The 288,358-nt window shown below is 38.4% G+C and overlaps 4 protein-coding genes across 8 annotated transcripts; 1 reads left to right on the top strand and 3 right to left on the bottom strand.

Annotated features, from left to right (window-relative positions):
* The first annotated feature begins 18,585 nt into the window (after nucleotides 1-18,585).
* On the top strand, nucleotides 18,586-25,030 carry KCNV2 (potassium voltage-gated channel modifier subfamily V member 2). The gene is made up of 2 exons (XM_005241594.3): nucleotides 18,586-20,233; nucleotides 24,552-25,030. The coding sequence occupies exons 1-2, from the start codon at nucleotides 18,788-18,790 to the stop codon at nucleotides 24,825-24,827; spliced, it is 1,722 nt and encodes a 573-aa protein (XP_005241651.1). The 5' UTR covers nucleotides 18,586-18,787; the 3' UTR covers nucleotides 24,828-25,030.
* Nucleotides 25,031-36,587: 11,557 nt separating this feature from the next.
* Nucleotides 36,588-63,370, bottom strand: PUM3 (pumilio RNA binding family member 3). Of its 2 annotated transcripts, none has more exons than XM_055791087.1 (18): nucleotides 63,261-63,370; nucleotides 62,765-62,871; nucleotides 60,823-61,008; nucleotides 59,101-59,230; nucleotides 58,197-58,272; nucleotides 57,357-57,450; nucleotides 57,132-57,198; nucleotides 56,412-56,586; nucleotides 54,687-54,790; nucleotides 54,104-54,182; nucleotides 52,262-52,360; nucleotides 51,160-51,213; nucleotides 49,578-49,658; nucleotides 45,495-45,637; nucleotides 44,515-44,737; nucleotides 43,380-43,467; nucleotides 41,403-41,493; nucleotides 36,588-36,840 (listed from the first exon to the last, which is right to left on the bottom strand). In XM_055791087.1, exons 2-18 carry the CDS (start codon nucleotides 62,859-62,861, stop codon nucleotides 36,711-36,713), a joined length of 1,917 nt encoding a protein of 638 aa, XP_055647062.1. In that variant the 5' UTR covers nucleotides 62,862-62,871; nucleotides 63,261-63,370; the 3' UTR covers nucleotides 36,588-36,710. The 2 variants fall into 2 exon arrangements, with proteins under 2 accessions (XP_055647062.1, XP_055647063.1); XM_055791088.1 differs by having other exon boundaries at nucleotides 60,823-61,005.
* A 6,985-nt stretch (nucleotides 63,371-70,355) lies between these two features.
* LOC101920729 (histone-arginine methyltransferase CARM1-like) lies at nucleotides 70,356-152,156 on the bottom strand. The gene is made up of 13 exons (XM_055791329.1): nucleotides 151,403-152,156; nucleotides 122,824-122,949; nucleotides 107,796-107,902; nucleotides 107,488-107,592; nucleotides 98,161-98,271; nucleotides 88,556-88,733; nucleotides 86,119-86,209; nucleotides 81,943-82,024; nucleotides 80,127-80,212; nucleotides 78,666-78,755; nucleotides 77,026-77,163; nucleotides 75,112-75,201; nucleotides 70,356-72,744 (listed from the first exon to the last, which is right to left on the bottom strand). The coding sequence occupies exons 1-13, from the start codon at nucleotides 151,755-151,757 to the stop codon at nucleotides 72,735-72,737; spliced, it is 1,569 nt and encodes a 522-aa protein (XP_055647304.1). The 5' UTR covers nucleotides 151,758-152,156; the 3' UTR covers nucleotides 70,356-72,734.
* Nucleotides 152,157-158,089: 5,933 nt separating this feature from the next.
* Nucleotides 158,090-286,080, bottom strand: RFX3 (regulatory factor X3). 4 transcript variants are annotated; one of them, XM_005241596.4, is made up of 17 exons: nucleotides 285,757-286,080; nucleotides 224,218-224,342; nucleotides 216,826-216,923; nucleotides 206,394-206,652; nucleotides 194,889-194,963; nucleotides 189,920-190,101; nucleotides 189,253-189,372; nucleotides 179,511-179,632; nucleotides 178,170-178,282; nucleotides 177,264-177,379; nucleotides 176,599-176,753; nucleotides 171,548-171,645; nucleotides 171,089-171,238; nucleotides 169,401-169,609; nucleotides 168,261-168,414; nucleotides 165,965-166,007; nucleotides 158,090-165,000 (listed from the first exon to the last, which is right to left on the bottom strand). In XM_005241596.4, the coding sequence occupies exons 2-17, from the start codon at nucleotides 224,332-224,334 to the stop codon at nucleotides 164,765-164,767; spliced, it is 2,247 nt and encodes a 748-aa protein (XP_005241653.1). In that variant the 5' UTR covers nucleotides 224,335-224,342; nucleotides 285,757-286,080; the 3' UTR covers nucleotides 158,090-164,764. The 4 variants fall into 4 exon arrangements, with proteins under 4 accessions (XP_005241653.1, XP_055646438.1, XP_027648567.1 ...); XM_055790463.1 differs by lacking the exon at nucleotides 285,757-286,080 and adding an exon at nucleotides 285,335-285,500; XM_027792766.2 differs by lacking the exon at nucleotides 194,889-194,963.
* Between the last annotated feature and the right edge of the window lie 2,278 nt (nucleotides 286,081-288,358).

Genomic DNA, 288,358 nt, shown 5'->3' with positions numbered 1-288,358 from the left:
CAGAAGAATGCATGTGCTGCAACTCTCAGCTACTTATTGTTTCTCTGAACATTGTTATTTGTATTGTGTCACACCTAAGAACTCCAAACATTTACCCAAATCCCCTTGATTTTATCAATACAGAACAGCAAGACTGTTTCTGCCCTCACAACCACCTGTCTATGAGCAGATCACAAGCAACCTGTGTAGCAGACAGACAAGGTCTTCACACAACATTGGTTGTACCAGGGCACACCAGAGATCCACCCAACCCACTGTTTGGTCCCTGGCAGCAGCCATCAGTGGGTGTCTAGGGAGAATTTAAGGTCATCATGTAGCCATACTTTGCCAGAATACTCAACTAATCTTTACAGATTGATAGGTCAAGGACTTTCTCACTCAAATACAGTGTCTTCCTTTATAACATCTTTCATGTTTTATTCTAAGAATTCATCTAGTCCCATTTGTAAGCCATGAAAACTTTAGCATCCGCAGCATTTTTGGGGCTTCACAGCTGTGCTGCTTTTGGCTGGGGTAGAGTTGATTTTCTTCATAGTAGCTAGTACGGGGCTATGTTTCAGATTTGTACTGGAAAGAGTTGATAATACAGAGATGGTTCAGTTCATGCTGAGCAGGACTTATGCAGTGTCAAGGCCTTTTCTTCTTTTCACCCCACCCCACGAGCAACTGGGCTGGGGGTACACAAGAAGCTGGGATGGGGCACAGCCAGGACAGCTGTCCCCAACCGGCAAAAGGGATATGCTGTACCAGGTGACATCAGCATGCTCAGCAATAAAACTAGAGGGAAGGTTGGTCGGGGGCCTTGCTGCTTTGGAACTGGCTGGGCATTAGTCTGTTGGTGGTGAGCAATTGTTTTCATTTGCATCGCTTCTCTTTCTTGGGTTTAATTTCTCTCTCATTGTTATTCTCCTTTTCATATTTTTATTCTTGTTATAATTTTATTATTATTGTTATTACTATAGTTACCATAATTACTATTACTACCACTATTATTATTATTATTATTATTAATATTAATATTATTAATATTAAACAACTGTTCTTATCTCAACCCATGGCTTTTCTCACTTTTAACCTTCCGACCCTTCCAGTTCTCTTCCCCCCATCCTGCTCGGGGGATTAGTGAGCAAACAGCTGTGTGGTGCTTAGTTGCTGGCTGGGGTTAAACCACAACAAGCCTTACAAGCTGTTGTGCAAGGGGGAATTTCTGCAGTTTCATTTGCTGCCCATAACTCTGGAAAAATCTCTGAGCATCCCACACTTACTGTCACTGCACCACGCACAATCTTATCATCACCCCACCACCTCAGCCATCTCCTCCCTAGGCTGAAAGCCATCTCCTATTTAGCCACTCCTAAGGAACAAGAAATGCAGAATTCCTTCATGTGGACAATATGGTCTACATGAGAGCACATCAGCTGCCTCACCCCTAGCTTAGAGCGTCTGAGAAATGATAGGTTGATTTACTTCAGGCCTGCACAGACCAGCAGTCAGGGCATATGTGAGCCCTCAGCTCTGCCTGTCCCCATCCATTACACACCCAGATGTGTGCACTCGCATGCAGTTGCATGCACAGCAGGAAGCAGCTGCTCCACGAAGACAGCAGCAGGCTGCTGTTAGAGAAGTTTCTCCACTCTAGGTATCCCATAACACAGACTCAGGAGGAGTCTTAATTAATTTAGTAATTTGGTACAGCAGCAAGATGCAGCTTAAACTGGGTGCCTGCAGGTAGGGAACCCCAACAAAGACATCCCTGGGCAGTTATACCCTTAAATCTAAGTTTCCCCACCCCTCACGCAACAGTTTGGTCCAATAATAATATTAGGGTCTGGGGTCTCCTTGTTCTTCATTGGGTCTCATCATTGTCTCTAGGCAAGCCATTCCTTCTCTTATCACTAAGATTGCAGCTTCTGCTGACAGGGGTAGTGGCCTCCCTTGCTTGCTTATCTCCTAGCGTGAAACAGCTCTGGGGACTTCTTTTACTTAAGTAGGCAAAAGTTTCAGTTTATCTGGGTGAAAGTTCACACCTTGTGGCCTAAGGCTTCAGTAAATTTAGCTATTAATGCTGAGCAGTTAACTCCAGAGTTTCAGTCCAAGATTCCTTAAGTCTCCTCCCTGTTTTTATTAAGCTTCTCTGCTAATAATTCAAACACGGTATAATCTTTCTAATTTCAACATTAATTTGAGAAGCTTTACACAGAGTATAATCACTAAAATTAAGAGTAACAAGGTTAATCCTAACACTAACACTGTGGGATCTAACGTGATTACATATTCCAGTTGCTATGGGGAACCAACCAAAAAGGGCTTCCCACCAGTGATGCTCCCTTTCCTTTTATACCCTTTCTATTACATGGTGGATTACTTCGGTGTCATGGTGTAGTGTAACCAGTTTTCATTCCATTTTCTCAAACTTTTTCTAAAAATTTTTGTAATTTTTAATGTTGTAATAGTTTCTGTAGTATCATATGATTCATACCTATAGAAGTTGGTAGTAGATTCACAACATTTTGTATCTTCAGTGTTTGATGTAATGTTACATCAGAAATCTCAGTTGCTTTCTCATGGGTAGAGCTATTGATGATTTGACATCCTATTTTAGTCTCTTCTCATGCCGCTCCCCAAAGTCAGAGAACTTTATTAACATGTATAATTTCTAACCCAGCTCCATTCATTACCCAAGTATACTTTATTTCTGTGCATGACCATGGTGGAAAGATTCAAATTTCTTCTGTTAGAGTATGTTCCCACAATTCTAGTATACTTAACACAAGCTTGAGACAATGGCCACCGCATGTTTTTTTCAGTCAGAGTTCTTATACCCCTACCATTGTCTTTTAGCAGGAGTTTCAGTTACCTTGTGGCCAAGCATTCACTTGTAAAAGCAACCCTCAGAAACAACCATGTGGTACCCTTTATCTTCCTGCTGGAGTTCCATGTTCTGCCATGTTGTACTTCAATCTATTACATGCTTAACCTGGGGATGATGGATTCAGTTTTATTTACCTGCAAGTTTAACAGCAAAATAGCAACATAACAGTATAGTACGTGGGCCCTCTCATCTGGGTTCCGATTTGGTGTTGTGGCATATAATCTTTATTAATACACTGTCTCGTGGTTGTATATTATGTACCTGTATTTTGGGCAGGGTAGGCTGATACCATTGAGCTCTCTTTCTATGCTTCTCAAACGGCCTGCAATGTAGCACATAGAGTGTTACCTGTTCATCTCCATGCAACAGACTGGTCTTTGGAGGAACAGAAATTCCTAGTACAGCCAAAAGATTTCCAAAGAGAATTTCTGCAGGAGTTATCCCTAGGGGTTGTTGTGGAGCATTTCAGACATCCCATAGAGTAAGTTCAATGCTTCCAGCCATTTTAGACCAGTGTGTGTACAGATTTTTGCTATTTTTTTTTCCTTTAATGTTCTGTTCATCCTTTCTACTTGTCCTGATGACTGGGCATGGTATGAGGTACAGAGATTCCATGTTTTATACAGTTAGCCAATCAACCTAGAAGTAAAATGTGTCCCTCTCTCAATCTATTGCCTCGGGGGCTCCCTATCTGGGTACAATTTCTTTTAACAGTGTTTTGACTACTCCTCCAGTGTCAGCTTTCCTGGTTGGAAAGGTCTCCACCTAACCTGAGAGATGGTCTGCTATCATTAGCAGATGTTTGCATCTGTCGCTCAGTGCTGTAGCAGCATAATCTATCTGGAGTCCTTGAAATGGAAAATATCCCCACAGTCAACTTCCTAGCTCAGGATTAGATTCGTTATTAGCATATTTTTGACATGTTCTGCAGCTTGCATTCTTTTTCTGGCTGGATAAATCTCTGGTGCACCTTGAAATTTTTGCACCAGGTTTGCTACTGCTTCTGCTTCTCCATGATCTTTATCATGGAATCATCAAGCAACGTTATCAGATACCTTTTCGGGAAAAGTGGCTTACCTCCATGTCTCCATTTGCCATCATTATCCTGCTTTGCTCCCCATTTCTCCCATTGATCCCTCTCCTCAGCAGTACAATCTTGTTTGTACATTATAACTGGGTCATTCGTACTTGGCCAATCAACCTGTCTGACTGGAGAAGTTACCATTCCTTCAGTCCAATATTCCTTAAAATGGACCTTACACTCAGGGCAGATTTTCCTCCAGGGGATAATACACAAGGCAGGTGATGGCAGCTATGGGCAGGGGCAAGACCTTCCCAATCAAGCCCATTCATGGTGACTGGCAGCTCAACCCAGAGCTGCATCAACACTCAATGGACAACAGGGGTTTGGGGTCAGATGTGAGGAGGGCTTTTAGTCTGGCACTGAAGTGAATTTCTCTAGAGAAGCTGAGTGAAAAGGGTTAGCAAAAGGGCAATTTGAATTGCTCAGCTCAGTGTGCCAGGACACACTCAGCCTCACACCTGGGAACCTAACTAAGCCTTTGCTCAGCTACATCACCAAGACGCAGATCTGCCCCACAGCTCAGCCATGCCAAGTCATGTCCAAAGCTGGCTGTTCCCTACCTACCCACAGGTACACTCCTGTTTTCACATACCACTTGCAGCTGGGTAAACTGCAAGGTCATGTTTTTTAACCATTTTGCTGAATTCACTAAGGCAGGGAGCAAGGCTGTGTCTGGTCTCATCAACGTGCTAAATATTGCACTTACTGCACAGAGAGTAGCAATAACTCCAGGGTGATTAATTACCTAAGGTACTACAGCTCTCACAAACACAGTAAACGATTAATATGATTTAACTTTACAGCTAACACAACAAATTAAAATACAGAAACAAATCCATTTTTTTTCAGTTCATTAGACAAGACGTAAACTCTCCTGTGAACAGGCCTGATAGGTGGAATTTCCCTTTAGGATATTACTGATGCAAAATGACAGGTTTAATATTTCTATCTAGCACTTTGCTGAAATTCTGTCAGCAAATCCCCAAACCTGACAGTTCCAACCTACTCTGAGGGAGCTTTTCTCTTTCAAGGGTCTTACTGGGAGCTTCTTCCCTCATAAAATATATTGGGGTTCTGACATTATGGGGTTGTCCCTGGAAACATTCTAAAAACCACGAGGAATTGCTCCTCCTCAGGAGACCAAGTCTGGTTCATTAAAAATAAAGTGTTGATCTCATGGGTAGATAAATGTGTTATGCAAGCATTATGCTGAAGTGCAGAAAATTCTTCAGCTGAACTGACATTTTACACCATAAAGAGCCAATGTTTCTATCCATCTAAACTATCTGCCTATTTATACCTCCAATCGCCATGGCATCCAGTCACAACAAAAGGAAAAAACACCACCATAAAACCACCTCTTGGTTTGTCAGTCATTATCATCAGCATGTACGAGTCTTTGGATCCTGTTTGTATTGCTTATATGAGTAACCAGCTCCCAGACTGTCACATCTGCAACAAGAATGCATAGTATTCACTTCAAACTAGAGACAACATACAATGCTGAATCCCTAAATACTTCCTCCACTGGTTTTTTTTGTTATTGTTGGTTTTTAAGGTGGTACTCCACTAAGATCTTGCATAGGCAAAAGGCCAAAAAGGGGGTTGTTTGTCCGTGACCTATTAATATCTACTACTACATATCTTACACTGTCTGAGTATCAAGGCATCAGTTCATCTTGAATGAACTAAAAATCCATCATCCCAGATCCTCCATCAGTATAGCTTGTTAGAGCTGCAGCTAAAGCTGCATTCCTTTCTAGTATCACCATATGACATTATCTTACATTGGTTTATTTGGACAGAGCCTAAAGCTGCAGGAGACATGCTTCTGCTGCCACAGCTGGGGGTGAACAGCTTTAGCTTGCCTAAATCCAAGCAAGAATGGACTCTATGTGCTTAAAAGTCAGCTGAAGCTCAGGGAAGAGTCTAACCCACCTGCTTTCTGTTACTACCTAACACAGGCCCTAAATTAGTTAGCTTACTCCCCCCATGCTAATCTGGCTCATGCTGCTGGTCCTCCCCTTGCACCCTGAGCTAGTGACTGAGCCACCACTGCTCAGCATGAACAGTGCCTGGGGATACAGAGACAGCCACTCAAACCTGGCACCAGTCTCCCAGAGACAGAGTGTCAGTCAGGGCAAGGTACTGGCTGGAGCTGCAGTGGTGCTGCTGCCTGGGGAGCAGAAGGCTGCTGCTGGAGGGAGGTGGTGGTGGTGGTGGCCGTGGTGGTGGTGGTGGTGCAGCTGAGGAGGCAGGCCCCCCTCTGCTCACCCTACATGCCCTGGCACTCTGAACGCCCTCCCTAGTGCCTTGTAACTTTGGACACTTAATGTAAGTGGACTGATTTATGCTATCTGTTATTAAAAGTATTGTGTATGTTTCTTTAATTTATAAATTAGGCTGCAGGCAAGTAAATGACATTCCTTGTACGCTGCTTCACTTACCAAATTGGCTATAAAGGCTTTTCTGTGATCATTAGTTTAGTCCCTCTGGACTTATGCCAGCCTAGGATGGGTATTCAGCTGCTCATATCTGAGGAAAAAACAAGGCAGTGTGTGTGTGAGGGTGTATGAGTGTGTGTGGCAGAAAGTGCAAGGAATTTCTGTACTAAAGATGTATTGCTGGGTACATTTAAGGCCAAGATTTTGCTTAAAGCATAGTTCATAACAAAACAAACTGCCATTCATAACTCTGAGCACAAGTAAACCAGCAAGCCAGGATACTGTAATATATGCCCAGGTCCCCTCCTATTCTCCAGGGCAACCAAAGGGTAATGTATGTACCCCTAAAGGTTTGCAAGTCACTGTTTGTAGAGGCTGTGGCCGCCAGTGACAGACAAAAACAAGAAGACGGGTGTGTGGCAAAGTGCTGAACAGAACAAAGGCCCTGAACTGCCAGAGCCTCTACAAACAACGCCAAACAGTGATCTAAGAAAAGTACTCTACCTAAAGTCAAGCATGTTGCTCAAGTGCGTGTGCGGCCAGTTCAGAGCTGCCCTGTGATGCTTTATGACTACCATGCATCATCCTGCCTCCAGCAGATTCTGTGTGAATGCATCGGTTCATCTGAATGGGGAGATATGAAAGAAGAGCCAGGACAGAGAATAATAGCTCTAGAAGCCAACCCTGTGAAGGTTCAGGAAAAAAAAAAAAAAAGACTAGGTAAACAGTTCAGATAGTAACTTTCTCTTCAAACATCACCCATCTTTTTAAAATTAAGCTTTCTTCCCAAGGCCACCGCAGTTCCAGCGAACGTAACTGATGAGCTGTGGCTACTGTTTATCATATGGATCACAACCGTTTCACTCTCACTGTAAGCCTTCTCCCATGTGTGTATGACTTACTTCATCTCTTTATGTGAACTCCTAATTAATTTTGGATGAATCATGTTGGTTTTTTTATTTCCTGGGTTTCTGCAGTCAGGATGAGTTTGGTGCTTCTTCTGCATCTTCCCTGTTCTTCGGAGCGCACTCCATTAGCACCCCTTGGCTGCAAACTGTTATGCCTGTACTGCCCACTGCCTTCCACTGCTGTGCCTCTAGTGCACAGAGTCTGAGCAGCTTTTTGTCACCAGGCCCAGGCTTCTTTACCGGTTTCAACCAGAAAAGAAAACAATCCAAGCAGGTTTCTTCCCCGGTTCTATTCTCTACTTCAGATAATAAAGCTGCTGTTTGTGTTGATGTTTGTGTTGGTGCTGAAATGCTTGCTTACACTGTCCCCAGGAGTGGTTAAAATCCTGTTTGCAACTTGTCTTTACACCACAGAGTAGGAAAGAATCACAAAACCCAGATCATTTCTTCTTTCAGCAAACAAGGGAAAGTGTAAGGAAAAGAGCGCTCTGCTTAAACACCCTCTTTATTGCTCTCCTGAGTCTTAAAGCTATTTGGTATCATCTCCTGCTGTTGCCCTGCCTGCCTGTCTCCCCACTGAATGGTTAAAGACAAACACACCTGTGTAACAGCATGTGTTGGCTTACCTCCTGGCCCCTTCTTTCCCTGCTTTCTCTGGTCCTTCTGGTCTGCAGCCACTGCTCCTTACCATTTCTCCTTCACACTTAGCTGCCTCTACAATTACCTAAGGCTTGGCATTCCACACTTTTCATAGCTAAATTATGCCTGGCAGCTTACTCAACACCATTACCCCACAGTGCCAAGTTTTGCAGTGATGAGCCATACATGTACATAGGAGCTACACTGACAAGCCAGCGGAGAATGAAGCTGGTAACAAAGTAAAAAGGTTGGATGGAGAACAATTAATGAAGTAAGACATAACCTAATACAATTAGTGAAGCAGAATGGTGACAGAGAACTTTCCTTTGGCACCCACTTGTCCTAGCAGAGGATTTTAGCAACTTACTGAAGAGAGCAAGCTGTTTTGTACATATTATGGAAATCACTGGGCAACAGGATGTGCAAATGTCTATTGGGCGATGTGATCTCTAAGGCAGGAAAATATCACACACGTTCTTTAAAGTGCCTGACCCATCACAAATGAGTGAATAATCGTAAACCAAGTACTGTGCTGGCAGGGACCTCATGGCCATTAAATTCAGCCCCTTGGTTTTGTGAGCACCACCAAAACCCACGTCAAAAAATTTAACATGAAGCATAATCACTCTTTTTGTTTTCCAGCCCCTCAAGCAGATTTCAAACAGGGGTGCTGACAACTTAGGCAAATAACTGTTTGCTACACTGCCAAGATCCTATATTAGCTATTAGCTGTTAGTTATGTCTGGCTTGTTTCTCCCAAATCTCCTGCACTTGTGAATGAACTCTATACTTCCCCAGCTGCATTTCTCATTTTCTTTTTTGCTGCCTCAGGCCACCTCATGCTAGCTTGTTCTGAGAAGATTTTTCCTTCTGTCCTTCCTTCCTTTCCCTTCCTTCCTTCCTTCCTTCCTTCCTTCCTTCCTTCCTTCCTTCCTTCCTTCCTCCCTTCCTTCCTTCCTTCCTTCCTTCTCTCCTTCCTTCCTTCCTTCCTTTTCCTTCCTTCCTTCCTTTTCCTTCCTTCCTTCCTTTTCCTTCCTTCCTTCCTTCCTTCCCTCCTTCCTTTCCCTTCCTTCCTTCCTTCCTTTTCCTTCCTTCCTTCCTTTTCCTTCCTTCCTTCCTTCCTTCCTTTCCCTTCCTTCCTTCCTTTTCCTTCCTTCCTTCCTTTTCCTTCCTTCCTTTTCCTTCCTTCCTTCCTTCCTTCCTTTCCCTTCCTTCCTTTCTTCCTTCCTTTTCCTTCCTTCCCTCCCTCCTATCTTCATTCCCTCCCTCCGTCTCTCCCTTCATTCCTTTCATTCCCTCCCTCCCTTCATTCCCTCATTCCAACTTAGTGCCAAGCCATCCTCACACAGCTCTTCCATTTTGAACCCCAGCTTCAGCAACCCCAGTCTGAGCTGCAATGATGCACATCTAACCCAGGCAACCACATCTCACCATTTGTGCCACTCTCTTGCACTGGCCACAGGGAAAAGCTCACTTATGCATGACTTTTTCTGACTTCCTGGAGTCAGTCCTGATCATACGGGTGTTACAGTGAATCGCCTTTTACTATTTTTCACTTTTCTAAGGCTACTTACAGAGGTAAACTGCAAATCTTCTGATCACGCTTTTTAAGCTTTCTAGGTCCTTTATTTCTGCAATCCCGTCACAATGAAACAGTATTCATCAAGCTAATGTGGTAGCTCTGAAGAACTCTCATAGAACTCTCGTTTCACAGGTAGCAGCTGTATCTTTTAGATATTATGCCATCCTGATGTCAGTAGGGACTGATTTTCACAAAAGAGAAGCAAAGTCACAGGGAAGAATAAGAAGTCCTAAGGATCTCTTCTTTCTCCTCTGAATATTTTCCTGAACCTTGATGTTAACACCATGTTTGAGCTACTGCACTACCTTGTGGGAACAAGAAAGAGACTTCAGTGCTTTAAAAGCATTAGGCATGATTGTAGGCTGAAGTAAACTGCTGCAATGCCATTGCAGTACCAATATCTCACCTGACACGAAGAGTTCATAGGAGTATGTAGGAAACAAAACCTAGACAAGTAAGAGAGGAGCAGGCTAAGACACTGTCATTCAGCAGAAGTCAGTTTTAGTACACTGAAGCAGCACGTGGACTTCTGCATGTAGCTGTACAAGCAGTCCTTTGGGGATACTGCCCATGGAGGGTGTGGAGGGCAACCACTGCAGCACGGTTCTCATCAAGGTTTATCTCTAAACAGGTGCATAGAACAACAGAGACAAAAAACAGTCTTCAATGAAAAAAAGATGGAGGAACTCAAGTAGCTACACCAAATTTTGTTTTTGTCACCTATGGATTTAGTCATATAATCCATGTTTATCTGCAATAGCAATGACATCATGTTTCTGCAGAATATTTGCGAAGAACTGTCTTCCAAGCAAATCTGAAAATAATCATTGTGTATGTACAGAGGTCTTAGATCACACAGCAACTCCAGTTTGACATAAAGCATCATGCAATTAGCTTGTCATTACAGCAAAATTAGCATTCATAGTTGCTAAATACGGATTTGTGACCTGTTTAAAACAGCAGAGGACAGTGTATTTTCTAAAAGAGTCAATTTTCAGGATGATTTTCTAAACAATATTTGACAAAGGTAGTGATTAGGCTAAACAAGCATTTGGTATTCTGTCACATTCAAAACCCTTCCATGGTAACGCAGTTCCACCTGTTTATTTCTCTTGCCAGACTTTGCGGGTAGGGGAGCAGAAGGGAAGAACCTCTTTTTTGCCAGAAGTCAAAATCAAAGGAAGATTTTCAAAGGTATATTCATTATTTCTTCAGAGGAAGTAGCAGCAAAAGATCTTTTCTCTGACATGTTTACTCTCCAAACAATAACAATTTCTGAGAACACCAAACAGAAGAAAGTTTTGAGTTTTGAGTATTGCATTGCATCAAGAAGAGGAGTACAGAGTTGGAAACTGAATTCTTCTCTAGAGAAGTTTAGCCTGTAAATCAAGCCAGTACTGTGCAGTATGAGGTAAGAGTGGGAGAATAAAAGATAATCTGTTAAAACCACTCAAGTCTGACAAACTCACTGTATTAGTGATCTACAAATGGCACATGGTTGGGATAAGGATAGCAGCCTTGCTGACAGGTTTTCACACATATGCATAAATATGTGTCTGTGTACAAACACATACACACACACAGACACAATCTGGCTAAAAGCCAGGCTGCAAAGCTTTCTCTGCCCCTGATCTGATGTGTTCTTTGGCATGCAACTTTTTAGATAGAGAGCTTTATTATAAATATGCATTTGTGTTTGAAAAATATCTCCTGGAATTTAAAATCACAGTTAGGTCTGAACGAAGCATCTCGGTAAGGAGTGAAATCTTTTACTCCACTGCACAAAGTTATCTAATTTCCTCTGAAAAGTCCCAGACGTAGCTTGTTTATTCTTAACCAGTCTTTCTTGTGTGTAAGGAAACTAATAATTTTGCAGCTAAATATTGCAATTGGTATGCTAAAAGCAGAACACCATGCATGTCATGGGGACAGAGCATATTAAATTCTCATAATGAAACCAAGCGATGAGCCCTCCAGCATGCTGTGGATAAAAAAGTCTTCATGATGTATATATACAGTTGACTTAAAACAGAACAGTGCTGGTGTCACTGATTTTATAGAAAGCTGCTGCTGCTGTAGAGCCAGCAGACAGACAGGACCAAGGGAATACAATGCAGGTACAATGCAGGCAGGAAAGGAAGCAAGAACCAGCTCCAGAAATATGTGTCAGAGCAGCAGAGGCCATGCAGCTGCAGTCCCCAACTGAGGGAGAGGTGTGACATGCATATGCATGAAGCAAACAAGATTTCCCAACAGCACACAGATACACTACCGATTATGGGTTTAGAAGTATGGGGTCAGAAAATTCACTTCAAGGGGTGTGGCACCTCTTGTCTCCTGAAAGGTAATGCTTGGGCTCTCGTGTGAAGCTGGATACGCCTGTGAGTACACTGAGGTGGAGGAGGTGCATCTTCATATCCTACAGACCTAGCAGATCCCAGGTTGTTCTTTCAGATTCAGAATGTAGCATAGCATGAGGCCTGCACATGAGGGTAATTCAGCTGTGAAGCAGCAAGCAAAAGTTCAGAAGACAGGTGAGCTTTGCTAATTTACTATCACTTGGAGTTCTGGGATAGGAAAATCTCCAGAGGTGCAGTCACACCCAAGGAAAGAAGAAGGAACTACAGAAAAAAGTTACTACAATGGATTTGTTTGTTTGGAGAAGATTGTCAGTAGTCTTGAAAAATATTCCTGGATACATGCTTTGAATTAAGCACTTTCCAAGTGCCTGTGGTCCTATTGCATGCAATGTGCATGAATGAGTTGTCTTTTTTTCCTGTTTCTATCTGGTTTCAATAAAGTCTACGTAAAGAATCAGTAGTTCTCAGTACAGTGTGTAACAGAATGCATAAATCAGGAGGAATGTCTATCCAGAGGCCATGGTATATGCATCTATCAGATTGCCCTTAACTGAGTCTAACACAACTCACCATTATGCCACCAAAAGGAATCCAAGATTGAATGTAATTTTTTTTTTCTTGTTCTTTTTTTTATTTCTTTCTCCCCCATGTTTTTTCTTCAAGATCCTGACATACGGATTATCACAAACTCTGTCAGGATCATCATAAACTATGTCAGGTTGAGGTTTGTGGCCTGGGTGGCTGATTCTTGCGGGGGATGTGATGCAAATAGGGAAAAGGCAGGAAGTGTTGACTGGAACAGTACCAGGATGATACAGCTTACTGACTCAGGAGGCTCTGTGGTTCATGGGACAGGTGGGTGTCCAGCCACCTGCAGGATTCCAAGGTCTGAAAAGGGAATGCCTGCCATGCTGCTCAGCAGGCCATGAATGGCTGTGTGGACTAAAGGACTGCTTTTTCCCAGGACAGACATTCATCTATGGCTTCCACTTTGTGACTTTAACACTACTGAGGTTTAGATGGCTTTCACTAGGTATAGTGGCACTATTGTTCGTGCAGCATCGTTCCACGGTAAAAAAAAAAAAAAAAAAAAAGCAAAGCAGTTTGCTGCCAGTCAAAATTACCTTTCCCATACATAAGAAAACAGAAAAACAAGGGCAAAACCCACAAGAGTAAATTCCTGGGAGACAGACAAGTGCAAACACTTTGTATAAGCATGTCCACACTTTCTCCCTTTTGGCAGCACAAAACAAACTCTCAAATTAAAACTGGCAGCTGAACTCTGTCGGTGAGAAAAGGGCTTATCCCCATAAAGGTGTAATACCCAGAAAACAGGAAGCTTGTCAATTGCACAGGCCACCCCTCCCACACCCTTAGAGGTGTGTTACTGTCATGGTTTGGTCTCTGCTTCCAGCATATTTCCAGCTTCTCTACACACAGCTGATACTCATTCCAACTCATTAAATAAAATTTGTTCTTACTGCTGCTGTTCTGCGCTTTTCAATGTTTGCTGAGTTTGCTGCAGGACTGGGACCAGCTGCCTGTGTCTGAAGAGCTGCTAATGTTTATGAATGAGCCGCTGCATACAGTAAGCAAGGCCAGCTGGAAAGCCCAGCAATACAGAAAATACTGACTGATTCTTCTGTTGCTTGTTTCCAGGTTAAATCACTTTGTTCTTCAGCATCTCACCTGTAAAACAGGGTTATGAACTCAATTAAGCTAGAGGAATATGGCACTGTTCTGGCTTTTTGTATGTCTCTTTTTCATATGTTTGCTGCTGCGATGCATTGACTTACTGAAGCACGTGCTAGATATACGTATTTCCCCAGTTTTTCTGCTCACATAAGCCACCTGACACATAGCTATTTCTGGATGTGTAGCCTGCTGAGCACCACACGTATTACTGCTGAACGTCTTAAGACTCAGGCTCATGGGCAGATCCCCTGGGTTTAGCAAGTTATTCCATGTAAGCAGAGCTGTGGTCTCTTTGTCCATAAGTCATAGCACATAGCAAACAGGGCATTGAGTTTATATAAGCTTGCAATGCAAGAGGGCTAAGTGAAAGTTGCATTATTTTGCATTTGCTGTGGCTTCAGAGCTTGTGTACAGAAGCCTCCATGGCTTAGGTGGTGCCTATTGATGTCATACACCCTGTCAGCACCCTCAGGCTCACGTGCATTCAGATCACAAAAAGTACACCCAAGGCTATTTGGGAGGCCTCTCTGCAATATGCTTTCATCCTATCTAATGCTTATGCGACCCTGTTTTCCTTATTAGTTCTATCCTGCCACACTAGCTAGCTCTTGCATGTGTTGGGAGATACCTGGTACGCAGAGAGGCAATTGCTGTTTTCTTTTCCTAAGAGTAAGAGCGATTTCTGCGCATATGTCCTTTGATTAACTATGGTATGTCTCTCTTCATTGTGCTGGTGTCTATATATGTGTGTGAGGTGGCCCATTGCCCGCACAGATTACAAGTGCTGCTCTCTTACTGCTGTCCATGCCTATACAAAGGCTCCCTTGCCTCTTGCTGGGATCCCAGAGAAAGGCTAGCTTGCATGTGCAGGTCTTCTCCTGAAGACCCTTCTCTTTCCTTTTTTAGGTAGTGGTTGCTATATAGCAATTACCTGAAGCAGATCCCAATTAAGATGAAACAATTCAGGACCTTGGATCTTAGTCTTTCTTTACCTTTCAGGGACTTCATGGACTAAACTCCTTTGGATTGCATTCAGAGTCAAAACACAGGGAAAAGTGAGGCTTGCTTTCTCTGCTTGATCGCCTCCTATGCCTCACTTCATCTCTTGTTACAGCCTGGCTTCTTCGAAACAGTCAATCTGTATTTTCTGTGTTTTCCTCTCTGTTAATTGCAAGATCTTAGCCACACCATACCCCTCAAACAACACATAGTTGGGCTCAAGGTTTAATAAAGCAGACATCAATCCATTACAGTATCATTTGTTGTTGCTGCCCGGAGATTTGGGCTCTTCCTACCCCCTGCTGGTTATAATCCTTTCATATTTATCAAAAGAACTGTTTCATTCTGCTATTCTTTACCACCATCTGTATAACAATACTCCTTGTAGTCCTCTGATAATTTCAGATACGCAGTTTAGGGCAGAATTCAGAGTGTTTTCAGCTTTGTTGCCAGAAACATACACTGAATGTGCCTAGTGCCTGGTAAGAGCTGGTACATACACAGATGCCAATGCACCTCATGCTGCAGATTTAAGAGCTGGGGTAAGTTATTCTGGACTTTGGCTCACTACTTCCCACTGTGTCCATTGCAGGTAATTCTGCCTGAGTATGCTTTTAGGTGGCATCATGACAGGGATTACTTCCCTGCAAAAGCATCTTGTGGGTTTATATGTTTAAAAAGCTGCAGGTTACAAGAATCGGCAGACGTTCACTGGGAGAGTGAAGAGATAGAATGAAGTGGCAGAGATGGTAAGGAAGACCGACAAGGACACATGGATACACAGTCAGCAATGGTAGCTCATGTATCTTGTCTTAGGTCCCTGGGCTCAGGTACATTGCTGCAGCCATCAGGTACGCCCCTTGGACATACATCACTGCTGTTGCCCTGGTTGACACAACCCAACCATGCAGGTACCAAGCTGCCACCTTAACCCCAGCCGGGTTTTCCAGTCTCTCCCCGTGCCTGCTGCCTGCAGCTGGCTCTCTCTCTGCCTTCTCTTTCCTTGTAGATGCAGGCAACAGCGATGCATGGAGGCAGGGGATTGCACAGACACATGAGCTCCACTGTAACATGGGCAGGAAGAGACTGAGTGGTTGGGTCATTCTTCCTCCATCCTTCAGTGATCCTCTCTTCCCACTCAGTCTGCCCTTTCTAAGCACCCTCTGGGTGGCTGCAGCAGCAGGGCTGGCAAGTGGGAAAAAAACCCAGAAATAGAGAAAGCAACGAGAAAGGAAGCGTTTGTTCAGCAGCAGCATGGCAGTCTGAGGGCTGAAAAAGCCTGCCAGGGTGGTAGGGTGCAAAGATGCCTGAAAACACAGAGCAGGAATGAAAGGTAGAGTGAAGGTTACTTCAGCTCTGAACAGATCGGGTATTTTGACAAAGTTCTGGCTGGGGTGGGGTGGGGTGGGGGATTGGCAATCACTCTTTAAAAAGACTGGTGTGTGGAGAGGTAGACAGAACAGAATCCTAGTTCTCCCACTCCCTGAGTTGCCCATCACAGTTTTAAACAGACACTGCAGCCAGTCTACCTTCAGCCCTGTTATGTTCGTTGAGTAACCTAATATGATAAACAGGACATTAATATTTATTATGTTGTTAATAATCACCATTAGCAGTATTTTCCATATTATCAACATAGTTTGAGAGGTCACTGGAGGTTAATGAAAGAGCCTGCTTGGACCCTTTGAAACAAAGCCCCATGTAATTTTTCAGTGCAATTCCCTATGGATAGCTGAGCATGTTATTTCACGTCTCCAAGATGTTAGTTTGAGCCACTCCTTCTAGCACAATGGCAGAATTACTGAGTGAAGTTCTAGGGTCATTGTTCAAATAGATCAGAATAGATGATCTTACAGGCCTTTTCTGACTTTAAAAAACTACTAATCTGTGAACAGTTCCTCTAGTGAGGTAGGAACTACTCCACTGAGACCTTACAGAGCCATATAAATTCTTTAAGGTAATTTCAATTAAAAAGTTCTCACTTTTTTTAACCAAGATAAAGCAAGCATACATAACTCTGAAGCTGAAGCTGATTTGCTCAGTGAAAAAGCATTGCAGTTACACTATCCCCTACCCTGGGAAAAGTCAGCACTCCTTAAGAAGAAGATTTGCAAAGACTCATCTTCTCATGACCCTCTTCCATTTTAATTATAGTTTTCTCTTGTGAAAATACTTTTCTCAGGAATCCAGTACCCAGAGCACTGTCTGGCTGATTGAACAGCATTCTCCACTGTTACTGACTGCCAGGTTTTTGTGTTTCTTCTTCTACCCATACAATCATAGAATACCTTAAGTTGGAAGGGGCCCATAAGGATCATTAAGTCCAACTCCCTGCTCCTCACAGGACTACCTAAAGCTGAACCATATGACTAATAGCAATGTCCAGATGGTCCTTGAACTCTGACAGGTTTGGTGCCATGACTGCTTCCCTGGAGAGCCTGTTCCAGTCACCAACTACCCTCTCAGTGAAGAACCTTTTCCCAGTGTCCAATCTGAACTTCCCCTGATGCAGCTTCATTCCATTTCCTAATGTCCTATGGCTGTCCCCCAGAGAGAGGCCATCAGCACCTCCACCTCCTGCACACAGCAGTACATATAACCAGGATTGCCCCTTCCCCGGTGGAGAACTTGCACTTGCTCTTGTTAAATTTCGTATGGCTGGTGACTGCCTGGCTCTCTAGTTTATCCAGACCTCTCTATAAGACTTCTCTATCCTCAAGGAAGTCCACAGCTCCTCCTAGTTTAGTATCAACAGCAAACTTGCTTAATGTACATTTGATTCCTGCATCCAGGTCATATATCCATATGGATACCCAGATAAAAACATCAAAGAGCACTGGCCCTGAAATCAAGCCCCCAGGAATCCCACTGGACACTGGCTGACAGCCTGAAGTAAACCCATTTACTACAACTCTTTGAGCCCAACCTGTCAGCCAATTGCCCACCCAACATATTAAAAATTTGTCTAGCTGTGTGCTGGACATTTTGTCCAGCAGGATACTCTGAGAGACTGTATCAAAAGCTTTGCTAAAATCAAAAAACCCCACATCTACTGGCTTCCCTTGGTCAACTAGATGGTTGACTTCATCATAAAAGGAAACTGAGTTAATCAGGACTTTCCCCTTAGGAACCCGTGCTGGCTATGACCAATGACTGTGTTGTCTCAAGTGTTTTTCAGTAACTCCCAGAATAACTTTCTCCACAATTTTATCAACCAGTTCTGAGGATGAAACCTCCATCAAAACAAGAGAGAAAGCATCTCTCCTGTCCTGCTAGGTACCTAATGCAGTTTTATGCTCTTATATGTCTTGCAAGAGAAACAAAAGTGGCTTTATTCTGTTTCTCAGCAGCTCAGGAAGAGTTTGAAGTGAAGTAGCATGCTGGAAACCCCTTCACAGCTGTGCTTTTCATTTCCACTGTGTCCAGAGGGGCATGAGACCTGCAGCCCCAGAGCACAGCCAGAGCTTTAGGAACAGACTGCAACTTTCCTCAGCCCTTAACCAGATGAAGGTATTCCAACTGGGAATAAAAAGGGATGACTTTTATTTGCTCACCTTTGGAAAATGTTTTAAGAGCTACTGTAGTGAATTCCTACCCATTATCTGCATATCAATTATTCATAATTTTCATCAGGGAAAACCAAGACATGCTATACTCATGCAGATGAAAGAAATATGTAATGTTCTCTCTCCTCCCAGCCTCTCCTCCCTCTACACCTCATACATTTTCATTTTGAGATTTTTCTTGATCCATATATACCTGAATTTGGAAAATGTGTAGGGTTTATTAGTAATGAAACTACAGGGTTCCATCGTCCCATCCCGTCCCCCCGTCCCGTTCCCCCCCCCCCCCGATTTTTCATAGATTTATGGATCCATAATCATTCACGTCACGACTGAGGGAGATGAAGCTGGACACAGTAATAGCCCTTAAATCCCCTTCTCTAAGCACTCAGATCTTCGCTGTCAGCAAGATTAAAACGGTCAACAGCAGTCTTCATGTGTCTATATCCCACACGGAGCGCTCACAACAACTGGAGCTGTGGCTGGCAGGGAGAAAAATACAGAACTGCTGCTGTGCATGATAGTACTGAGATAAAGAGAGAAGAAAACAGGATTGTCAGCCTTTGTAGTGCTGACAAGGACTGGTGTTAATTCCTTGATCAGGTGAATGCACAGAAGGGAGAAGAGTAAGAAAAAATAGTATGTTGCAGTTTAACATGCGGAGACAATTTCCTTTCCTAAAGCATAAAGGCAGTGAAAGAGAAGCACCCAATGTCCTCCTGGAGCCCAACAAGGGGAAGAATGACGAAGGCATGCATGTAGATAAGAAGAGTGGCTTTTCTGCTACTGCTCCATTGAACTCCCAGCCCCTGCTGCTCCTGGGACCTGAGGGGAATTACAACTATTATGTGGATGATGAAGATGAGGAAGAGGAAGAGAAAGAACAAGAACAAGGAAAATGGCCAAGTGGAGACATATTTGATGGAGAAAAAAAGCCCTCATCATCCATTCCTTGCTCCCCTGTGCTTTCCTCTGGAGCCCTGGCTAAGGCTTCCACTTCACCCGTGCTGAACATCAATGTTGGTGGCCAAAGCTACCACCTCACCTACCAGGCAGTGGCCATCTACCCCAAGACGCGCCTGGGCCGCCTGGCTACCTCCACTGACCGTCGCTGCCAGCTTGGCCTGTGCGATGACTACGCTGCCCAGGTAGATGAGTATTTCTTTGACCGGGACCCGGCTGTCTTCCAGCTGGTGTACAACTTCTATGCCTCGGGGGTGCTGCATGTGCGGGATGAGCTGTGCCCCCGTAGCTTCCTGGAGGAACTAAGCTACTGGGGCGTACGGCTCAAATACACACCTCGTTGTTGCCGCATTTGCTTTGAGGAGCGCCGTGACGAGCTGAGCGAGCAGCTCAAGGTCCAGCGCGAGCTGCGCTCCCAGGCAGAGGCTCAGGAAAATGAACAGCTCTTCCACCACATGCGTTACTACGGTCCCCAGCGCTGGCGCCTCTGGAACCTTATGGAGAAGCCCTTCTCCTCTGTCACTGCTAAGGTGATGGCAGTGGCCTCCAGCTTCTTCGTGCTTATCTCCGTGGTGGCCCTGGCACTCAACACAGTGGAGGAGATGCAGCAAGTAGACCATAAAAGTGGGGACAGCCGGCCTGTCTTGGAGCACATTGAGACCCTGTGCATTGCATTCTTCACACTGGAGTACCTGCTGCGTTTGGTCTCTACCCCAGACCTACGCCGCTTTGCCAGCAGCGCCCTCAATGCAGTAGACCTTATTGCTATCCTGCCCCTCTACCTGCAGCTGCTGCTCGAATGCTTTGCTGATGATGACCAGCCCCGAGGTCGGGGCTCTCAGCATGAGCATGATATCGAGAAGGTGGGACGGGTGGGCAAGGTGGGACAAGTGCTTCGCATCATGCGCCTCATGCGCATCTTCCGCATCCTCAAGCTGGCCCGCCACTCCACAGGGCTTCGTGCCTTCGGCTTTACCTTGCGCCAGTGCTACCAGCAGGTGGGCTGCCTTTTGCTCTTCATTGCCATGGGCATCTTCGCCTTCTCTGCCATGGTCTACACAGTGGAGCACGATGTCTCCAGCACCAACTTCACCAGCATCCCTCATGCTTGGTGGTGGGCTGCCGTAAGTAAACGCATCTCACCTTGCTGGATAGCCAGTGACCCTTCCTCCCTTCCCATTTCCTTCCTTGCTAGTGTTGATGACAATCTTGCAAACAGCAGGCTCAGATCAGTGAACATCTGCTCTGAATTCTGAGCTTACAGGACATATGCACTCACTCACGCACACGCATGCACTCATTCACCTCTGCTGTAAGCTTAAATCAAGGCTTAATCAGGCAGACAGTGCTGAAATTTCTGTCCAACCAAATACAGACAGTACTTGCACTTTCAGAGAAGTGGGCAAAGACAGGAAAGAAAAGCATTTCTCCACTTAACCCCATTGTCAGTGTTGCCAAAAAAAAAAAAAAAAGTGGGGTGGGGGTGGGGGCAAGGACACACGACCCAAAAACTTTGCATCAGGCTAGCTGCTTGCAGGTGGACACAGGATTTTCTTTCTTGTTCTTTTTCTGCAGATCTACCGTGACCCATCATACAACTGTAAAATGATAAGACATAGTTTATTAACTATAGTCTGGTCACTCAAACTTGTAAAGCCAAAGCTGTCCTAGAACTCTGGCCATTAAATATGCATTAGTACCAACAGCTGTTTTACACAAGAGATTGTGTTCTGTTCCTTTAGGTGGCACGTCTAAGGCACATGTCTGCACCCACACAAAACACTGGAGGTTATTTATACCATGCTAGACTTGGAGAGGAATAAATACAAAAAGAAGCAGAATAGCTCAAGGGGTTGATAATGGGATAAACTGCTTTCTACATCTGGGTCACTGGTTTGAATTCCACATCAGTCAGTGCTGAGAGCTGGTTAATGTCACCTTGAATCTCTTTTTGCAACCTCTGCCAGAAAGAGTGTGATATTAGTCCCATCCCAGGCACTTGGAGTGAGGGTAACTGGCTGAGTTTCAGCTGACAAGCCTCGGAATTGAAGACAGAATGACCTTGTTTCTAGAGACTGCCAATGGGTTAGTGCTGTAAGGCATTTGGGCATATCTTGAGAGGTCTGAACTGTCACTGACCTGTACCATACTGTGTAGGTGGAGGAGTGTTTTCAAGGCAGCGTTTTTTGAGACATAAAGATTTAGCTGAAAATAGAGAGCTGTGAGAGTTTAAAGTCCTCCACCTTGTTTAAATGCTTCCTGACTCTGGCAATGTTCTGGCAGAACTGTTCCAGCACCCCAACATGGAATTTGCCTCTAAAGGGTCCAGGAAGCAGTTCAGCTCCAGATCTGGATTGCATTAACACCCATTCACTTGGAGAGGGCTAACCAATACTTCTTAAATATTGTGAGATCAAAATGATACTTATATTCTTCACGGTAAGCCGCAAAGACAAAACAAATACTTCTGGGTTTATCAAGACCAGCAGACAGTGGAGAGGGAGCTGCAGTAACTGAGTGCTTAACAGGTACCTTCAGGCACAAGTATGGCAGTTCCACAATTACCACGTTTACAGCAATGTTTTGGCAGGCAGGGGGGTGGTTTTATCAAGGGCACTGGTAAGAGGGAGAAGATGATCCCTGCCTGCACTGCTGCCTGCAGCATTTCAGAGCTGGAAAACCTACATGTGCATACCTACAGCAGCCTGGAACAAATCAGAGGGTAGCTAGATGCTGCAGGTGCTAAGAGAAGGCAAAGGGTCCATATCTTGGCTGTCGATAATTCTAAGGCTTGTTCTAATCTGTCATCATGTACATTTCATTTTGCAGCAGCTGATGCTGGCTCTCAAACCCATGTTTATAGCAGGTTCCCAGCAGTTTTTTTGACCCCTAGACCTGGCTATGGGTCTGGCTATGTCCAAGTCACTTCCCTGGGGAAGGAAGCCCATGCAAATGGACCAGAAAGCAATCAGGAGATCTTCCCATGCTGGTTGATCAGCATACACACTGGATACACTGAACTGCGTGTGGGGCCCGCAGGAGAGCAACCCCAGCCCATCCAAGGTCACTTCTCCTGGGCAGCCCGTGGCCTGCACCTCTGGTTCAGTGAGAGCTGATAAGATGTGGTGGTTTCAAATGTATGTTTGTTGTGATTCAGTGTGTGGCATTAAAACTGGTCCTACAGACAGAAGCAGACATTTATATATGTAATACATATGTACATGTGCTGAATATCCTTTAAGATGGGGCATGTGAAAGAAGGAAAAAACAGTGAATAAAGGGTTGGGTAATGTGACCTTCAGAGGCCAACTTTAAGCGCTATACACAGGATATGAAAAAATGTGTAGTTCATATATTACTACAGTAAGGATGCTAGCTTTATTTTTTCTTTTGTGAACATACAGGATATATGCAAAATCTTTAGGACTCATTTCTGCAAGCTGGTGACACCATAATCATTTAGATACTCCTAAGAAACCTGCGTGACTAAGTGAAAAAGGCTTATTCAGTTGAGCAAGTGTCTCCGGAAGAGATGCTCTAGCATGCACATTGCAATTCCAAGGCATAAAACTCTTTTTAAAGCCTATTCATTCTTTAAGAGTAAAAATTAAGATACCCCGATCACTCAAATTTCATTAAAATCCAGCAGTGTTCACAGTCTGACACACGCACAGAACAGAAGTATCTCTCTCAGACTGTCACAGGCGATGTAGAAGACTATGCCAGTGGAACAGAACCTTATCACAGGATAATGGTTTTGTCCTGGCTGGTAGAGATAAACATCTTGCCTTCATCTCGGTATTTATTTTTGGAGATATTTATCCTGTATTATCATGCAAATCCAGTGACTTAATTTCCATTAAACCAAGTGACTAATCCTTTTTATTCCACAGGAAGCACCAGGTGCATCCTACAAATGTGCTTAGCCAGTGCTGTCTCATGTACCCTAATGCTTTCTTCATTTGAAATAACATTTTATTTAGCATGTTAGAGGATGGCAGGCTGCACAACGTGACCTTCCAAAGACTTACATCAGTGCTAAAGCCACAAGGGCATTACAGTGAAAGTCCTACTGCCTGTGGTTTATTTCTGCCAAAATTTTATATTACTGTTTCACAGATACACACATTGTGCTAAGATACTGTGAAAAAAAAAATAAAATTAATTGGCTGAAAAATATCCCTTGCAAAGTCTAGGAAGTGTCAGATGGCAGAAGCCTGCAAGTTTTAATAAATATAACTTATTTTTCTCTGGCAGGTAAATGTAACAACTATAAACAATCAAGGTGTGTGCAGTAGAAGTATATAAATTAGGAGTTATTTTATGCTGGCTGTTTGGGACTACATCATTCATATGTAGCATCCCCATAAGCAAACATTTTTTAAACTAATTTTTACAAAAAAAGTATTGCAGTTCTTGGTATAATACTGGGTCCATATAAAAGACAGTTCCTTCATACATACATAGGCTAAAAAGAGAAAACCCTGATGGCTAAGAAAAAAGCCTGTGGAACTATGCAGAAAATGTGATGGCAGAATGTACAGATTCATATAAAGCAGATACACTAAATACCATCAGTCCCACAAGAAACACTTTAAACAAATCCCAAACCCTTCTTCAAAGGGGAATTGAGTAAAAACTTCTCACCTGTGTACCTGTCTGTCAGTTAAAACAAATGGGAATATTCCTTACTGAAGGCACACATACACCTTACTTCTGTAACCTCTGACACACAGCTGAACAGGGAGATCAAAAAATTTAGCACTTTAAATGTGTGTTGTGAGCATACGCTGCAAGCAAAAACTTTGAGACAATAGAGAAAGATCTTTGTTTTTTCCACTGTTCCTTGCAGGTATGTAACCTTTAAAGGGGATTTTATCCAGACTCTTCAAAGTCCTGGGTCACTTCTTCCTCTATTACAAACATTATATAAATATATTTCACAATTAGCTGAAGCTTTTCATGTGTAAAATATGTATGACAAACAATGGTAATACTCTAAATACAAACATCAGAATAAGTCCCAAAATACTGTGTTTTTACATACAATTTAGATACCGGGCATCTGTTCCAAGTGACACACTGACAGAGCAGAGCTGCAGTTATCACTGGATTTGTGCAGTCAGGGAGCCATCTCTATCTGCTCCCTGCAGCCAAGCTAATCCACCTGCTGGAGACGCTGGCGTGAAAACTGTTTGGAAATTCCCTCTGCAGGACAAAGCTTATAAAACTCCTCCTGAATAGTGTCAAACTGCACTGTTGTCTTTCTGCTGCATGAGAGGGACTTCTTTTAATTAGGGTTTTTTGCATAAAATGGATGGTACGGGAAAAAAGGCAGCAGAGAGTATTTCAGTGCAAGTGCAAAAACACTAACTTTAAAATTGTCCCGGATGCCTGAACATATCCATTTATATGCTAAGCTGAATGTTGGTTTGCCTGTAGGTCAGCATCTCTACAGTGGGATACGGAGACATGTGTCCAGAAACTCACCTTGGCCGGCTGTTTGCTTTCCTCTGCATTGCATTTGGAATAATCCTGAATGGCATGCCCATCTCCATTCTCTACAACAAATTCTCAGACTATTACAGCAAGCTGAAGGCCTACGAGTACACAGCTCTCAAGAAAGAAAGGGGGAAGGTGGACTTCACACGGAGAGCCATGAAGAAAATATCTGAATGCTGTGGAGAAGGTGCAGCCCAGCCTTTGTCACAGCACTGACACAGTTTGTGCTGTGGATATTGGGAAGCAACAAAGAAGCTGAAGGAGAAAGAACAATAGATCAGCCAAGCTAACTGGGGATAAACTGAAAAGCCAAAAGTAACAAAAGTAGATGATGAAATCTGTTTAGCAGGGGGTTGTTTTCAAAAGAAAAGAGGCTCAGACTAAGACAGAAGATTCGTGCCCCGCCTCACCCCCCCACCCCCACCCCCCCCCACCCCCCACCCCCCCCCGGCTTTTCCAAGCACATCAACTATCTGGAATGACATTCTCAGATTAACCACCCAGAAACTCTGAATGAAGATGTAACCCCCTGCTACTGATTAGACCCACAAAAAAGACCCACCATAATCAAACCAAAGGAAAACAAATTGCTGCCATTAAAGGCCAGCTGCCTCACTGCTGTCAAAGCAGTCTCAAAAATTAAACAAATAGAATACCTAATACACTGACTGCATTGCTGAAATTGGTTTTGCACCAGCCAGGAAAACAGCCCAGAGCATTTACCTGAATATTAGCAGCATCTATACTCTTTAAGCTTTCAGCTTGTTTCCACTGTCAGATACCTATGCTTCACTGTTCCAATCTTATTTTTCAAATGCAGCCCTGCAAATGATTCCCATTTTCATACCTAAGCAAGCAACACACTGCTTTTAGTATTTCCATCACCACCACCTCTATAATCATTTTCCATTATACCAAGAAATAGCGAAGAAGTCTGGAGTCTGAATTGATAAATGTCACTGATAAATTCTGAAAACATTTCCAAACCAAAGCCTTCTTTACGTATAGGATTAAGTGCTAAACTATATTTATTTTACAGTATTTAGTGTATATGCTTATTGAATTGTTAAGACTAGTAATAGGCCTGTCATGGGACATAAGTGTTAAAGCAGCATTTAAAAAAAATAATCAAATGAAACATGTAATAGATAATATCTCATGAAGAATTTTCATACAAAGGATCTTATCAGCAGTTATTTGTAACTAATTATAAATATAATTTAAAGTCAAGATATTTTGTCTGGTACATACAGCCATTAGGGACACAATTTGGACACCTTAGCTCACCCCCAGTAGTACTTTACCTCCTAAGATTACTGAGCCTTCTTGCACAGCTGGATGCAATTTCTCATGCATCAGAAACTCACCCCAAAACCTATGCAATGAATTAACAATTAAATTCAATCAGAATTTCATGTATTAGTACACAGCATCAGGAGTATTTTTATGTAAAAGTAGTCATACCAGTTTAAAAATAGTAACCTGAATAACAGATCTGAAAGAGTAGTTATTTTATTGATACTTGGATAAAAATAGTGAAAAAAAAAAAAAAAAAAGCAACAAAAAGAAGCAATGGTAACAGTCACTGACAGATATGACCCATGTCTGTTACCCTGCCAGCGCTCTTGCTACAAAACAGCCTGATAGCAGAGATGCATTTTTAAATTCTTGAACTTTCATGTTGTGTCTGTGCTACCCTGCTGAATGCAAATGGCTGCATTCAAATCTCAGAGCCACACTGGAGACAATGGTGTGAAGCTCAGTCCTGGAACATCTGAGGGTGAAAAAGTTCATTAATATTGCCACATCCATGCAAATAAGTGTCAAGCATAAGGATGTTTCTCCTTTGAATGGTGAGAAGGTAATTAGTAATCAAGTTGCTCTTCTCATTCTCTACCTCCAGACAAATGTATCATAAGGCCATCTGTCATTTTGTTCTTTAGGAATGACAGTCAGCACTTTGTGTGCTGATCAGCTCTGTTTAAAGCTAAACCATGTCTTTAAGGCAGAGCTGAGCTCTGGGAGTTGAATGGGATAGATGTTTGCTGTTCTGGACAATGCAGCAGGCACAATCCTTGCGCTCACTGAGAAGAATAGCGGCTTTACTTTGGCTCTAGGGATGCTATGAATTTGCACGGCCCTTCTGCACAGCAACAGTTCAAGCAGCTTCCTGAAACCACAGGAAGCCTCTCCCCTAGACCTCTGCTGCAGTTCAACAAAGTGGCAGGTTACAAGCATGCAAAAACGCAAGTGTGCTTTATTTCCAAAGTGCAGCTTGGGTTAGATCCATTAAAAGGACTTAAATGTTGGTGATTACTCCACTTGCCAAGATATGCGACACCCTAATTGATTCTCGTGTCTGAAGGAATCAGTACTTGCACACACCACGCAGATGGGAAGCAGATGCTCTGCCTCGCATGGCAGGCTCAGCACCTTCTTGCCACCTAGAGAAACCCAGAGCCTGAGCAGGGGCTGGACCTCCTCACCGCCTCAGACTTGACACAAATCACCACCCTTCTTTCCACCCCACCTGCCTCACCTGCAGGACCCATTCAAGTAGATGTTCTTCATGACACATAAGGGAATTGGCTTTCCACACAAAATATGAGTGGGAGAAAAGGGACTGTTCTCTCTTTTTATCAGGAGTCAGAATCAAACATCCTCAGCGAGTGCTTTCTTAACTGTCCAACAAGATTTTAATGCACAAGTCCTTACTGTTTTAATACAGCTGTTTCAAATGAACATTTCAAATGAAACAGTCAAATGGCACACATGACGACATCCAAAAATAATGCAGGAGAGCTGTGACATTGTTGACTTGAATGTCACAGGGCTTCAACAATCAAAAGATTTCAAAATAATCAGGTCAAGGGAAAATATGCTTAAACACAAGAAAGATGGGAAATACTATTAAAGCTGAAGTAGACAAGACTTTTTTGTATGAGATGTTAACCTGGCATAGCTAAGGTTTTGAGGAAACAGGGTGAAAGATTCTCAAACCACTGAGAAATGAGAAACCTCTCTGAATGTGGACGTGCTGAAGTCTTCCATTTTAACTAATTACAGATACTAATGAGCCCCAGAGGGAAAAGGAAAATATATTCTACCATTATGTACACATCTCTGGTAGACAAAGCAGCAGTCAGTTTATTTGGATGGCCCTGGCTTCACTTTAGGACAATTACATGCTGTTTCATCTACTCATTTTAGCCTGGGAATTATTGGGGAAAAAAAAAAGAAGAAAAAAAGACAAAAAAAAAAAAAATAGGGGTGATGGTGGTAGAAATCTAAAGAGTCTGTGCCTATATGAGACAGTGGAAAGAAATCCAATTAGAATATGCTTTTGCACAAATCCCTGTCTTAGAAGAACATCACTTTTTCAATGCAGTTCAGCAGCTGTTTGCTTTTCTTGTTCAGAAAGACAGCACTTACAGGAGTAGCTACAGTAAACCACAGATTAATAGGCATCTGGTGCTGTTCTCAGGCTTCTAAGGCGAATAGTAACATTCAGTCTTTAAATACGTATAACTTTAAAGATAATAAACTAGGTATACTTCCAAGTAAAATAATGACTACCAATAATCCTAGGAAGCAAACATTGTCACCTTGCTTAAAAAAATAGCTTCAACTGTTTAGAACATTGTATTTGTATGTTAGGTAAAAATATTTGATTCATGCTTATCTGCTATTTACAATACTTTTGTTAACTTCTTTATTCAGTAATAGATGAATAACATGCCAATTGACTGTAATCCAGCTCTTTATCTTGGATTGAAAAATGCAAAGGTCAGAAGTACTAGCTTTTTATGTACTTAGGTAATTTAATGGAAATATGCTGAGAAAAATTAAAACATTCTACAGGTAGTATCGAGGTAGATTATCAAGGTTTTTAAATAAAACTTGTCAAAGTGTAATTCTACTCTATAAAATGATTCTGTATTGTCATTCCAACTTCTGGAGCAGATTTGCTGCATTGATAAGTGAAAGTGTTTCGCCCCTATTAATAACCATATAAAACAAGTACCATACTTAAAATTGTCATTCTTTCACTATCACTAATACCTGTTCTTCAGGCCATCATGTACCGCTGCAACACTATTTCCTTCGCTGCTTCTGGCAGAGGAAACTGCCTGAAAAGCACTTCTGCTACCAGCTGGCAAAGAGCAGGCAGAACCTGCGCTGGCTGCAGAGCAAGCACAGCCAGCACTGCCGCCAAGCGCGTCGGTCTGCAGAGGAGCTTCTCAAATACCCCCACAAGAACAGGCTTGCTCAGTAGGACACTTTTTTTCTTACCAAAAACTACATGTGGAGGCGAAGGCATAGACTGCAAATGAATGCAACAGCCCACCCGTTACAAAGGCTGGGCTGCGAGGCGAGGTCTGTGATCAAACCCTGGTGAAGCCTGATCCATACGGATCAAAGGGACTCCATGCTCCTCGAATCTGTTCTGCCCAGTGCTTGAGGGTCAAGCTGGTCTGACTTCCAAATATCTTAACATTCACCTATTTCTTTTGGGTAAACAAACTGGGGGGTTGGGGGAGGAAAGTTCCAGAAATTCAGGAAAACCCAGGAAGTCACCCACAGGTTGTGAGCACACGTCCCGCTGTGATGGGGGCTGCGACGCCCTTTCAGGCAGGGCAAGGTAGCCGGGTCTCCCTGGGGAAAGGCACGGAAAGGCATGGAGAACTGCTTACTGCTGCTGCCCTGAGGATACGGGCTGCCACATCCCCTTGTCTTAAAAACACATAGTGCCTGCTGCTGCCTGCTGCGTCAACTCTGCTGCACCTTCTTCAGGCGCAGCGCACCGACAGCCTGCAGTCCTGTCAGCGGGAGTGTCTACAAGAACGTGAAACTGTAGTGTAGAATCTGTATCATAACAACTATGGAGTCTAATGCCGCATTTATTACACTGGAGATGAATTTCACTATTCCTTTTTGTTTCTAATAGGAGTACATCTGAATTTTTTTAACATCAGAAAATTAGTCAGGGAACATAGAAGTTCAAGGTAAAGTTACCTTACTTGTTGAGTAGATTGTTTTAGATCAATAGGGAGTATTATCCAGGCTTTTGTTGACAGGATTTAACATAAGCAATCAAAACACAGGTATCAACCAACTGTCATTCCACATTGAGGTATGGCAGGCATAAAACAATGCTGAGTTTCTGTGTGTATTTTTTCCATGCAGTACAATGCATATTCCTCTAAATCTTCATGCACCGAAGGGAAAATGGTGCCATTTTATACACAGATTTGAAATAAAAGTCTGGTCATGCAGCTCAGCTAACCTAAAAGTTCAATTTCACCCTTGCAAAGGCAAGGCCTGTTCCTGGCTGTCAGACTTCTCACTACTTAGCTCGCAGCTTACCATGCAACGCTGCTGTGCAGCTTGTGCTCTGGTGTTCAGGTGAGTTCACCTTTGTTTAGTGGATCTTATGAGCTCGCTAATAGAAATTAATTCAACACTACCACACAGAAATCTTAACTGGTTTGTGAACTGAATCAACTCAGTGAGTAGCTTGACAAATGCTAGAGCCCCTGTAAGGACAAGGATGCAGGAACATCTGTTCAAAGGCATAAGGAAAAACACTACTGACTCACGCTGCAGCAGGCAAGTTGCCGGATACATCGCACTTGTTAGATCAATGAGGGGCTGGAGGAAAAGAGAAAGACACAAGGTTTTAAGCACACTGCTCCTGCTTTACCTCTTTCCACTGGCCTCCACTACTCTACGCTGTGTTATACTTGCATCGTCCCACTGCAATTTGCTTTGACATTGCTTTTCAAAAGCATCTTTCCTTCAGCAACAATTTCTTTTCCCCCAGTCCCTTCACCTTCAGAAATCTGCAAATACCTGCTTGCCTTCTCCCTGTGTTTCTCTCTGCACTGTCACATCCTTTATTCAAATCCTACCACAAAATTCACCTTCCAAACAAGTCAGAGCCTCTGTCTGTGATAAAGCTCACAATTACCGATGCAGATTCACTAAGTTAGTGCCTTATCCTAACTCACTTTCCACACCTGCCTGAAAAGCAAATTTTCATGCATAAATATGGATTCTGTTCATGGTCTGTCACACAGAATCCCGAGTAGAACAGTCATCAGTCCAGTGCTAACACAACACTCTCCCTTTGCAAAGATGAAATGCTTTGGGCTTCATTCATGCCCTTTAGTGTCTATTATTACATTTATATTATTAATAATCTAAAGTAAGCTTGGTTTAATGAAACTATTACATTGCTTATTTCATTTTCACTAAAAAATTCCCACCTTTATACAGGAAACCAATTAAAAACAACAAAAAGCTTCCTAGGTATCATGACCTGGTGCAAGTTACTTGTTAGAAAGGCAGGGCCTACGCACTGCAGCAACTGTAACCTGAGCAGCACCACAGTGCCTGAGAGCAGACAATGCACACACAGATTTCCCACCTTAGTGCACCATACAAAATTAAAGGAAAGTATGACTAACAGCAGACATGCAAAGAGCACCCGAAGCAGAAGAAAACAGGGTATTTGAGATGTACCGTTATGGTGCTTATACCATTTGTTCTGTCAGTAACTACTAATCTCAAAGGCTGGTGCCAACATGCACTTCTTAATACCTGAGCAGCAAACTAAAGAGGGAAATGTTCAGACAGTGTGAAGCTGAATCATAGTCTGTGAAACCAAAAGGTCCTCCAGCTTGGGCATGACACTGCATAAAATGGGAAATGCAACATTATGTTTGGCATCTGTCATTGATAAGGACATTTTAAAGAGAAATCACTGGATCTGCATGGACACTGGCAAGCACTACCGATTCTGGCAGGCAGATCCCAGTAGCTCCCTCATTCCTGGGCCTTGGCTAATAAAATACCATGAAATTTGGACTTGAAATGGCCAATTGAACCATTTTTAATTCTTTTGAAGAGAAATCATTCAGACATTTCTCAAATATGTCTTTAAATTGGTACCTGCCTGTTCTTTTCACTGCCTACTGTAAAAAGACTTGGAATTTGAAACAGGCTTTAAGCATTTAAACTCTTCAGATAAAGAGAAAAACCAGAAAAAATGCTTAAGTGGAAAAACTGGTGGCACCAATTTTTAAAACAGCCTTTGAAAGCACTTCAACTGTAAGACTAATTTTGACTGCCATGAAAATTGGTGCTACCACCATGCTGTGAATATGACTTATTAGCAGGTGTGGTGGCACCCAATCTTCTTCATCTAACCACTCTCTGGGAGCAGAAACTTTAACCAATGCAACATACTGAACCAACTCCCATATTCCCTTATTACTTTTGTCCACAAAAAACCTTTTATCAGGAATGCTTATAAATTAATACATCTTTAAAATTAAAAGTCCTGGGTTGTTTGTTTGTGGGGCTTGTTTGTTTGTTTTCCCCCACAAGTATCTTGTTTGTATCTGTTTTACAAGGAAAAACTTTTTGATGACTTTTTACTTCAATGCTTCTAGCACCTGTTCATATATGCCTGTATACCCAGAGCTCCTGTCAGCTACCTCCTGTATGGTTTTTATGACTGTCCCACTATTCTAACAAAAGATGCAGCCCATGTAGACACATTCTAGTCAGCACAGATTGGTAAGCTACAGCAATGACAGAGAGAAGCAGTTGTGGGGAAGACAGGACAAATCAGAGAATCTTTAAGATTTTTGTATTTTGTAAAGCACTTTAAGACACATTATGACTGAAAGAGCATACAAATCCAACAATTAAAACCATTTTCCATGATAGCAGATGACAGATGACTAAATCCACTTCAACCAGTATGGCCCTTGACAAAACTTTAAATACACAACTATTGCAGGAGAAAAGTCACAGAGATATATACTGTTAAATTGGGCATACGTAAGGAATTACTACTGATAACTCAAGACTGAGTTTACCTGGCATATTTTGCATTTTTTTCAGCCATCAGTGGCTTTCCCTTCACTCAGTCCCTCCCCATAATGCAGCTTGCAAATGATACTCTACTTGCTACTTTGGATGCTACAGCAAAGTGGGTTACCGCTTTTGCATACCTCTAAAAATCACATCAAGGAAAGCTTGCACTGCTGAAATTTGCCGTTACAGGGATTGGAGAAAAGATGCAGAACACATACAACAGATTTAATTTCTCTTCAATAGATTCGTATCTCTTAAACAGCAATCCTTTCTAGTAATGCCTATTTCTCTTTATTAGACGGTTAGTCCAATGGTAACTACCATTAGCAGATCTTGGAAGACTTTACATTTCCTACGAGTCCAGGGTCTCAAAGAAAACAAAGGGCTTTAAAAAACAACAAATTGTTAACAGTTGAAAGAAAGTACCATTTACAGAATGGAGCACATAAGGAAGCAACTCAATACAACAGCTTTAAACCCCAAGCAGAAAACAGGAAAAGTGCTGGAAGAACAGTATGGTTAGAGCAAATGAACTATTGTGGTTTCACAGAGCAGCTGAAGAATGCTGTGCAAAATGGGTGGGTTTTGGCAATGATCTTGAATTTGATAATGCAAACTGTCTAATGAACACTAGAGATTTCTTCTCCCAAGAAGTCAGAAGGAAATGTGTCTTGGTTAATGCAATGAACACTTACATGGATCTTTTAAAGACGTAAGAAACAAACCCCCTACTTTCAGTATTTGATTAGTACCATTTTATAACTTTTTTTAGACATACCACAGGAACAGTGAAAACACTTATGTAGAAACCTTAAATACTAAGTGATGTGCATATGTGGATATGGCGTTGTGTCCATTCTGACAAGTGCACAATCTAACCAGACAAGAGATAGACAGGAGTAAAAAAGAAAGTCTCACAGCTTAGGGGTCACAGTCTGCCTGCAAGGTGAATATTGTTCTGAAAACGTTCCCCCTTTTTTTCCAGCTACTTCAGTCATTCTGCATTTTCTGCTGACCCCACTTTGTCCTCAGTTCTGCATTCAGAAAAAAACTCAAGAGGCACTGTACAGATTTTTTGCTTCTAAAGAAAAGATATGTTGGTGGAGCCCGCGGAAAAGGCAAACCACTGCTTGTTCTCCTGCCGTCAGCAGAAAGGGGAAAGCTGGTCCTCTTATACGTTACAGAGAGAGGCATTAAGTTGCAATTAAGTACCTATCTGTATACCCCTATTTCCAAGGCAATGGGAAATACACTATTACACACTAATATACACTATTATCAAGGTAATGGGACCTCTGTTTTCCAAGAACCAAAAATAAAATAAACATCACTGCCTTTTTTGTCCTTGACTGGTCTAGCATTCACAATGATTTAAAATTGGTGGTTCACTCTCCAACTTCTGCTACGTAAAGCGAGAGAGGTGTTGACTCTGGGTGGCCAATGGGATGGTCACTTCAGTTCTGGACAATGGCTTTAAAACAAGAATCCCATAACTCCTGAACAATCTCTTCTAAGCGAGTGGCGCAGACATGGACACTTACTTGCTGCACATGCACTTCCACTATCTTCTTGGCAATAAAAAAAAAAAAAAAGTACTACTAGCTATATTAACATGCTGGCAATAATTTGAGCAGTTCAGATAATCTAAGGTAGGCAGAAGCCCTTGCCAAGAACATTTCAAACGAGAAAAAGGACACACTGAAAAAAATACTCTTGCTTCAGTCTTTCAAACAGTTTCTCTCAGCACTCACACAGTCATTGAGACCCAGAGCAGACTGGCAGACACATGGCACTGCACCTAACCAGCTTCTTCAGTGGGAAAAATTACTCCACCCTGAAGTAACTTAAGCCACTGAAATAGTCTTTAGTATCTCTCATAACCTCCTTTTCTTCTCCTTCCATTAAGCTATTTCAGAACTTGGTTTCAACTGACGTTAAAGACATACCTTATCAGTAAAATCTCTTGTTTTATCCCCTATAGAAAAATTGTTGCATCTTTAGCATCACCTTAACTGATGCCTACTTAATCAAGACTGGCATTTCTCAAATTGTGGTAAGGAAGATTGGTTGTCAGTCATTCCAAATTACTACACAATTTAAAACCATACAGAGTCTCAAAAATGCAAATCAACTGCCTGGTAGACATTCAGTTAAAGCAAGCACAATTAAAACATCAAATGACATCCATGTAAGCAGACATTCTTACAGAGCTTTTTGCTATTCAGGTTACCAACATCTATCTTTAGCTATGACTTACTTTCACTGCCCGCTTTAATTCTCTTGATTGGAAATATGTCTGTGGCAGATTCTAAGCATTAGTTTATTCCCCTCAAAACCTGAAAATTGAGAATGGTTGTATCAGATCCCTGCCCCCTGCCCCTGCCCCCCCCCCCCCCCCCATCATTTTACTTTACTATTAATTATTCAGTCACCAATTTGTTGCATAATTGTTCAGGTTTCAGATTTTGACAATAACTGGGAGTTCTTTAGAGACAGTTCACTACAGTTTAAATTCATTATCTGTTGCTAATTAAAATGATCTGTTTTATTTGTGACAAAAGAAAATCCTGTTACAGAAACTAATGAGCTGCAACCTTCGGTAACTGAGAGGATGTGTTTACAAGCATGAACACTTAATGCCAATGCCAATCAGGTTTAATTGGGATTAACCTTTCAGTATTTACTACTGTTTATAGGCTTAGGTGGAATTAAAAGGGAAGCACAGTCAGCAAAGTATCAGTAAATCAACAAATGCAAACAGAAACAATGTTAGAAACACTTCTCCTAACTATAAACATTCACATACTGCTTAAATTAACCTAAGTAAAATAAATTACAATTCTAGTCATTATTTTTTTTTTTTTAAAAATTGCCTATTCAGGTACATTGTCTTTTTTTTTAAATAGTAAAAAATGTTCCCTGTAACAGGCCCAGGGAGAAGCAACAGGTTACTTATTAAGACGAAACAATGCATTTCATTGCTTTGGGTAAACACACATCTAGAAAATGACTTAAAAATACTAGCACCTGTGTACATAAAGGTGCTCCCTAGAAAACCAGAGTATTTTACCTCATGCTAAGCAGGCAACTCCGAGTCTCAAACCAAGTAATCTGATTTTTTTCACAGGCGCTAAGCTCTGCAGCTCCTGACGGACTGTAGCACTAGTTGTGGATCATCATAACCTCTGACAATAAACTCAGTAATTTCGGAGACTGCTTTGAAATACATAAAATACAGAAACTTAAGCCAGTTTATGTGACCACTGGTAACTTCCAATTCGTTGCATTGTACATTATGTTAAGGAATCTGTACCTTAGGAGAACAGCTATCTGCTCTTGAAAATGAGGCCATATCATATCAGGCTAAGCAACAGTAAATAGTGACTCATGCAGTTGAGTTTTAATTAATTTGGTCTCTATTGAATCAGTCTATCAACATGGCATTAAACACCACCAGGATGTTGTATGAATGCCTTACAAATAAAGTTTTGGGTTTGTTTTTTTTCTTTGCTTAAAATAACAAAGTAATATTAGCTTGATTCTTCTAGATGAAAATAGGGTACAGTACCAATCAATAGGATGGTTATTTGATATCATGCAGAAGTAAATTCAGCACTTCCCTATTACAGCGAGGACACTAAAAAAAAAAACCCCACATCCATGGTCCAGTAAAATGGTCAGCCTCTCATTCAGGACCTTATTTGAAAAAGTTCGATAATATTTTTATTCAATTTTTCTAAGTTATTGAAGGATGAGAGTCTCCATCACTCCTTCAACAAGGTAAGAATTGGACTCAAATTGTTTTTCTGCTTTGTTTTTTGAGGAAACCAGGAAGGAAGAGCATTAGGAACAAGTATATTTGCCAGCACACAGTATCTCCAGAACAGATGCCTCAGTTTCTACGGTAACTATGACAACATAAATGCAAATTTTAACAAGACTCAAAACATTTTTGATCAAGTTATCAGGAAAGATTTAACTTCTTGATTACATGTTCATAGGTTTCCACTACCTCTTAAATCTTCTTGAGATCTCAGTCTCTGAGAACAACCACTTACTGCACACAACAGAATACGTACAACAGACAAGTTGTTTTAGAAATTATTTAATTTACAAATGCATACACTGCTTCTTAAAACAACCATGGTGCAAAATCTTACCAACTCTCAGTTGGTTGCACTGATGTAAACTGTCTTTTTATCTTCATTTACACTAGGAAGTCAATTTCTCCAGTAATGCTTCTATTCCTTTTACATTTTTATTTAGCTTCAACTTCGGGACAAGTTTTTGCAGTCCTTTTTTGACTGTATTTGCCACTTTCTGATCACTGCTCCGGAGAAGGCTACAAGAAACAGGAAAAAACCCAAGGATGTCAAAAGGTTAGCATGTAAGTCATAGAAAAGAAGCTGTCCATGTAAAGAAACAGTAACTGTTTAGAAGAATATAGTTAGGGCAGATTCTGATACCTCCTATTAGAGAAAGTTGTAAACTTTCCAGAAAGCATGATACACCAAGTGAGAACACAACCAACACAAGATAAATCAGACTGGAAGAAACTGCAGATCCCTACTCAAAGCAGGCTCAAACACTGGGTTTGACCAGACTGCTCAGGGCAGTCCAGGCTTGAAACACCAGTGCCAGGTGCCTCTCACCCTTCAGCCACCTATGCACTGCTGTGAAGAGGTGAGCTCTCCTTCATCCCCTCCTGCTGGCACCAGGGGTGCTGTTCAGTGCCCAGCTCTCCTTCATCCCCTCCCATCAGTGCCAGGGATGCTGTTGAGTGCCTGCAAAGCCATGCCTTCGCCTAGCTGAACCAGCCCTGGTCCCATGGCCTGTCCTCCCAGGCCAAGGGATCCAGCCCACAACTAGGCTGGTCTCCCTTCAATTAAAGTCACTCCAGTTGTGGATACCTTTCTTTTAACAGGGGTCCTAAAACTGGATGCAGTGAAGTACATCTAATACACACCAAGTACTTTCACTATTGTACTTCCATGTTTTTAGTGCAGGACTAAAGAGCCTTACCAGTTTTGTTCTTTTTTAGACATTACTTTTGGAAAATGAACCAGCTTTCCCAGACAGCTTTTCTTCCTCAGAAACATGGAAATTCATTGTAAGCTGTAAAATACTATTAGAAAAGCAAAAGCATCTGCACTATACAGATCAACCTAGGCAGTGACTGCCCTTCTCCCCTTCCTTCAGGCAACAGTCATATGTTCTTGGGATTCTAATACAAAATCAGTAAAGATAATATCACAGCTAACTTGCTACTCTGAAATGATGAGTGCACCCCACCTAAAAAACTTACTAGTTTCTATAGCCAATTTGTACAATCCAGAACCAAACTATAAATTATACTGGTCTAGAAATATACTAAAATTGGAAACAAACTATAACATCCACATACTGGTACCAAGCTGGCTGCATGATACTGCAATTCTTTACAACCCCTGCAATTCTTCTGAATAGCTCCCACATTTGCAGTTACCTAAAAGCTTTTTTCTAGCCTACTTCTTAAAGGAATTAATGTAGCTTAAGGTGAGATTTAAATTTCGTCTCCTTAGGACTCCAAATCCCATGCAGGATGGCAAACGCTGTAGGCAGTAAAGCATGGGATACCCATATGACAACACCACTGTTTTCAGCTACTTTATTCCTCTATTTATTTGTGTCTAACATCTTCTAGCAGCAACTTCTGCTACACTTTCAGCTATGACAGTACTGTTTAATCAAGAGGCCTTCTTTAAAACTGAAATCAACACAGTGAGGGTGATCCTATTCAGCTTCTCTGTGAGTCAGGTACCCCTGAAAATGGCAAGAAGAGTACTGACAAAAGACAATGGTACTTAATACGGAGAGATTTCACATGGTTCACCACCAGGGACAAAAAGCATACAAAGTAACAAGCCACTCTGGGGACTGAGCTTCTGTATTTCTAAAAGTGAATTGAATCTGCCAACAGCTATACACGCAAAGCTGCTTTCAAACTCTTGACATCCACACGAGTTCTTTCAAGACATTGTGATCTTTCAAGACACAGTCTTTTTAACATAAGACACATGTATGTCTGATAATATAGTCAAAAGATCAACACACAGGGCTGGGGTTTTCTAAGATCTGGTAAGCAGGCACCTAGGTATTTTGGGGGTATAAAATATAAATTTTACAGGTTACACAAATATGGAAATCAGTAAGTCATTTGGTGAAGTATGTTTTTATCCATTTTCTACCCTGATGTAATACATCACTGACAAATTCAAAAATACTGAGAGGTAAATACAGAAATGTAAACAGACCAGCATCCATGACATTCAAGTACTTAAACACTTTAAACTAAGCTGATTGTAATGTCCTCAAAGAGCCTTCTCATTACCTTAGGACTCTTCACACTTGTATTATGTCAGAACCAGGCCCCATATTTTTTTAATAAAAATCAAATTAAAAGCAAGTAGGGAAATGAAAGGAAAGGGTCCAGAGGATACCAGATAACTAAGCCATCAAGCATACAGAATGAACTCCTTGTAACTGCTGAATAAGCTTAAATGACTAGAAAGCCAAAACTCTTCAAATTAAATGACTGGGTAATTCTGAGTTTCAGATCTGCACATAAGTCACAGATGGCTCCCAAAAGCCAACAACAAAACAAAAATCAATCACAGCTTCAGGGAGAACTGGCAGCATCTGAAAATTACCTCTGTCTGAGGAATATGAACTCCTTTATGACAAAGTTGTATCTGAGTATTTTTTTGAATAAGAAGATTCTTTAAAGCTCTGCACTTTATGTAAAAAAAAACAATAATGCTGTTGTTATCTATACCAGATTAAATTCATTAGTGCTGTATGATTTAGGTAACCTCTCAATTTCAATGTACACAGTTTAACAAAGATGAGATCAATTACCACGTTAGCGAGGTAAGCAGGTGTCACACGAAATGGAACAAAAGCAGCTGGTTATCGTTGTGTGTTCCCAGCTGCCTAAACAAAAGGGCATTATGCCTAAAGAGTCGTCAAGAGAAGTTCAAACTACAAATGATTCAGCTTTAATGAAAATTTAAAAAAAAAACCAAACCAGAAATATAAAAACAAAATTCCAGTAAACAAATAAACAATTCTCCCCCATACTTTTATCTCTCTTCCCTCTTATGTGAATTTCAGTATTGGTGAAAATTGTTCAACTGCCAATCTGGGAGATAAGCTCCTCTGCTTGGTAACAAAGCACACTTGCTTAAGTCCTACCCTGTAGTGCCACGAGTAATAGCAGAGAGAGGGAAAGACCGACATTCCTCACAGATTTTTCCATAAAATACAACACTCCCGTGCTGGTTTTTGCTAATACGCAATTACTAGTTTCCTGTTTTCTTCTGTAAGCCTTCAAAACCTATTAAGAGACTGTTGTCATGGTGACAGCCAAACAGTTAAGTGTTATACATGGAAAAAATTCCACTAATTTACTTTACAACCTTATTTGGACAATCAAAATCACTTAGTGCATAAACCAGCAACACCACATGTTACATGAATCTCAGCCTTGAGTTAGGGGGAAAAAAGTCCAACCATTAATACACTGTCAGTGAACAAGCCTTTGTAACAAATCTCTACTGCACATCTGTGCACAGGATCAGATAACTTAAAGGCATTAGATGCATTTATTGAATTCTAAAGGCCTGTTATGAGAGGCAAAGAAAAGTTTTATTATTTTAGTAGCTGAACAATCTTAACAGCCAGCTCCGTAAGGCTATTACGATGTTGTGTAAACTTGTTTTGTATCTGGATTTCAACTACCAATTCTTCTCGCTAGTGCCCTGAATGATAACGACTAAACAAAGCTAGAATTAAATTCAGATTAACTAACAGACATTCTATTAGTGAAAACAGCTTTTGATTCACCTTGCAAAACAGCATGAATATCAAAGTAGCCTCACTAAAGTCATAATGAGCACAGATGGAAAGTGAACAGCAAGGAGTTGAAAGTAACTTTAGGAGAGGGAGAAGGGGGGCAGAAAAAACGGGAAAAGAGGTTTTTGTTTTTCATAATCATGTTGTCTCTTTGAACTGTTTGTTGATTTTGGCTCAGTGTAAGCCTTTATGAGGAGCCAGCAGGGCAATGCTGACCCAATAGTTCCAGAACACACGCTCTGGGCTACAGACAAAACCTTGGGTTTCTATGACCTGACACTGAGAGGTAGTTACAAAGTGAAAACAGTGGTGATTAACAGCTGTTCTTATTTGATAAAACAAAATGTTAATGTTAGTCCAAATTCTATGAGGTCTTCTTGATCTCAATAGTTGAATGGTTCACTGCTTCAAAGTTAGCCAGTTGGCTCATCATAAATATCTGCAGTCTATTCTTTTGTACAGTTTATTCCAAATACTTTCTTACTTCAGTATGAGACATGCTTAGGCTCCATAATTAAGGAATCAACACAAAGCAGCAAGTTTCAAAAAACCCCACCAAAAATAGAAAACCAAAAAACAACCTAACAAAACAATAATCTGGATTCTTACATGTCTCCACCAGTCATCACAGATATTTTTCAGAGTTAATATTTTAATGTAGCTCTTTGTGGACTGCCCTTCAGAGAATTTTGTGCTTGTAAAACAAGACACAGTAGACAATTTTAAAAATAAGTTTGATTTTTAATCCTAAGATTTTCCAACATTAAATCCAACATTTCCAACTGCTTCCTAGTACCACAAAAGCTTGAGCTCAAGGAACAACACATACAAACCCTGGTTTGAGTTTTCCCAGTACCCTAATTCCATCACAGACTTACCAGTGGCATGAAAGACAGTACACATAGAGCAAAACATGGCACTTTGCTGGTAGAAATTTCAATGGATATTCTCTTAGCTCTTCAAGAAATTAACACTGGAACCTAATCAGAAATAGCCATGTGCCTTACATACCAACAAAGAATAATGGCACCTCGATTTACTCCTGCCCAGGTCTTCATATTCTCAATACCAACACGTTCCACCAACGTTCTTCCAAAGCAAACTGTAAAATGTGGGAAAGATAGTGGTAAGAAAAAAATTAGACAGTAACTTCATACAAAGAAGCCTGTTAAAAATTCTCTGCAGTTGTGATTGAATCAAAGCTTTTAGCCACCAAGTATTCACAAATTTTTGCTCTCAAAATAACTATTCAATGCAATGAATACCTTTATACACGTTTGACGACTTCCAACTATTGCTTGAATTTAGTTAGACAACAGCTGCACTGTGTGACAGTTCACTAGTATAAAGCAGTCAAACTTGCTGTATCTTTTTTAAAAGGGTGTCAGAGGCTATTCATGTCTTAAAGGCGGCAACCACTCCAAGGAATGAACTTGTTAAGAATGACAACATCACAAGAGGTAATTATATACAATATACTAATACATACACACACCTGCTGAAAAATGCTGGTTTTAAACATCTGACTCTACAACTGAAGAGTTGCACTTCAAGTTTGCACTTGAAGAAACAGAAGTTACGTCAAACTTCAGAGATAATCCTTTAGTGATGCATGAAAACCACTAGGAACCTTGTTTCTTTCAGCTGTTCTGATGCTACAGGGCTCTCTTTCCCCAGTAGCTTTGAAAGCCCAAGTTGGCTTGCAGATTCATTACACTAATGGCACTGGCAAAAGGAAGAACCTAGGCTGACCTCAAGTCCCCAGCTGAATTTGAACTTCAGGGAAATTGCTCTTACAGCTTGTATGCTGAGCAAACTTATCAGTAAGTAACTCCCAAAAAATCCACCCCACCTCCAAACAAACACTGAAGCTATTTTTCACTGTCACTATTCCATCTAAAGAACAGGTCAGTTTTTATTCAACTTGTTTCCTACACAATAACAATTTAGTTCTTTTTTAATTCCAATTCCATAATCTCAGAGCAATGATTCTGAACGATGCACTCTTTGGAGGAAAACAAAGAAACCAAAGAGAACAGCTTATATTTAAAACGGGAATTGCACAATGTTAGTAGAAATAAATCCAGACAGCTATCATCATCTCAATTAGGCTGGTCTCTGGAAGATACTCTTAAGCTTCCCCTTTGCACCCTTTTAATCACCCACTTCAGCAGCATAACAGCCTCCTTTCAGAAATGTTTAACAAAGCCCAACAAACTTATTTTTTAAAAGAAACTGTCGATACTTGAGTGTTTTAAGAAAAAATAATAAAAGTGTTTAACAAGGCCTGGTAATTTTACAATGAAAAAATCCCCCTACACACAGAGAAGTTCCCTCCAGATTATACTATGCCACCCCCACCTCCTTTCGTTTTTTTGAGGTTTTTGTACGAGAAAAAGTAATCTCTATTTAGGACAGGGTGACTCATGCAACAAGATTTTACAATTATGTAATAAAATACGTTTAAAAGCTAAATTAAGATGTGAACATCTGTGCCCAATCTCTGCCTGGTATATGAAATGGCAAAGTTGTCCTATTTTTGTACATGAATTATCGCAATAACAGTTATAAAGCATTAACCCAGCAGCACTAATGAACACAGTAAAGACTACAGTTTGGCTCACAAGCCCTAGTGAAACACATCTTCCTGTTAAGACTTCACTTTTTGTATTAGCCTTAAGATTGCTGTGTGACTTAGCAAAGCTATCAAGATATCCTAAGCAGAGAAATGAACTATGTCCCAAATACATGCTGAATCCCTGAGAAAAAAACCAAGCAAGTACTTTCATTGCAGAAAAAGCAAACGTATCTTTGGCATTCTGTTCTTGTAACAGCTCACAACAGCAAAAAGACAGAAGCACTAATCTTAAGAGGGTATGTTAAATTTTCCATATATTAGTATAAATGCAGCAATCTCATTTTAGGTCAGATAACCAATCACTCTGAGGTCATAAATTGATAAATAAATAAATAAATAGAGCTGCATACCTTCTTTTCCACACTCTCTCATTTTTTCATCTTGCTCTATTAACCATTTCAAAACTAGATGGCCTGCTGGATGCTCTGCAATGTGAAGCTTTAAGGAGAGAAAACAAATCAAACCAAAATGAAATTATTTAATGATGATGTTTCAAAATGCAGTTAGTTACATATCAGTCCATAAACATTCCTGTTTCTGCCCTTGGATATCACTTCATACGGATCCATTTAGTCATCACCTATGCAAATATCACCAAGTTTGATGCAAGTATCTGAATACTTAAACTGACCAGTTTATTTTTTACCACCTTCCCTGTAACAACTGACTTTCAGTAATATAAACCATATCAACCAATGTTTCATCCACTCCTCCAAGGGCTTCATGCTTCATTACTGAGCAGAATTCTCTTGTCTAGCTGTTTCTACAAGAACTTGCAGACCTTCCACATTTTCACAGCCTTGAAAATTCACTTCAGTATGGTTCACAGAAAAATCACAGAAAACGAGTAGTTCATGTAAAATTCTGTAAACTGTCTGTCTTAAAGAAGGGGAAAGACAGAGCAAATTTAGCACTACTACAAAAATCTGGAGTGCATCTATCTTAAATATAGTATACACACACAGCATCTTTTGTTTTCTAGTCGACAGACATATATCTGACTGAGCTTACCAAAATAGGGGAGGGGCACACTTTGAAGAGAAGGTCATACTGTAAAGATAAACAGCTACTATCTAAGATCTTTCCTGGCATGGAGATAAGCATACCTGAAAGCTAAGAGACCCAATCACTCTCAGTGTAAACAGCTAAATGAACTATAAAAAAATTTGTAACTGTTTGATTGCATTGTGGTAACATTAAAAGAGAGACTGTGTAACACGACTGTCAGCTACCTTCACACAAAGCGTTTAAAGCAGTTCCGAAGATTCAAAATCACGAGTATCTTGCTCTGCAATTCAAGATGCAACAATAATAAACCATGAAAGGAAAATGTCAGAAAACAGAGATCACATCTAATATATGAGCGCTCTCAGGGCAGTATGTTGATGTCTTACGTAAAGGAAAAAAGAAGCAGACTTCATTTTCGTAACATAAAATAAGCAAATGCTCTGCAAGGTCTCAGCACGTTGTCCTCTGTTACATTACCTGCCCATCACAGCCGCCTGGAACCAGCTCCTCTGCTGCTAAACTAGCAATTGCATCTAGTGCCGGCTGGATGTCACCAAGAGCTGTTCTTAAGATGTCAGCAACCAAGACAAAGGTAGCTTTGTCTGTCACTACTTCTTGGGTATGTTCTTGCAAATATTCTAGCAAAGGTGAGGAAATAGCTTCCAGAAGTTCACGGCGGCGGAGTTCAGTATTCTTCTTACTGATGAAAGAGACAGCACATTACTGTAGGAAGGCTTGCTCTGTATGCACATCAAGCAACAAGAAATTCAGAACATATACACTACTTGAGACAGCTATAAATTACTGGAAGATCAAAATAAAGCATTATTCTTCCCTCAGTTTCACACATAATTAAACACATGTTGCACACAGATTTTAAGAACACATGGAGTGCATGTATAGCGTGTAAAGCTGATTGCCAGTAAACCTCAGTTTTTTTAACAGTAATTTAACCTCTGTTTATTTTCTATTCATTCTGTTATCTCAACTACTGAGACGCATTTCTTAAACAGCTCACTAATAATTTATAATTGGTCCTCCTTGGAAAGATGATAAGCATAAATGTCAATACAATTTCACTGAATTCAAATTAATGACTTCCATGGTTATTGCTAGAATTTGAGATACACTATTATGCAACTCAAGACAGCAATATAGTATATTAAAAATCTTCTTTTTCGCCAAATTTGATACATGAGTTTAAACAAACACCACATCCAATTCTGGCCCTTTACAAAGTGGGTAAACTGCTGATCACCAGTATAGAAACTTTAAACCAAAAAAGCAAAAATACGGACTACAGATTAACACAGCTAATAATACTTATGTATTATTTAAATACATTTACATTACTTCAGTTTTAATTTCAGTTTTCATAATATATCTATCATGACAAGAAGTTGCATGAACTCTTCTAGACTCTAAGGAAAACAACTTAACCTTCATATGTGAGTTACCTATAGGCATTTCCATCTCCCTGCTGCAGAAGTGTGATGATTTCTGGAACAAAATGTGCAGGGTCTCTAGGACTTAACAAGTACAACAAGACCTTCTTCCCATATTTGTTGTTTATTATATTGGGCAAAGCAGCATTTATTTCCTGTAGAAGTAAACAAACAGCAACAAAACATTAATAGAGGAATAGTTTTGAGCCATCAATAACTACTGATCACCATTCAAATACAAATCTTAGGAAAGAAAAGCTACATACTATAAATATTCATACCTGCATGCAACATTAAATAAAAAATCTCTAATCAGAATGAAAATTTGGAGAAGCGAGAGAAACAAAAAAATATTTTCCTATTTTGTGGTGAACAAAAATGTGTTCACCACATGCATCAATGTCACTGATTAGAAAATACTATAAATACATCACCTAAGAGTAATTGTTGATACCATGCTGACTTTCAAGGGAGTGTACCTAAGTGCCTAGACAGCAATGACAATCCATGGGAAGGAAAAGTCCATCTTAAACTGATCACAGAATATTAACCAAGAAAAATTAAGTTTCAATAATAGAATAAAGCTGACTTCTGCTAGGAGTATTATTTGCAGTTAATTTGAGCATTAACAGAAAACACTGGGCACTCCCCAGAGGTTAGTCACTGGCTAGGAGTAACCACTTTGTAATCTACAGAGTGGGCACCTCATATACCTGTGCACTAATATGGCTGAAGAATAAATCCATTAATGTGCAGGGGAGTTTTCCTGCTTATAGAAGCATCCTGCTATATTCAGATGGAAACACCTGTATTATCCCATTTGCTTGTACTCAAATTTTTGTCCGCCTCCCAGCAAATGCCTTTTCATACAGCACCATGCATTTTATACAAGCTCCAGGTATCCCTGGAGAATCCTGAGTACCATTCAGATACTGTTGACCATTCTGATAATCCATTCCAGGCAACTTTTAATATACATATAAAATTTATGATTATCAAAGCAAAGGAGGGCCATAGAGAGCTCTAGGCAATTCCAGCACATTTTGCAGGCCACAGCCCTTAAAAACCCTTTTTTCCACCACAAAAGTCCCTCCACAAACAAGCAGAACAAGATAAATAGAACAATTTAAACCAATGTCACTCTTTATTAACGTGGCACCTGCCTGTCTGTCTTTGAGGGCAAGAGAAACAGAGAAAGGTGGTTGGAAGCTGGCAGGAAATGGTAAGACAACATTCTTATTTAAAAAAAGTTGCTTAAACCTAGGTGAAAATGAGTTTTGGTAAACCCAAGATGAACATCAGTTTCATGCAGCACTGTCACTATGAATATGAATAAAAATCTATTACTATAACCTTCACACTCCAGGCATGGAGGGGAAAAAAAACCCCAAAAAGTCTTCTTTGAAGAAAAAAAATCAAACCAAAACCACATTCTGCCTTCTCAGCATGTACATTCTGATTTAGGTGTGCAGTGTTCATTCATCAAATCTGTGACAAAGGTGCTAAAATATTTTAAAATTTAAAACAGGTAAAGAAAATATTTAGTTTAGTACAAAACCACAAAAATCCCTGCATTTCAAAATTAACCTGTAACACGGCCATTTTGTATAAAAGGTAATAGACACATTTTTCTTTAAATCTTCCAAAAGTGTATTTCCCCCACTGATTTCATGATTCTGATGAATTACAGAATTTAGTCACTTTCAGTGCCAGAACTGTGAGAAAGTCCCAGGAGAAACTCTCAACAGAACAGGTATGCTGTCTCTTGTGGTAACATCTCCGTAGCACTGCCTCCTTGCACTCCTCATTAAAGACAGGGAATTCCTGCTAAAAATCCGCCTGAATCCTGACACACACCAAGCTCACAACCTACAGTTCCAGTCACATATGAAGGTTTAAAGCACCATACATGTTCTTTGGTCCTGGATTAAGACTCCATGGAGCTGAGAGATGATGATAAGGAAAGAATTTCCTCGAAGGACTTAAAGAGCTTAAAACTCTCCCTTACCTACAAATTCCCTGCCATTCTGTCAATCCACATTAAGTGATCAGTTTTAGAATACTACCAAAAAAAAAATAATCCCAATTTACCAACCAAAAAACCCCCCAAAACTAGACTTGCCCAAACACTGCTTTTCCTCCCACTCCCAAATCTTTACTTCTCATACATTCCTTAAGCTAAATTTTAATATGGACAGAATAATTGGTATAAGGTGTTTTAGAAGTCTGCCTGCTCTTTAAGATAATTTTGAGGGTTGGATTCTTCTACAGTGTGCTTCAGTGCTTGACTTCTAGATGCTTCCACCTCATCCTCTGCTACAAGTTTCCATTCACCATCTGAAGAGTAGGTTTTAATCTTATCTTTTTTTTTTCCTTTCCCCTGACATCCTTTCCCCATTCCTGACCTCACAAAAACCCAGATGGGCAAATCTCTATGTGTGAAGGCCACTCCCCCTTATTCTCCTTTACTTTTCTGTACGGATTGATGTGGTAGAATGACGAAACAGTAAACACTCCATTATCTCTGATCTCAGATGGTGGAAAAATATAGATGATTCAAGAATTAAATGTCAGCTTGGAAGCTCTACTAAAGCCAAACACAGTATCTGAACTAATAAACTCTCCAGAAAGCACAGTGCTTTTAATACAGTACAGGAACGCCTCAGTGATCTTGCACCAAAACAGCTCTATCTGTCAGGGCTTATTTGCTTGGAACTTGCCTAGAAATTCTTACATTGCAGACTAGACTCTGGAAACAAAACCCAGCTGTGATTACAGCTAACATATCCAAGTAACAAACAAAAGCCGGACGGATGCTTTCATTTGTCCACATCCACCAGGAAGGCACAGACTTTGGGCCAGATCTCCACGCTAGGGTACAAAAACCCAATTCCCCACTACACAAAGTTGCTCAGTCGAAGAACTGCTCATATCTTTTAAAGCAAGCCTCATCATCACCTGCCTATTGCTGCATCTCAACCAGAGTCCTAAAAGCTATAGCGGGAGTACCACAAGCACATTACAACCTATCTATCCATGTTAATTATCCTGCTTGCACAAAGTCTCCTTTAGCAGTGTGAAAATATTAACTTTACAGTAATTTGCAGATTAAAACATCTTAGAAGTGATAAAATTTGCATGTAAAGAATGTTAAGTATAAACACTTTATGAAACCCCATTAAATAATTTTTGGAAGGAAGATAGGGAAACAAGGCGGTCCAAAAGTACGCAGATGCAGACTAGATCACACTGTCTTTACTGTTCATTCTGCAATTCCATGTAGGTGAAGCAAAACAGCTAAGAGTGCTGTCATGTTTCAGATGTCTATCTGTATCCATTAGAAATATTACATTGATTTTATCCAGAAAGTTAGTTGTCATTTCATTATCAACATATTAAGTAAAAATGTCAAGTTTTGAGAATTAATGTGAGTTAATGGTTTCAGCATCCAACCAAAAGTCTCCAAGTACTTTTTCTCATTTGTCACGGTATACTATATTCAGGCCTGTTGCCATATTCCTGAAAGTTTACTACAGTTTATCTTGAAGTATCCTTTTGCAAGATGCTACTTCTGCAAAAAAACCCCAAACAAACAAAAAACTAAAATGTGCTAAACAACCTTTTTTACAATAATAAGTCTGCACAATGAGGACGTTCTAGGCATGGATCTTCCTGATGTTGTAGGTTTGTCTGTAAAATGGAGAAGACTGTATCTTTGTTCTAAAGTTTTCTACTAATTTGATCTCTTGAAATACTAACAGACCTCAAACTACTACAACAAAGGCATTGACTTTAAAGAGATTCCAGTCACCCATTAGCCAGAATGAACACGTACAAAAAGGAGAATTTTCAGCAAGCACTGAATCTAACTCAAAAACTAATCAAAAAAACTTAAAGAGAACATATGAAAATGCTGAGGTCTTCTATGAAAAGAAAAAAATAACCATGATTCACAAAGATAATGACATAGAGAAGGTGAAAAGGAATTAAATAGTTTGAAAAAAGCAGATGGATACCTACTCTCACCCTCCTATACACTGACAAACACATTGACACTATTTAGTATGCTATTTTAGGAAAAAATTATTTACTTACTGATATAATTAACTGTTTCACAAGTTTAGTGTCATCGATGCAATCAAATGCTGCCAGCAATACCAGATGAGAAAATTCACCCTGAAAAGATGAGACATCAGAAACCACGTGTAGTCAAGTTCTATGAATATACTGACTTAGAATCAACATTTCTGAGAATTTGTCTCGAACATGACAGAACATGAACCACAAGCAAATTCTGTGTACTGTCACAGAATGAGACAAGCCCAATATTTAGGCTCTCCCTGAAAGCAAGGCTTGTTAAGAGAAGCATGTTGTTAAAACAAAGGTAGATTAAGTTGATCTGCCATTACAAATTAATATACTGCTTTATCACATCCAAGCTATTAACCTAACCTGATTGTGTAATCATCATTTGAAATCCTAAGATTTGCCTTACAGGAACACTACACAGAGACTTTACTACTATGGTGCATTTTCTTAAAATTGAGATAAATCACATCCCGTATTACTGGAGATCATATGTCTACAATGAGCCATACAGTCTCTACTGCATTGCTGGAGAGCAAGTCTCTAGCATACTCAAAGGGGCACAACCCAATTCACTTTCATGTCAGCGAGATCCTACGTCAAAGTGAAGCCAGACTTTCAGTGCTCCTGTGTTCTTTTAGCTATCATTTACACACCGTCTCATATTTCTATATAATATGTTTTTTATAAAATTAACAACTAATTTATTCTGGTACTAGAAAATGACGGAGAGAAACACTACTTAGACCAGTGGCCTCCAAAGTGGGATGCACAAGATAATCCACATATAAAAATAACTGGTTATTTTTAACTCCTCCTTTTACATTTCTATTTCTGTGTATGTTTTATAGAGTATATGAGTACAGAATTTATACATATACACACATATATTGAGGCTGCATGCTCAGGGTTGTGCGATCAAGTTTGGAGACCACATCAACTATTGGTAGACAGAATGATCCAGCAGCCAGGAAGGCAAGAAGTTCAAGGCGCTTTTCCTCACAGTTGCAGTTTTGCCTACCACTACGAAATCTGGTTGCAACTGTTAAACACTACTGATGCTGCAGTCTCCATACATGTTACTCAGAAAAAACTTAAATACAGACTTCTTCCATTGCATGTCACTTCAGCATTAGTTCATTTTGAAGCTTCCCAACTTAAAATTATTGAGCATCTTAAAAGAAATGCATATTCATGTATATTCCAATGACACTCCCAACACCTCAATTCTTAACCCTCTTCTGTATATATGTTGTTTTACTCCCAATCAAGGAGAATTAACCAAGCCATACGTAGATGCAATATAAAGTTGGACTCAAACAAAAAAACTGTGAAAAAAATATTTAAGACTTATAAATAACTCTGCTACTTTAAAGAATACTACATTTAGTGCCCACAATGAAGCTTCTCAGTATGCCTCTGAGTATTCTGTAAAATTCAACACACTTCATACCAATGTATCATCACTACTTTAAACCTAGTTGTATAAAGATCACACAGTTGTTTCCAGTACTGAAGCACATTCCAACTAGCCTCTACCAAATCACTTGTATTTCAGAGACTATGAAATAAATGGTTAATGAACACTCACCATTGCTATTTTTTCAATATATGTCTTCATAGTTTTCACAATGACTTTTCGGTCCTATCCAAAAGGAAACAAGAAACTTGAATGAGCCTACAATGCCAGTGACTCTAAGTAACTAAATGGATATTTACACCTGCAAAAAGATAACCTTTAATTTACTTAATAAGGCAAAGGCTTCTGACCGAAGTCTTGCATTTGTACTATTAGTCAACATCTAAAAAGTGTGATGAGTTAAACCTGAACTGTGAAAGACTTAACTCCCAAGGAGATTCTGTGATATATTTACAAGTCCAGTTCACCAATGGGAGATGCCAAAAAGGGCAACTTGAAAACAACAAAAAAAATGCACTTCAACCCTTCATTTGGAAAGAAACTTATTCAACAAGGCCTGAAACTTTAAAGTAGCAAGGACTTAACCTACTGCAGACCTCCTTTACTAGCAGGACTTTTTTAGCAGGAAGTTTCCTCAGTGCTTATACTTTGGGCCCTTGCAATCACTGCTGTCTTCTTTAGACCCATTATTACCCCTATATCCCAGTAATTTCTTTTTTTTTTCTGTACTCTTTAACCAGACTATTTTCATAAGTTGCCTTTTTTTTTTAATACAGAAGAAGACCAGAGCCACTGCAGTATTTACAAGAGATGACAGCATATTACACTTGAATAGGATACAGGACACTGTACCAGCAGAAGAAACTAGAACACAGTTTCTATTACAGTTTCTAAGTTTTGGCATTCTAAAGCTAAACTGTGTTCCACATTATGACTTCTTCATTGTTCCCTCCCTACTGCTGATTTCATTTGCATTAAGACATCTACAGGATGAATGAATGAAAACCAGAAAAGCTCTGTGTGTCATCTCCAAGAACTCTGCTAAAAATAAAAGGAATGCTTCCACTACAGAAGTTCTAATCAAAGCATGTGATTCACAAAAAACTACTGTTTCTATTTGCCAATAAGTGGGGCCACTTTTTAACTTTGCTCTCAAATACTTAACTGCATCAAAATGTGTACTGGTAGAAGAACCCATGTGGGCAATCATATTCAAGTGTCTCAGACCAGACTACTATTAAAGAGGACTGGGCAGACAAAAACCAAACAGTACCTTGGGAGTACCATGCCATAAGCAGTGCATTGCTACTCGGGCTCCATCATGAGTGTGTGCCAGGTAGATGACAGCTTCTCTGATAGCTTCTATCATTTCCTGGGGAAGAAAAGGTAGTAAAATAAAAAGGCAAAAGAGACCTGAGAAGTCTCGAGTTGGGTGGGTGAGGGCATGAAAGGATTTTTTGCCTGCTCACAACACTGTAAAGAGGATCAGTGTCTCTACAGAACCACTCTCACTGTCTTGACCTATGAAAAATGGTCTCAAAAGGAGTCCTAAAGACTGTAAATGACCTAAGTTGCCTCCCTTCCAAACTACACTGTTCATCATATTCATCCCTATGAAATCGGAAGCGTATTGAAGCTTATCAGTTGTCCTAGTACAGAAAATTCAAGGAAGGGTGCTTAGAACAGAGACAGAAATTAAAGGAGACAAAGATAACCATCCATTTAGGAAGAAAAACTATGCAATTTTTTTATACATTATGTGGTATTAGCCAGACAGCCGAAAGAAATAAAAGGTCATTTAAGCACCAGGTGATGTTATAAATCAGGTACGACAAGAATCAGCCAAAAATTAGTCTTCCTATCAAAGGCATGAGGTTCTGAAGCCACCTGACAAGTAACACCGTCAGCCAAAAAACCCCACACACACCCAAAAACCCAACCCCAAACTCAAAACCAAATTAAAAAACCTCCCAAGGTTACTACATACTACTCCAGTTACTATCTGATAGATTTCTTTAACATGAAGTTCCCACCTATCTCCCCCTCCATCACTAGGCTTCTTCTCACTCCTTAATCAAAGGTTCCAAGAATTTTACCATTTGTTTAGAAACTGCTCAGCCACAACATGAATGGCGTTGCTAGCTACATGCACAGGCAGGAAAAGATCTACAAAAGGAGTTTCCAAACCCCAAAGAAAATACCCACATGCTATCATGTCTACACAAAAAGCCAAGCAAGGAGGAAAATACGCCCTTACTCCCCTGATCCACACAAGACAGTGACTCCAGAAGCATTCTCTGACAAAGCATTACATGAAACCATGCACAGGAATGCTTAATTATATAATATCTGGACTCAGAATAGGCCACCTCACTACCATTAGCTTTGCGTTTGTTAACAGTAACAAAGAAGAGTTCAGGAGTCCAGTCCAGCAGAAGTAGGTAAGAGCCAGAAAGTCTAGAAGGCTCCATCTAGCCTGGACTAAGGTGGTGGTGAACTGCAGAACCAGCGTGAGGCTGATAGACAGAACCTGAAGACAAGTGAAGTCAAGTAGGACACTACTTTATACAACATCAAATCACACAGAAGGATTTAGGACTAGTTTTTGGAAGAATGGCTGGGATAAGCTTAGAACTGGAATTTAATACAGACATAAAAGATACAAGCTGTATGCCTGGTTCAGGAAGTGGCAGAAGACAAAGTTTTGGCTGCTGACAGAAGGGCGCAATCCGTTTGGTCAAGAGTTTTTTGGACAATGGCTAGAAGCAGTTAAGAATCTACACACTGGAAAGCTAAACTACTGAAAGCAACGTATCCGGCTTTGATTATTACCCAGCTACTAAGAAGGACCATTTTTAGCATGGAGACAGGAAACATCAAAGTAATTCCATTAGACTTTTTTTTTTTTAAATTCAAGTATCACGAACACTTTAGCTTTAGTGTGAAAGTTCACTGTGACTGTTAATCTCCCTACAATACTAATTCCCAGCATTTACCTGGAATTGCCAGATGTGTAAATGTCTATAAATGCATGATGTATATTTCTGTCCAGACAAGATTAAAAACATTTCACTGGAAGGCAAAAGACAACAAAACCAAAACAAAACATACTTACAGATATTTGTTTTGGAAGAGCATAAGTGAAAAAGTCCAAAAACACTTTATGCACCAGTGAGTGCTTTATCACAGCCTCTCTGTATTTGGGGGGAAGAAGAAAATAAGAAAAACATTCCCCACAAGTAATGGCTTTAACATCAGCAAGCAATACGTCATTTATATTTTAAAAAGTTAGGCCATGAGGTTTGCAGAAAACACACAGTCATTCTGGATTAGATGTTTAGCATTTACACTATGTGGAAGATTCTACCAAAACTTAAGACATTCTAAAACCTAGCAAAACATCTTCTCCTAAAGACCACTGGCGAAGCTTATCCAATAATGCATTATGGAAGCACCCCACACTGTTGGATTTCTACTGATTGCTTGACTGGAGTAGGGGACACTTTAGTTTATAGAAGTGGAGTTCAAAATTAAGGTAAGATATTCATTATGATAGTTCAGACAAAACCATACTTACTTACTTACTAGACAACACCGCAATGTTACAGCTTAGAAGTGTATCAATATCACTGTCTGCCAGTCACAAACAAAATACTTCATGATAGATGGTTACAGTTTAAATCAATTTTTGTCCTTACTTTTGTGCCATTGGGGTAAGAATCTGTTTCATTTCATCCAAGATGGCCTCTCTCTTTTCAGGGTGAGCGTCTACCACTTTATCCAGTGTTGGGATAACTGGTGTCTGAAATGAATGCACAATCAGAGGTTTAATTATTCACAGTAGGTATCAGTGTTCATAAAAAATTGTAATCTTTAGTCCATTTTCAATCAAAATTTGTGAACACCACCACAAACAAAATAATTTTCTGCAAAACTAGCAGTTTTTACAATTTTAAAAATAAAAAGCTTATCTACTTTAGCTGTATACTTGTTTCTACAAACAATATTCAGCAAATATTAGCAAACAAAAGCTGTTTCTGTGGTCTGAACTGTTTTTGCCCATTATGGTCAGTGGTTCATAACACTGTCAGATACAAGGTAAAACACAGAAAATGGGCATTGTGTTAAGGGAATCCTGAGCTAAGCAGAAATCCTGCAGGGCGGCATGCACGTGTCAAAGCAACACCGCAACAAGCAATGAACTGAGAAATTAACCAAGGCCAGGAAATCCCAGTTCAAGAAGAGTAGAGAGGAGGAATACAAACCATAGGCTTTAAATACAGAAGTTCTTCCTGATACCTCCACTAAACAGTTACACTAGCAACTCTTGTAAAAGAATCTGTTATTAGAAGAATAGTCTGACTAGATAGAAAATTAGAAGAAATGTATTTCTAACCATCCCTGCTGGAAGGGGGAGGGTGGACAGTTGGAGGCAGAAGCAAAAGCGACCTTTTTGAAACTTTAAGACACCGCAATGTAAGACTACTTGAAGCACTCATGCCAAGAACGCTAGAACAATGGAAGCCAACAATGTATTTTATTTCAGAAGCTATTTTACTCTGTGTAAAAATTACAGCCCACAAACACACCTTTCTATTAGTGTTGTAAAATGCTTTACTAAAACTTTTAATAACCTGTAGAGAAAAAACCAGCAATATAGTTCAAAAATAAGCTGTTATTTTCTTGCACAATTTTAACAGAAATCTTGCAAAAAAGCATGCCTCTTTGTACACCAAGGTGCAAAAGTTACTCTAGTATAATTAATAATTGCATAAAACAGATTTGTGCTTTGTAGTAAATAATTTTATTTGTGCCTGAAAAAGAAACCAAGTTTCCATGTCAGCAAGAAAGAAGGAAAACCAGTCAGTCAAAAGAAAGGAGGTTGTACTTTTTAAAAAGGTACCCACTGCCTGGTGAGCATCTACACCTAAATGGTTTCAAGAGAGTTTGAACTCAAGTCCTGTAGTCTCCATGAGAAAAGAAAACAAAGCAAAAATTAACAGGCACATTCTGCTCACAATCAGTTCTGATGAGACACAGGGCAGTTATGACATGAAAGCCATCTACAGTATTAACAAGGAATCAAGCCTAAATTTTATCCCAGCAAGAATGAATACTTCAAGGCTGGACACTATGATACTATAGTAACTGAATTATGTATTAGACTGTCATTGACGAGCACGGCAAGCTCATACATTAACATAATGTATTTTACACAGTTCAAACTGAAAAAACACAACAACTTAATCTAGAATACAAACATGCAAGTAGTCATAACGTTTAAGCGTGCAAAGCTAGACCACGTTTGGACAGCTGACAAAGAAATTTAATCAAAAGAAATAGTAGTTAACATAAGTAAGGTATTACTAACACAATACCTTAGATGCAAGAACACCTTAGACTAGAAAGTATTGAAACATCACCTTGTAAACCTGGAAAGTGTTACCATATAGTTCTTCTGTCAGCATGTGTCTCTGCTCCAGAATGGCTTTGTCATTATATGCATATTCCACTACAGCAGATGCTTCAGCATGACGGAGCATTTTTTTCACATGGCCTTTAAAACTTCTTATTATTTCTGCAACTTGTGGTTTTGTCCTGTTTCACAGGGAAAGATAGATAGCAAGAGTTAAAACTTCACGGATAAGCTGACCTATCAATAGTTTTAGTTTTGGAGGTACATTTAGGCAGTAAGTTTTAACTTAGAAATGAGGAAATATATGCATCTGGACGAGCCTTATGGCATTTATACAGCAATAAATCCAGGAATCTGGAGAAATCATAAGGCACTTTGAGGGAAAGAAACCAGTGGATAAATCCTAAAGAATAAAGGATGCCTTCCTGAAACACTAAGCAGAGAAAATTCTTAAAAGCCAGTTTTTTGTATAAGGCAAAGATAAACGTTGAGCATATATTTGAGCTTTTTTGGCATGTTTTCCTCGATATGTAGTTTTAGGTTTACTTTTTTGCAAAAGAAAAATGGCTGTTAGCAATGCCACACGCTCTCCTGTCTCATCACTATCATAAAGATGTTTTCCATCCACATTTTGTTATTCATGACCAATGTGCTATAGATAAAGAGCAGTATTCACACTGGAAATGGAACAATGCAACACAGCTAAACAAATTCACTTCATACTCACCCATACATAAGAAACTTCTTCACAATATTTCTGGAATATTTTGACTTGCTCAACTCTACTAGGCTATCTAGAAGGGAAAAAAATATTCAGCTGGTTTGATTTTTCATATATTAACTCTACAAAACAAGATGCCTTTATATTCAAGAGAAAATAATATGGCTTGTTTAAATGTGTCTAAGAACAAAACAGAAGCACATAGGTAAAACGTAAATGGGAAGAAAGTACCTTTCAGTTCTTCGAATGTCTCTTGCCTTTGCTTCTCATTACCATACTGAATAAAGCACTGGATCACTCGAGTTGAATCATGTGCAAATGCCAGCTACAGGACAGAGATATTTCATTATCCTAGGCTATTCAAATGGCATTATGTACCGAATTTATTTCGATGCACTTGCTCTCAGATACAGGTTTAAGGTTTTTTACTCCTTTAAGCACTCTATCAAACAAAATATAGACAATATTTGCAGTTGCTGACAATCAAGGATATACACCAAAGTTTTAATACTGAAAGAGAACGATGAAATGGTACTTCATTTTCTGTCACATTCTTTGTAATTTCAGAGTGAGGGTGACAATACAGTTCCACTTCAGCATGGAATACCAAGAACCACTTTAAAATCCAACCTGTATTTCTCTGCAAATTTATGTATTTCAAGAATTAACTATACTAAACAATCTCCTGATACTTAAATGGAAAGACTAAGTTCTCTGAAAGAAAGCTGCAAAGCAACAATTTTAATTAATCATAACTCCTGAATGGCTGGTTCTGCACTTCAGTTAACACAGAATTTCACTGACTGAAGCTGCTTTGCAAAACAGATGGCCTTATTATAGCCAGCTTGATAGACAAAGCACCCCAGGACTACTGTCCTGAAATCCAGATGCCAAATGCAGCCTTTCAACTCTGTTTCTGTTCTTTTTTCACTCAGTTAAAAAAAAATAAATAAATCCCTGTAGCTTTTGGAACAACAGGTTAGTACTGTATTATTAAAAGTTCATTTATATTTTGCTGTTCTTTAAAGAAGCTTTTGTGAATTTGTGCACTATGGCATTAGTTTTTCTTACACTTTTAATTTTTCCATGAAGAAGCGTCTGTAGCTCATTCATTAGCTTTCCTCGCTTCTCTTTATCACATTTCTTCCTACAAGCAAAAAAAACCACAATCTTATCTGAGGAAGCAGGGGTTTTGTAGTATGATTAACTTGTATATTTAAAGAAGCAAGACATTACAAAAAAAAATTGTTAGCTCCTGCTAACCGAAATTTACATTGTCATTCCTTAAACCTGTAGATAGATGTCAATAAGCAGTTCCAGTTTCTAGAAACCAAGCCAGATTTCCACACTTTAAAATTACTTTTCTAAGTAACAGGATTATTAAAAAGAACAAACTCAAATCTGCAACCAGAGTTACTTACAGATCCAAAGGTCTGTAAAAGTCTTAGAAATAAAACTGCAAAGCACAGACACTTGGAGCAAGTAAATGTGGCTTTAGGCAACCTGGTCTAGTGGAAGGCGTCCTTGCCTATGGCAGAGGGGTTGGAACTAGATGATCTTTAAAGGTCCCTTCCAACCCAAACTATTGTGTGATTCTGTGTGGGGCCTCAGTTCTGGAATTACACCTGCCCAGCGAGAGGATACAAACCTCCACAAAAAACGCATGTAGTGATTCTACTGCAAGATCAGGCTGAATCAGTACATACTCTGTGCTTCAGGATTTGATTCATTTTTTGAATCTTGAGGCATTTACTCAGAAATTTTAGCCTAAAATATAAGTAAGCTAAATCCAGACATTTATAGCACCATGGGTCACCACACTCTGCTTGAACCATCTGTTGCATGCCATGTTAACATTCACCCACGGAATTTCACTGTGGAAATATAGTTTCACATAATTACAAAAGGAGAAGAAGGGTCTTCTTGCAGCTTATGACTTAAAGCCAACTGAATGAAAGAAAAAAAAAATCATTACCTTCTCACGCTTTCCCATATTTGCTTTGATTTTACAATTATGTCATAATTGCTTTTATCATTAAGTTGTCTGGTTTGTTTTAACTCCTTCCTTTGCTTTTTGAAGTCATTCCATTTTGGCTTCTTAGAAACTGACCCAAAAGACAAAATAAATACATTTTCTACAGTGAATAAAAGAGCAGCAATGGAATCCTTTACCAGTATGAACTGTGGCAGCTCTGAACTGCTAACAATTCAGGAGCTTTGTCTGCAATGCAACTAGCAGCCTATGACTGCCCCAGGCAATCCTCGATTTTTACTTCATCCTATACTCATACATACCTTTTCCCTCTCTCAAAAGAAGAGCCCTAACTCAAAGATACTTATCTGAAATCTCAGAGAAAGGAAAAAAATTAGTCAAATTCCTTAAGTATGGGATTTTAGTATGCAACAGCAATACACTGCCACACAACAAACTCTGTTACAGTTAATTCTAATGACTTATGGAAAAACCTGAAGTATTTGATTTTAGTTTTATCCATACCTTGACAAAACCCATCATCTTCTATTACATAGTTTCACAGAAGTAAGTCACGCCAATTATTATTTTTACACAGGGCATTAAAGACCCAGCATTAAATTTCCACACCCTAAAGCACCACCTGTTTGTATTCAGCAGCATGCACTTCATGCTCTCTTTTTACAGAGTATACTGTTGACATTATCACTCTCCTCAAGTAACGCCAACAAGCAAAACCAGTATTACTTTGCTGCGAGAGCAATGCCACTGTGCAATACACAGCAGCTTTCAATTACTCTTATAACCAACATTTAAAGGTTTGTTTGTGGGTTTGTTTTTTTGAAAGCAGCTCAATATGAATATTCTATTTCTATTAGATTTCCAGACATGTAGTGCACATACCACGTAAAGTAATCCTGCAAACATGCAACAGCAGCAACAATAAAATACTCAACACCTTCTACTGTCCTTCAAACAACTAGCATTTTTCTGCAGAACTTCAAAATCCCTCACGTAAGATTCCACTTCTCATTTTACACCGTTTAATTGTAGAGCTTTGCTTCACAGCAGAGGAAGGAACAACATAAAGTTCCCATATACCAGAAACAAAGTTAAAAAAGAAATCTATTTAAATAGCCCTAAAAGCAGACAGTTATTTACCCTCTCAGTATAAACACAAAAATAAGCTGCAAAATGCAAAAAGCAGCAATAACACCAATCGTATCTTTTTAAAAGAAAAAAAAAGTGACTAGATAGTTTGGACCACAGGAAAAAATAATATAAAAGATCATCAACTTTGTTTCATGACTTCTTGTGTTCCAGATTTAATAGCTAGTACTTCTAGGACAGATGACTAGATTTCTAAAGCGGTCCATGAAAAACTGTATTTTTCAAATTTGGTGAAGACAGCCAGCTAGCCACTTAACACTGTCATTAAAATAATCACAGCTTTATGATGGCATATCAATTATTTAAATTTGCTACTGCATCTTTCCTTCTGACTTCCAAGAAAATTCATAGCTGCTGATCCTGAGAACTTTGGCCTCCAGCTTAAATCAGGTGAAGTAAATTTTTCCACAGCAAAGATTAAACATGAAGTAAACTTGGAGTAATTCAGCCAATTTGGAAAGATAATAACAAGGCAGAGGGAAAGAGGAAGACTTAGGTGAACGTGTTTCCCAAAACCTGGTTTCCACTGATCTCCAGGCTTTAAAATCTGCTCACCTCCCTCTTCACCATCCTGGAGCTTCCTCTTCTTTACAAGCTTTTCTGATAGCTGTTCATTCTTGAATTGTTTGACACCGGCTTTTCCAGGTCTTAACTGTCCTTTCACAAATTTTGTGGAAATGGATTTAGGCTTTCTCTCCTCATCTCCTTTGTTAAGGAATTTCTTTGGCAGACCTGAATCTATTAAATGACATAACAGAAATTAAAATGCTATCACAGAGATAATGTTGCCTCAAAGTAACAAATTACTACTGTAACAAGAATTAAACTACTTTGTAATCACAATTATACATTTAATAGTAATCCTTACAAGCTTCTCAAAGCTGGTGTTTTCATTGCAGTCCCTGGGTGTCCCAGTTTTCCCTACAGAAGTTTTGTCCAGGCATTATTTTCTGGGCAGCAGCATAACAGCCTCAGCATAAAAAGGGTTATTCAAAATTAAGAATTTCACCACCCCCAACATCAAAGTCATAAATTCCCAAATCATCTCTTCACAGTTCATGGTCAGAATGTTATCATCTGTTTTAAGCAGAAGAGAGCAAACATTGAAAGGTATCTTCCCAAGGGCTTGCAATACAATCCATTGAAAGCATTTCAGCTTTACTTTTTCCAGCTTGTTTGATCATATAGTCTGTATAGTTTTGAAAGCAAGAGAGAATCATAGAATGACTGAGATTGCAAGGAACCTCTGAAGGTCACCTGGTCCATCACCCCAGCTCACATACAGGGCCACCCAAAGGTGCTTGCCCACGACTGTCTTTGGGTGGCTTTTGACTGTCTCCAAAGTAGGAGATCCCACCGCCTCTCTGGCTAATCTGTGCCAAGGCTTGGGCACACTCATAGCAAACAAGTCTTTCCTGATGTACAGAATGAACCCCCTGTGTTTCAGTCTGTGGCCACTGCCTCTGATCCTCTGTGAACCACTGGAAAGAGCCTGGCTCTCTTGTCTTTGCACACACACACAGACACAAACACAGGGCCTTCAAGTATTTGTATACATGGAGATACATGGAGACAATCCCCCTCAGCCTTCCCTTCTTCAGGAACTGTCCCAGCTTTCTCAGCCTTTCCTCATAACAGAGGTGCTCCAGACCCTTCAAGCTCATGGCCCTTCACTGGGCTTTCTGCAGTATGTTCATTTGTCTCTTGTACTGAGGAGCCCCGAACTGCACACAGCACTCCGGGTGAGGCCTCACCAAGTGGTGAGAAAAGGGCAAGGATCACCTCCCTCAACCTGCTGGCAGTGCTCCTCCTAATGCAGCACAGGATCCAATTAGCTGCCTTTGCCACAAAGGCACATTTCTGGTTCATGTTCAACTTTGTGATCACCAGAAGCTTCAGAGCCTTTTCTGCAAAGCTGTTTTATCCCACTATGTGCTGGCACATTGGATTGTTCCTCCCCAGGTGGAGGACTTCACCCTTCAAATGTCAGTGAATTTCCTGAGACTTCTGCCAGCCCATTTCTGCAGCCCGTTGAGGTCCCTCCGGAGGGCACCATGACCCTCTGGTGCATCAGCCATTCTTTGTAGGTCTGTGTCATCAGTAAACTCTGCGCCATCACCCAGACCATCAATCATGCCATTGAACAGGACTGGACCCAGGATTGACTCCTGGTGTACACTACTAGTTACTGGCCCCAACTAGATTATGTGCCACTCATTACCACTCTGGGCTCACCCACTCAGCCTGCTTTCAATCCACCTCACTGTCTGTTCATCCAGGCCATAATTCATCAGAACCTCTGTGAGGATCTTATGGGAGACACTATGAAAAGCCTTACTGAAATCCAAGTAGACAATATCCACTTCTCTTCACTCATCTACCAAACCAGTCATTTCATGACCTGATTTTACCAAGATAAAAACTGAAGTGCAAGCATGCCTGTGCACAACCAGAACATCTCAGCTGGACTCCTACTAGGGAGCCTGTGCCTTCTTACCGTTATCTTTTTTATATTTCCTTTTCCCGTGTGGCACTTTTCCACGAGATGCTTTTCCACTCCTCCCCACAAACTTCTTTTTACCCTTTGTTTCCATTGTGGCAACACTGCAAACAGAGGAAGAGACAGCATTACAGCCACCGCGGCTCACTGCTAACAACACGAGGAAAAGACCACTTGTGCTTCCCTCTACACCGGTTAACGCACTTGACGGAGTAAAACCCTTCTCAGTGGCGGCCGCCCGTCCCTAAGTGGGCGATGCGGGCGAGAAGAAGTCGCTCACAGGCCGATCTGCACGGAGGCTCAACCAGGCAAGTCTGCGGTTCACTGGGCCTGGGCGGCCGCTGCCCCAGCCCCGCTCCCCAGAGATCCCAGGACCAGGCCGCGTGGCAGCGCCGGGAGGACGCAGCATACCGCCGGCCGGCAGCCGGGCGCGGGGGCCGCCAGGCTGGGGTGCTGCGTAAGACCCCCCCCTCCCGCCGCCCCAATATCTTACCGCGTACCGCCGCCCCTGCCGCTCGCCTCACACGTGCCGCCGCGCCCGCGCTTTGCGGCCCCTTCCGGCGAGCGCGGCTCCCCATTGGCCCGCCTGCCGCTGCCGCGCGACAGTGCCGGAGCAGCGCGCCGTAAAGCGCCGCGCGGAAGCCGAAGGGTGTTGCGCTCTCCGCCCAGTGCCTTGTTTCCGGCCATTGGCGCTGGGTGGGAAGGGGTGGGGTGGAGAATCTCCATTTTAGGGTCCTCCGTAGCAGTTCTTGCATGTGTGGAGTCTCCCCGGACTCTTGGAAGGGGCGGGTTGCTGTGAGGAAAAGCCCCGGCCCCTTCCCAGTATTTCTAGAGGTCTATTGCCTTCTGCCTGCCCTTCCGCCGGCCCTGCAGCTAGGCCAGCAGGTCTGCCGCCATCTTCTCGACCCAGTCCCCTGCATAAATACAATCTTGGTTTAAATATAAAGTAACATAGCACAGCGCAGATTAAGGAGCGACGATGCTGGAGAACACCAGGTGGAGCTGTTACTCCAAAACAACACAGCTGCTGGGGGTGGCGTAAAACGTTGGTGTGAAATGTTTTTTTATACTCGGATGTTCAAAACAGTCATCGCCTCCGAATGTAAGGAGATCCCTATTCACAAGCGTGGTAATCATTACGCTTGTGTGATTACAGTAGCTATGACAGGAAGTCAAAACATAGTACATCTCTAATACTACCGGTAGTATGTTTGACTAAAGAGAGGTATATTTCAAGGTATATTTGACTAAAGAGAGAAATTTGGTGGAATATTAATTTTTTTTTTTTTTTTTTTACCAACCACAGCTGGTAGTAGTAGTACTGGTTTTCTTTTGTTTGTCTCCAGGAATGTACTTGGTAGTGACTTGCAAAATAAAACAGGCATAGGCAGGATTATGATGTTTAATTTTCCCACTCCTTGAAATGTTAGCATAATGTTTGCCAAAATTACGTGAAAACTGTGTGTTTTAAAGGGAATGGACAGGAAAGACTGTACTTTGAAGCTTGACTTAAATCAAGGTGCATAATATCACATTTGCATGCTCCCACTGCCCAAATGCTTCAGTGTTTGGAATGGTCTTGCTAGATACTTGAGATAAGTCTGTTTTCTACATTAATTACATTTTCCACTTTCTTGGTGGTTTCTTTTCAAGAATTAAGATCACGATCAGTTAAAACATTAGAAAATATATTGTTATGTTCAGCTTGGTTGCGATAATACAAACATCTCCCAGAGAATAAACCAATGAAATTTTTGAATGTCACCCAGAGGTTTCAAGTTAATCAATTTACAGGTTCAAGCATGTATCTTTCATTAAAAAATGAGGGTTCCTTAAAGATCTTCAGGTACTTTAAAACAGACTGTAATTGTAGAAGATAGTTCTTGACCTAATCACATCTCCAGGATATTCCCGGCATGTTCAGAATCATGTATCAGCACAGATGTTTCAATGTCTATTTTTTATGTCTGCTTTATCTCTCTTCTGAACACTGTTTTGATTCCATGGAGATAAAAATTATTAAAGAAGCCCAAAGATAAACATTCAGAAAAGTGAATTTGTAATTTGTGAACAGGGTATGTAATGTTGAAATTCACTATTACCAGTCTGTCTGTCTAGTGAAAGTCTCATCTCAAGATCCAGTTTTACATTCAGCTGCTTCTGAGATTGTGTCTCACATAATTTTGCATTACTCTTTCAGCATGAGGTTTCTAACTTGGTATCCCAAGCATGTTTTTGGATGCCCTTGAAAATGAGATTCTGCAAATGAGGTTTTTTAAACAAAAAGAAGGATCATCCTCCTTGGACAGCAAAAACGAGCAGTAAGAATTCCAAGAGCATGAAGCATGTTTTGCTGAATAGTCATAGGCTGGATCATCATGGAGTGTCTACAGCCATTTCTTCTTTCACACAGTGCACCCACATCCATTCTGATTTGTCTGTGGAATAAATGTGCTGTAGTAATACCAGAAGAAGTGCTAGCGTACTTGCACTTAGGGCCAGTCCCTTGTGAGGCACTTTTATGGCATTGTCTTCCAGCTCAAGGACAGCTTTATTTCTTAGCAGACTTTGAAGAAGTAAGAGCTGTAGTAAATACAACAGGAAGTTTAAAAATGGCTTGTCTCACAAAGATTCATAGAAATGTGACAATATGGCTGCTTATCTGTCCTAGCCAAAAGAAGAATCCCGTAGTGCCTGTAGTAAAGTATCCAATGACATAAATAAATAAGCTGAGTTTTAGTCATGCATTTGATAATAGCATGTTTATCTGACCATTTTCACATCCAAAAAAGTATTTTGGCTCTTTGAGACAATAGATATGGACTTTGTATTAAGGCAGTTGTATTGGAGACTGCAATAGTGGAGTGCTGTCTACTGCCTTGGTCAGGACTGCTCTGCTCACTTCAGTGAGCCTCCTTCAACAAGACATCTGAAGGTGCAAAGATGTAAGAAAAATGGAGTGTAACCACAGCCACAGCCTGATTGTTCCTACTACCAAGGCAGCCACAGAAATCAGGTTAAACTGCGAAATTTCATTTTCGTTTTGTGAATGGTAGTGCAAGTACTTTCTCAGTTTCTGAAGACAGGTACATGCACCTTTCCTAAGACTTTATTTTATAGCTTATTTGTGGAGAAGCAGATGGTTCTGCTGTCCTTGTAAATGGATCGTTCACTATAGCTTTCAGCTGGTGATGCTCTCTGGAGAGAACACCATTCTTGCAAAGCCTTTCAATTCATTATCTCTGTCTACACTTCCTACAGAATAGAAAACTTAATTTTTTAACCTTTCTTGTCATCACAATGCAGACCTCTGACCTACAGATAAAGCCAAAGCCATTTGTGTTGCTGCTGCTCCAGTTGCAGTTTGCCAAAGACGTCTCTGTAACACTTTTTAGGCACTGCAGGAAAGATGGTCATTAAGTTAGTCAGCAACACTAGGTATACTTTATGCTAAGTATATCCAACCCTTTCATAATGAAAAAAAACCTAAAATAAATTTACCATCAGCTGATGTGTAAGCATAACTAAATTTTGCCACCCAAAAGGATCCCCAAAGATTAAGAGCTAAAGACAGCCTAGAACTGGTTGTTTCTGAGTGATCAGCAATGGAGAAGCCAGTTACTCCTACTGCTATGCTAGAGTTGGTAAGGGTCGTCACAGCACATAATGTTTTTATGAGTGACTTTCCATTTCGTGGCCTATACCAGAGCCAGCGAGGCAGTAGAGCCACAGGTATTTCACTGCCCCCACTGTCTGCTCCCTATTTTGCTTTGCCTATAGCTGCCTGCAAGCTTCTTGCATCGTGATTTTTATCTGAGTGACTTAGAATTCGGTGCAACATTTGTAAAAAGTCAACTGAGTGCAAAAAGGTGATGAGATGCAATTGTAAAGAAATGATGAATTCTCAGTAGTGATCACAGTATGTTACTCTGGGGTATCTCGTTACATTGAGAGCCACAAACTAATTTGCAGTTAAGTTGTTTCAGTTCCTTATTTAGACTGTGTGAGAGAGGACTCAGCATTTGATCATTTTCCAAAGTGTTGAGACCTGGTAGAAATGACTGAGTGCAGGTAATTTAGCCACCTATTCAGAAACACAGAGGGCAGGCATACTGCACATCTTGATACTGCTCATTTGCTCTTTTTTTCTAATTAAATATAGAAGAAACTGCCAAGAGTTTCATACACAACAAGTGAATTGTATTTCTCTTTTTCCAAAGTTGGCTCAAAAAACTCAGCTACAGAGTCATTTTCTTATTTCTCAGCTCACTATTTTGAGGGCAGATGGAGCATGGCAAAGAACAAGATTCATAATGTGCATGTCCTGGCATCAGTGTTCCTGGGAGAATTTCTGAGATCCTTTGAAATTAAGCGTTATAGCTGAATGTTGTGAGTGAAAGCTGGCCTTTTTCTCTTGTATTGTTTTTCATATAAAGACTATGAGTGCTCTCTGATTTACAGGTTTGCTAGGCCAAGCCCTGCATTCATGACAGCTCTTGGGAAGGCACTATTCACATCACATTCTTTGGAAGTTCCACCTGAATTCCAGCTGGATCCATATTCTTGCTGTCAGTGTGCTCTTACCAATTATCTCATGTATTAGACAGGAAAACTTGTTCTGTTGGGATTTTGGGTGGTGGTGATTTATTTTAATAAAGTACCATGTTCAGTTTGGTGCTGTTTCCTGAATTGTGCTATTTCCTGAACTTGTTTTTCATATTCTGTGGTATCTTCCTTTTTTATTACTGCTTATATGAGTGTTTCTGGTTTAATGCGCATTTGAGGATCATGTTATCTTAGCTGTGGCACCTCAGTATAGAAAATCGCCTGTAAAACCAAAACCAAGTTTCTGCTTTGTCTTCCACAGCTGAAGAAGTGTTAGTGAAGAAGTGTTAGACAAAATACTGCTTGGGATTTCTTCACGGGTACTCAAAATATTCATTTTAGACCAAATGACAGACAGTGATTTGAAGTGAAAAGTGAACACTGGCTGTTGTTCAGAGGCCATTAAACATGTAAGTTCCAGCACTATTGAGTAATGTTTTGTTCACAGTAGTTTTGAACCATGATCCACTGGATATCTGACTACTGACTGAACAGTTAGGTAAGGGACATCAAAAGTCTCCTGTAAACTAGGCTGAAATCCCAGCAGAATCAGGCTGAAGTCCCAGTTCAATGTTGCAAGATGACATGCCTGACAAATGGCCAACCTAGGGAGGGTCAGCCACTTCCATGAAGACATTTTTATACATCCCAGTCCTTTGGTTTTGGTTTTCTTCACTTCACATGGGTTTCTTTTCCTTCTATAAATATGTGAATCTGAATATCACTGAAATCAGCGTGGGTTAAACCTGGTGAACTTAACCTGAACTGTTAATGTCAGGTATTTGATAGCTTCTCGAGTATTTCCAGCAAGAAATTATTTTTTCTGCCTGCAGTCAGCTGTTGAACCACTGTTCTCCATCCTGCTGACTCTTCAGCTGCATCTTTACAGTGTATCTTTCCCCAGTTTTAGCTCTCAACTTGGATCAGTGCAGAGTTGTAAATACATGTTACCTAAAGGATGAAAACTTGTACACCACGTGCTGTGGTGGTTTGACCCCGGCTAAATGCCAGGGGCCCACCAAAGCCATGCTATCACACCCTTCCTCAACCAGACGGGAGAGAAAACATAATGGAAGGCTCTTGGGTTGAGATGAGGACAGGGAGATCACTCAGCAATTACCATCCTGGGCAAAACAGACTCAACTTGGGGAACATTAGTTTAGTTTATTACTATTCAAATCAGAAAAAACACCTTCCCCGCACCCCTCCCTTCCTCCTGGGCTTAACTTAATTCTCAACTTCTCTGCCTCCTCCGCCTGAGCATCATAGGTGAATGGGGCCTGTGGACAGTTCACATGTTGTTTCTGCCACACCTTCCTCTTCACATGCTTCCCCTGTTCCAGTGTGAGATCCCTCCCGTGGGGGACAGTTCTCCATGAACTTCTCCAGCAGGAGTCTCTGCAGTTCTTAACACACTGCTCCAGCGTGGGTCCTTTCCATGGGGTGCAGTCCTTTAGGAACAAACTGCTCCAGTGTTGTCCCCTGCAGGGTCACAAGCCCTGACAGCAAACCTGTTTCAGGCGTGGCCTTCTCTCTCTACGGTTCCATAAGTCCTGCCAGCAAACCTGCTTCAACGTGGGCTGCCCCCAGGCACAGCCTCCCGCAGGCACCCACCTGCTCTGGTGTGTGGTCCTCCGTGGGCTGCAGGTGAATATCTGCTCCACTGTGGACATCCATGGGCTGCAGGGGAACAGCCTGTTTAACCATGGTCTTTCACCATGGGCTGCACTCTGCTGCAGTGCCTGCAGCACCCCCTCCCCCTCCTTTTTCACTGGCCTTGGTGTCTGCAGAATTGTTGTTCTCACATATTCTCACTCCTCTCTTCTGCTGCAGTTCTTTTGCACAGGTTCCCCCACCCCACACCCCACCTCCTTTTCACATATGATATCCCAGAGGCATTACCACCAATGATAGACTTGGCCTTGGCCAGCAGTGGATCCAGCTTGGAGCTGGCTGGCATTGGCTGTGTTGGAGTGGGGAGAAGCTTCTGGCATCTTCTCACAGAAGCCACCCCTGTAGCCTCTCCTACTAGCAAAACCTTGCTGTGCAAACCCACCATGCATGCCACGGCTTAAGGAAGAATAAAATGCGTACTGCCTGGAGACTTGTTTTCCAACCTCTAAATGCATTTTTTCCCCTCTTGCTTTTTTTCTTTCTTGCACCTTCAAAAAAAAGCACAACTTGTAGAAACTTAGCTAAGCAAATTAACACCAGTTCCGTTGTGTTGCACTGCACTTAGATCCAGATGCATCGAGATTGCTTTTGGGTGTCATAGTTGTCATAAGTATTATAAAGAATGCTATCACAAATATTTCTGTTGGTCTAGTGCACACAGTATGCAGTAAATCACTACTTCTTTTAGCAGCCACTGTAGTAATAGTAACCACACTGAATTCCTGTACTATGCCTATGGGCAGAATATTCTAATAATCAGTTGAGATGGGAGAACTCATACAGATGGACATTCAAAATGAAAGTTGTTACTACTTAAAATGCAGTTTACTGTGAATCACTCTGTACATATGACTGCTTATAAGATTTTAAATGCATCTCTCTCAGGTAAAAGTAAAAGAAAATAACCATATGCAATTGTTGAAAAACAACCTGTTAAAAGCATTTTTTACTGCTGTAATTTCTTGAAGATGAACCTTCTAAATGGCCATTGATCCAACAAAGCATGAAAATATATAGCTCCTTAATATGATACTGCACGTCTTTCCTATTGTGCTTTTTGAGTCTATGGGATGCAAAACAACACATAATTTTTCAACAGGATTAATATAGCCTCTTTAACTACAAATTAGGAAATGCTGTATTTCATAATGATGTGGTGTGATCTGTTCAAGAGTCTTATATTGCAACATTACATCATCGCAGTTTGCTACAGCATCCCCACAGTTCTGCTTTACTTTCCCTATATTCTCTGTCATTCATTAATGTTGCTTGTATAAAAAATCAAAACAAAACACCAGCATTTGTATGAATAACATGTTTTTATTGATATGTTGTTTCAAAAATACTTTACAAATATATTCTCATGTTTATACCCAGAAAGTCCTGCGAGATGGAAACACTACATTGTAGTCCTTGAAGGTAGGTTCCTGTGTACTTCAAAATCACCAACATTTCAAAGCAGGAAAGAAGGAAATGTTAAATGATAAGGAAATGAAGAAAGTGACAGGACCTTATTTCAAACTGTAAATAGTACAGTGTTCGATGTCAATATTCTTTTCGGTTTTAGCATACAATCTGGAACAAAGTGAATTCCTGAAGTAGAGAGAAATACAAATACCAGTCCTGGATCATCCAGATCACTTCAAAATAGAAACTGCTGTGAAACAATCTTTGTGTTGTTATTGTGTAAGAAAACAATCTTTTCTATACAACTTGAAGGTGCAGTTATTAGATACATATATACCTTTTGCTCTGGAATTAAATAAAGATACACAACCTGACGCTGCTATCTGCTGCTGTTGTTTTTCCTCCCCTTTATTTACTTTCTTCCTTAAAAATAATTGAAATTGCCACATGAAATTCACAATGTAAGATTTTTCCCTATAGAAAATAGAAGTCTGATACACAGATACTTTTTAGAAGACATTTGAGAGTGAAATGTGAGATCCAGACAGACATGTAGATCAATAGGAGACATTACAAATCTGTAAGCTGAATTCAGATTCAGCTTTCATACATTCTTTCAATAATTGCTGAGGAAAATGTGCCAAACTCTAGAAGACACTGAACTATAGTTGTCTGGTATTTGGATTTGCACATTGTACAGGCTAAATTTAGGCAGGATAGATACCAAACAATCAGACACTGCATCAAAAATCTCATTACACCGCTTGTACAGGTTCGAATGATAATATCTGTTACCATTCTGAGGCAGCAACCCACATTAAATACTCTTTTTTAATATATGTTATATATTTGTGTAACAAAACAGTCTTTTATTGTGCAAACTACATTTTTATGCTAGAAGTCTCTCACCTGTTGTATTAAATGCTACTGCAAATAAGGCAATCATTTTCTGATGCTAAATTCAATGGTTTCATGGCCTCAGCCATGAAGTTCATGTTACTTTTACAAGTTTCACAGTTTTAGAAGGGACTATTTTCCATAGTCTCATAAACTGTCTTTAAATAGCTGCAAATGGGTGTTGACTTGGACAAAAACCTCTGAAATTACAGCTGCTTCTTAATTACTACCAGCAGGCGTCCTTAGCTGGTGTTTTGATCAGATGTATCATGTAACTAACTTCCTGAGAGAAGGGTCAGTTTTTGTGGGGCTTTTTATTCAAACCAGCCTTCTAACAGTGTGTGGAAGGCTGAAGGCTGATTGTATCTTGCTAGAGGTATCGCTGTAGTTATAGTTTTGGTAGTAAAGTGACATATACATTTCTGAATTGACTTCAGCTCATTCAGCCTAAGGCATATATTTTGACAGAAACACGTCCTGTAAAAGCCACTATGTGCTGTTTATGGATAACATTGCCTGGAGAGACATCTCATTAAAATCTGGACTATAACTCTATAGTCTTCCTTATTTGTGAGGTACACAAGCCAAAAATATATCATATAGCTTGGACTACTGATACTTCTTAGAGCTACAGAAAAAGTGAAAGTCACACATACCGTATCATACAGTTTTAGATCACACTAAACTGGGACTAATTTACAAATGTGTCCTGTTACACTTCTATAGGCATAGAGAAATCTCAGCACATTTATAAAGTATATGCAAGATGACCTTAGGTTTATGTCTCAAAATGAACGACATTAATGAGTCCATTGAGAGAAAATTGAAGTACTCAACACACACCCTGGTGAGCTAGAAGATTAACACCAAATGTTTAAACATATAGAAAATAACTGCTGAATGTTTGAAACATGGACACTACGTACTGCTCAACAATCTTTTGATGTGTTACATATATAAACATGAGGTAGATTTTTCTTCAATAACCTAGAGTATTGGTAAGGATATTAACAAACAAATAAACAAAAGAAAAAAAAACAACAGACCAGTGAAGCAATGTGAGCTTACTGTAAAATAGAAATAAAAATAAACAGGGAAATAGTTCTTGTTCTATAGCAAATGAACTTTCTGGAATAAAATTAAGTCTGCTGCAGTTCAAGTCTAAATGTGAGCACAGGAGGAATTTCAATTAAAAAAAAAAAAAGAAAAAGAGCTGGAACCACAATGTTCCCTTCTTATGCAACTCACATACAATTACAGATAAGGACAGTTACAAATTGATTTTACACAAGCCTGCTAAGAATTGAACTGGTTTCAGTCTCACTGGTTACTCAGCTTGGTGAGAATCTCAGTTCCGTTTTCAGATGCCATATTACAGTATGTTCTAGGCATACCTAAAAATAGATGAAAGAATAAAATAGTTATAATAAAATACACAATTCTTTGATAGCTTACAGCACTAGCTGAACTAAGCAAACAGTAAATTCTAATGAAGTAAAAGGTATTGACCACTTTTTGATATTTAATAAGGACTTTCATAAAATTGAAAGTGTAAGCACAACACTGCCAATATCTGTCAGATAAGTCTCATTGGAATAAAGCTAGGAACTCTGTCCCCTGTGCTGTTACTGGATTTATTAAATTCACCATGATTTCAACTTTAAATCCGAAGTCTTCCCATATAGATTTGCAGCTGTACAGGCAAGTGTAAAATGCTACCAAATCCACTGTAGTTTATTTTACAAAGGCAGAGGCTTCCTTTTGCTCTTATGCATAGCAGCTCAGGCCATGGCCTTCAAAGAAATGAAGGGATTCCCAGTCCAGTCTTTTATTTTTACCTTATGCTATAGAATTAGTATGGTATTATTTTAAATAAGCAAAAAAATGTCCAGGAATTGCCCCTTCCCTACTATCTGTCCCTGTAGTACAGAGATAAATATTTGTACCAGGGACACTATGAAGCAGTGATGTAGAAGAGGGCGAGACTGTATGTGTTAACATAATGTCCCACCACATACAGTAACTTGCATGTCCAAGTTTAAAACCGGGATTGTATTTTAATTTTAAAAAATCTTATGAATGCCTTGGAAGTTACTTCATGTTTATAAATAAGCACTTTTCTTTTGATAAGTCTTCTCTGCTTTTGTTTTTTCAACTCTTTTAGGGTTCTGCTAATTGCTATGGGAAGGCCAGAACAGAATGAAGAATGATCAATAAACAAAAAGCCAGTAATGGAGCCTCACAGAGGAAGCCTGTTAAATAAGGTTAGTGTATTGTGCCAGGATTTCACAGCCAAGCACTCTAAGAATTAATGTATAAAGGACAGCAGTCTAAATTACTGAACTCAATATGGTTAATTGGCTAGCAACCATGAAATCACACGGTGACATTTTTACATTCCATTTTCAGATAGAATATTGTTTCATGTAACTTAAAGTACTTCTATATATAACACACAATTTTACCATTCCCCCCCTGCTCTCTTGCAAAAGAGTGATATCATTCTGAAAGTGTTTTCTATATTTTATGCAAGTTAAAAACTCTTGACAAAAGCTTCTTTTGCTTGTAAATGAGTAGACTTCTACCATCTTTGAAAAGTCACTCACACTTAATGCAATGGGTGCTGAGTTAAGTACAGAGATTTTAGGAAACCAGTAAACTTTCTTGAATTCATCACCACTAAAAGCTTTTAGATTTGAAACTGGTATTAGCTAAACTAAAAACATAAGCAATCTAGACACTCTCCATGTCACAGGCCAGATTTGAAGAAATTATCTTTTCCAGTGCATAATTTTGTTTATAGTTATTGCCCATCTTCCACGAACAGTCTTTATTACAAAAGCATTTTTACAAATTTAATCAAAAGGACCCCATTCTAAAGCCAAAACAACTGATGTGCTGCATATTTGATGTGCAGATTAAAATTAATTAATGTCCATCAGACACAATGAATATTTTGTTTTATACAATTACTGTGGGATTGTCATATAGGTCTGAGGCAAAAAAATAGGGAACAGGAAACACATAATGAATGAAGGACACATCTTCCAAGTGTATCTCTCGGAAAAATCAATTCCATCAGCTGTATTTGCCTATGTTTACACTAAATAAAGCATAAGAATGAGAACAGAACACAGTTAACCTGTTTTTCTCAAAAATCTTCCTTTTGGAAGAACTGATGGCTCCTTCCTTCTGTTTGTTTTGATCCGTAAGTGGCAGATTTTTTCCTAAATACAGTGCTGTAGCAACATCTAATGAAGGCTCCTGCTTGGTTGGGAAGGATTGCAGCAGGTAGATTTTTTTCCTCCCCTCATGCTTAATACAGAAAGGACAGGTCCTTCATGTCAAATAGCATTATGGATTTATGTACTTAGCAGAGTGCATCAGGGCATACTGCTGACTCCTTGAGTCACGATGATGCACATCACACAACAGGAAACAGCAAAATATTTTAAGTATACACTAGTTCAAGTAAGTAAATGTCTACTATTTTGCCACAGTACTAAACACAGCACTAAACCATTACACATCTTAAATAAAGCTTTTTTCCTTTTGCCCTTTGTCACACAGCCTAAATAGAATATTGGCTTATATTAAGTAACTGCCGCTAATGCAAACCAATGATGCCATTATACCTGTAGAAATAAAATAAACTCTAAGAGGTCAGAAACTTGTTCTTCCACAGTAGGTGTGTGTTGTTTCCTGTCATACAAGATGTTACCACTCTACAGTAGTATATTTTAGTCAAAATGATTTCTTACCTGAAAAATGGATTCTTTAAATCAAGAACGTTACCAGATTTAAATCCTGTCTGGTCTACCACAGCCATAATCTGAATATCATAACTTTGTCTGCATCAGAAAGAGAAGTATAAAGAAGATGTAATGGAATTAAAACAACTATAACATCTTGTGTGAAAAAATACCAGTGTAGTTACGGTTTGAATAATAATCACTTTGTATAACAAGCCTAGGAAATATATTTGCAGTGGCATCAGTGCAAGGCCATGATTATTTAATCACCTCTAAAGAAATAAAATTTACAAGATGCTTATGCAATTTTAAGAGTTTGCATCTGAAAAACATCATAATTTTGCACTGATAGTATTCAAAAGGGAAAGGTCTTTCCCCCACCCCCCGACAGAAAAACTATAAATTGCAACATTAGCAGGTACAGAGTATTATTTCACGATCAGAAACATCTAACTAGCGAAACAGCATTAAGTTCACTCCTTTCATAACCCTAGATTTCACCAGGAAGGATATTTTTCACAGGACTTTTTGCAAGAAACTGAGTTCACATAAGAAATTAAAGAGGGCCAACTGAGCAACTGAGAGCACACTGAGACACTTAAGTTTGACCAGAGCTGGTCCTTCTGCATGGAACAGGAACTGCAGAGTTACACAGAGGTGCCAAGTTGATCCCAAAAGCAGAGTCGCTTTGTGGTAGGACTTGTTAGCTCGGTGCTAACATGTGGTTCAAGGGCTGCTCCTTCTCAGTCTGGCAAGGGCGCTAGCTCAGGTGTCTGAGCCATGCTCCATTGTAGATACACCGTATGTACTGACATTTTTACAGCAGTGGCTGTGTGATCACCTTGTGGCATACAGTGTTTCTTTTATATACTAAAATATGAATACATTTTACATTTGAAAGAGACCTATCAACATCTGTATTATGTATTTTCTCCATGAGGAGTTTCTAAGCTGAAGATCTAGAAGTTTGACAAATCCCAAATCAAGCATTTGTTGCTGATGTGATTAAAGAGCTCTGGAAGTATTATTGGGAGTTTTGATGTCACTGGAATCACCTGACTGGTCAGTATGTTTCCCATTGGGAAAAAATAAAATAAAAATAATAGTAATAATATAAAAAAGACAAGACAATTCACCTTCCTACACTGTGCAGGCAGGCTTTGTCTTCTGTTAAAACTACACATACACATAAGCAAAGCAGGCGGCAACTTGTGTGACACAGTGACTTGAGGATTGTTTTTAAAGCAAAGTGTAGGAGTGGAGTTATCAAACATTTGACTGACAGCAGGAACAGCAGAGAGGTCTGGTGAGGAAATGTGCCCGTCCAAAAGCAGCCACCTTCATTAGCCTCAGTGGAAGGACAAACACATGAAAAGTACTATTCTTAAACAGGGGAGCGCATCCATAAGGATTTTTTTTCAGAATTAAAGGATTTGGGATCAATCACATTCCTCCTTGTCTCTGCACAGGACTTACTGAGAGACCAGGGATGTTGGGGCTTCAGGCAACCAACCAGGCTGCTGACGAAGACATGGCCAGAGGTTATACTACAGAACAAGGTGTGGAAAATGGCTGGACATGACCTGAGAAATCGGCTGTGTGTGGAAGACAGTGGAGTAGAAAGCTGACAAAAGCTGCAAGTAGCACCGTGAGGGAAGGCAGGATGTGACGGGTGCTTAAGGAGAAGGTATGTGAGAAGGAACATCACTGGTAACAAAAGGAACGTGGAGACCTTTTGGTGAGTGGAGTCTCACAAGGTCAACAGTGCCTACAAACTGTATCAGTGATACCATACAAATTGGCAATGGTGCCAGGAATAACAAATGTGGGTACAAACATACCGAATATTAACTGGTGTCTTTTGGGTACCTCTACCAAGAGCAGCCACACTACAAAATCTGCTTGGGAAGCTTTTACACTTACCTCTTATTGGCAACAAATAAGACTTTTCCTGAGAGAGTTTCCCCCTCTTTAGCAAAGAGGGGTGTCTGAAGAAGGCAGCGGACTTGATACCAGTGAGTGAGAGGTTCTGTCGGTGCAGTGGACAACCAAACAGTTACCCTGAAACAAACAAGAAAAGCTCTCTAGACTTTCTCTCCTGTCTTCTCCTCTTGGAAACAATTTTAAGTTGTTAGATGTTTATGTATTGGAGGCCTCCGCTACTTAGAATAAACTTTAAACTGCCTTCAAGTAAACTGGGAGAGTGATTCTACCCTGTGGTGGGAAATCAATACGTTACGCCTCGTTTTCTTTCTTTATCTGTACTGTGCCTGTCACCACCAGATCTGTGTGCCTAAGCCAATTACAGAGATTCAAAAAAGAGACTCTTCAGATTCCTGTTTTCTTTCCACACTGCCAGGACAGAGAATACTAATTTATCTCTCCTCTTACCACTCAATTTCAACAAATTACAGGAAAAGAATATTTTTCCTGAATGTGTCAATGTGATTCTTCACAATGGTGGTTTCATCCTTAAAGTTCCATCCTTAGACAACACTCCCCAAGAAGGTCCTATGCCTCATTTTCACTTGCAAGAGATACTTCAATAATATACTGAAAAAGGCTGTAGGTGCAAAGAAAGGGGTAACACAGGTAAAACCATGAGTCTGATCCACTCAGATTTCAAGTGCTCAGTCAAAGAACTTCCAGAGCTGTAGAAACATGAAAGAGCTGCTGATTAAGCAAATGCCTACTCCAAAATCAAGACATTCTCAGCAGAGGATTTCAGACAGTTCCTCTGGTTCCTTTTTTATGATTAAAAATTCTACTATCAGCTGTTAAATATAAATGCACATATGTGCATTTTCTTTTAATGGATATGCTATTCTGAAATCTTGACAATCCTCATTTCAAAGGCTAATAAAAGGCACAAACCCCACAAACAAATGCAAGTGCATTTTACTGAAGAAAAACCTCATCTAAAACTAGACCATTTTAACTGGGAAATCAACAAATCTTATCTAAGAGCAAAATACAGATAGTTCAAATCTATGTATTGACTACCTGAGCAAGTATACATAATACTCACCTACTTAGTATACCAGATGAATGTCCCTGTTTTGCACTAAATGCCTGGTGCTGCAGTGAAAAATCTTCCCAAGCCTGGTGAAATTTTCCCCATTTCCATTGTGTCAGCCTGGTACTTGCAACCTGTTCTCCTTTTTGCCCACAAATAAGACCAGCCCAACTGGGAAAATCCAGCTTATGTTCAAATGCTGCTTTACTTCCAATGTAAAATAGAGTAGTATGTAATATTAAAAAGAGTCAGTATTGTCTGGAACAGTGTGTTTTGACCATGAACAATTCCTGGATGTAGTGTACCATAGATAATATGCACGCCAATCAATGGGAAGCAAGATTACCACTACCTACTCATACTGCTAGCATTAGGTTATCACACTTTTTGTTACCTATAGAAGGCAGCATCATTTCTTTTAACATGAAGGAATTACATTACAATCAACGTCAGCACCAGATAAAAGTCTAATTCTAGTACACTTTATATGAAAGGCGTTTTCCCCCCTGTAGTTAATATTTCATACGAAGAAGGAAAAAGTACTTACAGTGATCCTACAAATGCCACATCAAACCAAAAGGCCAGGCCATGGATTAGTCCAGACTGCATCATTTGGAAAACAAAAGGGATTTCCACTCTGCAGGAGAAAAAACAATATGCTGCCAAAGTAATTTCCAAAAAGTACTGGAAATTCCACCAGAAACCTACCTTTTAGTGATTTGTATATTTCCATTCTTATTCAGCAGTTTATGTCTCAATTTTCCATATATTTAAAAGAATATGCTCTTTGTCTCTGTGTCAATAGAATTAACAAATGGAACTGATATAGGTGTTAGGTTTTTGTGTGCCTTATTCAATAGTAGGATCAAATATGCCACCACACAAATGTTACTGCATCATTTGTGGCAACACTGCAGACTGTTATAAATACAGGGGTTCAGCCTTTCCAGTGGAAAATTTCTCATTCCCAGTGAAGGACATGGATTTAGTTTAAAAACTATTTTGAACAGGAAAATGTTCCACAACAAATTTGACAAACAAAACTACTACTGGACGCAGAAGGAAAAACCAAGATGCTTGAGCAAGAGCTGGAGTATTTCCAAAAGAACTATTACTGGCTATGCAGTTGAACCCAAATCTCACCCAGTCTTGCAGAACTGTATCATAAAATTAGCATTCAGCTACAAACATGTTAGTGCTGAGAACCACTGAAGGAAGTCAGTGCTAGCCAGCTGAAACTGGAAAGCAATTCTCCAGCTGTTTCCCACTTCTCTGAGCAAATCTCTTTTAGTAGACCATGCCATTTATACAATTAGTTGTGAGTCATGTTGAAACAACAAGGGTTTAGAGTTTCAAAGGCAGTCTCTGATATTTTCACCTTATGACAGTGCCTTGCAAGGATCTGAAGTACTCCCTCGAGTTCTCCCATACGGTACATTTTATTTCACAGATGTACTGAGGAGGCTTCTCTGATGTCAGGGATGCAAGGTTGGTTTATATATATGACTTTCCAACTAAAAATTTGAAGGGGGTCTGGAGGAAGTAGAGGTACAGCTGCCTCCTGTTAGACTGGAAAATGTTTTAAAAAAAAAGATGCACAAGAGTTCAGCAAGGCAGCTTGTGATGACACTATTTGACAAGGTCTTTTGGGATGTCTACACAGAAAAACAAAAATTGCCTTGTAACTAGATGTAAATGTGTCCCAACTTATAATGCTAAGAAGTAAACGCTGTCTTTCAAAGTCCATTTTATCCCTTTCAGTGTGGAAATTTTGTGAACCAATCTCTAGTGCTTCACAGGCTCACAAACAGGCTTCTCTGCTAATACTGGACAAATCGTCATGCAGATAAATGCTCCAGTCCATTAGGAGTGGTGTGCTAATCATTCTAGCATGCCACCTTCCCTTCTCCACATCCGCCACCAAAACTTCCTCTTTGTCTGAGTGCAAATGATCAATAGCCAGTTACAAAAATGAAAGTTTAAGAGTAGGTTGCTGGCATCTGCTGACCTATGCAAATCTTCTTCAGCAGCTTCCATGAAGTTCACAGTGTACTTCACTGTCCGGGCCATCAGAATTCTCACATCAAAAGTATCCTACGGGGGTTAAAAAAAAAAAAAAAAAAAAAAGGGAGTTTCAACTGTTATTCTGTCTTGTCAGTGTATAAACTTGTTTTCTGTTAAAAAACATGGGAAAAAAGACAAAAATCAACCTTACCAATAAACTTACTTTAGATGTTTCATCTTTTTAGGATTCCTTAGAACACTTGGATTTTGCAGTATTATCAGCATGCAATATATTTGATAGATTACCTATCAAAGACTGTTTTATTCAGCCTAGAAACAATAAAATTTGCCCAGAAATTGAACACTTGTAAAAAAGCAGTGGGTTTATTTGGTGGTGTTTTTTGTTTTGGTTTTTTGGGTTTTGTTTTGTTTTTTTTTTATAAACCACATACATTTTAATGTGCTTTTCTGTTCTGTGCAGTTGGTTAAACTGATCTAAGACAGTATGGAAATAGTTGAAAACTAAATTATGAAGTATATGAAGAAAAATTACTTAATACAGATTTGCCCTCTGGAAAAAAGTTAGGTGTAGTCAATCAGGAAATGAAAACTTCTCCCTTCGTTTTTCTTTCTTTAATTTAATCCACTAATCCTAATCTATCACTGTTCACAAGCTCTTTCATAAGTAAAGCAAACTCTTAACTTAAAGGCTTGTATCACATCCCCCAGTGAACCCATCTAGAGAACCAACATCTATCCACAGAGTAAGGGGAAGCCAAGGAGATATATGATTTTTTTAAAAGAAATAACAATTTCATATGTTTTTTATTGGGCAATTTATTTTTTACTTCAAGGCCCGAAGAATCACGACTGAGAAATCGAAGCCAAACACGTACTTCATACAGGACGCAAGCATGTATGCCCCACAGATTACTCCGTTCTCTAACTGAAAGCCCAAGAGCCAGCACTGAGAATGGCTATGCTATAGTCACAGATAGGGCTGAAATGCCTGAAAACAAATGAGAGTTTTCTCTTATGAAGTACCAAAAGCAGTCAAGTGCAGAAGGTAACATCAGTAGTGTGATGGTCTTTCCAGATTTCTGGACAGGTTTTAGGGTCTCCATGCAACAGCAGCTACACTGGTATCACTACTTACACTAGTTAGCCTAAGGCTAGCAAAGATTTCTTGAATTCAAATTTCTGAGAGAGAACCTTATCATTACACCTACAGTGAAGCATTATACTGGAGCAGAAGGTGCGGAGTGGGGATTGTTTAGGTTTTTTTCCCCAGAGAGGTGAGAAGGATTTCTCCTGCATTCTTTCTAAATAGATACCACCTGGACTTTTACTAAAAAGGAAGAAGGAGAACTGCAGGTGCTAGGTCCAAGTTATGAATAAAATAAGGATATTTACATATAAGAAAGGTGGTTTCATAATACAGAAAAGTGTTTGCTCGGCTGCTTCCTCTTTTCCTGTAACTTGTGGATTAGAGATGGGAAGGGAAAAATCAAGGTCTTGTTTAAGAGACTGGAAACACTGAGGGAAGCTGGTTGCATGTTAGGAAGACAGTTGTTCACATGCTGTGGCTTCCTAATGCGTGCATACCTCTGGGCATCTGTTATTCATAGCAAAACCAGAATATTACCTGTAGTAGTTAACCTTTGACAGCAGTTCTGTTCACACACCTACAGTTCCTTCCTTTACTCAACAGCCCCAGAGCTCTGTTTAACGAGGTGACTACTGTACCTGTAGAATTTTGTGAAGGGGATGAGATAGGGAGGAAAAACCACAAAAAATAACTCCCAGGCATACAAACCTACCACGATAGGTTGTCTGAAATACTCATCCACAGCCACACTGCGCAGACTGGACAGGTTGACCCCATAAAAGCATTCCTGGTACCTAGAAACAGTAACACATAAAATGTTTAGGGAAAAATGTTCCAACCAGACCCAGGCACAATAACGGTAAATGGCAGGTGAAGTGTGCCTTTGGACCTCTTTCCTTTTCCCCTGTCTGCCAAGAAGCCGGATTGCAGCCCTCCTTAGTTTACTTTACCCTCCCCACAGATCCCCTATACAGCACTGAGGTGATGTGATCCTCTCAAATGGACATACGGAGACATCCCACGCTATGCTTCTGAAAGAATCCACCCAGCAAGCAGAGAACGAGGCACTCTTAAACTACCTGTGTAGTCTCAGGCTATTCCAGAATTGGGGGTGGATGTTCTATAAATCAACACAGCGATGAGGACACCCGTATTACAGTTCTGTTCCTTTTTATAGACATTAAAGAGGAAAATAAAGCTGATCCTATACCAACAGAATGGGAGGAAAAGAGTATTTTCATCTTAAGAATTTATACAAATGTGCATTTAATGTATATTCTATTTCCAGTATGAAATTTGGAATGGAAATACACATACTTGCAGTAGTCTTTCTGCTGTGTATAACTCTCTTATCGAGTCACTGAGAAGTTTATTTCCAGATAACAAACAAAAGGGGATTGAAAGGGGAATGCGCAAGGATGCTCAGCTCCCTACGCTGGAAGAGTCATCTAGATATAAAACCTTCAGTGTCTTCAGAAGCAGTTAAAAATGGAAACTTTAAATGTTTGTCCTCATCGTTACAACATTGTACAACTCCCATCGTAACTTTTTTCAAAGTGGATGAGTTACTCTGAACTAATCTGGCAATATACCTTTAATACTGATAAATTCTGCATTACAGTTCTGTGCTAATTGCATAAAGGGAAGATGCCCAGATGATTGTATACCTTAGAGATATCTGAGAAGATACCTTTAAGGAAAGAACTCAAATAAGCACAACGGAGGAAATCAGCTGACACCAATAACTGCAAGTGATCTTTTACCCTTTTCCATATGTTTGCTGTACAGTATAATTGAGTTGCTTATTTATCCCTGATGAGAAACACAGACAAAATGCACACTATTTTTAACCACCTGCTTTATATTTATGCTTTGTATCTTTATATCTTTGAAAGGTTTTCACCAACAAAGACAGCAGTCTGCTTTTCTATGGTAGACTATACATTATCATACTTCTAGAAACGATGACTGGTAAATAAAAATTAATATGCAACTCTGAAGCACAACAATAAGCCAAAATATAGGCCTGAAGAGAAACAAAACATACTTACACAGTTTCATAATTATTATTATTGTACAGGTCCAAGACAATGATTCTAAATGTATGAGAAACATGTAGCCTTTCTTTTGTGTAGTAAACAGGCTACTCCAAGTACCTCATCTAATTTTAGAACACACAGCATGACTTTTGCATAGCATTTTGAAGGGTTTTTTAAATTATGGTGCCTTTACCAGATGAAAGTTCAAATTGAAAATCTGTATATTTCTTTCAGTCTTCTGCTCAAGTACTGTCACCCAACTGGATCCAAACCTGTATCCAATCTCTAAGATACAGGATATAGATTCAGCTAAACAGGAAAGAATTTATTACACACAAAACACATCTTGTGTTTCAGTAACAAAGCTGGACAAGGAATGAAAGCTGTTTCTTGAGGCCTGGAATTTGAAGCTTAGCAAATCACAGGCTGTCACCAGCTAGTACCTGACAGTTTGCTTCAAGTGTCCAAGAAAGCCCTGAGAAACTGCTTTGTCTGAAACAGGACTTTTATAGCTCTGGATCTATCAGGATATCCAGACCTTCTAATATTAAGAACATGAATGTCCTACAGTGCTACAGAAGCAGAACTACTACACACTTACTCAGAACATTTTGATTCCACATTTGGTTGAAAACATTAGAAGCACTAATTTGTTGCTCTTGAGAGCACTCACTAACCTCAACAGTATTTAATCCTCTTGTACCATTAACATCTTGGGCATACATCCATAAAAATACTACTTTGAACACAAAACCTGTTTTGTCTACGAATAATCAAATAGAACCTGATACACAAAGAATATCATCAGTGGTAACTGTGACATTTCTGTGGTTATTTTGGTTGAAACATTCTCATAAAAACATCAGAAGTAGGTAATAAAAAGATCTGTCAAAAAAGGGAGACATCGTTTTGCAAAGATGGGCGGGGGAAAGACTACAGTATGTTGTAATTTACATACCAACCTGATCACTGTCATAATTACAAAGCATTACTACAGTCTGTGATAATAATGTCAGTGACAAAAACATTCTTGGTGCAAAGCAAAACTAGTTAGTAAAGCAGGCTTGAAAAATCTGGTTTTCCCCTTTACGCAATTCTCTGAAACCCTTGCAGTGGTTGACAGATAATTCAGGTTATTAAATGTATGTATGTAGAATATGTGGAATCAAATCATGCCAGCTAGATACAGATGAAGTTCTCTCCTTTTTTTTAATTTATTTTATTTTTATTTTAAATGCAGATGGTGCATTTGTGTTAACAAACTATAAGAAACTAATCTACCTGGACTACTCAGTCCCAGCTGTACAATTCTTAAACAACAAAAGGCTGCAGATTTTTTCCCACCACCAAAAACATTACCATATACATCAGTTTTGATGGAGATACACGCACATACACTGTGCCTACCCCACAGATATTCCACAGAGGTCTTACATTTATTACAAATGAAGGTGAAGCATCCAAAGCAGTCTGAAATGAAATGCTTTCATATTTGCAGTAACATCTAGTCCTGTATAGACCTGGGAAAAAAAGCTATAATTCTGCTTCATACTACTAAGTATTTATATATTTTCTTCACTAAGTGAGGAAGAATCTGCATCATGGTACAACATTGTGCTTCAGTCTTGTAATTTATAGTTTAATATATACTATCGACATGTTATGTATATAAGCAAAAATAACAGGATCTTTGGGAAGAGGGACCAGAATGACAGTTGAGATGTGAAAACTTCTCAGAAATTACTTCTGCCTTCTTTTTTCAGTTTCTTAACATAAAAAATACTGTTGCAATTTTTGAAATTGTAAATATACAATGTAAACATTTCATAATCGGCTCAACCTGCACAGTGAGCCAGCAAAGAATTCATCACTTTTCACATTTCACTCCTTTATTCACTATAGAAATACTAAGATTTTGACATATCTCTACTTCAGAGACAGCCAGAAGAAAACTTCCAAGTATAAGCAGTTACACCGTAACCTGGGCATGAAAGCAAATGTTGTCTTTAATCAAAGAAACCAACAAATAGGTCTGATGAAGACCACTTAACATTCACATTCCACATTGCAAGCTGTAAGAACAGTCGAAAGACTGCATTTATAAACTTCCTGAAGATTAAGAACAGTTAACCTTGGAGTTCCACAGTACCATTTATCCAAAACCTTTAAATAATATTTTATAAATGGCTAATATATAAAGTAACTGAGCTGTATCAAATGAAGGACTGAATGTATTTAAAAATAAACCTGCCCTTTGCTGAAATGGAATAATCTGAATTTCTCCTGATTAGAATATCACTATATAGATATCCTATATAGAGCACCGCAGCAGCTCAATAGTAGCAGTAGGACACTTCGAGGCAAAAGGAGTGCAACCTCTAGTTAAAGCTGCATGAAAAATTTAGGTGGACAGAAAGTAACTACCAAATTGGAAATTGTTCAGGACATAGGAATTAATGCTTATTCTCTCTGAAGATTGCCAAGGAATCTTTCCTGTGCTCAGACACCTGGCACTTCAGGCAATATGATGATCACCATACACAGCATACTACCCTTTGGTGCAGCAAAGGAAAACTAGCACCTGATTCACAGTCAACTATTTTTTTCACAATGGATGCTCCATGGAGTCAATTTCTTTTGAAATTGACAGCTCCAGCACTTCCTGAGAGATCCTTCAGACTTGTACAGTAAGCAGTATGACTGTAGGCTAGAGCAGAATTGAACATGGAAAACATAAAAACATTATCTTCCAATGTTGCCAGATAGCTTATGCTGAATCAAAGAACTAATTTAATTTTTAACCTCTACTGAATCTTTGACAAAAATAAACTAACATAAATAATCATTACCAAAAATTGGCTCTGGAGTAGTGTTCCACGTACAGCTGCTCATCAGAAAAAGGAGCCAAATGAATGTCACTGTATGTTGGGAACATCATTCCTAGTAAACAAAAGACAATATAAAGTAGAAAGGCAAGTATTCAAGAAGTGTTTGAACAATGTTCTTAAATACATGGTTTAGTGTTAAGGTTGTCCTGTGTGGAGTAAGCAGCTGGATGTGACGATCCTTGTGAACCCCTTCCAACTCAGGATATTCTGTGATTCTATAGTCCCATAGATATCCCTACAGGGATTCTTCACCAGCAAGAAACCACCAGTTCAGAAGCAGCAGTTGCCATACACTTGAGATCATCTTCGCATTTAGTTTCATTAATATATGGGTTACTGAAATGTTAATATGCTAAACCAGTAAAAACCCCAACCCAGAACAACTTACAGAAGAAACCAGAATACTTAATAAAGTCCTAGTAATTTCATGGTCCCATATCAAAAATCCAAATTATTTAGCTTTCTTCAAATGAAGCAAAATGCTAGCTATTAAATACGTCCTCAGCACTCTCCAGTGGAATTACAGCACCTTCTCTGCTTATAGCTAACCTAATAAATACAACATTTGTGAGAAGGATTTGCATTAAAGCTCAGACTTCATCTTGAATTAAACTGCTGGGTATGGTTTTGGTCAAATTCAGAACTGCTGTTAACGAAGGAAGAAGTTATATGAACTTCACTCTTAAGAATTTTATTCGGAAACTCATAGCACTTCAGAGTAAATACTGAGAAGTTTACAAACAGAAAAATGTTATTATACCTTTTTTTTTTAAACAGATGCTGAAGTTGAGAAACAAGTGTTCTATTTGCATGAAGTGGCAAATCAGTGACTGAGCAGGGAATGAAATCCTGATCTACACTAGTTTGCAAGAATGCATTTTCATTAGGATGTTGCACTCTAATGGCTTAGGAAACCACAGGAATTACCTGCTATGGACAGTGCATCGGACCACCTAGCAGCTTAAAAGAAAGCCCTTGTATTCCATTATGCACGTGTCAATGGAAGCAGGAAACAAGGCCTGGTCATTTTGAACTACACTAGAGCGTACTTCACCCATTTTTAATCTGGTATAAAACACAATGCATAGTTGAAGGTAAGGATAGGTAGAGCAGGGGAGGGGAAAGGAAACAGCTTTCCTTTTGTAAGTGCGTCATGTAGGAAGAGTTCACAGGAATTTAAATCAAGAACAACACCCACTCACAAAACACACATGCTTTTTAAAACTGGCTGTGGGGAGAATATTAGCAAGTTTGCAGAGAATTTGGGACAGAAAGTTTCCAAAGCTAACTGGTACTAAATATTAGCAGCTAACTCAAAATGTCACAATCTCAGCTTACTTCTTAGACAATCGTTAAGTTTAATAATCACCACATAAGGGGATTCATCCCCACTATACAAGTGAGCAATCAGAAAGTTAGGCACATAGTTTAAAAGCACTCATTTAAAACTGAAAATGAGCTGCCTACTGACCATTTTTCAGAAGCGCTCCACTGAAACTGGGCCCTAAGAATCTAAACAGGAGACTCAGGATCAGTGGCTGACGAGAAAAATACTGACCAAACATGCTTTGCAAGTTTGAAACAGATCAACAGCAAAGTCATTAGCTACCTGCATTAAGGCACAGATTCAGTCCATTCAGAAACTTCCATGCTGAGTAATTTTACTTGAGAAAGGTCTCTTTTAAAGAAGCCTTTCAAAGAGAGACTTCATTTAATTTTCAGCAGTTCATGTAGAAAGATTTATCATTTAGCAATTGGATGCTCAGATTTGCCTCTCAAGGAAGATTCCCATGAGGCCCTGGAACTTACTGATTCTCTTCAAAACTCCAAACACAGGAGGGATGAAATACAGAGCATTGAACACTGTGAATCTCTCACATGTCACTCAAAGGGAACATGCAAGTATCAGAATAAGATATTTGGGAGAAGCACTATGAAAGTACGTCAAAACAATTTGAACTTCACAGTTTTCCCAAAGGCAATATATTACAGGTTTTCCATGAAAAAAGCTCATCCTATTTGACTGTTCTGCTCTTGCCTGCATTTCACTGTCTGGCAGTTGAGGCTAGTGTGTCATCATCTATTGTGATATGTTGCAACAGAGATGCATGGTGTATACAGCAGCAAGTTAAGATTAAAACACAAGCAGAACTCAGCAGTGCAACAGCAACATAATCAAAAGCTATTTCCACCGTGAAACAGCAATAGGTCACAGCATATAGTACAACAGCAGTGGCTGCATCATTATACAAATTCCCCTGCCCCCCCTAGATGTTGGTAGTAAAGCTAGAACGAGGGTATAGAACCAGACAATCCTGGCCCAGTTCAAGTCTTTTTCTTTCAGAAGATTTTTATCTTCCCTTCTCTATGCAGGGCGTAACTGTGGTGACACACTCACCATTTGATTTCAACCATTTTTTGGAATGGAGGTAACTTTCCAGCATCCTTTCATTGAACAGCATATAACCCATCGGTTCAGAAATTACCACATCCACACTCTCAGGCAGGGAGATCTCCTCAATTTTTCCAGACAGAACTGTGATCTTGTCAGAAAGGTTGTTGCTTCTCACCAACAGCTGGAGGAAAAAACCCAAAAGTACACAGAGTGTTGACTCCTTTGATTAGCAGAATTTATATCAGACATTTTTAATTAGCATTAAACTCCCTATAGTGTAAACCAACTACCTCAGTCTGTTAATATAAATTAAAATATAAAGGTAAAATTTTTCCTTGCTACACGAAAATTTCTAAAGGCTAAGGCTCACTGGAGCAAACTCAGAGGAATGTATTGTGTGGGATCAGCAAGTGACAGTACAAGTACTGTTGTTCTGTAAGAGATAATTGTAATCAATATCCACAGGAACAAATATCTACCAGGAAAAGGGGGTAGTTTAATTCAATACAGATTACAAAGAAAGGGTCATCGTAATTGTCCACGTTTTTAAAATACTGTTCTTGAGTGAGTTACATACTCATGACAGAATGAAGAAACGCAAAGAGCTGAAGTTTTCAGTGAGTAATTTCTAAGCATAAATGGAGCACAGCACTATATTCACGTAAACACATTCACATGGTCCAGTATTAAGAGCCATAATACTGGAGATTTATCCACTTTTTTTGTGCATAGTGAACCTCGGAGCAGAACATCTAACGAACAGAAGAAACAGACCTAAAATTTTATGTTTGATACAGCTAGTTATGAAGGAAAATAACAGCTTTTTCAAAGCCTTTATATATCTACACATGTGTATGCTATTTAGCTGCACTGTACTCAGACATATGGGGAAGTATCTAAACCTATGTTCAAATAACGAGTAGAATCTCAGTTCTTCTGGTACACACAAAGAAACAATTATTTCCCACTAATCTAAGGTCTCTGCTGGGAGATTCTATCAAATGAAGGATGCTTTGCAACAGCACAGTAGGAGATTTGTATTGATGTCCAGAGATACCAGGAAAATCCAGTAAATAATAGGAAACACTCCCTCACAGATGTACTTGCATTGGTATAATTATAAGATCAATAGAAGAGCATAATTACTTCCACAAACCTTTTCCAAAACATACTGGGCCTCAGGCAACAGTGATGAAACCTATGACTCATTCTAACTAGAGAGGCTAATGTTGTTATTAGCTAATTCACTGAAATGTGAATATGCTAAAGCAGTTAGTAAGAAACCCAACCCGAACAACCTATAGAACAGGTCAGAACACTTCATAAAGTTCTAAAGATTTTATGGTCCTATATCAAATACTTGAACTATTTAGTTTTCATCAAATGAAGTGAAAAGCTAGCTGTTTTTCCAGTAGAATCATAGCACCTTTGCTTATAGCTAGCCTTATAAATATAACATCTGTGTGAAGGATTTGCATCAAAGCTTGAATCAGTGATACAATTAAAGATTTTCAGTCACAACCTGCCTACATAAATGGCATGCTAATATGATGATAAAACTACTAAATAAAACAAAAATCATTGTACACCAACACGCTACCAATTAGGTAAATAACATTTCTGCTACTTTTACTGATGAGTGTTTGTAACCAGTTCTAAGAACAGGTTGACAGATTTTTTGGAAGTTCTTTAGACCAGAGACTATGTGAGCAGACACATGATGTGATTTCATTTTGGAAATGAAATTACCATTTTGTTCACAGGTGAATTGTGAATCTAAAAATAACTAACCTTCAAATAAAAGCTCAGCAGCAGCATGGATGCACAAAGGCAGAACCCGAAATCATTTCAGACCCTCACAGACTGCGCCAGATAACTCACATGGTTGGCTAGAGGGCAGCAGAATGCTACAATATCTCTATCACATGAAGTGGAAATGCTTATATTATGAAAATCTTTTACTGAAAATTTTTACTTTTTTTTTTTACTGCTTTATTATTTTTTTTTACTGGAAGTAGTAGCATGGAGACAAATAGAAAAGGCTTTTCATTGTTATTCCATATTATTGTTATTACACAACAACAACAACAAAAATAACGTTTATTTGCTTTCCTACCCCTAGATTCAGCAAAAAACAAAGAAAATTCAAAGAAACACTGTCAGTACTAATCCTGTTGTTCAGAGTGTAGCTATGAGTTGGGAAAGCTAATGTTCCCTGTGCTTTTGGCCATCTTAGCACAGACAGCAACTGTGTTCCTAAAAGGAATTTAGCTGATGTCAGGTTTTGGCCACAGAGTCTCAGGGAACAGACACCTCTGCTTATTCACACAAGATTCTTCTCAGTGTCACTCCAATATGCTCAGACTGTGGCCTGAAAAAGCAATTCTGCACCTGCCAAAATCTCAGTCTGTGTACCAGGACTGTCAGGAAGCCAACAAATGTCAATTTAAGCATTCATATTTACATGCATATCTGAGACAGACTAGATCAAGAGATTGATTTATTTCAGGGAGAAGATAATTTGTCCTATGTCAGCCTTTTTTTTTTTTTTTTTTTTTTTTTCCCTGTGATTTTTACAGCTGTTTAAGAGTTCATAAGCAGTTCCTGTCTAGCTGGATTAGTGGCAATGAAAAGCTAGTTTTGAAAGTGTTAAACATTTAATTTTTAAAAAATTATTTTTTAAACACAAAGATGTTTTTCTGAAACTGAAATTTACCATGCATTGATGAACTCTGATTAGTGGCTTATTATCACATAACAGAAGCAAAAATCAAATGACTGACATTAAAGATTGGAGAGCTACAGCCTCTCACAAATCGCATACATCTGTTTTGTACAAGAGGAAGATTCTACAGAAGTGAAAAAAAAAAGGTACAACAGCTACAGAACCTAAGTGTATTATATCAAATGCGCATACAATATTGTTAACTTCTGCTTCCATGCAGTACTAGTCTAAAACACAGATTTAAAAATAAATAAATAAGTGAAGCACTTTGAGGATGCTAAAAGCTATGAACTTAACTCTTTGTCCTAGTGACTTCCATCTTGTTTGAACTTACTTTATTTTTGATAGGATTATTATGTTAATTCACTCTCTGCAGTACATTAATGAATTGAGGGTTTTAAACACAGGAAGTTATTTCTGCCATCACCAATACAACTTTCCTGCTCAGGCAGGAATATTGGCCATGTCATTTAAAAGATTTGCTTTAAAAAATTTCTTTATCTCTTTCACTGAAACACTCAACCCATACCTTCATTTTGACAGCTTACTGGTTTTACTAATCTAAATTGAAGCTTCTTTTTTAAATATTAGCAAATTTTGTGCCTTTTTAAACAAATACTATTGGCAGATGAAGAACAAGCAGCTAACAATGATGGCAGCAGAGTTTGTTGACTCAGTGCCTTTGGGAATCAATAGCAAATCTGTGGCAAAAAGAGAACAAGTATCTGAGTGGGTGTGTTGACAATGCTTTCACCTCCCACACAGTATTTCAGAAATTCCTGCCATCACCAAGTTATGGTCAGCACAATGTGTTTGAACAAAAGGAGTGAAGCAGCTTCAATATTTCATCGTTTTAGTGAAGGAAAAAAAGATCCAGGGAAAAAAATTTCACCCAGTGTGTTACCATTTTGTCAACTGATGGAGAAGAATGCGTTGTTTTCAACATACATGCTCTCGTGATTCTCCCAGACTTCAGAACACTTTGAAAGCAGGCCAAGATTACAGTGATGGAGGATAAAATTGATATCTTGAACCAAAATACAAGCAGTTAAAATTGTATCTGGTGTATGCACTCACTTCAAACGAGTTGCATCCATCTGCCACCAAATGCGGCCATGTTTGTGTTCTGGCTATTTTTTCCTTTACCTTTTCTCATGCAGCATTCATTAAAATTAAATGCCTAAAAGTTTTTGGTAAAATAGTAAGGATTTGTTCAACAAAAAACCAATCAAAACTGATCTCTGTAATACATAAAGCTAATGAGAAACTTCTCACATACATCTCTCCTCATGAAAGGGCCAGTTTTGTATGCAGATACAGCAGATTTCTCACCCAATAAAACAGACTGAAAAAGAGGCCCAAGTGTTCCATAAGCCCAATAATCGATGTCATGTATCATACAAAGCTATGAATTCAATCCTTTTCCATATGACTTCGCCCAGAATTATCATGAAACACTACAATATAAATATCATAACATGTTTCACATTTTGATACCAGGATCCATCCCTACTCATAAATCAAGTCTGTTTTCTCCGGAGACCAAACAAAAGTGTAAAATTCCTCATGGAACAAAACCCTCTGAATCTGATTCCCAAAGTTGGCAAACAGATTAATCTGTGCAAGCACTGCTATAGGAACCCTGCCAAAATAGTAAAGAGCATGACAGCATCTTGAATAGTGAAACACGAATACTCCAGTAGCTTTTATCTAATTGTGGAACTACACACTTTTTAGAGAGGCTTAAGAACTATGTGTTTGAAAGTTCTGCTGTGATTAAACTTATTAATGTACTGAACACTGGGGGATACAGAGAAAACAGAATAACATCTTCCCACTACATAGAAGACTGAGAGGACTCATGCAGGTGACAACATATATATGTGTTAACAATGTGCCTTTGTGCAGCGCTTCAAAAAAACCCCAACAGAAATACAATGTTAATTTGACATATACATTCTCTTGCATTTTTCAAAAGTAAATAGCAAGACTGACAGATGGCCCACCAAGACCCTAAGCAAAAATGTAATTGGCTGCAATTTTCAATAGTTACAGATAAAAGTACAGTTATGCAGGTGCAAAAGAAAGTCAAATTAGTAGAGTTAATCTATCAGGAAGCTTCATACAACTCCACCTGCTCCAATTTTGCGCATCAGCACTGCTGCATTATCCAAGATCATAAGCAATTTTTCTGACCTTGCCTAACAGAAGATCTCAGGAGTAATCATCACACATCAGAGCTTACAATATAAGGCTTGGTCCACCCTTTAGAGTTCACCTGAACTGCCAAACCTTTAAAATACAGATGTAAACAAACTAAGTGTATGAATGAGGTATATTCTACACTAGTTCCAAAGAATACAAGGAATCATAGAATTGTTTGGGTTGGAAGAGATCTTCACAGACCTCTTCCAGGGATATTATTCCACTAGGCCAGGTTGCTCAAAGTCCTGTCCAACTGAACCTTGCACACTTCCAGGAATGGGGCAGCCACAACTTCTCCAGGCAACCTGTTCCAGTGTTTTACCACCCTCATAGTAAAAAAGATTCTTTCTTACATCTAGTCTGAATCTACCCTCCTTTAGTTTTTAGTGTACATTAACAGCATACCATATGAACCCCACCACACAGCATCTGACATACCAGCTGAGACAGGAGACAATTTGCCACGTAATTAAATACAGTTAAAGGCTTTTAATCTAAATCACAGAAAACACAAACAGGTGCAGTTTATTTGTTTATTGCACAGAAGATAGTAAGGTGCACACAAGTACTACCTAAACAATACATAGAAAATAACTGCAAACATTATGGTGCTTGAGACAGAACCTTTGCAAAACTGCCCCAAGTGCATATCAAATGCTTTCCTAAATTCCTGTATGTGTTTTGCAGGCAAACTGAGTCCACCCATACATGAGCACCCTCACAGGAGTCGTAACAGAGTCGACTCAAGGTTAATTGTCTTTCATTAAATGAATTCCCTTGTGTTTGCCTATTGAAACAGATGGAATAGCAATCCTGCATGTAACAACTTACTATTCACACCCCATATCATGACAAACATTTCATCAGAAGTAGGTATTTCTACTTGTAATGATCCCATCACTAGCTAACCTCCATAACACAATCACATTTTCCTCATGTATACTAGCTCACTCTTTCTGTTTATCTAATACCAGTCTATTAATGTTGATGCTTACCCTTGGTCCTAGACAGACTGCTTAGAATCACATTTCCTGTTTAGACAAAACAACTACCGGCACCAGCCACTTCCAGCTTTACTTCTTCTGCTCCCCACCATTTTATTGGCAAAGGATTTACTGCAATAGTGAATCTAGATTGAGATGGCTTTCATCTCACATCTTATGCACAGATCACTGAAGAGCACTGGCTCTCATTCACTCTACACAGTCTCCCCCCTATTACAAGCTGGTTTGTTCAGCAAGATCCGTTTCAACTTTCTTTCTCTACCATGGATGGTAAATGGCAGGAGCTAGCTAGCCAGCAGTTGTATATCCAGAACGTGGAGTCACAGAATAGAAGAAAACCTGGTGCAGAGTCATGATAAAGGTTCACAGGGTTTCTCCCTCCTCTGTTGAATTTTTCGAAACAGGAAAAAAAGCAGTTAAGCCTTGGATACACAAATGCCAGGCAGAAACTATTGTGTGTGCTAGTAAAAATCCGATACCCAATAGGTAGACCAGACTGACATGAAAATAAACAAAAGGTGACAATAATATTAACTCAAAATATTCATTCATTCATTCAAAAATAAAATTCCTTTGAATGCTATTCTTTTCAGTGTACAGAAACAGCAAAGTACTGGGAATAAATATTACAGACCTTAGACTGTTATAATGACTTGCATTTTAAAATTATGTATATTATTAATTAATCTTCTGTTGTCATATTTAGTTTAAATGCAAATAAGACTTGTCTAATGTAAACCTGTATGAACTTCAATGGAATTATGTCACACATGCAGACCACCATAACAAAGAGGTTCAGGTCTGTCTAGCTTTCCTGAACAGCCTGATGAAGCCATGGAACAAAACAGAAATGCAAGCTTACTGCAAATCAACAAAAAAGCCACCCAACTACTACACAGAATACAGTGACACAGACAGGAGATATTCTTCAGCAAATATCTAAAATAAATGAGTGACTAAGCAACAGCCAGTATGTTTCCTAATAGAGCAGCTGCTATGAATTTTCCCTCCAACACATTTTTCAGATATTCTACCTTTGCACATCTATACATAATACACAGTCTTCAACACTGTCAAACAGACATCTGATTTCTGGTCACTGCACTGTAGTACTAAATCTTTAATATAATTCTTCTAAAACAAACCTCCAACCATAAAGAGGAATTTACTGTAAACAAGAAAACTCTCAGTAAAAAGTATTACAGCATTAATTTGCACTGTTCAAATATTATTTCCTGTCAGTCAGTAGTTCATTGTATCAGTTTCAAGTGTTTTGTATTATAACAGAAAAAAATTTAGAAGGAATTATTTATTAATCTCCCATTCAACATTATTACACATCTGAAACAGATGAACAATATAATAAATTCATACAGAAATGAGAGAAGAAATGGATGGAAAGTAATGCTCTTCTCATAATCCAGACAATTGATAAACCATACTAATGAAATCCCACTGTGGAATATAAGGAGATGACAAATAGTATACCTATGGATAAGCATCTTTATACTGAATAAACTTCAATTCTTAAAACATATTATGTGTTAATAGATCATCTGACCTACAAGAAAGTTCATGAGTGAACAAGTTTTCACAAGAAATTATGGCTATAGAAGTCTATTATATTTCTTATGAAACTGGAGTCCCATTTGGGAAAGTAGGAGGAGAAGAAAATGACCAAAATTCTATGAATTATCAAACTGACACTCTGAATTTTAGCCAGTATTCTTCAGTAGCTACAGCTGCTTAAGATTCTTTACTTCTCTTGATCAGTCAAAGGTTCTTTATTCCTCTTTATCAATCATAGTTTTAAGCCGTTCAGCATTTCATCCTCCCCAGGAGAAAAGCAATTCAATTTATAAAACAAATGGATTAATGCTATTTCTCTATGAATACGTTGTCAGACATATTACGTGCATCTGCACTGCATCACAATATACTCCATTTTTTATATACCACAGATGTGGCATGTGCCATTTCACAGATAATGATTTTGCTTACTTCTGACCAGAGTCGAGTTCAAAGCTGTGACTAAAATGTTAAAAAACCCCCAACATTATACTCACTACTACACATTACACTACTACTAGGAAAAAAAAGTTCTCTTTTGCTCTTTTTCTTATGCTTTCATAAATAAAACTTCTGACTATAATGAAACAAAGATATGGCACAAAATCATACCTGTTTACAAAATCCTGTGTGAAATAAAACCACTTTCCACCCTTCCCTCTGAGAGATTCCTTCCATAGATTAACATTTTTAATGCTTTTGATAGGTTTGACAAAATGACATACATCAGAAAAATACTCCCTTTAATTAAAAAGAATCTTTCCAATTATTCAAATTACAATAAGAAAATAGAAATGTTCTTTCAGTACATATATGCCGTTAGGCTAGTACATCCTCACCAGTTCCAAAAGTAACACACACATAATAAAACTTTTGTCAACAGCAACACAAATAAGGCAGAACTATAAAATGGTTGTATGAAACAATCTTTTTTCTCAATACATAAGTTAATACAAAATGTGTATGGGGAGATTATGGAGTCCTGTATTTAAGCTGGAGTGAAAAATACAAAGAATTTATACATTAATAACTATTTTTATCTGGAGAGAAATAAAAATGTCTAATATTCACGTTTTGTTCACAGCAGACATTGTAATTTTTTACAAATTTTTACAAAAAAAAATTGTTTGCCAGTCTTCCCCAGGAGCGAGGCTGGATTGCTGCATCAGGACATACAAGAGGAACTGTCATGGAACCACTGAATGCTCATTGTGTGGACTTAGAGGAACTACAGACTCCTAATGTTGCTCTTGAACGTTTATATTCTAGATCAGTAAAGCAAAAAGAAAAACTAACATCTAGATACTGCAAACTTTTTCTAGGTATGGGTTGAAAAATCCTCCATGTTATCACTTTTCACCCTCATCCACATTAAAACTATTTTTAAAACTCAGCTAGATGTGATCAGTGTTGACAAAATTTATGATTGTAACGTTCACAGCTCTCACCACACATGGTGATGTTCACCTAAATAAGCACAGACTGCAAAAAAAATGGAGAATTTCCCTGTTGCTGCTGTTTAGGACTAGCACTTCTTAGGAAGTTACCTTCTCCTAAGGCATTTAGTTACCAATACTACTTTGAGTGCTTACATTTTTTGTAAAATCGTATTAGAATGCTTAGTAAAAATGCCTGAAAAACATCTTTCAAAACTAAGCGCATTCTTTGGACATGTCCTTTTCAAACACTAAACACAGTTTTGCATAAAGGTTGAAAGGCCTAACTGATTGCACTTGGTAGGAACCTAACTTAACTTTCTGATCCCACAGATGTCCCAGAGTCTCAGGAAAAAAGCACTCAAATGTTTTTGCACAGAACCCATGAAAACAGAATCTGGTTAATTTTTTTCCCCCCTTCTGAAAGTAAGAAGTTCAATTATAGTTATGACTGTTCAGTTTTTCACAGAAACAACAATCAGATGGCTTATTTATTTGAGACATTAGAACATTTAGAACACTTTCCAAAATGACCTTCCAAAAGGTTATGTCGTTAGAGACCTGCCTTCTTAGAAAAATTACACTGAAGTCTTCAGCATTAGCCTTTTAGATGCACAGTTCCAGATCTCTTTAACATTCTAACACTTGCCTCAGGTGAAAACCACTTACCTCTGCGTATTTTGCCATTGAACTGGCTTCAACTGCATAGACTTTTCTAGCTCCAGCCTGCACTGCAAAAAATGAAAGGATTCCTGATCCACAGCCAACATCTAGGACCACCTTGAAAACAAAAGGCAGACCAAAAGAAACAAAATAATCAAAAAGTCACTTGCTGAGACGTATTTTGAGTAACTACATTTTCATAGCTGTACACTGCATTTAGTAAGCCTGGTATTACTAATTTAGCTTGAAAAAGTGAAAAGGATTGTTAATTAAGAGTTTTAATGCTCTTAATCTTTATTTTAGCAGCAATGGCATATTTTTAAAACACTGGATTGTTTTCATGTGTAAATACGTGGTTATGGTTTGGCAGAAATAGATTTTTGTAACTGAGTTTGTTTAGGAGAAAAATTAGAAAAACAAGCATAGTCTGAATAGACTGGGGAGGTAAGGAAGACATTACGATAATAGTTCTTTGAAGGACTGCAGAATCGTGTCTTTGTGAATGAAGAATCACTCTCTGATGTGGAAGTCTTGGATAAGACCAAACTAACTGTCCTCGGTTTGGTTGGGACAGAGTTAATTTTCTCCTTAGTAGCTGGTACAGTGCTGTGTTTTGGATTTAGTATGAGAATAATGTTGATAATGGACTGATGCTTTAGTTGTTGCTAAGTCAAGGACTTTTCAGCTTCTTGGGCCCTGCCAGTGAGAGGGCTTGAGGGGCACAAGAAACTGGAAGGGGACACAGCCAGGACAGCTGATCCGAACTGGCCAAAGAGGTATTCCATAATATAGAACATAATTCCACAATAGTGATGCTATATAATGAATAATTTAATAATAAATAACTCCATAATAGGGATATTATCTAATATCAAAAGGTATATTCTGTAATATAGAACAGATATAAACTTGGGAAGTTGGCCAGGGAGGTCAGTCGCTGCTCAGGGGCTGGCTGGGCATCGGTCGGCAGATGGTAAGCAACTGTACTGTGTGTCACTTGGGTTTTTTTCCTGTTGTTTCCCTTTGGGTTTTACTCCTCTCTTTATTTCTCCTTTTTTCAAGAAATACTATTATTATTACTGCTACTACTACTACATTTTGTTTCAATTATTATTTTTTTCTTGTTTCAACTCAAAATTTTTACCTGTTTCCCACTTCTCCTCCCCATCCTGCTGGGGGGGGGGGGGGGGGGGGCGGGGCGTGTGAGCGAGCAACTATGTGGTACTTTGATGCCAGCTAGAGTTAAACCCTGAGAGTCCTTTTGGTGCTGATAATGCCAAGGTCCTGGTGTCAGTCCCCATATGGGCCACCAACCAAAAAGGACTGTTGTGGTGTCATTGCTGCTGTTAGCGTTAGACCTTTAATTGCACTGCTTGATGTGGTGTCTCCTGAAGGCCCTCCATTAAAACATAAATCCCAAAGCCTTATCAGTCATTCTCCATCCATCAGGTGGCTTACTTGTTGCAAGCCAAAATATTGACTGAAATGTTCAAAGGATCAAAATTTCTGTTTCGATGTATAGTGTAATGCAAAGCCAGTGACTGCTGCAACAGTCCAGACAAGCCTCTAGTTCCTAGCTTCATTTTGTTGTACAGATCAATCAACACTGCTGCAGAGGAAAGTATAAGTACATGGAAAGAGGCTAAATGCCAAAGAAATGGTTAAGATGATGTGATTGATGTGATCTTTGATGCAAAGCCCACTTTTATACTAACAGAATTAGGTTAATACCTAATTCTTTAATTAAAGGTTTAATTAAACCTTGCTTCCCCAAAATTTTAATACTAGCTTTGAGAAAAATCTCACAGAACAGCTCACCGTTTGTATTCCTCCTATGGGTTTCTGCTTGATTGAAAACAAGGAGTGACAGTTTTCCAGTCCCTGTGGCTGAAATTCTCATTAAATTTTGATCCAAGATATGAAACAGAAGCCTGTTCAGCGATTTTAAGCCACCTGGAACTGGAACCTCCTAAGATTTTGAAGCACTTCAACCATGAAACCAAGATACAGCCCTGATCCAATCTCAACAGTGAAAAGCAGAGGAGCTTAAATATCATACAGGTTCAGAGTAATACTGCAGTTTAGTATACCACCAGCTACCCATGTTCTTTATTGCTTCTCTGCCCCAGCTTCCCACATGACACACATTGCTTACCAGCCCTTAAACACACAAAGAAAAAGTTTTGTGTATTCAAACAGAATAGTTCTAACAGAAAAATAATCTTTTAGAATGAAGGGCATATTCCACCCCCAAAAAAGTTACTCTACATGACATTTAGGTTACATATTAAAGAATGCAGCCTAACACACATGGCCTGACTCTGTTGTAGTTGATAGGAATCTGTGTTACAGAAGTACTACACTGCAAAATAAATTAACATTGCTTCTGATACTGCATATAGTCTCAAGTTTGGCATAGAAGCCAGAACCTTGCCTTTAATAATCTTTCCTAGTGAAAAGATCCATTAAGCTTATTTTTTATATCACAGATAACAGGCTGTTACTCATACAATTTTATTTCTGTGCTTTGGCAGGTGTTAGAGTATACTCCTATGACCAGGTCTTCAAGAACAGCAAGTGACAATAAGTATCAGGTACGTAAGTAGGGAGGGAGACAATGACAAGTCAAGGCCAATTTATTTGAATCATAGGTCTGATGGAAGGTTTGGTAGGAACCAAATCCAATGGGAACCACAAATACAGTATTTCTTACTCTCTGCACATGTGAAAAGTGCAAGAAGAGTCAACTGCTCAGGTTCTACACAAAAGATACAATGAAGAAGTATGGCTTTTTGTGCCAGACCTAATTCTGATGCCATTTCTTACACTATACCTTTGTCTACATCAGCAGGTGGTATGGCTGTATTAGAACATTTTGTTTCTGGATGATTTAATAAGACTAACTCTAGTCTAATTTTCTTCTATCTTAGTCCAGTTCAGTTTAATCCAAAATTAATCCAGCTTGCTTACTTTGAAACTACCCCACAATGTGAACTGAAGCACCCTGAGTGACCATGATAGAAATTAACCTCAGAAGCTCACTCCTGACCTACATTAAGACTCTGCTGTGCTCATTTGCATCTTCATTAAATTGAAGCAGCTGACACAGAGGTAGCATTTGTCCAGTAACTAGGGAAGCAAGGGGGAAAGGGGCTCAGAAAACGTATGCCATACAGTTGTGGGAATTGCTGGAGGCTGCACAACAAGGCATAGGCATATCTGGAGGATGTTGCGGTGTGGGTGCTGGGCTGGCACAGCTGATGACTCTCCCTAAGTCTGGGAGTGATGGTAACCTGTGGGGAGGTGGGCTCTGGCTGTGGAGAGCCACCAAGTATGATGCAATGGATGGAAAGCAGCAGACTGAACTGTCAAAGGAGGCTGAACAGGAGATAGTTGGGATCTTCACAGGCTCTTTTTAGAGGCAAAAGCCCTGAGCATCAACACCTGGCTGTGCAGCTGGTATCAGAAATTCAGCTTTTATGAGCTCAGTACCTTCTTAAGGGAAGATGACTGCTGAGGAAAGACAGGATCCTCTGAAATAGTGGCATGAGAGCATCTTTGTTATGTTTTCCAACGTAACAGGGAGGGCTGAAAAACTAGATACATATAGCTGGAGGTCATTTTAGCCCGAAGAGAAGGCATGAGGGGAAGTGTTCAGGACACAGGGCAATGGATGGTCCCCATACACCCCTTGTAACAGCAGCACAACAGGGGAGCCATATGAGATGCATGTACACAAGCACACATAGCATGACAAACAAACACAGGGAATATGAAGTTCATGCACAGGTGCACAGCTTTCGTCTCACAAGGATTAGAGACATGCTGGGATAGCTTACACAGCTAATGCTGCGATGGATGGCGACAGGCTGTCAGAAAGGATGGGCTGGGAAGGTCAGGAGGAAGGGTTGTACTCTCTGCAAAGAATGACTCAAGTGCATGGAGCTTTGGGAACAGGCAATGAGCTAGCTGAGAGCTTACAGGCAGGGATGAGAAGACAGGGTAGGGATACAGATATTTTGAGGCAGGCATCTGTTACAGACTGCTTGATCAAGAGGAGGAGGGAAATTATGCCTTCTTGAGGAAGCCTCATGATCATAGGTTTTATTACTTATTGGGAAATTCAACCACCCCAGTTCCTACTGGAACAGTGGTATGGTGGGGCACACCCAACCCAGGGGATTTCTGGAATGTCTTGATAACTTCCTGATAGTGGTGATCAATATGCTGAGCAGGGGAGCCATTCTACTGAATCTGTTGCTAACAAACATTCCCAGCCTCTAGTGAGGGGATGACTGCTAGAAAGCAGCTTGTTGAAAAAAAGAGACCTAGGGGTGCTCCTGTTGAACAGCAACCTGAATATGAGTCAGCCCTTGCAGCCCAGGCCAACTGCATAATTGCCTGTATTAGCACGAGCGCAGCCAGCAGAGGTCAGGGGAAGGCCATTTTTAAAACTACGTTTGGGGAACTCTGCCCAGTTTCTATCTCCCCAGCACAAAACAGACACTGACATGTTGCAGCAAGTCCCATGGATGTCCACCAAGATAATGAGGGGACTGAAGGACATGAGATATGAAGACAGGCTTGAGAAATCAGTTTGTCTGGTTTTAGCAAGAGGAGGCAGGCAAACAGGAGAGCTTACTGCTGTCTTCGTATGCCTAATGAACTGAGACAGACTGTTCTTGAAGGAACCACACAGCAATAGGACAAGAGGCCACGGACATAAGTTGTTACACAAGAAATTCCAAGAGATATAGCAAAACTTTTTCACCATGAGGGTTGTCAGACACTGGAAGAAGTTTCCTACAGAGTCTGTGGCATCTCCACCCTTGGATTCATTCAAAAGGTAACTGGACAGACGTTAAGCAACCTGGTCTAGATGGCCCTGCTTTCAGTACAGGTGAGACTAGAGATGTCCATAGTTCTTCCTGACCTAAATTACTTTAATCCAGTTATCTTGCAATGGCACACCTTGTTCTCCAAGTGGCACTGCTGTTATCACTGGTACCTCCTACAGAAAGCCCCACTAGGCAGGAAAAGCATCCTAACAGAGCTTTAAGAGCAGTCATTAAGACAAAGTGCTGTGAAAGTACTAGTATGATTCTTTCTGAAAAGAAGAATTTTAAAATAAATAACAAGTAGCTGGCTGATGATGATGTCATGCATACTGAGAGGAAAGGTGGTAGATTGTATGTGCTTCAGTGTTTATTTTCAAATATGAATGCAGCTACTTCAGCAATTACCAGACATGAGAATCAGGAATAACCTACACCTTACTCTCCTGATCACAGGACCACAGTTCAGTACTGCTCCTGCTTTCAGCTACACAGATGAATAGCTTTCCTAATGTGAATTTAACGGGAATTACATGTGCAAGTACTCATGTGTACAAGATTTTTGCACAATTAAGAGTCCTGAAAAGCAGTTTTACATAAAAAGTATGGGGGGCAGAGGTCAAACAAGGAAGAGCAACAACAGGGTGAACACATAAAAATAAAAGTAAAAATGTCATATATCTACAATGACATTTATCATTCAAAATTACTATGTATCAGCAAGATTATATACAGAAAATACTCTTCCACCCTAGCCCCAGCATATGCCTTTGACTGCACAATGTGAATGATTAATTTGTGTGATCCTTCATCCAGGATCACCTAGTTCTAGATGCTTTGCTTTTAAGTAAGCTATTCATAAATAGACTACATGTGAAAAAACCCAAAAGGCTTATTTTCAAAAGAAGTAGTAATGTGTCAGCCTTTACTCTGTTTGGAAAAAAAGCATTTTACACTGCTACTGTAAAATTCAGTTATAAGCATTTTTTCTTTTAGCATAACCAATTAAAACACTTTGAACTTCCCCTTCTGGCTCTAAAACAATTCAAAATCTAAGACAAAGTTTTACTAAAAAAACAGTGAAAGCTCTAAGGTGACTCCTTCTAAGCGTAAATATAAAGGAGTATATGCCAGTAAGAATTACAATATTACTGTGAACATTCCAGCCTCAGATTCTGAATGAGTTCTACTTACTCTTCTAAGCTTCAATAGACATAAATGGTCAATCCAAGCACTACCCTCAGTTTGTCCTGAAGCAGCTTACCTCTGATAGACAATGTTTGAATTTATCATCAAGAACCCTCTCAAAGGGTCCAGAAATAATTTTGTCCAACACAACTCAGATAATATCTGTGTGAGAAAGTGTAACAAGTTTTTTTCAAAACCAAAGCCTAGAATAAGAAAAAAATATACTTTATCACCAGATATTCCTTCACTATAGGCAAAAGTGTTTGTAGAATAAATTACTACAGAATTTAGGGAAGGAGGCAATGATGGTAAAGAAATATATTGGGGGAATGCACAGTAGGTAGGAAACAAAGCAAATAGCAACTAAATAAAACTTTTTCCAAAAACGGAGGTATTAAAATAATTATGTCCTTTTTGCCTTTTTTACCTCCTCACTACCATCATTAAATGTTTCTGCCTGCCTTATAGTTTCTGGATGTAAGATGAATATAGTTGCTATATTTCCAACAGATCAAGTCTCAGCACAACGGGTTTCCCAGGTTCTCATGGGAAAGCATTTTGCCACAATGTAGGTAGTTCAACTTTTTCAGCTACATTTATTCTGACAATTGCTATTTCTCAACAGAATCAGGAAAAAGAGAGATCATTTTCTAGGTGGGTGGCCAACAACACTCAGTCTATAACAGTCTTACTATTAGGTATGCTGAAGAGAAGCCAAGGCACTCCAACAGTTGGGAAAATAAATAAACCAAGAGGAAAAGCAACCAAGCTGTACTACTGCAGAGCAGCACAATTCTCCTACAGATGCAGAGCATGCAAAACCTGAATTCCTTACTGCAGGCACAAAAACAGAATGGATATGTTACCTACAGAGATAAATCTGCCTTTTGCATTATAACATGGGAAACCAATAGCAAATACATTCCTCTCTCTGCTGTTTCTTTCACCATATATTCAAGTTACACATTCCAGTACAAAACGTAACCCATTAATGATACAGCAGCACCACTTACCCAGCTAGTATCATCCAGTACCACATGCTTTGGGGTTTGATTCTGATGCCTACAGCAAACTGGAGCAGCCCTGTGCACATCACTAGTTTACTAACCTCATTGAATTAAATAGAAGAGGATTGTCTCAGGCCTGAAAGAAATTACAGAGACTGAAACCTATTTGTTTCATTTCTTAAAGGTTTGTTTCATTTCTATGAAAGTAAGTAGTTAAGTGTAGTTTTTAAAGAAGCATAGTTTACCTAAGTTGCATAGCAAAGAAAAATTATCAGCTCAATTTGAATTAATTACTGAACATAATTAATAGTTAAAACACAACGATCTTAAAACAATTCAGAAAAATTTCACACCTATAACTCTCCTTGTTTTGGCCATAAACATGCTACACATTTAAAGGGAAATATTTTGTCTGGTATTTGCTTATACGTTATTAAAGACTCTTTTCTGTGATGCAATAAAGACATTTGTACTGGCGCGAGTTAGAGTCAGAGGCACTTTCTAAAAGAAAATGCACACAGAAAGATGAGAGAAAGGAAGGAAAAATGAGAGAAGACAAAAAAATGACAAGGTAAAAAAAATAGTAATTGCAGCTTCATTTTCTCCATTGTTTTTGTTTGCAGTCTGCTGCCCAAACGTCATAAACAGACCTTACATGGTCTCAGCTGATATTCCTGCCAGGCTGCTGCTTACAGACTACCTATTTGCTTACAGAAGGACACATGTAGTCCAATAGTTTTTGCTGGTTTTTATTATTTTCTTAAGACAGATGAGCAGTGCAATAGCAAGATATACAGACGACACAACACTCAGTGATTAAAGAACAGAGAGAGCTAGCTAAGGTAGGCCACTGGACAATGCACAAATTAAACTCAGTGCTGATATATTAATCATGTACCATCCAAGTTCTAAATGAATCATCATCAACAAGAACAACAAAGAGCCTAGGCACCATTATGAATTGTTTGGTGAAGATCAATCGTCAATGGACAGATGCAGTCCCAGGAAAAAAAGTCAAGTTTTATGAGAAGTACAGTTAAAAAATAACTAGGAAGTTAGAATTCTGCAGTATAAATCAGTTGTATGGCATTGTCTACAATACCATGCATAACATCTGCCAATCATTCTCAAAACAGGTGCCGCAGAATTAATGGTGACATTGAGGAAGAGGGCAAAAATGATAACAGGGCATGTGCAATTCCTTTGTACAGAAAGACAGACAAGACTGAGAACAGTGACCTCAGAAGGAAGACTACCTAATAAGAGACAACAAAAATTGACACAACTGAGGAAAGATATAATGAAAATTAGAACTTTCATCCTCCTTTGCCTCACAACATAAAATCAAAATAACATAATTAGAAAGCTGATAAATTAAAAATCTTACTAAAGGAGAAACTTTCTGCATAATGTGGTTATATTTTGAAATTTGTTGCTGTATTAAGGGTGGAATCAGAGGAGAGTGTGCATGTGGAGGGGTCCTGGAGAGTGTCAGAAAGTCTCTAGTTAGTGTGACTAATTGCAATAGAAAAAACAAAGTAAAAAAATGTTGTAAAAAATATACTTGTCCTATGCTTTGCATTTCAAGTAGCCTAAAAAGATAAAATTAGAAAACGACTTAATATGTGGCTGGGAGACAGACTATCCTACATTTCCCCAGTGTAAGTTTTCTTTTATCTTTTGCTGAAGTTTGTGGTTTGGACAATGTGGGAGGCAGAGGACTTGGTAAAGAAGTAATAATCATCAATCTATTCCTTACAGTAGTCTTCAAGACCTAAATACATATTTTAGAGATGAGTTTGGCAATTGAAGTTGTAAGTTCCTACGTTGTTTCTAAATCTTTGCCTTGTACAAACGAAGTCACAGCATCCACTTATGTGCTTGCTCAATTTGTAATGGCTGTGGGGTGCAAAAAATTCAGTGTAGACCTCCATGAGAGAGACATAAACTAGAATACCTTCACAGGTATTTGCAAGACTATATGGCAAAATAGCAAATACACATCCAACAGTTAAGATAAGGAAACTAATATTGTATATGAACTCCAAGATGCCAAATGTAGCTAGTGTTTGGGTCCATGTTTGGTGCCCTTCATCCTGAGGATGTACCATCACCATCATGCATTGTCATCCAAGTGCTTGACAGTAATATTACTATATCAAGCACACATGAATTAATATATTCATGCATGAAGTCCCAGGTGAGAAAAGGCTCCGCTCTGATCAGTATTGCTTTACAGGGCAAGCTGAAGTTTAGACCCTAAGCAGTACACTGGAACATTTAAGACTCTTAACAGAGCTTACCTTGTCTGTAAAATCTATGTGGTTCTGTAGGATAGCTCTGTGATAAGTGGCCGTCCTCACAAAATCCTGCATCATGTTCTGTTGTTGAGATAGACAGCCATAAAACTAAAAGGGAAGGAGAGGAAAAACAGAAAAAAGATAAAGTCTATCTCCTATCAATCTTACCTTAAATTACATGGTAGTTAAATTACCAAGGTCCTGACCACCCTCTGAATAAACCTAAGCTATCTTTCTAACTGACCTGGTGACTAAGGTCGAGTAAACAACAATAACTTAGATTTCACAAACTGGCAGTGAAGTTTCGTTACCTGAAAATACTGAGCAGCAGATGCTTCATCTGTTCGCTGACTGAACAGAGAGTTCTCCTTCTTTTGGCTACAGGATCTGTTCAATGCATTTGAAAATGTATTGTATTCTGGAAAAGAAAAAAAGACACAAAGATAGCGAAAAACACAAGGATAAAAATTACAATAAACATCCAATGACAAGATAAGAACACATGCAGTCACACTTGAGAGGAATGCTTCATTTGGATTATGGTGTTCATAAATACACAGTAAACAGTTTCAAACTGCATTAAACAGACAAAAGCTGTTGCAAAGATCTTAAAATCAAAAGATTTTAAGAAGCACCTGGATACATGCAACAATGTTGACAAATATTACCCATTCAGGTTAGCTAACTCCTGCAAACACCTGTGATAGTGAACTTAACAGAGTTAAGAACTGAACATAAGCCTCAACCTACCATTTCAGGTTAATCTACACTACATGGAGGTCCTCATAGAGAACCACCTAGGGTTCATTGTGAAATGCATGGATGTGAGTCAGGAGGTTTACAAACTAGAATAAACCACTCAAATTTAATTGGCCTAAAAAGCCAGGCTGTGGACCATGTCATCATCCTTTAGAAACAGCCTAGATAAAAGCTAAAGCCCTTTGGCTTCTGTGGACAAGATCACTTCTAACATTAGGTAAGCAACAGGAAAAAATGTGGATGTAAAAAATAAATAACCAGTTCACACAAGAGCTTTTGTCCCTATCTTTTAAGGTCAAACCCCCAAGCTTAAGGTAATTCTTTGATGCCCACAATTAAGGTACATGCCAGTAAGTGGAGAAAGTATCTAGAAAAAGCACCGTAAGGAAAAATTATCAGGGAGGAAGCACAGACGACAACAATAAAATCAGGGATGGAAGTCTTGCATCTTCTATTCATACAAAGACAAAAGAAGATAGAGCAATCAGACAACACTGCATTCATAATTTGCTAAACCAGAGAGACAGAAAACTCCTACAACAGTTCAAGTAAAAATAGCAGCTGCCTGAAGCATCTAACTGTGCAGTGGGAAGTACATGCTAAGTACTCTAATTATTTGGAGATAATTAGGTAATTCAGTATTTTGAATGGCCTTTGAAACAAAGGGTCTGAAGTCAGCAGAAACACATAATTAACAGACTTCTCAATACAGTAACCAAGGACAATTTCCTTCATCATTTCAGGAAATACTGAAATCCTCAAAGCAGAGATTTGGTTGCACTGATCCTCTTCCACTGCAGGAAGCAGGCAGCTACAAAAGAAAACAAATGCAAAAGATAGCAAGTGACTTTCCCTGTAGCTTTGGAAGTTGGGACAAGCTCTATGTCACGCTTTTGGAGAATGGAAACAAACATCCCAACATAACCATGGTTGTTGCAAAGTTATCTTTAATGAGCCAAAAAAGTATTTTTAAGTATGGTTGTGACAGAGATCCTCAGTAGAAAAATTCAAATTCTGGGGAAACGTGTACAATAAAAACAGCATAGAACTCAGCAAAAGCATCACAAATTTCTGTTATTATTATCCACATTTTCCAGTTTTATTTAGCTAGAAATCACTAAAACTGGAAAACTGGATGGAAAAAGCTCCACATTTGGGGCACTCATATATTGTTTCACTGTAAGAACTTCACACCAAAACCTGACAGCCAGCCATACTTCTTCAGAGAAGTTCAAACCAGTTGAGGGCACAGTCCCTTGAACCTCTGGGCTACCCTATGTAATGAAGCCCACTTGTAAGCACCCAGAGTTCAAGCCATTTCTCTCAGTCAAAATTATGACCAGTCTAATGTATGCAATGAAATAATTTTGTTGAAAGTCTGAAACAATAACTCTAAGAAGCATCACAGCAGTACTTTGCTATGAATGAACAGGTCAGTTTAACCTTACTCTAACAGAAGACCATAAGGGTGGCAGAAATTGTAAAACACAACTCACCAGCTTATTCAAATGCACTTCACCTGCTGAGGAAATCTGCTATAGAGCTACCTGTTGCCACTTTGTGGAATATTCCCACATTAATTCCAGGTGGAAGAAAGTCCCACTTTGTTACTTATGGCCTGTCAGATCCAGTAGGAAGAAGATGCCACACTCAAGGTCCAAATTTTGGGTAATATGGGGGGCCTCAAAATAATTAAGTTGTTCCAGAAGTAATTGTAAATTGCCATGAAAAGGTACAAATGCCATCAACATGCCCTTTTCACTCCCACACAGGGGTGATGGTCAAAATGACCCAGTAAGTGACTGGACCATGACAATGAAGAGTGGCCCAAGTTACAGCCAATGCAAATTTTCTGCTGGCAGATACAGAAGTCAGCTTAAACCAGATCAGTTCTTATGTTCTTTCTCTGCATGAAGAGACAAAACCAGAAGGAAGTCTGACACTGGACAGTGAATATTTTTTTCCAGACAGTCACTCACTGTCTTAAGCCTCTCCCAAATTTTTTTTTTTATCCCCCCCACACACACTTCCCCATCTGAAGGTACGACGCTACAGATGCAGTGACATGCTTTCTTTTCAATTCACTCTTCACACATTATTTGTTTTACCTCTGTAGAGACTTTTTGGTAGCTCAGAAAAATAACTTTGGTGGTGTCTCTGGAGTCCAGGAATGAGAATGGATTTCAAAACCACAGTACTGTAAGAAAAACTGGAAAGGCTAAAGAGGTTATGCTGTATTAATTTTTATCCTTGGAATTTTTCAAAACATAACTGTACAAAGCTCTGAGCAATCTGGGGCTGAACCTGCTTTGCAAAGGTGGCTTGATCAGATGAGCTCTCTTCCAATTGAATTACTCTTTGATTCTATGAAAAAAATATATGATTTCCTTGTGATACAGTACTTCTTCCTACCCAAAGACGTTTGTTGCTGGAGCTCTCCAGAGTGCTGGCAAATTAGAAAACTAGTACGGAGTTGAAGCATACATCAAAACAGAAAGAACAAGAGGCTGACAGAGTTGCTCCACAATCTTTCATAATGGACCTCAGATGCCCTTAAAATTTTCTTGATAGACTACGTGCAAGATCCAAGAGGTTCTGGAAGACTACAGAGCAGAAAAGTATCTCATGTCATTCATCAACCTGAAGAAAAATACAGAATTAAAACCTTCTCTATTAGATGGCAGTAAAGATTCAGCAATAAGAATAGGAACAGTGTTAGATCTAATACATCTCAATGTTTTTGCAAACTTTAAATCCCAACTCCGCATGCTACACATTCATCAGTGGCTAACACTGTGAGAAAAAACATCTGAGCGTAAAAATAGAAATATAAATTTAGTTGCTGTTGTTGGATGGGAAGTGAAAAATACACTCTTGTGAAAAAAGGAACAGCAACCAAGGGCACTGGTTTACAACTTATCTAGGAAAACTTAATGATTCTACCTCTGAGAATTCCTCATGGCCTTGTCTGATCCTGCACTGATTGAATATACTGTGGAAAACCCCCTTACAGCACGAACTTGCTCCTCTTTTCTTTTTCTCATCTATTGAGTGGGTGTTAATTTACCCTCAACACTTATAAATAAACATTCATCAAAAAGCTTTTAGCTGCTTCTACTTACTGCTTGAGGGAAATTATAAGTAAACAGTTACAAACTGAGGAACATGTTTTAAGGAAGGAATTACTGTTGGAGATGTGAATTTGGGATTTTGTTTCTGGTTTGAATGCAAAAGTCAAAGGATTATAAATGGAAATCTCTCAGGGAATGCAAATTGCCTAGGAATTATTCATAACAATTGCTACCCATTTCAAATATTGTCTGAGAGTTCAGATACACATTCATTTATGTGACAGGGCAAAGTGCCAAATAATAAATTTTTGATACCTAGTATAGAAAAAATGGAAGTATTGTGAACAGTCTGCACATGACTGACACAAGAAATAAATTTGAAAGTAAGACATGCTGAAGCTTTAAGAAATTTTCCCAAATAAGGACCCCAGAAGAAGCAGGTTTATTTTTCTTTAGCATGGACAAGGAACACCATGTTTCTTCCTTTTCTAGACTGCCGAGAAGAAAGAAAACAATTGATCTCAAGTCCCTTTTCTATATCCAGCAAGTTTATTTTCTGTATCCAACAACTTAAAACAGCCTGTCTTGTCTCCATTTGCTTCCGCATGCAAATACACTAAGCTGTTTTCTTCCTATATTTTCTGTAAAGAAACCTCTCTTATCCTGCTTGTGATATGAAATAATGGATTTATCTGCATATTGATCAAGGTCTGTAAAACTAAATTTAATTTTGATCTTCCTAAGAATGTGGGAACTTAATCTGTCATATGGGGAAAAAAATCCAGAACTGATCTTGGTTTTTATAAAACCTGGATTTTCTTCTTTATTTAAAGTAAGGGGATCAGAAGGATCTACACCTAAACCAGTTTGGTTCACTGACAGGCTAGAATGCTGGTGGGTCATGTACTCTGTTTTGCAACCAAGAGTCAACCATACAGAACTGAAAGTCAGTAAAATATTTTTCAAGAATAGCCAAAGAATATTTTTTGTTAATCCTGAGCCTTATAGCCTTCACCAATGTTCCAGTACTCTATGTATCTTTTCCTTTGATAATGTAAGGAATTGATTCTCTCATCTCAGGGAACAATCAGGTAGACTCTTCAAATCTTCTATCACCTTTTCAAAAGCAGACTCAAGTATAATGCTTTTTTACTGAAGGGTGTTGCCTAGTCATCTGACTGTAGTGTTTCAAGTGTCACCCCTTCAAGAGTCTTCTATCTAGTCCTGAGAGACATTCTATTACCTTGAGCAAATCAAGCAGGCTTTTAGCCTTTTTTCTATAAAGAAAAAGGTCCTGATTGCTGACAAAGTTTTGTGGCTTATCAGGGGATATATGTAAGCAAAAATCTATCCTGTAAAATCCAAAATTAACGTGCATGGAGGGGAGCGAGGGCAGAAGTGCTTCTTGATGAAGTGCTTCTTTATGCTATGCACAGCCACCTTATTTCACCCTCAAAACTCTTTCTTTTACATTATTCTCTGAAAAAAACTGCAAATTGGGAAGATGGCAGTGAGTCTTTTTGAACCGTTTTGGCTGTCTTCAGAGAAATAATTTTCACTGACAGAAAAACAAACCCTTGTGACCCTACCACTCCAATCACTTCAGGTTGAAAACACCCTCAAAACTTTGCAAGTGTTATAACTATGTTCCAAGAGTGGCAAATGAATGAATCAAGGTTTTAAAATTTAACTCTTACAGTGCATTTACTCTTTCCCATGTATTGTAAGACCTCCAATACCTACTCCAACAAGAATGACATGATATTCTTGAGGACAGAGGTAAGCTGACATATTTATTTCCTTTTCATCTATACCTTTTCAGTGTCTCAGACTCCTGCCTAACTCAAAACTCCCCCCAAAACCACAGATATTTCTCTTTCAAGGACCCTCATCTGAAGATTGTTCTGAAAATAATGGAGAATATTGGAATGAAGACCAGTATGAGTATGCAGCCTAATCTGGTTTGTATTAGCTAATCTGAACACTAATTTACATCCAGCACAGCAGAATTAGCTGCAAAACTTGCTCAAGTGCTGGGTGCATCTACAAGACCTGCAGTCACTGCTGTAAGTACAACACAGCACTTAAATCTATGCATTTTACCTGCTGAAATAAACTGGATTTAAAACACCTGTGTTTTTAATGGATCAAAAGTCCTCCTTGATGTGAATTGAAGCTTGTGTTCTATGGCCCATAACACAGAAAATAATTAAATCCAGCAAGTCAAACTGTCTCTGTTTTAAAAGTAAAAAAGAAATTTGGAAAGTAACTTAAACTCATTAGCACTCTTCACTAACTGCCTGCGTGCAAGCTCTTACTTCACAACTCAATCACCTTCCAGTAAGGGGTATGCTTCCTCGTGTTTATTGTATATAAGGTTGCAGCTACCAGGAAACAGCAAAAAAAGCCTAGTTCATATTCTAGTCTACCCTGTAATAAATGCTTCTTCAGAGCAAAACTGGTCTTACAGAATGCATTATTAGCTTTCAGAAGACAGGTGTAAATTTATCCTTTTTTCTTAGCCATTGAGAAGGCAAGGAAAACTCCCATTCCTGTGGGCTGAAGTGCTTTCACAAGGATCTTGTTGAGGAAGAGGGAAAAAAACCATAATCCCCTGCAAATAATTGCAAACAACATCAAAAATGTAACTCTCAGACATTTTCTTTGAAAGTCAGGCTTAGGATTTTTATTTCTCATTTTCTGCTTCCCCCCCCCATCCTTTTATTTTTTTCCATTAAAGTCTGAAAATAGAAATTAATTTTAAAACTTTTACCTTGACAGAAAGTTGCACTTGGCTGTAAAGTTTTGACTAACTACACACCTCAGCTAACCAACATTTGCTGTTGGCCATTAAACCCATGCTAATCAATTATACAGTCTGATAACTTGTCAGAGATATTCTGGGGATATTACTGCACTGATAGCCTAAAAACTGAACTGCAGAAACTGAATAAAGGCCAGCTGAAACTGGTTCCCATGATCAAAGACAACAGGAGTATCCTTCCAAAGAGCTGTGCTTCTGGTGTCTCTTTCATACTGCTCCCTTCCCAAAACAGAGAGCAGAAGCCCCAGGCCCCTGTAGCCTTTCCTGCAGGTACATTCATACTCCATTCGTGGTAAATTGTCACTCAAATGGCTGCACCCTGCAAAAGCAGATATGCTGTACTGATTTCTCTTTACAAAATGCTTATCCTCAAAGCAGAAGACACAGACACACAAACAATCACACAGCACACCTCACCCATCTGCTCAAAACAGATGGAGTCTCTCACCACACCAAAGTGGAAGAGGCTGGAGAAGGAACACACAAACAAAAAGGCTCCAGTAATAAACCTGGAAGGTTGTTGGGAAAGGGGAAAACTCCCCAGCTGTCCTGGTTTCAGCTGGGACAGAGTTAATTTTCTTTTTAGTCACTGATGCAGCTCTGTGTTTTGGATTTGGTGTGAAAGCAATGCTAATAGAACACGATGTTTTTAGTTGTTGCTGGGTGATGTTTATACCAAATCAAAGACTTTCCAGTTCCTCGGGCCCTGCCAGTGAGAGGGCTGGAGGGGCACGGGAAACTGGGAGGGGACACAGCCAGGACAGGTGACCCAAGCTAGCCAAAGGGATCTTCCGTACCATATGATGCCAAGCTGGGGAAGACATTCAGCATTATGGTGTTTGTCTTCCCAAGTGACTGTTATGGGTGATGGAGCCCGGCTTTCCTGCAGGTGGCTGAACACCTGCCTGCCCATGGGAAGTGGTGAATGAACTCCTTGCTTTGGTTTGCTTGTGAGCATGGCTTTACCTATTAAACTGTCTTTACCTCAACCCACAAGTTTTCTCACTTCTACTCTTCCAATCCACAGCCCCATCCCACTGCAGGGGGAGCAAGTGAGCGGCTGTGTGGGGCTTTGCTGCTGGCTGGGGTTGAACCACAACACCAGCGTACACAGAGTAAGGGAAAGAAAACTCAATGGGGAATAAAAACTCACGAACTCCACACAGCAGCAATCCAAAATAATGCTATTTGCAATAAATCATTAAATAAATATATTTTACCAGCAGCTGTTAGATTTTCTGAGCTAAGGCGATTAGCATAACAGACATAGAAAAGCACTTCTCCCACATTATTTTGCATTACCTCCTGCAGGCTGTTATTAAAAACACAGCACCCACCTTAAGCAGTATATTTGGCCTGTAACTGATGGGAGGTGTACAGTCATAACTTTGGCCGCATTTGAAAAAAGTGAATGGAAGTAAGTCCATAACTCAACAGAAGACTATACCAAATGACCAGACAGGTCAGACTGCCTCCTGTTAACAAGTGAGACAGTCTTTCATTTGGCACAAGAGAATTGCAAAATACCCAAATATTAAAATGACTGCTTTGCAATGAAGTGAAACATGCAGTAATAGTAAGCTTATCAAGGCCAGATACTATCCAAGATATCTGAGGCTGGAGTGTTATTTCCCAATGAGGAAGAAAATCTGTTTGCTTCTATTCAGTTGTAAGTATTAGACCTCAGAAATTCACATTGACACCTATTACAAGTAGCCTAGTAAAATTCCAACATCATTCACCACACAGACTCAAAAGAAAAAGCTCCCACAAATACTTGGGTTTACACCAGCTTGACAATTTATCCAAAATATTATTCTCTTTGTGTTATACCTTTCAATCAATTATACAGCTATTCATTGCCATAAACACAGCAGATTAGAATAACAGGATTCTGTTAATTTTAAGAACTTGTTTAATACTATTTATATCAGCACTAGATCATTTTGTTGTGAACATTACTGAATATTAAATCATAATTTGCAGCCTAGGTCACTTACCACAGTGCTACTTACTCAGCGAAGTTCTGTAGCCTTCTTTTGTACTTTTTAAATGAGTCTGGATTTGTACAATGGGAATGATTTTGTCCCAGGCACGCTAGTGAGTGAATCACTTCAAGTGTCAGCACAGGAGAACTAGATGCTTAGCAATTCAGTCAGTAAGCATTTCATCAGTGTACAGGGGTCTCAATCAGCTGTGCATTTTTACAGGAAACATGACTGATGGCCTTGTGTCATTCCACATCAGGAACTGGATGCCACATGTTCCAAATCTCATTATTAAGTTTCCTAGGTCATACTTTTCACAAAACAAAAACCTTTTCTATTTTTAGCATCAGTAATATATGCTTACTTTGGTAAGCAGAAAGCAAAATACTCTATCACCTCCAAGCTAAACTTCCTAACTAAAATCTATTTCCTTCCAATAGAACATTCCACTCATTAGTGAGTCACATTGATATAAACCAAAAATGAAGCCAAATTGATAAAACAGTTATTATCAAGAAGAATATTAAAGAACCTTTAATTTCAAGCTGCAACCATACTCCAAAGCAGTGTGAACTAGCAGATGCAAATGCTTCCCCCACTGTGTCAATCTCACACAAAATGTTACAGAAAGAATAGTCATTATTTGTAAAATGGCATTATAAAGTATCTAAATATAAATGTTTCAATTTCTTTAGAACAGCCATTAGAGTTGTATTACACAACGGAGTGAGAAATGGGTTTTTAAGTTTTAGTAAAATTTACATAAAGCTTGTACAAATTATTGTGCTATTGCAAAACTTCTGAAGTTAAACTATACTTTGGGAACCATTAAACTAGGAGGGATTAGACCCCTTCTGTTATTCTTCCTCAAAAGAATGGATTATTTTTATGTAAACAAGCTTCCTCAAAATATAAATTACAGTTTAATGAAGGAAGATCTTTTGGTTAAGTATACAGTGTAGTTGGATGAAATGGAAATATTAAGATGTGGTTGATGCAGGTGGTTCACTTGTGTTTTCTGGTTTTAAATAGCCAGAATGCTGAAAGTCTTGGTATGTAAAAATAGCAAGAGCCCCTTCTGAGCTTGTGGCCACAGATGTGCCCCACATGAAAACACTATCTGGTAGCACTGAATTAGCAGCTATTAATTTTCAAAATACTGCCAACATGTCTAAGATACAGTTTGCCTCACTGGGCTGCGCTGTCTGTTTTAAACAACTATCCACTCATCCACCCCCAATCTCTTCCACTTTTCCAGAACATAAGACATTAGAACTAAATGGATATTTAAACACCCTGAATGATTGGGCAAATTCCCAATACAAGCATGTTGCCACCTTCAACACAGAATTGGCACTGCAATATTGTCATTTACAGGTGTCCTGCTTTTGGCTGGGATAGAGTTAATTATTTTTCTTAGTAGCTGGTACAGTGCTGTGTTTTAGATTTAGTATGAGAATAATGTTGATAAAACATTGATGTTCCAGTTGTTGCTAAGTAGTGCTTACTCTAAATCAAGGACTTTTCAAGTTTCCCCTACTCTGCCAGTGAGCAGGTACACAAGAAACTGGGAAGGAGAATAAGCAGGACAGTTGACCTGAACTAGCCAAAGGGATATTCCATACCATGGAACATCACGCTTAGCATATATAATGGGGGGGGGGGGGGTGGGAGTTGGCCAGGGCCCGCTGATTGCTGCTCAAGGACCCACTGGACATTGGTCAGCAGGTGGTGAGCAATTGTATTGCAATTCACTGTTTTTTTTTCTTTTGAGTTTTTATTCTTTTTCTCTCTCCTCTTCATTACAATTGTTGTTATTACTATTATTATTACAATAGTGATATTTTGTTTCTTTTCAATTATTAAATTGTGCTTCTCTCAACCCATGAGGTTTACCTTTTCCTCGATTCTCCTCCCCATTGCGCTGTCGGCGGGGTAGGTGGGATGGGGGGCTGAGCATGCAGCTGCATGGTGCTTAGTTGCCAGCTGCAGTTAAACCACAACAACAGGCAGACAGGAGTAAAAAATCAATGCATTTAAAATCCTCCATAGAGTAATTTTTCCTAAGAGTGTGGGAAAATCACCCTAAATTACTTGCCTACAGAAGAAAAGAAAAAAAAAAAATCAGACCATATCTGGTAAGCCAAACAGTAATATTAACTAGCAAAAAACCAGCCCAGAATAAACCCACTGAAAATACCAGAATGTTATGAGTTACCCAAACCCCAGGGAGAAGTGACTGATCTTTTTACAATTCCCTTTATTTTGTCCTCCAGGAATCAGAATCAACCATTACTTTAAAATGCTAATGCTAAAATCATTCCCACAGAAATGTTCAGGGAAAGCCTGGAGACACAAGTAATGCCTTTAAGTGATCTTGAGCTTCCCTGTAGATCCTGCCACCTTGAACACACACAGTGAGGCAGCTCAGAACACCACAAAACTTGCAAATGGCTGCCTCTAACTGGATCAATAAAAGTAATGGCACAGAAAACCACAGTGAGACAATGGCAAACCCAGAGGTTTGAACAGCAAGACTAATGGGTACAGACACAGCAGGAGGCATGGCTGGTGGCAGCCTCTCTGTTAAAGATTCGCAAAGAGACCAGCAGTCTCCAAAATCACATCATGGGTATACGTTCTTGCACAGCACAGTCCCAAGCTCCAAATACAGCCTGGAAAATTTCCATTAGACACTTAATTCTGTTCTGGCTGAACAGGTCAAACTGTTTGCTGCATGCTCCCAAAGCCCACCCAGCTGTTTGGGTCAGCCGCATAAATGAATTAACTCGGAAAAAGCACCTACAAAGCTCAGAGCCACTTTGTGACAGTGGAGTAATTTAGAAACTGGAGTACGGCACAGAACCAAAGTTTCTGCCCCAGAGGTGAGAAGTTAGGTATTACAACATTTCATGTAGTATGGCTTAAAAGTAAAAACCTTTCTGGTTTTTTTTAAAGTCGCTCCAGTAGTACAACCTCCTACCGCTTCTCTGAGACTAGCAAATGCTGGATTTAAAAATCAATGTGAATTGCAGAGGTGCAATTACAGTCAATGCATTAAGTTCTCCTCTCAACAAGTTGCACCTCATTGTTTACACAATAAAATATCTCCACGAATTTCAAACTGCAAGATTAGACATTTGTGAATTGAATTGCTTTCTAAATTACCTCAAATAAAACAAGATGCAGGTAACAAAACTTCTTTTTTTTCTTTTCTGAAAACCAGAATTACTACTTTAAACAGAAAACCAGCAAGAAACCTGAGAGTCATTTGGTACTTCATATAATTTATTATTTGACACAAATTCTTAGATTTAAACAGCTGAACAGCTTCCTTGCAACCTGTAGGTCTTGAGACATATTCATTAGCTGTACCCACTTACAGTTGCTCTGGTTTGCATGACCAAGTGGTCTCAGTACACACTAACTGGAATCCTTCTGGATTAAATTAAATCAAAATATGCCCTCCAGGAATAAATGTCATCAGTGATCATTTAGTCTATGTAATCAGACTAGACATAGTAAACACACCCTTCATTCTTGCCTTCTTTCCCAGTGAGTATAGTTTATATACCAAGGCCCCAGCACCCATTGTTCAGTTTCTTCTGCACTGCGTGACTTGCTAATGGCGTCATAGCTCATCAGATCTATATGCCATTACATGAAATAATAATTTTGGGGAAAAAATCACCATAAGACATACCATGTTCCTTTGTTTGAAGTATACTGCAGTAACAACATGTATGCTTACACACACAAAATTCCATGTATGCCTTTAAAATATTTCACATATCTCTGTCTCTCTACAGATACACACACACACTCATATGTCTCTAGCTCAGTTCTTTATGTGGAGATCCATAAGTACTATATGCTATAAGTAACGGAAAACTGTAAATAACACTTTTTTTTCTTCACCTGTATTGTGCTTCTATGTAAGTGGCACAGCTATTAGAGCTGGCAGGCAACTTTCAAGGTCGAGTTGTGCTAGTAAACTATTGGCATGTCCAATGCATGGATACACTATGGAAGTGGCTGGAGACCAGGTTATGAGGTTTCAAAGAAAGGAACGTGCATTATACCACAACCCTGAAAGAACAATTCATCCTATGCTCATGAACTAATTCCGTGCTAAATTAAGCAGGCCATTTCCACCAAGGAGTAGAGAGCTACATACCGAGTCTGCCACAGATGAGCTACAGACTGGTTGGTTGGTCTGTTACAGATAAATGATTTCTGTTTTTGAAAGAAAAGCCTGTAGGCTACTAACTTTTCGTTTTTATTGCTTGCTTGATCCTACTCAGATGGTTAACATATGTTCAGCAGGAAATGAAAGATACAGTCTATGATTTATGACTGTCTAAATGCTGGAACCAGAACAGCAACTCTCTGTGTAGGCACAAGCAGGGCATGAATTTCCCTCTCCCTCTATTCCTCACTCCCCATCTTCCTATATCTTCCTGAAAGACAGAGGACTTAAAAAACCTAAGACTTTTACAATGCATTTTCGTAACTCTTTTCATGTATGAAAAAGGAGTTTTCAGTCCATTTTTTAAGAACAGCTTTAGTTTTATTTATTACACACATATACACATTTGCAAAGACATAAAACTGACAGTAACACCTACACTTGTACACAGCACACAACAAAAGGTTAGCTTCCACTCTATGGTCTTGACTTCTTTGTAAAACCATGTAAATTTCTCAAGACTAGGTGCTATTTGATATACTGGACACGTAGAAGAAGCTACCAGCAAGCTACTCCTATGGCACGGGGAAATAATATCATGTAAGTAACTTTCAGCTTAACACAGCACCCAACACATTCCCTTTGATATCAACAGGTTTGCCAGTTAATGTGAACAGACTTTACTTTGACCAATCCATTACATTCCTGTTGTTTTATCTATGAGTTGTTACAAGGACTAACAGGCCATTTCAATTTCTTTCTCCCTGAGTTTTAAAGATGAAAAATATAGAGAAAACACTCCATTTTGTCACATTAACAAGCAATCACAAGCAATAAATTAAGAGACTTACCTATACTGTTCTTATCTATTTCACAGCATGAAGTTATATTAATAAATACAAATCACTGCTGGATATAGCTAAAGAGAAGACTGAATTCAACACTTAATCTTCAAGGCACTCCTCTCAGGCAAAAATACCAAACTGTACAGAAATTTGTGGGATAGTTTTTCGAATACTTGTTTGTAAAGGTAGGGAAGAACACTAAAAGAAAATTCTTTTGCCTTGGGGTCCCAAGGCATTATCAGTGCCTTTTGGAATCAGAAACTTCCTAGGTAGGCAAGACATGGTAGCATTGAAGTACTGAAAAACTTGCCTGTTCTCCTTAATTACTAGCTAATTATCTCAGCAGTGAGCTAATAAATCAGTAAACAACCTAATGTCAGTTATCACTTCAGTTATGATGTGGGTCTCTGTAAGAGAGTATTATATTGCATCTCAAGAGAATTAACTCAAAGGAAGCACAATACTGAACTGTGACACTCAGATACACAGACAAAAAAGCCAACAGACACTCACATTCTTAGCCTAAATTCGTATTGTTCTAGTAAGGTAAGAGGTTGGAAACATTTTTCTTGGCAGATACAGATGGAAGGCTGTAACCAGGTGGGACTTCAAAGGCCACCAAGATTTGGCACCCAACTGAAAAAATCAGGTTAGTCTAAAACCTGTATTTTCTAGTAGAGTAGGAGTCAAGTGTTCATGTGTTGTGTCTACAAGACACAGAACTAGCAACTCACAGCGCAAACAAACCCATTGAAACCCATAAAATTCTCAGCACCTGATGCTTTGAAACATGTATGTGTCTTTAAATTAGCTACCAAAAATCAAATCCAATTGCTCTGTGCCATACAATATATAATGGAAATAACTACAATGGCCTCCTGGAAATCACCAGGCCTACTGATATAGGTTGCCATATAAGAACTCCTGGTTATTCCTAAAGAGGACATTGTATGTTACCTACAGTTACAGAATTTCAAAATGAGTTGTGCTCGTAGAATCATGCAACTGTTTAACATTACTCAGAATAAACAGGCAGCCTTCTGAATTACGTTGCGTAAAAACTAAGAATGCTTTTCCAAAATTTGGTACGAGGATAGCACATATTAAAAAGTCTCATGTGTTTGATTTACAAAACCGCAAGTCAGGTAGAATTATAAAAATACAGACTTCAATATTCTACTAAAATACAGTCAAGTTTCTGCAACAGAGTGGGTTTCTTTTTCAGCATCACTACACACACCTAAGGACTGCAGGTGTATGTTAAACTACCCCAGTTACCTCTACTGAGAAACAGAGCTGCAGACAGTTTCTGAATGGGGAGAAACCAGTGGCAGATTGCCCACACCAAGCATTACATTTACCAGTTATTAGTGTTTATGAAGTTAAGTGTTACCTGCATCTGAATGTGTTATCTGCATTTGCCTTCTTCAGAAAATTAATCTGTAGTTCTGCAAAAATGGTATGTCTGCTGTGTGAATGGTCCGTACTCCACAAAAGGCAGCTGGAGTGTTAGATGCAAATGAAGTGGCACAAATCTTCATAACAAATGTAGTATTTAAATACCCAGCATGAAACAGAGGTAGAAGATGACATATTTTAAAGCGAATGTCACCAGTGGCATGGCAGGAAGGTGCAGATACTCAGAAATGCAAGATGCACTTACCAGCTTGTGATTTGAAATGAAGCAAGGCACTGTGGTATCCCAGCGTAATTAACACAGACTGTTTTCCCACACGACAGTATTCAGTGTCTCTGTTAACCAAGCATTTAAACACACAGACTCCATCAGCTGAAGGGAAAAAAGTACTTTAGAAAACTTTTAGCAGTTAAAACCAAAACAATATAAAGAACTACATGTCCTTTTTGATTAACAACATACATAACCATGTATCTGAAGTACACAACTTGGTGAAAATACACTTTCTCTAACATGACTCTTAAGCCAATTCTTCAGTAACTGACAGTTTCCATCACAGTTATCACCATAGTTTCTTGAAGTTGCCCTGTCCTCAGAATATAGAAAAAGACCTGACTGAATTTTTACCCGGATCCTAATAAGGTCTAAAATTAACTTTTTTCCTACTTCTGCTTCTGTAACTCTGTGTGCCAATGTCCTGGCAACCTCTAGAGATGCTGCTCTGGCAAAGGAAATGTCAGGGTAAAGAGTCAGAGAACAGTAACATTCACTAAATGAGAAGTAAACCAGCTTTTTCTAGTAAAAACACACTACGTACCACACCATGCATGACAAATCTCAACAAACCTACCACATGAGAGAAAAATCAGACAAAGAAGAACACACCAGTACTTCAGAGCTAGGAAAAGCAGAGGGCAAGCCTGTGTACTGTGCTCTTTGGGGAGGGGAATCCAGTATCAGAGGCTTAAGTGGTGCAGTACATCAGTACACACCGTCTCATCATCAGCCACACAGCTGTCAGGAGGCAACTGCGTGAGCACATCAAAGCAAGATGAACTTTAGCACTTTCAGAAAACTGAAAGAGGTCTGAAAGGGAACTTCATGCAATTGGCAGCTATGAACACGGGCTACAATCGGTAAAGCTTTTAAGTTATGGGTATTCTGCGTTATATGTATCTTCATCACTCAAGCAGCAAAGCTCCAGGACTTCATATTCCTGGACCATTCTTTCACGCATTTTAGTCCACTTTGCTGACAACAAATGTTTATTATGCTTCTCCCATGCATATTTCATGCTTCTAGGGATAAGGTATAAACCAAAACAAACAAAATCCCCCACCAGAACTAGAAAAAGTAAAAAGTTTAAGGCAAAACAGAGGCAAAAAGAGAGCTAAAAGCAAAAGTTCACAATTGGCAGTAACACAGAAAAGTGATACAATGCAATACTAAAAAGTATGCAAGAGAAAAAAACAACGAAGGAAAGCCAGAATGAAGGGGAAGAAAACACACACCTTGAAAAAAGAAATAAAAAAGGAATTATTATTAAAAGCTCACTGGAAAGCTAATTATACACTGCTGAGTATATGTTCTGCCAACAAGGTTTGAAGGACCAGAGTGAGAAGACATATAGATACACACCATGCAGGCATCCAGTGCGTTTTTTTAAGCCTTATGCTTCACAGCATGTGCTGTGAAGAGAAGTGAACAGAAGACCACTATATCGTGTTCCACTTAGTAAGCAGAGTTTAATTAGGCAAAAAATGTTGTCAAGAAAGGGGACATGTCCTACCTGGGCTGGCACACTTTTACATCTGCATGCTCATTTGTATTTGTAGCCTCTTCCATAATTTAGGCTTGTGAACAAATTGAAGGCAGACCATTGGCCTTGCTACCACCTGTCACCATTCTTTAAAGGAAGGCACACTCAGCCTTCTGTTCCCTGGGCTGAACAGAGCCAGCTCCACTGGTGTACTCTTTTTGTACACCATGTGCTGCCGTTCCCTAATTAACTCTGATTACTACAGTTTGCTGAAGTATTTCATAGATTTGCACAGTGGTTGGCACATGGACTTCTACTGTTCCAGAAGTCCTGGCTGAAGCACATTGCTTTTACATTTCTCAATATGCAAGTTTTTCTTCCACTTATAACCATCAATGTCATCTTCCACATGAACTTTCAAAAATTTATATAACCTGCATCAGCTATTTAGAGTATTCAATACTAAGAAAACACTCATGCTAGCTATAAAAACAATATACTTTCAATGTACAGCAATACAGGAGTGAATCAACACATTTCTAGCTCACCCTCAGCACACACTTGAAATTGTCTTTTTACTTGTATCTCAGTTCATACATACTGATCTGCACTGGGCTGGGACAAGCCCAAACATGGATACAGTCTGGGCAATGAGTGGATTGAAAGCAGCCATGTAGAGGAGGACTTGGGGATATCAATGGATGAAGAACTGGACAAGAGCTGGCAGTGTGTGCTCGCAGCCCAGAAACCAACCATATCTGGGGCCGCATCAAAAGAAGCGTGGCCAGCAGGTCGAGGGAGGTGGTTCTGCCTCTCTGCTCTGCTCTTGTGAGACCCCACCTGGAGTCCTGTGTTCAGCACTGGAGCCACCAGCACAGGAAAGACATGAACCTGCTTGAGTGGGTCCAGAGTGGGGCCACAAAAATGATCAGAGGGGTGGAACACCTCTGCTGTGGAGAGAGGCTGAGCTGAGGTTCTTTGGCCTAGAGAAGAGAAGGCTCCAGGGAGACCTTATGGCAGCCTTCCAGTACTTAAAGGGGGTCTACAGGAAAGATGGAGAGGGACTCTTTATCAGCGAGTGTAATAACAGGATGTGGGGTAATGTTTTGAAACTGAAAGAGGGTAGATTTAGATGAGGTATTAGGAAAAAATCCTTCACTACGAGGGTGGTGAGGCAGTGGAACAGGTTGCCCAGAGGAGCTGTGGATGCCCCATCCCTGGCAGTGCTCAAGGCCAGGCTGGACGGGGCTTTGAGCAACCTAAGGTGTCCCTGCCCATGGCTGGGGGGTTGGAACTAGATGATCTTTAAGGTCCCTTCCAATACAAACTTTCTATGATTTTATCAATGCTTTTTTTTTTTTTTTTTTTTTTTTTTGTACTGGAGGCCCAAAATGGGATGTTTATTCAGCCTGGAGATGGCTTTCAGGGGACCTAACACCTATGTGGAGGTCTTTGAGAAGATGGAGCCAGGCTCTTTACTGAGGTGGCCAGTAGGAAATTTGGAGACAGTGGTGTACCTAAAGCAAAGTCCTGTTACCCCACTGAATCAGAAGCACACAGAACTGATAGGGACTTCTTTTGAACTCTCACATAAGCACATTGATATAGCATAGCTGTATTGGCATTTTTGTATGCAACAGTTCTGTAAAAAACAGTATTGCCATTGGTAGGAACAGGCCACAGGCCTAATGCAGACTATGCAAGGCTTTTTATCATATATATACACACCTGGGAGTTACTTTAAAATATTTGACATTTTGTATGAAAAATAAGGATAAATGCCTGCGCATGTAATGTCTAAGGTCCAAACACAGAGACTGTTATTCAGAAAACTGCAGAAAATTGCCTGACAACATTCCACAGTTATAATAAAATCTTCAAAGAAAAATATTTCTATATTCATCTTCAGAATATATTTTACATTCAGAATATGTAACATGGAATAATTATGGAGCAGGATGAAGACATGTTGATCTCCTTTTTTCCTATTCAGGTCTCAATTTACAGTGTTGTTTGGGGTTTTTTATTTACCCGTTAAATGATCCAACTTTTTTTTAAGATTACACACTTACAAGGATCTTGTTAAATTCTCATTATAAATGTACTAATTAAAAGATGCTTCAAAAGTCTGTTGCATCAGAAGAATGAAGATTCATCTCCTCTGAATGCAACAAAAATACATGTCACCTATACGGAGATTATTTCAGACTAAACAAATCCCCAACAGTTAGCACAGTAACAAGAGCTGTGTTAACAGCGGTCCATCCAAAAGCAAACTGATTATCCATATAAGAGCTGAACGCCACCCTACTAAGCATGGAAAACCTTATCTCACAATGCATATTAATTTGTTCTGAGGACAGTCAAACTTTAGGGTAGACATTCGCAGGCTACATTTAATTCAGGGCAAAGATGACAGTACCCAGCCAAACCCAGGAAAAGCAGCACTTCCAAAGAGATGGAAGGTAGTCAAAAGTCTGGCAAGAGCCTCAAGGTTCCTTCTTCCTTAAGTGAACAGTCAGTAACCTCTGGAGATGAGGCTGATCTGAAGTTAAACAGAATCCTAAATATTGAGGCCTGTGTGAAAAGAAACATGCAGTCTGAGCTTGGCTCCTATACTGGCAAAGAAACCTAGGCACACTACGTTTGCTGAAGAGCATCAGACGAGTCATTGGGAAGTTTCTTGAGAAATCAGTAACTATGAATAGAGAGAGAAATCCAAAACAATTGTTATTTGATCTAAACATGCAGACAAGCATACTAAAATGCTTTAACTGTTATTTCTACTTACGTTCTTCTAGAAACTTCTATCTATTGCATGTGTGTGTGTATACATATAGAGAGAGTATCTATTCTGTATATACATAATATTGTATATATATATACAATTTTTACTACCTGTATGGGTTGTAATTATGAATTTATTCTACTTTGATTTCCTAGAGTACAGTTGAAGTGATCACACTAAGATCATACCAAACAGGTCATATCACAGGAGCTTCTTCGTTTTGCTGGTTGCTTGATACCCCTAAAACCACAGCCATCATATACAACTCAGAATCTCTACAGAAGTATCATGCATTAGTTTCACATATTTATTGCAAAAAAAGCAAAAACATGGATAATGAATCTATCTATCCAGCCGTGAAGGGCTGGTATTTGGAAAGCCAAAGTTCAGCTACATTTGAAACTAGGAAGGGATGGCAAAGACAAAAGGAAGACCTTCTGCTACTACATTATCTTCAAAAAACCCCAAACTATTTTCTAAGAGAAAGCCAAAGGGTAAGCCAAAAGATTGCAATTCATAAAGAAACATGAAATTCACAAACTACAACATGCATTGTTTATACCCAGGACAGTAGTACAGTGTCTCCTAACATAAGGCAGAAACACTCTACTCTTCAATGCAGCTCCTTGAAATTAGACTTCAGACCATGAATTCCATGTCTCAGTGTATATTTTATTTTATTTGTAATACAAACAGACTACTACAGGAGGGTCCCAAGGACATTTCCTTTTTCCTTGTCCTGAAAGTCATCATTAAAAAAAATAATAAATTATTCTTTACTAAGCCTATGGGAACAGGTCACATACACTACCTTCTCTGTGAGTGAGAGAAATTAGTTCCTTTCCGTAAGTCTCTGTGTTTATTCAACATGTGAAACAGATTTTACTACAAGGACTGTCCTTTTGCTTCTTCCTACTACACTGTTGAGCATACAGATACAACATTACAGCTGAAATGTATTTATGAGAAATGTGTCATGAAGGTATGTAATTTAAAAATCTGTGGAATCATACAGGTTGTCTTAGCAGGGTTTAAGAAAGAACTTAAGAAAATTAAATGGAAAAGAAAAAACTGCATTGCATTCAGAAACAAAAAAACCCCAAACCCTTCATTGTTTTTTTTTTTAAAGTCCTCATAACAACTAATATTCAAACAACAGATAATAAACACATCAAAGCTTATGCATCTTTGACTACCTAGTGTTCAAGGGCACAAATGTTTCAGAACAGTTCCTCTCAAAGAAAACCAGGGTTCCTAAGTCAAAAGACCAAACGGGCACATCTTCTATGTCATGGTCTACTGCATAAAGCACCTTTCAACTTTACAAAACTCAAGAATAGCTGCTTAGGAGAAAACCAAGCATGTGGCTAACATTTCTTCTGATAGATACTAGCAGTAAAGAGAAAGTTTGTATGAAGTTTTTTGACACCTGGTGGATTTAGTGTGAAGTGACTCCATCAAAATTTAAACATGATGAACCTAAATAGGTTTGCAAGCAATCCATTCACAAACAAGAATAGAAAAGGGTGAAAGGTCAGCCATATTGTGAGAATCAAGGAGGAAAGCACAGAAATCGTTTTCTTTCACTTACATTTACTGACCAATGGATACTCTGTTCAAACAATAACCAAGGAATAAGTTTCAAAACCTGCAAAACTCAGGTAGTGTGACGTGGCATTTCTCAAGGAATACAGCAGCATTTACTTAAATAGATTCACATCTGGCTTTCCTAGACAGCCCCTACACTAGTCCAGTTTCTGGGCAAGTATGGTTTGTGCAGCTCTGCTGATCAGCAATCCCATCTCTCCTGATTTTTTAACTCCTAAACTGATTAAAATCAAATTTGGCCAACATGCCAAAACCATGGTGTTCCTGAAAATTGCATGTAAAGGGTCGTTGAATAAACATGAGAGGCCCAGTGTGCCATTCTTGCTGAAGGAAATTATCAACATGCTTAATAGTGACATTTTCTTCCCAACTCATGCATGAGTCAGCTCCAGAGTCAACCACTGTGGATGGTACATGAGCAGGAGATAGAGGATTCATAATCATGCATAACAGTGGAGTAACTTTAAGCAATCACAGAAAGGGTTGGGACAGAAAGAAAGAGGAAGCTCTGAAGTGATCATAGGAAAAGATGAGGAAGACACTGGGATAGCGAAAAAAGTAAATCAGCTGAAGGAAAGAAAGCTTCATTAGTTCTGCCATTCATGGTATAATTTGTTTTATTAGAGATGCTAGCCAAGAGAGTATCTTCAACAGGCTTTACAATAATGTGTGAACCAAGTCTCATGGTGCTCCTCTGCATTTATTACATCAGGTGACACTGTGCCATGAAGAGAGCCTGAAACCTTTCTGGCTGACCCCCAGCCCCCTGCCAAAATTCTGCAACAGAACAAAGTATAGACCCAGCATCTGCTAACCTTGTACTCCAACCACAACAGGTTCTCTGAATCAAATCCAACCTGAAATCACAACTAATAAATCACAACTTTATTGCAAAAGAAAGGTATTTACACTGTATCTACTTCAGTTTCCTTTAAGCTCACTTGCTTTACTGATACATACCGAGTCTCTAAATTCAGAACCCTAAACTTTGTCAAATAATGGCAAGAGTCTCCTGCAGAAAGCCCAAAAGCCATTTGCCTGAAGTCATGCAGCATGAGTCCTGCACACAGTAAGAGCTCCCTTCTTGCCCACAAAACACTTGTGGAGAATCAAACCACTTACTCCAAGTTGCTGAAAAATATATGGCTGAAAATAAACTTACTACCCACAAAAAAAGTGCTAGTTTCTTAAGAATCTAATATCGGAAACAACAGATGCAGTGGCTGTCCACATTGCATAATGTATTAGGAAAACCTGTTTTGAATCATACAGGCTACCCTCTTCTGGATAAAAAATACTTATTGCTTCCAGAGCAACTCATTACCGCTACCAAACTGGTCAGTCATCCCATTCAGAAGTTTGTTCACACAGAGGGTCATTAGCATACAGTAATTACAGGACACACCTTCCAGAAACTTATGCTGACATACAACTCCCTTCCTATAATCTGACCTCACTTCTATTTTACTTTCAGTGTAGATTGATGAATGTAACTATACTTGTACAGCTGCTTATCAGTTACTTTGAAAGTATCGTAGAATCACAGAATAGTTTGGGTTTGAAAGGACCTTTAAAGTCATCTAGCTCCAACTGCCCTGCCACAGACTGTGATATTATTCCAGTAAACGAGGTTGCTCAAACCTCTGTCCAACCAGACCTTGAACACTTCCAAACATAGGGCATTCTCTGGGCATCCTGTTCCAGTGACTCAACACCCTCATCATAAAAAATTCTTCCTTATGTCCAATCTAAAACCACCCTCTTCCCATTTAAAATCATTGCCCCTTGTCTTATTGCTACACGCCCTGGTAAAAAGCCTCTCTCTGTATTTCTTCTAACCCCCTGCTCTAAGTATTAAAAGGCTGCAATAAGAACTCCCCATAGCCTTCTCTTCTCCAGGTTGAACCACCTCAACTCCCTCTGCCTTTCCTCCTAGGAGAGGTGTACCAGCCCTCTGATAATTTCTGTGGCCCTCCCTGGACCCACTTGAACAGGCCCATGTCTTCCCTGTGCTGTACTTCAATGGAGCTGCTGTGTACTTAGAGCAGCCCATTCCCCTTGGAGGTGTCACAAGAAGGGCTCCCAGAAATGTACTAGTAAGTTTTCATTACAACTTATGAAGGCTGTTTTTTCATTTGAAAGGCTTGCACTTCACTAAAATATTACCTGTTGAGGGGGTTTGGGGGGTGGGGCGGTCGGTGGTGGTTTTTTGGTTTGGGTTTTTGGTTTTTTTGGGGGGGTGTTTTTGTTTGGTTGTTTTTGGTTTTTTTGTTTGGTTGGTTTTGGTTTTTTTACTGTGAGCTGTAATTCATCAATTTAGTAACTATCATGTAGATAACAGTTTGTCAAAAAGGTCACTTAAAGTATTATATTCCCAGATCAAATTTCAGGATAAATGTTCACATTTTTCTCAAATACAGCAATGTGAGTGTAACTAGATTGGAAGAGTCCAATCCTGACTAATAAAGTGACTGTTTTGTGGAAAGACTACAATGGTATTGGTCTAGTTCAAAGCTAAGCAAATCTCATAGTTACAAACATGTCTCTGCTTTTAACACTGATTAATCTTGGAGTACTACTTATAGCAGTATTAGGTGAAAAAAGTATGTATTACTCCAGTTTTAGGTGTACATTTATAAGAATGGAATGTGGCACTCGGAAATTTTCACTTCCAGCTGTCACTTAAATATTCCTACAACCCACATTTACACTGATGAAGCTAATGGCAATTTCGCAGTCAACGCAATGAACAGTTCGTTCCAAAGTGTCTCACGCATGTATTCTGCCATGTATCCCTTGCCAATTACAATTAATGTATCATGGTTAAGTCCTACCTATAGCAAAATCAATTGCCTCTTAATTTGGAATATTCTACATATTCACTGGAGCTCCTGTGTACAGCCTCCACATATTTTCTGACCTGTAGGGAACAGAGGGGTCAAACCCCCAAATGCTGGGATCTTTCCTCCTACCAGCCAATAAACTACATAGTACAACAATATTAGTAAAAATGTATTTGCCATGTAGAGATCTGTACAGATCCTTCTTCACCTTGACAGACAGGCAGCATAAAGCTGTGTTAATTCAGAACAACAAAAGACAAAAAAGCACCAGATTCTGTATTTTGGTATCAAGGTGCAAGGCAATAAACATGGTGGCCAATGTCATACCCTGCAGAAGTATTTGAAAGGTTAGGGAAAAACTTACTGTTTTTTACCCTCAGTTAAAATGGAATAAGAAAATAACACACTTCAAAACACAGTACACAAGATCAATACCATTTCAATTTCTTGCTTTTACATTGCACTGAATATGACAGCTCACTGCACAGCTGTGACAGTCAACAACTACAGAAGACTTTAATAGGACTAGTAGGTTGTTATTGCACTGAGGTGGAGAAGGCCATTGCTGATAGCACTGCTTTTCTACTTGCAGATGCCAGAGATTCTCTGTGATAACCTCCATTTCCTCAGCCTGACTTTTGAAATAATTTCATATCCATTTTGGGTGGAGCATATCCTCAAGGTCTATGTACCACTGAAAAAATTCAGCCTACTTCCCTGTGGGTCCTGTGCTCACTCTCTTATTAAATACATTTCAGGATACTCTTAGGACACACTTTACTATATATTAAAAATAAACCAGTTTGTTAAAGGGTTTATAATTCCATTGTAAACAGGAGAAACAAAACCACGGAGGAACACTCTTCACTTCCCAGCTACTGGAATAGCTACAGAATAGCACAGTAACTTTAGTTAAGCTGCGGGCAGAAATTCAGCATTTCCGAAGAGCATGTCTTTTTCTTTTAAAAGACACACAAAGCTTACATGGTTTAAAGGGAACATATGCAGGACTATCGAATCTTGGAACAGTGGTCCAAGGAACCAGAAGGAATCTCCTGCACAGAGCTCATTTACTCCCTTCTAGCCTTAAGAGATTTTACTTCTCATTGCATTTGCCTCTCACTTTATTCATCTTAAATACAGTCATTTTTAGGTTTTGAGCCTTTTTGGTTTTAAGCCTTTTGATGCCATCATGCACGATGGTGCAGCTTGGCAGCAGGTGGGACATGGCCAGGTGCATCACAGATGCAGAGGGGAAACCCCAGCAAGAAGGCTCTGTGAACACTGTCTTGGAGAATGACTAGCTGCAGAAGCCCCAGGCACCAGAATGACATGTTTTCACTGAGACTCTTCCCACTTTGTTTACAGAAAGAGAAAACCGTGTAGAAGAGCAAAAGGTGTAAGAACTTTTTATTGGGTCAGATTTTGATTGCAAGGGTTTTCTCCATTCCAGTGGCATCCTCCCCTTCCCACGCATCTCTCTTCTCATCTGCCTAGACTTTACAGTGGAAAACAAATACAAGGCACCTAGATTTCCAAGCAAGCTCAACAATGATATGGGAAATCAGAGGCAGAAAGCATTGTTGTATCATCTTTTCTCACAAAAGTGTGTGAAGCTCGTTTTCTCCTCTACATGGAAAGAAATTCCTTTTCTATGGGTGATTTATGGTATTTACTCTACAAGCTTTGAAATACTATACTTCTGATCAAAAGCATAAGAGTTTTAAAAAGTTACTGGGTTCACATCAGGAAAAAAACCCCGTAACACACTATGGAACTTCTTTTTCTTAGACTACTATGATTTCAATGGCAAAAATGGCACGACTCAGATATTTGCTTGATTAAACCAAACTGCAAAACTTAAAAGGATGTTCCATACAACTTATAATTATTTTTTTAAATTTGTGAAGAATAGTGAGCAAATGCAATAAAGGCTCAGGAATAAAAAACACTAAACTAGGAAGAAAGAGGAACAAATAGAGTCATATGATAATCTTACCTACTTACTTGAAACTAATTCTTCTCTCCATAACTTTCACCAATGTTGTTGATGATTGTACACAGTGGCGGCAGTGCAGTAAACATGGTAGCATGGCACAATGTGGCTAGTCAGCAGGCAGCTTAAAATACAAGTACTGCACTATACCTGCTCTTCTAATAAAAAGAGAAAAAATGTTCTACCTCTTATCTATATGAAGAACAACCACACTCAAAATGTCTACAAAATTGTCTCTTTCACATAAAGTAAGTAAGGAGAAAAAAAACCAAAAGGTTTTCTGAGATTCAAGCCTTGGCGTTCTTCCCAGTTATTTTACCTTAACATTTCACTTGTTCAGAGATTTAACATTACTATCACTGTAGACAAAAAGTCCTAGGGTACTGTTTGATGACAACAGCATAAAACTGTTGTTAGTTTTATGCATGTGAGCTGGCTGCAACCTCAATGAGGAGTACAAGCCTGAATTCTGTGTAATTTAAACACAGGCATCTTACTACACGGAGGCCTAGATTCTTTCAAGATCAGAATAAACAGCTGCCCTGTTAGCTAAAAAATGAGTACCATTTTCTTGCAAAAGGAGAGACACCCACCCACCCCCAACTAAGATAAATAAATAATAAAAAAAACCTAATAAATGCAAATTTCAAGAGGAACTATGTATTTTACAATATCCTCCTACCTGTTTCACAAACAACAAAAAAGCCAAATCATTACTGTAAGCAAGCTGATCTGGTTACATTCCTCTAAAGTCAATACTTCCTACATGATTTCTAGACAGAAAAATAACAACTGATTATTTAAAATATTTTCCTTATTCACATATTAATAACAAAAAAAAGAGTTAGCCGTCATCTTTTTAGAGGCACCGAAGTCTTCCTCCTTTGCTGCTCTTCAAAAGAGAACTTGGTAAGGTTTTCCTTAGCAGAAAACCTTGTGATTGAGAGTCTGAAAAGAAGTATGAAAAAGCCTGGAAATGAGGCAGAGGGGCTTGGATGAACCTAGATAAAAAGAAAACAAAGGAACATGCTCCTCTAAATTTCACTTTCACAGCTCCATGCTCAATGATAATTGAAATTAAAATCACTTATCCTCTTGCTGGAAGTATATCGAAGCACTGGCTAAGTTTACTTGGAAAATAAATCTACCTTGCAGATAACCTGTACCCACCCGTTGATGCCATCTACAGAATTGAGTACTAAACACTTAATTTTGTACTGCTTTTTCCCTGGATTAAGGTGTTAGGTGAACTATTGAGAAATATTTTAAAATCATCAAAGTGTTTTTTAGGTACACGGTTCTCAAAACTAACTGTTACTTAGCTAAAACAGTTAATCACCAGAAAAGGCATTCACCTCACAGAGTGACTTTTCATAAGTATAAGAACTCTTCCAGGGGATGTAAGATTTAAAAGTTACTGATGCTTCCCTGCCAGTTCCCCAATGACAAAGATTTTCCTGGCCTTTGTGGTTAAGAGAAAGAAGATGTTTGTATTCATTTAATAATTACTGCTAATCACCTTTAGAACAAAGACAATCTGGCACAGTTATCTACTCCTATATACCTTTCAGGGTTTGTTTGTTTGTTTTTTGGTTGGTTTTTTTCGTTCACTACACCTGTATCCTGTTTTGAACACAGATCAGCACCTACTGCATGCAGAAGGCTAATGCAAAAAAAAAAAAAAAAACCAAACCAAAAAATCCAAGCAATTCACATCCATCAACATCTTGTATTTTGCTACTGATGCAAATACAAAAATAAATACAGCCCCACAAACAGTGGGCTTCAAATAAGCCTGCTTACTAATTAACTATATCACACCGCCTGTTCCTTCAGCTGATTCATAACACCCCTTAAAATACCAAACACAACAAAGAATGTTTAGCGCACACAACTAAGTGCAATGTAAACATCCCTTACTAACAGTTAACTGAAGCTGGTACATTTGCACAGCAAAAGACAGCTTCCAAAGACACTGACTCAAGTCTGAAAGTTATCTGCAGGCAGCAGCCTTGACTGAATAAGTAACCTGACCTTTGAAGGCACCTGTCAGAGTGCTGGTGTGTCATCCTCAAAACAGAGCTCTGCCTTTACCTGCAGTTATGCAGCTTAACAAATAAAACATATAATGGCAAGGAGATCAAGGGTCACCAACTCCAAGCTGTGTAAAATTAATGCGGTGGTACAGAACAATTAGTGCCAATTTTGAAAGAGTACTCGGTCAGCCTCAAGAAGATTGTCATGTTGCAGTAACAACAGGAAACAAGTTACCTCTTCTAATTATTGGTGCAGCTGACACATCCAAGCTACAAAAGCACAACTTGACTTATAAAAAAAGCTTGAGACAGGAGGACAAGTTGGCACTTACAATCATGGGCTCTAATATTTTTCTCATACACAAGCCACCTTGTGCATACACCCACCTCTGCCTGTAACCTCACTAGTGATACCTCCTCCAAGTATTAACTGCACCGTTTAAAGCCTCATACATGACTAAAACTGGCACCCAGGAGGCGTAAAGAATCTCTGTGACATGGATCCACAATGGTGACGATTTAGGACAACTGTCCTCTCAGTATACCAACTGTCTTGGATGTAGCTTGTAAGGCAGTCAGAATCAGGCAAATAATCCAAAAAAACCACCATGCGAGTGTGATTTGAGGCACAGAATAGGATACCTACTTTAATCGTGCTACAGCAAACTTTAGAGAAAAAAAGATTTAAAAAACCAGTATTTATCTAGACAGATATTAAACAATTAAACAGTGTTTAAGTCTGAGAAATTTATTTCTCAATTATATACTAGTATCTCTAAAAGTATTAAAGCATTTATTCTCTACTATAAACAGGCACAGTTGCATTAACTTCAAATCAACAAGTATTAATCTCAGACTACTGTGGTAAATCACTGGAGTTTAAAGGCACTGCAACAATAAAGCACCGGGCTTTCAATTAAGATAGGATACAAATACCATGGCACTGTATAAGCTACTTCTTTATCTTCTAAAGGATTTAGAATAAGAAAATCAAGAATAGCATTTCATAATACCTCATACTGCTAGCTGTAAATCGATTTCACACTGCTGGTGTCTACTCAGCTTGACATTTAATGAGCCAGTGCATCTCCTTCTTTACACAGAAACATCTTGGAGAGGAAAGGCCTGGTGTAAAGTTACTGGATTTGCAGAAAGAAAAGGCCATACTTGTATTCTCACTTTCCAACTCCTTTTCTAATTACAAGATATATTTACTTTTACTTTATTTTTGCTAATTTATGCCCATACATTTCTGACAGCAGCATTTCAACTGTAGCTTTACACAAATAAGATGTTAAAAAAATAAGTACCACAAAACTATCAAGGAAGATTTGTAATGATACACGACTTTTGATCACTTGTATTTAAATTATAACAACAAAAAAACCCCAAAAATCATCAGATTGAAAAGCATAGGATCTTCTGGATTGAAAAATCCAACATACTCAGCAGCAGTATTTTTTTAAGAATTGGGGGGTGCAGCACAGCAAAAAATGCAGGCAGCAATTAATCTCCATCACTTTGAGATACAAGCTCTTTCATTTTGCACTGAGGGTGAAACTAACGTTAAATCTAGTATCTTAATATTTAGCACCTAATGCAAAGCGTCATCAAATGTAAATTCAAAAAATAAAGTTTATTTCCTGAAAACTTAATCTTTTAATAATAACAAAGAAAAGGAGAGCAGTAAATTAAGAATTTTTCTATGGTTATCTAAAGAAACTAGCCTTCTGTTTATGAGTGAAAATTTTAAAATAGGGAAATTAAGAAATTATAGTCACTGACCAGTATATATATAAGATTTGTTACATTTTTATCAATAAGTCAGATATATTTTACCTTTTTAAGCAGTGGTGAGAGGGAGCAGGGAAGAAAGAAACAAAAGATACAGACATATCTTTAGTCATCACTAACCTTTGCTGCCTTACCTCAGTACCCTCTAGTTAGCCACATAGCCTGTAATTTTCAGCCATCTCCTCCTGCTTCCTATTATAATTACACCCAATATATTTGAAGTAGTCTTCCCACTTCAGCCATGCTTTTTTTTCTTCACAAATATTTTTAATATATTATTTACCAAACATTTAACTGGATGTCCTGGTTTCAGCTAGGATAGAATTAATTTTCTTGTTAGTACACTGCTGTGTTTTGGTTCTAATGTGAGAACAATGTTGACAGCACACTGATGTTTTCAGTTGCTGCTGGGTGATGTTTATACCAAATCAAGGACTTTTCAGTTCCTTGGGACCTGCCAGCCAGAGGGCTGGAGGGGCACGGGAAACTGGGAGGGGACACAGCCAGGACAGGTGACCTGAACTAGCCAAAGATGTATTCCATACCATGGGACATCATGCTGAGTATATAAACTGGGGGAAGAAGAAGGAAGGTGGGGACATTTGGCATTATGGTGTTTGTCTTCTCAAGCAACTGTCACGTGTGATGGAGCCCGGCTTTCCTGGGGATGGCCGAACACCTGCCTGCCCATGGGAAGTGGTGAGTGAATTCCTTACTTTGCTTTGCTTGCGTGCGTAGCTTTTGCTTTACCTATTCAATTGTTCTTATCTCAACTTTATAGAGTTTTACATTCTTTTCCAATCCTCCTCCGCATCCCTCTGGGTGGGGGGTGAGCAAGCGGCCGCATGGGACTTGGTTGCCAACTGGAATCAAACCATGACACCAGACAACAGAGCCTTACTTTGTTTCTACTCAGAAATGCACAGCCACTGTGAATAGTAGAGTGCCAAAGGATTAAAACCAGAACATAGTAACTAATGATAATGATTGAAGAATTCCAAATTCGAACAAAGAATTTGAATGCCTTTCCATTACATATCCCCTGCGTATGTCTGAACCTACTATCACTCTCTCTGCACCAACACTGCCTTGCACTCATTTTATATCATGCTACTTTGGAAATCAAATAAGCAGATCTGCTTTTACAAAAACTAAGTACCTAATACAACATTTCTGCTACAGTTTTGGGAGCCACTGTATGGTCCGGGACATACTTGAAGCGTTCTGTACGTGTAACAGTGTGAAATGAATGGAAGGCCTCTCTCTAGTGCACACTTTTTAGCTGCCAGAAGAACCTGGCATACAAGTAGCTGGCACTGAAATGATCAAGCTATCATGACCTCAGTGCAGATGGTTTGCTTTCCAGATGTCTATTATTAAACAGTTGCAATTTTTTTTCTGGATAAAAAGAACCTGATCCTATGGACACATGCAGACGTTAATGCCACCCATGCTACTTACAGGAACACTGCCAGCTGAAGTCAATGGCAATAAATCCCAGAGGCAAAATTACTAGTACACATTTTTGCAGGGTAAGGATTTGTGCCTGATGCACTCAAAATTATATAGCTAAACATAAAGAGATGAAAGACTGTCAAGATTTTCAGATGCCAAGACCTTAATTAATTTATAGATAGCATGTAAGATTACTGAAAGGAGAAAATTATTTACGCTTACATTTACTTACCTCAAAATTCAAATATATTTACATACAGCTTTCGTTTCCTCAGCAGATTAAATAAATTAAAATTCACCACAGAAAATTCAAGATAAAATTAGAAAAGATCATAAACCCAACCGAGCTAGCAATGGGACTCTTTATTATGCTAACACAAACATGTGCAAGTGTCCTGTGAGAGTAGGATTATGATACTACTACTATGTAGAAATTCTTCCATGTATTAAAAAAATCAGTCGTCTGTAGCACACAGAACAAAACAGTATGTGTTTTTGTCTCTTGAACCACCAAACCCAAGTCCACTGCACTAAATGCATTGCTGAGTACAACTTCTGCCAGCTATGAAAACATCTGTGATGCCAGGTTTTGGTTGCCATTTTGTTGCCTTTACAACACATTGATGCCTTTATTTGCCTTTGGCTGGAGAAAAGACACAGGCAGGAGCTGATCCAGACTGCCATGAAGTCAGTAAGAACCTTTCCACTAGTATCAGTGGCCTTCAAATAAAACTTTCTTGTATCTATCCACTTATTTTCTCTGTGCATGTGATTTAGGTAATCTGGCAAAATAATACAACCCTACAAACCTGAATAACCTCCCTTTTCTCCCCCCAAACAAACCCAGAAAAGTAAAACCCTTTCAGAATTTCTCCTCCTTCAACAAAAAACATATCCTAACTCAATTTAAATATTTACTGTGGAGACTTCTAGATTTAAAATCTTCCAGGTAGTATCCTCTTCCTTAGCTTTGTGATCTAAAAAACCAAAGATGATTCTTTTCTTCTCTCATGCATCATTATGTTCTAGTTAGGCCAGGAAATCCTTAAGAAACAACTACTTTTATTAGAAGTATCTGGGCATCACTGCAAATATTGAAAAGCAAAGAGACACAACCTTAATATTTTCATTAATTTATGTTGCCAAGCTAGAAAGTTAAGGCCTACTTTTCCATTACACCTATTTCCATCCACACTATCTCTTCTTGACATAAGCACGGGATGGTCAAAGCCCTAATTTAGTTCAGATCAGGCTGCAGTGGAAGTAACAAAATCCAAAAGTATCATTATTCAGCAAGGCATTTAATGTCTTCTGGTTCATTTAGGATTCTTAACTTAGGCTGTGAAAAGGCAATTTCCAGCAGTTTCATTTTGCTAGCACTTATTTAGGCTTGAGAAATTTTAGACTCTTTCTTGAAGGCCCTTATTCAAAGTTTAAACTCAAGAAATCTTTAAAACATTTGCAAACCAGCCAAAGTAAGCTGTCTGAAGTTCTTCCTAGAAAGCTGTGTCAGCAGTAATACCGTAAGAGCCATTAAACTGTACCTTAAAACTTCAAGTTAAACATAGCACAAGAGAAGGAAGTGGTTCAGAGGGCAAACACAGGGAAAAGATGATAAACCCAGACAAATCATTAAATAACAGAATGCTTTGGGTTGGAAGGAACCTTTAAAGATCATCTAGTCCAACACCTCTGCAACAGGCAAGGACATCTTCAGCTAGATCAGGTTGCTGAGAGCCCTGTCCAGCCTGACCTTAAATGTTTCCAGGGATCTGGATCTACAACCTCTCTGGCCAACCCCCTGCAGTGTTTCACCACCCACATTGTAAAAAATGTCTTCATTCTATCTAGTCTGAATCTAGCCTCCTTTAGTTTAAAACTATTACCCTTTGTCCTGTCACAACAGGCCCTACTAAAATGTCTGTCCCCAATGTTCTTATAAGCCCCCTTTAAGTACTGAAAGGCTGCAAAAGGTCTCCCTGGAGCCCTCCCTTCCACAGGCTGAACAACGGCAGCTCTCTCAGCATTTCCTCATAGGAGAGGTATTCCATCCCTCTGACCACTTCTGTGGCCCTTCTCTGGACTTGCTCCAACAGGTCCATGTCTTTCCTGTGCTGAGGACCCCAAGGTGGAGAAGTACTCGAGGTGGGGTCTCACCAGAGCAGAGTAGAGGGGCAGAATCATCTCCGTCGACCTGCTGGCCACGCTTCTTTTGATGCGGCCCAGGATACTGTTGAGTTTCTGGGCTATGAGTACACATGGCTGGCTCAAGTCCAGCTCTTCATCCACCAGTACCAGCAAGTCCTCTGCAGGGCTGCAGCCAACCTCTTCATCCCCCAGCCTTATTGATACTGGAGGCTGCCTCAGCCCAGGTGCAGGACCTTGCACGTGGCCTTGCTGAACCTCATGAGTTTCACATGGGCCCACTTCTCAAGTTTGTCCAGGTCCCTCGCAATGACACCCTTTACCTCAGGCAGGCCAACTGCACCGCTCAGCTTGCTGTCATCTGCAATTTTGCTGAGGGTGCACTCAATCCCACCATCTATGTCACTGATGAAATTATTAAACAAAACTGGTCCCAGTACGGACCTCCGAGGGACACAACTCATCACTGGTCTCCATCCAGACGTTGAGCCATTGACTGCTACCTTCTGGATGTGCCCATCCAGCTGATTCCCTATCCACAGTCCATCCATCAAATCCATCTCTCTCCAATTTAGAAGGAAGGAGGTTGTGGGGGTCTATGTCAAAGGCCTTACAGAAGTTGAGATAGATGACATCGTAGCTCTTCTCTCGTCCACTGATGGAATCACTCCATCATAAAAGACCACTAGGTTGGTCAGGGAGGACTCGTCGTCAGTGAAGCCATGCTGGCTGTCGCAAATGACCTCCCTGCCCTCCCTGTGCCTTATCATAGCTTTAGGAGGATCTGTTCCATGACCTTCCCAGGCACAGAGGTGAGGCTGACGGGTCAGTGGGTCCCAGGGTCCTCCTTTCCATCCTTTTTAAAGGGTGCAATGTTTCCCTTTTTCTAGTCACCGCGGCCTTCACCTGACTTATTCCAATATTCTGGAGACTGCTTGGCAACTACATCAGCCAGCTTGTTCAGGACTCCGGGATGCATCTCATCCCATAGACTAGGTATGTTTGGGTTCCTCAGGTGGTCTGGAAACTGATCTCCTACAGTGGGAAGAACTTTGTTCCCCCAGGCCCTGCTTTGCGGTCCACTTGACAGGTATGAGAAGAGAGGTTGCCAGTGAGGCCTGAGGCAAAAAAGTTGTGGAGTACCTCAGCCTTCTCCTCGTCTGTTGCTACCAGTTTGCCGGTCCTGTTCGTTGGTGGGGTACGCTTTCTTTGATTCTCCTGTTCTGGCTGGCATACCTATAGAAGCTCTTCTGTTGCCGAGTTCAGCTCCAGCCATGGCTTGGCATTCCTGACCCCATCCCTGCACAACCAGGCTGCATCCCTGTGTTCCCCCAGGATAGTTGTCCCTGCTTCCACTGCCTGTGCATTTCCTTCTTGCCCTTCAGGTTGACCAGCAGGTCTCAACTGGTCCATGCCAGTGTCTTGCCTTCCTTCCCAGACTTCTGACACCTGGGAACTGAGAGCTCTTGCTCTCTGTGGAGAGCAGCCTGAAAGATGTGCTTGCTTTGTTCTGCTCCTTTGTCCCCGAGGGCAGTTTCCCAAGGGGTCCTACTGACTAACTCCTTCAATAGCTGCAAGTGTTCTTCCCTAGAATTCAGTGTCCTGACTTTACTCTTCACCCTACCTATATCCCTCAGGACCGCAAACTCCACCAGTGCATGAACACTGCAGCCCAGGCTGCCTCCGATCCTGACATCACCCATTAGCTTACTTTGCGTTGGTGACCAACAGGTCCAGTAACGCGTTCCCTCTGGTAAGGCTGTCTGTTACCTGGTTTAAGGAGTTATCCTCATTGCATTCCAGGTGTCTTCTGAATTGCTTACAGCTCACCATGCTACTTTTCCAGCAGATGTCAGGGTGGTTGAATACACAGTGGCTTCTCAGCAGAAGGCATTATAGGCAACACTGTTTACTCTAAACTCAGCTCTAATGCTTTCAGTACCAGCTCCAGTCACTATAAAGCTACTTCAATCCATCTGTAAGTCTCCAAGCAGCTCACAACCTTAAAACACTTAGCTCTACCATATGGCTGATGGGTCAAGATATGGTATCACTGCATTTACAGAAAGATTAGCTATACTATTGATGCAGACACCTCATGGGAGAACACCGAACTTAATCTAGGTCTCTCCAATCCCATACTTGCATCCACAGAGGACCACAGTTGTTGCGCAGTGCATACAATGTGATGGTACAACGTAAGAGCATAAGGAGAGTTTTACAGGATAAAAGAAAGCAGAAGAAACCCCAACCAATCAACCAATCCCCTAAAGCACCAACACCACAACCAAACCAACCTAGCCAGTATGCAGTGTATCTCTTTCAGGTTAGCTATTGAAATTCTTGATTCAGTCTTAATTTATTATCTCTATATATAAGTTAATGTACCTACCTATATGAACACACATATGTGTGTGTATGTATATTTACACATCTGTATTATATAAATATAAAAAATGAATGCTAATTACCGAACAGTAAAGGTGAAGCATGTACCTACCGCAAAACTTGCACTTCTACCTTTACTTGCTTGCTCTTCTAGGGTGTCCCACTTTGACTGGGATAGAGTTAATTATTTTTCTTAGTAGCTGGTACAGTGTTGGTTTTTTTGATTCAGTATGACAATAATGTTGATAACACACACTGATGTTTTTGTTGTTGCTAAGTAGTGCTTACTCTAAGTCAAAGACTTTTCAGTTTCCCCTGCTCTGCCAGTGAGCAGATGCACAAGAAATTGGGAGGGAGCATGGCCAGGACAGCTGACCTGAACTAGCCAAAGGGATATTCCATACCATGGAACGTCATGCTCAGCATATAAAGCTAAGGGCAAGGGGGGCGGGGGGGGAGGGGGGGGATGTTCAGAGTGATGTCATGTCTTTCCAGGTAATCATCACGGACGATCGAGCCCTGCTTTCCTGGGGATGGCTGAATACCTGCCTGCTGATGGGAAGTAGAGAATTATTTCCTTGGTTTTCTTTGCTTGTACACGCAGTTTTTGCTTTACCCATTAAACTGTCTTTATGTCAACCTACGAGTTTTCTCACTTTTCTAATTCTCTCCCCCATCCCAGCAGGGAGGAGTAAGCAAGTGGAGGTGTGAGTTTCCAGCCGGGGTTACACCATGACACAGGGTAAAAAAAGGGCCAAGACTGATTAGCAAACTACTCACATATTGCAAAACTTCTGCATGGAAGAAAAAAACCTAGCACCTGAGATAGAAGACAGACCCTTGTGAAACCGAAGTTTAAGAGTTTATCTACTCAGCACTGGAACAGTTAGTATTATGATATGAAACAATTAACAGAAAATTTCAGGATTACTGCTTCTAACCATACCACCTTCAAACACATTACTATTCATTCACACAACCTATTCTGCTTCAAGAGCTGCATGATCTGCGATTTCCCTTCAGAACAGAAGTGCTGTGTTTATGCCCCCCTGAAATCCTTTGTGCTGCTCTAAAGATGTAGGAAGTTGGAAAGGATAGCAAAGCCTCCATGTCACCTGCATGCAGAGGTTACATGAATTACATGCATAAATTTTTAACTATGTTGTCTGCTCAGACCTCCCCTACCAACTGATTTTTCCCCACTAGGAAAACAGTTTTTCACAGTGGAAAAGGACATGGCAAATTACTTTAGAACTATTGGCAGTGATTGCCCTCAACAGCACACTGAGGCTGCTGATGCTAGTACTATCTGTGTAATACATGCTGATGAACAGTATCAGAACATAAGTATTCGTAATATTAATAATTTTCCACCATATCCAAACCTGATACTTTTGAATTACAGTGAGTAAACTCTTTGCAGGGTGTAAGAGTCGGTCTAAAGAGAATGATATTGTCTCAACATTGCTAACGGAGTCCTGGAGATGGAATGTGGTCCTCGTGGACACTGAGACCCAGAGACCCTGGGAAGGAGAACTGCATGGTACAAGGAATACTATGCCGCTCCCTGATACCTGGCACTGGAAGGAACAACTACGGTAAGGCTGCATAACAGCTGTCCAGAAGATGGATCACAACCGTTGTCATAACAATAAACCCAAAAACTTGAACTTCAGGTGAACTTTCTTCATTATAATATCATTATAATACAAAACCACACCTCCTGGTCTAAAGCTACCTGCCTCTAAGGCAAACCACACCTCGAGCACTCCTCTTTGGACATATGTGGTAACCTTGCTCAAGAAGGCAGAGACTGGCAACAATCCATGGGCCAGAGAAGGGGCAAGGTGTGTTGCTTGCCTTAAAAGATGGCTCCTTGGCAACCAAACTTAGGAGATCTTCTCCACCAAGGATCACAACGATCAGAAGGACCGGCAGGACGCTGCCTGGACCTGGGACTATAGGGACACCATGGACCCATGGTGGTAGCTATAATCCTCTTTCCTTTTATTTTTTCTTCACTTTCTGTCATTTTACCTATCACACGCTGCTTTATAGGCAAACAATAAAGTTGTGCTGTTTGATTGAAGCATAACCCCTTGGCGTGGTCACCTTTATTTTTGCGCTTTGAGATCATAGTAAACGAACTATCACGAATGCACTGAGTGGACTGTGACACAGGGTGAGGTGGACTATGTGACATTTAAAAATTCCTTCCAACCCAAACCCATTCTATGATTTATTGTACTTTTAAAATTCCCTAATGTGTTAGGATTTAAAACTGGTCTCAGTATGGGACAGGAAAAAAATTCTGCAATATATTTAATTGCATGGTACAGCGTGTGGGAGAATTAAGCAAGGGCCAAGTAAAAGCATGTGGAGTTCATCTCTTGTGGTTAGTGGTTCGTACCCAGTCCAGCTTAAGTGTCTGAAGCTCACTACCATGAATGTTTTGTTACCACTGAGTTGGTGGAACTGGACTAGCAGTGATGACTTTTACGAGCTGTAAAGTTTTAATTAGCACCCTTGTTCTGGAGCACAAATAGAACACATTGTCCTCAAGTCCAACAATGCTGCATAGCTTCCCTTTTATGTAATTTTAAAAAAGCTAAATATATGGCCTATAATCGCAGTACTTAACACAAAAGGCAGCAGGGCTTCTCTACAGCTATCATATCCTGTGAGAGTCAATACTGCTTACTGACCATCCAGCTTGTCTGCAGTTTATCTTCTGCCACACTTGGGACACGATCAGCACATCTGAAGTCAATATGAATTTTCCATCTACTTCCAGGGGCACAGAACTGCCTCCTGAAAAGCAGGTTACATTCAAACAAAAAAATGTAACATTATTAGTAACTTGGTCAAAAAACTGGTATCATTTCTCCTGGAGTTTAAAAGTTGGAACTCAGGGGAGGCAACTCTTAAGGAAGATGTGAAGGATCTTAAATAAACACAAGTAACCATGTAAAAATGTGGTAAAACACAACAGACTTTCCTTAGGGCTTTCACTTATTGCACTAATTTTTCCAAAAATCATGGCCATCCACAGAAACTCATACTTTCTGATCTCCAATATTTGAACAGTATTAAAAAAAAATATTAAGCATAAGTGGAAGACAAAGTAACAACAATCTAAAAGCATAGCATTTACCCAGGAGTCTTTCCTGTATATGTAACACCCAGGTTTTTCTTTTTTTCCTCACCTAACACATAAAGAACAAAACACACATTTATTACAGACTTCCTAATCTTCTTCAGCTGTGAGCAGACAAAAAATTATCTGCCAGCCTCACAAGTTTTATGTCTGTCATTTACGATCAACAAGCTTACTGTAGATACTAGAACATGGAAGGTAAAGGAAAAAAAACAAACCAGAATTTCAAAAAAGAATGTTTGTGTATTTTTCAAAACAAGAAAAAAAGTACTACTCTTCCAGTTTCATCTAGCTCCTGTGCAGGTCATCTGAATAAAAAAACCAAAACCAACCAACCAACCAAAAAGTCGGTTTGCAAAGCAGCCTACTTAGGTATCTTTAAGTTTATTCTGCTAATTAGAAAGAAAAATTACATTATTTGCTAGGCTGCTGTTGAATTTTGTTGAAGTATCCATGGAATTGGAAAAAATAGTCCTCCTTCTCCCTCACTAACTCCAAACTATGACAGACAGCCAATAACCCTTTCCTAAACAGGTATCAAGGGGTTTTGTTTTCCTAGTGATCTCAGGCAAAACAAATTAATGAGTGAAGAGCTGGTACAATATGTGCTCCTGTAGAAGCCATATTAAATACCACATTTCTTTAATGCAGAAATACACGGATGCTGCAGCTGCTAGGTGACAGGTTCCTGTACTCAGCTTGAATAACTCTAAACCTTTTTTCATATTAAAAAGCACAATGGCCAAGCACAGTGGTATCTACTTCTGTTAGGTAAGGGGTAGCCGGATGTGTTTTGTTGTTTGGAAGCTTAAATCCTGTCTGTGTTTATATTCTTGATACTTGTAAGGGACAAAAAGTACAGTAATACATCAACAGAAGGAACAAAAATCAATACAAGATTCCAAGGATTTTACAGTATGTTTTTGAAAGTATTCAAGGAAGCTTCTTTTAATTGTCTAAAGAGCTGTCACATGAAGTGGAGAAAAAAGTACTTCAGAGAAACAGTAGCTATAGCTGTTTAAAGCAACTAAACAAGAATGTAACAGAATTAAAGCAGAGCTGCTGTGGCTAGGAGAAACCTCCACTGTAAAATTTTGAAGCCTTCAATTAGCACTTCCCTGGCCTCAGTTTATCACCACCTGTTTAGACACCAGTTATCACAGGAAAGGATACCCAAAATGTCTCCCAGCTGTAAAGAAGCCACACAGCTACACTTGCATCTTACAACACTTGGTCATCTGCTCTTAAGCTTCTTTTGATCCAAACAGGTGGCAGCCCTGGATTTTCTCTTGATCTGCTGGTAACACTTCCTGGACACCAGTCTTCTACTTTCTTCTTAGAAGTTCTCACTATTTATACCAGAACTGCAATTATGTTATGATCATTCTGTAAACCAGCTATAAATTATGTTTTTAATATCCCATCCTCCCAAAGCAATGCACTGTATCAGTCAACAGGATTTCTTCTTCTGTTCAGCATCCTCAAAAATATTTTGACCCAAGTTCAGAGTTCTCTCAGCAGCAGTGGGTTACCTTTCAGGAGTAGTTTTACAGACTACATCTTCATTTCCAAATCAACAGCAAATCAGTAGGACCAGGTGATCAGCTATCTTATTGACAACACCTTTGCTCCATAAGTGGCATCACTCTCCAGCTCTCCCTGGGTTCACAGATCATCAGAAGCCAGTCTCCCTGATGGAATCTTCTCTCAATTGGTTGTAGCTCCAGCTCACCACTCGGAAGTATACTCACCTGCTGCCTTTGGCATCTGTGCTTTAGAAGTCCACTGTTTCTGCCCATTCTACATATATTAATACTGCATTGTGGAGATTCTTGCTTTCTTCTGTCCCACAGGTGCAATAGATCCATTGCCTGGTAAAGCATAATCATTCTTCCTTGTTTTAACGCCTTGTATTCATCTGTCAGCTTCTGCATCTTTCAGGATCACAACCGGTTGTTCCACCTGTGGAGGAATTCTACTACTTCAGACTTCTTTCTGGGGAACAAAGTGGTTGTATTGTTATCCATTCACTTTAGCCACTGTATGGCCCCAATGTTCATCTACATGAAAGGGAAATGTTAAGGCTTGAGCTGGTGGAATTCTTACTGGCACTACCAGTAAGGACTGCGAACTCCAGCAGCTGATGAACCACAGTAGAGGCCGCTCACATTTGCCTTTAAAATCATTCTGAGCAGCATCAATATACTATACATTATGCTATGCAATGTAGTCTGCATTCTTACTTAGCTTTATAGTCAAGTAGCATTATTACATGACAGACAATAAAAGAACAGGTTCAGACAAATACAGTGGTGATAGGCAAACTATAAAAACCACAGGTAAACTGAATGCTATTAGAAGGGTAAGAATGCAGTCCTGATGGACAGTCTAATCACAGATCTGCAGTCAGAATAATTTTTGACCAGACAGTTTGACCAGGGGTATTTTATCACTTCAAAATACACATTAAAAGTGCATGCTTCATTATTCACAAAAATATTTCCTGACAAATATTTTCTTACCAGTAAGAAAGTAGATGGTATCCTAAACTGGAACTGGTTGTTTGTTTTGCTGCTGTTGTTTGGGGGTTTTTTTGTTTGTTTGTTTGTTTTTTTTAAATAATCATTAAAAAGCCAGCAACTACCCTTCAAGATGTGTTTTAAGTATCACAGTAACTACAAGCAATTTTTTTTTCCTAAACATACTCAATACATAGCTTTGGTAGACATTCAGGTAGAGTTTGAAAATAAAAGTAAATTTTATCACTTCAGTGAGAAGTATGGAGACAAAAAAAAAAAAGAGAAGTGAACTTTTCAAATTATGCCAATTTCTTTTATTATTATTGCTTAACCTGTATCTTACCAAAAGGCACCACAGTATGACCAATTTATTCAAGATTTTTAAAAGTTTTTCTTTCACAGCAAAATTGTCCATCCTAGGTGAGACAACACAAGTAATAGTAAGATCATTCTAATGAGCAGATAGTAATACTAGAAAAACAGACTACATTGGCAGTAGTAGAAATAGGGTGTCATCTAGCTGTTTGCAGACTTCTCACCTTATACAAAAATTATTCAAGCATCAAGTTACTTAACTCCCAGATACCACTAAAAAAGATTTGTGTTATGCGTAGGGTCTGAGGGGGCACAGCTTGAACATCTTCATATGAAAGGAAAAAGATGAAAGACAGCTTGCACCTCAAAACAGGTTTGCAAAGTTCCCCTCTCTTAGCAAGACTACTACAGTGATGCCAAATGATGCACCCTCATCCAAAACTTACCAAAGAAGTTTTTAGTCAACTACACTCCACTGTTGTTGGGCATAAAAAAAGAAAAAAACCAAGAAACCCAACATATCCCCTCTTTACCTTCAGAGTTTTCAGTTTTGTCCCATGTGATCCCTTCCAATAAAAAAAACCAACTCAAAACCTGTTAACTTTTAATTTCACTCTGCTTTCAGCAAGTCCTTCATTCACATGCATGCAAGAATGAGCACGTATGAAACAAAAGACCCAAGAGAACAGTGACTACGGACCAATCTTCAAATTAATGCAATGCAAGATAGAAGCATGTCTCAGCTGTAATTAGTGGTCAGTTTTTATAACTCATGCTTTCCTTAAGTGACACGTTAAGCAACTGATAGCATAAGCATATATCCAGTATCAACTGGCATTAAGAACTGATTTATTTACACTGCTGACCAAAAAACCCAACACAACTGTAATACATCTATTCCACCAATCCTTTCAGAAGTTACTGAGAGCACTTTTGAAAAAATCAAAGCTGCAACTGGCATGCTGTGTCTAGACCTGCTCAGGATTGGTCTTGTATCTCCCCACCTCACCGAGAGTCACCACTTTCTACACACACAGCAATTTCAGGTTTTTCCCCAGTCTTCCTGCCACCCAGAATCAAGAAGTGTGTTTTGTTGTAAAATGGAAATCTGAGAAAAAAAAAAAAAATGACTGCTTTTGAGAAAGTCAGGGAAGTGTGTGCACGCAGACATCACCTGTGCATCTTAAGCCAGCCCATATACAAGCAGCTGATCCCGCAGGAATTCCTCCAGGCCTACGTGCCGCGGGTCAGGGCTGCTCCGGCTCTGCCCGGCGGCGGCACACATGCCACAGGGCGGCTTCCTCACCTCCCTCCCCTTCCCGCTCGGTTATTCTGCCTCTTCCATCCGGCTCCGTAGGAGGAAATCAAGACCTTGTCCTTCAAGTAAGGGTGCCAGACCTCCTCTGACCACCCCTGCCTGAATTTTTGAGTTCACAACGCTCGAAAACAGAGGAAAACCGACGCAGTTTGCCAGTCGGTCCCTCTCCGCCGCAAGGCATCCCCGCTGCTGAGGGGCTGGTCGCCACCGCCGGGCTGTGAGGGCAGAAGGGAAACGCGCGGGTGGGCAGCGCCCCGCGGGCCCCGCAGGCGAGACCGGCCCCGGCCGCAGTTCGAGCCGCCTTCCCACCGCAACCGCGTGGCTGCTCCGGTCCGCGGCCCACCCCGGAGCCCGGGGAAAGCGCCCAGAGCCGCCCCCTGCCCCAGCAGCCGAGCTGACCACCGCGGCAGGTGCGAGTCCCCTCGGACCCACGCTGGAGAGACGCGGCGCGCCGCCCCCCGGCCGTTAACGGCCGCTACCGGCACCTGGCCGCGAGAGCGCCGGTAAAGCGGCGGCAGCCCAACGCGCCGCGGCGACTGTCGGCGCCGACAGCCCGGCGGGCCACGGGGCCTCTTCCCCCAGTCACGGCGGACCAGCGCCCGGCTCCCTGCGGAGGCCGCGCCGGGCGGCGAGGTCGGTGTCCCCCGCGCGGAGGAGGCGGCGGGGGGCGGCCGGCAGCGGCGCGGCGGGGCTCGGTACTTAACCGTCTGTCACCGTGACGTCCGCGTCCTCCTCTCCCGGCTGCACCTCCAGCTGCAGGGCGCTCTGGCTCGGGCCGGCGAGCTGCAGCCCCGCCGGCAGCTCCTCCCTGGCGAGCAGCAGCTTCACGCTGCACCGCAGCAGCAGCCGCTGTGTGTGCGGGGGCTGAGCGGCCATGATCCCGCCGCCCGCCCTGCCAGCGGCGGCTGCCCCCCGAGGAGCCGGGCTCCGGCGGCGCTGCTGCCGCTGCCGCCGCCTCCTGAAAGCCCGGGGGAAGGCGGCTGCGGCCGAGGGAGGGGGACCCGCTGACGAGGCTTCGCCGTCAGACCGCCTCCACGCCTCAGACGCCTGCCGGGGCATCCGCACCTCACCGCCACCTCCACAGCTCCCCAGCCACCGAACCGCGCCCGGGCGCGTTAAGCGGGGCGGGCGGCGCTGACGGCGGCCAGCAGCGACACCGCCCGGCCGCAGCGGCGCCTCCCTGGCGGCGGCCCTGGCGCGGCCCCGGGGCCGAGCACCCTCCGCCGTCTCCGTCGCTGCCCCCACCGGTGCCGCGCTGGGAAGGCAGCGGGGCCCGCGTGGGGGGGAGGCGGTGACAGCCGCTGGGGCGGGCGGCGGCTGGCGGAGAGCCCGGGAGCCAGGCACAGCTGGCGGGGGCAGGCCGGGCGCCTGTGCCGGCGGGAGGCTCTCGTGTTGGCATCGGGATGGTGAACTCGTGGCGCTGGTTTGAGGAGCAGGTTCGCTAAGCCCCGAGCGGTCGGCTTGGCCTTCCCCGGTGGCTCCCGCCCCCGCCTTATTTTCCAGGAGCACAAGGGTGTAACTGTGGCATTACGCAGCAGGTGTCGCTACCGTGCTATGGAAGCTGTCCCGGGGGGTGGGCGGGGGGGGGGGGTGTTGGGGTTTTGGGGATTTGGTGTGTTGGGTTTTTTTATGTTTGGTTTGTTTCGTTTCGGGGGTGTGTGTGTGTTATTTATTTGGTTGGTTGTTTTTTTCTGCTTCCACCCTCCACTCCCAGTCCTGGGAAAAGGCAAGAAAAACAACCCACCAGTTACTTTTATTTGTATGTCTTTGTGTCCAAGAGACAGTGTGAAGCTTAATTAATGAATATTTCAGAAGTACTTTTGTAATATGTGTGTCTCTGTAACGTTCTCTGGGCCCAAATGGTGAATCAGTATCCTCTCTAACGGGGTGGAAAGGGGGGGAATGTAGCTATCCTGTGTTAAAAGGACGGTTGTCTTAACAAAGACATACTCCCCCAACAGCACAGAGACTTGTTCCTCTGAGCCACTTAAGCCACAGAGCGTACTGAGGTGGCACACACGCTGCTGAACCCGTGTTTGCACTAATGACTGGGATGGTTTGTCTATAAAGACAATTCTGCCACTGCAATAGCACAGTTTTCTGCCTGGACTTAATTACCCCTTCTGAGAAGGAAAATTGACGTATCACCTTTTGATTCTTCTGTGAAGGGATTTGATGTTATTTACCCCTGTATGAAAAAGGAGTAAGGCAGTCTGCATATGCCATCAGGTGTTTGTGTGTAGCTTACTGCACCCACGTGCTTTGGCACTTGACTGGATTGCATATACCTAAAGCCAGCTCCACACCTGTTTAACTAACCTCCAGGCCAAGGAATGGGGATTTCTGGGCTGTTGAATTCATCATCGCAGTGAAAGTTTGAACACATACAAGTAAGGCAAAACTGTGTTGTCTGAGCCCAGAAGAAAATATCTATAGGTAGCTAAGATATAGCGCAAATGCCAGGCTTAAGAGCTGTAGACAGTGGATAAGCAGGAAAGTGTCATGCAGATAGATTTTGCTTCTTCCTAGATGTTAAAGTCTGATAACATGCCAGTAATAAAATGAAGCAACAGGCAGTTGCTGCTGTTCATAATGCTCTGAAAAAGAAGGTGCAAAGGTAGTTTGGAGGAGTAAATTTTTTTTTTTTTGCATATACAAGGAGAAAAGAGAGTATCTTTTTTTTATACCAGTATCTTTACTGGATGGCTGCCTCACTTCAGTAGAAGTGTGCCGCTGACCACCGAGACCTCAGTAGAATTGGTACAGCTCACATCTGTAAGAGGTAAACTGTGTCCCACAGAAGAGGCCCGTTCAGGCAACAGTTATTGCTGCTTTTACCACCTCTAATTCAACTGGCTTTATTAGCTTCAGGCACCACCACTAAACAACTGAACCGCTGCACAGCTTTGGCTCCAGCACAGTACTGTTCGGCAGCAACAGTGTGATGTAGTGGGGTTGCAGAGTAATTCTAATATCAAGTCCAACAAGGTAATGTATGTGAAGAAAAATAAATACCTGTATTTCTAACCGTTTGAATGATAACAGCTAGTGTGAGCTGGGACTACAGAAGACAAGGCATTCTGACTATTCCTTTTAGCCTTTAATGCACGTCTTAAATTGTTACATGAATCAACAAAGAAAAAACTTTTAAATAACTATTTATGTTCTGCTTTTGTACTTTCTGATCATTTTCCTATCCAGATTTCCATCAGTCTCTTTAAAGTATGGTATTATTCAAGAACCTGGGGAAAGAATTTCAAGGGTTATTGCTCAAACTGTCTATTACAATATTCCCGATACTGTGAATTCCACCAAAATTTGACTGGAAACCTGAAATTGCTTCCTCACTGTGAATGCTTTCTTGTGTAGAATGCACCACTTTTGTTTCAAAATTAATCTGCAGAAGTAACAGGAAAACAATTTTTACTCCAGTTTTGTCTTTCATTGGCTATCAACAAAGGCAGCAATATCAGAAGGTATGAAATTAATGCTATGAACTAATTCTTCACTTACTAAGTTTTCAGTATCTCTTGCTATAAAGCAAGTATTTTGTACTTAGAAAACTGAACCAAATTTGAGTGGTGCAACAATATATTCTATTAAATATTATTAAGCTTCTTCTTTGACATTGAAGGTTAGAACAGATCAACCAGCATTCATTTCACAGAAATACTCTATCCATTTGCCAGCTGCATGAATTGCTGATTACAAAAACCACCACAGTCTTTTCTACTTGGGCTGCTGTGTCTGCAGAGCTCTGTTGCTTTTAAAGTAGAGAGCAACTACAGTTTTGATCCTGCTTAGTAGGTTTAAAGGTATAGGATTTGGTGATTTTAAATGAGGAAAGTTCTTTCTCTTCCAGACATCACAATAAGCTTTGTCTATAACGAATTAGCTACTCGACCACTTTTTTTTTATTATTTTTTAAATAGAAAGTTCCACCCAAACATTAAGGAATTTTAAATCAATTAAATTTCCTTTATTAGGAAAAGGATAAAAAAGCTTAATTGTGGTACATTTTTCAGCATAGATATTGTTAGATATTATGGCAATTCTGTCAGCAGAAACATCCTGCAAGACATTTTCTTGTCTACATGTTACACAGTTGTTGTAATAGAAGCATGGAGTTGGATTGGCCAAAATAAGCAGATGGAGGTAAAGTGTACAGATAGAAGGATCATGCTTTCCAAAGATACACAAAATGGACCCTCTATCTGAAGTCCACAGGAATGATTATTTATATTGATGGATAAAACATTTTTGTATTTCACACATACAGCCAAAGTAACTTCAGACCTATTCATTGCTTCCTTCCTGTGGAAAAGATGCATCGCTGAAAGCTTTGAGGGCAAGTTCGTTGCAAAAGCTATTGTGTGTCACATCTGTGACCATAATACTCACACGCTCTCAAAGTCCTTTCAGAGAAGTCTGCCTTGACCCCATAGCAAGGAGACAGCTGCACCTAACAAATATGAGAGAAAGCATTCAGGCAGCTCTCTCTGAGCTGTAAAAAAGCAGCATTTGGGGACATCTCTTTCATGCAGAGATGAGAACCATGTGTTAGGTGGGAGCATTATTCCAACAGCTGAGCAACATCAAAATGACAGCTTTCCTATTTGCTACGTCATGCTGTCAAGCTGAAACGACTTTTCATACCATGAGGGTCACTGATGGATCCCAGATAGAAGTCATTCTTCTGTGACCCTGAAGCTAGTGAAAAGCTCTATCAAGAGCCTGGGGACCATGCCATGCTACTTTAACTCCAAGTCTCCCTTTTGGTGAATGTGGGCCTTCCAACATCTATAGCTTTTGAGAAAGAAATTCCAGCTTTCCAGCCCAAATAGGGCTGTCCCATTTCCTTGCTATTTTACTTACGGCACCTCTTGATTTTGTCTGTTTGGCTTTCTTGGGTGAAACTGGAGGAAGAAGGAGAGTCTAAAATTTTCTTAGGCATCAGAAAGTGTTGAAAACCAGGAAAAAAAAAAAGATTAAGTAATTGCTAGTATTCTGAGCAAAAGTCACCTTGTCACTCACATGGGCCAGTTAATTCAGTGACTGTGTTTGCAACTACACAATTCTTTGTGTCCCTAACTTCAATCAATATGCTGTTACAGCAGTGTTTTTAGCTCTTTCTGCACTCTTTCACTATCAGTGGAAGACAACACAACCTCGTATTATAGCTTCTGCAAAGGACCAGTTATGAATCCTTCTTCTGAAGCGCATAGTATAGGGTATTCTGATATTCCTGGTCACAATAATACTACCAGTAGTCCTCTTAAACTGTGCTTTAGAAATTCAAGTATTGTAAATATGCTTCTACCAGTAATACTTCATGAAAGAAGATAAAGGATCTGAGCACTCGTGCTTACAGCAAGCTGTCAGGACTTTCTAACCAACGAATGTCTCTAGCAGTGGAGACCTATTTTAGCAGCAGTTTGAACAAAGGTGGCTAAACCAGTAATGTCCCAGGACACCATCTATTAGTGTGGCTCCATTGAGGGGAAAGGTAACATCCAGCGGCAAAGAGAGAACAGCTTGAGGCAGGAATTTCTTTATACCACTCCCAGTTAGACCTCTGAAAGTATGTCTGATTTATTAACTACTAGTTACTAAATACGTACAGACCTACTATGTCTGCCCTAAATCCTGAAAATGAAAGCAGCAGCAGATTTTATGCACAGTGTGCCCGTGGAAAATGCCTGTATGCACAGTGATTCTTAACAGAACAGTTCTGCTTATAAAATTGCTTAGAATAAACTGTCATCAGCGGCACATTGTGGTCAAGGAGGGGTGGTTGTTTTGTTTTTTGAATGGGAAAGTCCTACTGATTAGGTTAATTCTGGTATCGGGGAAGAACACATACAATGGGATTTAGCAGAATTTAGAATGAGAAGCAGAATCAAATCAGAATAAAAACCCTCTCCAGCATACTGTTACCAGTGCCGAAAATGGATCAAGGTTTCTTGGCTTTTTCCTTGCCTTGGTCAGACACTTTTGTGGGAAAATAAAATAACTGGCTTGTATTTCATGTGGCTTTTGGCATAGACCTTGATACGGAACTGTAAAACTGATGCAACTGGATTGCTGCAGGCTGTATGACATTTTACATAATTGAATGCTTTACCTAAGTCAAATTAAATACACTTGAAATAACTCAATAAGTAAGATACTTATTTGATATTATTAACATTGTGCAGAAAATGATGTTATTTACTTACTACCCTTCTACACTAATTTTCTTACAGTACATTACTTTCTCCTACAATTCAGGTATGCTTCATGCTTTGAGGTACAGATTGTAGTAGTTTGTTGAACTAAACTTCCATTGGTTAACTAATTAAACCACATTAATTAGTATTAACAGCAGCAGAGGTTCGATTCTGTAGGGTCTTCCTGGTAACACTGTCAGGGGAAAACAACTGAGAATAGCTGCATCAACTATTTGATAGCGTAAGAACGCCCAAGAGGGAGATGTCCCCCTACAGATTTTCTTGTGCATGGGTGTTAGTACTAGTGCAAGACCTATTTAGTCTTACCAAGGCACCAGCTAGGAAATAAAGTCCTAGTCTTGATTAGCAAACCAGTCTGTAAACACAGATGTGGCTGGTCACTGGTGTAAAAATTTTAGTCTTGTTTGGTAGGATACTTTCGAAGAACCAGTACTGTACTCTAATAAGCTTTTAATCTTATTTGAAATTAAAGGATAGGCAATGACTGGACCATAACTTACAGGTGAACTTGAAAAATAAGCTTTAGGATACATTTTTTCTATCTCTACCACAGTGCTGTGTGGAACACCAATTTTAATCTTGGTATCCAATACTTATTTTGATACTCTAGCATCTATTACTCGGTGGATTTTAGCCAGTTCAGGTAACTTTCTGCATTTTTTTATATGAAATGGTGCTTGCAACACATACTAGAGACCCATAACATATATGATCTGCTAAGATTAAGCCTTTGTCCATATTTTGTAAAACTGCCAAAACATCCCATACATTAGTATATTGCAGAGTATTTAGAGCAAAATTTGCAGAAGTAGGTTCTGCTGTAACTGACACCACTAATTCCTGGAGGCCAAAGTCTACATGCCACCTCACTGACAGTTGTTAGGTGGCTACATCTGTAATGGACAATCATTGTTAATATTGAAATTAGTAAGTGTATTACTGTCTGTATTTAATGGGAATAACAGCAATGTAAGTGAATTGACACTTCAAAATACTAGTTTCTTCTGCAGTCTGAGACACACTTGTTACTTAGTTCTGCTTCTGCTAAATAAAAAATTGCAGTCCCATTAAAAAGGCGTAAGTTGAAGTAATTTTTTTTTTCAAAATCAATAGTACCACAACCCACAGTAGCTGGCTATGTAAAAATTGAAGCAGTTCAGATATGTTTGTAACAAGAAAACAAATTTATTGATTTTAAAAGACAAGACACAATTTCGTTTTGAAAAACACAAGAAAGCTAGCCTGAGTTCAAGTCTGAAATATTCAGAAAAAATCCTACTGTCTTTAGTATGTTCCAGTCATTTTTTTAAACAACACACTAAAAGTTAATATATATTTTTATAATTATAAAAGTTCCCCAGTTATTGTACAGTACACAATACAAATTGCCCACAAACTATTATTTAGCTCCTGCCAGTTTTGAGAGGACATGATATACTAAAAGATTTAGCATTTCTCACAAAAATCACATCAGGAAATACGTATTTACAAAATCAAATACATTATACAAAAAAACCATCACGTTATTCTGTAAAGATGTCTTCTTTAAATAATTAAAAAGTATATTCAACTGTAGTCCAAAAACTGGAAAAGAACATTACATTATCTCACACATACAATCTACAAAAAAGTTGCTTACCTCATTTACATAATATATTCAGTCAACTGGAAAATAAGAGTTTGAATATGTCCTAGTGTTATGATATTTCTGTGCTGTGGGACTGAATAATGTAATCTGCCACTTACTAAGTGAAATTTAAATGATGGCACTTAAAAAAAATACAGTATAAAATAAATGCAAGAAAGGAAGTTTTCCTAGAAGGTAAGAAAGCCCTGAGTGATGACAAAATTACTGATTGGTAGCTCTAGAATTAACCTAATTAAAGTTTACCACCTCAGGCACAATTTTCCAAGTTTTTGAAAGGCACTCAAAGTTTCTTTAACAGCCTCATTGGTTATAAACTGTAAATCTAAATTTTCAGTGAAGATGAGTGGAGATGGGCAACTTGCTTTGGTACTAAGTTGTATTTTCTTACCGTATTTTAAATTGCTTAATCGGGTTACTTTAAGATGGATGTTTAATGTTTAAATACAAGGCAATCATTTTAATATTATAATGAATTTACTTGGGGAACCCTTGAAGTATTCTTAGTGTAAAAAGCCCTTGCTGGTATCAGTGAGTCAAAAAGAACTGAAGTGAGTTCCTAGTAAATAGCAATCCATGCGAGGTTGTTCCTCCGAAATCTAAATTCCTCTTACAGAGACATCTATTATTTCAGAATAAAATTCATCCAGAACTGAAAACTCCTGTAAGATGTTTGCACCATAATCAAGAAAGTGCTGAAGAACATACAAAAAAAAATATTTCCTGATTTAGATTTAAGCGAGGCTCATTTAATGCTCATAGGCTTGTTCTGGGACTTCTTTTCTACAGTGAATTTCAGCCTTAATAAGCAATACAAGAACAATTCTTACCAAGTATTTAACTACTCAGGGCTTCCAATCCATAAACACTAATTTTTTTTTCAACAGGAAAAGGAAAAAAATCAGAATAAAACAAGAATTAAAATGATTATTTTCAAACTAAGGCATATTTTACTTCAAACAAACACTAGGCAGTCACTTTGTAAGTGGCTTTTACTATTTCTTAGTTAAACTGGTAAACTCAGGTCTACTGGCACATAAAATCACTAGCAGCAATGATCAAGGCATGCAAACTCAGAAGCATTTACAGTAAATTATGAATAAAAAAAGTTAAAACCCTTTGAGTATTGCATTTATGTTAATTAATTATGCATGAACTTGCATTAACTGACTAAAAATGTTTACAACTTACTTGCACTATACAGCTGACATAATTCCATTAAATAACTTAAAATGAGACCTCTTTTATTCTCCCTCAGCTAGACTTAAGTAAGTACAGCTGCACTTAGTGTTTACTGACTGATTGATATTGAAAGAAACCAGTAGAAAATGTATTGTACTCTCACTTAGTAAGATGGCATTTCTATGAATCTCTACTTGCTAATAAACTTGTTCCCTTGTTCTTGTAAGCAGTATTTGTAAGAACAAAGGGGCTTTTTGAAATGGCAAAAGGCTTGTGTAATTATTAGGTTGCTTTTAAATTCTAATTTAAATAATAAATTTTAAACTTCTGACATTCAATACGGGCCATCCAAACTGTACCCCTGTAGATGAAGATGAATAAAAGACTTTCATCTTTTAGCTGATCAGTATTACAGTGACTGGGTTTTAAAAGCAGTATCAATATAATTGTGCACTTTTTGTTCTTATCAAAAACACTGCCAAAAATTTCAATGCAAACACACCAAAATATTCTGCAAAATTTATTCTTCTTCACTAAGCCTTCTTTTAATCCTAAAGATTCTCTTTTACAGTACCAGAGTATTCCAATACTAACCTACCTTAGGAGATTTTCAAAATAGTATGAATATAGTTTATAAACCTTTATCTTCTAAAGGCATCTTAAAGTAGACAACTTCCTATCTGTAGAAACATGTTTGATTTTCTTTATATATTTATGCCATTATGAAAACAAGGGAGGTGAGGTACTGTTTTCTATTAGACAGTACACGTCAATGGCAGTGAATACTTATTCCTCTATCTATTGAGCATCCTATAACAAAACCATTCCCGTACAGTATGCAAGTATTTACTTTAGACATAATTAAAATAATTCTACAACACTATCAGCTATTTCAAAGTATATGCTCAATGGACTAATTAAATTATCTAAAAAGCTTTGTTCCCATCATGTTACTTACAATGCTCAAAGGGTTAATGCAAGGCATTATATCAAATTAATTTCCTAATACTAGAACTAAGCACTGTATGTTTATGCTTCTATTCCAGTTTTTATTGTTTATCTTAAATCACCAAACAAATTAGCAGAGATACTAGAATTCCATTTACTGATTTGTTTTAAACCACATACAAAGAGGATGTCCTGTTAGAAAGACAAGGGCCCAATTTTCAGAAATTCATACTGCTCTCTCAAATGAATGTTTAAAACTCTGAAATTATTGTTGTATACTTCTATTACTAATAAATCTACATTTCATCAGTATTTTTATGGCTATCAATCATTGTTTTTATTTTGTAAAAACATTCTGAATTAAATTGGATTGCAGTGCATCTCGAATAGAAAATTTTTTCTAAACAGTGCAGATGTCGATTGGTCAGAATGACAAAGATTTCAGATATTTTCTCCTAGGGAAAACAAGGTGAATGAGAAAGTTTTTAGATGTTTAAAAATGCCTCACTTTAAATTAAATTTGTATATAGACCTATACATTCCTGAATGACAGAACATTATCTTCTTATTTTTGAACTAAAGGCAGTAATGCTATAAATCATCATTTTATAGGTAAATAATTTAAAATCTATCTTCCAAATTTTTATGGAACTTTTTTAAAAAGAAGGTGCTTACAGCATGCTACAGTATAAGAGCAAAACACAGAAATAATAATGAAAACAGGGAAAAAAAAAGCTTTAAAACTGATTTACCTCGAGAAAGATGAAAATGTACCAACAAATTTTAATAAATATAAAACTTTTGAAAATTGGGCCCTGCATTTTGAAAAGGTAGTTCAACAATACCCATTCCCCCACAATGTTCACTGTGCTATTTGTGCTAATGGGGGAAATGCCTCTAAAATAATTATTTTGGATTCCACGTCAAGCTTAGGTAAAACACATAAACCATGTCAACTCTCATAATGTCTACCCTGTGGATACATGCTACACCTCTCTAGAGCACTAGCAATAGACTTTAGAGCTGGTGTGACAATGCAACCGCATGCTACACATTATAGAATATGGACTGAGGTATTCGTATCTCTGTAGTTTAATGATTACTAAACCGCAACTATTAAATAGCAAGACTGTGCAAAATGTTTTATCTAAGTGTTTGATTAAAATTTCAGTACATGTAAAAACAAAACAAGAGATCCCCAAACCTGTAAGTGTACAACACAGCTTACAGTAACATAGTTGTTCTAAAAAAATCTCATAAAATCTTTAGAATTTAAGCATAGGAATACAGACTCCATTCAGTTTCCTGCACCTGGGATAGTTCCAATTCGTTTTGTTGACTCATTGTTTTCAGAAGCTATGAAATACATTCCATTTTTGTATTCAGATTTTTGTTCTTTTTTATTTCTTTTTGCACTTTGTGAACAGTGAACAACTGAGTGGAGTGGGGAGCTAAATAATGAAACATACTCAGGTCCCACCTTTTTTTAGCAATCTAGATTTACCTATTACAATCGTACTCTTTTTCTCAGCAACAACTCCAACATTAAACCAAGAAAGGACAGTAAGAAGAAAGCATTATAGGTCCATCAACACAAAAATTTAAACAAGAACTACAGTATTAAAAGAAGCTGAAAATAAAAAAAAATGTTTAATTATTTCACTTTATTTTACTTGTAAACATCTTATAATGCACAATGAAGGGGAGTAAATGTTTATCACAGCTTAGTTTTAGCATTTTTGGTGAAGGGTACAGGTGTAGTGATTTCCAAGGAGAAATCAGGACACGCTGAACGATATATGACAACAAAATCTATAATGAGAGTCAGTGCATTTGTGAGTTTAGAAATAATTAATATAACCTCACTTTCACTTTTTACTGAGGCAAAAGCCATCTACTGACATTGGTAGGAATTATGCCTACATAGAATGAGCAGGATGGGTTCACCTCCCAATTCTGCCAAGGAATTTGAAATTTAATTTTGTACACCAATGAAGTTAGGACATTTTAGTTGATGTGCAGCTGTATTTGGAGCATGTGTAAACTCTAGCAACAAACTTGTTGCTATAAATATGCTGTTCATTTTACGTGCTTTCCTCCCATTTGGTATGTATGAGTTTAAAGTCATTTTCAGACACACTAGATAAACCAAAATAAAAGAATTCCTAATTTTCTCACACAGTCTTTTCTGTAAAGTTGATCTTTTTGTGCTCTCCTTCACTTTTTGGCTTGTTTAATTCCACTATTTTAGTGTAGCAAATTCATGTGTCTGCATAATGAAATGTTTAAGAAGAAAAATTGGAGTTGTTTAATGTCAATATGGTCTCTATAAACTGTCATTATTCAACCATTAAAATGTAAAATCTGGCTGATACCTCACAAAATATAGAAATCAAAAACATGCACTGCATTATGTACCTGCTCATTTATTTCTTTTCAGTTTTTAAAATTAAAAGTAGACAAGGGTTTAGAAAATATATAATTACGCTTGGGCCTATGGTCAATCTATTTTGACATTTGAAGCTGGTATTAAAGCTAGTTTTGCTTTTCAAATTCCCAAGCAAATTTTATTTCTAATAAAGTGAAATTCAGCTAGAAATGAGAAAAAATAGGTTTATTGTCATTATAAGAGGGATATTAAAATCATTTAATAATAAAAAAATCCTTTTATTCTTTTGAAGGCTATGTAACCTGTCCTTACTTCTTAGGGAATTTGAAAGTGACAGGCACACCTTGTTGAATTAATTTAAGAGTTAAGAATAACGAAAAGTACTAAGTCTTAGCTTCAGTTCTGTTTAAGGCACCATGTAATAGCCGAGGTACAATGATCCCTGATGTACATTCTTAAATGGCAATGGTCCATCTAGCCACCTATTCAAATTCTACACAATTGGGAATAAGTACAAGTGAGGTGTGCCAGTTACACTGCCTTATCTAATTTTTGTAAATATTTAAATCCACTTTAACAACAAGGAAATATTTTTGAAAGGAAAATTATGCAGGTTGCTACATTCCTTGCATTCTATAAATCAATTTTTGTAAGAGCAGCAGATTGAACCACTAGTAGGAAAAGACCTGGAATAGAAGAAAGTCATCCAAATGGAATGTTTTCCTGTATGTCCAGTTCAGCGTAAGTAGCACATACACTTAAAAGTAATAACAATAATAATAATAATCATAATAAGAATAATAATAATCAAGTCATTTCTTTTTTAGCTTCAGTTTCTAACTACAGTACCACTCAACAGCCAAAAGCACCTGTTCAGTGGCCCCACATACAGCATCAGTAGTCTTCAAAACAGAGGAACTGGTATGCAAATAATATCTGGAACTTTTGATTTTAAAGGAAGCTTGCATTGTTTACATGATGGTCAGATAATTAGGTACGTTTATGACGTACACATTATCACATTCCAATTCTGCTATTTAAAGTTGCTTCTTGCTTAGAGAAAGAAACTAGGAGATCTTCCCAACCCTCCAGCATTATTACAAAAAATCCCCCTGAATGCTCACAATTTTATCAAAATAGTGTCTTCTCATTGTCCAATGAAAAGCACCTTTTATAACAAATTTGATACATCTGCTGTCAAATAAGTATGCCTCCAGTGTAAATCAAAGAAAATAGTTCTTTTGATATTTCACAGAAGTGCATCTAATTAAAAATCTATCTATATGAAATCATCATCATAACTAATAATTAGCATTAATTTTTTTTTAACTATGAAAAAATTTAAATTATTATATGAGGACAAAAACATTAACACTAAGCTTTGCAAAAATCTTCCTTGCATTTGCTATGAAGAAAACTCTTCATATTGAGTGGCCAATGTAAAATGATTCTGTTTACAAAAAAATCTTTTTTTTTTAAACAGATCTGGCAAAATATGTACACCCATTCCATTTAACAACTCCAATAAAATAAAGTTCAGCACAGCTAAAATTTGACAACAGTCGACCTTTGGACTTATTCTCTTTATTTTATTTTTTTTTTCATATTAAACCCAAAGGGCTAATGTAATGGGGTGTGTGTCGGGGGGTGGGGGTGTGGGGGAGGTTACATATTAGACTGCAGTGTATGTATTTCCAGTAGCACTGCATTGTCTGATAGTCTGAGTAGTTGCAACATGTTCATTATGAATTGGGTTCAGGAGGTTCTGCTGTACTCCACTCTCAAGCACCGGCTGCATGCAGCCCACCTGGAATGCCTGGTTTAGCTCTGTTTTCTCCCTCTTGGCTTGTGGCTCTCCATTTTCATCCAGTTCTTCATCTATTTCACTTTCAACTTCACTGCCTTCATCTGTACAAACAAACCACCATGAAACTAGTATAGAGGTAAAAAATTCTAATGCAAGGGTCTGTATTTTGCAAATAATAGTTGAAATAAAAAAAAACACAGAGAAAACTAGTGAACCGATAAAGCACAAATGGAAAATTTAAAATTTTAATGGAAAAAGTCAATAATTATCTCAAATAGGTAAACAGAGTCTCAGCTTTGATCACTTGAATTACACACCAGTGATTCAGTATGTGGAAAAAAGAACTTCAATCTCGAAAACAATCTCTAACAAACAACGTTACTTACCTTCATGTTGCAAAATACCTCTCCTGTCTAAGACATGATAAACAAGAGTTGTTACTCTTAGATACAGAGAGGGAAACTCAGGTGAAGATATTTGGGGTGACCTGACCCCAAATTTTGACATACATTCTTATGCTCACTAGCTGACTGATTGGGGGTCAAGTCACTCTAAATCACTCAACTAGTCAGTGTAAGAATGTATAAGAATGTAAGAAGGAACTATTTCCTTCTGTCCTCTTCACTGACAGGTTATCTGACAACCACCTGCATGCAAATCTGCCTTCTTCACCTAGCAGAACATTTACTATAGATAAATATACACAAGCATCCTCCTCTCCCTGTTCACACAGCTGTTACCCCCCTCTATCCTATTGTATACAACTAAATTCTGTGTAAATATTGAAATATTTCTGGTGTGAATAATAAACATCTTTAAAATATATATTCTTATTTTAAGACAAACCTATGCTATTGTAGTCCTTATTATATACTGCATATTACAGATAGCTTATTGTATCTATACAATATATTAACGTATCCATATAACATATACGTGCACTTTAAAGCATGGTACAGCTCTAAATTCTGTTTTACTGCATTTTTAAAACATCAGGACTTATTTTGCTCAAAGAAACACATTAGCTCTATAAAGAATTATACATGGAGAGATTAAAATGCTCACCTTTATCCATATTTCCAGGAGACACAGCATTTAAATCACCAAACTGCAAAATAAACAATAAAAAAACTGGACACAGTCTTAAGCAAATGTGAACTTCTGATTATCTGTGATGAAGCAGATCTGCACTCCACTGGTCTAAGGCTATCATTCAAACATGATCTTGGTTGCAGCCACATCCACAGTACAGCAATTAATTTTCCATTCCATCCTAGTCTTGTGCTTATTAAGACAATTATCACTAAGTAAACCCTCAAAAATTAAAAAGGGAACTACAAACTCTTTTAAGATTACTTCATCAGGGCCTCTGTTGCTTGAAGTGAGCTATTTCTGTGTTATGTAAAGACATACATTATCACAGATATCCATTCTGAACTGCCAATATTTAAACGAAGAGGTTTTTTTTTAAATTTTCCAGAGACAAATTTAATTGGGCTGGAACAAAAATGAAGGTCTGTCACAGTGTTACAAATCTACCTGTGAGGTAGATGAAAGGCATTGCTGAGAAAGGGTTTACAATCTGGTAAACTTCTCTATTTACATCAAAAAAAATCTCAAAAAAATTGCTCAAAAGCTAGATTTATTACCTCTCTTTCCTTCCCTGAATTCTATAAGTTTCTCTTAAATAAGAATTGGCAAAGCAAAATGCCATCAATTAATCTCAAATGAAAGAAGTACATTTTTTAGATAAATACATTTCTAACTATAAATGATGATACTAGTCTTTTCCAGAAGAATTTTGCCAATACCAGTGTTCAAAGTTGGGACAAGAGGAAGAGAAAAAACTGAGAATGCTTTTCTCAGCTGCAGCACCAGTTTATACCGTCTTACGGTGTTTGTCATATCGTAATCTTAGACTTCCTGATTTTATTTCAGCCACAGTCACTGAACACACAGAAACATAAAAAGACATGCATTTTATGAGTATTTGCTATTTATATTCTGTACCTCTCACCTCCAAAGTTTTGAGTTACTTACTTCCTCTTAGTATCTCCATCTTCAGTCTAAATAAACTTTTTAGAAGAACAATACTGCATTTATGCCTAACATATACAATATTTGTTAATTATTGTTAATTGTAATATCTTTTTATTACATATAATAACATATATATAATAAAAATAATAAAATGTAATATAGTTTAGAAGAGAAGAAACGTAGTAACTGTATACTTGTGTAGTACCTTACTGCAAATATAAGGCAGAGATTAAGCAAATATACTACTGGTGGGTCACTAAGCAAAAAGAGTGTTACTTAGTTTTCTGAAACACATCATGCCGCGTGATATAAAAACATTTGACAAATAAAGCTGAGACATTTCCAATTTCTCTTGAATGTACAGCATCTATTTGTAGTATTTAACAAGCTTATGAATGTATCTTGAGAGAAGTATGATACCTGATGCCAAATGAACTCACAAAATGACTTGCAATTTATTGGTAACATAGAAGATACAGTGACTCCCAAGTGTAAAAATGTATCAAATCTGTTCCATTAACTACCTAACATATTTTCAAATACATCAATTTTCCAGCCCTTTTGAAGTGTCATTCTTTCACGACAATTCAGATATTCCTCACCACCTCACTCAAAATGAAAGGTTAGATGAACTACTGGGAAAAAAAAAAAAAAAGAAGGATGAAAGAAACTTAGCCTTGCCAAAGATAAGTATAAAACCTGGTTATAAATTGAGACTCTTGTTCTGCTTTTTAACCCAATGATCTTTGAAACATGTATGAAAATTAACTGTGTTGCAAACATCTATGTATGTCTACGTTGAGTTTATTACATGTATGTGAACAACAGCATACAAGCCAAAATTCTGCATGTCAGCCATCCTCAGGCCAGTGGGGGTACTCAGCTCACTTGTGTTAACATTTGTGTGGGAATTCAAAATGTGTGCAAATACATGTAAACAGATCTATGTAAACAACACTTTCCTATTCCTCTGTTCTTTTTGTTTTATTTTCACATAAAATACTCAGTTGTCAAAAACTGGAAAAAGGTTGTGTATTGATCAACGTTTTTCAAACTATGGATGTGAATCTGTATGCAGATCTGTAAAGAAGCAAGCTCATTTGGAAATAATTGGTTGTTAGAATTCAATGTGATTTTAGTACCCTGACAACCAATGAAACATGTTTGAAACTGTTGTATATGTTTGTAACCCAATCTATTGTTGTATTCCAGAACATCCTAATCCTACAGCTCCACATAAATGTTTTAAAAATTTGCAGACACATATCCGAATTCACCACTAAATCTATCAATCTAGTTAGTCTCTTACATATTATCTTACCTCTCCCATAACTGCAATAGGTGTCTCTCCTGTTGCCTGAGCAACACGATGTTCTACTAAGTAAAACATGTATTCATCGTAAAGCAAGCGGATCAGATGAAAAGAGCCAAAGCTAGCAGCACTGCGCAAGGTTAAATCTCGAATCACCATTGAGCTATTCAAAAATAGAAAAATATATATATTTATGTATTATATGTCACAGTCATTTTAACACTTATCCATGTAGACATTTCACCTCAAAACCAATATTCTCAAAAGTAACATTATCCACAAATGTCTGATGTATGGTGTCCTCAGAAAGAGATGTCCAGGAAAGGCAAGCATTTGCTTTTCTCCTTTCTCTAAAGATATTGTTGGATACCACATTATGTAAGAAATGACCAGACAGTTTTGTTTTCAGTTTTTCTTTTGATATATGCATAACTACCAAACTTAAGTGTGTATAAAACCCAACTTGAAATAAAACTTTGTGGAAAACATAAAAAACTAAAATGGTAAGAAAATTATTATTCAATTTTAAACAAACTAATGCTTAAATAGTGTCTGTTGTGTCCACCTTCTCAATACAAAGGTTTTAATTGCCTAGATTTTAAAACTTTGAAACTTAAAATTACAAAAAGATAGGCTTGTGTGTATGTATTATATTGACAAATTCTGGTATCTTCAGCAAGTAGTTGCTACAGTCATTTTCAAAGAACAAGGTTTACTCTGATAACTGTTTCAATAAGCAGCTAACATGGAATGCTTGCTTAATGCTCTTTTTACACATTAAAACCAGGTTTTGTCTTCCTTCTCTAGTAAACATAGCTACCACAGTGGTTTAATAAATCATAGTAAGTCTAGTGGGTTAATAATTGTGAGTTATTCAACCCCAAAATTTCACACTATGTTTCTAACTCAGGACAAAATGCCACTTGCATTCATTTGCACATGGCCTTTAAAACAATAAACAAGGCTCAATTAAGGCTGACTTGCAATTAGCCTTGAGTTCAAGGTTAACAACAGTATTCTGAAAAAAAATGCACGTTTTTTGCAACTTAGCGAGCCACTGTTTGATATTACATCTGTCAACTTTACTATAGTGAAAAATTCAGAAAATAATAAAATAGTTAGAATGTTTTAGAAGCTTATAAATACTACCTGTAGAAAGACCATTTTAACAGAAATTGCCGTGCTGCTTTAGGAAAGCTGGGTCTTCCTTCATATGGTTTCAACGCTTGCATCATTACATTATCAAGCCAGGCAGCCCACTGCTCCAGAGTGCTCTGCTGTTGAAGAGTCATCTTGAAATCTGTTTCTAGTCTCTGAACCATGTTGTCATCACACTGGCACACCCAGGAAGCCTGCTCCTGTTACAGCACATGGCAACTTTTGAATTAACAATACATAAGCTGAGGCACAGAATGTTATTCTTTCTCAATTAATCAATTCAATGGGTGAAAAGGACAAAACCCACTTTCTAGACAAATCACGGAACACTTTTTATTTCTATGTCTATCATAATTCTATTGGAAGCAAATGGGTGGGAAAAGCATAACATTAAAAGCAGACATCAAATAAAGAAATTAGAACAAACAATGGAAACGGCACAAGTATGTAGTAGTTTTCTACATTCATTTTCAAAAAAGGCTTCAACTTTCCTCATTCATTTTTCTACTGATATATTCAGGACTTGTTTTTTCGGGGACTACAGGCAGGGCAAGCAGGAAGAACAGTTATATGTGGGGCTAAAGTAATAAAAGAAATAGCAAAAAATCAAGTGTAAGTTTCCTTTTGTTTTGAAGAAGTTAAGCTTAACGACAATTTCTGTTATAGCATCTTATAAAATAAAACTTTCTGTGTAAAAAAGGATTGTTTTGTTTGCTAACTATATGCAGCAATAGATAACACATTAGTTAAAGTACAATGTAAAAACACACTCCGCATACAATAATAAGCGATTTAGTCAGTGTTATCAAGTTTAAATAAGGTTAGCTGGTCAATTCAGCAACTGAGACAAAAATGAAGCCTCACTAACTGCAAGCCATGCCCTTAAAACTCTAGCTATCGTGTGCCAAGTTAACACCTCATTCACAGACTCTGTTAACATATTACAATACTTAATATACTGTATCTTTGGTCAAGTACTGTTGACTGACTTTTGTTAAAGATTATTAACAAGTACGTTAAAGCAGTCATTCACAAGGAAAAGACACAACATAGAACTACCAGTAATCTGGAACATTTCACTTTGCTGGGCATAAGGAAAAAGATACATTTCCTCACAGGAGCAGAAACAAGTGGACAAAGTAAGCTTTGTGAAAATATATTCCATAGCTAACTGGAAACTAGTTCTAATCTGTACTAATCCAATCACTCAGGAGATCTTGTAAATTTAAGCATAGGCACTAGATAAAAGTATACTAACGGTACTGTCTTTGGAACAGTCTCTACTGAAAACAATGTTGTATATTTAACAGCTTTTAGAGACTTTCAGCAGCCACACTACTATCTGAGATCTAATTCTAAGCTATCATTTATGCTATTACTAAGATATCATTCATGGTACTCATTCTAAGAATGTATTTGCTCTATATTTCCATACAAGTTGGAAGAATATGTGCACTTCAAGACAGTAAATGGAAACAGATAATGGTTCTGAGCTCTTACTTTCCTAAAGTGTAAGCTGCCACGGTTGCAATGCATCACTGAATATATGAATCAGAAAAACGTTCTCACTTCACTTTCTTGATAGAATAATGACAGCTAATAATAAAGTTCAAAATCACAGAGGAAATAACACTTTTTTTGTTATTTAAAAATGCCTGTTATTTAAAGCTACATTTTACCTGAACATTGGCAAAATCAACACGGTTAAGATCATTGAGCATCTGATTGATCTGAGAAGTGTTTTGAAGCACAGCACGAGCTGCTTGAGCCAGGTGATTAAGAGATGTGTATCTTCGCAGAGTCTGGGCAAAGGCACTTACAGCGGCAACCTATGAAGAAAGGAATTTATTTTTAAATATTGTACTCTTTTATCTGTAGATTAATTCTACAGATTTGAGTCTTTTATCTTCATTTTAATATTCTCTATTAATGAGTCCTTGTATGTGAATTATGTCCATGTAGCAGATAAAACGATTTCTTCCTTACAATTTTTTGACAAAAGTTATTTCCTCTCCCATTATTTGATACTTGATGCTAAACATGAAATTTAGCATTAAAGTTGAAATGCAACTGCTTTTAGATGCTACTGCCCACTGGGTCTGCCATTGCAAGAATAATACTGCAACAACTTTGTCTACCTTGGTTTGTATCATCCTCTGTGGAATATTGTTCATGGCATTTGAAAGCCAACCTTCAAGGCTTTTTGCAAAATTGCGAATGGCTTGGGTCAAGGCACCTGTGCATTAAAGAATAAAAACAGAATGAAAAGAAAGCAATGTACCTGTCTTGAAATGTTTTGCATCCTCAGTACTTAGGTACTCAACATTCAGGACTGCTGCTTGCACTTACTAAAAGACAAATCCAGTCTAGGTTCGGAGTGCCTCATTTGGATATAGATTTTGTAATAATTATGTCAGTTTTCACATAATAAGCAGTTCTGACTTCCTCACCTAACAATCTTTCAAGGCATTTGTGACCACCAGTATAGTTTCAGGCACTCCTATAGAAGAAATCTGCAATTTCAGTAGTTGTTGTGATGGACATTTCCATCACAAACTTTCAGCTTTCCATTTCATCCAAGAACCTCTTTAGAAGAGCAAAGCTCTGGCAAAAATTCCAGTTATTGGAATACTGCAGTTTCCTCAAAGAAGCCCAAAGTAACCTTAAGCCATGTCATAGTACTGCTTGTTTCAGTTTTAAATAACAAAATCCAATATGCAGTGCTTAAGGATATCATCAATAAGCAAGATACAGGAGTGTGTTTCACTAATAGAAAATGAGATTATTCAAATGGCTGTGTAATCCATCTGCACTTCTGTTTCTTTCTATCCACCCACAGAACTGCTGAATGGCTGACTGAGATTTGGAGAGAAATTTAAGAAGCCCCTACAGCAATCTGCACTACTCAAAATATACTTCCTAACTTTTCACAGGAGGAGCACAGAAAGTATTTTCATAAGGAACTACACTTGGAAAAGAGGAAGTCATTATCTCCTGAGTAGTAGAAACATCACCTTCCCATACCTACCACTTGCTCACTGACATAATAGCATCTACTCAAATGGCTGCAAAAAGGAGGAGGCAGAAAAAACCTACAGGTTTCCAAAGACCTGCAGAGAATGAATGCAACTACAAAAATGAAGAGGAAAAAACTAGAAAGAGGAAATAATAATTACTTTCAAAATATTTTAGCTACATATGAGAAGGAAACAGTCCAAGTAAAGATGACTGGATTCCTTTTATAAGGCTGAATACCCTGGCAGAGTAAGAAAATCAATGCTGATAGAACTTGTCTTTAAAAAATGTTCTTTTACTGTTTTAATTACTGATGATCCTTTTTTTAGAAAAGTTTTCTACTAGGACAGTAAATTTACTAAACAAAAAATGTATTCTTCATGACATCTTCTTAATGCCTTCAAATTTGCAGTGATAAGCAGCAGAATCCATATCAGTAATTTGTATAACTGACCACACATTTGGACACTTAGCTGAAATCTCACAGTTAGATGAACAGGTGTTTTCCCCCCTTAAGGTTTCAACATGAAGAACAAGCCTTTTTTTAAAATCCTGTCAATCACCTAGCTCACTTGTGCTGCTTTCTAAACTATTTCTGTGCACTTACTAAATAACCATGTATTCACTCACATTTTTTACCAATAAAACAAGAAAATGCTAAGTGGAAAGAATAACGTAAAACCTGTATTAATGATAATTAAGACATTTAAGGAAAATATTACTGCTTTTTTGATTCTAATATGCTTATTACTTTTTCACCCAACCATATTTTACAAAATTATTTGCATCACTGTAATGCTCATCTCCTTTAAAAGTAAATACGGAGAAGCAGATCAGATCTTAAGAATGGCCTTTAACCAAGATGAGAGAGGAGCTAATGAAAGCAATTCTAAGTTCTGGAGAAAAAAGCAGCTAAAGTAGATAACCAGGCATCAGTATTGTATAGTACAACCATGAATTTCTAATGGACTTTGGAGATATCTTATTAAATATAGAATTTTCTCATACTTCATCCTTAAATACACACCTAGCTATTACCAAAACCTTAAGTACCAATATCCTCAAAGCCTTCTTTTAAGTTCATCTGGCTACCATAGAAAAATGAGAAAATACTTTCACAGAATCACATGATGAGTGTGGTGCAAAGTAAATGGCCTGAGAGAGTCAAGTGTTACTACACACACACACACACTGATGTTGCAGTGGCAGTTACCATTAGAAAATCTCATTCAGATAAGCACCTAAAAAGCTCAAATTCTCAGCTGCAAACCCTCTGACATGCAAATCTCATAAAAACAAGGCTTTACAGTCTTTCCAGTACTTTAAATTTTTGTCTGCCTGGAATTGTGTAATATGGTGTGGAAATATGTTTAGCATAAATTCTCCACCTCTGATAGAAACTAATTCACAGGCAAATTTGTTACTGTATGTTCTGTCACTTGTGAAGGTGGAAAAAGTCCACTCTAAAACATAATAGCTCTGTTCTGTTGCCAAAGACATGAGATAATTATGGCCCTTATTCTTGACCAAATGGACAGCTTTTCTATTTTCTTAGGAAAAGGACATTTTCTGTTTTATACACTGCAATTCTTCATTCATTCTGTGGGTGCTAAATATTTCAGCTGACAAATTTAACATAGAGGTAAAAATAAAACAATTTTTTCCTGAACAGTCTTTTTTTTTCTACTCCAGTAATAGGTATCAAACAACTGAGTAGCACAGTGAGACTTTTCTAAAAAGAAAAAACACTCAAAATCTAGACATGAAAAACAATAAACCTTAAAAAATTATATGCTTACTTCAAGCACTTTCCAAATAAATGCTTATCCCTTTTTTGAGCAACTGCTGTTGATATCCTTGCATTTATTCAGGAAAAAAAACCATAAACATGCCTTTGAGAAAGGATTTACGACCCCTGTTCCTCTACAGAGTCCAAACTTTCCTATAAACTGCTACTTTCCAACAGAAGATGATGAATTTGTCTACTTCACCCAGCTCTGTTTCTGTCATAGTAAACCATTAAGCACAATTTTAAGCCTTTACTTGGTCTCCTGTAATGGCTGGAGATAATTCAAAAGCAAAAGTTCAAAAGACAGTAATATTTTAAATATTGAACAGTGAAGAGAGAACTTGTATGGAGCATCATTACAGGAAAGCTGACTAGAAAAAGCCATTTAGTTAGCTGGTCCTAAAGACACCAATCTTCCAAAGGTAGCTAAGTGGTTGGACTTTTGAGCAGAAAACCACTGGACTGTTCACAAAATACAGGCAGAAGTCGAATTTGTTCTGGAATCTGATAATGCGTTTGCATCAAGAAGTCTGATAATCATCCCCAAACCAGGAACGTCAAACACAGTAGATGTGAATTATTCAAATATGACTGGTAATTCTAGAAAGAAAGAAGTTGCAGGAAAAGGACCTAATGCCTGTAGTTACTAATACTGAATGACTGTGTCCCATTTTCTTGAAACCCTGTACTGGTAATGCCCAATGCATCTTATGAAACAAGGCAGGAAGACACCACAAGCTAAGGAACTATCAGATAAAAACTTCATTACAGACTGCCAGGCTGTGCAGGAGAAGTGAAAAGCACGAGAAATGCAAGGCAAAAAACAGGTTTGATGAAAAACCATGTCTGCACCCCTTTTTCTTAAGAAAATAATATGCTTTTGAAAGAGGGAGTTTTAATTCAACCTATGAAGTGTTGTAATTATACTTGTGGGGTTTATTGTGCGGTTATCCTTGCCTATTTGCTTGTGATAGACTACTCTCAAATTAATATCTTCTCTACTGGCATTGTCATTAGATAGAAAATTAAAACATCAAACATAAACCCAATGCAAAATGATTTATACAAGTAATGGTCAATAACTGCATATATTTGAGAAAACATTCTTTTTTTATTCTGTTACATTGATTAAAAAAATAAATTATGTCAATCATTACCAAGCACTTGCTCTTTCCCTAAAAAAAGATAAAACTGCCTTTGCAAATGGCTGACCTTTATACATTTCCAGTTCCAAATTTTTTTACATCATACCTAAGTTACTAAAACCTAATTTTATTTCACTGACAAGCAAAAAGTCAGTAATACGTTTCTGCAAGGCACTACCTGCAAACATTCTTACACAGTGCTTATTACTGCTGGAGTCACTATAGTAAAGGAGGTGTTCACAGCACCACTAGTTTTGTTAGCTGCAAAGCTACTTAAGGCCCTATTTTTTTTAATTATTTATATTATATTTTTATTATAAAAATATTAGTTCAACTCTATAAAGTGACTACTGTTTTTTCGTGGAAAGGTTATAATATATAGGAGTTATGATGCTTATAGCAGGCTGATAACATTACTTCCTTGTACTATTTAGCACAGCATATGTCAGGCAATAAATACTTTATATATAAAGGAGTTAACTGTCATCACATAAATTAATTTTCTACCAAAAACAGCCATAAAAAGTACACTGCTGGAGCTCCAATGGATTCTAGTAAAAGTAACTTCGAAAAAAAAGCTCTGCTCCTGGTAATGGTTGAATGGCTGGACAGTTACTGATTCTCTCATGCATGACATATGACAAAAAGAACAATAGACTGAAATAATAAATTGGACTAAAAATTTTGACTTGATTTTTCATCACTTTAACAGCCATTATAATTGATTTCAGCAGCCACTGATTAAGGAACAAAAGAGTAACTGTCCAAAAATGGAATCGCAAAGATCATATACTTTTTTTTTTTCCCAGACTAATCAAAGATTAATATAAAATGTTCAAACTGAAAACTAATGAATTTAGTGGAAGGACTGACTAACATTAGTGCACACTGGCTCAGGGCCACAGGATTTATGTCTATCAAGTAGTCCAGAGCCAGAGTAAAAGGAAAACATTTTAATCTGAAAATACAACACACACAGAAAGAAGTATCTTTAGTATGAAACTGTACCTTGAAAAAACAGATCTTCCAACTGCACTAAAATCCTCAGTTACTTTTAAAATACAAAGCATACATCAACTCTCAGCACAACTCCCTACACAACAAAACTGAAGATAAATGATACACAATACTTTCCTAACTTTCAAACTTATTCCTATAGCTGCCTTGTGAGGCACAAGTCCACCACCATACACATGCATGCACAAAAATCCTTACAAAATGTTTCAGATGTTTAACTTACTAGGAATAGGTCTAAGGACATCAGGAATGAGAATCTCCACTAAAGCCTGGTACATCACATGGTCACAGTTACACATCCATTTCAGAATAGACTCATTCTTGCACAGAGTAATCAGCTTTGCTTTTGGAAGTCGACTTTCTATTTCACTCAGATTGCTGGTGTGAAAAAAATGTAGCAAATGAATAAATTATAATGCATTTACCACAGGTAAAAATCTGCAATGGGTGTTAGAATGTATTATTTTATAAAGACATCATAGATGTCTCAACTACACACAATATAACTTCTTTACACATTTGTCACAGGGAAATGGATTTTAAAAATGCTTCTGTAGCTCTGCTACAGCTCATAAACTATGCAGAGGTATGAATGGTCCTTTTGGCCTAAAAGAACTGGAAAGAATACAGGGAAAAGACATCTTTACTGTAGTTGTCCAAGCAAAGAAAAAAAAATACGGACAACACAGTAGTTTCAAGACTGCACTTTAGCATACACCCAGACTATAGAAAAAAAGGCCAGACAATATCAATTTAATTTGAAAAATTAGCATATGAAAAACTGTATTATTGCTCTGCAGGTAAAACTAATGAAAGTTTTTTTATTTTATTTGACACCTGTATTATGTTAACATGAAAAGCAGTAAACGAAGAGAAACATTTCTTGACCTTGGTTCAGTAATAGTAGTGCCATCAGGTGGAGCAGAGGGAGAATAGCGCCAGAAAGTTTGCCACAATTTTTCTATCAAGCTGAATTGAAGATTCACAACCACATCCAGTATTGCCTGAGAAAATAAAACACAAGTACAAACTGCCTTCTGCTCAACTTCCCCCCACTTCCAACTCCAACTAGACTAATAGTTTTTCTTCCTTTACACAGTGGAGCAAAGGCAAACTGTACATTTCTCAACTTACAAATAATGTCTGTTTTAATACCTTTGATACCCATAAATTATTCAGCACTATAACCTGGTGTGCACAGAGACTTGAGAAAGGCGAAGAGCACATTCATGGAAGCCCCCAGAAATGAGTATGGCCTACGTAAACATATCAGAGGAATTCATCCAAACAAAATAATTAATGCAAGACCAAAGGAAACCTGCCATTTCATTCATTTTCACAATGTACAGGTTTGAAAGTACCTTCAAAAATAATTTTAAAAGACATACTGTTCAATATCAAATGTGGCTGAAACATCTCAGTGTTTTTTTAAGATGAGAAAAAAGTTACTGCTTTTAATGTAAAAAAATATTATAGTTTAACCTGATTTATATTTCCTATTGACTAAACCAAAGATCTGCGTGTACAATCTGAAGTCTACTTTCTCAAACATGTGTGAACATACACATAATTATACTTCATTCTCCCTGTCTATCATGTATAACTTTTTTCCCACGTAAAGGGGACCCTCCAGAAAAACTTATTTCTAATGTCCTTTCAAATGAAATAAGCAAAATATCCTGAGGGAAGGTCACACGTCACTGGCATGGCTGCAATATATTTGGCATGACTGTCCTGTACTGACCTTCACTAGAAATCATGAACTTCAAAAAATAAATGGTTTATAGGAAATACCTCACAGTGCTCTCGATAAAGACTCTGCAGTGATTTGATGTCTTCAAAAGTAGTACCATCTGGCAGTGAAGATATTTCAACTTCTCCAAACTCTGGAAGTACTCGAGATGCATCTGTTTCCATGACAACATAATGAAAAAGGCCTATTGTAAACGATGCCAGTTACAGTATGATTAAGAAAAAATTTAAGGATGATACAAAAGAAAGAAATTCCAAAAGGTCATAATGTGCAAAGAGAAAAGCTTTTCATACCTGTTGTATGATAAAATTGTAAAGAAATTCAGCCAGCATTTTCAAATCAAAAAAACCCCAAAATTATTCTTGAAGACATTAAAAAGATGGCACGTACATACTACATGTATACAGAAAAGCTAATGCAGATGTTTTCAGAATGTTGCAGGATGAAGGAAAATATCTGTGCCAGTGTACGAAACATTAATCCTTGAACATTTTTTTTCTAGTTCAGCTGAAGTGTTTCTATGTAGCCAGGTATGATGGTGCTTAGTAGACTCAATATACATTTTTATTTGAAATTTAATAGACTTTCAAGTAGAGCCAATGTGTGCTTTTACTATTTGCCACAAATGTTCCTAGAGACAAGCTGATTTAAGAGAAAAATGCTGGACTGAAAGGTACCTGGAAAGGAAGATTCAAAACATTTTAATGTTACCATGTTCAGTAACAGCAAAATTAGGCCAAAGGATTTGGTGCTTGAAAATCTCAAGCAAAGAAGCCTACACATTCTGCAGTAGCACAGCCAAAGAGTATTCTTACTGGAACAAGTAAAAAAACTACTATTTGTTTCCATTACTGAGAATACATGCTGAACTGGATCAGAATCTGCAACTTGGATATTTTTAAACATTAACTTTCGGGTTCTATTTGATAAAATTTTCCCACTTACAACACTACAGCACATTTTCAAAACAGTCCACTGGATGGTTAACTTGCAATAGTCATGCAATGCCACCACCCCCACTCACTTTTATGAAATATAATCCACTGTAGTGCATATGCAGGAAACAACTGCAATTGCAGGAACTGCAATATGCATATCTAATATAATACTGCCAGCAACCACACTGTGATGTATACAACATTAAATATATCACACAAATATAGAATTTGCAATTTTTTTCTTTTATACTTATATAATGCATATTAAATATAAAGCTCATAACAAAGAACATGTAATTTAAGTTCCTTTTTATTCTGTTGTGTAGGAATTTCAAAGAGGGCATGGCAACTTTAGAAGCAACTATTGTATTTGTGTGACTTGATCTTCACAGTGATAATGAAGTTCATTTCATTTATACAGCTGTATAAAACCTGCTTTCATACCTAGAAACTGTTGATGATGTTGACTTTGGGCAATTACAGTTTGTTCAACAGATGTGCCTGTCTGTTGACCACTTCCTGTGAAGCCATCTGCAACTCCATCCACTTTCTGCATAGCCTTATACCTACAAAAATACCAAGTACAAAATATCCTTTCTGTTCACTTCTTCATAAAAAAGATCATACAATCTACGTTTGCTCTGATTTCTCCATCTTGAAATAAAATACTGAGGAAAAGTAACAAAACAATTTTCACATTTTTATTTTATTTGTAAATAACAATTACAAAGGGAAGCTAGAGGACTAACAATGCACTACCAATTTCATGAAGGTGATATTAACAGTACCGCTACCAATTTCTTGTGGAATTTAGCTTAGGAACAGCATACCATAAGACCTGCTAATTGACACTGAAAATAATGAAATCTTCCCCTTTCTGAATAGCTTGAATTCACAATATGTATTGTAACTCAATATGAATTATGTAACTCAAAAATAATGTTTCATTACCTTAAGAAAAAACAACATTACTGTCTGAGGACAGTGAAAGACTTTTCAAATCCAACAAACTTCCCTCATAAGCATAGAAGGCCTGAGAAGATAATTGGAAACCTAAACTCTTCACTGTCAGTTCTCAGAATCTTTTATAAAGGACAAAAATCAAAATTATACAAATGGGAATGCTGGTTTGGATGGTGAAGTGTTGTTTCGACAGTCTGACAGGCTGAAGATCATGCCTGTCACTTTCAACACAACTGAGAATTTGTTGATCTTAATGGTAACATCGTGGATGCATTGCACTTTGGAAAACAATTGTAGCCACTGGAAAAGAAAATAAGAGCTAAATAAAGTGTGTTTTAATGATCACTTAAATTGGAATTGTTGTGCAGACTGTAAAACTCCATGTTAACTTCAGAAATGTGACAAGAAATTCCACTGTCGATGCATTAGTTTGAGAAGCAACTTAATCAGTTGGGAGCATTTAATTTCGTTTCCAGTAAACATAAACTAGCATTCACTCTGTAATTACTGAGATTTTACTTCAAAAGGAAGTTTCCATGAAAAACATCTGTTCAATATTCTAGGCATTCCTGACATGAATCTAAATATACAGTAACACAAGGCAGACAGAAAGTACACTTTTCAACAGAAAGGCTCCTCTCCTGATGAACAAACAGTTCTATAACTTCAGGAATTTTAGTGCTTGAGAAAAAAGAAGACACCTGTATCTATTCTGTCTGTAGGTCACCCATATCAAGTTTCACTTTCTGTAATGGTCTGGTGTACAATCCTATGTCTGTGTGGCAGTGCACCTCTCCCCCTTCTCTGGGCTGTTCTACAGCCTCGGGAGCTGCTGGCAAGACCTCCCTACCTTGACTGGTAAGTTGGGTGCGTAAGCACCACTTAACCGCACCAGCAACTCTTACTTGGCTAAGGCAAAGAATGGCTCTGTCTATACTGGGAATCGTCAGCTACAGCTTGACACCTTAAGTAATGAGTTGGGTGGCCAATTACCCTTTGAGTGTCCCTGTCACTCCTACTGGACTAAGGCACAGAATGGCACCACCTGTGCTGGAACTGCCATTGACTGGTCAAAGCACGGAAGAAGAATGGCAACAATCAGTTACTTCCTGACAACCCCAGGATGCTGTTGCTGGATCATAGCCCAAGTGGAAATTGAGTGAAACAAGATACTGTTTCTGGAATTTTTTTTGAGAAAATTACCCACTCAGGTTGTGGTCAGGATGGAAATTTGCTGAGGACTAAAGCCAATCATCTCACAGCCTTATACACAATGGTCCTAAAGTGAGAGACCCTTTGAGCTCTCCTGGACTGCAGCAGGCTGTGACCACATCTCCCCCTGAGCAGGACGCCACTCAGAGCTTGCAGACCACTACATCTTGTGATACTAGGGGAACCATCGACCATCGCAGAAAGTCAGCAACGGGGCCTGGGCTGATACCCCTGCTCCTCAAGGCTCAACTCTTCACCTGCTGAGGATCACAAATAAGACGTGAGTATTTCACTGAACTCAGGGGCAAACTTTTAGTAGGTATACCTTTGCTGTAATATATATTGCAAACTTGAAGTAGTTAAGGTAATTATGTAATTTCATGATTTAAAACAAATTTTATTGATTTTCTGCTAAAATCTTATGGATAATCTTGAACGGTGAACAAACTTCTTTCTTCTCTTTCTCCCCTTTTGATCTAATTCGTTGTCCAAGTGCAGGACTTAGAATAGATCGAGCCGCACCTAAGCTCTGTTAAGAGTTTAGAAAGCAAGGGGGTCTACTCTGAACCTCATGACTCAGTGGAAGGGTCTTCCCTTATTCTTTATCCCACTTTCTAGCTCTTTCCCTTCTAGACATAAACCATTGACCAAGTCTGAGACTAAGATTAGATCCAGCTGCACCTAAACTCTGTGAGAGTTGAGAAAGCAAGGGGATCTGCTCTAAACGTCATGACTCAATGGAAAGATCTCCTTTACCCTATTACACATTTAAACTTTATAAACTGTTTCCCACTCTACTCTGACTTGATTTATCTCTGTGCATTTACTTCATGTAGTAATCAACGGCATGAAGCTTGCCATTGAATCTAGTGAACTCACATTTCCACAAATTCTGATTAAACCTATTTCACTTAAAACTCTGGTGGTAATTCTTCAAGTGATCTGACCTAATCACTCCTTTCGTGACAGCCTGTTGAACACAACAGTGAAACTCTAATTAACTGTATTAAAGAATAAAATTTCATCTCTGGTATCATGGTAGCACTGAACTCTTCTGGATGAGCTTGTTATTACTTGATAAATCTACCTGCAATCCAGGCAGTTCATCTGAGAAGAATTCTTAACTTGTCTCTCAATTATAATTACAAATACCGGGCAGATCAAGTTCTGGAAATACTTGTAAATCAAAACCTATACTTCAAGACAGTTCCACAGCTTTCTGCAAAATGTATTATTTTACTGACCCTTCAGCTCCTGAAATAGGATTAAAATTGTTTTGAAGACATAAAAATAACATTCCTCTAAGAGTTTTTCAGTTATACAAAAAAACTTTTAATTAAAGTATAAAAGCCAACTTAATCCTTCAGTGCTAGGAATCAGGATTATCCACCTACGTACACCACTGTGGTTTATGTAAAATATGTGGGCAAAATTCTTAATTCTGGCACTCTGACAGGTAATGTGTCAAGAGTTAATCAGTTTCAGCAGCGTTAGAAATTCACTTGCAAAATGAAACTAAAGAATGAAAAAAAGAAAAAACATCTTTTTCAGGAGCTTAAGATTAAACGTAAGTAGTCAGTGGTTAATAATTTTAGATCTGCTGGTTTTTATGTACAAGTAGAACTTTGGCAGTTTAGGCATCAAACAGCTCTCCAGAATTCTTTAGTTAAATTTTAGCCATTTTTGGTGCATGCAAAAAATAGTTACAATTTCCTAACTGGTAAGAGTCACATTTTCTAAAATTACCCAAACTTTTACTCTGTTAATTTTACTCACTACTAACATATATCTTATTTCATCTTTCATCCTTTTCTTTTTCCTTTTTTTTTTTTTTTTCCCCTTTCTTTTCTTTTAAATTACTGGGTGCTAGGAGACTGGGAGCAGAAAATACCAACTAACCTTACATGAGTATTACACTTTCTAATGACATTTGACCCAGAAAGGAGATGATTTGAATCTTATATAGGTTACATAAACAGTAAAAGTTTGCAAAGTCTTTAGTTAACAACAGACATTTTCTCAATTTCTGCAAAGCTATGAAAATAAAAAAAACCCCACTAAACCACTCAAATCAGAACACGGAATCAGGTAATTCAGAAATGACACTGAATGATATGCTGGTCTCACTTTGCAGTTAATTCAGAATACAACTTCATTGACTTCCATAGTCTAACTTTGACATAAGGTCATTAACACAAACATCCTCTCTCTCTGCAAAACAGATTAATAACTTCCTGACTAAAATTCATGTGCAGCAAACAATGCATTCATTAAAAAGATAAATCAGAAAGGGGAAGTATAATTAAATGCCTACTTAGTTTGAAATGCATGTATGAAATTGGTAGGGAAAAGAAACAAGCTGAAAACTATCAAAACTATGAGAAGCCAAAATGGATTAACTAAGCCACAAGACAGACAAAAAACAGATAGCAGCTTTTTCAGTTAAATTTTCTGCAGATTTTTTTGCTTGCTTGTACTGTTGCCATGCTGTCACTATTCGGATTTTAAGTCTTAGAAGTTAGTATTTTTCTGAAAAATCCAACTCATGCTGTTACACGATTTATAATATTCTCTCTTTTTCTTAAAAACTAAGGTTTTTATCTTTCTGGCTTGCTCAAAAAACAACCCAAACCCAAACACAACCAAGTAGGTGTTTTAAAAATAAATAGAACTAAGCTCTAAGGATTCACCTCTATTTTATTTTTATTTTGTCCCTGAGAAGTGAGCTGATATACTGAACTATGTAACAAAATGGCAAACTTATGCATAACAATGTGCAATGTTTGTTAAAGCATTTTACTACTGTATGCAAATAAAATGTTGCCATTGATGCTACTGGGGAAAAAAGTAAGCTTTTAAAATTAGCTGAAAGCAAAAGTTGATTCCAACAGCTTGCAATACCACAGACAACACATACTAAAGCTGTTAACTACAGGAAAATTGAAGAAACACAAATACTTTAAAAAATCTGTGAAGATGCATAACCTGCAAGTAACAAAGAAATACCTGAGAAGCATTTGGATGCTATAAAAATGTTTTGGTGTGTAGGTCAAGTTTGTACTAGTTGCTTCCTAGCTTTTGAAGAAAATAAAATAATCTCCAAGTATACTATTGTGCATACATCATAAAGCCTCAAAAATAATGTGGAGGCTGTATTTCAGTAAAAGCTTCATTATCTAAAATCAAATACAGTAGGTGAAACTGAAGAAATTTAAGGAATGCAAATTTAATGTGTGTACTTTTAAAACATCTCTCCTCAGTCTAATAACCATTGTTGATATATATCTAATCTAGAATTCTACGCAGAACTTCCTGTTTTTTTAATTGGCAATCACCTCTGCATTGTAACCATACTAGACACAAAGTATCTGAGCTTGTTCAAGAGAAAGACTGATTTTTTTCTGAACTACTCCATTAGGAAGTTATTTAGTAGTTTATCATATAAGTTCTCTTATTATCATTTTAGGATATTGTGTCTTAACAAACTTGTAGCCCAGTTTTAAAGATGTCAGTGTTTCTTGGACTATGATACCTTACTCTCTGGTTTCAAAAATAATACCACTGTAAAAATGCCTAATTTCTCTGTTTTCCATAAACCCAAGACCCTTTTTAAAAAGATCTGTAAATACTTGATACTTTTGACTCACAGCACAGTGGCTTGTTAAAAGGTAATTTTGACTGATCAGTATATCCATGAAACGTGAATACAGGAAAGACAACAGCAGAAAAATACAGATTATTTCCTACGTAAAATAGAGAGCAGGGTAAGCAACATCTATAGGAAGCAGTGATTAACGATTTCTGGTTAGAACAATAATATAAGTTAGCTGAATGTTATAATGTACAGTAGATAACGATGGTTATTGTAATCATTAAAAACTTCTTAGCTGAATGTTCAGCTCCCATAAATGAAAGCAAAAAGGTACAATCATTGTATGCAAGAACTGAAAGAAAGATTTGAAATTAACTAGGAAAGATGGAGGTTTACTTCTGGAAAAAGAATTCAAAACGTACATTGTTATGAATGCTCTAAAGAAAAGGTAAGCATACCTGCATCAATTTCCCTAGACTAAGCCATAAAGATAATTCAGCTTCTGAGCCACAAGGTTCTACTCACGAAGAGCTAAATAAAACCAGGTTAAAACCGGAATTTGCCTTTAGGAATTGTATCTCTGATACATTTCCCTTAAATTATCTGAAAAGGAATGCTTATGGGAATGCTTTCATAATAAGATTGTACTTCGAAGTGGCAAGTGTTTAGTGCCAGACTTAAAACTGTGCAAATATATCTGACATAATATTTGGGTTGGATATTACTTTATTTCTTCCTAACAATCTTTGTCAGATGCCCATCCGCTGTTAGTCAGGCCTGTGTCTGATCCAAAACTGATGGATAATATAACCAGTTAAATATCCTGGGTTTTCCTATCCTGGAAAACATTTAGGAGCAGGATGAGAGATGCAATCCAGGCCTTTCCTTGCAAGTCTGAGCCATACAGCAGGTCCACCTGAAAGGTAGGGTGTTAGCTATTATCTTCCAGCCAAGACTACTGTTAACAACATTTCTTCAGTTCAAAGATGCTTTAAGTCTCTCGATACATGGTGGTTGTTGCCAAACCACTGTCTCAGCTGGAAGACAGGACTATTGGCATCTGTGATTTGTAGTTACTCTTTTTTCTTGTTACTGGAACAAAGAAACAGTACGCCCACAGCTCATGCTGATCACAACAAACAGCATGACCTTCATCTGAAACTTGTTTGATAAATCTCAGGCCCTTGAATTCAAGCCCAGAACAAACTGATCATGAACACAGAAGAGCACTTTGGGATATACAAGTTAAGCACATACAGAAGGTGCATGACCCTCAGTTTAAGAAAAAAAAAATGAAGAAAAATGAGCTGTAGTGTACGTTCACGCTACAGCCTTTGCCAAAAAGGGTTAGAAGTGTTTATCCAATTAGATGTGTCTGACAGAGGTGACACAATTGGTGTAACTATACAGAAATAGTATATTGACTGCAATTTACCACTGGTTTAAAGGACAAAAGAAACATCAGAAATAGTAACAAAGCCCAACAAAGAGCTACGTTACCCTAATAATGCAAATTGTAATGTTCAGTCCTTTACTTATCTCTTAATAAATCCTGCTAGAATTCTTCAATACACTAAGATAACTACAATAAAAATACATACAGACATATATCAAACATTGAAACCAGAGACTAAACGCGTTCTGTGAATGTGGAAGAAATGTCACTTCAAAACCACAAGTTCACTTTTAAACTGAAAGTTTTACGTAAAGTCATTTTTATATTTAGCATTTCTCTTTTCCTAAAAAAACTTAGCTTCTGAGTGCCACAGGACACGAGCAATCTCAGTTTCCATTAAAATTAAGCAAATAAAATATACAGACATTTTTATTCAAAGAATGTGGAGTAACACTTGACATTGTATGACCAAAGACTACCCTAAAAGTAAGGTTACCAAGAGAGAATAGACCAAAGCTCATGACTGCTGCATGCTAGAGTGGCTGCAATGAAGTAAACAGGCTAGATTGTGCAATAATTTAATATATTTGTTAAATCTTTTCCTAAAATTACTGTTATAATCAGCACATTCCAATGAGATAAAAATATTCTTGAATCATCACTCTTGGCTTTGAAAATCCCTGTTTCTATTAGAAAATTAAGTAAGTTAAAGTAATAGTGGCTCATGAGTTTCCATTTTTCAATGAAAATTTCCTATATTTTCTTGGATAAACATCTTTCTATATCCTATTTAGTATTGCTAGTATTTTTGATGGTATGCAGAGCACAACAAATACAATTTTTCACAGTGCAACTGTCAAAGTCTGGCTAGGTCCTTGATCTCTACATTTTATCTATTTAGGATGCTGTGATTTTGGAAAGACAGAAAATATTTTACTGAGATCTGTGTACCCTGAACACAGGGATGAAAAAAGAACCTCAGAACTACTTTGTATGAATACTACACCAGTAGGGCTATGTTAACAATGCCTCTATTTCTAGGGTATGTAACTGTCATCACAAGTGTAGAGAGGTCAGCCTGCTTTTATTTTAGACAAGAAGGTATGTAATGCAAGTTCCTGAGCAATGAGATAAAGCTTCATCTAGGAAGGTATACTGAGACAGCTGCTTTTAAGGATTTAATAATAAAGCCATTGTTATTATTAAGATACAACATGATGGTGGTCTTTCCTGACTCAACATTGCAGACAGGTGATAGAGGCTTCTGCTTCTCTCCTTTTCCTGTTCTCTCCCATGGCTAGCTTCAACTCAACATATAATCAGCTTTTCTAATACAGCACAGTGCTCTTCATGTAACAGCTACCTTACTCAGCAGCAGCATCCAGTGCCTTGTAGTTGCCATCCTTCACCAGTATCTGTAGAGATTCTCACAACAGAGCTTAAGATCAGTATGAATTTAGTATGAATGAAAGCGTGCCTGTGTGTATGTGCGTCCATGCACAAAAACGTGGATTAAAGGGATGCACGAACTGCTACACCATGCTGCATGTGTCATTTCATTCAAATATAATCGGGGAACAAACTGACATAATGTTAAGAAAATGCCACCAAACATACCTAGGTATGGAAATAAGGGAACTACTTAAGACATATGGTGGTGTTAAACAAAATAATAAAGTAAATAATAAAGGAAAGTAGTATCTACTCCTAAGAGTTATATAAGAAATTCAAAATCAGTTTGTCACTGTGAATCAAGAAGACAAGAGAGGTGATGATGATTAGGTAACTGGCATAACTTCTCCAGAAACAATTTCATAGAAACAATTCTAATAAGACCATTGTGGCATATGTCTTGGTGCATACATGTGATTTAGAGTGTGAGGGAATGAAATCTGTGAGTCAGCTTGAGTAGGTAAAATAAGCTTGCCTTGAGATTTTGTAAATACCTATCACCTTTTCTTACCATATAATCTTGTCATTATTTTTGTAACAAGAATTTCCTACGTGATCATATTGGGAGACATCTCATGCTTCTGTATTATGCCCAGTGCAAGATCGTTAAGACCATCTATCTTACCATGAATATGTCTTTAGTGCTGTAACTACTTCTGGAAGTGATAGTAAAACAATTTCAAATTAAAGTGGTATCTGTATTTGAAGTTCAAGTCTGAAGTTGTGTTTTCCATATCCCAATTGTGTCCAAGGCCACAAAATACACTTAGTAAGCTATACTACACTGTTCATTCAATTGGACTTTGAGTAATAGCTCTAAAGATGTCTTGCTTGATATGCTGCTGTTCTGCCTAGGAGTTTTATGAAATTACACACCTTAGATATTTCACTTTAGGGTAATAGGGAGGCTAGTGACATCAGTCAAATAGAAATAAATTTCAAAGAAATGTACTGATTTGTATTTTTTTACTAAGATTTTCTATTCAGGATAGTTTTTCATATACATATTCACACATTCTTTCACCACCAGCATAGCCCCTTGTGGTCACTGTGCCATTTTTCAAACACTTCCGGGCTTTCACAGGATCCTCAGGAAACACAGATGGTGAGGGAAAATACTTAAATCAGCTTTCACACAAACCATTATAGTTACATTTATTCTTCACCAGGAGAGGAAATAAACACTAAACTGAACATAATCATAAGCTCTTCTATATGCAGCTTATATGTAAAATGTTGTAGCAATGAAAAACAGCAAAATCTGAAATTCAAGCTTCTACTGGTTTTCTTCAGCTTGTGGGATAAAACCTCAAGATAGTTAAGAAGAGTCTGCTCATGTAATATGTCACTTTATTATATTATTTCTTGCAAATTTATGACAATGCCTAGGTAAATACTCTTTCATGTCGACTGATACTTCTGTGACATCAATTGGATATCTAACAAACATTTTTCACAGCACAGAAGCTGAACAAAAATTGCATTAGTATTCCAGTTTCTCCATGTAAGCAAAAGTAAGGCTTTATGAACTAGAAACATTAGTAAGTATTCATGGTCACTTCACACTTTACCTCTGTTTTTGCTGCATGGGCTGTTGTCTCATAGCCATATATTGCATGTCCTCTTGTAGTCGATTAAGAGGAGAGTCTGGCTTGACACGAATCCCATAGTAATGATATTTGGAGTTCCCCCTTTATGAAAGAGCAAGAATTAAAAGCACCACTTTTATACATATACATTACATTTACTTTACAATTTACGTTAACTAGAAAATAATACCCACATATCAAGCCTGACTCTCCTGTCATACTTGTTTTACATAGGTGTCATTTTACAATCTTCAGGAAATTAATTCACTCTCTTGAACAAATATCATCCAGCATTTTAACTTGTAATCCACTTGAGTGCAAATAAATAAAATAAATACACCTTATCTAGCTATGGAGAAACACAATTCTTAGTAATTTCCAAACAACAAGTATATTTTACTTGTAGTGATAGAAATCTGCAGTGTATTTATCAAAATGTAAACACACATACACACAAAAACAGGAGAAGTAAAAGTGTAACAACATCTGGAAGAGTATAAAAATGTTTAACGTTAAGAGACTGAACTGACAGAAAAACACTGTAACATTTAAATACAGGTTTTATTTATTTTTTGGCTAGCAGCAATTTTCTTTCTTAGGATTATTACTTATAATTTCTATCGTAGTTCAGTATTTCATTAACACAAACCTAGTTCCAAGTCTTCTGGTCCGTAATCCCATGAAGATTGATCGTATGAGTTTTCCAAAGGAGGCAGCATTGACTGGATCCAACTTGTGTTCCTGACAGTGTCGTAAGTAATGGTTGTAAAGGGTACTTCTTGGAAGGCTCACTCCTTCTGCAGTTTCGTAGTTGTCTAAAAGCCATTGAAGCTATATCACATACAGAACAGAAAAAAAACCTACCATTATTACTTTATTTCAAATATCGTAGCCATACAACATTAACTTGTAACAGTTTTGAAACCACTCTCTTCAGGTCTATTAAACCATTACTCCCTTCTTCAGAGACTCCTTAAATGCTAGTTACACCATAGGATATTTAGGATCTTCAGAATTACCGGGAAAGGGAAGAACTCATTGCACTTGTGACCTCACATAAGCATCCACTTCTTAAAATATTTTTGATGCAGTTAAACACACCGATATGTGATAAAGGTATCTATGCTTTGGAGACAAACTGTTAGTACAGCAAAGAAATAAATAATCATGACTGTAATTCATATAAATTGCAGAAAACAAACCCCTTGGACTAACAACAGTTAATGTATTTTCAAACCCGAGCTATTATACTGTTTTTCTTTGCCTGATGTTAACAAACATTACAGCACTTAACTGAATAGGGTATTTTTTACTCTCTGATACATACAAGAAAACAGCTATTGCATGTAAGTCAAAGACCAACTTGGATAACACTGAAAACAACTGGTACGTCTATAAAGCGTTAGGGGTACAACCCCTTTCAATTGTACCTGTTTGCCATTGACTTCCAGGAGGAACAGAATAAGGTTCCTGGAAGAACATTTATCTTTTCATGTAATCGTGGTAGGTAATTTTAGACAGATGCAAGAGGAGACTTTTTACGTAACATCACTGACTTTCCAAGTAGTGCACACTCATGAAACACCTCTAGTTGTCACTAATACACAAAACTTAATACTTCTAGATTTAACATTATAGAAGAATGACAAAAGAGATAAAAAATAGTACAGGTTGAGGACTCATTTAAATTCCACTGGTTTAGGAGTTATATATGCTAACATCCTCTTTATCTTTCCCCAGTACTTGCCATGATTTCAGTCCCCTGAAATTTTCCTTTAGGTATAGCCTGAATGATTCAAAAATTTAATTTTCTGTTTGAATTTTATTTGTTTTCCAAAGTATTTATACCAAAATAGTATAGTGTGAATATTCAAACTTGCTGGGATCAGAGATCTTACTAAATCTCTGAATTTAATTTGATTATCCAGTGAAAATGCAAACTGAGGATATTGCATCTTCAAAACTTGTTACAAACATTTACTCTGATGAGCTAGATATTCACACAATTTTTTAATGATTTTCAATTTAGTCCAGCAAAACAGTAACTATTATAACCAAAACACAAATTAAGTGACAACAAAGGACATGCGTAGTCTATGTGTTATTTACTCCTTTGCAGAATTATTTTGTTAAGAGCAGTGCACAAATTCTATACCATTAATGTTCAGTGTAACTTATGCAAAGAACATGAATATTTTAGTGTGCAATAACTATGAAATATATCAGTCCTGACCTTTCCTTTATCAAAACTGTTTTGTACTAAAGTACAGTAGATAACATATAATTGAATTTATAGCTATGTTTTAGTCCCAGTGCAAAATGCACCACTACAAATGCAAAAACATTACTACAAAATTTACTCTAGATCATTTAAACATGATTTCTTTATTTGCTTTTTACTGAAAACATGCCCATAACTTTTCCATGTTTCTTAAACATAAGCGCTAGAAAAATATACAGAAGTAAGATGTACGTGCTTCTAAGATATAAAATTTTTGGCTCAGTTGCAGGTAATCTTGCATTTCAAATAGACAAAATAAAAAAGTACAGTTCATCATTTTTATCAGTTATCATAATTATCAATATATCATTATTTTAAAAGTCTTAACATTCACAGGTGCTTCCAAACTGAGCATCCGTCATTTTTAAATAAAGCTGAAGAAAAGGTGTAACCATAAACATTAACTATTACTGAAAGTATTAAACTTACTTCATTTTACTGAATGTATTAAATATAAAAACTGATGACCTACCATAAGCCCACCTGGGCTTAGAAACAAAGGTAATTGTATCTTTCAACTGTTGTATATATAAATAAATATATTATACAAATTTATATAATATTTCTCATATATTATTAAATTTATAATTTAATCAGAACAGATACAGAATGTGCAGTATTTCTGTCTTCCCCAAAGGGAAAAGCTTTGTCAATCCCAAAAGACTAAAAAAAATAAATAATTATTTTCCAATTAAGTTCTGCATGTAGCATTAAAGGTATTTTCCTCCAGATGGCTTCTAACCTATCATGAATAATTTTAAGTGCACCTCATTAATGATATGAATTTTTAACAGATATTATTTCAACGATATCTTGTATTATTCAACACCAAAAAAACCCGAAATCAAAAGATCAATGCAACATAAGAATTTTTGTGCCTGTGTGGAGTCGCTTAGTAGCAAAGGCTTGAAGGCATTACTTGCTAGATTATAGCCTGGAAGAAAAAGTGCAGTTAATACATAATTTTAAAAGGAAAATTATCTCCAAACATTGTATAACTACTGTAAACAACATTAAAAAATCAACCATGTCTCTACCAAAATTTAATATAATTCTAAAACTGAGCTGTTCAGATTTGAATCCTAGTTCTTTAATTCATAGTACTGACTGTATTATGTAAGTAAAATGGGTAAAGGTATGAAATATTTACAGACAGACCTGTTCAATTGACTCCAATTAAGCTGCAATGTTTATAAAACATTCAACTATCAAGTAATTAAATAAGTCAATCTCATGCAGAAATAAATCGGGAAAGAAAAGAAAACAGAGGAGAAATGATGAACACCTTAAAATGAGCATACATGAATTTAGGCAAAAAAACCCCCACCAACAAACAAACAAACATACAAACAAAAACCTAGAAAACCTCTTAGAGGTATCAGGGTGAAAATTCCTATCCCAAAACTAGCATTCTCCCACAAATCAATAGATCATCTGCAAAGTGCAACTTAATTAAACTGACAATGCAGAATTCTATTTTAAAACCTATTAAACACAATTATTTTAATCAATTCCAACCCAAAACACTGGAGGTCAAAATCAACAACAGTTTAAAGAGACAAAGACTGCACCTATACTTAAACTTCCTCCATACTGTCCTTGAGTTTAAAGGCAGTAAGCATCGCCTTAAAAATAGGCAAAACATCCAGCAAATTTGATCTAGATTGGTAGATTGGTAACTTCTTCCAAAATGACCAAGGCTAGGAAAGAGTGATTGCCATGAAAATATGCCATGAAAATATTTTTTTTTTCCTCACAGTCAAAGATATACCCCTATCTGAATACTTTTTAAAAAGCTTTCATAGTCAGGAAAGGAGTATCATGAAAAAACTTCACAGCTGGATGAGAATCTCATTATTAGAAACACATTGTGAACAGTGCATAGCACCAGAAACAAGTGGAACATAGTACACTGGGGCATAGCAGCTTATCTTATATTTCTTCTTGGTTTTATATGAAGATTCTGGAGTTCATAACAGGATTAAACACAAAATTATCAATAGTTCAAGTGTTCCAAATCTTAAAGTAAATTTCTGTCACTTTGTTAGAAAAAGTTATGGTCCCTTTAAAAATTATATTTAAACAATAATTTTTATATTATCTGTCTAATATTATCTATTATTATTTAGATAATAATTTTGATATTGTCTTATCTTCAAAAAAATTGTTTCATAAACATCCAAAGTCCTTCTGTATAACATTTTGTGTAACTTTTTGTAAAACGATTTTCCTCTTTCAGTTTGGGCATTTTGTAGAGGAAAAAAAGTTTGCTTAAGATTTCCAGAAAACATTTCTTTTTTTGACTTTGACATAACTAGACCCATACAGAAAAAATCCAGAATCCAAATCCAAACCTGCTTAAACATACATTTTTAATTTGATTTCTGAGGAACAGCTTCTACCACTATATTCTTACATTAAAACCAAATTAAATTTCTTCTGTAAAACAATAAATAAATTTGAATTCATACAATTAGTAAAGCTGAGAAGGAAAAAAAGAGGTAAGATGAATACAAGCTAACATGGAAAAAATACAAAGTACAAACCCACAAATACCAACAGAAAATAAATATTTCAAGAAAGACCAGCAACTTACAAAGTCATATTATTATTTATATAAGTTTAAAACTAACTTTGGGTCTTTTTCCATTATTTTAAAGTACATATAATGGATTTATCACTATATTTTGGAGATCATGTTTTGACACAAAGATCTTTTAGCTTTGTATATGGGAAGTTCTTAACTGAGATTTGCAGAGTAAGAACAAAGCAAAAGGCAGCTGAACAAGACATTTTTGTGTACTTCAAATTAAGATAACGCTTTCATTTTTTTTCCAAGTCATCATAAGGACCTTTAGGATTCTGAAGCAAGTAATTTAATAATTCTATTCAGAACAAATGAAGAAACACCTAAAAATAATCTAACAATATTATTTAAGTATGCTGTGTGTTCCTTCTTTCCCTCTTCACATGCCCCGAAATATAGGGCACACAGACTTTGCTTTGTCAGCAACTTTATTTAAAATGTCAAAAGCCAGCTAATCTAGAATTATTTGAACTTCACCTTAACATTTACACTATAATCTGCAAAACAGTCACATGTGTAACTTCTCTTCACATAGGTGTGGAGCACAGGAAACAGTAACACTCTGCAATATACCATAAAGACATTTCACCTGACAAATTAAAGCCACGGGTGATGTAGTAGAAGACTACAAACCACTAAGATGAGAAGATCAAGAGCAAAAAGTAGTAATAAAATAAAACAAACATTTAGAGGCAGGCTAAGCATGCAGAACAAGCAAGAGAAAGTATATGTGAAGAAGAAACAACTTACATGGCTGTTGAGAAGAGAGCTTCTGTGAGTGGACAGACCATCAGACTTTTGCAGTGTCTCAATCGCCATTTCAATCTGATAATAGATGTCATTAAAAAAAGGACTCAAGACAAGATAGTAAAAAAGCCTGATCAGAGAAGTTTCGACAGATTGCTTACAGATCAATCAAAATGCCTGCTTTATTCCTGGCTACAGCATATGTTCTACTAAGAGGCCTCATTCCAGAGTACCAGTGAACACACACCTCAGAAAGGCATTTTGCTCGCATATATACTCCACGATCACTGCCTCAAAGTTCATTTTGCCTTCCAACCTGCTCAGGAAACTAAATTAGTAGATCTACTGGTGAGCTGCACTGAAACAAAAATAACCCTGATTGAACAAAAATATAATTAATAATATTAAAAAATAAATAAGCAGAATTTTAAGAAAGGTCCCCATATGGTTTCCCTTCAACTGCATCAGAAACATACATGTACAGCTTGCAATAAAAACTGAATTAGAAACAAAACTTTAGCTCTCTGGAATCACAGAATCAAATCCCACACTCAAATAATTCAATAGGTTTTTGACCATTAGTTTCTCTGGGACAGGACATCCCCCTTACCGCTGCCAGCACTATGCTTTGAATATCCCCAGTTGCTAAAGTAAATGGAAAGTCAGGAGTTACACAGACTACAGGATCCAGCTTTTGGGAGAGCAGATTTGTTGATAATAATTTTGCCTTTTAAAAGGAGAAGAAAACATAGCCCTACTAAAATAAAAAGTAGTATCTCTTCAAATGCACCTGTACGAATACTCTCACATCCATTCTCATAATTTTCTTTTTCAATATCAATGGACATTTTGATCGGTTCAGTAATGACAGCACTAAAATAATAAAAAAAAGAACCTAAGTATAGTTGAACTGGGGAGCTACAAGGGCAAATACAACAATGAAAATGACAGAGACAATGGGATGCACAGTAACAAGGCACATAATTAATCAGCTACATTAAATGGCCAAAATGAAAGCAATGGAAACCACTACTTATACTTTCAAACACAGTTATCATTCTCTGTGTAGATGTTTTTTAAAGAGCCCTCGCTATCCTACTTCAAATATCACAGTACTATCCAAAACTTTAGTGGCATAATTTATCAATATTGGCTGAACTCACTCACTGTATAGCAGAAACTGAAAAATACAACAGTTGATATTTGAATTTACTGTACATATAAAATTAGCTTTTCCCTTTTTTACAGGGCAACTGACAAGTTTTTATTGTAATAATTGAGAGAATTCACTTCTTGCTTCTCTCTTACAACTGCTTAATATTAGCTATACTAGCTTTTTTTATAAAAAGTACATTATTAAAAATACACAATTACTATGTAAGAAAACATACTCTTACACAGCAATAATGGTGCAGGTTTTTTAATACTCTGATTTCTTGTTGCTTCAGTGGAAAATACTATGAAGCCAAAATATTCAATCACACAGGAAAAATCAAATTTTAAAAGCATGCCACATGACAAAGGCTACAAGTTTAAAACACCATCACATTATGCTCAACTTATTATAAACTGTAGCCATACAGTTTGCCATCTTAACACAACACTACAACCAAACAATGAAGACCATATACACATTTAAATCCTAATTCCGAATCTTAGGCTATTTGTTTTATAATGCTTAGTCCACAGAAGTACTATAGTACTGCGGTTAAACCTTCTGCTGCTCACTGCCACTACCATTTTGTTGCAGCAACTTGCAGCCTTGTTTGTTCAGAGAATCAATTTGTTAACACCTTGTAGTAATTGCACTTAAGGAGTGGCACTACAGGTGACACTCATTCCTCGCTGCCATATTGCTTCAATGCCTTTTGGTGATATGCAATGAGCCAAATGAGGAAACTGTTTCTTTTTTGTCATCTGGGACATTTTTGTTGCTGAAGTTTCTTTTAGAAGTAGATTTTATCACTGTGGCCATTGAAGACAATGAATCTTGTGTTCACTTTTATTGCATGGTATAAGCAGTGCTGGACCACCACTACAACATGCTAAATACTTCATCAAGCTCAGAAAGACGTGTGTTCTATACTTAAAACACATCTTCATCATATTCTGCTAGGGCAAGCTTCAAGAAAAAACTTTTCTCAATACTAATTATCTTGTTCACTATTTCTAGTCTAAATTTTGTTAGAATGAAATTTCAGCCTTATCTGACAGATACACGTCCCTTCAATGACAGAAAGACCTTCTTCCTATGTAGACTATACAATCACTTAACTATTTTTGAGCATAAAATACTTCTGATTTGCAGAAAGATTTTCTAGACAGTAGGTCTAGAGCCATCTAGACTTACTAGACATCTAGACAAGTCTAGAGCTCAAAGTCATCTTGCTCTTTCTGAAAATTTCTGTCTACCTCTTGTTTTCTTCCATTCCTCAGGGCTCAATTCTAAGGCCAGTTCTGTTCAGTATTTTTATGAATTATCCGGATGCAGGAGTTGAATGCACCATTAGCAAGTCTGCTGATGATACCAAACCAGGAGGTCCTGTTGACGCTCTTCAGGGATGAGAGGCTTTGCAGAAGGATCTGAATAAATTGAGGCACTGGACAGCCAACAGTGACATGAAAGTGACAACTCAAAACGCTGTATTCCACACCTGGGACAGAGAAATGCCAGGCACAAGTTCAAACTGGGAGAGGAGTGGCTGGCGAGCAGCCCTGGGGAGAGGGCTCTGGGGGTGCTGGGTGGCAGCAGGCTCCGTGTGAGTCGGCCACGTGCCCTGGCAGCCCAGGGGCAAACGGCACCTGGGGGACACCAAACACAGCGTGACCAGCAGTGGAAGAGGCGACCAGCCTGCTGCGCTCAGCGGTGGCGCAGCTGCACGCGGGGTACTGTGTGCACGCAGCTCTGGGCCCTCCACTTCAGCAGGACGTGAATTCAGGCCCTTGAGCGCATCCAGAGGGCAACAAAGCTGGTGACAGGGCTGGGAGGAATGTCCCGTGAGGGGAGCCTAAGGCTTCGGGCTTGTCCAGTCTGGAGAGAAGGAGGCTGAGGGGTGACCTCGTGGCTCTCTGCAGCTCCCTGAGGAGGGGAAGTGGCGGGAGGCGCTGAGCTCTTCTCCCTGGGACCCAGCGACAGGACAGGTGGGAATGGCGCAAAGCTGCGCCGGGGGAGGCTCAGGCTGGGCATTGGGAAGCATTGCTTTACCGAGGGGGTGGTCACACCCTGGAACAGGCGTCCTAGAGAGGTGGTCAGTGCCCCGAGCCCATCCGTGTTTATGAGGCGCTTGGGCAATGCCCTTAACAATGTGCTTTAACTCCTGGTCAGCCCTGAAGCGGCCAGGCAGCTGGGCTAGGTGACAGTTTTAAGTCCCTTCCAACTGAAATATTCTATTTTATTCTAGTTTTTTATTCCAAGCTTTTGGGTTTTCAAGATGATCTATGTGACACAGAGTACTGTGTGTATAGGGAGTAACAGCTACCTGAGTAAAAAGTTGTTTATGTGAGGGATCTGTTCCTTCAAGCTTTTAAGTTTTTAGTTTTAAGTTTTTGCCAGGGCCTTTTATTTAGGTTCTAGAAAAACTGAAAAGAATTTCACCTCTATTCAAAACAGCATTTAAGCACATAATAGATGTTAGGTAATGTTAGGTAATGCACTGGGTTTTATTATGATTTTTATTATGGTATTTTGTGGAAAGAATATGAAAATAATTTTAACATTCAAAATTATATTCTGCATAAATACAATGGGAAGACTGATATCCTTGCAATTTTAGCGATAAGCAGTGAGATTCCAGGCACAACTAACTACATACACATCTGAAATGCTAAATGACAAGAATTACACATTCATTTATTTGAATGTTATCAGTCATACGTTTCTCCTGTTCTTCTCCTAACACAACTAAAAACATTTATTTATTAAAACATTCTGACTGATAACTGAAATGTACACAATCAGTCCCACAGCAACTGCAACAAAACCATGTTAAATGTTACAGGACTGGCAGGAATGATAATCAGTTTGTATAGTAATATTTAACATGAGCAGACACTACATTAGAACATGATAGCTATGAAAAACGTGATTGTAAATTCTTCCTTCAACTTACTTTGTTTTCCAACTTGAAATACTGCCTGCATTATACTCTGACACAGTTGTTAATGATTAAGGTTATTTCCCTGGAGTTAAAAAATTCAACAGTTTGATCTCAGTATATGCATTTGGAATCCTACAATGTTCAGTCTTTACATGATCTACTGATTTGAAAGCTATTAACTGTTCTTGCTAGCCTATGTCTTAGTGTTCATTAACATGTTACTAGATAAATTATGCAGAATAGTCTCAGGTGTGTACAGCACAGACATAGAAAACACATATCCCAAACGCACTTTGAAAAAACTGCCTTCCTCTTAGGAAGAAGAAAGAAATAGTACTTTTTCATGAATCAACTTACTAACCAACAATTCAGCTAATTAAGATGAAGTATTTACAGTAAGTTGTTCTGAGTAGGTCAGGACATAAAGAAAACAACCTGCAGAAGTTTAAGCCCTGACTAATTTGCAATTAATCTGATACCCTACAATTTATTTTTTTTATCTGTTTCAATTTGCAAACCACCCTCCACCAGCAGCAAAGCAGGCAACTTTAGGTGGCATCTTAAAATTCAAAAAAGATAGCTCTGGTTTCTACCTCTACAGGCACCTCCCATTCAGAATGCCTTTTACCCACTTCCAAAGGTTTGCCCTTTTAGGCTTTAAAGGAAGTGAACTTCTTCTAAAGGAGCTTTCATCACATGCTCCATTATGAAGGAATTGCTAATTCATCATCATATGTGTATAAGAAAGATTAATTTGGTACAGCCACCTCCGTCCTGCATACTTGTGACAACTGTGCTTATCTAAATAAGGTGTATACACATCATGAACTAACCTGAAGCTACAGGATAAATGGACTCAGGACTTTTGAAAATGTGACACTTTCACTCTTTTGGAATGCCACAAACATGCATTATGTACGGTGGCTTTCAATTCTGTTTCAGGAGAGTATTGATGTATGTCATACTGTTTTCCGAAACTTATGCCAGACCGTTGTGTTAGGCAGACAAGTTTGGCCAGGAAACATGAAGCCTGAAAATGAAATAGTATAGAACTAAGTATAGTTCTATAAATAGTATATATAGTTATATAAAGAGTATAACACTAAGAGAACTCAGGTCTAGCTTTTACAGGTGGAAGAATTAAATCTAAACGATTTGCACTCCTCACAACAGACAAAGCTGTAGCAGCACCTGTACACAGATTCTTTTAAAGGCTGTTGAAATGAAAGAAATGTAAATATAGAGGAAGGGGAGAACACAAAAAAAATTTGGTATTTTACATATGCTGACCTTAAAAGAATGCTGATAAACCTTAAAAACTTAGGAAAAAAGCTTTTTTGTTTTTCTAAAATTGCTTAATTTGTAAATACAACAAGTTTAATATATATAACAGACACGGGTCAAAATACCTGCTGCAAGTGCACACCTCCAGAGGTCTGAATGTACGTAAGGTATGCATACTGACTAACAAATAGAATATGTTCTCTAGTGATTACAAAAGAATATATGGATGCAATGTAGGGGGAAAAGCACACCTAACAGCCACAGACTGGAAAAACAATAAATGTTTGCAGTTTAGGTCAGATTACTTTCTCCTTCCCAAATTTTCAAAATGAAACACTGCTGCCCATGTTTATCCTCCTTGCTGGAAGTTCTCAAACCTATGGTCAAATTGACCAATTCACTGTCTCTCACCTGGATCATCCAGTTATTTGAATACCTCATCTCTATTATATGCATCTTCAAACAGATTCTAAACTTTTTTTTCTTTGCAGTCATTTTCCCCAAATTTGGTACTTGTTAAAGGAAAACAAACAAACAAACAAATGAAATCCCCTGTCCACCTGATTATAAGGACTTCTAGAACATACATATTCCACCTAACACTGAAAAACACATGGAAATGCACTGGAGTTACTCACACCAGAAAATCAGAATTGATAAATTAAAAGGAAAGTTTACTTCAGATTATTATTAAAATGAAATTTGAAAACATTTATGGCAAGACAGCCTTAGAGACAGGTAGAGTGGCCATTTTTGAACAAATGTGTATTTAACCAGAAACAAAAAAATCCAGTCCTTTAAAAAGGTGATGCCTCCCTGCCATTGATGATCCGACTGTCATGAGAACATCAGTGGCAAGTCATCTTGCATGCAGCTTATGCATGTTCAAATAAAAGTAATTAACAGAAATTCTCCTCACAGATTCAAACATACCTATTTTTAATATCTTATGATTTAAAACCATGTGTTTCTTACAATATTATTTCATTAGTAATTGGAATGTTACATGGGAATAAACTGAGTTTCCAACAACACTACATCTTGATTTTTGATACAAAAATACCAGAGTAAATATTCAATTGCCAAAATCGGCAACAACTTAAGAGGTGCTACCAGCCTTTTATGCAGAAAACACACCAAAAGCCAATGACTGAAAGCTGAAGCCTGACTGTATCAGGAAAGAAACAAGTAGTATAGGCAGGTGAAGCCAGAATGCAGACAGGGCAGGTGTTGCTGAACTTGGTAGGGTCATTCTCCCTTTTCCTTGCCTTATGAAAAGGGCACAGCCTCACCCAAAACACTACAGTGGAGAAGAAAGGCACTCAAGGGGGCAGAGAAAAAGATGTAAGTTACTTTGGCCACCTTGGTAGACTCAAACCTCTGGAAGAGAGAGGGAAAAGCCATGATGCTCCACAGCTCTGAAGAAGAAACCAAAACAGGAGGAAAAGTCTTGGAGGCAGGTTTGTAAAGGTACATGATCCACAAATCCTCTAAACTTCCCATCCCACCAGTTAGTTCATACATTAATACCTTTTTAGCAGTAATAGTGATTAACCATTCTTATGACTCATTTAAAAGAAAAAAAAATAAAATACTGCCTTCCTGTATCTGGAAACAGATGCCTGTTTTTACAAAAGATGCCACTGCGCTTAGTTGAAGAAGTCACAAGTAAATGTCTTTGCAGTGTAAGAGGTCAAACCAAATGATCTAATAATCCTTTGTAGCACAAAAATCTGTGCATGTTTGATTTGGACAGAAATGGCCTTTTTTACACTAAGATGGACCCATCTAAATAAAAAATATCAGAAAAGTTAGGGAATGGAAGAGGAAAAAGTTCTTCTACTAGGAAAGTGATTAATAAATAAAATCTCATCTCAAACTATTTTCCAAATTATAACCCCTCCACCTTTAATGGACCACTTAAACATTTGGGGTTTTTTTGTTCTTAAAATAATTTCATAAATGCATATAGTTATATATGCCTTCCAAAAAATTATATTATCAGGATATGGTATTTATACCGGGCTTTGTTACTTCCTGTTGTTCTCCCTCCACCAATTATGACACATTCTGGGTACGCACCATCCTTCCTTTAAAGCTACAAGTAAATTTCACACAGTGCTTTACTACCAGACATAATGTGTAGTGATACATTATATCCATATTAATTTTGATTTACTTTCTTGCACATTTAGATTTGTACTGAAATAGGACAAATCTCTGCAACAGCGTGAGTGGCGATCTCCTGTTGGTGGTGGTGACTGATTGACAACTGTATTGCAGACCAGTCATAAAGCTTGTTAGAAAATGAGACTAGTAGATGGGAGCCTCTCACTGGCTGCTAAGTGTAACACTTTATTACAAGAAACCATATGAATTTTTTAACCTTGTGATATTATGAACTGTGTTTGTTAGATCACCCTGTCCTATCACAAGAACAGTCCTAGATATTTACATATGGAAAAAAAAACCTGGAAGCACATTTAGATTCCATTATTAACATGGCAATCCAATTTTCTAGTTAGTCTCTTAAATACAGTTGCCTCTTCTTTAACAACAGCTGCCAATAAACTGAACAGGATTTTTAATTACTCTCATACAGGTTTCACCATGAAAATTTATTTCAAATAGATACTCAGCTAGGATAAATCACTTCTTATTAAATGCAATCACAATTAATTCTCGACCAATACACAAATATTCACATGCAAATGGTCATTTTGGAAAGCTGTTTATCTACCTAATATCTAGAAGGTCTTACAATCTGAATGCCTGTCTGTTTCAGTGAAAAAATGCTTCATAGTAGGTGGGCAGTGGTTTAACAGACCAGCAAAAGACGTAATGGGAAGAGCAATGAAATCAATGAAAATGAAATGAGTAAAGAAATTGTCAACAACTGTCTTTCATGCACACTAACATAAATCACTACTGTATATAGGTTGGAATAGTTTTGATAGTGCACAACTAATATTTTGGCTATAAAAACACTATTATCTGCTACAGCTTAAGCAGGACAGCTTTCTTAAATGAACGTTTTGCAGAAATGAAAATGAATGAAATGTTACAAACAAAATATTTGCTCTTTATTAAACCCAAAGCAGAACTCAAAATTACATTAAACCATAAAGAAAATAATGTAAAGATAGACTTGATGTAAAAAGTCCCTGATTCTCTTTTATTGAATTCTGTATAAACCAAATCGCACACCTGGAGAAAAGTAAGTTAGATTTTTAAGTTTCATTTCTCTAAGACACAGTTAATGAAATGGACTTATTTTATACATTTGACTTTTTAACCTGCAGCTGTTTTGTTTGTTTCTTTTAACTTAAGCTAAGTCTATCTGAAATAGACAACATCAGTAACACAATTTGCTTGTTACCAAAGGTAACGATTTGATCAGTGACGGTGAATAACAACAAAACTAAGGAGTTATCAGTAAACAGAACTTGTATCTCTATGGTAAAAGAGGGATTGTGTCAACCACATGTGTTAGTAAGTAAGTTCCTATTCATTTCTATATCCTTTGTCTCCATATGAAAATTCTCCAAACTAATTAAAAATCTGGAATATTTTCTGAGTATTACAGTAGCAAACCAGCCTAGATACACATTGTTTTGATGACCCCAATAAAGTATCTATACAAGAATGAAAAAAGTTATGATGGTAAAGGCCAAATGAGGATCAGAAGTGAAACAAGCTCTACCAATACAAGGTGCAATCCAAATAAAATACTACATTGATCTATTTTGCATAGTTTAATTATGCCTGCTAGTAAAATTAAAATAGTGCTTTAAAATTACAGTTTAAACTGAAACATGTGTTTCAACTGACTCTTGAGTACTTCAGCTGAACCATACACACCAAGAGCATACTACTATAAAATCTAAAATCATGTTGTCTCCCACTTCCTTAGCAAGAAAACTACTTCTAATATATACATTCTGTCTCATATTTACAGAATTATACTCTACAAAATAAATAGCACCTTAAAAAAACAGATAAAGCTATTTAGTGTTCAAAATGCAATTCAATACAATTAGCAGTATTTTTTTCTGTTCTTAAAGGCACTTTGATACAGCACTAGAAAAGCTACTTGAACCAAATAAAACAGGCTGCTTTATTGACACAAAGCAAGAGAAAGCTGTTGCTGAAGGTATAAACATTAGATTTTGTTAAATTTTAGTAAATTTTACTTTAAATTTGAGGAAAAACACAAAACAGTTTTTAATTTGCAAGACATAGCATGGAGTTTTGGTATCATTCAAATAATTCTAGGACATCAAACTTCAAAGTAAGCCTACTACTCCATTTGTGTTTACTGGATGCATTTAAGCCTCACTTGATTTTACATTCAGTTAAGCGTTGCCACTGACTGTATTCTGGTTTCACTGTGTAAAACAAATCTTACAGCATGATATGCAAAGCACAAATATGCATTTGCTCTTATTTGATTAAGGAGAAAACTAGCATGATCTCTAAAAGAGGCAATATTTTTATTCAACTGCAGAACGATTTAAAACAACTAAGAAAACAGAGGAATATCATTGCTACTTAAATATTTAAAGAAACATCACTTTTCAAATTTAATTCCATCTAGAAGACCTATTCCTTATTTTTGTGTATAGAAAATTATTTGTTTTGCCTGTGCTGTCAGGTGAAAAATTCCATGAAATATCTTCCTAATAAGTAAAATGAGACAGTACATAAAAGGAACAAAGAAAAGAGTTTAATTAAAGTCTTGATTTTAATTAAAGAAATCTGAAGGAGGAATGCTTTTTTTTTCCAGATCTTTTTTTCTATTAAAGACATATAAAATATAGACAAATGTTAATATATACTCTTTTTCTATTATTTTGTAACTCAAAACCAAAATTCTCTGTTGCTACCTGGAAGCTCACACTATGGTACTGATATTTATACTTTTCATGAATTATGACTCTTTGTAACTTTCATGCTCAGAAAATAATACTACACAGGTTTTGGATTAATTATTTTTTTTACATTGTACAAGAACTTTGTATTTATCCATACCAACCACTTTAAGAATCAAAACAAAAGAGATTTTATCAGCTCATCTAAACTATCCAATGGTATTGTAAATGTTCATCATAATTTCAAATAGAAGAGTATCAGATTTTCACTCATTACATTGGTTGCTAAAAATAAAGTCCCCTAATTTCATTGCCCTTTTGAGTATTGATGAATCTGTATTATTAATGATACTTTATATCCTTTACTATATTTTTCAACTCTTCCTACTCTGTATTTCACAATTCTCTTCACCATTACTTCCAAATCTCTACATCCAGATCAGAATACCCAGAAGAATTAGGTAAAAGTATTAGTTAGGGCTATGCAGCAAAGCTAGACTAGGTATAAACCCATTTTTCTAATTTTAGTAAGGGCTGATGGAGTACTCTCTTATGGAAAAGTCCTATGTTTATGTTTAAGTGTCCACAATATTATTGATCAGTCGTAACAGAATGAGTCTTCCCACAGCACTGTAAGACACTTCCACAATTAATTTTTAATTTGAACACTCTTTGGAGACATACCATAGATAAGTAAGAAGAATAAAGCGTTAAATGGTAGTATCGTCCTCTGAAAAATTGGAAATATTTTGAAATAAGCCATTAAACCTACACTAAGACTGAGCAAACAAACTGAACAAATGCAGGGAAGTTTCATGTACCTATTTGTAAATTACATTATTTAACATTTACATCTAACAGTTATGATCAACAACACTGTGCTTTTCTTACATTTCCAGAAAAACAACAAAATGTTAAAGGAGGCTGGTTTTAGTTCCTGAAAAATATTCAGCTTGGAAAAACTATTATGTGAGCACTCCAAAAGCATCCACTGATATTACTTGCATGCAAAAATTTAATGTATGAAATGTAAATATTTGCAAGCTGTCAAAGGAAAGATCTGCCTTCATGTTTAAGTATTCACAGTATTCCTACTCCTGTATTTTACACATGTATATATTACTTACTTTACAAAAAGTACTTATTCTGACAACACAATATTGCTATACATTCTGTCACAAAAACCATGTCTGTCTGCAAGAACATTTCAGTAAGAAACTAGACTCAAAGAGTTTGTGTCAGTCTGAAATACTTACTGTCGCTGGGGAGGCCCGCGTTGTATGAGTCACTGAATGACCAGAATTTTCCATTGCATTGCCAATCAGATAGGTCCCTCCTGAGCTGCTAATGAGTTGTCCTCCTGTGACACCCATTTGAATCCCTCCAGTGCCCACCATGCTATGAGATGAGACCACTGTTGTCACCTGTGCAGAACTTCCTTGAGTATCAAAATAATTTCCCCCAGTGTTTTGGCTGTACATCTGGGTTTCTGTGTAAGGATAAGTTGTTGATCGGCTTCAAGAAAAAAAAAAAAAACAACAAAAAAAAAAAAAAAAAAAAAACAAAAGGAAAAGGAAAAGAAATTATTTGTATCGTTCATTTAGCTGAGGGAAACATTGTAATTCTTGAAATATATACACAATAGCTGTAACCAAATTAAACAAGAATGGCAAACAGTCTCTGCCTCCTCAGAGAACAACACTCATCAAGTCAAAGCACTAGATAACCAATTCAGTGACAATGTTAAACCAAGCATCCACCAAGCCCTTATAGAAATATTTGTCAGTCCTACCTAAAGAGGAGGAGAGAAAGAAAGTATGACAAAAATTGAGGCGGCAGGCAGAAAGAGCTCATCCAGTTATTAATACATTTCAAAACAATTAATTAAGAACCATCTTCTAAAACTATTTTAATCCAATGAAAAATATTTGAATTTTAGTCAGATATTCTAGATTTTGTCTACTGTGCTTGCTGCAGAATTACAAGCAATTCATACAAACATCAGTCAAGAGAGTCCAGTGTTCAAGAACCCTGTTATCTACTGTTTTTAAATTAATTAAAGCTCTTAGTTCAAGCTTCAAAATCAGACTTCACTGGTATTTTGGGAAATGCAGTTCTTTTTACAGGGTGAATTCAAAATCAGACATGAATTCATGTTATGATATAAACCTACATTTAAGAAATAAAATGAAAACAGAACTATGACTTGTAAAAAGGTCACAAAGATGAAAGAAGTTAAAGATATGCAACAGCAACATTTTTAAAATCACTTTCAGCTATGAAACATTTATGCCTCATTAATCAGCTTACCCTAACAAACTACTCAGCTACTGAAATCTTCTATCATGTTTCACATTCTTAATTATTTATCTTGAATCATTACTCTTCATAGGTTATAATGTATTTATAGTTTTTGAATGTCCACGTACAAAATTTGATCTTCAAATCAATGTATTTCAAAACTGTGAAGTAAATGGCATTCATTATTTCAAAGGCCAGATTCCTCATTTTAGAAAAGTCTATTTGGAAATTTTAACCTGTTTCGTGACTGCTAAGCTTTGTATCTTGGCAAGCATGATACCATTAAATCTCTTATTTAATCATTAAAATCTGTACTATTGCTTGTAAACAACATGCAACACTATTTTGAAATTCAAAGTTCTCCATTAACGTGGAATATTAAAAGTATTATGATTCAGAGAAAACAGAGAGATGCCCAAACTCTGCGTAAGTCTCCATTTATTATCTGCCTAAGATTCATTTAGTATAATCACACAAAACACAAAATCAGATTTTTTATTTATGTAATGTAACATTACATATTTACAAAACCACTACGTAACTAAATGAGTTCAACAAAAAAATGCAGATACTTTTGTCCAAAAACAGAACAAGAGAAGGAAGCAGCATCCATTTCTTATGTAGTAAGCTGGTGGTTAATACACCTATCTAGGAACTTGAAGTCAGGCTTTTTTTTCTCTTTATCTAAATAGGAATTAAGTTTCTTATCAATATACAGAAAAGGCCATGGCCATTTACTGTTAGTTGTTATGTTTTTTAATTATGAAAACTTACACAAGATTAATTAATTACTAAACAATAGACTCAGAGATAATGATTCCTTTTTTAGCTTCAGAAACTTCATTACTTTTCAGGAACTGAAGATACAGCATCTTATCAACAACCAAAGTCAGAATTTTTGCTTTATTAACTATGGCCACAACAGTTTCTTCTTTCCACTTCAGAGACTTCCAGAAACTCCAAAATTTTAGTTTTAAAATCCTAAATGTTTCATAAGCCTTACACTACATGATTTGCTTTTACCCATCATTAAGCTACTTAAACATTTTCCTTTTCATTTGAGTATAGCAAAAGCCTCAAGATCAGCTGAAAGGAACAAAGTTAATGTGAAAGAAACACCTTGCAGTCTACTGAAAACAAAGCAAAATCATTATTTTAGGGACTAAAGCTCAAGAAGATAGTTAATTATTAACATTAACTATTAACATTTCTTTTGGAGAGTTAAAAATCAGTTGATCTTTGCATTGTAATAACCTATGTATGTGTTTAAGTATGTGCAGGTCCCGATTAATCTGTTTTATCATGTCAACGTATCATTGTGATACCTTATGATACCATTGTGATATCATTTATCTTGTGATATGCAAGATAACCAAATGTTTTAAGGTCACTGCATGCAGTAACATGACCCCTCAACATAAAACAGTAGCAAAGAGGAAAACAAGATGTTAATAGCCTTCAGACACACAGAAGGATAACTTAAATTAAGGAAGTGATCTTCTACTTCTCCATAGCACTTGCAGCACAAACATGCAACACTTTCTCAAATAATCTGATATATATCATACAGTCAGTTCTTTCCCATTGCAAAACACTCCTAACTCTTCTTTTCTTCAACAGATGCATATAAAGATGATCTAGGGACTAACTGCAGTGTAACTGAAGTCTTCTGGCTCTTTATGAGAACACCTTATTGATATATTATGGCTTGTGATACAAGGCAGGCAACAGAATCTAATAGCTCCTTCTATCAAAATGCTGTGAAATTCAGTATTTACTAGAATGTGGCCTTAGAAAGATCATCAGAATTACTAATAAATTTGAAGTCCAAGTAGTTAGGCTGCAGAATTCTAGTTTCCAGAAGGCTGTGCAAACTAGATGATGTTTACCCTGAAAGCGAGTTACACGAAGTCAGACGCTGTGTGAATTCCATTTAAAATAAGCAAGCCTGGAAAATGTGTCCAATGTTGAAACCCCACACTGAATATTAATGACACTAGCATGAGTTTGACTAGCATTGCAAGGTACAATAGCTCAAGGAATCCCCTATTATGCCTTATTGCTTACACACATATTGTAATAATTTGTGAAGTATAATGCTAGAAATAAAACACATGGAGTTGTGGTATAAAGTTCTTAATAAAATGATGGGGTTTGGCACATGAAAACAGAAACTATGAGTTCATTAAAGCCCAGCCTTAGCATACAAATTAAGCACAATGTCTTGCATTGTATTACAGACACTAACATAACATTACTGAGCTTAACTTTTTAAAAGTTCTTTTTGTCTTTTCACTTCTGTCTCTTCAAAGACACTGGCACATTGAAGAAAGGAGACAAAACCAACAGCTCAGAAAGAATAAACCTTTTTGTTGTCCTCCCTTAGTTTTCAGTGTACACACATGGAAAATAATTTATTCCCAGTTGCATCTATGATTTGATTCTATGCCACGACAACATATCTCAGTAATACACATAGGGTGATCATGGCCCCAGATTTTCTTTCAGCAAGCAGTTGATCGGACAGACTTACTTTTCCTGCATTTATATCTGCTTAGAAAACATAAGCCTACAGACTTATGCTGGTTTTATTTATGTCTTAGAAGTCTACCTGGTTGAAAGATTTTTCCATTACCCTGTGTTTTAGTAAAAAAAAAAAAACCCACAAAAATATTTATTTCCCTTTTTCAAGAATTGAGAAATGCAGCGTCTTTAAATAAAAATTCTCAAATCAGAAGTCCAGACAAGTTAACTCAAGTGCAGTTTGTGTTTATCTAAAATTAGTTTTTAACCTGAAATTACATACCAGTAACTTCTGTATCTTGGAAGATAAGTAATTAACTACTGAATTCTTATCACTAGCTGTAGACACTGACTTGGAAAAATCAAGTCTTGGGTAAAATGCATATAAACCTATCCTTCTCCTTGAAGTTCTATACCTTTTATACCGTAACTTGAAATACCAGCATCCCTTCACAGTGGCTGTACAACAAAAAAAAAAAGCATCTTAATTCAAACAAGAAATCCTTTCATTGTCAATTGTTTAGTTCTTCTGTAATTCTAATTCAAACAAACAAGTAGCATAATAATTATCTTACTCATCAAGTAATAACCTCAGAATTGCTGTTGTGGGTTTTGGTATGGATTACTACATAGCTTAGCAGGCAGGCACGTAAGTATTTTTTCAGTGTAATCTCTGTAATGCAAGTTAGCCTTTTATGGTACTTAATTAACTAAGGTATTATTTCCTGGGATATAAATATGATAAACACTAGATTAAAATAAATATTTCAGGACATACTGTTATTTATACAGAGTAGCTAATGCTCATGATAATGCTATGGTATTGCAATACGGTAGAAAACCTCTGTGCATAAAAGCTAAGAAAGTCTTTCATGCCAGAACAATATCCTCAAACTCCTTTAAGATTTTAGGATAATCCTGTAGTCCTTAAACTGATAGTCAGCTTCACAGAAACTAGAGAGAACAGAATCCTTTGTCTAACACCAAAGGAAGGCCTTATCACAGTCAACGCATTGGTGCAGCCTCTGGAGGTGGTGTATCACAAGCAATGGGAAGAAAGGGAGGTGCCACACACCCTAACACTGACACAACAGAACATGATACAGCAGTTGAATGATAATGGAGAGGGCTAAAGCATCTCTCTCATCCTGTGTCATACAACCTCCTGCCTCCCAACCAAGAAATCTACTCCTGTAACCAGAATACCGATTCAGGGCTTTTTAATAACAGATAAAATCCCAATGAAGCAATAACCTTCATCCACAAAAGCCTCCTCAACTGATCTAAAGACAGATATGGAGGAACTGATAAGACAGTAAATAATAATTTTCTTTCACCAATCCCCCTTTATCAAATGGAACTGCTAAAACCAAAGATCAAAACCTACACCATGAAAGGGCAATTAATGAATCTATAACCAGAGAACAAATATTCAAAGTAAGAAATTTTCTCTGTGATAGTGAATAGTTCATCTGCCTTATGCATATATAATCTCTCAATACAGACAACTAAAAATATATCAGCCAGAAAAAGTTTTATAAAATTTACCTAGAATAGAGCTGCATTATTCCATATAAAGGTATTCTGATTTATCATATTCAAAAATTAAAGTAAACATGTTACTGACAGGCATTCATTATCAATAAAAAAAGAATGGACATCTTTAACATCCAGTCCAAGATCTTTTTCCACATGGAAATAAAGCAATACAAGCACACACAATGCACAACTGCAGGAAAACCCAGTTAAGAGGGAATGAAGAAAATGAAAACAGCAGAAATCTTATAAACGTATTCTCATGACTTGTAAGTTAGACAGACAAGGGAACCTTAGTTACAGATCTCTAAAAATTCTGATGAAGTACTGCAGACCTATAGCCCAAAAAATATGGTATTACCACTGTCAGAAACATGTCACAGGATTTGTAATAAACCCTCAAGACCTCAAGACTTGGACTTGTCAGGCTTCCTTGTCTAGACTTGTCTGTGACAGCCTAGAGCTATGTTCTAGCTTAGCTGTAACAGTAATTGTCAAACAATCAGATAAATATTACTTCATCTGTTTCTGTTTTAGCTTAGCTTTCTACGATTGTGTGGTGTAAAGCCCATTGTTAAAATGCTGATGCTCTAACAGACAGTAATATCAAATAGCTATTTTGTGTAGAATAAACAATCCATGTCCCTAGATTAAAAATGTAGCAAAGAGGATAATAAGCATGGGATGACAGTATTCAAGAAATACGCAGAAAATGTAAAACACACCATATATAGTAAATTCAGATGTAATATGGAAATGGAAACCAATGACAAATGAATAAGCTGTAGGCTGTGCTAGAAAACACATTAAAAATAGCTGCAAGTGGACCCAGTGTGAGTAGAGAGCCTCCCACCATCCATCATACTTCTCCAGGCGTAACACCTGTGATGGAGGGTAACTTGCTGTAATCCTTTCTCAGATGGAAGCCATTGACCTTAGCATGCAGAAGGGTCATAAAAGGGCAGGTATAATGCCAGAGAAACAGGGATGGGTACTAGGAAGATAAAAACTTTATCTGAATTACTGTATTGATAATAATTCTTTGATTTGACAGTTAAGATTTCAGTTAGAGTAATTGTAAATTCTTGGTTTTGTATACAAGGTGTGTTTTGCCCACATAAACAACACAAATTGTAGTACAACAAATTGGTAAAGAATGCGTTTTGGACCCACCACCAATATAAATTCTTAGACAATCCCACAATTAAAACTGTATTTGCTACAACAGAATTATCAGGTAAATGGCTACATTTGATTAATACATTACAATTTATGTAAAAAGAAAGTTCATGTTTAGTAAAGGAGACTCACTCAACTTCTTAATACAGGTGAAGCCATGATACTCTTTATTTAGTCTAAACTGCCAGGTAAGCCTGTAAATGTCACTGCAGCAACAATGCATTTTTGCTTCAGGATAGAGTGACATGCTTGACAAGCAAAATTGTTATTAACTAGACACAAATGTAGATAACATAATTCAAATATTCTCATATTATACAACTTACATGACAAGTGGTAGGTTACACTCCTTGTATTATCATTATGCCTCCAATTATAAAAACACAAGGAACTATTAAGCATAGACAAAGCATGATATAAAATGTGTGGGAATAAGAATACAGCAGTTACACTTGACGAAGACTGCAAAACATGACAAACCTCTTACCTTTAGAATCAAAAGCATCAGGTAAATCTTTTGTCATATATATTCTAACTACATCCCTTGTTGCTATCATATATGGACTTAAATCAGTGCTAGTTTGCAAGTGCTTTGTTTTGAAATAAAGAATAATTCTTTCGTCAGGCATGCTGTAACATTTATTTCAGACATGCCTGTGCACTGAATTAATGTCTTCACCCTAACTATGGGTTGCAGAGTTCTTATTCCATTGATAGACCCGTACTGTCACCAGATAGATTATGAAGGCACCCTACATCTGATTTTGAGTTAGAATTAAGATTTTGATTAAGCTTGGTCATAAAATAAATCAAACATACAATCATAGGAAGACAATCCAAAAGACAAACCAATGATCACTCTAGCCAATTACATCATTTACAAACCTAACCCTATTTTCTGAAAGTGAAACAGACAAGTTCTGGAGCAGGGCTAACTGGACAAACTGGCTGTAACACACTTCTGTGAATCTATAATGATCCACAAGGCTAATCTTTCATAGATTTCAGTAGGAAGAGCAAAAAAAGATCAACTGCAATCTGAAAATCTGTCTTAATATTTTAGCACAAGATAGGCTCGCCTCTGTGTTTTCTGTCACAGCAGAACATGACACAGTCAATGCAGTTTTCTTTAGGCATATGGTAAGCTTTTTGTTCACTTTCAAAAACTCTAAAATGTCATTCCTACATTCATCCAGCTCTGAACAAGCTAATCCAGTGTCAAAACAAGAAGAGGAGAAACAAATATATTTTTTTTAAACCATAGAACTTCAGTAACAATAAAAACAGCTAAGAGAAAAACAGCTCTTTAATCTCTGAAGGAAGTTAGCTGTCAGCAACATAGAGCCCCGTTCTCCTTCACCTATCAAATAAATGAATTATAACATGTAACACATACATTCAATAACTTTAATTTACATAAACGACACTTTTGCATTCTTAATCTGGAATATAACTGTATGTGGAAAAATGAGTTTCACAATATATAGTCTATAAAAATTCTGAGTAGAAATACAGACTGGTCCCATTCTCCATGAATGAAATCATAATCTTTAGAAAGGTTAATGTTCCTAAAAAGTATTGAACAATAAATTTGCTGTTCACTACAATGCGAGTAAATTCTTCTATGAGAAGGAAAAGCAATCTCGATTAGTCTCATCAATTAAGACAGCATTCTTATTACACTAAGGAAGTCTTTCATATCCCATTGACTTATTTGGAAGAAATGACACAGGGATTCAGATACAGAAACACAGTAAGATCATGGAAAACTGAAGGTTTGTACTAAACAGTCTGTAACATCTGGTTGTGTTGTCCAAGGACCGTAAGCAGTCATGTAGTACACATCTCATGTGCTGCCAAAAGTGCATGTGCTAACAGCTCACATAAGAACTTACAAGTGATACATGAAAAGAGAAACTTGAATAATAGCCTAAGAATGGCCTTTTTTGGAGGCTAGCAGCAGCGGGCTCTTGTGGTTGCAATGAAATGATGCTGCCACTGAGTGCTGCTGTATGGGACATGCTAGAACTCCAGCATGAACTGGAGTCTGAAACAGCCAAGTGATACGCTACAACTGACATCCCTAACAAGTTCTTCTTGATCCCTTTGGCAGCAGACTGCAGGCCACAGTCTGCTTTCCCTTGGAGGGGTATCCAGTACACTGGGCATCGACTGCCCTAGGGGTGGAAATATTTGTCACTCCCTTTTCTTCTGTACATGTCAAAGACCATTGTTAACTTTTTTTTTTAGACCTTTTTTTTTTTAGTTACAAAAATCATGTAATGACTACTGTGACCTGAAATAAAGGGGTCCTGCCTCCAAAAAGGTGAAGTAAAGTGACAACAGGGTTTACTGGGCTGTGTGAGTTCAATGGTCTGGTACATCAACCCCACAGGAGACAGTTCATGCCACAGCACTCGGGTCAGTGTGAAAAGGACACAATGTCAAAAAGTACGCTTTACATCACAGCCAGGGACCATAGTCCCATGTTGGGTGCCAAAAAGGACTGTCATGGTTTAACCCCAGCTAGCAACTAAGCCTCTTCCAGTCGTTTGCTCACTCTCCCCTGGTGAGATGGGGGAAAAATCAGAAGGGTGAAAGTGTGAAAACTTGAGGACTGAGATGAAGATGAAGATAGGTTAGTAAGTAAAGCAAAAGCTGCACACGCAAACAAAGCGAAACAAAGAATTCACTCACTACCTCCCATGGGTAGGCAGGTGCTCAGCCATCTCCAGGAAAGCTGGGGACTCCATTGCACATAACAGTTACTTGGGAAGACAAACACCATCACTCCGAATGTTCCCCCATTCCTCCTTCTTCCCCCAGTCTTCTATGCTGAGCATGACATCATATAATTTGGAATATCCCTTTGGTCGGTAGGGGTCAGGTGTCCCAGCTATGCCCCTTCCCATTTTCTTGCAGACCCCAAGCCTACTCACTAGTGGGGTGGGGTGAGAAGCAGGAAAGGCCTTGACTCTGTGTAAGCGCTGCTCAGTGAGAACTAAAACATCCCTGTATAATCAAGACAGTCTGCAGCACAAATCCAAAATATAACACTAGACCAGGTACTATGAGGAACATTAACACTATTCCAGCCAAAACCAGTACAATAGGAAAATCTAATGCATATTTAAGACACATTGTTAAGAATTTACAAGTGAGAAGAAAACAGACAAGACAGTATGTGAAAAATGAATTAAGCAAAATGTGCTAGCAGAAACATGCTGCCAGTGTTAACATCAGAAGTCTCTGATCCAAGTAATATTGCTCTTTTGAATCACTTTAGGATTACCAACAACTAAGTACTTGCAGACAATAAAGAAGTGTTCTAAATAATTTTTCTTTAAAGCCACTAACACAGCAAAAATGGTAAATGAAAAGAAGTGGTAGAGAAGTTTCTTCCCAAGCAACACGATCCTGCTTTGATGTTTGAGCCAAATTCAAAGCTGGTGCTTCTCCAAGTCAAAGATTAGATTAGGTTACCTCCAGAGGTCTCATTGACATAAGAGTATTCTTTCTATGTTTCTAAGTTTGTGTATCAGAAAGAGGAACTTGATGATGGAAAAGCGTGTTCAGGGAAGCAGGAAATACAAAATAATGTGTAGAAAAGAGGCTAAAGAAGCATAAAAAGGAGACAATGTTGCTCTCCTTCCTCTGCCTCTCCTCACTGCTTTGGAAAAAAAATTACTTAGCTCATTTTATTTAACACAGGAATGAAATTACATCACTATTTCTTTTAAATAATAACTACAGCTGCTATACCTTTCTAGGTTTAGCCTAGAATTGGCACTAGGATTGCAGCCAGGAACACAGAAGGCCCTGCATTACATCCTGAGGATGGAAGTTACATGGTATGTCCTATGGACAGAACTTGCCCATAAACTCAAAAGTGCTTTTTTTGAAAAACACTATGCTGAATATGTAATCTCATGTAAGTTCAACTCAAACAATCACAAGAATTCTATTTACACTAGAATTCTGCCTTAATAAAACCAGTGTGAATTCAGCTTTTCATCCAAAAAACTGTATTGACAATAAAAGAGCTTTGATTGAATCATTTTTCTTTCCAACTAAAATGCACTAACTGAAAATATATATTTAACTTCATATTTTAATAAACATTCAAATTCTGATCATTTGCCAACTTACATAGCGCCATTAGTGTAGACTGTGTCACTTCCCTCCACATACTGAACCTGGGCTGGATAGACATGCTGTACCTGTTGTACAGTCTGCACTTGCTGTACCTGAAAACAAGAACACCAGAAATTTGGGATATTGTAAAGAAAGACCGATGCTTCAGTGTACCTAATGGTTTCTAAACAATACGGGATAGTTCTGTTCTCATGATTACTAAAGGCATGTCACAGCAACAGAAGAGAAAGGTAGTGGTTTTACACGGTATTTGTGCTGTAAGCCTGGTAAATGGAGCCCTAACACTGAAGATGCATGCCCATGGAGCATACATACCTTCAGTGCCAAAGACAGAACTAACGGAAAAGCAAAACAAGGATGAAATTAAATGTAACTATGCTTTGCAGAATTACATTTACTATGGAAGAAAGTATCATTTGGCCACATATATGCCTTTCCTTTTTCCTTCCAGTCCTGAATAGTACAAGCCTTAAAATCACAGATCAAATGTGTTGCAGTAAGTTTAGAAATAAAGGTTCCTATTAAGATGGTTTAGGTCTTATTTAATGGGAGTTAAAATACAGGGATACAAACTTTTTGACCCAATGCACAATTACAGATCAAAACTGCCAATCTGAGTAACCCCTTTTGCAGATATCATCAGCTGTAACAAATTCCAACAAAATCTGGCTTTACGTCAATGAGCTAAACAACAAAAGGCAGTAAGGTATGGATTATCTTCACATATATAGCTAAAATGGCATGCCTGTTTTGTAAAAGCACACATAATCAGAAATCAATTCCTCTGATATATGCACTATGTAGGGAAGCTCCAGCTTATGCAAATTTCTTTTGCAGTCTTTATTTTTTGTCTTCTACCATGGTAAAGATTAAGAATTCCATATTTTACACCTGCCATCACTTAGAGAAGCTGTATTTTGATTCAAGGGCAGTCCAGAATCTAAAAGATGCAAAGATCTTCACAGACTGGCAAAAATTTACCAAAGAACTGAATCAAGAAGTGACAATGCACATATTTAGTAATTAAGTGACTGCTATTTTTCTCTGATCTTTTATTATGAGGCAACTTCAGCCTGACCCAGTTGGTTTTAAAGACTGGAAACACCATAATCCCAGATTAATCTGGGTTTCATTCATTTGATGGATCATCTCCAAGAGTTCTTTGAGAATACCCTACTTTTAATACCTTTAATTCTGTTGTATTTTAAAAAGCTCTGTAAACAAGAACATTTTTCCTACTAGTCTTTTATAGTATTGACTCAGACTGTGAAAGGAAAATCTAGATTTTCATAGAAACCTTCCCTTAAGTTGCCATTAAAATCTATATTCTGAAAAAAAAACCCAAAACACCCAAGGTTTTGAATGCACTAATACCAGCATGATAGAAAATCAGATGTTTCTATCTGTTAACAGCAATAAGACAAAATGTGATGGTTAAAATATGTATTAAAATCCAAAGTTTTCTGGTTTCCCACATGAATCATTACAGAAATTGAGGAATATAACTGAAATGTGATTTTTCAATTTCAAAAGATACAGTTTAAAGATGTTTTCTAATTATTAAGGTAAAATACAGCTGGGTCTCCTAATAATATTCAGGTTTTTTAACAGAAAGATTCAGTTGTCAAAGTTAGCACAAAACACTCTGATCCAGATTATGGATGTTACTAGTCTTTAGAACAGTTTTTTGAATTAAAAAAAAACAGAAACAGCTGTATTGTGCAAACACATTTTCAAAGAATTAAACTATGTCTGTTTCCATCAGCTTTGACTTCGTAACTTAATTCAAATCACAATTTCATGGAATGGGCTTCATCCAAACCCACTGTAAGAAAACTAAAACTGTAAGCTTGCTATTGATTAGAATCGGAATCAATATTCAAATTTGTCAATCTGTGACAAAACTGTCTACTCATGCAATAATTGGCTAAAATGTATATGTGCGCTTCTGTGAAACACATATGCAACGTATTATGATAGCTTTTGACTAAAAATACTTCAACTTGGGTGACTCAAGTTCTGTGACCTTTAATCAAAGGGAGAAAGGGACTCATTGTTCAACAGTCTATTACAGAGCATCAAACTGATCTACTTAACCTATACAGTGAGAAAACACCTTGAAAGCAGGCTTTGTTTTTCAAATCAGTAATTTGTCATCTGCCATGTAATAGATACACTCCATTTTCTGTCCTAGTAGTACAGCTGGGGAAACACTGTGGAAATGATGCTGTTCTCAGTACAAATTCCATGTTCTTTTCCAACTTCTCCCAAAATGCACTTCATTCCCTATTCACACACGCTGGATATGGCTTACTCCCTATCAAAAAAACCCCATGATATTTTTCTATTAATAAAGAAAATGTGATTGTTCTCCCTGCAGCATGTATATTGACAAAAGGGAACTCTACAGTATGTACAAACACATTAAAAACTTCCCATCAGTGAATGTTGGTCACATTCTCATTCTATACAAGGTATTATATTCTCCCATTATTCTTGGATACCAGCTACTATGATTTCAGAAACAACAGACTCAGCACAGTGCAAGACCTTTACCGCAGAACTAAGAGGATACTGTGGGACAAAATGGTATAAAGTGTATCAAAGCTCAGTGTGTATTGGACAGGAAACTGAAAAAATCCAAAAAGTGCTTATTTTCTGTTTTGGAACACCATCACCACCACAAAATACCATAAAACAAAATATCAAAAAAAGTTAACATTTTCATTGATTAGTTTTGAATTTTTACTGATTTTACATAAATTCTTTATTAGCCTAATATGCAGTATTACTAGAAATGTCATAACTATGCAAATAAAGTACCTTATTTTTTAAATCAACATTTAAGAACAAATACACTTCAGCGCTATTAAAACATCTACTTTTGTAGATCAAAATGTTTTTTCTTTGAATTTTAACAATTAAATCCAATACAAAAAGGCCACTGAGTTAGGTTATTTATTTTCCAATACAGTAATAAAAAAAGATGGTTTATAAAAGAAATTATTTTGCTTCAGCTTTTCTGAAACTCAGTACTTCTACAGTCAAATTGATTATGGTGCCCAAAGAAGCTTTAGTCACTATGTTGTATTGCAACATACATAACAACCTTGAGGTAGAGAAAATTAGAGGTAAATATTTTTCCTGTCAAACAAGGACAAATTAAATAAGCAAGTGGCCTTTACGATGGCCTTGTATATGAAAATTCTGCCATGATGAAAATCTTTGTCATAACTCCAATACTAATTTTATTTCCTATTTTACTTCATTTTGGGAAAAATGATTTCATGAGAATTGAATCTAGTGCCTCTGGATTTTCCTTTTAACTTTCAACAACAGGAAGAAATAAAATGTGTACATCTACTTTCTATGAGCATAACATCGTTTGAAAAGACGTTGATTACAGGGAAACAAACCACCACCAAAATAATAATAATAATAATCAACATTCATTGTGGGGATTGTAAAAATAAAATAAAATAATTATTTCTTCTCTTCTGTTTTATTTATTGTTTTTCTTGCACCTTTTACTAAGTTGTTAATGGAATTGTATCAGCTATATTCTTCATTGTTTGTGGTGCAGCAGAAATTGGAGATCACAGACAGAATATTCAACAGCGATCTAAACCTAAATGGTCTTCTTGTTTTAAAAAATAATCCAAAAATTGAAAGATTCAGGCTGAAAACAGAAAATACAAAGAAATATGTATTAAAAAAGTGACACTATGCAAGTTCAAAAATCGTATGTTCTGCATGGTCTGGTGAGCTATTAATGGTAATTGTTATTCTGTGGCTGGAAAACAGAAAATTAACTGATGTATCAGAAATAACAAGTTAAGTAGAGTCAGACAGAAGATCTTTCATTCCTTTTGCTTCAGTGATTCTAGCCTGAAATAAATAACTGGAATAGGATTATAAGCAGGCAGCTGAAATGTTCCAGGAGAACACGAGGCAAATGAAAGCTTGTTTCAATATACATGTGTAATTATAATTACTAGCTGAAGAAAAAAAAAGGAAAATAAATTATGTTCTTAATTATACTACCTCTGAGGACAAATGCAGGACTAAGTTATATTGTATCTATGAAAGTTTGTCAACAACAAAATAAAGTGCCTAAAAGCATACTGAAATGCAGAAATTACATTGAAGTATAAAAACAAAATTTGAGAGAATTTTGATTTCCAATTAAAAGTGCTTATCTTCCAAGTACTCTTAAGCAAATAGTACAAAAATAGGGCAAAATATATGAAGATTTTTAAACTTCATTTAAAAAATAACATATAATTATTTACAGTGCCTATGCAAACAAATTGGAGGTACAGCGTTTTCTGTTCTCAAGAGACAAAAATAACTTTTATACCTTCATTAGTCTGGATTACTTTTGGCAAGCAACACATAAATAGCACATGTTATAATGCTCGAAGCACATTCATATTTATATAATGACTAATGTCAGTTCACGATTATGTTTTTCATATGCTAAACATGATTTTGCATTAAGAGCAATTTTGATTAGCAGAAGTCTGCATCTCCAGTTAATGATACAATGCTTTGTGAACGCGACGGCCATCATGTATGGTGAATATGAATAAATGCCTTGTTTTAGTTTTATTTCTCCAATCCTTCCACATTGCATGCCATAAACTACAAAGTGAGATTCATTTTGAATCTTTAGAAGCTTACTGCACTGTGCTAAAGGATGCCTGTTGAAAAAGCAATGATACATTAGTGACAAATGCCCATATCTGAGGAAACAAAAGACTAAGTAAATTCTTCAGACTATTAAATTGGAATTTAATTACACTTCCACCTTTTTGGTCTTACTCTTGTTGCTTTTTGTTTACAGGTGGACATGTTTGTCCCCTTACCATTCCATCTCAACAGTGACAGCTGCTGTGCTGCATAAATCCAGCTGCTACTAGTGCCACTTTGAGAAGAGGGGAAGCTCAGGTTTTTGTTAATGGTACCTTTTTTTTTTGTATTTTTGGATCATCACAGCAAACTTTTATGAGTTCCACATTTATACCAGCTATATGCAAATTAAGCACTCATTTAAGCTGAAAATATCAAAGGTTACTCTCTTGCTGTTCACTCATAAGACAGGATGCTTCCATATAAACACACCTGTAGCAAGTAGGCTTAGTCTACCCTTCCACTTAAACCTTTCTCTTCTTCAGGGAAAAAATATTTAATTTTGAAAAAAAAAATCAAACATTTTGTAAGCATAAATGAAACACTGATGTCATGAATACAACCCCAAAGTAATGCATGCATAAAATGTCATTTAATTACGGTGCACATGCAGGAATGTACACATGGGAAGCAAAGACCTCACTAGGAAAAATGAAATAATATACACTGCTTTAATATTAATTAAACCAAAACTCATCTAAAATGGCATTATTCACTAAAAATTAATGCTAATTTACTGTAAACATGGTAATACAGAAGTTTCGGCTTATGCAACATTGTTGCATATACAGACACTTATGTTACAGTATCTTTGAATTTTAAAAAAATCAAAGAGGTGCTCTACTGTTTTAGTAAATGATATTCACAAGACAATATAATTCAAATGCGAATATTCACACATATTTTGGATACAGCTGTCTTTTATAAACCACAGAAAAAAACAAAAGCCTATCTTATATATTACGCACCTAAAATCTTCCCTCCAACTTTCATCACTAACTTTGAGCACACAGAAATAATAAGCCCTCCTTCTGCCATCAAAAGAATAACTTTATGAAATTAGCACACTTACTCCTGATTTTCTTTAGGCAAACTGGCCCATTCCTATCAAATGCAAATAAAGTCATTCCCAACTTTAGACACATGTGACCTAATTCCTCAGGGCAGATCACATCTACAATTTACTCAACACAGTGATTGTTCCAATGTAACATATTCCTTTTTGGTTTTAACCCTACAATTGAAATTACCTAGTACCTATCCCACCTACATTCTTCATCACATTTCCTGCTGGCATACCACATTCACATCTTTCCTCTTGCTTTTCTCCTCACCACACATCCACTTACATGACCTACCCTCTCTTGACACAAATCTCCCACACATATTGTGTTTTAATCACCACAATACTGTCTGCATTGGATTTCCCAACATTTTTGTCGCATCTTCAATCCCTGCAAAATTTTGAAGAAACTTCTCCTCAGCTGGGTTGATGCCTTAGCTCTCCTTACTGAAACATTATGCTGATTCCTATGGTCACTGTTAAGAGCCAGCTGGAAAAACAATCTAATATCCCAACGGGAAAATAATCCAAAATAATGATGGAGTATTACATGAAAGGGAACTCAGAAGCATCAGTACTAAAGGAGATACAGGTAAGGTTCATCAGGGACAGTTTTATATACTCAGTGAACAAAAAAATTCAGCTTCATGTTCTCATTTAGGTATAATCAACGAAGAAAAAAACCCAAGCTATTCCTGGGTATCTGTGTTTTGACATGAGTATTACATTAATAAAGGACAACTGGAGTAACTTCAGAAAAGATATATGCAGTCAGTGACTGAGATTAATGCATTATTTATGTGGTAAAATAAGGAGCCAATTATATCCTAGGAGTTCACAGAAAAGTAGAAACTTTTTATAAACTTTGCACAAGCGAAGTTTATTAACATCAAAGCCCGGCTCATTCTTTATTTGCTTGTGACAAAAATAGAACAGAAATGCATAAAAGATCCTACCCTTACAGTTCAATCAATCCAATGATTAGAACTACAATACTAGCCTATATGCCTTTAACTAGTTACCAGTCTTGAATCCCTCACACTGATCAGTACCTCATACGGTTAAAATTCAGTATGTATATCCTATTTGCTTAAAACAAGCAACTGTGTAGCGCAACCAAATCATCATCTTTCATCTCAAAAGCTGAAATACAGGAATAACAAAGAACTAATCACATAAAATTCATCCATTAAAGAACTCTCACCATGAATAAAAATAAAAATGAGAAAAATTACCAACCTTGTATTTCATAAAGAAAAAAAGTATTGCACTTCACAAACATTACAAGAGTTAACCAGACAAAATCTCCCACAAATGTTAGCTAAGTTCAAGCATCATAGAAGTTTCAATTCAAACCTAAGATAGTATTCAAAAGCCTCTATCCTAATCAACATCCAGGTAAAGAGAGAGAGAGCTATCTAACAGTCTGAACTGAGAAGAAAATATTTCAGACAGTTCTTGATTCCCTAATGGTGAATGCTGAGCAAATACACAGACAAGTGTTTAAATAAAATTTTGTAAGTCCAAATGCAAGGCTTTTCTGAATAATTTTTTTTAAAAACAAGCTCCTAAAATGTAACTATCCTTCCTGAATATTTTTTTCAATCTTCCCAAAAGTAACAGCCACCTACCTGTTGCTGAACTGGTACTTGCTGTACTACCTGTGTGGGCACTGCTGCCTGGCCAGCCACAGATGTCTGTAAAGTCACAGTTGAACTTGTATCTGACCCAGTCTCTGATGTCTGCATCGTGATCTCTGAATAAAATTAAGACATAAAATTAAAAGGTTAGTACATTATTTTTGTTATTTTGTCACTTTTATTAGCGCACTAATTTGTTACTTAGCTTTACTTGGATCTTAGAATTAGCTAATACTAAACTTGGTATGAGCCAAAAGGTTTTGCTTCCTGCTAGCATATGAGTTAGTAAAATAAGGGGGTTTGTCTTCCTTTTATCTTACTTACATTCAAAATTTCCATGTGCAGAATCATATATTGCTTCTCTGATTTTTTTCACTTTAGGAATAACTCACAAAAATCAGCAGCAAATCCTTTCTCAGATTGTAAAAAAGTGGTCATCTTTCAAAACTGTTTTTCTCTGCCTTACTGAATTATACTAAAGGCTCTATACATTCAAAGTCAAAGTCAAACCTCTAGAGGGCCACAGAACGAAGGGCTGTAACCTGGAAAGCAAACTCTGAAAAGCATTTAACGAGTCACAATGAAAAACCACCTCAACCTTCTTTAGCAGAAAGCATTAAACTAAAAGCATTTAGTAGAAAGCAACGACTATACTTTCAAACCTACAAAGAAACTCTTCCACACTAAATCCACATATAAATATATGGTAGAGAAGTGCCTAAGATCATGGACCTGACATTTAAAGGGAAAATGGAAATATGGATAGAATACAGAAATGGTTCAAAAATCAAGGAAAATTCCTTACACAGAAAGCTTATCAGAAAGAAAACCAAGGATTACTTATACCTTCATAGGAAACACAGACTGGGAACTATGGAATCCCTCAATTTTGCACAACAGAAATGACAATACAATTAACTGGGTAACAAACTAAAATTAATTCAAAATCAGGAATTTGATTTTTTTTTAATTTCTTTTAAGCAGTGGATGACTGACCAGTGAAAATAATAACCAGATGAGGCAGGTTCTTCTTCACTTGATACCTTCAAAACAGAAGACTCTGTGCTTCTGTGAAGAACTCCAGTAAACAAATACAAATTACTAGTCTGTAAACCACATGCTCTGTGATGTGAAAATTCTACTGCCCTTAAACTCTATTAATCTGTATTAGCTACAGAACACTTCGACAACGTGAGGACCATCATAACTAAAAATGAGCAGCATTACCATACATAACAAAAGATGATTATATGAAAAAAAAAATCTCCAAGTACTTCGAATGCTCGATCCAGATAATTGTTTAACTGAAAAGACCCAGATGGCTGACACAGAATAAACAGGACTTCAATCCCCTCCAACAAATAACAACTTCCTCCCCCCGCCCCCCCAACCCCCGTACAATATTTTCTGAGACAAAACCATAATAAAATTGTGTCTATTCATGAACTACCAATATACAGTAGGAAGAATTCATTACTGTACCAAAACACCTCAAATCCTCTCAGAAAATTCAGTGTTCTTCTTGCTGGACAACTGAACTAGCTGCAGCAGCAGACCTTCCTTTCACAGCTGGGTTCCACAGCAGTTTAAGCTGACTTCATGCTGGGTTTCTGCAGTACCTCCCTGCAACTACCTCTGACTCGCCTTCCATTCAAATGTAGTCAGTGCAAAGCAGGAAAAAGGCATATAAACTTGGGATGGGGGCGAGGGATAGGGGAAGGACCTTGCCAAGTGGGACCACCACTGGTTTAAACTCCATGGAACCAAGCCTATGATGCCCGACAGGGTTAACTGCTTCTTCTCAAGTATTCAGAAAGACTGATAAATTGTTGATCATACTTAATTGAGATAAATCAATAGATTCTCAGACCTATCATGTTGACTGAACCCTCTACTTCTTTTCAGTCTGTCTCACAAAAATCAGATAAAAACTGAAAAGAAAAGATGAACAGAACACAGATCATTACCAAAATGTTAAAAATCCTAACTATGGAAATCAATGTCCACAGAATAAATACAAAGGAATTGGAAGCCACCATGCTGCTAGAAAGCTACACCGTAGTTCCCATTACTGAAAGCTGGTGGGATTGATTCCATGAGTACAGTGCAGCTATCGATGGCTGTGGGCTGTTCCGAAGGGACACGAGAGGGAAGAGGGGCAGAGGGGTTCGCCTCTACATCAGGAAATGGATAGATGGTGAAGAGTTGTCTCTGAAGAACAGGTATGAACACGCTGAAAGCTTATGGGTAAGAATTACAGATGGAGGCAACAAAGGGAATCTTGTGGCTGACAGTGACTTCAACCACCCTGACATCTGCTGGAAAAGTAGCATGGTGAGCTGTAGGCAATCCAGGATAAGTCCTTAAACCAGGTAACAGACAGCCTTACCAGAGGGAACGCGTTACTGGACCTGTTGGTCACCAACGCAAAGTAAGCTAATGGGTGATGTCAGGATCGGAGGCAGCCTGGGCTGCAGTGTTCATGCACTGGTGGAGTTTGCGGTCCTGAGGGATATAGGTAGGGTGAAGAGTAAAGTCAGGACACTGAATTCTAGGGAAGAACACTTGCAGCTATTGAAGGAGTTAGTCAGTAGGACCCCTTGGGAAACTGCCCTCGGGGACAAAGGAGCAGAACAAAGCAAGCACATCTTTCAGGCTGCTCTCCACAGAGAGCAAGAGCTCTCAGTTCCCAGGTGTCAGAAGTCTGGGAAGGAAGGCAAGACACTGGCATGGACCAGTTGAGACCTGCTGGTCAACCTGAAGGGCAAGAAGGAAATGCACAGGCAGTGGAAGCAGGGACAAGTATCCTGGGGGAACACAGGGATGCAGCCTGGTTGTGCAGGGATGGGGTCAGGAATGCCAAGCCATGGCTGGAGCTGAACTCGGCAACAGAAGAGCTTCTATAGGTATGCCAGCCAGAACAGGAGAATCAAAGAAAGCGTACCCCACCAACGAACAGGACCGGCAAACTGGTAGCAACAGACGAGGAGAAGGCTGAGGTACTCCACAACTTTTTTGCCTCAGGCCTCACTGGCAACCTCTCTTCTCATACCTGTCAAGTGGACCGCAAAGCAGGGCCTGGGGGAACAAAGTTCTTCCCACTGTAGGAGAAGATCAGTTTCCAGACCACCTGAGGAACCCAAACATACCAAGTCTATGGGATGAGATGCATCCCGGAGTCCTGAACAAGCTGGCTGATGTAGTTGCCAAGCAGTCTCCAGGATATTGGAATAAGTCAGGTGAAGGCCGCGGTGACTAGAAAAAGGGAAACATTGCACCCATTTTTAAAAAGGATGGAAAGGAGGACCCTGGGACCCACTGACCCGTCAGCCTCACCTCTGTGCCTGGGAAGGTCATGGAACAGATCCTCCTAAAGCTATGATAAGGCACAGGGAGGGCAGGGAGGTCATTTGCGACAGCCAGCATGGCTTCACTGACGACGAGTCCTCCCTGACCAACCTAGTGGTCTTTTATGATGGAGTGATTCCATCAGTGGACGAGAGAAGAGCTACGATGTCATCTATCTCAACTTCTGTAAGGCCTTTGACATAGACCCCCACAACCTCCTTCCTTCTAAATTGGAGAGAGATGGATTTGATGGATGGACTGTGGATAGGGAATCAGCTGGATGGGCACATCCAGAAGGTAGCAGTCAATGGCTCAACGTCTGGATGGAGACCAGTGATGAGTTGTGTCCCTCGGAGGTCCGTACTGGGACCAGTTTTGTTTAATAATTTCATCAGTGACATAGATGGTGGGATTGAGTGCACCCTCAGCAAAATTGCAGATGACAGCAAGCTGAGCGGTGCAGTTGGCCTGCCTGAGGTAAAGGGTGCCATTGCGAGGGACCTGGACAAACTTGAGAAGTGGGCCCATGTGAAACTCATGAGGTTCAGCAAGGCCACGTGCAAGGTCCTGCACCTGGGCTGAGGCAGCCTCCAGTATCAATAAGGCTGGGGGATGAAGAGGTTGGCTGCAGCCCTGCAGAGGACTTGCTGGTACTGGTGGATGAAGAGCTGGACTTGAGCCAGCCATGTGTACTCATAGCCCAGAAACTCAACAGTATCCTGGGCCGCATCAAAAGAAGCGTGGCCAGCAGGTCGACGGAGATGATTCTGCCCCTCTACTCTGCTCTGGTGAGACCCCACCTCGAGTACTTCTCCACCTTGGGGTCCTCAGCACAGGAAAGACATGGACCTGTTGGAGCAAGTCCAGAGAAGGGCCACAGAAGTGGTCAGAGGGATGGAATACCTCTCCTATGAGGAAATGCTGAGAGAGCTGCCGTTGTTCAGCCTGTGGAAGGGAGGGCTCCAGGGAGACCTTTTGCAGCCTTTCAGTACTTAAAGGGGGCTTATAAGAACATTGGGGACAGACATTTTAGTAGGGCCTGTTGTGACAGGACAAAGGGTAATAGTTTTAAACTAAAGGAGGCTAGATTCAGACTAGATAGAATGAAGACATTTTTTACAATGAGGGTGGTGAAACACTGCAGGAGGTTGGCCAGAGAGGTTGTAGATCCAGATCCCTGGAAACATTTAAGGTCAGGCTGGACAGGGCTCTCAGCAACCTGATCTAGCTGAAGATGTCCTTGCCTGTTGCAGAGGGGATGGCCCAAACAATTCTATGATTCTTTAATTCTGCTTAGTGTAAAATAGTAAATTTCAAATCTTTTTTTGCCTACAGAAAATGCTGTATAAAATCTAGAATAAAGTTTTTCAAAGTTGAAAACAATGCCACAGTTCCAGTATCAGTCCACCTCAATTGAAGCCAATAGTTTTTCCCTGAATTCCAATATTAACAAGAACAATCATGTTCCAGTAATAACATGCAGAAAAAAAAGTTTCTTTTCTTTCCAACATGGAACCATCTTAAAGTTTGTGCAGATAAATTAACAAGACATTGTTCCATAGAACAAATCTTTATGTGCACTAGACCAAAGGGAACTTTTGCTTTATATATTTATGACTAAACACATACATGGAACTAATAGCCATAGCAGTGATTATTATACCTTTTGAAGGGAATTGCCACTGAGCATAACAGGATACCAAGTACCTTCTGAGGTTTCCAAAAAATAACAGATGACATAGACAATGGCAACGTTCCTAACGGAATGCTAATGTGTTGTGTACTTTAGTCTTAAACACTGTAACCATCTTCTAAATTTGAATAATTAATGTTTTACTCAGTTTCTGTGCAGAACAAAGTCACAGCTAACAATGAACCTAAACTATAAGTAAAAAATCAAGCAAAAAGGGCAGGAGACCTGCATGGATGAACAAGGAGCTTCTGGCAAACCTTGAATGGAAGAAGGAATTTTATAGGATGTGGAAAAAGAGACAGGCCAGTTGGGAGGAACACAGGGTTGTTGTCAGAACATGCAAGAAGGTCACAAGGAAGGCTAAGGTCCATTTGGAATTAAAAGTGGTGAGAGAGGTCAAGAACAATGAGAAAGGTATCTTCAAGTACATCAGCAGAAAAAGAATGACTAGGGAAAATGCAGACCCACTGCTGGAATGAGGTGGGTGCTCTCATGACAAAGGACACAGAGAAGGTAGAGTTACTGAGTGACTTCTTTGCTTCAGTCTTCACTGCCAAGTCTGGCCATCAGGTTTCCCAGACCCTGGAGGCAAGAGAGGAAGTCTGGAGAAAGGAAGACTTTCTCCTGGTTGAGGAGGATCACATTAGAGATCACTTAAGCAAACCACGAGTCCATGGGCCCCGATGGGATGCACTCCCAAGTGCTGAGAGAGCTAACAGATGTTACTGCTGAGTCACTTTCCATCATCTTTAAAAGGTCATAAAGAGCAGGAGAGGTGCCTGAAGACTGGAGGAAAGCCAGTGTCACTACTGTCTTCAAAAAGGGCAAGAAGGGAGACACCCAGGACACTACAAGCCACTCAGTCTCACCTCCATCCCTAGAAAAGTGATGGAACACCTCATCCTGGAGGTCATCTCTAAGCATGTGAAGGAAAAGGAGGCTATCGGGAGTAGTCAGCATGGATTCACCAAGGGGAAGTCATGCCTGACCAACCTGATACCCTTCTGTGATGGAGTGACTGGCTGGGCAGACAAGGGGAGAGCAGTGGATGTAGCTACCTTGACCTCAGCAAGGCTTCTGACACTGTCTCCCACAACAGCCTCCCAGGTAAGCTGAGGAGTGTGGGTCAGGTGAGCGGACAGAGAGGTGGATTGAGAACTGGCTGGACGGCAGAGCCCGGGGGGCTGTGATCAGCGGCGCAGAGCCTGGCTGGAGGCTGAGGCCAGCGCTGTGCCCGGGGTCAGTGCTGCTCCAGTCCTGTTCAACTCGCTCATCAGGGACCTGGACGCAGGCACAGAGTGCACCCTCAGAGCATAATTAAATGGGTCAATTTAGGCCACCAATTCCAACAAATGATCATATAAGATACTAAGGCTTCAACGGGATGCAAAAGTGAACACCTGAAATTAATTAAAAGGCATTATTTTATACCAGCCCCTAGCTTTACTTGACTCTGTGTTGTTTTCATGGTTACAGTGTACAAACATGTCAATCACTGCAAGGGAGGTTGAATGCTACTACAGTCAAATACAATTTTGACTGGTGAGACACTGTTGCATATTGCCATTATCTTTTAATTGCTATACTGCACCTCAGGCAGTACTTGATCATTACAGCTGCAATTCAAGATGCTCAAGAAACCAGAGCCAGGCACACTCATCTAAGGAACATAATGCCCATTTCCTTGTGGCAGTTATCATGGATTGTGCAACATAATGTGCTCATTTCCTTGTGGCAGTTATCATGGATTGTGCCTGGCTGACATGAGCATTAGCTCTTTAGGAAAAGGAAGCAGCTTCATTATAAAAACAGGGGATACTCTGGCTGTAAACCAGCTGTCAGTCACTGCAGGGAAGTTTCAAGATGAGCAGACAGCAAGTGCCAGTGCCAGCTGACAGTCTGCTGTTAGGTGCTGATAGAACTGAATGGGGACAGTCAAGAATCTAGATAGTCAAGTATTTTCTGCCAAGTCCTTGAAGTGATGATGTCCAGAGACTATCAGGACACATCACAGAGAACCCAGGATTAGGTGGAAGAGAACCTCCAAAGAGAACTGAACAACCCCAGAGGACCCCATGGCCCAGCCTAGGACTACCCACCGTACAGCTGGCACTGCTACACTGACGTACCAAACTTTAGACTATGTTGTACCACCCACAGGACAGGAAAGCCATGTAATTTGTAAACTTGCACATTATTTTTTATTAAAGTGTTTTGGCAACTGAATCCATTTTACTCCATACAGTCAATTTGTTGATAGCCCTACATTTAAGCATACAATCTGACGCATGTCTCTACCTCAGAACTGTAATACATTTTTATTAACAACCCGATGGGACAGGTTAACTGGTTGCTCTGTAGATTAATTTATCAGTAAATACTCTGGAATAGCTAAAGCATGGTTGTGGAATAGGAGCTTTGCCAGCAGTCTTGCCTAAGCAGAAACAAACCTAATGACTTAATACCTATTTATTTTAAAGCATTTAGGTTGCTTCCATTATAAGTCTCTACTTTACTCTTTACTATGGCTCACTACACAGTATAGATTTTTCCTTGTAGATGCCATACAATATGTTTGACAGTCAACCTTTATCACTGGGAGTTTTTCTAGCACCATGTTACTGAAGCAGTCAGTGTAATTCTTTTACAATGCCTCAATATTGAGCAGTTACATGAACACATTTTTACAATCTAAATGAAGTCTCTCCATTTTTCACTGATACTGCATGTAAGTAAAGGAACTGCATATCACAGCAGGAAAGACTTTGTCTTTGCCTAATGGGTCCATCAGGTGTATCACAAGCAACAGATGAATGTTTGACAAAGATCCTTTTTATTCTAGCTAATTAACCAGTTGGACACACATATCTGTAATGGTTGTGCTTTGTACAGCCAGTCCTTGTTGCATCATGTGAATGTAAGCTAAACTGGCCACATTCTGAAAGAAGGCAAATTGACCCCTCCAGTTCGGAAAAAGATACTGCTCATGCCCAGCTGCTGAATGTGACAAGATCAGTATTTCTTCAGTCTAATGGGCAGAACTCAGGCAAAGCTACTATGCTGAGAATTACCCCTTTCTTGTATACTCTGTGCAATTACATGTTGTCTAAGTTGCCTGAAGACTTTTTAATATACTCAAATTCTCAGTTGGAATCCTTCTGTTTTCTAGACCTGAAATACCAAGACTGAATGGTGTAAGAGTCTAACTAGAGATTGTTAACATGTGTCAAATTAATGATTACTATTTATTTTGTTCCTGGACTACTTCATCCTGAACTACTTTACCTCTAAGCTACCAGAGTTTGCAAAGTTTTGTTCAGTTACCCATGCTTTATTGTTTAGATCAAATAATGTAGCAGGCTTTAATTCAATGCAGAAAATGAAAGCCTGTCATTTACTTTGAAGTGCAGCAAGAAATTTCTTTTTTCTCTTCTAGAAGGCTAAATAAAACATCACAGAAGGTAAAGCAAACTAGATCTCGTAATCACATGCAGTAGTGACATGCTTTTAATGGTCAGAATAAAAGGCTAATCTTAAGATCTTATCTACTTATAATGATGAATGACCCATATTTCTGGCAACATAATGTGTTTCACAATAAAGGAAAACGTCTCAGAACATCAAGTCTCCACAAGTAATACGGTATTGGAAGAAGGGTTCGCCGGAGTCAAGAAGACGCTCAATATGAGTTATGCATCTTGCTCAACTTTATTAGTTTCTAACACTGCTTACATAGAGCCGATACACATGCATATTCGTAAAGCAGAGATATAATTGGGTAGTAGTCTCTAAACGCGCGCGGTTCTCACACCCCTAATTATCATGACTAAAATGAGCATTCTATCCATGTAGCTAATTGTGTTGCTGTGCTGCAGCCTTGTAGTTTGTTACTCCCTCTACTGCCAGACCGGTCCCCATCTTTCTTGGCCCTGCACCTGCTTTGCCAGCAGCTGGAGCTTGTTACAGCCACCGCCTGTTGGCACAACGTAATTACTTGGTCTCAGGACTCAAGAATAGCTCAAGGCCACCTTTCTTGTTAACTTCAGCACAGCAACTTCAGTACAGTTCTGATTACAGGCCTATTCTAATACCAGGCCTGGATTGTGCAGATCTTCAGAGATTCTAAGGCCACACTCTGCAGCCATTCTTCTACAATACGGAATGTTTAGTTCTTGAACAATAGTATAAATGGAAACAAGTTCAAATAATACACTAGTTTTAGGCAAGCATTCCTTTTCAATTTTTGTGTAAAGAAATTTTATGAATAACTGCCTTCAAATAAGCAATGTTAGGAATTTGAAGGAGCCGTTTATGTGTCAGCAGTAAAGCAGAAGGCAGTTAATACATGCCAGTCACAGAACAAAAAAACCCCAAACTATAACTTTTAGATACTAATATATTTTCATGTTAGAATAACAGTTTCCTACTAAACACTACTTGATTGCTTGTCCTCTCTCAAGGTTCTTAGGGATACCAAAGTAGGCAGCTGGACTCTGTTGATGTAAGAACTACTCGCTAAATATTTCAGTTAGCAACATGAATTTCATTACTCTTTTTTTCAGCTTCTCACTGATTTATGGGAGGAATAACAGTAAACTAAATGGCACTGAATGAAGTATAGAAGCTAATTCTCTGGATTTACATACAATTTCAGTAGCAAAGCCCTACAATGGCAGAATAACAGGAGGAAATACAGATACACACACACTGGATGAAACCAATGCAAATAGTAACTCTTGTTAACTCCTTCAAAGAAGTTTAAAGATCAAAAAGCTGTATCTTGAAAATCAGATTATTAAGTACCTAAGAACAGTACCAGTCAACAATTATCATAATGAAATTCCATACTTCTAGCAGATCACAACAGCACATGGATGCTTAGGCTGAACGGCTATTTCATGGCTCTCTCACTTTGATCTGTCTACTAATTTTACCTGAAAAAAGTTCAAAATCGCATTTACTCTTGGTAGACAATATATCAGTATTACACACCAGCCCTACACATCAGTACACATCAGTAACAAGATTATATTCACAAACAACAGGACAAAACAAAACTTCTGAAGAGTTTTTGTTGTGACAAGACTTTGACTGTTTCAAAAACCAGAACTAGCAAATAATCAAACAATTACATTTATGCTATTCTAAGACATGAGTTTGTGCACTGGAGATGCTGTGAGTAGAAAAGTCCAGTGATGTTCTACTTCATCTTGGGTGAAAAGGTTTGAGCAGGAGGGCACTGATACTGTGTGTCAACAATCAGTTGCAGAACTGGCACTGGCAACAGGGCTTTGCTTTCTATGGATGTATGACCTTCTTTGAGGATAACATCTGCTTAGGAGATATGGGATCCACTTCATTAGGTGGGACAGAGGTATCTTTGCCAGCAGAACAGCTGAGCGGTAAGAAGGGACTTAAACCAGGAACAATGTGGGGAGGGAAAGAGTTACCAGCAGCCCTGTGAAGCAGTGGTGGACAGGATTGACAAGCAAAGGCCCTGGAGTGATATGAAAGGAAACACATACTCAATAAAATAAGGCTTAAGCAGGGTCACCTCAAGCATTTGCATGTGAGCAGGGAAGTGGCTACAAGGAATCTTTATGAGGAAACTACCCAAACTCTGGGAAAACAGTATGCCAAGGTGTCTCTCTGAAGCACTTACACATCAAGGGGTGTACAAAGGGTTCACACGCAGCATAGTGAATAAACTCAAGGAACTGGAGACCTGCGTGCATTTGCAGGGCTATAATCTTGATGGGATCACAGAGATGTGGTGGGATAGCTCACGTAACTGGAGTGCAGCAATGGAGGGATACAAGCTATCTGACTTTATAATTTTTTTAAGAAATGAAAACATCTCTAAGAAACAACCTTCACTAGGATGAAGTTCACGGGTACTTCCTTGTTGGGTTGTGTATTTTGTTGTGTTTAACCACCAACAAGTTTTGATAAAAGAATTAAATAAATTACAGAAGATTTCCGTAACTTTAGTGTGCTTTCTAAGTTAATGTTTATACTGCAAAGTCAAGGATACTATGGCTTTTAAGTCCCAGTTAGTCAAGTGTTATCTACACTAAATAGCATTCCAGTACTTTCCTACACTGAGACACCTGTCTTTAATATACTAACATAACTTTCATGCGCTGGGACAAGCATATTCATGACCTCCCAAAAATACCTCTACGCAGAATGACAGTTATGATATCAAATGGAATTTCTAGCTTGAGCCAAGGTCTTACTGTGCTGCACCACTGATACTAGCAGAATTAATTAAGAAGTCTCACATGTATAACACCACTTCTTCACACCTTTAAAAATACTTAACAAAATATAGTTTTACACAATGTCATCCTTGGGTTTGCTTGTTGGTCCAGGGCAGGGTGGGATCAGGACGTAATACTTCAAGCACTGATGATCATCATTCAAGGCACTTTGCCCAATTGCCCGTGCTTTCTGATAAAGACCGTGAAAACAGGAGCACCACCTGTACAAAACAGTTTCTGTCACTTCTGCAGTTCTGAAAGTAGATTTAGATTTTGCTTCAGGAGTTATAGGTTTTCTTCCCCTAATATTACACTGTGCAGCAGTCCTTTCATCAAAAGAGTATGAATCTGATACTAATGAAACAAAAGGAGAAAAACTATTTGTTTACATCACTCAATAGGTGAAAACATAAAATGAGAAAGTCAAAACTATTGCTGGAGTCATCTACTTTATCAGCAGAATGAGCAAGACTTATAGGAAATAGTTTCTGTTCTCTGTGTGCTACCTCATGTTACAAATTTTCTTTTTGTGATGCTTCCTGTTTACTTTCACTGAATCACAGTATGGCCCCAAAGGCTGGAAGGAATGCACTCAAGCAGGGCTACCTACAGCCTTCTGGCCAGGACCATGTCCAGCCAGCTTCTGAATATAACCAACAATTGTGACTCCACAGCTTCTCTGGACAACCTATGCCCGTTCTTAGTTACCCTCACAGTAAAAAAGTGTTTGCTCATGTTCAGAGGGAACCTACTGTGTTTCAGTTTAAGCTTGTTGCCTCTTGTCCTGTCACTGAGCACCAATGAAAAGACTCAGCTCATCTTTAGCCCATGTCATAACTAACCTGCAGATACACTACGACAAATATTAAATAAACTGCCACAGTTATTATTATTGATTACTTATACTGTGATTACCCCTAAGGGCCACCTAACACGCCATGTTTAAAAGTTATGAAATTAGTAATACACACTACGATGTCTTCCAAATGCTTCAGTTACCTATTTCCTCATCATGTGCAAAGAGAAGAAAACACTTCATGCCTGAATTAGTGCCCCAGTGACTGTGGTGTTAACTTTCTTCCTTTACCCATCACCTCAGCAGTAGTAAAAAAACAGACAATGGGACAGGTGACAATTCAGGGTTCCCCTATGAGTAAGGATAGGGGAAGTAAAAATAAAGAAATCAGAATGGTACAGGTAGAGAAAGAAACACCAGTTTTCATCTGCTAATGACTGCACCACACCAGATTCAGGTTCCCATCCATATTAATTGCTACACTAGAATTTATAATCCCTGGACAGTAAAAAGGGTTAGAAGGATAAAAACTGATGAAAGCTCTTAAAGGGCTCTAAGCACAGCTATTTAGAGCTTTCAAGAGACTAAAAGTAGTCCAATATTAAATTCAGGAACATCATGTTCTTGCTATGCTACATCAAATTAGAGAACAACGATTCTAATATGAAATTCTGCATCTGAGAGGAAAAAGAAGAGAGATGCCTCTTCTTTGTTCTGAACTACACAAAGATTACTTCAAAGTTTATCCATCATAAAATTACCAGATTCCAAATGGCTAAAGCTTTGGGTCATTTTAATTAGGGACATATAAATCTCAATACTACTTAATTTTCTGAGAATTTGAAGCAGTTCAAAACATTGGAATTATTGTTACAAGCTCACACATAGCTCACATGATTTTCATGCAGGCAGCACTGATGTTGATATAATCCTAATTCATAAAACATTTAATTGAAGTACCTAGTATTATGTACTACAGTACCTGGATAACTATGTGATGAAACCCTATGTATGCAATACCTTCAAAGTAAGTGAAATTCTGTATTCAATTTTTGCCGTCTTTGCTGGAAGAACTGCATTATAGTAAAATGGAAATTTTATATTCTCAAAAAAATTAGTGTTGAGATAGTTAGTAGCAACCAATGAAACTAAGGCTATGCTAGAAAATTTTACTAATATGTCTATATCAAATAGCAGTGTTTATGGAAAAAAAGTATTACAACTTCTGACAGTATTATATCAGCTTCTGGACACTTACTCTCCACTGCTTCTACTTCTACTACATGATACTCTTTTCCTGACTTACTAATATACAGAATACTGCTCTGAGATTTGAGAATCTTAGTTAAAAACACTGTTGACGTGCTGGAAGCTATTTGGAGAAGAATGTTCTAAGTGTATAAGGGTTGTGGTCTAGAAAACATAGAAAAGGTGAAAAATTATGCAAAATCCATTCAGTTATTCAATACAGAAGTTACAATTGTCTTTTATCTATGGAAATATCAAGAAAAGGGATTTCAACACAAATGTAGTAACACTGACACCAATAAATAAGAAACACGGGATTAAATTGAACAAGCAAGCTAAAGCAAATTGTTTCCCTATTGAACTGGAAAACATGCAAACAGGCTTACAATGGGGTATCTGTAGGCTTAATGCAAGGTTAACTACATGTAATCTGCTTAAACAATGAACAGACTGGGTAAAATCTCACCAGTTTCTCCCATTCCTATCTTTCTTAATCTGCAATGTTATTTTGTGAGAGAAGGATGTATGTCATGCAGGTCAGCTGATGAGCCAGTGATTACTTTACCCCACTAAAGGTGGAGGGACTGGACGTATCTTTCAGTGGAGCTTTCCTGCTCCCTGTAGTGTGAAGGCCTATTTGTGAAACATACGCTTTTATTCTTGCTCCCAGATGTAACACTGCTTGCTTTAAAATAAAAAAATGAAAAAGTTGTGTTTGCTTTGCATCCAGACACCTAAAAAGACTGAATAAGAGTTGGAAGTACTGTATTTTGTCATATTTACTTGCTTGGCATAGCCTGCAACTATTTGAAGGAAACAGATGACTGGAAAGCAGTCTGCAAACATGAAATATCCCTCTGAGGAAACCAGAATAGACCACCACCTGTGAAACTGCCTTTGGACCACACTGGTCTTGGCCCACAGAGAAGTGTTTAAATGCCAGTGACACTCAGTGGAGCCTGGGGAAAGAGAAAAAATTCCCAGTTTTATTCCAGCTTTCCATGTCAAAGAGACAAGCCTGGTCATCTTGGCCTCAGAGACTAAGAACTGTCAAAGACTATGGCCATCAGAGCCAACATTAACCATCACTTAGAGTACTGTAATCTACAGTTTAACTGATGCATTTCATTAATGCTTGATTCTTAGTTTTTAACAGACTAATTGGGTAGTAGCTGAGCATAAATAAATGTTTGCTTGCAATCTGCAGATTTGACAGGTGTCTCTCACAATATTCCCATTGCAGCAGTACCCAATTACTCTGCAGCAATAGCTGCAACAATTCACACCTAAGCTGCACATGGAAATCTGCTTGGTATCATGCTAACTCACAGCTAAATGGAGAGGAAAGCACTAGGAATGCCAGACTTAAGATGTCAACAGGCAGGGAATGTGGAAGAGGACAGAGTTGTATCCAGATGCAACTTCAACATACTCATCTATATCTCCTGTCATTCTGCACCTGGCAGCTGCCTAGCTAAATAAACCTTGCTTATCCTTATACCTTCCTCCTAACTTACCCTTCTATCCTAACCTACCTTCACCCTTGCTTACGTTTCTGCTTAAAGAGCATACAAAAAAGAAAAGAAGGCCAATGTTATGTAATACTTAAAATTAAAAAAAATATTCCAAAGGGTGAAAGTGCATTCTGATCAGAAGCACTGACTAAAAAGAACAAAAAGCACTAGAAATAAGGTAGAAATTACCTTGGATAAGGTACAGAATGAGCCAAAGTTTTGTGAATTTAAATTACTGCAGTGCAAAGCTTCTTTACGATCCCATTCAGACATGAATTATCTGGAATGCTCTGGGCAAGGTGTATCAACTCCTCCTTAGCACCCGAGTAATTAACTCAGCCTTGGAGCTTCATTCAGCCCTGAACACTGGCACAGCTTGCCCATCTCTGCACTGTGTCATGTAGATGTACTCTCTGAATTACCATAACTGAAAAAGATTTTTTGAACTACTTCAAGTAAATGCAAACTTTCTGGTATAAAGAGCTGACCAAGTAATTCACATGAAGGTCTGGAACCTGAAAGTATGGAACTTAAAATGAAATAATTTTTAAAAATCAGTATTTTGAATAACTTCAGGTCCTAAACCAACCACAGCTTGGTGGCTTAAGACTTTTTACTTATCAGGATGCTTGTATGCTTTTTAAGCCATAATCTGATATACTTTATGTACCAATGGGCAGTGTCCCTCCCTCTGCTTAAGACTACATAAGACTGTCCCTGGCTTGAGAGCATTTGCTATAGTAGAACATTTGTCCCTGCCTTGAGAGCACTTATCATAACAGAACATGTCTCTCTCAAGATACTTTGAAAGCTTTATTTTGTATTGCAAAGAGAATTTGCAAGGACTGAACTGTTTAATAGATTGACAGTGGAATATCTATTAATTTATTTCAATGAAATTTAAAAATATGAATCTCAGTATGTTATGTGCTATCTATTCTAATGAAAATCATAAAAAGAAATCTCATATGCTTTATTTGTGCTGGTAGTTGTAATTATGCATGACATTAATTTGCTTAACTGAAATACATACATGTTGAAGTCTTTTTGATCTCCCTAAACAACCTCATTGTAACATGTATCAGCCATTGACATGTTAAAAACTAAGTATTTAGATACAACCGGCACTCTGTAAAGAAAACAGCAAGTTAGTTGATCCTGCAGCAAGGATGACCAGCAGCAGCCTTGACCGTACTAGGAAAGGTGTAGCCAGCAAGTGCCTCAGTACCACACAGTCCGCATCTGGAATACTCTGCCCAGTTTTTGACTCCCCAGCAACAAACAAACAAACAAATAAAAACCAAAAAAGGCAATGAAGTCTAGCTGAGGGTCACCAACATGGCCGGAAGCCAAGAATATTTGATGTGGGAGGAAAGGTTGATCAAACTGCATTTGCTCAGCCTTGAGAAAAGTATACGTATACAATTTCCTGAAGATGCACAGGTAAATTGCTTGCCTCCTCTATTTCATGACCTTTGTAACTTCAGAAATAGGTGCATCAAAGTACTTTTAGAGTTAAAGACTAAAAGACTATCTTTTGGTTACCAGAGTTTCTCTGAGATAAGACTCAGTTTTAAAAGGTACCAATTTCCAGATGACATGTACTTTACCATTGGTAAAGATGATGCTTATATGGTAGCACAGTGACTCTAATTCTCAAATACATCAGTGATCCAGTAGTTTTGCTAAAACAACCTAGACCTTGATTAAAAAAGGCAGAGACAGTTAAGGAGTGCCTAGATTTCTTAATCCAACCTAAAAAATGCTAACAGCATTCTTCCTGTATCTCATTTATCTCTTCTTACCTCATTTATTATCTTGGAGAAAAAACAAGTAAGTCAGTAGCTACTGAATATTACATTAACTTATATTCAGGTTAACTAGCCACTCTGATGCTGAGCCATTGCTATTTTCTAGGCATCAAGAGTGGACACTTAACCAGAGAATCTGGAATGTTTTAGTTTCTTACAGGTAACTTCACTTACATTTAAGTATTCCATACACAGAAAGTGAAAAAAACATACTGACTGGCTGCAGCAGCTGACAAGATTGGTTAAGGAGAGAATGCACTCAAAATCAAACTAGGAGAAGTTATTGATGGTTTGGTTCCAGATTCTAAAGGGCTTTAAGAGTGAAAACAGCTTGTCTGCGTCTGATACACTGTGATTGTACAGGAAAGAATGGTGGAACACAAAAATGGTGCAAGTAGACTGGAAGGTTAAGTTTGAAACACTACATGTAGTAAGACAGACATTTTTAAGGTAAGAAAATTTCCAGTGACGAATGAGTTTGAATCTGTGCATCATCTTCACAAATAAAAGATGAAAAGAAAGCTCTTAGATAAAAACAGAAAGACACCTCAAATTTCTCTACCATCTGACAGGTACAAATAGTAAGAGCAATTTCAAAACCAGTTGGTAAGGTGTAAGAAATAGCTTAGCATACTTCCCAGTTCATGTAAATTTTCTTTATTATTAATGGAGATCACCACCCACTAAATTTTCATTCGCCTTGCTTGCATTATTGCATGATACCTTCTCATCTCCAGCTAAAAGAGACACAACAATTATTTCTTCTTTCACTGCACAGAATCTTGCAGCATTACAGCAGCAGGCCTGTTGTCTTTGCTGAAAACAACTGTCTTATTCCTACTGTAATTTTTCTCACAGCTTTTGTTCCTTACATAAAAAGGCTTCATCCCTTACTTTGAGTATTCCTTAACTTTCAAGGAATGATGCTGATGCTCCTACACTGATTTCACACAGGAAGAGAGATTGATGCCAACATTTGGAACTTGCACTGTATAAATGAATATGTATGGACTTCCAGTACAAAAAATAGTTTATTGTTACAGAGCTAATATTCCAAGACACCAATTTCACCCCTACTTGAGACCAAACTACTTTCCTTTCCTACAGATAGCAAACAGTTTTTATTTTACCTGCAACACAAATCAATATGGAATTTTTTTTTGTAACTTCAGAAGGACAACTGTAACATGAAGAGCTGAAAGGCCCCAAGTGCTCTCAACTATTCACTCATTTAGCATAAAGAGAGATAAACACTACAGGCAGTTCCACTAAAGTTCAGTTCAACAAGGCACGCAAAAACTATCAATCATTATATGGGGAGTTGCTTGACTGCAAAAGAAAATGTGCCTAACTGACTGTCAGACACCACATAAACAGCTATGCGTTTTAAAGAAGTTTGCTGAAGTGTTACTGCTCACAGCATATATGTCAATGCAGCTATTATAGTGACATTAATATCTGAGATTAATTGACAGGTAGGACACTGACTACATTATGGCTAGAAAAGTGCTTATTTTTTATTTCTGGTAAAGAGCAGCTTTTTTTTTTACTTCTGTGGATTGTGATTCAAGTTTCTACTATGAAGTAGAATAATATGCCAAGCTACTACAAGAACTGTTTTCAGCTTAAGTGAGTCAACATTGATTTCCTATGTTGCATTGTGTTATTCTGAAGTAAACAACACTACCCTCATACCAAATACGTTTGTCTTCATTCTAATCTTCCAAGTGAAAAACTAAAGAATTCCCTGTGTTAGCTGTCAAGCAAACAGAATTCCCTTTTCTAATCCAAGAAAAAACAAAAAAAACGCAGAACTCTGCCACCATAATTAAAATGCTTACAGTCAGTTAAAATGTCAGACTCCACTATGCTCCCAAGTGATTCTCCTTTTTTGCTGAATCAAGATGATGACACAACTGACAATACTTACAGAGTTTAAAAATGAACAGATTCACGCTTTGGTCCTGTTTCTTCCATTTTATTTTCATAACAAATACGTTTGCAAATAAGCCAAATCTAAATGTTTTACTCAGATTTGAAATGTCAGGGCTGCACAATTACCAAAGAAGCAGCCAGTCATATTTGCTACTTCTTCAATTACTGTATTGAAGCACTTCAGGCAAAACAGAAATTTACTTATGAAGTGCAAACTACATGAATCTAGAATACCAGGATGAACTGTACACTTACCACACACCGCAAGAAAACACATTAACAAAACACTAATGAAATCTTCTTCCCTTTTATTTTACTTACTAGAAGAGACATGGTACATGTCCTGGAATATGAAGAAGCCACAATAGTATCTTTACCTGATTTTGTGATATTTACATTAGTGTTTTCCTCTACTTCCCCTTCCCATCTCTGCTAAAACCTTCCCGAGATTCTCAAGCTCCTGGACAAATGTTGTCTGCAGAAGAATACCTGCACATTACTTCTATCTATCGCAAACCTTTAAAACCACAGTAGTTTTGCACTTGGGGGAAAAAAAATCCATTGTGTATTTTCCCTCTTGGTATCTGAAATATGTCTGAAATGTGCCACATCCTATATTAACACAGATAATTCAGCATTTGTATGGTCTCAATTTACAGATGGTGCACACAAAGAAAGTATTATGCACATATCACCTAACCAGACACAGCACATTAAGATGAAAGGTGTCTGAGATACATTGTGCAAGGTATATGAGACAAAGTTAAAATCCCAGGCTTTGGTGTAGGAACAGAAGTTTTCTTTAAAATACAAATAAAGTGCATATATTTTACATAATCAGTTGTTATACAGAATGCTAAAATATTAAAAAACAACAGGAAGTTCTGTGCAGAAATAATAAAAACAAGTTCCTGATCTACAGGACTGAAAAAATAAACAGGAACACTTATATACACAGAATCATACAATCATTTACACTGGAAAAGACCTTTAAGATCATCAAGTCCAACCATTAATCTAGCACTGCTAAGGACAGTGTGTCACATTACATTCCAGATGACTAATTAACCTTCCAAACATACAAGCATGCCTACCTAAAAACTGGTTTAATTAATCTGGTGCAAAACCTTGGAGAAGTAACGACATTGTACTAGTTATAGGTGTTTATACCAAAACAATATGGAAATGTCCACGGGAAAAGTTACATGCCATCATATAACACAAAAGAAATAGTATAAAGTTATTTAAAAGGTGCTTCCTCCAACAAAGTTAGAACAAATTCCAAGATAATCCAGATCTTCCCAACAGAACCATCTCCTTCTATAGAACACTGAATATTCAAGCTTAACATTGGTAGACTTGGACGCCACATAACGTTGACTCTTAGTGTGCAATGGAAACACTTCCATGTTTAAACTACTAACATGCATGCGCATATGTACCACAGATCCCGCCCTGAATTTACAAAACACCTCTGGTGCAAGCTCTGTTGAAAGAAACTAACTTGTACCTAGCAACAAAAATCCTCACCTGTGTTACACAAATTATTGAAGACATGTTGAGGGAGGTGATCCGTGCCCTCTACTGATCACCAGTGAATCAAGCTTGGAGTGACATGTCTGGTTCCGGGCTCCTGCATTGGGTTTACATGGCAGGATTTCAGTAGTGGGGAGCCTACAGGGGTGCCTTCTGTGAGAATATGGAAGAAGCCGCCCCCATGTCAGCAAACTTCCAGTTCGCTCCAAGACAGACTCATGGCCTAAGCTGAGCTAATAAACAATGGTGGTAACACCTCTGATAACATACTCAAGAAGGGTAAAAAAAGCTATGCAACAGCAGCTGGGGGAAAGGACTGAGGAAATGGGAGAGAGGAGTGAGAAAACGTGAGAGAAAACTATGCAGACACCAAGATGAGTGAAAAAGGTGGGGGAGAGGCTGCTGCAGGTGCCAGAGCAGAGACTCCCCTGCAGCCCATAGAGGTTAACGATGGAGCAGATATCCATTCTGCAGCCCATTACTCAAACACAGGGTGTTCTCACTGAACATCAGGGAAGTTTTTTTTACTGTTGGTGGGAAAAAGCAATGGCACAGCTTGCAGTGTCTCCACTGTGGGAGATATTCAAAAGCCATCTGGACATGGTCCCGGGCAACTAACTCTTAGTGGCCCTGTTTGAGCAGGGGGTGTAGAAGAGATGGCATTCAGGGGTCCCTTCCCACCACAGACAAGGGGCAATTCCTTCTCCTCTGTCAGATCTCAGAGGAGCCAAGTCTGGGTGCTCCACTGGGACCAAGGAAGTCACCAGCGTTTCCTGCCTGCACTGCTGTGCTGCCAATTGCTGTGCCCTTTCGCCCCAAGGCAACAGCCTGTCACCATGGGATCTGATGAGTCTGAGGTTAACCCCTGGCCAAAAAGATACAAAAACATGGCCAACATCCTGTGAAGCGGGGGCTTTCCCCCTTTGGGGTGTTTGCTGTCCTCGCTGGGCAGCGCTTGGGGCACAGCCTCAGAGACTCCTGAGCTGTCATGGGGGCATCTGTGATGGCCCCAACCTCACCGCTCTTCACTGTCCTGCGAGTGCACACACACTGTCTGCGACCTCCAGCAGGACCGCGGGCCTCTGCCCGGAGCGTGGCCTTGGTGCAGAGACTCAGCTGGCATGGGTGCTGCGGGTGCTGCGGGTGCTGCAGAGCAGCTGGCCCAGGGCTGTGAGCTTGAGGAGCGTACAGGGGCCCTTGGCACCGCTGCAGGCTCCCAGCCAGTTCTTCTGCTTTCCCTGATCACCTCCTGCAGGTACCTGTGCTAGCTCGAGCCATGCTGCCCGTCTGTGGGGGAGTGCACGGGGGGGGGTGGTGTGCCCTGACTGGGGGGCACATGCTTGGGGCACCCCACGGGGACAGGCACATGTGGGGAGGGCAGTCCATGCAGCTGCCTAGCCACTTTCCAGCCTGCAAAGAGCCCCTTCAGGGGGACCTTACCTCCTCCCCTCTCTCACCACCTTCTGGGGCTTTCTTTCCATTCCCTGTGCTAGAAAAGCTCAAGCACTTTGCACATCTCTTGGCAGGACATGGCGTCAGGTGCTGAAGAGGCTCTGCAGGACAGTGGCTCTGCCACAAGCCAGCTGCAGCGCGCAGGGCAGCAGCAGGCAGCAGCAGATGGCCCGTGCCCCATCTGCCTGGACAGCACGGACAACACAGCCTACCTCGACGCCTGCTTCCACGCCTTCTGCTTTGACTGCATCCAGCAGTGGGCTGCCATGAGAGCCCCGTGCCCACTCTGCAGGCGGCCTTTCAGCTGCATCCTGCACACTGTGAGGGCAGATGACGACTACCAGGAGTACGTTGTGGGCTCATCCGCCCACCGGCAGAGGACCGCGGCCAGGCAGAGGGTCTACAGCAGAACCCTGCAGCAGCGCTACAACCTGCGCCCAAGGCCCACCAGTGAGCCCGTCGCTGGCAGAAGGGGGTCTGCGGAGCAGGACCCAGCAGCGTGGCAGGGCACAGCTCCAAGGACCTCCGACCCCTCCACCCAACAGGCTGCAGGGGAACGCCCAGCCAGCCCTGCCAATGGACCTGTTCTCCGCTTTGATGAGCTGGCACTGCAAGCTCAGATTGTTGGCTTCACGGACGTAGAATAAAGATTCAGAAGTTTTTCAGAGCTTTCAAAACCACTTGGTACCCTCTATGTGAACACTCTAAACTGGTTGGTGAGGAAGGTGTAATTTTATCTTCTCCTCTACATATAACGGTTGTATTTGCACTACATAAACAAATACATAAGTAAAAGCTGTCATTTACTATGCCAAGAGATTGACTGTAAAATAAACAAAAAAATCACTTTATGTGGTGTAACTCTGCACCTTTTAAAATGAGTTATGAATAGCAGAATCAACACATATAACTCCTTACACCTGCAACACAGCAACCTGCTGAGATCCGGAACACTCTGAAAAGTCCATACCCACTATTGCTTGTATTTATGCATTCTGAATGGGAAGTTTACAATAAAGCAGATATGTAAATTATACCCATTTTATCAGTGAAATTAGTTATTGTAATGACCCTTGAAAGCCATCTGGCTCAGAGTGGCAGCGTGCAATGAACTACCTTTGCATCAAAAAACATCCCACACCTTTAATCTGCCTTCTGTACACAGTGGCCATGTGGGCAGGAAACGCAAGACCACAAACTCCCCTTCAGTGGGTCAGTGAAGTGCCGAAGCACAGCTTCAGAACATGGTACCTAAAGAACAAGCACAATGGCCAGGACCATGCAGTATTCTGAATGCTCGGGAAAGGAGAAAGATGCAGGTAGGTTGGAAAGCTGTACATGAGGGGTACAAGGACAGCACACTGGACCAGATGCACTGCTCCTCAGCATCCAAAGGGAGATCTGCCCACTCTGCCTGTCACCATGACCACTTGCCCCAAACTCTCTCACCCTCTGTCCATGTCATCAGTTTGCCCCTGCCATCCCATCCTTTTTGCCTCTTAGGAGCCATCATTTTGTCATAGCTGTCTGCCCACATGTGCAGAGCACCCTGGGACTGGATGGAGTAGCTGCCCCCAACAATTTGCCCAAAGCCCCTTTAAGCTTGAGAACACCTAAAGATTGGAATGTTTTTGCTAACGTCCTGGCTGTGGTGAATGTCCAATCTTCTGTCACAGGTAAAGCAGCAAACCAGGATCTCTTGGAACAATTAAAGGTGAATGAGAACTGAGAAGCACCACACACACTACGTTAGAAAAGAAAGCTACCTAAAAAAGCCCAATGCCTCACCCTGAACTATTTATTGTAATACGTAAATGGTCATTAAAACTTTCAACTTTGACATCTATATTGCCCATTAAAAAAAAATAAATAAATTGGGGGAATAGCTGAAGAATGCACGCACAATTTTTCAGTTGTGTTCTAAGTTTTATTTACACAATACGTTTATGAATAGCATTACAAGAGATAAAGTTAAGGATATGCATGCATTTTATGGCGTTTTATTCATGACAGGATACAGGCCAGGGCAACAGCTGGAGAGTCAATGGCTGAAGCTCTTCTGTGGGTGTTAGTAAGATGGTTTGTACATTTATCAACATTGTAAGGGACAGTAATAATAGGATTTCTGCAAAGTATACTGCCACGTGTTACCCAGCCACGTCTTACCTTGCTATTTCAAAGGTGACATCTTCACCGAGGTTGTTCCTTCTGTGCAGGTACTGTATTGCTGCAAACCTCACCTCCCACTTGCTGGAGAGCTCCAGGGGCCTCACCAAATCTATGGTGAGGCTGGAGATGCTTTGTGGGAAAATTCTGGTGCTGGGATTTCTGGCTAGCATAAGGAAGAAACTGCCATCTGCCATCCTTATTTCACCTTCACTCGAATTCCAGTCACTGCATGTCCTGGATTTGGGCTGCTGTTTGTTCCTTACTTTCACTTCTGCAGCAATGATTTTGTCAGTTTTGTAGATTCTGTCCTCACTGGTACCCACTTTTTGAAATTCTTCCAGGTAAAATGTCCCGTCCATTGCTTCATGGCCATAGTCTATTAACTGCACAGGTGGGTACCTGCTTCCTTCCTACAGTTTCAGCTATTGACATGTCATCACTCATGAACATCTGATGATAATAATTCTCAAATCTTTTTTTGTAATACACACTCTGATATGATCTGCCTTTCTGAGCATAGGCACATATTCTTCAATTTTAAATCAGTCCTCTGATTTGATTTTCCAGACCCTTACAGAGTTTAAAGGGTTCACACCCACAGGTCTGTCTCCCATAGCTCTGTGGAAGCTATGGTTATAGTTCCTGAGAAACCTGGTAACTCATCAATGTAACAAAGTGTTGTACACTAAAGTATCTCCACCTCTTAGTTTTAAACAACCTATCCAAACATGCTGCAGAGGAGGTTTTGCTTTGTTGCTAGCACCAAGAAGGTACGCATTAAACAAGCTCTTAAAGCAGTATAAAGGCTGGTTTAAAAAAACAACCCAAACCAAACACTTTCTTCCATCAGTCTGTAATTTCTGGTATGTGCACTGCCAGCTAAAAATGGCTTTAAAAGCCCCAGCTATATCAGAACCCATATGCCTTTCAGATCAATGGCAAAGGCATATTTGTGTAACAGTTCTAGCATCATATTTAAGCTGTACTTAACAGCAATGTCATGTTTGGAATACTAGTGCACATACACCAATTTGCTGCCTCTGCTACAACCACCTCATTTCTCTTAAGGTGTTGTCTTGGTAGCTTGCATAACGTTCAGGTATCCTGGTTTGCAAGTCGAGTTGCCACTTGGGTCCATCCAGTTTGTACCAAAAGTTGGGCTTTTAGCAACTTCTAAAGAGGGATTTATATCCTTCAAGCTCCACATCTCCCTAGGAGCATCACAAACGCCTTTAAAAAGGAGTGGCAGCATAGACGTCTTTATTGGCATGCCATTACTACACACATACAAGAAACAAAACACTTCGCCATGATTGAATTCAAACACAGAGATACTTTCTTAACTGGTTATGATGGATATCACTCATTGATCACACTTTTCCAAGGTTCTGTTGGGTTTTTTTGCCACTCTTCCGTGAAAGCTGCTGTTCCTTCTCTGCTCATTCTGTAACTGCTGCTGGCCCAGATAGCAGCAATTCTGTCTTCTGCCTCCTCAGCTAGTCAGCTGGAGCTTTTTAAAGTGTTCTGTAAGGACATCAACCTAAGGAGAAGGAAACAGATATAGCACAAGCCTGTACATCACCGTGGCATTAAAAGGAACTGCAAGGTTCCCCCAAAGCAGTGAGCAAAGGCAGTTCTCACCAGCACTTGCCCTTCCTTTGTGAACCTTACCTGGAAATTGTTTCCTTATTCACGGGCCTGTCAGATGGCTCCTTTGCTTCATGTGGTGAGTCCTGCTGGGGCTTGTCCTTACTGTCTCCACACCCATGTTCTTCTGAAGTTGGCCTTTCATTCTGGATTTCCACTTTTGCAGAGAGCAATGCCTGTGTCTTGTGACACAGTGCAAAGCCCCAAAGCTACCCCAGCAACTACCAGTGCATGGCCATCTAGGCAGGCAGTTTAGTGCCAGATGTGGGGCTCCAGGATCGGGCTCCTCTTTGCACATGGCAGGGGATGCACAGTGGGCCCCCTTGGTGGGTCATCTCTGAGGACAGGCCAGTAGCCCCTTAGCATGTCCCCACTTGATCATGCCCTTCTCCCCATTCTGACCTCCTTGTCCTCTTGTACCTCCCTCCACTCCAAACATGTCAGGATTTGATCACCGAGCTTGTGAAGTGCGGGGTCCCAACCTACTTTCTGCTGTTATTTAATTACATTCCATTCACATTTAAAATTGAATTAACTGATTTCATTAGCTCTTTCTAACAAATGTTTTAACACATTTTATGCATACACTTTTATGTAGAGATATATATATATTTAGTTTGTATATACTTCATACAGTGTAAAGATATCTATATCGTATATAATACTTCTATAAAGCTATATATAAGATACATATTTTACTTCTACTTTGATGTATATTTACATCTTTGTAAAGCATTTTATACCTAGATTTATTATGAATACACTACATATAAATGGACATATGTTTATATCTGGGAACTTTATGGTCCAAAGGAAATAAGCAGCCAACCATAAAGTGCGCTGAGGTCACATGCCTTTGATGCTGGCAGCGCTGGCAGCCAGTTGCAGGGCAGTACATAAGCACATGGGTTACAAGGTGGCCAGACATGATGGCTTCCTGCCATGAGATGATGGATGAAGCAAAGTGATGGCCCTGACCCTGTAGCTGGAGGGCACCTTGTGTTCCATCCTGCTTTGGGCAAAATGCTTGGGGCAGTTGCTCCAGCCAGTTGCAAGGGCGCTCTGTGCACATGGGAGGAGACAGCAATGACAAAAAGGTGGCTCCCGAGGGTAACAAGGAGGGGTGGGATAAAACAGTATGATATTTGGCAGGAATTTTAGTCTGTCTTCTGAAAAGAACTCCCTGTAAACTGCAGATACTGAAACAAAATGCATTTAAACAACAATATTTTTTAATATTAATCATCAGAAATGATCACTGCCTTGTGTTAGATTACCATATACAGAAAAATTACACAGTTTAAAAAGCTGTTGATGGGTTTTGTTGTCTTCCATTTTAGCAAGTTTCAAACAAATGCTAACAAGTTTCTAGGTATATATAAGCAAGGCAAAAAAAATCAGCATGGAAGTGAGTGATTTTAACATGAAGTACAGCAGTATACAAAACAGAAAAGTAGAATCTGACCTCAAGCAAACAGGGGGTATACTGCCTTCAGCTTAAATGGTTACTGTTATCACACTCCAATAAATGTCACACAAAATACATTCAGAAATTAATATACTACAAAGTCACAATATACTACCACTTTATCATTTCAATTTTTGAGTAACTAACAATTGTATGAATGATCTATCTTTACGATAATGAAATGATTAAAAACTTCTGTTATGTATTTATGATAAGCAGTACATTTTTTGAAGAATTATTGTATTAGACACAGAAAGCAGACAGAAAATGGAAGAAGGTAAATAACAGCAAAAAACAGACTCTGAAACTGGCAAGGAGAATTGTACCCTGTGCAGTGTGTTTCGTGTACTACAGAACATGAAGTGAACTTTAGTCAGATCCTCCAGCTTGTACAGGAAGAACAAAAGCACTATAAAATATAATAGCTTAAGAGCTGATTCTGTCATTTGGTTTCTAGAATGTTCAGTCAGTACCAGCAATTCACTGAGTCAGGGCTCTTCTCAAATCTTAGATCCTATCTGAATTTGTGATTCATTCAAACATGATGTAATAAGAGCTTCAAAATAAGAAGGAAAAAAGTTTGAGAAAGTTTTATTAATTTCATAAAACAAAACAATAAAAAGCACAGGAAAAAATACTACTACTGATGACAGCATAAGCAAGGGAAGTGAAAGTTAATGAAATGATTGCATCTAATCTGATTAGGAAATGGATTTGTATAACGACAATCTTGTGTGTCAAAAAAAAAAAGAAAAGAAAAAAAAATCATCAAAGATAGGACCCTCCCCTCCTTTCCTGCCCAAAAAGGAAACAGAGGTACTTTGGTAAGGCATCTGAAACTTGGTACCACTATGTCATCAGAAACACTGCAGCACAGCTATCATTATGGGGTGTGAGGGGAGCACAGGGAAAAGTTGCTACTGAAGTATGAGATTTGCAAAAAGAGAGCAATGAAGACTATAAAGCTGTTTCAACAATTGTGTTGCATAGATAAAAGAAAATGTGTTTGGATCAAAAGCATGACAGGTTAAGAGCTGGTATGCATACACAAATCTGACGCATTTAAGAGAGACAAATACTACTGGAGAAGTTTATGATAAGAGGAGACTGATTTTTGAGTTGTAGCTCAGAAACCTTTGCTACAAGGTTCAGATATTCATGGATATAACCACCATGTTTCTTTACTAAGTAGCCCTAAATCTGCTTGATGCATCTCATGCTACAATCCCTAATAGTTATGCAGTACACTGGTTTACGCTACAGGAGGCTAAAAGGATTTTGTTAGCAAAATCAGCCTAACACATGCTGTGTGAATTTGATAGAGATGCCTACAGCTGCAAGTATCTCCTGTGAGCAACAGGCGTTTTGTATAAGCATATAGGTACAACAGTAAGGCTCAAGAGAGAATCCTGCATCATAGTGACCTCTTACAAATAATAAGTGTGTATCTTCAGAAGAGCTCTGAAGGGATTTTAAGAAGAGAGGATTGTCAGCCATCAGTAGCACAAAGTCCACCTGCAGGCCAGTCATTAGTTAAGTACTAGCAAGGATTGATACTGGGTATAGTACTGTTTAACATCTGCTATCTAAGTCATTAATGAAGGACAGAGTTATACCTCAGCAAGCTTACAGGTGATACAAAAGACGAAAGTGTGAGGACTGATTTACAGACAGTAGCCGATAGTGACTAAGAGCCATGATACAATCTGCTTTTGAATAATTTTTCATTGATCATAAATGATGATCAAGATCAATCTTTGTAAAATAAGTGGATAAGATTAAAAAACCCACTGATACTTGAGATTCAAAACATTTTTTGGAGATTGATTTATGCTAAACAATTTTAGCCCTCAATTTAGCCTCATTTCTTCTCTGCTGATTAGGATATTTTCAATTTTGCACCAATATATTACTTGCCTCAAATGGAAGCTCTTCAATCTGACTGGAAAAAAACCCATGGAATTAGTAATGAAGAAAGAAAAGATGGTGAGCCAAGACCTGTATCTCTTAAATCCCAGCCATTTCCTTCTAAATTCAGCAACATACACAAGATGCTAAATCACAATATGAAATTATGCCAAGTGTTTTGACAAACTTTAAAACCCCCACACTTTAGGGGGGAAATGAAAACCAAACTAATAATTAAAGATCCTAAGGATTAGCTAAGAGGAATTAACATTCCTAAACACCTTTGGGTAGGCACACCTAAACAATTTGTTCTGGAAAACATACAGTGAATCAGCAACACAGGTTTATAGACTGTAAATTTCTAGACTAAAACCCTCATTCCTGGATCTTCTTTCATCTCTCACAACTATACCTCATAAGATAAAAGTCCTGAATTATTTCCAAAATGGTATTTTTTTAATTTTTCAGTTCAAGTCCCTGTGCCTTCCAGAGTACATATTTGGATTAGTTTTGACATTGTTATTTGGTTCCTTTGAAACAATATTTTTACTCCATATGAGAGTATAAAATACATACTATTTTCTCTGTATTTTCCCTTAATGGACACATTTCTAAAGAGAACTCATTTTCAGAATAGTATTTTAACTATTGTTGTTTCCGCACTGAAAGCAACCAAAGTGGTAATCGCTCTTTAGAATTAACTTTTGAAATCTAAAGTGGTAAGGATTATTAATTTAGGACATTTTTTAGGCTTTGAAACACAGCTTTTTCTTGTAGAGAGGAATGTAGTTGTCAATCATTCTTTCTCTTGCAACACAAATATGCTTTGCAGCTTTTACTTGTCACTCCTGTTGCATGTAATGTAGGCAGCTTAGCACTAAAACAATTCAAGAAACTGCATAACTTAAATACATTAAATTATGATGATGATAGAAAAGGCAATGAATGTCTTGAAGCTCCATTTGCTTTCTTTGTTAAGGAAGAAAAAGCTAATGATCTACAGCTGTCAACCATGAAGACCAAGATCTATTTAAGTTAACATAAGCCTTGGACAAGCTAAAATATTTTTCAATTTTAACTCCATTTCCCCCCTCCTCTTTCTGGAAAGCAGGATTTTATCATAAAGCAATAAATATTTACACAAAAGCAAACAAAGACATATCAGGCATAAAAACTATAAGGATTTGATTTTCCATAAACAATCCCCTATATTATTTTAAAGATGCATATGCCATATAAAATGAGAATATTCACTTTATCACATCTAGAATTCTAACAGATGTAGAGAATCTCTATGTATAAGAAAAAAATAATCTACAAATCACAACAAGTTGTGGTTGAAAATTTAAACTTTATGTGGTACTGTTCAATTTTTAGACTAGAAAGGTTGGGTATCTCACAAAAAAAGAAAAATATTACAACTTATATTTCAACTGACATTTCAAAAAGAAACCTACCTAAAGGCTTTTTAAACTATGAAATGTATGTAGAATACTTCCTTTACAAAGTTTTAAGGACACTCACCTCAAGTGTAAGCTTTTAAAAATCTCTTTTACTGTCTTATTCCATCACAATTTCTTATCCAGCAAAGTATAAGGGGAAAAAAGCAGGACAGGGAAGAATAGAAGCAGAGAGGAAGAGATAAGGACAAAAAGTATACTTTCTGTGCTCACTTTTCTAACTGGCTAAACTACAGAAGTTGCTATATTTTTTTCCTACATGTTTGTCAAAAACATAAATTACTATATTTTGTAAGAACAACAGTTCTCAAACTTCTTCACTACTCTTACACTGTCTTGATCCTTTCCCACTTTCACCTATAGCACATACTTAAAAAACATGCTTTCTCAATTCCCAATGCTGTGTCAGTCTGACAGATTGGCCTCACCTTCCCTTGTGTCTGCTTCCACAAACTCATTGATTCCCCTGTACAAAACTTGATTTTCCAACAAGATCTTCCCTTTTCAAACCACTGTCACAGTCAGCCAGCTATCCATAGAGGAAGTTGTCCAAGTACAGGCCAACAAATGAATGGACCACTTTGTCAGTTAACCTTCTGAAAATTCAAACACTTGGCCACCTTTAAACCTTCATTCTTAGATTGGCACCATTTGCTACTAAGTTAGCAGAAGAAAACCCTTTGAAATTCTAGCCATATTATTTCAGATGTAGGTGAACATGGCATGAATAAAGAAATACAGCAAAATTCCTTAATTCCATCTTTAAAATGACCCCTTCTGGCAATCATGTGTCTTGCCACATTCAAGGAATGTTGACTAAAGGTCTTTTGCTTGACACTTTCGTGCCAGAACGTTCATCGTTTACTTCTACACATTTTTTCAGCCAGCTCATCAGCAACGCAGTCCAGAAACCTCACAGTTAGATTAGAGTTAGCTGTCCTCCCAATGGCATACCTATTTAGACATCAAATTCAAACCTATTTTAAAGGCCAAGTTTGTGAAGAGTTCTTAAAACTTCTGGATTCCATAAATGGAGAAAGTTAATTAATATCTTGACATCTCCATAGGAAAAAAAAATGTATGACAATCTAAAATTAACAACTAGATGATTATTAAATCTATTGTAGATTAGTTAACATCAGTAGATAAACAGCACGTTAACATGCATCAAATGCAAATGTAATAGAATCATGAGTCCTGCTGGAACACATAACAAAATAAAACTTCTATGCTTTTGCAGGACACAGTAACTTGATTCCAGAACAGATAACCAAAAATAAACACCTGTGCTTTTTCACCTTCTAAAATTACACACATACTTCAAACTGACCGGATTAACTCCTGCTGGAACCCTTAGCCTTTATGGGAATCAAGAGGAACACGTACTAAAATGTGTAAATCTACAGGAGATGAAAGAGAGACAAATGGTATAAGCAAACTAAGGATTTTTTCTTGTCCCAAGAATTTTATGACTACAGAATATTTCCAGTCATAAGTCAAAATTCATTCCTGTATTATGCCTACATATTCTTCTGGTAAAAGTTGTATACCTTATTCAAAGATTTCTGCTTGGTTCGCTTTGTGAGAAGAAGTTGAAGTAAAATTATAGAAATTAATTGGCCTACATACATTCTATTACCTTGAAATGTATATTGTAAGAACAGTAATTACAAATTATGTCTTTTCCTATTGCTGATCTACTTACAAAAATTCAGGAACAATAACAAGGACAGAGACGAGGCCATTAATAGAAATTTAATTGATCAGCTTCCCAAGGTAGTTAATGTGCAATCTGAAATACTAGGAGTTTTGTTAAATTTGGCTCTGAAAGCAGAAATGAGTAGCAAACAATCACAGAAAAATCCATGTAAGAAAAAACATAGTTATTCTTTTCCAGGAAACAGGAAGAATTCATTCTAGAAATAAAATAAATTGGCCCACAGGGTGGCAGAAAAGAGATGCACACACACACACAAAACGCTCCAAGAAAAAATCTGGAATCATATTTGAAGAAAAATATCTAGATTTAGCAGCACTTCATCTAGGAGCCTAACAAAAAAAAAAAAAGAAAAAAAAAAGGATGGTTAGGGATGAAAATGAGGTAAGGTACCAATTTATTCATATTGCTTGCTTATATGTTCATTATAGTGTAGAAAACTAGGTAGGTAGTATATTGTTACTAAATTATAATATTATGGAACACTTGCTATACAGTTTCTACACAGACTGGTATCTAGACATGCACTTTAGCAAGCACAGCTGTTACCAGAATTGTGTTCTGTCTTACTCTTGAAATAAAAACACTCGTTTCTAAACTCTAGGGTTTCTGATAAATCTTCATTACAGTGAATGCTGTATAGCTTTAGTTTTAGCATTGGTATAGTGGTATTCCAGTTCAGCCTAAAAAAAAAAAGAAAAAAAAAAAAATCAGGACTGGGGACTAATAATTTTCAAGCGAAGTAAAAAAACCCAAAAAATGTAATACAGAACTTAACATTTCCTAACTAAAACACCCATTACCACTATCCTCATAGTATCTAAATGATGTAACAGCAGAAGCAGCACAAAGAAACCAAAAGAGTTATTCAGGCAAGCATCCTTAAACAGTTTACTGTGTCATAGCTCAAAAGAAGTCTTTAAAATTCCCTGAAACCTTAAACACAAAGTGAACAAAAATGTAACAGGCTACTGGAAAGGTATTTCACTTAAGAACAGGCTGATGCACCAATCCTTACTTCTAAGACTAGCACTTGGTAGAAATACTACACACACCTAGTAGTTTTCAATTCCAAATGCATGTCTGTATGAAATGTACCAAACATCTCATTTCTTTCCCACCTCCTCATGATTACTGAAGAAGCCTGACTGATACAGGATTTGAAACCATATGACAAATATTTAGCTCTGTTTCACTGATTTTTGTTGTGACAGTATGCAGAAATTTCTTCAAACCCTGAAACATTTTATATCAATGACATATGATAGAAAGATTAACTAGAAAAAAGTAATAATCACTATTATGCTCTTTCTTACCTACATATAATTTTAAATGCTTTTGATTAGATACCTGTCAGACCAGATCATACTGATAAATCAGTTATCTGGCCATCAAGAAAAACTACTACATTACATACATTAAATGGTCCCCTACAGTGACTAAGCATGTGCAACTTATTTCTTAAACTTCAGTTAATGAAGATGTTAATAGGTCAGCTGCAATAGTACCACTGAAGATGACATGATAAACTGATATAGCTCTTCCTACATTATGTTACGGTCATGGACAACAATAAATTTCAAAAATTTCATTAATTATGTTAGCTTCTGCAATTTAATTATGAACATGGAATTACACAGACCTGAGTTCACTAAGAATGTAGCTAAACTGCAGCTAATCCTGGAAGTTCTAGATCACAGAAACTGTATTTTGGCTCCTGACTGACTTCATTTTAGGATAAACTGTGGTGGCTTACTATGCTGTTTCAGTAGATTTGCTGATTCAGACAACTGTAATATCATTAAGAAGGGGTGACCTGTGCAACACGATAAAAATAAACACCTAAACCATTAATAAAAGTTTAGATTATTTTAATCAATTTCGTTAGAATGCAACTGGTGCACTAACCAACTTGCTTTTCTCATCACTTTCTAAAAGGTTTAGAATTCAGCCCTCTAATGGGCAATACAAAAGAGATGACACACATCAGAGGGTCAAATTCTGAATTAACAGAAGGGAATCATTTCAGCTGTCGACTTCAGTGATATACATAACAATGACCATCTATCTCCATAAATCATTTAATGGTTTATGTAATATAGTTTATTTCATTGACTTAAGGGTAGAAAAAGAATTTAAATACATCCAGTGGACAACATATTTAATGCTCTATGTAGCCTCTAGGCCAGAAAGACCATAACTCTCAGAAATGTTGTAGTACATGCAGTGAAAATCCTTGCCCAAGAGTTGGAATCTTTAAATTCAGTACCCTGCTTTTCCATATCCCTTTTCATGGTCTTCCACATGTCACTTTGCCTGCCTGAGTTTCAGCCTTCCCATCCCCAAAGAACAGTCCTATTTCCCTGTCTCACAGACGTGTCAGAAGAGGAAATACACTGACATCTCTGATCCACTGAGATTCAGTAGTAATGAACTGGCAATATATAGCCCGAAGTAATTATTGTCAGATTTCTAGGACTGAAACCAGTGAGTCCTGACAGATATTTCCTATCAAAATATACTCTGCTTAATGCTTATGACTGATAAATCAATTCCCAAGTACCTTGTCATTTAAACTGAAATATCCCTAGATGGATACAAGACACTGATAGCAATTACATAAAGTGCAAAATTCAGATTTCCCATTTAAAAGCAAATCAGCAAGAGGAATAAGCTCATTGCTGAAGAACAGATCCCTTAGATAAGCAGTGACAAACCTCCAATATGTTGACAAGTTAGTTCAGTAACCTTTTTCATCAAAACAGCACAAATGAAAAGGAATTTCACTGCAAAACTTACTTTTATCTAGACTACCACTGCACTCTGCTTTGACTCTGTCATTTAACCAGATTTAGCTCAGTAGGTTTTAAAATCTGTTAAGTTATTCAACTGACTAAATTAATGAAATCCAACCCATTGTGGACAATTCTATTGCTTTGTTTACTTCCTTATATTAGTCTTTTACTAGCAGAATCTAAACTGTCATAAAGCAGCTTTCATAAACCAGAATCAAATAGCGCAACAACTTTGAAAGCATTCTAAGTAACTCATATCACGTTGCATTCAGCATGAACCTCAATTTTCTCAAACTCCAATAGCTGAATAGTTCAATTATCCAATGCTAGAACAGCATGGAAGAAAATGAAACAAGAGAAACAGTAAAGATTAAAGATTAACAGTATCTCCCTTTAGTCAGTATGGTACCAGAAAAGTAAATATGATCCTATGTAAAAGTTAAATCTAGATAGGTATCTATTCATTACAAAAAAAAAAAAAAAAGTTTAATAAAATGGAGTAAGACATATGGAAGAAGGTATACTTATTTTTAATGAAAATATACACAAAATAATTACTTCTCTGTGATAACGGAATACAAACTGCAGCATGGATGACAGACAGTTAAAACACAAAATCCCCATCCCCACACTGCATGTTTTGTGAACTGACCAACCTGAAGATGCACACAAAATAGTAAATTAGTGTTTCATACCAACTGCAGCTGTTTGACATTATATATTTAAATCAATCACTTAGGCAGGACTCTTAGATTCACTAAACAGTACACTGCAAAACTATAGTTTTAATTTATAAAAGTATCTCCCAGTTTTCAACATTATGAAGGCATTTTTGCAGTATGAAAAAATGTGAATTAATCAAAGGCATGACATGCAGAGCTTGACACATATTTGAAATGTTAGCACCCAGTTCAACAGTCTCCCAGATGAATTAATAATTTTGCTGTGACTGCATGTTTGTCTTCACCCCCCACTCCACTCCCTCATCTTTAGGCCATACCAAGACTTCTTCCAAATGCCTCATGTTTTACCTACCTACCATTACTGGATGGTAACATGCTGTGCTGTTCAACTGTCTAGACATCATGGAAGTCTGGACTGCAACAAAACCAGTATATTAGAACTTACTGTCAGCAAGCCAGTGAACAAAAAACATAGACTTTTGTCGATCTTGACTGCTTCAAGAATTAGTAGAAAAGGCACTGAAATTGACTAGAATTTCCCATTGTACACAGAAGGAAGAATATACTCTGAGCTAGCTGCAACACACCCAGTATGGAACCTACCAGGCAACACCTACAGCCAGATAGTATTCAAAAAAGTCTACTAAAAATAACCAAAGATTAATGCTTTGTTACTACATATTTTCACCAATCAGCGAGGACTGCCTGGAGATCTGTAGAAGTGGTAGAAATGGATGAACTACATTACACCTACATCTCAAAGAACCAATATCCGTAACACAATGTTGGCTTACATTTGACTGATGGGTAAATTATGCCTTTTGATTGCTGTAAATGCCCTCATGTGCAAACTCACATGTTTCACACAATATACCAACTGTCCCATCAGTCCTTTTGCTAACTGAAATGCAAAGTACTTCAAGACTGTAATGGAGACTGATCAGACTATGGAATAATATAATCAACCACTCCCAAGGGCAAATTACCGTAAAACAAGCAGTTCTTTTTCTTCAGACCACTGTATTTATTTTACTTATTCAGCAACCTCAAAAGTGCTACTACTGAAAGAAATCACTATGAAGTCTCAAACCACTGGAAATTCAAAGGCAGTATCTTTTCTAGAATTTTGTCCATAGAGCAGTGTTCATAGACAAAAGCCTGAAACTTAAGCAGCAAACCTACACATCTCCAAGAGGCCTCCAAGGCTTCTGGAACTGCAGCCTGACAAGCAACCAAGTCTAAAACATTCAGAAAGCCGTACTGGTAACATTTGAAAGGGCAATGTTTTCCCTTTAACACTTTACTTATAGAACCCATGTATCTTCAAAACTGTCTGAAATACATTTACCCCTGAAAAAAATAAAATACTACCCTTACATTAGAATACCTGGCTACCTCCAGTGAAGAAGTTACAGCCACAAACACAAAATATTTGCAGTAAGATACTAAACAGACCATATAAAACCAACACAAGAGGTTCTCACCAGGCAAAACCCACTAAAAACCTTCAAAGTAAGTAAAAGCATTAAACATTACCACATTGCTAAAAGATCCTGACAAGTACAAAAATGCTAAAAACCATTAAAAACTATTAGTTTAAATAGTCATAACTTGATTCTCCTCCACAGAGGGCAAGCCTTCCTTGATCCAGGCTTTCTCACTGGTCTCATGTATCTGCAACTCCTGAAGGCAGGTTTTACCAACAAAAACCAAGGTGAAGAATATGTCGACAATCTTGGCCCCTTCTATGTCCTTTTTCACCAGATGTGCTGCAAATTGTGCCCACATAACTTATCTTCAGTTACTGTCCATTTCATTACGCCTTTTCCCTTGCACACATTCCAATATTTAATGATTGTGATCAAACTCATTGCAGGGTATGCAGGACTGTGGCATCACAATTTTTTTAGCCATACAGCTACAGTTTGAATGTCATTTTATTTAGTCAACTAAAAACTAAACAACTCACTTTATCCATGACACATTTGTCTCACATACTGAAGAGGAAATACATAATGAAAGCAATGATTGCAGTATGCAGTCAGAACTGACTAACTGATAGATATGGGAGCCAAATTCCAAACATTTAGGGCATCATTACCTGGTAAAAGATATTTTCTCAACACTACAATGGTTTCACTTCAGATATTAAAAACGGCAGTAACAAAAAAACCTGAAATGGTATTGGAACTTATTTAGAAAAAAAACCAAACTCAAACACATGGCAAAATCGATGTGTCAATAAATCTTGATACCGTAAGTTAGCCACACAACTTAAGGAAACAGAAATTGTTTAGGACTGACATATGTCTGAACCTAAAATACTTCACTGAGCATTACTGCAGTTATATTATAACATTATTTTGAAGTAACAGCAGATACTCCCTACATTCACCATTTTGTAAGAACACTGGCATGCCAACTTATTACTCAAAAGAACTGATTCTAATGTCACGTTTGTCAAGTCAACGTCATCGTCAAGTTCAAAAGAGATTGTGCCTTCTACAGAAAAACAACAGCCCTAGATACTGACATTTCAATTAACTATAATAATATTTATCTAATGATTGCAGGTTTAATTTATTTATTTCAGCCATGTAAATGGCTGTAAGGTGATATCACTGCTATTCTCATATACGTGTAAGAATTGAATGACGTATTTTCTCAAGACTTGGATAACCTTGTGTTGCTGACTGCGATTTTGACTTGGTAGTTATGTTCCATGACCAAGACAAAATTAAAGTTTGCCTCATAGGTCAGCACCTTCAATCACTATAACAGGAAAATCATTCACTTTAAAAAGATCTACAAATTACCTAAGTTCCAAACACAGGACTTTTTGTTCTAGTATGCTTCAAAAAATCAAAACCTGAAAGACAGCAATACACTATAACTGGAAAAGTTCTCAAAGAAAACTTCTTAATGACAGCTTTCTCATCAATAAACTAATAAAAAGTAGGTAGCAGCAAAAACTGAGAGCTACATTTAATATTCATCATCATGGACAGCATTTTCAGCATCATCAAAAATTCTATTTAAAATATTAACAAAATGAAATTCAATGAATTAATACAAGAAAATGCTAATGTGAACCTATATGAAATATTTAGCAATGTTATTCAGGTATCCTCCTATTTATTACAGTATCCTTTTGTCATTTTATTTGCAAGCATCTTTATCAGATATTTTCCTTCTCTGAAGCTTAAAGAAATCTGAGAGATTCTCAGTTGCCAGAAGTATAGGAAAATACCAAAGAAAATCTGTCAAGCTTGGGCAACTCAGAATTTTCCAGTTCTGGAAACCCTTGTAATAAAACTAAAGCATGCACAGTCTGAAGAATTACTTTTCAAAAATCCCACGGTGATGCTTCTCAAAACACAGGAATTTAAAGGAAGGAAACCCAACAACAATAATTTAATACGAGCAGATGATCACATACTACCTTATTGGGGAGCACTGCCAAAAGTACCAGAATGATGACTGAACAGAGAACAGGAAAGAACAGGCACAAGTACACGTGCAAATAAATGCAGATACCCCTCCTCAGCACAAAACCTCAGTGAAACAGTTATATTAAGATGGCAACTACTCCTTTAAAGCAGCTGCTCTCATCTACTTCTGACTTATACTGCCAAAGGCCTGAACAAGGACAATTCATCTGACAGAAGCTACAACTCGTTCCTGTACCTGCAACGCACACCAAGGAGGTTAGTATATATCCAGTCAAGCATTGCACAATGGACTGCATGCTTTTGGTGCCCAGAAGAAACTTGGTCAATAACGTTTTTGTTGGCTTCTAGCACAATACACACACCTAACACTGTTTTCAAAAACAGATCAAGTATCTGAATAAATACCATTTACAATCAAACTTGACAACACCTACCCAAAGTTGAACATAGCTTCTTCAACCTAAAGGAAAGTTAAAGGAAAGCCTACAACATTTTGGGTATGTGTCGATTTTCACGTACACCTTTGAACTCTTACCCATTCCTGCTCTAATTCCTATTTGCACACACAGTCAAATCCTTGCAAGGCCACTGTAGTAATTACTATTTCTCTCTTAGATAATACAAGTGACATACAAAACTGCTAGATCCCCTTCCAAGGTCAGTGCTATAAATACACGTTAAAATTAACCCACATTATACTTGAAGATTTTTTATACTTTTTTATGAATATCATAATCCAACAGAACTTTTCAGATTCATTAGTCTTTGAAGTATGTGGTTACTTCTTAGCAATTGAGAAGCTAGGAACATTAAGAAGACTGTTTTCCAGACAATTGGAAAGCAGGCACACAAACACACTCATGCTTTCTTGCAACTGAATACAAGTCATTTTTAATCATAAAGTACCACCGTGGACTTGAACCTAACAATGACCATGCTTCAGCCACAGCAGAGAAAACCCAAGTGCTCACATAATGCTCACTTTTTGTTAAGTCAAGAGAGATACACCCATACAACGGAAAGGAGCTTTCTTCTTTGAAGTTTAAAAAGTAAAGTTAAAATAATTTCACAAATAATTGTTAAAATGGTTCTCTAGTTGCACAAATGTCCAATGGTGTTCTGAAAATTCTGCATCCATTCTGTATTTGTCCCAGGCTCACGAGGGAACTCATTTTGTTTTGCCCATTTCCTGAAACATCAGTTTTGGACTAACAGACATGAACCTACCAACTTGAAAATTTCATCTACCTCTTCATCAGCAAAGAATATTTTTTGTACACCTTTGTCACCTCTAGATAAAAGCAGAGTTGATTCACAGGAATACAGCATTGTAGCTTCCTACACCTACCTTTCCCATACAAGTCACTTTAAAACCTTCAAGGGCATATCAAGAAGAGAGATACTGACATACACAAATATAGCTTCAATGCACAAACAGCATTCTGTACTTATATCTGATTAAATGTTATGTTTATGTGATGTGGGCCCATTAAGTTGGGTCTAAAGTATTTAATTAAGCAGAAAAACAGCTCATTGACATTCTTCACTCTTCTTGGCAGATAATTGTGCCATTAATACACTATATGATCCCACAGTGAATACTGTATATTGGTAAATTAATTCAAAAAGAATATAGATGCTCTATTAGCACATAAATAGCAGCTGGGTCCCAGAAAAATAATTACATCTTGTAATCATTCACACAAGTAAGTGTAATTTTTTAGTTGAAAACATTTACTACTTAAAACTTTTACCCATAAAAAACTCCTGTATTTTTAAACATATTGTAATTTTACACAGCATTTCACTAACAACACATAAAGCAACATTATTGTTTGTATTTTTCATTTTAGTCATGGTTAGTGTATTGAAGAAAAAGGAAAACATCAATACATGTATATGGATTTTTATATTAACATGTGCCTGCAAAAAATGAGAACTGCTGCATAGTATCTGACAGCTGAATCAAAAGAAGAAAGCAAATACTAACTTCAGAAAAGCCTGTGACTAGCAACCACTTTCCAGTGGTAGCTGACATCCCATGCTCCAAAGACAGACACTGCAAATCTAAACAGCAGGCAGTTAAAGAACAACCTACTTTGGGGAAGTCTCTTTTCAACTTCATTAATTCCACAGTGACTGACCATATTCCTTCCATAATACGCATCTGCCCATACAGCTAGGGACTTCTGTGAAGTCCCAGTACAGAACAATTTATGAAAGAAGTTGAGATTTACAAGCCATTTAAAGTGGGGTTTAAATACCCTCTTTCCTTGATAACTCATTCAATGTTTCTTTGTTTTCTCCTATGTTTCAAACTACTAGACTTCAAAGTCACTCATGCTAAGCAGCTTTGCCAGGGTTTCAGTGCCCCAAGTTTTCAAAAGTATTTTCATTTCACAAAGATGTTCACCACTTTGAGAAACAGCATTTCCCTAAATTCAAACTAGTTTATTATGAAAAGAAAACCGTGACAACTGTTTGTACTCTTGCTTTATTATTACATCTGGCCTGGTCACTATTGGAAATTCAATCTATTATTGTTGCTAGGAGCCTGTTGCTATGCAACCTACAAGGGTTATGCAGCGCTTTCAGGCTGAGAAGCATTGAAAACACCACAGGTCTCCTAGCATGGCTCTAACCAATTTATTTAAATAGATTAACACTCTCCTCAACCAACCCCCAACTCCAGGCATACCCTTAAAAAAGTTATAATGACAGATTGGAACAATGTAAACAAACACCAAAACAGAAGAATTACACAAAAGCAATATATCTGATTTCTACTGCACGCTACAGCAAAGTAAACAGCAATGTTCACCCTAATTCATCATTTAAGTTAGGCCAGTTAAAATGCATAAACATCAAAACCTTTCAAACAGCTTTCAACAGCTACTATAATGGAGTTGCACAATGTGCCCTGTACAGATATTTTATTATAAACTTTGACAGAAAAATAATCAAATTTCATATCCTGTATCATAAAGTAGATCTTTTTTTTTTTTTAAAGAGCCCTAAAAAGAACTTTAAAATTGCAGAATAATACGTAGTATTTATTCTCTATATCAAAACATGCCCAACAGGCCTGTAAATTGATTTTAAAACTTTGCAGTCAAACTGAGTTGTGCTTTTGTGAGTCTGTCACCTTTACAGATTATGCAAGCCAAATTAGGCATCTATGTACATCTCTGCAGATTCATTTATTTCACCAAGATTTTTGCAAATCTGCTGAGAATGGCTAAGAAATTACATGCAGGAGAGATTAATATTATGGCTTTTCTCCACTCTTTCTAATAATCTAAGGGTGTTCCAGCCTGCAAAGAACAATTTTGTCTACAGCACCAGAATTAAGAATGCTGTGTTTCCTCCAGCTTGGTCCTTTAAATGGATCCATACTACAACACACTAGCACAGGCTGTGTTTGCTGACTGACTCAAGAGGATGCTGGGAGTGTAAAATTAATTGTAACTGCCTTTTATTCAGTGGTAATACAGAGTTTTGCTGACCTTCTTCCCAAACTATTTTGTTGGTATCTCTTTTTCTGAAACTTGTACCTCTCTTTCGTTTTTCTGATATGACTGTCCATCTTTTTCAGTGTTTCCTCAGAGTACAAAGCAAAGAAAGAAACACACTGTCCCAAAAATTTCTGGAAAAGTTAAGATTAATTGTCTGCACAATAGCCATAACAGCCAGTGTCACAAAACGGATTTTAGAAGTCAGATGAGGAATGCTAGAGTTTGTTCTTCCCAAGACGCTTCCTACTACTTATTGGTTGAGGTTTTCTAGAGGTACCCTGAAAACAATAGCAAATACTAAGCCTGTACTGAACACAGAAATCTCAAGAGGGCTGGGGTAATACTGCAAACATCATCAGAATGCATTCATGAATACAAACTCTTAACTAGAACTTTGTTTTTTCTCCAGAATTTATAAGCTTGCAAAATCCTTTTCTAAAGCAAAACCAAACATCTCACCTGTGTTAGGGCAAGAGTCAAACCACAAAGAAGCTGCCTTATCCCCATATTTGGGGGATCTAGTCTATTTAAGTTGACAATCACTACTCGACTAGAGTCCCACAACCAAATACCACAATCGAATATGTTCCATCAGCTTCTACAGCCAAAACCGTAAGACTAAAGTCTTACCGTGTATGATCACCGTTGCTAGTTTACCTTTTAGAATTTTATAAAGAAAAGATCACTGTAATGTTAAGTTAGCCTTGTGGTCACTATCTCAAAGATGACAGGCAGCTTGGAAAATATCAACAGAGGTACAGCTAGAACAAACTAAGCGTGTTATACTGTAAAACTACCTACTGGTTTGTAATTAAAAACTAGATATTGATTATCTGAACTACATTTTACAGTCAACATTTTGCTAGAGCTAGTTAAGTATTTCTATGTTGCCCAAGGATTTATTAGAGACAAGGACTCTGACAAAGACAGCAGATATCCAAAGCCACGTCAATCTACCATTTCTCCTTAAATGACCTTTCATAAGTATGATATTCCCTTCAATGTCACTGAAGCAAATGAAATTTGCAGGCATCAAGGTTTTGTTTACACAAAACAGAACAGGGCCTTGACTTACTAAAACTGGTAAGCCACACTGGTTGTCTTCCTTGACACCTCAATAAAAGAAACTTCACCAGAATCTGGCCATAACGAGCTTAAGGCCTAGCCTAGCATTTCTCCATCCTTTGTTACAGAAGATCTCACCTGTAGGAGTGGCCACCCAAAGAAGCTGTGCAAGCATATGTTTATGACTATGCATATAAAAGATTGGAAGAACCCAGAACAACTCAAAGAAACCTAAATCTCTATAAACACACATAACTTCTCACGCCATTATAAAAGAGTTCCAAACTGGAACAGAATTACCCAATCCAAACATTTCAAATACTAAAGTATTTCCTGAACTAAGCAACACTGAGCTAAGTACCTTAAAGTTGATCAATACAGTTAGATTTACTTAAATATTTAAAAACTGTTGTGGATGAACCGTTTAAAACTTCAATCAAGAAACAACTATGTGTGGAAGGAAGTGTAGAAAATTATGGCTGTAAAGAGTATAATAACTGATGATACCTTGGGATTAGTCGCACAATTTTTTCAGAGGTTAGCCTCTAAGTGCCTTGAAGGATTGTACACATGCTTTCCAGGACAGATTCTGACAAACCCAAGCAAGCAGCAGCAATTTGGACAGCCCTGCCAGGTGTGGGAACTTGGCTTTGTCATGCCACAAAGGTGGAAGGTATTAATAAGCTCTGCAGAAAATCTTAGTAGATGTCACATGAGCACACTTCTGTATGTTTAAAGTGAACGTGAAAAAAAAACCACCAAAACCAAAACAAAAAGGCACACCATCCAAACAACTCAAGACCTTATTTTAAGATATCCTCAGAGCTTTCCACTCAATATGGTATTTTTTTCCCCCAAAAGTCCAGAGTTTTTACCTGTCCACAGGTTGTTGCCAAAAGAAACTAATTCCAAACTTCTCAATATATTTTTCCAATTATATAAAATTGGCTAAAAGAATGTTACTCAGAATATATTTTTTAAGTGTCGATTTTGTGTACATTGACATGAAGCAGGCTAAAGCATCCTGAGAGAAAGCTAGAGATTAGCAAACAAGAAAGCAAAGTGGCTGCTGACAAAGGAAGAATCATGCTGTCCCTGGAAGCAAAGAATGGGAGCTGTAGGCTATCCCTATAACCCAGCCTGATAATCTGCCAGCCATGTGTGATGCTTTGTAGGCTTGTCACACCCCACTATCTCAGGTAATCTGTTAAATATTAAAACACACGCTAGCCAGGCATCTAACAAGGAACAGGAAAAAACAGTACACATTGAACTGCAGAGGTAAGTAACTAAAAAAAAGTGCCAAAAAAATACTGAAAATATAACTGTAATTACAGAAGATAGATAAACAGATATCATTGCTGTCAATGATAATACAATAAGGCAGCAAAAAAGGATTAAAACAAACTGCAAAGGAAGAAAAAATGTTGACATAAAGGAAGATTTAAACAGTGGTATATACTTCGATTTCCTGTTTAGGGAAAAAAAAAGAAGAAGAAAGAAAATAAAATGAACAATCAATTTTTAAGTATACATACACAGAAAACTTTCATTCACAGAGAAACTACAAAATTGGGTACATATTTAGAAAAAGCTACCTTATTTTAAAATATTGCTTTATGTCCTGAAGATACCCTTCACCCTGCCCCACCATCTGAATTTTAAGTATCTCTTTAAAAATCTACCACTTTGCTTTGTATTGATATACTTAAAGTACCATAATTGTAAAATTAAATCATCATTTTCCCCAGCAAGTACTGTATTAGCTCAAAAGGAAATCAAAACAATCTCACTCTGTGTTGGTAAAAAAATATGAAAAAAAACACAAATAGGTAGTAACTGATAATAAAAGTATCCATGTCCCTTGCCATCTGAGTATAGTGTAAGGTGACTGATATTTCACTGTTTATCATGTTCTTTCTTTTTTTAAGAAATATATATTCAAGTTAAGAGCAAAGCCAGCAACAGCAGTTCTACAGGAAATATACAAGAAATGTATTATGTTGGAAGCAGTGACAAAGAAGTACTCTCACAGTAAAGGATATTATTTTACCAAACATACTTGAAATTCAGTATCACGCTGGACAACATTTAAGATACTAATTTTTAACCTTGTTTGCTTTCTCATGTGACTTTTCCCAATATGTTAGCTTTCACAAACACATATTTATTCATTTATTTTTTTATTATTTTTATTAAATTAAAGCTTGATTTTGGTGTCTCATGAAAAGATGCAGTATTTTTAGTGCAAAAACATACACAAAGTCATACACACAGAAATAAACCAAAAAACTCCATAAGCCCAAAAAAATCAAAACACTCCCACGTGGCTTTTTGTCCACCTTGCAGTAAAAGACACTCAGTTCCAAACAGCAAGTTCTGTTCTGCCTTTGCAACCTAACGGTATCACAGCGTAAAAGATAACAGTTTGAACAAGTCTCAGCTTATTTTTCCTGGATAGGTATCAATATTTTTATTTTTGTTCCATATCTGACTTAAAACCAGCCACTTCAATGTTTGTTTTTTGATTACAGGCTTACATTTATAAATAATATTCTAAAATTATTAAATCCTCCTTACTTATCACTGTACTTCTCTCAGAGAAACAGTGCTCTAAGCTCTTACATAAGACTGACTCTAGAAAGCATGTGAAAACATGAAATAGTGGAAATAACCTAGCTAATAAGAACCATTATGCATTGTATCTACTATGGCTTTTTTCCCCTCCAAGAAAAAAACACCAAGATAAGACATAATAGGAAGTACAGTATAAAGCTCAAATGAAGCAATCAATATGGAACAATATACTGGCACACAGAAAAGAAAAAAAAATTACTAGGGGAAATCCATTAATTATAAAAAGAAAAGAATGTTATTAACCAAGCTAGGACTGTACAACAGCACGTAGTTAATGAATCTTCATGTTTGCAGTAACTGGACTTACAATACAAATGGAATTTCAAGAATCGCACAATTGGATCCAAAGTACAGAATCATAGAATAATTTAGAACATTTGTGTCTTTTTTTTCTGACTTCCAATGTTACAGAAGATTCCTAACAGAAATGTTTGTATTATCTTACAAAAGACTTGATGCTCAAGTAATATAAATACTACTGTTTTCAATAGTTGGTTTAATGAAAGGTAACATTAACTGATTTTTGTAATTGTTTAGTCACGATTTGCTTTATTATGCTCCACCTTACTGCACATATAGAGAATCAGAAGACAATTCAAATATAAAGACTGAGTTTGATTTCCAAGTCTTTATTTTAAGACCTAAGACTATATATAACTTCTATCATTTGTTTTTCACAATTTCCAAGGAACAGTAAAATAACATTCTCAGATACCATTACCAATCTCATTTCTAATATGAGAACATAAAAATCTAAATGCACATGCAACACCAATACTGAGTACTACTTACATAGTTTTTGAGATATGCTAAAGATTATTCGATTTGTTTTTCTTACTGAAGCTCTTTGTTTTGTTCAGCAAGATTTACACCACTTTAATTTCCTTGGTATTCACTTTAATCACTGACTTGTAGAAGTCAGACATGTAACCTTACTTGACAGGAACATTCTTAAAGACAAACACAGTAGAATAGAGGTACTTGAAAAAAGTACTGGTGTTAAATCTTTCAGGACATTTCAAGTCTCACTGTGCATTCAGTTTAGTTCAAAAGGATTTTTCCCAGGAAAAAATGCACTGCAAACACTTTATGGAAACTTATGTCCCTCTTCCACTAACATTCCTGAATTTGAGGCCAGTTTAATAACTTATAAGTAAAATCAAAATGCAAGTGTATCTGATTATTTAAATGCAGATACTTCATTGTTAGCTGAACCAAATTCAGTGATTAAGGCATAAACAAAGAGATTACTTTCTAATACTGCCTTGATTATCAAGACTATATTTATCATAATTATTTTTATATATATATTTTTATATATATATATGCCTTTGTTTATCCCTCAAGCAGTGTCGAACAAGAGCAAGAGATACATTAATTTTGCTATGGACTTTGGCATCTGAACGCCCACAATGCTCAAACACCAGCCAAAACAAACAAAACTAAAACCAACAAACAAAAAACCCAACAGAACTACTTCACTCAATAGAAGCATTGATTCTGAAACTATTTTTCTGATTTTGTCAATAGTAGTTACTGCTATGCACAATTCCTTAGACCACTGCTCTTCATCTCCATCATTGCTATTAATGTTATATTTCAAGCTATATGATAAAGCAAACATTTTTCTAAACAAACACTTCTTTACAGACACTGAGAAATGTTCATCCTCACTTCCTAAATCCTTTTTTGGACACAATCTGGTTCTTTTTGAAATTAACAGGAATACAGATGAGTAATAGGATAAGATTTTAGATACCCTCATCACAGCAAAAAAATCACCTCTTCAGATTCCCAGCCATCATATTTGTTGAATACCACTTACAAATCACCAGGCAGTTAGCCAAATATAGATTGTTTCATCAATGCCCCTGAACTGGTCTCAACAAAGCTAGGAAATTATCCAATTTATTTTAAAGTTTTAAATAATTTCCAATAAAAATTTTAAGTTTGCTGGTTTTCCTCTTCCACTGCAACAAAAGCATTAAAAACTGCAAATTAAGACCCTAATAAATACACACAAATAGAAGTGCACAGAAATTGACAAATGGAGTTTGGTTTTGCCAGACATTCAACTAAGGCCTCTCCTTCTTGTTTTTAAAATGGCTTTGTTCATAGTTCCTTTCTCCTGAAGAGACCGAACAAATTTGTTTGCCATCTAGTGCAATTTTCTCTACTGCTATTATTTTTGCCTCCGCAGGGCTCCAGTGAAAATTCTGAATGTTTCATTGTAAAATATTTTATAAATAAATGCACAGAATCCAGTCTATGTATGATCCTGAGTTTGTGAAATCCAGGGGGAAAAGTGCTGGACCAAAATAACATAATGGTAGTAATGCACTGAAGCAAAAAGGAACACAAGAGTTCTGCGTTGTTAGGGATATTGTCTCTTGGGCACACAAACTATGTTTTTGTGATATATCTCAAGACAACTATGTTGTGATTTTAGCTCTAGGCCTAAGAAACCGAACTGGCCAAGAAGAAAAATATGACAAACTAGATCACAGTCTAGGAATTTCTGCTGTAAAGAATCACAAGTAAAATTATATTATAGTTCAGGCTGCCAGGGATCTCAGGAGCTCTTAAACTTCCTTCCCAAAGCAGGCTCACACTTGGCATCAGACAAGTTCCTCAGGGCTTCATGCACTCAGGGCTTGAAAATCTCCAAGAACAGAGATGTCAAAACCTCGCTTGGCCCCAGCTGCATTGCTGGGCTGTCCTCATGGGGAAAAAGATTTTCCTTATCTCCAACCTAAATCTCCCTCGTTTCAACTTGTGAACATTGTCTATCATCCTCTCACCACGCACAGCTGTGAAAAGCCTGTCTCCATCTTGTTGATTACCTCCTCATGGATATTACGGAAGGCTGATAATTTCAGGCATCCTAACAATCTCTCCTCCCAACTGAACAAGCTCAGGTCCCTCAGTGTCTCTGCACAGGCACATGTGCTCCAGCATCTGGCTGTCTCAGTGGCCTTCTGCTGAATTTACTCCCATTCACCAATATCTTTCCCATAATGGCAGGACAGTGAGGGCAAAACTGGACATGGATGTAGACGTTGCCTAAGAAGTGCAGAGAGGGGTGGGATAGTAAGTTCCCTCAATTTCCTGCCTATACCCTTGCTCATACTGCCCAAGAGATACTGTTGTCTCCCCTATACTGCCCAAGCACACTGATGGATCACGTTCAGCTCACTGACACCCAGGCCCCAGGGCCTCCTCCACAGTGCTGCTTCCCAGCCACTCTGTCCCAAGCCTGCAGTCTACAGACTGCCAGTTGAGGGCCTGTGAAGACCTGGACAACTGCACAGGACTGACCCTTTTGGTCAATATGTTACTGTGGAAGTAAGTTAAAAGAGAGTCTTTTTCTCAGTGACCGCTTCCATACTAGATTTCACCAAGTAGCACAAGAATACCATGCTCATAAGAGATAATCTGTAAGTCTGTTGTAAGAAAAGATGCACTTTCTAACACTCTATGCAGGACATTTAAGAGACTATTTAAGAAAACATACTTAATACAGAAACAGCATGATAACAGTCAATGGTGTGAAAACCACCAGTTTTACCCATTGCCATAATGCAAGTAACTCCATTTGACAAGGGTGGATCACCTAGATTAAAAAGCAACTATTAAAAAGCAATTAAATTAAAAATAATAGTATATTTTAATAATGTAATTGTATTGTTATATTTTAATAATATATTTTAAATAATAATTAAAAAGCAATGCCCTAGCAATGCCTAGGTGATTTTTACTCCTATAAAATTACCTGCCACACTTCTTTTGCTCTTTGAGGAAAAAAACCCAACAGAACCAAACAGGACAGGACACCACACAGCACTGAGTGCCCTAAGCATCTTCTGTTCCTTTGGTTTTATGGCAAAATTAACCTTTTCCATACTAACAGGTTAAATGCTCTCAGTAGAGTACATAAAAACTTTTGAATTCATACATGAAAGACAGAAGTTCTGCATGTAGAATAAACATTTTTTAAAAACAAAGTATAAATACTAGCCAATGAGAGCAACTTGTTGAGAGTTCAGAAGCACAGCTGAAAGTCAAAAGTTACACTTGTGACCAGGCAGCTTGGTTTACGGGGATGACACTGATCATTTTATTACAGGCCTTATCATACTATCAATTAATATCTCAATCTGCAGGATTAACACCCTATTACATTGTGAAGCCATTGTTAATGGCCAAACCCTGCTACATTGGCCTTCGTATACAACAAACTTTGGAACAACTACTTCTATCATTTCTGATCAAAACCTCCCCTACACACACCTTACCACAGATGACCAAAACATAACTTCCCATTTCCTATCTGCTTTTCTGCCTTGTACATTATACCTTTTCCCACATTATAAAGTGTGGGAAGAAAATCCTATACTGTCGACGGCGAGGGAAGTCAAGCAGGCAAACTCAATATGAGTGATAAAGCAAGCTTCGATTTATTACGGCGCGATTATGTCTTATATACAGTTCCAGTTAATTATGCCTACAAGTCATCTGCTGATTGGCTAAGCTCTAAAGGGTTACATTTTCATACGTCCTCCTACTTGCGGTTTCTGCGGATAGCTAGCTACATATTTTTTTTTCTCTCTTGTCTACGCGAATTCCTCAAAGTTATGTACAACATTAGGCACAAGGTCAGTGTTTTTCTCAGCTTCCTTATCAGCATGCCTCAGCACAGCTGCAAGGCCTGCTTCAGCTAACTTACGCTAACTTTGTTTCACAAAGATCTTTAAGGGAGTCATGGCCGTGATCACACAGCCATTCTGCAACACTATACTTTATTAAAAACATCAGTTATTTTCAGTAGAGGAAAAAGAATGAACTGCTGGCCCCAACTTATCTTGTTTCAGTAGGCTACAGATGGTCAGCCTGCTGATGTTGAGCTTTCAAGAAAGTCAGCTGTGTCTGAAGAGTTACCATCCTTGGATCATAACATGTAACCAACAACACACTATGCTAACACAAGAACTTTTGAGCATCCCAAACTTATGACAGTGCTGAGGACAAACCATTAAGAGCTGCTGAGATTTACAGCACAGTTGTTTCAGGTTCCAACCATATAACCTAGCAGGTCATCCTGAAATCAAGCCCTGGAAACCCCTAAAAGGCAGTCTTCCACATGTAAAGTAATCCTAACACTCCCCTTCATGTAAGTTGCCTGAAATACGTTTGCGATGTCACAAGCTGTGACTCAAGGCCACATGAAGAATACCTCTTCATTAGGTCACGAAAGTTGGCCACTGCACTGAAGTCATGACACTGTGTCTAACTCTTCCTTTAAGTCATGAAATGTCAGTTTCTTCAGGATTCAATCAGGAGAAATATATACTCAACCAACGACAAGCAGTGAAGATACTTAACACCTTCAAGCCCTGTTAAGACACAAAACTTGACTCAGTAGCTCATACCAGGATCATGGCAAGTAATTTTACTATCTGAAATTTAAATCTTAGTAACAGTTGCCTCCTCAAACAACTATTGAGGTAAGATGGTATCTGAAATGTGCATATCCCAGACTGTACAAGTTCGTAAGGTTATCTGACTACTGACCATCTGGATGGCTTGAAACAACAGCATTAAGAAACCTTCATAAAACAGCTGCAACTGAACAAGCATAAAACCCCCAACCTTTAAAATACTAGGAAAGAGCTCTGTTCCATTAACCAGAATCACTGCTTGCATAATAAATTATGCTACTGCTTTGTAGGACCAACTCTAATTCTCAGCCTATTGCAAATAAACCTTCCCTTGGTTTGACATAAGTTTGCTAGTAAAGTATGCTTCAGTCACAAAACCTGAACTGTATGAACCAGCCTGAGGCTTGGAAAACCCTAAGTCTCTCATCTGCCCATAACTACAGACCCAGAGCACCAAAACCTCTACAAATTTACCTGCCCAGTACTGTTCCTTGAAATACCCCATCAGGTATATATATATAATTTAAAAAATACTCCTCGCAGTACAAAGGAGTTAAGGAGTTTCCAGTTCTCGAAAGAGCTGGAGAAAGCCAGAGCAACCCAAGACAATCTTCCATCAGAAACCACCTGGAAAGCTGGAAAGAGACATATCACAAAGAGCTGAGCATTCATCTTAGCACATTCACACTTGTTTCACTTCAAAACCCAGAATTTGAGCACAAAAGGATTTCCACAAAATAAAGGAATGGAGCTATATTTCTGTGCTACATAGCACCATTCTAAAACTAAGCATATTTTACTCCTTAAAACAACTGTAAGGATGGTACAGCTCATGGAAGAGTTTTCATGCCTTTCAGAAAGTCCAAAGAAAAGTCCTCCTAGAAGTTATAGGGAATTGCTGTTACTATTATGCAGAATCAACTCCGAGGAAGTAAAAGTGTACCGGATTTTACATTTTTCCTTGTACTAAATCTGACAGAAAACAACTCTTCCATATTCATTTTATTATCAACTCTTTTGCAAATTGTAACTCAGTTGAAGTGGTTTAAGAGAGTGGACCAAATAAAATAGAAGTGAACTAAATACAAAACAGATACCCACATGTTGACACAACCTTAGCTACCACATGCTCAAACTAGCATGTTGATTTCACCTCATGGCTAACAGCTAATTAGGTGAGTCAGCTACTATGCAGGTAGGTCAACTGCTCCTTACTACCCAAGGCTAATGTAACATTGCATACAGCCAGATCTTAAGGCAGAAGTAGTCTAAATAGTTTTCACAAATCATAAATTAATTTTATAAATGGGTGTCTGTAGAGTTACAAATACTTAGCTAAACATTTAACTTTCTATCACTCAACTAACTTTAAAATGTGTATGATCTGACAATTAATTTTAGATTTCTCAATCAGAAATTTTGAGTAAATTTAGTTTAAAATCGTGATTATAGAACAACTCTTTTCCTAAAAGAAACACTTTGAAAATCAAGCATGGGTATTTAATTAAGGCAAGTAGAGTCATAGAATCATTTAGGTTGGAAAAGACCTTTGAGATCAAGTCCAACCACTAACCCAGGACTGCCCAAGTCCATCACTAAACCATATTCCTATGCACCTCATCTACAAGTCTTAAACAGCTCCAGGGATGGTGACTCAACCATCCCCCTGGGCAGCCTGTTCCAGTGCTTGACAAACCTATCAGTGAAGAAACTTTTCCTAATATCCCATGAAACCTCTCCTGGCACAACCTGAGGCCATTTACTCTTGTCCTGCTGCTTGTTATCTGGGATAAGAGACCTATCTTCACATCACTACAACCTCCTTTCAGCTAGCTGTAGAGAGCAATAAGGTCTCCACAAGACTCCTCCACACTAAACAGCCCCAGTTCCCTCAGCTGCTCCTTGCAAGCCTTGTGCTCCAGACCCTTCCCCAGCCCCGTGGCCCTTCCCTGGACACGCTGCAGCCCCTCTACATCCCTCCTGCAGTGAGGGGCCCAAACCTGAACACAGGGTTCGAGGTGCGGCCTCACCAGTGCCCAGTGCAGGGGGACAGTCCCTTCCCTTGCCCTGCTGGCCACACTGCTCCTGACACAAGCCAGGGTGCTGCTGGCCTCCTTGGCCACCTGGGCACACTGCTGGCTCATGTCCAGCCAGCTGCCGACCCGCACCCCCAGGCCCTTTTCCAGCAGGCAGCTTTCCAGCCACTCTTTCCTGAGCCTGTAGCATTTTGTGGGGTTGCTGTGACCCAAGTGCAGGACCTGGCATTTCTCCTTGTTGAACCTCATACAGCTGGCCTCGACCCATCGGTCCAGCCTGTCCAGATCCTTCTGCAGAGCCTTCCTGTCCTCCAGCAGATCAACATTCCCACCCAACCTGGTGTCCTCTGCAAACTCAATGAGTTTGGGCTCATTCCAATCCTCCAGATCGTCAATAAAGATACTAAACAGGACTGGCCCCAGCACGGAGCCATGGGGAACATGGCTTGTGATAGGCTGCCAGCTGGATGTAATTCCATGTACTACAACACTTCGGGCTTGGCCATCCAGCCAGCTTTTCACCCAGCGTAAAGTATACCTGTTCAAGCCAAGCACAGCCAGTTTCTCCAGGAGAATACTGTGGGAGAAGGTGTCAAAGGCTTTACTAATGTCCAGGTAGACAACATCCACAGCCTTTCCGTCATCCACTAGACAGATCATCTTGTTGTAGAAGAAGGTAAGGTTCATCATGCAGGACCTGCCTTTCATAAACCTATGCTGGCTGGGCCTGGTCCTAGTTTTAAGGTAATTTTTTTTTTATTTCCCATACCTTTCAAAATTTTCCGAAAGGTCCAAAGCAATTAACATTAAATCCCATTAATAAACACAGTATGTAAAAACTTAACTAGAAATACAAATTAACAACCCTTTGTGTACAAAAATGTGGAATAAGAAACATTCTTACTTCACTAAATCTTTAACTATTGTCTCTCCTGCTTATGTCAAGCTACAGAACAATAAAGAGGTAAGAATACAGCACGTCTAATTGGAAAAAAACCCGAATCAGAGCTCTAGATGAGAAATTGTGAAAACTTTCCGCAGCAGTTAAATAAAAGGTGAATCTCAGACAGAGTATTACAAGGAATAATAGTAAGCTGAGATTTTGGTCCACTGGGTTTGCAGTTATGTGATGAGAGATGCTTAGGTTTTACCCAAATTTATGAGGCATTTAACATAACACAGAAATGCTGACATTCACCACTCCTTCCAATGGCAAGAAAACTACAGTTACATTGTTATTTTTGCTTTCACCTACCTATAATGAGTAGACTAATTTACCTCCTTAGTAAATACTAGTTACTTTTTGTGGTTCAACTCCTCTGGGACTTGCACTGTCAAATTGCTCTCTCAGCTGTTCACAGTGCAGAACGTTACACCAAGCGATAAGGAACAAAAAGTTCACGCAATAGAATCTAATTTTGTTTAGATGAGGCTCTCCAGAAAAATAGCAACTTTTGTAAATGCTTTGTGGATAATTCGCAACAGGTCACAACAAAAGACATCAGCTCAAATTCACAAACCTGGTCATCTAATTCACTAGCAAGTAAAATTTTCATATAGTCTATCAACATCCAGTATCACTGTCAGATTAAAGGAGCTATGTAAACAAGAGTGCTCTCCCTTCTCCCCTCCCCAAATGTAGGTACACTGGCGGGGCAAGAGGGAAAGAAAATCAGACCACAGGTACTTCAGAAACAATACACAATGCATCATCTGAAAATTCAGCAGATATGAACTAGCTCATTGGAACTAAAAATACATTTCCAAATTTCAACTCCACATAAGCATAAAATAGCTATATATAATCATAGTAATCGTGTTGTAAGTAGGTCTGGCTCAAAATCCTATTAACTTTTTCAATTCTTTGTAAGAGAAGTATAGTTAAGCCCACAGAAAAAGAAGTAACCAGACCACCTGAACCGAAGTAAACTGACTCAACTGCAACTGCACCTTTTAACAGATTTGCTTGTTTCTTGCCTTGCAACGTTGCAGGATTTCACTACACTGATTTTAAGCACACACTTTAAAAAAAAAACTTAAAATGCACACTTAGAAAACATCCCTGAGGTGGTGTGTAAGAGAAAACACAGCTAGATTAATTATTATGAGGTAATAAAACAGAAGAGAGAAGCCATTTACTTGGCAGATACATGGCTTTGAATCATTAGTTGTAGTGGCAGCATACAAAGCCTGAACAAAATCTAGATAACACAGTTTTTGCCTTAAAGACTTTATAAACTTATTTGAAATAAGTCTTTGATAAGAAGAAAATGAAAGAACTAAAGAAACTATTTACTCAGAGAATGTCTAAGAAGCTGAGGTATACTCAATGTACTGGGTCCATGGGCAGATGAAATTACTTTTAAAAATGGTGCTAGGTATTTTCTTCCTCTCATTAATGAATAAACACATCACATGTTAAAAGTATGCTCAAATTTAGTGATTAATATACAATCTTTGGTGTTCCCATAGTACAGTCATGGATGTCATATAGGAACTTGAACAAGTAAGACAGATTAGAAATAAGTTAAGAATTTACAGAGGAAGCTTGAATTGCTAGAATTTAACCTTCCAAGCCTCAATAAAATGTATATTGTGAAACCAAAAATTCCTGTATTAAATTCAACTTAACAATATAGTCCATTGTCTCTTCATTTTGGGCCACTAAATCTGGTTAGGAGACCAAAGACAAACAACTTGCCATGGTGTAACAGAAAAACCAACTAAAGACACCTGTGCAAAACCAAGCAATTTAATGTGCACTTGTCCCAGCTCATAGGTTTCCAAAGGGAAATTAAAGTGAACTAGACACCATTATCCATCCACATGCACAAAAAAGCATTGCCTTATTAGTCTTACAGTATATGGCAAAGCAATAGCTATTATTAAACTAGAGAAGTTACAATAATGAAATTATAATCTGTCTAATTTTTCTTTTGCGGGGCTTGGGGTTGTGGCTTTTCTGGGGGATGGGGTTTTTTTCTTTCCCAGAACTAGTGATTGATGGAAAAAAATATCTACCCTAATCAGCTAAAGCTCCTGTCTCTTTTGCAATTCAGAAGTAAACAGGTAAGCTTCAACTGCAGTTTCATCCAGGAAGAGTTTCAGTGAGAAAGGAAAAAAAAACCAACAAAAAAATCCATATAGGGCAAGGCATTCTTTAAAAAGAATTCAGCTCTAAATGAACAAGTTACATAAAATGTGAATATAGTTGAAAAATAATACATATAATAAATGTGACTCCAAAATGCATGCATCTCTCAGGCAAGTTCATCTAACTTTTCAGATGAGCAATAATTTAGCTCAATAAGCATAAACTGTTATGTCTGTATATTATATAGCTGAAATTTACACATAATTCTTTGTTCTCTTTCAATGAGCAGGGATTGTATTTTAAGTGTATGTATGCATATACACACACACACACCCCTCTACACACATGGACATACTCAAATGTGGAACTGCCAATTTTTTCCATGATTTTTAGCAAAATATTGCCAAAATAGTAAGTTTACTATATTGCAATGCACAGGAAAAAGTAGAAAAAATTCAGTAAGATTTAGTCAAATCCCATATAAACTATCAGTGTATTTTGATGAAAGAATATTAAGGATTTTCTTTCCATTTTATATTTCAAATAGCATAGCACCCTCTGGTGCATCTAGTAGAAAGAAAATAACTAAGAACTACGAATAAATACCAGTCATTGTTATAAAAAAAGACAATGTTAAAAAGAAGAAAAAAGGAACCCTTAGAAACAAAAAATGTCTAATAATCATTGGAAATAAAATTTCAATGTAATCCTTTCTTATTAAAATCTTTTATAACTAAGGAAGTTATAATATTGAATAATAAAATATTTAAAAAATTTAAAAAACACAGAAGTTTGAAACTACTCCTGTGTTCTTAATAATAGGCCATTTTTATTAAAAACATATTCTTACATGACAAATTTATTAAGAAAAAAAGGTAAGTAATTCAGTGAAACAAACTGTTACACCAAGCACTATTATCTGCTTTTGGTCTTGCAAGAGTGAAAATTATTAGGACTACAGCTATCCACACAGTCATAAACCGCTAAATTTCACACCCAAATAGTCATATCTCCTTTAGAAGTCCAATGAGAAAAGAATTAAAAACATGGAACACTTCAAACTCTGATATGACATGTTAACTATTAAAACACACCTAGTTATTGGCAAAATAATTTCCTACAAAAGTATATTTTGCTAATTACAAAAGCAGAGACCATCACCTGCTCTTTTGTAAACCTCTGGAAGTTTCAACAATGCACAAGAAATGAAAGTGACACCTGTTTAAATCAGCCATCTGTCCCTAACAAACTAGAACTAGCCAAATCAGTATATGCACTCTCCTTAAATTTCCGAAGTATGGGTATACATTACACCTGTGGAAAAAGAGAAGTACTGCTGTGACTGACAACCAACTTTACCAGAAATAAATAATAAACTTGTGGCTAACAGAAAAACATCATTTTAAACATTAGCCCATTCATTTAAAAAATCTTAATCATGCTTTCAGCCCTCATTCTTACTAAGGAAAAAAAAATAAAGTAGCTTTATTCACAATTTCAAAACATGATCACTTTTGGTATCCTAACACATTCGTTTGACAGAGCTTGATTTTGAAATGGAACTCCAACTACAAGGACACTACCATACCACTGAAAGCTTATTATTTTGTTCTGTGTGTATTTGTGATGCGTTCACAACATGTTTCAACTGAGAATAATTTTTAAAAAGGACTTTTAAGAGTCATATCTGATATAAAGGCTACACATTTTTTAAGTATTCCGTATGACAATACCTGCAGCTAGTAAGTTTTGGAGACTGCAGGTAAAAATAAAATTAATATGGAATATTTTAAGAGGGAAAGAAGCCTTTCATAGGAGGACAATGTAAAGGATGGAAACCAGAAACACTAGCTAGAACACCAAAAGGAACTGCAGTGATAAAAGATCACTGCATTTTAGATACTTGCTTACATTTCAAGTAGGAAAATGGTAACAGCCTTCCCTCTCTACACAAAGTTTAGTAAATGAAAAGAAATGGCTACATTTATTTCTGTAGACAGTTTTGTGATAAACAAACTACTGTATCAGGCAGGAACAAGAAATGGGACAGTGCTAACAAAGCTGAACCTAATTATTAAATAAAGCACCCTGACTTTAAACTCTTTAACACCATTGTACGTTTGATTCCTCTTTTGTTTACCTATATTACTTTACTGAAAGGCTTTCGCTCCACAGTAGCACCATGTAGGCTAGCTCACTAACAGCACAACAAAGCATATGATACAGATAGGCTCATTAGGATATGTTGAAACACAATTAGTTACACAGTCTGAAGTCATGAAAACCAATGGATTAAAAAAATAAAAATAGAAATTACAAGCCACCTCATTTTCAAACACCGGTTAGCATCACAAATACCAACTATTTTGATAGCTGTGGGCATTAGGGAATCAGAATGCAAAATCCAGATCTCCTCTGTGATCATTACAGTATTTCAGAGAGAATAAAGAGTCAATAATATTAAAGTGATTACAACTGCACTATTACTTTCCAAATTTCAGTCACTGCCTAAAGAAAGCGTGGCTTAGTATTAAAAAGGTCTTTGCTTTCAGACAGTATGATGTACTTTTTGATCTGATTTTTTATGAAACATCTGTACATCTCCTCACAGAGTTAAAACATAAAGTTTGTCTCGCAGCTGATGCACGCACTTTCTTTTGCTACCCAGGCTCTGCATACATGTTCTGCAAAGACAGATTTCAACACCCAAGAAGGATTCCATTCCAAATAGTAAATACTCTGTCCTGCTGTGAGAGGACTACTCAGGAAAGGCATGGTGCAGAACTGACATCTCTTTTCAGCAATGGTAAATGACAGGAATGATTTCACAACCAACAAATCGCATAAACTACGCAATAAAACTAATAACAAATACATTAAGATTTAAATGCACCATATAACTAATACAGTACCATAACTCACTGAAAATTCTTAATGTCTTTAGAAGTCATTTGACAGCAGGACCTAGAAAGTCAGCATACGGTTGTATCTTAAGTAAAATCATAAAAAGATGACAACACAGAAACCTTTGGTCATTACTCAAAATAATGTATTTTCTAAGCTCCTGCCGGCCCATGAAATATACATAAAAAAAATACAGATCCAATACGCGTTAGCTCAAGAAATGTTGGTATCAACAATGCACTAACTACTTAGCATGTTTTTTAGTTGATAGCTACTTGGAAAAACTGCCCCTGTCGCATTCATTGGTAGATCCAATGTGAGACAAACAAATATATTGTTGAAATTGTAATGAGAAACCCTGCATTTTACACAGGGTTCTACAGATGTAAAAATAGAAACAGCATAGATACAATTAAAATGTACGTTTTAGATTAAAAACAAGCACATCCTTTTTCCTAACTATTTTACTAAATAAAGCAATAAGGAAATAAGTCGTCACTTCAAGAAGAAAAAAAGCTTGCCTCAACGACACATGATTTGACAGGTCAAAGGGGAGAGTGCAACTGGATATGGAGATTTTAAAAGAAAATTTCACTGCCATCATAGATGCCAAAAATTCACTTTATCTGAAAGAATTTAAAAAGTATACAGAAGTATGATTTGATGACACTGATGACACAAAGCTTTAGATTTTAATAAGCAATTGCAAAAAAGGATGAAGAAAACAAGCATTTTGGAGTGTAAAAAAATGCAAAACATTCTCATTAATAACCCAGTTTCTACTACAGCTCCTTGAAAAGTACAAAGCTGCCTCTTCCCTCTTTCTCAAATGCACTCCTGAAAGAGCAGTAATAACAAAATCACTTTTTTTAAAAAATACTATTTCTTGTTTTGTCCTTTCTTTGCTGCTCAGTACAAACTCAATCAATACCCTGAATTTCCTTCATTATGGAGAGTTTAAGGAAACTGAAATGGATTCTTTCCACATGAACGTTAACTCACCGTGCATAATCTACACATGCGATGTTCCATACTACACTGGTTGTATGAAAGCATCATTTAAAAAGGAGTGCAAGAAAAAAACCCTGCTACTCGGTGTATGGGTGAGGGTACTGAATAAACAAAAAAGCACTTCACAATAGAAAGAACATACAGTTTGCACTAAAATAAGCAGCAAATTGAATATGAATAAAAGAGCTACATTGCTATGTAAAGCAGAGTGGAGTGATTGCTATGATCGACAGCACATGAGCATGATTAAAAAAAATACAGCAAGTTCATAAAAATCTGCAGCATTTAGCAGTCGCATCAAATCCGAACAAGGCCCCTACAAGTGAAGGGGGGGGGGGGGAAGCCCAGCTCTTGGTGTGCTACAGGATCCGTCTCTAGCTGCATCCTTCCTCCCACCCCCAGTTTCCTTCGGGTGTGAAGTAAGTAACCTCAGACCGTGGCCGGAGCCTCGTTCCTTGATGTCCACATTCCCCCGTCCGTGCAAACGAGTGACCAAGTAAGATGCATACCCACCGCATTCAAGCAATTGTCCTGGAAGTCCCAGAAGCGTGCCTCCATGCCCATCATCACCAAGCCTCTCTTCCTCCTCACTTCGCACCGCGGCCAGCTCCCTCCCCGCCCGACAGCCCGCCCCATCCCAACCGCACCGCCGAAGCACGCCCTCCCCACCCCGCCGCAAAGTCCACCCAGCGGGGCCGGGGGCGGGGGTCGCGGGGGGCGAGACGGACGGGGAAGAGGGACGGAGAGGGGGAGATGGCGGAGGCAAGCGGGGGAGCCGGGAAGGCGACCCACGTCCCCCTCACCGCTGCGCAGCGCAGCGAGCCGCGCAGCCCAAGGGAGCAGCCTCGGCCCGGATGCTGCGAGGAGGGGTGAGGCGGCGGCCGGGGGAGGGCGAGCGGAGGGAGGGCCGGCCTGCGCCCGACAAGCATATTCACCTGGGCTGAGGCGGGCTGTGGTGGCGTTCCCGCTGTCGTTGCTGCTGGAGGTGGCTGCTGTTGTTGTTGTTGTTGTTGTTGTGGGTGACGATGAGGAAGGGGGTGAGGAGCAGCAGCAGGAGGAGCAGGAGGAGGAGGAGGAGCAGGAGAGGAGCGGTTGTTGTTGATGGGTAACAGTCGCCAGGACTACGGTGACTATGGCGCTTGATTCACAAGGCAACGGTTGCTATAACTCACAAAAGGGAGAGCGAGCGAGGGAGGAGGAGGCGGCGGCCCAGCCGGAGAGGCCCGGAAGAGGCGGGGCCTGCCCTAACGGACGGCGCCGGGGCGGGCGGGAGAAGCTCGGCCGGGCCGGGCACCGCCTGGGCTCTGGCGCCGCGCCGGGGCCGCCGAGGCGAGCGGGCGCGCGCAGGTACGGCGGGCAGGCGGCCGGCGGCGGTTAGCGGCGCGGGGCCGGCGGCGAGGGGCGTGGCAGCGCGGGTGCTGCCTGGGTCGGGCCCGCGGCCGCCTGACGCCATTTCCGGCGGGCGGGGAGGAGGGGGCTCGGCTGCGGCGCGCTGCCGGCGAGGGGGCCGCACAGCGCCCGGCGGTGGGCGAGGGAGCTGCCGCCAGGCGGGACGGACAGGAAGTTAGGCCGGGCGGCGGCGGCTCTCCCCCGCCTACCGCCGCCTGTCACAGGCGCCCCACGCCTCCTTCCCTCGGAAAATGGCAGCGAGGGCCGGTGGCGGTGGGGGAGCTGCCCGGCTGCCGCCATTTTAAGGCGGGAGGGACGGCGGCGGCCCGGCTCGCAGCTCCGCCGTGCCCCAGCCCGCGCGAGGCTCATGCGGGCGTGAGGCGAAAGGCCGCGCTGTGGCCGAGACGAGGCCTGGGGCGCCCGGCAGCTGCCCCGGGTCCTGCCCCGGGTCCTTTTGGCCTTGCCGCGCCTACGGGCCTCGGCCCCCATGCGAGCGGTGGGGCCGTGGAGGTCGTGGGTGCGGTGCTGACAGCTGTGAAACCGGGCTGCTCTCCACCTGGCAGTGCATGTGTGTTCATTCTAGATGGGTGCTTGGGGGACAGGTGACATCGAGGTGTAGGTGGTTTCCTGGCTATGTACAGGGCCCACATATCTAAAGGCTAGTACGGTGTATGTAATCCCAGCGCATCCCTATCTGCAGCTTTGTATACAGCTGCTGCTCTCTGTATTGTTAACGATCACCTGTAATCTGTTAACTGTGTAGTTGCCTCATGACTGTTTCCAATGTACTTGTCTGTATCCTCACATGGTCCGTTACCCACACGTTTTAACAGTCCTGACATCTTCCTCATACCTGTCACTGTAAGCACCAGACATTTGCCTCATATACCCTGCCACTCCACTATACCTGCCCCTAGATCAACAGATCAAAATTGCTGTTACGTACCACAGGAATGTTTTCAAACTGTTAATAGATTTACTGTGACTTTCAGGGCCCCATGTAACTATTGTAGCTGTAAGAACTATTTATAATAAAAGTCAAAAATCTGTACGTATATAAAAATAAAACCTTAACTGACGGAGCTTTAAGTCTGTAACAGAACAATCTTGAACTAATAAAACTCTGCACTTCTCCAACTGAAGCTATGTTTTACTACTTCCTGCGGTGAAACCTAATCTTCCTGAGATCCTAACCTTGTAACTGCTCTGCTGGGATCTTCAACCTCAGTGGGTGTCTTGAGTGTTTTAAGAGTGGATGGTCCCTCACTTGCCTTGTCAATCAGAAACACTTAAGATAAATTACATAAGCAATGTAATTTAATAAAAATACATAGCAATGCATTTAGGCAGTCAAATAATTTGGAGGCAAAAGATATTTTGATAATCTTTCATTGTAACTATCCACCAAATACAGGTAGTTTTATTTAGCTGGTAGTACATTGAAAGAATTGATGATTTGTGTTTTCATTGACTTTTAAATTTCATGTGAACAATGCAAAGGACAAAAAGGGGTGTCAGACACTGAGCAGTTTTACCAGAAAATTGTTGCTAGAACAATGTGACTCAATTCCATGGTTGAGCTTTAGCAACATTCATCTCATCCCGTTTTTTACTTCTTGATACGGTACTGTATTTTCCATCGCATCATTTGTCACTTGCATGCTTATTTGCATGGCAAGATGAACAGGGTGAGCTGTGGTAAAGTTGAAGGATAAAAGCATTGCGCTTTGATTTGCGTTCTTAAATCATGGAACTTTATGTGTCTGTGGAAAAAGTAGATCAAACCTAATTCAGGCCTGGGCAGAAATTTAAAACATACATATATAAATATTGCTATACTTCTTTCCCTGAGCCAGTATATTTGCAGAATATTTTAGTCTATACCAGCATTTCAGTCTGTAAATGCATGATCACTTGCTGTGTCAGAAAGAGGGTAGTAGCTACTTTTGTTACAGGGAAATTATTTAACCACTTAAATGTTTTGATGCTTACATCTATGAAACTAATTTGCAGAGATACCCACATAGATCACTCAGGGCCTAATAGAAACTGAAATTCTGTTTCTAATACTGTCAAATACATTTCTCCAAGTTTTTATCCCAAAATTTTGTCAATTTGATGTCATCTTAGTTTTTGAAGAGGTGATCT

Source organism: Falco peregrinus, chromosome Z, assembly GCF_023634155.1.
Source record: "Falco peregrinus isolate bFalPer1 chromosome Z, bFalPer1.pri, whole genome shotgun sequence".
NCBI classification, from domain to species: Eukaryota; Metazoa; Chordata; class Aves; order Falconiformes; family Falconidae; genus Falco; species Falco peregrinus.
The sequence above is the reverse complement of the archived record's forward strand: the minus strand, read 5'-3'. Positions and strand labels throughout refer to the sequence as shown.

Coding starts and splice junctions, on each gene's coding strand:
- KCNV2 (XM_005241594.3), top strand. CDS start 18,788: ATGTTGCAGTTTAACATGCGGAGACAATTTCCTTTCCTAAAGCATAAA. Junction 20,234..24,551: donor ATGCTTGGTGGTGGGCTGCC/GTAAGTAAACGC, acceptor GTTTGCCTGTAG/GTCAGCATCTCTACAGTGGG.
- PUM3 (XM_055791087.1), bottom strand. CDS start 62,861: ATGGAAACAAAGGGTAAAAAGAAGTTTGTGGGGAGGAGTGGAAAAGCA. Junction 41,494..43,379: donor GAGAGAGTGTGGAAAAGAAG/GTATGCAGCTCT, acceptor CACATTTTACAG/TTTGCTTTGGAAGAACGTTG. Junction 36,841..41,402: donor GGTGCCATTATTCTTTGTTG/GTATGTAAGGCA, acceptor TGTTTCTTGTAG/CCTTCTCCGGAGCAGTGATC.
- LOC101920729 (XM_055791329.1), bottom strand. CDS start 151,757: ATGCCCCGGCAGGCGTCTGAGGCGTGGAGGCGGTCTGACGGCGAAGCC. Junction 107,593..107,795: donor CTGCTGCTCAGTATTTTCAG/GTAACGAAACTT, acceptor CTTCCCTTTTAG/TTTTATGGCTGTCTATCTCA. Junction 80,213..81,942: donor ATTTCAGACAACCTATCGTG/GTAGGTTTGTAT, acceptor TAACCCCCGTAG/GATACTTTTGATGTGAGAAT.
- RFX3 (XM_005241596.4), bottom strand. CDS start 224,334: ATGCAGACATCAGAGACTGGGTCAGATACAAGTTCAACTGTGACTTTA. Junction 189,373..189,919: donor ACCAGAAGACTTGGAACTAG/GTTTGTGTTAAT, acceptor TCTTTCATAAAG/GGGGAACTCCAAATATCATT. Junction 165,001..165,964: donor TCCTGGAAATATGGATAAAG/GTGAGCATTTTA, acceptor TTGTTTGTACAG/ATGAAGGCAGTGAAGTTGAA.